The sequence below is a fragment of the Haliotis rufescens genome, unplaced genomic scaffold, assembly GCF_023055435.1.
Source record: "Haliotis rufescens isolate VD_foot unplaced genomic scaffold, xgHalRufe1.0.p SCAF_4, whole genome shotgun sequence".
NCBI classification, from domain to species: Eukaryota; Metazoa; Mollusca; class Gastropoda; order Lepetellida; family Haliotidae; genus Haliotis; species Haliotis rufescens.
The window spans coordinates 24,096,491-24,338,419 of record NW_025964112.1 but is presented as its reverse complement, the minus strand read 5'-3'; the positions used below and the strand labels follow the sequence as shown (position 1 = coordinate 24,338,419).

The 241,929-nt window shown below is 41.1% G+C and overlaps 5 protein-coding genes across 6 annotated transcripts in view; 3 read left to right on the top strand and 2 right to left on the bottom strand.

The window, feature by feature from the left end:
• The window catches only part of LOC124123560 (zinc metalloproteinase nas-13-like), a 29,196-nt gene extending 1,407 nt beyond the window's left edge, over positions 1-27,789 (top strand). Inside the window, exons 3-12 of the mRNA XM_046486752.2 lie at positions 4,769-4,868; positions 5,551-5,669; positions 9,503-9,623; positions 10,123-10,189; positions 18,911-19,114; positions 22,707-22,833; positions 23,011-23,280; positions 24,343-24,468; positions 24,638-24,769; positions 27,555-27,789. Coding sequence (XP_046342708.2) covers positions 4,769-4,868; positions 5,551-5,669; positions 9,503-9,623; positions 10,123-10,189; positions 18,911-19,114; positions 22,707-22,833; positions 23,011-23,280; positions 24,343-24,468; positions 24,638-24,769; positions 27,555-27,736 — 1,448 coding nt within the window. The 3' untranslated portion in view covers positions 27,737-27,789. The remainder of the gene's footprint in view (positions 1-4,768; positions 4,869-5,550; positions 5,670-9,502; positions 9,624-10,122; positions 10,190-18,910; positions 19,115-22,706; positions 22,834-23,010; positions 23,281-24,342; positions 24,469-24,637; positions 24,770-27,554) is intronic.
• A 4,053-nt stretch (positions 27,790-31,842) lies between these two features.
• LOC124123564 (fatty acid desaturase 2-like) lies at positions 31,843-66,520 on the top strand. 2 transcript variants are annotated; one of them, XM_046486761.2, is made up of 10 exons: positions 31,843-32,185; positions 36,486-36,575; positions 38,892-39,089; positions 43,522-43,623; positions 45,308-45,494; positions 45,815-45,891; positions 47,604-47,701; positions 49,038-49,214; positions 57,763-57,888; positions 60,429-66,520. In XM_046486761.2, exons 1-10 carry the CDS (start codon positions 31,991-31,993, stop codon positions 60,475-60,477), a joined length of 1,299 nt encoding a protein of 432 aa, XP_046342717.1. In that variant the 5' UTR covers positions 31,843-31,990; the 3' UTR covers positions 60,478-66,520. The 2 variants fall into 2 exon arrangements, with proteins under 2 accessions (XP_046342717.1, XP_046342718.1); XM_046486762.2 differs by lacking the exon at positions 38,892-39,089.
• A 1,955-nt stretch (positions 66,521-68,475) lies between these two features.
• On the bottom strand, positions 68,476-70,963 carry LOC125372252. The gene is made up of 2 exons (XM_048381542.1): positions 70,926-70,963; positions 68,476-69,076 (listed from the first exon to the last, which is right to left on the bottom strand). The coding sequence occupies exons 1-2, from the start codon at positions 70,961-70,963 to the stop codon at positions 68,476-68,478; spliced, it is 639 nt and encodes a 212-aa protein (XP_048237499.1).
• A 7,158-nt stretch (positions 70,964-78,121) lies between these two features.
• On the bottom strand, positions 78,122-204,340 carry LOC124123557. Its single transcript, XM_048381967.1, has 28 exons — positions 204,204-204,340; positions 195,284-196,044; positions 191,789-191,842; positions 189,568-189,606; positions 188,194-188,310; positions 187,942-188,015; positions 181,267-181,356; positions 180,686-180,726; positions 179,440-179,547; positions 173,765-173,868; positions 164,702-164,812; positions 161,297-161,471; positions 160,949-161,007; positions 159,945-160,008; positions 154,579-154,676; positions 152,329-152,459; positions 148,939-149,128; positions 146,602-146,656; positions 141,171-141,292; positions 138,563-138,697; positions 107,414-107,496; positions 107,039-107,126; positions 106,799-106,912; positions 106,492-106,594; positions 101,231-101,405; positions 98,779-99,001; positions 85,455-85,543; positions 78,122-79,154 (listed from the first exon to the last, which is right to left on the bottom strand). Exons 1-28 carry the CDS (start codon positions 204,208-204,210, stop codon positions 79,043-79,045), a joined length of 3,522 nt encoding a protein of 1,173 aa, XP_048237924.1. The 5' UTR covers positions 204,211-204,340; the 3' UTR covers positions 78,122-79,042.
• Positions 204,341-204,800: 460 nt separating this feature from the next.
• Positions 204,801-231,416, top strand: LOC124126463 (cysteine/serine-rich nuclear protein 3-like). Its single transcript, XM_046489904.2, has 4 exons — positions 204,801-204,981; positions 221,730-221,929; positions 224,637-224,747; positions 224,959-231,416. The coding sequence occupies exons 2-4, from the start codon at positions 221,788-221,790 to the stop codon at positions 226,737-226,739; spliced, it is 2,034 nt and encodes a 677-aa protein (XP_046345860.1). The 5' UTR covers positions 204,801-204,981; positions 221,730-221,787; the 3' UTR covers positions 226,740-231,416.
• Positions 231,417-241,929: the final 10,513 nt, after the last annotated feature.

Sequence of the window (241,929 nt, the reverse complement as noted above, 5' to 3'; positions counted from 1 at the left end):
ACTGATCACATAATTTCTGATTACGGCCAAAGAAATGAGTCAAATTGATTCAAGTGATAGGATTATAGGATTAGATGAGTACTAATTATTTTATTAATTCTTCAACTGTAGGTGAACACATTTAATGTCAAAAGGTATAAAACAGAGTGAAGACTAATCTGTCACACGTACTTGAACATGTTAAATATACATGATATGTTCATGTTAATACAGTGCCTCGAGCCACAAATTTGGCATTGAGACACTAAAATCAAATTATGTAAAATAAAATAAAATGCAAACAATATATATAATATTTGGTTGCATGAAATAAAGATAACAGCATTTGCCTTCTTCTAAACATTTTAAAAAGTATTGAGGCTAAAAAGGCTTTGTATTTTACTTTCGTTCATTATATATACAGATTTATCTTCAGCATTAAAGTTTTAAAACCAAGGATTATTTTCAAATGTTGCATTAAACAGATTGAAACGCAAATCATCATAAAAAATACATTGAATCAAAAAACTAAATTCATTTTCAATCATATTAACATGTTCACCATTTGGTTAACTCCAATATTTACAAATTCTCTCTGAAGAAATCTTGGCATACTAGTATCTGCCGGTTTCAATATATAAAATACCACATCTAAATTTGGATAAAACGAGGGTGGTCTCTGTAGATTACATGTTTAACATAATGTTCAACAGTTTAAGTTGCTTTATAAGCTCAATATGTGGTAAGCTTAGTACTATTTAGTTTACCTGTATCATTCCATAACGAAATACGCCAATTTTCAATATCGCTGTTTATTAGAAATTGTATAACATGATTAACACTCCCAACCATTAACAATAAAAAGTTCACCAGTAAACTGGGAAGACATGCTTAAACCCCTACAGCCTAAAGATCCCCTTTTAAGTTCAGCCCTTTCATGAATTTGTATAGGAAAGCGAGTAGGTCGCATGAATGTTAGACGAAAGAGATATCTAAAACAATCTGTTTTCTGACTGACATTAAAAGAACGCCATCCATATCTCCCCTAATTGCAATAACTGGCGCATTCTTTCTTACTCCAAGAAACATCCCCCAGGCCTAATTCTGCACTATTTCTACTTCTCGGTACTTATATATCCCCCAAATACTGGCACCATACAGTAATACAGACACAACAAGAGACCTATACAGTTTGGTAAAAAACATCATATGACATTCTCCCTGCATACATAAACTTTGTGTACAAAGCAGACACGGCTCTACTTGCTGATTGACATAGTTCCTTACCTGTTGCATCATATCCATGTGTTCATCTAAACACAGGCCCAAGTAACGGTAAATACTGTTGTAAGCAATTGGGACATCCCACAACTGAAAACTACAGCAGGATCTTAAAACAGATTTCTTCCTAAAACGGACAGCTTTGGTTTTGTCATAATTAACATTTGGACGCCATTTGTACACCAATTGCTTAAAACATTTATTATACCTTAGAGGGACATTTCATCGAGGGCTAAATATGTAGAAGGTGACCTCTTAAGCACTTAAAGCAACAACAATAGCATGGAGTAATACAATGGCTGGTTTAAGGAAGGTGGAGTTTGTCATGTCACAGAAGGGGAGCTCTCAAGTGCTACTTGGGGGTTACCTGTATAACAAGAATATTGCTAGACAGACAGACCTGCATTCACTTGAAGTTCGTCAGGTCTACATGTAAATGAAGAGGTACCACTGCAGGCGATTCCCACCCTCCAGACGATAGCAACAAACTCCGTTTTATCAGCACCATCAGAAAGAGAGCCCACGATGAAACCACTCAGATGCATGCTCTGTAGAACGATGAAGGAACTAGACAGGACTCCGACCTGTTCCATTCCTACCATCTTTGTGTAGCGCTGTGTACAAACACAGAAGGAAGACCATACCCGTTCTGCCACAGACGCGAGCCGCAGTTCAGATGGAAGGAGGGTGGACACAGACATCAGATGGCCAGCCCTTTGCCCTGTCCTGTGGGACCAAGTCTATATCATACATGCTAGGACTGGATCCGTGTCATACCCACTCCTCTGTGCTATTTTGCCAGGTCGCCAGAAAGAAACGTACAGCAGACCTATCAGCCTCATCAAGACAGAAGTGCAGCAGACTCAGTCTGTCAGTTGCGCCGGATTTGGAACTTGCTACAATCCGTGCAAGTGAAGATGACTTCCCAGATGCCGAAACGAAGGGCTGCTTCTTCCACTTTAGACATGCGCTTTGGAGGAAAACCCAAGATCTAGGCCTTGCTTTCCAGTATAAAGAAGATCCAGCTGCACGACAGTGGATACAACAATCTGGTGGACATGGACTCAACGCCAGAAGTTCAGAGAGCCATTGAATTCAACGACTACATGGTTATGAACTGGCTGGATGACGATGTACGCTTCCCCGTGTCGCTGTGGAGCCACCACCTGACTGATTGACCTCGTACAAACAATCACTTCTAGTATTTCTTGTTGGACTGCTTCATTCCACTAATATGCAGTATTAATACGTGGTAATAGGGAGTATTAATATGTAGTAATAGGCAGTATTAATATGTAGTAATAGGCAGTATTAATATATAGTAATAGGCAGTATTAATATGAAATAATAGGCAGTCAGCACTGCGTGCACTGGGCCGTAATAATTGTTGTTTTAGTCTGTAGAAGGGTACCCATTCAGAAGGTATTTACCTGTAGTGCAGGTAATATATTTATACATACATACATAATTAAATTTTCGTTGTGTTCATTGTAATTCCTGCATTTTGATTAGCTGAATTGGTCACGTGTTATTGCATTGATTTCCCAATAAATGTAAAACATTAAGCCACGCCCACCGAAGCGGACTACTTTTATTTCAACGGAATGTGGGGGAATCCCAAAATTACAGTCGAGGTTATTCCCTTTCTGCTCATGTGTATAGTCATGCGCAGGACATTAAGCTTATTCATGCATATTCATTGTCCAATCTACCCTTTCGGACCGAAGGCTGAGAAGGAATGAAACAGCAAACGTGCACGCTCGATCGGTTTTTCGATTCATACCTCAATGAACAGAAAAAATCCACAGTCAATCCTTAAAACAAATTAATCCTCTACCGTTTGCAATGTGTCATATGGCACAGATCCGAAATCACATTCATTATCATGACAAATGCATATCTTTAAATATCGTTTTAAATGGTTATTTTTAATACAAAAACACACTAATTTAAAACGAATCAATTCAAACTTTCGATACGTAACTCACTACATGTACTTCTCAACAAGTGGTTTGGGGCGTGCATGGGAGTTCGGCGTCCTGTGCCCACTGTCTGTGTAAGGGCTATAATTTAAATTACGACATTTTAACGTAACAGTCTCCCTCATAACAACCAACAGGTATGCAGTAAGTGTAAATGTATTAAAAGAAATGTATGTGCACCAAAACAAATCACATTAACATATTAACAACGCGTGTCGGTCTGACGTTGATTAATGAACGATTTGCACACTCGTATATGCAAGGGGCCGACGTATGGTTCTCAGTAGGAAGTGACAACTTGGAGACGATGGCTTGCGGTATATACAGTTTTACTTTATACATGTAGATATATACATACAGAAGACACTGTGCCAGGTCAGCACATGGTGGTAGTGGTTGGTGTCTAGGTGCCCCGGAGCACCCAGCCTAACCCTAGCTAGGCTAAGGGTAAGACCTTTCTTTTTCCCCCTCTCTATCTCTCTGGACCAAGGCTTATATAGCCAAGGTCACCTGACATTTAGTAAGTAATAAATATAAATGTAAACAGTAAATCATCAGTGACATACTTGCACATCCTGTTCAGGATGGCAGACGGTAGATGTACACAAAAATGGGGATTAACAAATAGGATTAGCATCTAATAAATAACAGCAATTAAATGTTTCAAGGCATATAGATGTCATGGCTCCAGGGTAATGAGCCTTTGCAATTAAATGTTCTTTAGACAATGGGTATCGTAAATCAGTCACCATGACAACATAATAAATTTATTGTTATTTTTTCAGAACCATGCATGGTAATGACATGTACACACTTTGTTATGATTACCCATGATGAACCTGACTGTACCTGGTCTCAGAGAAAATCGTTGAAGTGTTATAACTGTGAAAAGCAACTTTGTTGACGGCCAAACCTCGTGAACGTTATGCCTCGCCTGTCTGATAATGCTTGAATCCGGAATTTCACAAAACGTTGTCGTTCGGAGTTTTGGTGTTCATCGTAACGCCATCCAGTCACTCTGGGGTCGGTACCAGACTGGCAACACCACGGACTGACCACGTTCTGGACGTCCACGGGTAACGTCACGTCGGTAAGATGATGATGTTCGTCTGGTTCACACCCGTGAAATCGGTTTCAGACAGCAACTTTGACAGCCCGCGGTATCCCTGGCTTACGTGTGATTAGTCTAAGGACTGCGAGGTTTAGATTAGACACCTCCCCCATTCCTTTGGTCTGCTATTTCGACAGATCTGTCGCCCATCGAACATGGTTAACGCTGCACTCAGCAATAGTCCAGTTATATGACGGCGGTACAGACGAGACAATCCAGTGATTGATATAATGTGCATCGATCTACTCAATTGGGATACGACTTCGTGGATACTTCCGCTCTCCGGGCAGACGCACTATCAACTAGACCATGCAGGCGGTCCAGTTGTCAGTGTTTGGTGCAAAAATAAACATTTGAATTTTGAAATTAACACATTATATATATATATATATATATATATCGTCTCTGTCACCAGGTCACCAGTTTGACTTTATGTTCGACGAGCACAGTTTAACTGTCACCATGGAGCTTGACATGGTGTTTCCCATGGAGCAGTGGGCGGAGATAGTGCAGCTGTGAGTATAGATAAATCATTGGTCGTAAGTACCGACAGTGTCCTGTTGATAAGGATAATGCAACTGTGAGAATAGATAAATCATCCTGTTGATAAGGATAGTGCAGCTGTGAGAATAGATAAATAATCCTGTTGATATGGATAGTGCAGCTGTGAGTATAGATAAACCATCTTGTTGATAAGGAAAGTGCAACTGTGAGTATAGATAAATAATCCTGTGGGTACGGATAGAGCAGCTGTGAGTATAGATAAACCATCCTGTTGATACGGACAGTGCAGCTGTGAGTATAGATAAATCATTATGTTGATACGGATAGTGCAGCTGTGAGTATAGATATATAATCCCTTTGATAAGAATAGTGCAGCTGTGAGTATAGATAAATAATCCTGTTGGTACGGATAGAGCAGCTGTGAGTATAGATAAATCATCCCGTTGATAAAGCTAGTGCAGCTGTGAGTATAGATAAATAATCCTGTTGATATGGATAGTGCAGCTGTGAGTATAGATAAACCACCCTGTTGATAAGGATAGTGCAGCTGTGAGTATATGTAAATCATTGGTCGTAAGTAGTGACAGTGTCCTGATGATGCGGATAGTGCAGCTGTGTGTATAGGCCGTAGGTACTATCGGTGCAAAGGACATACTCATTATGAACTCTGAGGTCTCTCTCTTCCTGCCCCAGGAACTCCTCCTCGTCAGGGCTAGGCACCAGGCACAAGAGGAAGGGAATCCGGTTTGGCCGAGGCGGGAACAAGTGGTCAAGTAACACAATCCCATATGAAATAGCGTCAGGCACATTCAGTGAGTACTCGGGATGCCGCCCCAAGTGTCTTTCTGGTGTATGAGACAACCCACGTGTGTGTCTGGTGGTGTATGAGACAACCCACGTGTTTCTGGTGGTGTATGTGACAACCCACGTGTCTGTCTGGTGGTGTATGTGACAACCAACGTGTGTCTGGTGGTGTATGTTACAACCCACGTGCCTGGTGGTGTATGAGACAACCCGTGTGTCTTTGGTGGTGTATGTGACAGCCCACGTGTCGGTCTGGTGGTGTATGAGACAACCCACGTGTTTGTCTGATAGTGTATGAGGCAACCCACGTGTCTGATGGTGTATGAGACAACCCGTCTGTCTTTGGTGGTGTATGTGGCAACCCACGTGTCATTCTGGTGGTGTATGAGACAACCCACGTGTCTGATGGTGTATGAGACAACCCGTCTGTCTTTGGTGGTGTATGTGGCAACCCACGTGTCATTCTGGTGGTGTATGAGACAACCCACGTGTGTCTGGTGGTGTATGTGGCAACCCACGTGTCTGTCTGGTGGTGTATGAGACAACCCACGTGTGTCTGGTGGTGTATGTGACAACCCACGTGTTTCTGGTGGTGTATGAGACAACCCACGTGTTTCTGGTGGTGTATGGGACAACCCACGTGTTTCTGGTGGTGTATGGGACAACCCACGTGTTTCTGGTGGTGTATGGGACAACCCACGTGTTTGTCTGGTGGTGTGTGAGACAACCCACGTGTTTGGTGGTGTATGAGGCAACCCACGTGTCTGTCTGGTTGTGTATGAGACAACCCACGTGTGTCTGGTGGTGTATGAGGCAACCCACGTGTCTGTCTGATAGTGTATGAGACAACCCACGTGTGTCTGGTGGTGTATGAGGCAACCCACGTGTCTGTCTGGTTGTGTATGAGACAACCCACGTGTGTCTGGTGGTGTATGAGACAACCCACGTGTCTGTCTGGTGGTGTATGAGACAACCCACGTGTGTCTGGTGGTGTATGAGACAACCCACGTGTCTGATGGTGTATGAGACAACCCGTCTGTCTTTGGTGGTGTATGTGGCAACCCACGTGTCATTCTGGTGGTGTATGAGACAACCCACGTGTTTCTGGTGGTGTATGGGACAACCCACGTGTCTGTCTGATAGTGTATGAGACAACCCACGTGTGTCTGGTGGTGTATGAGACAACCCACGTGTTTGTCTGGTTGTGTGTGAGACAAGCCACGTGTGTCTGGTGGTGTATGTGGCAACCCACGTGTCTGTCTGGTGGTGTATGAGACAACCCACGTGTGTCTGGTGGTGTATGTGACAACCCACGTGTTTCTGGTGGTGTATGGGACAACCCACGTGTCTGTCTGGTGGTGTATGAGACAACCCACGTGTTTGTCTGGTGGTGTGTGAGACAACCCACGTGTCTGTCTAAAAGTGTATGAGACAATCCGCGTGTTTGTCTGATAGTGTATGAGACAACCCACATGTTTGTCTGATAGTGTATGAGACAATCCGCGTGTTTGTCTGGTGGTGTATGAGACAACCCGCGTGTTTGTCTGATAGTGTATGAGACAACCCAAGCGTTTGTCTGGTAGTGTATGAGAAAACCCACGTGTTTGTCTGGTGGTGTATGAGACAACCCACGTGTCTTTCTAAAAGTGTATGAGACAATCCGCGTGTTTGTCTGATAGTGTATGAGACAACCCACATGTTTGTCTGATAGTGTATGAGACAATCCGCGTGTTTGTCTGGTGGTGTATGAGACAACCCGCGTGTTTGTCTGATAGTGTATGAGACAATCCGCGTGTTTGTCTGATAGTGTATGAGACAACCCACGTGTTTGTCTAGTGGTGTATGAGACAACATACGTGTTTGTCTGATAGTGTATGAGACAACCCAAGCGTTTGTCTGATAGTGTATGAGACAACCCACGTGTTTGTCTGATAGTGTATGAGACATCCCACATGTTTGTCTGATAGTGTATGAGACAACCCGCGTGTTTGTCTGATAGTGTATGAGACAATCCGCGTGATTGTCTGATAGTGTATGAGACAACCCACGTGTTTGTCTAGTGGTGTTTGAGGCAACCCACGTGTTTGTCTGATAGTGTATGAGACAACCCAAGCGTTTGTCTGATAGTGTATGAGACAACCCACGTGTTTGTCTAGAGGTGTATGAGGCAACCCGCGTGTTTGTCTGATAGTGTATGAGACAACCCACATGTTTGTCTGATAGTGTATAAGACAACCCACGTGTTTGTCTAGTGGTGTATGAGACAACCCACGTGTTTGTCTGATAGTGTATGAGACAACCCACGTGTCTGTCTGATAGTGTATGAGACAACCCGCGTGTTTGTCTGATAGTGTATGAGACAATCCGCGTGTTTGTCTGATAGTGTATGAGACAACCCACGTGTTTGTCTGATAGTGTATGAGACAACCCACGTGTTTGTCTGATATTGTATGTGACAACCCGCGTGTTTGTCTGATAGTGTATGAGACAACCCACGTGTTTGTCTAGTGGTGTATGAGGCAACCAACGTGTTTGTCTGATAGTGTATGAGACAACCCACGTGTTTGTCTAGTGGTGTATGAGGCAACCAACGTGTTTGTCTGATAGTGTATGAGACAACCCACGCGTTTGTCTGATAGTGTATGAGACAACCCGCGTGTTTGTCTAGAGGTGTATGAGACAACACTCGTGTCTGTCTGGTTGTGTATGAGAATCTCACATGTTTGTCCGGTGGTGTATGAGAGAACCCACGTGTCTGTCTAATGGTGTATAAGACAAGCCATGCATCTGTCTGATGGTGTATGAGACGGGCCACGTGTCTGGTGGTGTATGAAACAACACACGTTTTCGTCTGGCGGTGTATGAGACAACCCACGTGTTTGTCTAGAGGTGTATGAGACAACCCACGTGTTTGTCTAGAGATGTATGAGACAACACACGTGTTTGGTGGTGTATGAGACAACCCACGTGTTTGTCTAGAGATGTATGAGACAACACACGTGTTTGGTGGTGTATGAGATAACCCACGTGTCTTTCTGGTGGTGTATGAGACAACCCGTGTATCTTGTGGTGTATGAGACAACCCGTGTATCTTGTGGTGTATGAGACAACCCGTGTATCTTGTGGTGTATGAGACAACCCACGTGTCTGTCTGGAGGTGTATGAGACAACACGTGTCTATGTTGTGTATGAGACAACCCACATGTCTGTCTGGAGGTGTATGAGACAACCCACGTGTTTGGTGGTGTATGGGATAACCCACATGTCTGTCTGGAGGTGTATGCGACAACCCACGTGTTTGGTGGTGTATGGGATAACCCACATGTCTGTCTGGAGGTGTATGCGACAACCCACGTGTTTGGTGGTGTATGGGATAACCCACGTGTCTGTCTGGAGGTGTATGCGACAACCCACGTGTTTGGTGGTGTATGGGATAACCCACGTGTCTGTCTGGAGGTGTATGCGACAACCCACGTGTTTGGTGGTGTATGGGATAACCCACGTGTCTGTCTGGAGGTGTATGCGACAACCCACGTGTTTGGTGGTGTATGGGATAACCCACGTGTCTGTCTGGAGGTGTATGAGACAACCCACGTGTTTGGTGGTGTATGGGATAACCCACATGTCTGTCTGAAGGTGGATGCGACAACCCACGTGTTTGGTGGTGTATGGGATAACCCACGTGTCTGTCTGGAGGTGTATGAGACAACCAACGTGTTTGGTGGTGTATGGGATAACCCACGTGTCTGTCTGGAGGTGTATGAGACAACCAACGTGTTTGGTGGTGTATGAGACAACCCACTGTTTGTCAGGTGACGTATGAGACTGTTCTCTCTTGCAGACAGCGGCCAGCGCGAGGAGATCCAGGCTGCAATCCAAGACTGGATGAGATACACCTGCCTCACCTTCCGACCGGCCACCACCAGGGACAGGAACAGGATCCGCTTCCAGAACGGCGGCGGGTAGATTGATTGTCAACATGATATGCTGAGAATATATCGCAATGTATAAGTGATCAAGTACAAATGTGAAAGTGTCTTCTGTCTGCTGTTTCTTTTATCATGAAAGAAACCGTTAGATCATAGCGATATCACTAAACACAAACAACCATGCCTGTCACTACTCGAAATTTAAATATTTGTCTTGGAATTCATTCACCTACCGAAGGAGTGAGTTGGGTTTAACGCCGTTTTTAACAGTATTCCAGTTCTGACAAACCTAGAAACATAATCGCGGCGAACCGGGATTCGAATCCACAATCAGAGGCAAATGCTATTTTAATTCACCACAGTTTCCTGTATTCTTAACTTGGGGAACACTTTTTGTGATATATTTATAAACGACTGCTATCTGTTCATAAAAAATGAAAATGTGTTCAAAGTATGTTAAATGATTTCAGTTGTCAGTTGTTCTTCCTCGCTTGTAAGCAACATAAAGGCACATCCATAATTTTGGTTGCAGTTGTTTTTCCAATGTCGGCATGATCGGCGGCACCCAGACAGTAGGACTCGCCTGGAACTGTAGAGTGGTAAGTTGGTGTGTTCGATCAGACAATGCAGCTGTCTTCACTTCTGGCACAAGTGACCTCCCTTCATTCTTAATTCAGTCGGACCGCCTCCGTGGTCTAGAGCGTCCGCCCGGAGAGCGGAAGGTCCGGGGTTCGATCCCCGGCCGCGTCATAAAAGACGTTAAAAGATGGTACTTGTTGTTACCCTGTAAAACACCGGCTAAAACAAGGACTGGTCGGCTCGGAGTCAGTATACTGTGTCATGGTATCTCAGTGGGCTAGCACTATAAATCGGCATCAGTCCGGACTAGTACAAGCAGCCACACACACATACACGTGCATGCACGTTGCTATGTAAGTGCAATAATCTTGGACGCGACGTTAAACCCCATTTCACTTCACTTAATTCAATCGGGAAGGACTTGTCATGTGCACGGATACGGCTGTATACCCCCGCTGTCCTACTCTCACTATATACCCCCAAAGTTCTACACTCACTGTATACCCCCGATGTCTTACACTCACTGTATATCCCCGATGTCCTACACTCACTGTATACCCCCGATGTCTTACACTCACTGTATACCCCCGATGTCCTACACTCACTGTATATCCCCGATGTCCTACACTCACTGTATATCCCCGATGTCCTACACTCACTGTATATCCCCAATGTCTTACACTCACTGTATATCCCCGATGTCCTACACTCACTGTATATCCCCAATGTCTTACACTCACTGTATATCCCCGATGTCTTACACTCACTGTATATCCCCGATGTCCTACACTCACTGTATACCCCCGCTGTCTTACACTTACTATATATCCCTGATGTCTTTCACACACTATATATCCCCGATGTCCTACACTCACTGTATATCCCCGCTGTCTTACACTCACTGTATATCCCTGATGTCCTACACTCACTATATATCCCCGATGTCTTTCACACACTATATGTCCCTGATGTCTTACACTCACTGTATATCCCCCGCTGTCTTACACTCACTGTATATCCCTGATGTCCTACACTCACTATATATCCCCGATGTCTTTCACACACTATATGTCCCTGATGTCTTACACTCACTGTATATCCCCGCTGTCTTACACTCACTGTATATCCCTGATGTCTTACACTCACTGTATACCCCAGCTGTCCTACACTCACTGTATATCCCTGATGTCCTACACTCACTGTATATCCCCGCTGTCTTACACTCACTGTATATCCCCGCTGTCTTACACTCACTGTATATCCCCGCTGTCTTACACTCACTGTATATCCCCGATGTCTTACACTCACTGTATATCCCCGCTGTCTTACACTCACTGTATATCTCGATGTCCTACACTCACTGTATATCTCGATGTCCTACACTCACTGTATATCCCCGATGTCTTACACTCACTGTATATCCCTGATGTCTTACACTCACTGTATATCCCCGCTGTCCTACACTCACTGTATATCCCTGATGTCTTACACTTACTGTATATCTCGATGTCCTACACTCACTGTATATCTCGATGTCCTACACTCACTGTATATCCCTGATGTCTTACACTCACTGTATATCTCGATGTCCTACACTCACTGTATATCCCCGATGTCTTACACTCACTGTATATCCCTGATGTCTTACACTCACTGTATATCCCCGCTGTCCTACACTCACTGTATATCCCTGATGTCTTACACTCACTGTATATCTCGATGTCTTACACTCACTGTATATCCCCGCTGTCTTACACTCACTGTATATCCCTGATGTCTTACACTCACTGTATATCCCCGCTGTCCTACACTCACTGTATACCCCCGCTGTCCTACACTCACTGTATATCCCTGATGTCTTACACTCACTGTATATCCCCGCTGTCCTACACTCACTGTATATCCCTGATGTCTTACACTCACTGTATATCTCGATGTCTTACACTCACTGTATATCCCCGCTGTCTTACACTCACTGTATATCCCTGATGTCTTACACTCACTGTATATCCCCGCTGTCTTACACTCACTGTATATCTCGATGTCCTACACTCACTGTATATCCCTGATGTCTTACACTCACTGTATATCTCGATGTCTTACACTCACTGTATATCCCTGATGTCTTACACTCACTGTATATCTCGATGTCCTACACTCACTGTATATCCCTGATGTCTTACACTCACTGTATATCTCGATGTCTTACACTCACTGTATATCCCCGCTGTCTTACACTCACTGTATATCCCCGCTGTCTTACACTCACTGTATATCCCTGATGTCTTACACTCACTGTATATCTCGATGTCTTACACTCACTGTATATCCCCGCTGTCCTACACTCACTGTATACCCCCGCTGTCCTACACTCACTGTATATCCCTGATGTCTTACACTCACTGTATATCCCCGCTGTCCTACACTCACTGTATATCCCTGATGTCTTACACTCACTGTATATCCCCGCTGTCCTACACTCACTGTATACCCCCGCTGTCCTACACTCACTGTATACCCCCGCTGTCTTACACTCACTGTATATCCCTGATGCCTTACACTCACTGTATATCCCCGCTGTCCTACACTCACTGTATATCCCCGATGTCTTACACTCACTGTATATCCCCGCTGTCTTACACTCACTGTATATCCCTGATGTCTTACACTCACTGTATATCCCTGATGCCTTACACTCACTGTATATCCCCGATGTCTTACACTCACTGTATATCCCCGCTGTCCTACACTCACTGTATACCCCCGAAGTCTTACACTCACTGTATATCCCTGATGCCTTACACTCACTGTATATCTCGATGTCTTACACTCACTGTATATCCCCGCTGTCCTACACTCACTGTATATCCCCGCTGTCCTACACTCACTGTATATCCCCGATGTCTTACACTCACTGTATACCCCCGGTGTCTTACACACACTATATATCCCCGATGTCTTACACTCACTGTATATCCCCGATGTCTTACACTCACTGTATATCCCCGATGTCTTACACTCACTGTATATCCCCGATGTCCTACACTCACTGTATATCCCTGATGTCTTACACTCACTGTATATCCCCGATGTCCTACACTCACTGTATATCCCCGATGTCCTACACTCACTGTATATCCCCGATGTCTTACACTCACTGTATATCTCGATGTCTTACACTCACTGTATATCCCCGCTGTCCTACACTCACTGTATATCCCCGATGTCTTACACTCACTGTATATCCCCGATGTCTTACACTCACTGTATATCCCCGCTGCCTTACACTCACTGTATATCCCCGATGTCTTACACTCACTGTATATCCCCGATGTCTTACACTCACTGTATATCCCCGCTGTCCTACACTCACTGTATATCCCCGATGTCTTACACACACTATATATCCCTGATGCCTTACACTCACTGTATATCCCCGATGTCTTACACTCACTGTATACCCCCGATGTCTTACACACACTATATATCCCCGATGTCTTACACTCACTGTATATCCCCGCTGTCTTACACTCACTATATATCCCCGCTGTCTTACACACACTCTATATCCCCGCTGTCTTACACTCACTGTATATCCCCGATGTCTTACACTCACTGTATATCCCCGCTGTCCTACACTCACTGTATATCCCCGATGTCTTACACTCACTGTATATCCCCGATGTCTTACACTCACTGTATATCCCCGCTGTCTTACACTCACTGTATATCCCCGCTGCCTTACACTCACTGTATATCCCCGATGTCTTACACTCACTGTATATCCCCGATGTCTTACACTCACTGTATATCCCCGCTGTCCTACACTCACTGTATATCCCCGATGTCTTACACACACTATATATCCCTGATGCCTTACACTCACTGTATATCCCCGATGTCTTACACTCACTGTATATCCCCGCTGTCCTACACTCACTGTATATCCCCGCTGCCTTACACTCACTGTATATCCCCGCTGTCTTACACTCACTGTATATCCCTGATGTCTTACACTCACTGTATATCCCTGATGCCTTACACTCACTGTATATCCCCGCTGTCTTACACTCACTGTATATCCCCGATGTCTTACACTCACTGTATACCCCCGCTGTCTTAGACTCACTGTATATCCCCGATGTCTTACACTCACTGTATACCCCCGATGTCTTACACTCACTGTATATCCCCGCTGTCCTACACTCACTGTATATCCCCGCTGCCTTACACTCACTGTATATCCCCGCTGTCTTACACTCACTGTATATCCCTGATGTCTTACACTCACTGTATATCCCCGCTGTCTTACACTCACTGTATATCCCCGATGTCTTACACTCACTATATATCCCCAATGTCTTACACTCACTGTATATCCCCAATGTCTTACACTCACTGTATATCCCCGATGTCTTACACTCACTGTATACCCCCGATGTCTTACACTCACTATATATCCCCAATGTCTTACACTCACTGTATACCCCCGCTGTCCTACACTCACTGTATACCCCCGATGTCTTACACTCACTGTATACCCCCGATGTCTTACACTCACTGTATATCCCCGATGTCTTACACTCACTGTATATCCCTGATGTCTTACACTCACTATATACCCCGATGTCTTACACTCACTGTATATCCCTGATGTCCTACACTCACTATTTATCCCCGATGTCTTTCACACACTATATATCCCTGATGCCTTACACTCACTATATATCCCTGATGTCTTACACACACTATATATCCCTGATGTCTTACACTCACTATATATCCCCGATGTCTTACACTCACTGTATACCCCTGATGTCTTACACTCACTATATATCCCCGATGTCTTACACTCACTGTATACCCCTGATGTCTTACACACACTATATATCCCTGATGTCTTACACTCACTATATATCCCCGATGTCTTACACTCACTGTATATCCCTGATGTCTTACACTCACTATATACCCCGATGTCTTACACTCACTGTATACCCCGATGTCTTACACTCACTGTATATCCCTGATGCCTTACACTCACTGTATATCCCCGATGTCTTACACTCACTGTATATCCCTGATGTCCTACACTCACTATTTATCCCCGATGTCTTTCACACACTATATATCCCCGATGTCTTACACTCACTGTATATCCCCGATGTCTTACACTCACTGTATACCCCTGATGTCTTACACTCACTGTATACCCCTGATGTCTTACACTCACTATATATCCCCAATGTCTTACACTCACTGTATATCCCCGCTGTCTTACACTCACTGTATATCCCTGATGTCTTACACTCACTGTATATCCCTGATGTCTTACACTCACTGTATATCCCTGATGTCTTACACTCACTGTATATCCCCGATGTCTTACACTCACTGTATACCCCTGATGTCTTACACTCACTGTATACCCCGATGTCTTACACTCACTGTATATCCCTGATGTCTTACACTCACTGTATATCCCCGATGTCTTACACTCACTGTATATCCCTGATGTCCTACACTCACTATATATCCCCGATGTCTTTCACACACTATATACCCCCGATGTCTTACACTCACTGTATATCCCCGATGTCCTACACTTACTATATACCCCGATGTTCTACACTCACTATATACCCCAATGTCCTACACTTACTATATACCCCAATGTTCTACACTCACTATATACCCCCGCTGTCCTACACTCACTATATACCCCCGATGTCCTCCACTGACTATGTACCGCCGATGTCCTACACTCACTATATACCCCAATGTCCTCCACTGACTATGTACCGCCGATGTCCTACACTCACTATATACCCCCGATGTCCTACACTCACTATATATCCCTGATGTCCTACACTCACTATATACCCCCGATGTCCTACACTCACTATATACCCCCGATGTCCTACACTCACTATGTATCCCTGATGTCCTACACTCACTATGTACCGCCGATGTCCTACACACACTATATACCCCCAATGTCCTACACTCACTATATACCCCCAATGTCCTAACTCACTATATACCCCCAATGTCCTACACTCACTATATACCCGCGATGTCCAACACTTACTATATACCCTGATGTCCTAACTCACTATTTAGCCCCGATGTCCTAACTCACTATATAGCCCCGATGTCTAGACTAACATTTAGTCTGTGAAATGAACATATCGTACATAAAAAAACAGTTGTTCAGTTATCTTAATAAAAATATAATAAAAAGGAGCCCAGTGACTCTCTTCAGATACTGCAGTCATCTAGACTTGCCAAACATTATAGACTTGCATGGGCTATTTTTGATATATATTTGTATCAGGGTCTGTAAGACAGACTACCCCGATGTCCTACACTAACTATATACCCCCGATGTCCTACACTAACTGTATACCCCGATGTCTTACACTCACTGTATACCCCTGATGTCTTTCACACACTATATACCCCCGCTGTCTTACACTCACTGTATACCCCCGATGTCTTACACTCACTGTATATCCCCGATGTCCTACACTCACTGTATATCCCCGCTGTCTTACACTCACTGTATATCCCTGATGCCTTACACTCACTGTATACCCCTGATGTCTTACACTCACTGTATATCCCTGATGCCTTACACTCACTGTATATCCCCGCTGTCCTACACTCACTGTATATCCCCGATGTCTTACACTCACTGTATATCCCTGATGCCTTACACTCACTGTATATCCCCGCTGTCCTACACTCACTGTATATCCCCGCTGTCTTACACTCACTATATACCCCCGATGTCTTACACTCACTGTATATCCCCGATGTCCTACACTCACTGTATATCCCCGCTGTCTTACACTCACTGTATATCCCTGTTGTCCTACACTCACTGTATATCCCTGTTGTCCTACACTCACTGTATATCCCCGCTGTCTTACACTCACTGTATATCCCCGATGTCTTACACTCACTGTATATCCCCGATGTCTTACACTCACTGTATATCCCCGATGTCTTACACTCACTGTATATCCCCGATGTCTTACACTCACTGTATATCCCTGATGTCTTACACTCACTGTATATCCCTGATGTCTTACACTCACTGTATATCCCTGATGTCTTACACTCACTGTATATCCCTGATGTCTTACACTCACTATATACCCCCGATGTCTTACACTCACTGTATATCCCCGATGTCTTACACTCACTGTATATCCCCGATGTCTCACACTCACTGTATATCCCCGATGTCTTACACTCACTGTATATCCCTGATGTCTTACACTCACTGTATATCCCTGATGTCTTACACTCACTGTATATCCCTGATGTCTTACACTCACTGTATATCCCTGATGTCTTACACTCACTGTATATCCCTGATGTCTTACACTCACTGTATATCCCCGATGTCTTACACTCACTGTATATCCCTGATGTCTTACACTCACTGTATATCCCTGATGGCTTACACTCACTGTATATCCCCGCTGTCTTACACTCACTGTATATCCCCGCTGTCTTACACTCACTGTATACCCCCGATGTCCTACACTCACTGTATATCCCCGATGTCCTACACTCACTGTATATCCCCGATGTCCTACACTTACTATATACCCCGATGTTCTACACTCACTATATACCCCAATGTCCTACACTTACTATATACCCCGATGTCCTACACTCACTATATACCCCCGATGTCCTCCACTGACTATGTACCGCCGATGTCCTACACTCACTATATACCCCCGATGTCCTACACTCACTATATATCCCTGATGTCCTACACTCACTATGTACCGCCGATGTCCTACACACACTATATACCCTCAATGTCCTACACTCACTATATACCCCCAATGTCCTAACTCACTATATACCCCCAATGTCCTACACTCACTATATACCCGCGATGTCCAACACTTACTATATACCCCGATGTCATAACTCACTATTTAGCCCCGATGTCCTAACTCACTATATAGCCCCGATGTCCTACACTCACTATATATCCCCGATGTCCTACACTAATTGTATACCCCCGATGTCCTACATTCTCTGTATACCCCCGCTGTCCTAACTCACTATATACCCCCAATGTCCTACACTCACTATATACCCGCGATGTCCAACACTTACTATATACCCCGATGTCATAACTCACTATTTAGCCCCGATGTCCTAACTCACTATATAGCCCCGATGTCCTACACTCACTATATATCCCCGATGTCCTACACTAATTGTATACCCCCGATGTCCTACATTCTCTTTATACCCCCGCTGTCCTAACTCACTATATACCCCCAATGTCCTACACTCACTATATACCCACGATGTCCAACACTGACTATATACCCCGATGTCCTACACTGACTATATACCCCCTCACCATATACCCCCGATGTCCTACCTGACTATATATCCCCGATGTCCTACACTTACTATATACCCCCGATGTCCTACACTCACTGTATACCCCCGATGTCCAACACTCACTATATACCCCCGATGTCCTACCTGACTATATACCCCCGATGTCCAACATTCACTATATACCCCCGATGTCCTACCTGACTATATATCCCCGATGTCCACCTGACTATATATCCCCGATGTCCTACACTTACTATATACCCCCAAATACCAACACATCCCTCAAGTTTGTTTGACACTGTCTTTTGTACTGCATGTTAAAGAGCTTTCACCATGTCAAAATGTCTTGATTCCAGAAAAGCATTATCACCCATGAAGTGGGTCACGCGGTGGGTTTCCACCACGAGCAAACCCGCCCTGACCGTGACCAGTACGTGACTATCAACTACGCCAACATCCCGACCGGAGTCAAATACAATTTCCAGCGTTACACAACCAACGTCATCGACGACCGTGGTGTGCCGTATGACTACTACAGCATCATGCACTACGGTGGCAAGGTACGTCAAGACTCACCTGGATTAGACCATGCACATTGTCTTGCCCAACAGAAAGCCGTTACATTATCTTTTATCATATCTCCAGATCCAATATGTATCCAGCAGTTGAGGGAAATAAATTTCTATGCGAGAAAATAAATCCCTATTACGCCACGAAGAAGACTTCACGCCCTTTTCGAGTCAATGAAAGTCACTCGACATAGCCCACATTAACCTCAGCTCAATCAAACAGCTGTTTCTATCAATTTTGAATTTGTTCTAATTCTTTAACAATGGCAGATTATAACTTGTCGGTAGCGGCATTGTCTGGTACTGCAGAAACTACTTGCACTATCTTGTACCGTGGGAACGTGCGACATTGTGTTGTACCGTGGGAACGTGCGACATTGTCTTGTACCGTGGGAACGTGCGACATTGTGTTGCACCGTGGGAACGTGCGACATTGTCTTGTACCATGGGGACGTGCGACATTGTGTTGTACCATGGGGACGTGCGACATTGTGTTGTACCGACGGAACGTGCGACATTGTGTTGTACCGTGGGAACGTGCGACATTGTGTTGTACCGTGGGAACGTGCGACATTGTCTTGTACCGTGGGAACGTGCGACATTGTGTTGTACCGTGGGAACGTGCGACATTGTCTTGTACCGTGGGAACGTGCGACATTGTGCTGTGCCGTAGAAACTAGTGAAATTGTATTTTCCCAAGACAGTAGTTACTTTGGGCGTAACGCAAGTTTTGGCCTGGTCTATGTTTCATGTGGTTATGAATCCATGTCGTCATTGTGTACCTATGATACCATGCTCCATTTTGTATTTACATAACCTAGTTAACTCTTTCAAGAAAGTATTTGGGAAATCATTACTTTTCAGTATGTTTAAAATTGAATATTGACTAAGGAGAAAATACATTTTCTGTACGTAAATATCTTAGTCCTACTGTCAGTATTTACAACTGGGGGGGGGGAGGTCCGGACTTATGCCTGGCCATTGCATTATTGTGATGTTTTGCTGCTGGAGGTAGACAGTTACGATACGTTCTCTGTGCGCACGAGCGTTATCGTCTTGGAAGACAACTACGTGGACCAGCATGGCACGCAAACACTACAGTTAAGACGCTAGTTTAGCTGCGTGCAGGCGATTTCTAAACATTGTTAAGTAACTTGATGTTTGTCCTAAATGTGAGTGAGTGAGTGAGTGAGTATTGTTTTACGCCGCTTTTAGCAATATTCCAGCAATATCACGTACCAGAAATGGGCTTCTCACAATGTATCCATGTCGGGAATCGAACCCGGGTCTTCGGCGTGACGAGCGAACGCTTTAACCACTAGGCTACCCGACCGCCCCTCCTAAATGTGACTGTGCTTGTCGTCGGAGGCGACTAACTGGATCGGGTGATGCATGTCATCATATCCCAATTGCGTGGATCGATGCTGGAATATCTTGCTGAGTGCGGCGTTAAACAAGAAACAACAAAAAGTAACGTGACTCCGGTGGCATGGCCCAAGTGAACAGCTGTTGTGGATCGATTTCTTAAAGCCTGGTTTCCGATTAATTCTATTCTGTGTTGTTGAAACTTGTTCCAAAGTCTGGCAATCACCATCTTCCCGAGGCAAGTGAGTTAACTGACTAAAAAAAGTCCAGTTTCCACCCTTGCCGAACTAGGCTTGTATTATGGAGGGCTAACGAGTCTATGCATAGTCTATGCATAGTCAAATCAAAATCGCGCACCGAAATCGAAATCCGATTTGTAAAATGTCGTGCAGATTTCGGTCGATTGCAGGATTTGCAAAGCATGTGCACCGCCAACTCGTTGTCAACAGATATTTTCCAAGTCTTTTCATGTTTTTAATCAAGGTGCTCACGTGATTTGATGCACTTCGCTATGTAAGACCCGTTTTATCACAATATAGATCTTGATTATCAATCAGATCGTTTTGACTCGGCGCCACCATTTTGTTTGAAACAAATGCAAGTGATACGAGAGGTGAAATCTGATTGGTCCATAGGAGAGGCTTAGAAGGAACATAACTCGTAATAACCACTGGTGGCGCTACGGTCGAGCCCAGGAATTCCAGCCTAGTTCGGCAAGGGTGGAAACTGGACTTTTATAGTCAGTTAACTCCCTTGCCTCGGGAAGATGGGCAATCACAGAGACAGATACATTGGACATATTGGCCACCGCTGAGTTCTACCAGCGTGAAGTAAACCAATAGCCCTTGGGCGTCCAGGACAGTTTGGCCACCACTGAGTTCTACAAGCGTGAAGAAGCAAACCAATAGCCCTTGGGCTTCCAGGACAGTTTGGCCACCGCTGAGTTCTACAAGCGTGAAGCAAACCAATTGGCTTCCAGGACAGTTTGGCCACCGCTGAATTCTACCAGCGTGAAGAAGCAAACCAGTAGCCCTTGGGCTTCCAGGACAGTTTGGCCACCGCTGAGTTCTACAAGCGTTAAGCAAACCAATAGCCCTTGGGCGTCCAGGACAGTTTGGCCACCACTGAGTTCTACAAGCGTTAAGCAAACCAATAGCCCTTGGGCTTCCAGGACAGTTTGGCCACCGCTGAGTTCTACAAGCGTGAAGCAAACCAATAGCCCTTGGGCTTCCAGGACAGTTTGGCCACCGCTGAGTTCTACCAGCGTTAAGCAAACCAATAGCCCTTAGGCGTCCAGGACAGTTTGGCCACCGCTGAGTTCTACAAGTGTGACGCAAACCAATAGCTCTTGGGCGTCCAGGACATTTTGGACGACGCATTCCAAATCTTATCACAAAGCCTGCATTAAAACAAAAGTAAGGAGCTTACGTGCCACAGTGGAAAATACCGTCGGGTGTGTTGTGGCGTTGGCTTTGGTTGCAACAGCTCTCTATCTCTGGTAGCCATTTCCAAAACTGACTTTTCTCCTGACGACCGATCATAACCTTTAAAGTTCATGATCCCCCTACTTTGCTCGGACAGTATATAAGTCCTTGTGTCATGTACTTTGTTTGTGTCAGCTGTGTCTTTGTGAACAGGCGGTCTGTAAATAATAAGTTTGGACCAGGGTATTTAATAAGATAGTACCCCAGCAACACGTCGCTTGTAGTGCTGAAGTTGATGTAGCTGTGGGAAATAATGTCCACACCTTTGTTGATATTGTGGACAACCACAGCCGCGATGTGCATTGTATCATAGCGTATTCGTGTTGTGGTTTTTATTGTATTATTTGATCATTTTTTAATACTTGTTTTTGTTTCTTTTATTTGTTGCCAGGCGGTGTCAGTTTCAGAACGTGATATTTGCACATTGCGTGCTAATCGATATTTAAGAAATAGAAGCTCTTGGTTCACTTTTCACAGTCACTGTAACGTTTTTATAATGTGTAAGTAACTTCTTGGTCCTGCGGAATCCTTATTGACAAGTTGATTGACTTATGATCTGATACCGGCACTTGTCACTGCGGAGCATTGCGGAGCTGGGATTTTGAATGGAGACGTCCATATATTTTTTTTACAATGAACCTAAATATTTTTTTAAAACAGCGCCACCTTACAAGCTATTAATTTAACTATAATGTTGACTTAGCTCTTGGGATACAGCATCCGGTTTTTTGCAGGCTTTTTCTCAGAATGGCGGCTACACTATCATCACGAAGCAGAGCAAGTACCAGAACGTCATCGGCAGACAACAAGGCCTAAGCTTCAATGACATCAAGCTGGCCAATAAGATGTACAACTGTGGAGGTGAGACCCTCTCGCCAGAGATACTTCACAGAGAAACATCACACCTGTAGCTGCAGACCACATTTGATCTGTATCCTCTCCAGGCTTAATTCAAAAGAAACCATTGTTCTGTACCCTTTGTCTGTAGTACCCATGTGTGCATTGTCAGTGTCTGTAGTTGTGTTGGGATGTTGACAGGACACTGTAACAAGCAAGACAGCGAGTGTCCGGGAAGTGGATTTGTGGGTAAAGATTGTAAGTGCTGGTGTCCCGGATCTCCCTACAGTATATGCAGTGGTGAAAGTACTGGAACCGGAACCGGCACTGGCACAGGGACTGGAACCGGAACCGGAACCGGAACTGGCACAGGGACTGGAACCGGAACTGGAACTGGAACCGGAACTGGAACAGGGACTGGAACCGGAACTGGAACTGGAACTGGAACTGGCACAGGGACTGGAACCAGAGGTACATATCACTTCTTGGTTATGCTGTCGAGTCATAGTGTGATATTAACGAAACACTATTTTATGATATGGTAGTAATGATATTCTTACTGACCCACCATTTATATTATCGGAGAGGTGTTGGGTTGATCTTATTACCGTAACATTAACTCGGATATACTGACATTATCGTGACATTAACTCGGGTATACCGACGTTATCGTGACATTAACTCGGGTATACTGACGTTACCGTGACATTAACTCGGGTACACTCACAGTATCGAGACATTAACTCGGGTATACTGACGTAACCGTGACATTAACTCGGGTACACTCACAGTACCGTGACATTAACTCGGGTATACTGACGTTACCGTGACATTAACTCGGGTACACTCACAGTACCGTGACATTAACTCGGGTATACTGACGTTACCGTGACATTAACTCGGGTATACTGACGTTACCGTGACATTAACTCGGGTATACTGACGTTACCGTGACATTAACTCGGGTACACTCACAGTACCGTGACATTAACTCGGGTATACTGACGTTACCGTGACATTAACTCGGGTACACTCATAGTATCGTGACATTAACTCGGGTATACTGACGTTACCGTGACATTAACTCGGGTATACTGAGGTTATCGCGACATTGACTCGGGTGCACGGACGTTATCATGACATTGAAACGGTATATTGACGTTATCGTGATATTGACACAGGTGTGCGGACGTTATCATGACATTGAAACGGGTCTAGTGACGTTATCGTGACACTGACGGTTGACGGACGTTATCGTGACATTGAAACGGGTCTACTGACCTTTTCATGACATTGACTCCGATGTACGTACATGTTTGGTGTGGTGCTTCAAGTACTGTGCCAGTACGAGGTGATATATTGACATGGCAGTCACGAAGAATTAGGTCCGTAGGAGGGCAACCAGGTGGCTTGCATTGTCTCAGAGATTCGGGGAACAATCAGTGATTATTTTACGTTTGCATTAAAAGTGTTGAACATCCCCACAAGTAGAATATTTGCGGACTCACTGAGATGGATTCTGTTTTGCTTCAGGATCGTGTCGAGACAGAAACAATCAGTGTGCGGCGTGGGCCCTGCGCGGGGAGTGCCGCAACAACCCCGCCTATATGCTGGTGTACTGCAAGCGATCCTGCAACCGGTGTGGCCGGGGAGGCGGAGGTGGGGGCGACGTTAAATATAAAGCACATAATGAAAACACATAATGTTTATCTCCTTAAATGAATAGCCAGAAATCTGTCAGGCATTTATAACTGAGCTTGGTATCAGAAGTAGGTATATCCAAAATGACAACAAATAGGTGCTGACAAGTGTCACATTGACTGTTCAGGATCATCGTTATGTCGTGACCTGAATCGTTCATGCAACTACTGGTGGAGGAGCGGCTACTGCAACAACTACACCTACCGCACGTACATGGCCACTAACTGCCGGGCGTCTTGCAACCATTGCTCATCTAGAAGTAGGTATCATATACTCGAGCATGCACATAGACTACAGACTGTACCAATGAACATCAGGGATATAGAATAGGTCTTCACCAACCCATGCTTGCCGCAAGAGGCAACTATGCTTGTCATAAGAGGCGACTAATGGGAGCGGGTGGTCAGGCTCGCTGACTTGACTTGTTGATGCATGACATCTTGTCCCATTTGCGTGGATCGATGCTTATAATGTCAATCACTGATCCAGACTCATTAATTACACACCGTCGTCATATAGCTACATGGAATATTGCTGAGTGCGGTGTTAAACAAGAAAACAAACAAAACGACTACAGATTGTGCATGAGACTGTTCACAAAGACCCAGCTGCATGCTTGTCATCATGTCAGGTTATGGTTCCCCTGCAATATGGTCAACTGGTGTTGTGTCAAGGCACAGAAGGAGGGCATATTTGTATTACGCGTTTTTGCGATGCGTGATCTGTAAATTACTTAACTGGTCCAACTTATATTTCTCAATATATACACATGCACAAAAATTAAGCGCCACCAAATTCAAAGTCTCTTGATTTCACGTGTGGGAATCAGAAATACGAAATATGATGATATATGACTAAATTAGGCTTCCATAGTTTCATGAACCCAAATTTGTTCAGATACCACAAGGAAAGCGTGCTTTACGTGTTGCTGCAGTCCCCCTACCCTATAAATAGTGAAATTCAAGTTCCAGTCCCGTGGTTGCATTTTGCTCCTGTGTGAGATTCCCCTTCCAATAGAGGTTGAAAATCAGCCATGGTGAGGAGAAAGTTAACGAACGATGAAAGATGGCAAGTGATAGGCATGAAAAAGCTGGCACAAAAGGGTCATCATCACAGTGTCAAACCAATGATGTCAATGACAGGCATAGGTCTGGTAGGCCAAGAAAGACCTTTAACAGAGAGGATAGACGTCTTTTCAGGATAGTTAGACGAAATCCATTTGCCACTTCAACAGATTTAAGACTGCGTCGCCTCAGAGCGGCTGGTTATAACGCCAGAAGACCAGTAAAACGTCCTCAACTGACTGAGAGGCACATGCGGAATCGTCTGATATGGTGCCGTGCCCGTAGTCGATGGAACTTGGCTAACTGGAGAAGGATCCATTGGTCTGACGAGTGTCGAATGCTGCTACAAACGGTTGGGGCTGTCATGATATTGGGTTGTGTTTCCTTCGGCTGCAAACTTCCGCTGGTGACAATTCGTGGAAACCTGAATAGCCAACAATACCAAGATGCCGTTCTTCGTCCAGTGGTCGTCCCTCATTTTGACAACCATCCTCTTCAGACAAGACCTGTATACATGGACGACAATGCTAGACCACACAGATCTCGAGCATTTTTGGCTTATTTGCGTCAAGAAGCTATTGCCACTCTTCCTTGGCCGGCCTGTAGTCCTGATCTTAATCCGATTGAGCATCTCTGGGACATTCTTGGCCGGAAAATAAGACATCGTGATCCCCCAGTTCAAAATCTCGCTGGACTTGAAGCCGCACTTCATGAAGAATGGATCCGTTTGCCTCAGAGAAGCATTCAACGAGTTGTAATGAGTATGAGGCGTAGGGTTGAAGCTGTGGTCAATGTCCGTGGATCATACGCACGTTACTGACGTTTCTGTCTGGCAATAGACTCCCTAGGGTGTCTATGTGACACCTAATATGATCTACTGATATCATGACAGTTACATGACAAAAAAAGTTTTTCAATGTTTTCTAATCCTTCAATTTCTGGTCTTCGGTAAAATTCCTTTCTGCTCATATTCTTTTGGAACACAAGAGTTGGGACAACTTTTGCATCACATGAGGTTTACATATACGGCTTATAACAATCGTACATCTCGTTATAACAGTCATCATTAAGTGCCAAAAGTAACAGCTCACAAATATGGTGGGTGGCGCTTAACTTTTGTGCATGTGTATAGAAATGTAATGCTCTTAGAAAGAACATGAAAATATCTCATTTTTTTAATGTATGCATTGAGACCAATTTGCAGATTTGTTTTTAGACCACTAAAGCTTACAGCATACACTGCCCGCCGTCTGTCTGTTCAAAGACCCTTATTTGACATCTGTAGGATATATATATATGCTATGTACTATCTATAGCTAGATTCTTAACTACCAGGGGCTCATTTATTTGGGCGCTCAATTGTCAAACTTTACGCGCGACTTTTTTCAAGTCTGCAATGTCCATGGTGTTTAATCAAATCCAGTATTGACCTTGACCAAGAAGTGAGGGTGACCTGAACGTCACACGCAGGGGAAAGATGGTGGAGGCGCGCAGCCTCTTGGGCGGGCGGTCTGCGCGGGTAGAGTGCAGGTCAACATGTATGGTTACGTTATATGATAGGAACTGTATGTATATTGTAACCTCAAACTGTTCTCTAACTTACTTTTGTGGAAAGACAAGAGCCTGCAGTTTCATCGTGGGTGTAAGGAAATGTAATGTGGCATAAACCAGGGTTAAATTCAAACAGAGATTCATGTGGGGCCAACTCATCGCCAGCGTCGTCTCACTTTGAGGCGTCAGTTTTACTGTTTCTAGAATGACCAGTTGTTTAGAACAGATAAAGCTATCATGTCGTTACCATTAACTGAAAAAAACAAAACAATTTAGAAACCATTGATCGCCTCTAAGGTTTGTATATTTATACTGACATAAATGTGATTTACAAGGCGCATGCAGATACTAGTCCATGATCAGAGAAAAGATGATTATCTTTGTCTGCCTTTCATATGAAAAGCAATTAAACCATTGTGAACGTTTCAGCCAACACGTCATCAGGGTCAAGGACCTCCAGCAGCGTGACGTGCAGGGACGAAAACTACCAGTGCGCAGCCTGGGCCAGGACAGGCGAGTGTAGACGCAACCCCGTCTACATGTACCTGTCCTGCAGGGCTTCGTGCGGGCGGTGCACGGTCCACTCGTACTACTCCTACTATGGGCGATAAATGTATCCGTGCCGGCTACCTCTTGAACAATACAATAAACATAAACCCTCATATGTTTTTGTGGGGTTTTTTAACATCCACATAAGAATGCGACATACGGAGCAATTGCTATCAGACAATTAAGAACTGACTTCCACTTTGTATGAGTTCACTGGAGTATGAACCTTCGTACATGATAGCGTGAGGGCCAAACTGCATGAATGTCGGAGTTTGCGTCTGTCATGTAAACCGTCTAAATCCACGGAATACCAGAAAAAAAGAAAGCGTCGGGGTACCTTATCGTGTAACTGTATAGTATAGCTGTATAAAACGAATTCGGCGACAGCGTGCGTGAGAAGGACCACGTGCAGCACGAAGACAACTGACCACCTATCATCGCCCACCCCGAGTGTTACATTTTTAACGAAATCCGATAAACCGGTGGCGTAACTACAACGTAGCACAAAAATGAAGTGCTTATACGGTTTTGAATTGCATTTATGGAATCTCACGATGCCCAATTGCTCTGGTTTCATTTTGGATTTTATTTTATGTATTTAGCACGGGTTCTTGGTGCGGTGAGCATTTTCCTTATTTCAATACTCTGTGCACAAGTCATATGTGTTAAGTGGATAAGCGTTTTAACATTAATCCAGATGCCTGACTCTGAGGACGTCTGTACTGTTACACTACAAGTTTGCAATTTGTCAATGTGGCATCAATATTGGAGGCATAATTACTGGAACTAGATGTTAACTGCTAGGGTTTGATCTGTTATTTGCATAAAGAAATCATTACAATGGTCTAAGCAAGTACATGTACTAACGTTTTTTTCCTAGGCAACACATTAAAGATCGGGTAATCCTATGTCAAACTATGCAGCATTCACATGCTTGCAATTTAAATATCCCTAGATCCGGCTGTGAACTATATCAGTGATTAACTTCATTGGCTAGTTCCGGTTGTGGCCTGTATCAATGATTCACTTCAGTGACTAGTTCCGGTTGTGGCCTACATCAGTGATTTACTTCATTGACTAGTTCCGGTTGTGGCCTGTATCAATGATTTACTTCATTGACTAGTTCCGGTTGTGGCGTGTATCAATGATTTACTTCAGTGACTAGTTCCGGTTGTGGCGTGTATCAATGATTTACTTCATTGACTAGTTCCGGTTGTGGCGTGTATCAATGATTTACTTCATTGACTAGTTCCGGTTGTGGCCTACATCAGTGATTTACTTCATTGACTAGTTCCGGTTGTGGCCTGTATCAATGATTTACTTCATTGACTAGTTCCGGTTGTGGCCTGTATCAATGATTTACTTCATTGACTAGTCCAGGTGTGGACGGTATCAATGATTTACTCCATTGACTAGTTCCGGTTGTGGCCTGTATCAATGATTTACTTCATTGACTAGTCCAGGTGTGGACGGTATCAATGATTTACTTCATTGACTAGTCCAGGTGTGGACGGTATCAATGATTTACTTCATTGACTAGTCCAGGTGTGGACTGTATCTCCCATCAGGACGATGCCCAGGAATACTGCTGACACGACCTTGATAAGCTGTAAACCCAACTGGACTCCAGTTTCCCCTAAGCGTTGCAAACATTAATCAACAAGTGGCATCTGAAATACAATGTAATCAAGGGTGTTTTCTTTATCACAAATCAGTGTCGCTTTGCTTTTGCAAAAGCAGTTTATATATGATGGAGTGTACATCAGTATTATTAAATCTTCTGAAGAAAGAGCGAAGATACGAGTAGTACGTGAAAATCTGTTCTTAAAGGAACATGATATGCCAGAAGCCACTCAAAGGTATTTCTGTCCATTGTTTTAATAAGCGTACACACCTAATGAAATAGTGAGTGATACAACTGACATAATATCCGAACAATGCTACATTGATCAACAAATTCGTTTGCTCCCAGGGTAAACTATATCATGCAAATTCAATGGTACGGTATTTTTTCAATCAAATGTTTGACTTGGTCTGACATGGAAAGTTTAGATACAAAGCAACACGAGTTGTTAAGAACAAGTGGGACGTAAAATCTCCTATTGTAGGAAGTTATATGTCTTGTCCCCAAATAGGATTTGATTTGTCTGTCGAAGGTATAATGATTGCATAATGTATTCAAGCTTCATTAAGAAACGATTGTAGTCATAGCAGGAGAAAGACAAAATCTAGTAATTAAACAATGCGCTTCTGAGCAGAATATCTCTAGGAATCTAACAATAAAATAATCTGGACCATGACCCACTTCCACAAAGCGAATTTATCGCTTAGACGATCATAACTCCCATACTTTAAGATCACTCTGTAGAATGGGGAGACTTGCGACAGATGGACCAGAAACTACTAGCGAGACCTGTTCGTCTTGGTGTAATGCCAGTACATAGAATCAAAAGAATGTATTTGTGGAACAGTTGCGAATAATAACCTTTTCATATAAAATTTACCATATTTGATAGAATAAACAACATAATTTTGATTGTGACATGTGTCAATCGCAGTGTATTTCCTATGTATCCCAAATCAAAATATAGTTGCGGTTATCTTAGTGATGTTTTATTTTGGAATATTGTTTAGCTTAGAAAATCAATGTAGAGGTTTTTAAATCCATGAGACAATTTTTTTTTTTATCTCAGGAATGAATAATGCTGAAAATACCCCAGCTGACGTCGGTTACATGCTTCGGTAGAACACGAGATAAAAACCGCTTTACCACAGGGCCACACCCCACTACACCCCACTACACCCCAACAACCACCGGTACACACAGGTGACGTACGCCGGGCGCTGACTGTGCCCGGCTAGTCACACTCCCGTCTGTGTTTATCATGGTTATATATTGACCCGCCCAGTGCAGCCCAACGCTGAACCTTATACATTATGATGACAAACGGGCGCAACTTGACAATAAGGTTGTTCTGTTGCACCAATACTGTCACATAGATTTTTAATCAATGTACCAATCAATACTATTTAATACCAAGGCATACATGTATATTTGTTTAGTTGATAACGTACGTGACTTGCAGCACGTGCACAATGTATAATACACAGTTGACATTAATTGTTTGCTGGCATTACTTAGAAGTTGACGGATGACAAAGTAGATAATTTATTGATAAAAAACTTCTTTATTTTACTGTCAAGGGCGACGTTTCGGTATAGATCCTTATACCTTGCTTGACAGCGGTAAAAGGATCGACCTGTACCGAAACGTCGCCCGTGACAGTAAAATAAAGAAGTTGTTATCCATACGTTGTTTCTGCTTTGTACATTTGACATGGTTGTTACAACATAGGCCACTTTTATCAGTAGTACAACCACGGAACAGATATAAGTGTCTTATTTGTGTTCATTGATATAATTAGATGCGTGCTAGTGTGAATCAGTGATAATGTGGCTAGGAATATATTCAAGGATGCAAACTGGGTGACAGATAGATCTATGTATAGCTCCTCAGCATGACTCGTCTCTTGATCTACATATGATCATATAGATCTAGGTCTTTCATACGCCCAACAACAAATGTAACAAGACATTTTTTTGCTTTGCAACACGTTAATATGTATCGAACAATACATGAATGTTTGAAATGAACAATGTTTGTTTTTCGTTGACTTCTTAGTACTAGATCTGTCTGTTTTAATACACATGGCTAAACAAAAAATAGATTTGATTCACTGATTGCATTGTTTTTATTCTGATATAATTTAGATTTCTCAAGGCTTATAATGCAGACTCAACTGACAAAACTACAGCCATTTATTTGTTGAAAACAACGTTTACATAAGGCCTGCGGGTTGTGAATGCAAACATTCAATGGTTCGTTTCCAACAGGTATCTGTCACTATGGACACCCATAAACAGCCGGTGCGCGGGAATACTACTGACAAGCATACGTATTTTGGTTAAATTACGTAACTTTGAAATAATAGTTTGCAATATTCATATAGACGATTGACATAACTAAATGCTATATCACAGGCTAGTGCTTTCAACTTTCAATATCCATTCTATCAAATTACCCGTTACTAATTGCAAGTAAAATCAGTTTGAAGGACGATCAGTTATATAGATTGAACTAGTTGGAGGAACACACTGTCATCGGCCTTCACCTTGTAATAGGAAGCGGCAGGGGAGCAGCTACGAGCTTATGTGTATCGTGCATGTGTTTTACTTGTCTACTGTTTGTAGAGCAATGATGAGACATTTGTGAACAATACTTGAGAACAGAAGACAGGACGGATTATTGTGACAAGATGGGAAGAGGTGGGAAGGCAGAAAACGGTACCAGGAAACTTGGTGTTTTCAGTGTCGAGGAAGTAACGAGCCACAACAAGGCGGATGACAAATGGTTGATTATTAACGGAAATATTTACGACATAACAACATGGGCCAAGAAACACCCTGGCGGTGCCAAAGTTATCAGCCATTACGCCGGTGAAGATGCGACGGTGAGTTTTGTAATGCATGAACCCTTCCGGTGTCTCACTTTCATTAACACCTTATGCAATATGGATCGGGACATATTTCCGTAGTTGTGCTTCAGTTATACAAATTACATTTTTAGTATCTCCGGTATTACAATCAATTTTTTCATTCATCAAAATGTACAAGAAATGCTATTATCTGTAGTCTGCAAACTGACAAAAACCAAAATTCCCAAAATTCAATCTACACATGTTTATCCTTAAAGGGGCACTGATCTAACGGACTGGTTGTTGCCTTTGTTATTGTTTTTCCCCCGTGAGTACCCGGATGATACGCAACGCAACTGAGCGTGACCAGAGACTGGGGTACCATCTGCAAGGACAGCTAAATAAACTTGGAGGCTGGAGGCAATATTTGTTTTACGCATTTTTGAACACTGATTGGTTAACTGTGATCTATAAAGATTTCGACAAAGGGCGCATGTTAATTCATTTCTTCAGCCTAAACAAACAGACAAAAAGAACAAGGGAGCTCATCGGATTTCGTCATTTGGAAATACCCCAGATGGTTATAGTTTAATACTAAAAACAGTATCCATGCAGTGAAAGCATTTTCGGATTTCGGCTTGCGTCGATAATACGATTACTACTCCCTTGTTGTCATCCACGTTTTCTGGTATAACCCTACACTTGTGTATTTGTCGTCATTCACTTGATGCTCAGTTAATGAATTTATTACAGGTACAATTAGTGGTAGCACCACTTATATTACCTGACAAAGGTTCCCATTTGGCATTTATTGTGTCTGGGGTAATTATTCAATCTAAATCCAGGTTTGAAGTGAGGTGAAATGTGTGTTATGTAATATGCACGTGGCAGCCCAGCAAGAGATGAATGATCAGTTGATTTACTTTTTTTGTAAATCAACGGATCGTTCCTAGTCATCAAAGGATTAACAGAAAATACGTTGATTGATTAATCACTGTTATCTTGCACAGTGGATATGTCAAGAGTGAGTGTTTACATGTCTAGGTTTACTAAAACAAAGGGAATACACTCATATCATGGCGCGAAGTGCCGATGTAAAAACAACATACTTTGTTCAAAGGGTTAACTGATAATACGTTGATTGATTGATCATTGTTATCTATCACTCAATGGAATTTTTAGGAACCGTGGACGCTATGAAAATAGTTGTCACGTGAGCTTTCTCAGCCGACCATTGAGACTTGACACCTATGTAAAACACCTGAAACAATCCAAGCGATCAGTTGAGAAACGAACACGGGTTATAATATCCCGAAACGATATATATCTTTTAAAATATTTGATTGTTACTGAGACACGTGACATCGAATAAGTTTCTTGGTACAGCTGCAGATGAGTGGGATATTGTTCCTTTGTGTGGATATTCACGGATACATTCCTCGAACAAGGAAGCTGCCTAAAACTTATACACATAAATTTGGTAGGTTGTAATTATGATATCTGCATTTTGTTTTCCTTCATTTGAACCGATTCGTTCTTGTTTCTCTACGTCTTGGTTGGGAAATTCTTCAATGCGCGATAGACGTTGTTGTCACAGGTCTTTTCCTTTGTAAGCGTGTATATATTACCGTCAATTTGTAAAATGTGATTCTCTCAGGCAATTTATAAAATGTGTAAATATTTCAGTCATTTTGACTAAAAAATCTGTCCAGATTGATCAAGACGATCAAAAGGGCCTACAAACATCACAACAGATTATTATGTAGGATTAAAAGCCAAACAACTTAGAAATGTACTTTTCAACGTTACATTTTCAGTCTCTTGGTGATGACATTAAACAAAAATGTTTGGAATTCGTTGTCATAATAATACAGATGGAAATGTTTTTCAGTCACTTTGTAAAATAACTGAATATTTAGACGTTTAATAAATTTGTTACACATTTGACAGTAAAAAAATATACACACTATAAAAAAAGCATATGCTCAGGTGAAATATATACTTGGTGTTGCAAGTCAAAATAGTGTAAACGAAAATCGCAAAATTACCAAGCAAGTGACTTATCAAAACTTCGTCACCATTACCGATGCTACTCACAAAGATACCTACATTTCCTTATTATCTCGAAAACTGTATTTCATTTTGTTGATCAATGTGACCATACGCCCTTATTACTACCCATAAAAGTGACTAATGCGCTTACGAATAGCGCAGCAGAGGTCGCGAACTAGTCTAGATTTCTGCAATACATCCGGGTATTCCCTGGGAAAAAACAATAACAAAGGCAACAACCAGTCCCGGGGAATTGCGTTAGATCAGTGCCCCTTTAACACTATGATATGCTATGGATTTCGCAATATATACAGGTTATGCATTTTGGGAAATATAGCTCAAATAGATTTCAGAATTGTATTTTGGGCTAGAAATGACAGAACTGAAAGTGCATCATCGGGTTGTTTGATTTAGTCACAAGACACCGTCCATGTGTCTTTTCTAAACTTGTATTTAAGCAAGGTGATTTTTGGTGTTTTTTTAAAAATATTTCCGCACAAGAGTCTGTCTTGTTCATTTTCGGATAAATATTTCTCGCTTCTAATGAAAACGAGGAAAAGTAAAATGAGATGAGATCACGTGTGTGATCGCTTTTCACTAAAGATCAATATAATTTGTCTTGTTGATTTATCCTTGTGTAATATGGATTTGGTCACATAAGAAACATACATTGCCACATCCTGAGAATAAAAAAACAGAGAATATCTCATCCCCCTCCCGTCACGAGATAAGAGAAATATGATATTTCACATGACACATGAAATATCCTATTTATTATATATTTTGTGTGTACTTGTCGACCAGAAATTAAATTATTTCATTACAAATGTAAAACATAAATTCTCCCTTCCTAACACACAGGGACAGTTCACCACCCCCTGTATATGCAACTTTAAAAGTATTTTTGTCTTTGCAAAATCGTAAAAAATATATACAGAAGTATAAAAAAATATTTAGGGTCATGAAAATTCTTTGTCATACATTTAGATATGATTATATACCAAATGAACTTTAAAAATTCTTGAAAACTGTTGAAAACGAAAGAATACATGCTGGTCAAGTAACAGACATGTGCTTTGCGAAACAAATGGTTTCGGTTAAAGACTTAAATGAGAAATTTACAGTTTATGACGAAACATTTTCAAGAGATTAACAAACGTCAAGAAATGATATTAACTTCACAAATGACCATCTGTCGTAAAAAGGATGTTGACAGTTTGTGTACAGGCTAGACACTTACGATAAAAGCAGACAATTTGAAGGGAGTTACTCTTGCATGACAATTTTTCCTTCAAAGTGTTATGTTCACTGCAGTGAAATATCTGGTGTTATATTCATTGCACAGAAAATATCACTTTTCTCAACTTCAGAAAACTAAGTCTTTTACACTGACGTATATAATAAATATTGAAGTTAAGTGTTATCTTTCTATTTACTTGACTTTTATTGATATTTTGAACTAATCGTGATCATTCTTTCCTTATAATAATGAAGTGATGGGCCAATTGCTTCCGCGTCCAAACAAACTGAGTGATGTCATCAGGTTTCAGTCAGACGATTGGCTGACCAACATTGATCTCCCTTGAGCAAATATGGAGTGCTTGGAGGGCTACAAATTTTGACATCACAAGTGATCAATAAAATTAGTAATTTTACAATAATATGTACAAGTTGCGTAATTATCGTTCGGGTGAACAAAAAAAGGCTCCCATTCTCAACGCTTTCAAATATCATGCACATGTGTACATGTCTCGGGGGTCCACATTTCTCCAAAAACTGATGAGCTGCTGTCAGATCTGTTGTTACAGATACTGACTGGTGTTGGAATGATAGAGATGGAGTGACTGAAACATCTGTGATGATATCCGAGTTATAATCAAATCTACCCAATTGTTAAAAAAACACAGATCTAGATGTGGTGTGGCATCATCATGGAGTTGATGACATGCAGACCATCTTGCAAACATCATATCTTGTGATTGACCCTCCTTCCAAACTCACTGAGGTATCTGTGACATAATAATTATCAAATGCTTCTTGAATGGCAGATCTGGCATGTACTCTACTCTAATTTTCTAGGATTCTGTACCGGAACCTCAAGCCCACTTGACAGTTAATGACAGAATGCTTGATGTTCATGTGGTTTGGCCCTGACTCTATGACGGTTCATTCTCCAATGAGCTCACAAGTAATTGTGAATCTTTGTTTCTTGATACTCAAAATGTATAGGTTTCTATTTGCATTGACTTCATCATGAGTGTACAGTGACTGATTTGTCTTGTAGGATGCGTGGGTGGCGTTTCACAAAGACAGGGAGTTTGTACAGAAGTACATGAAGGCATTGCAGATTGGAGTCGTCAAGGAATACAAACCCGTGAGTTCAATATGTCCGTATTCAGTCAGTCTCTAGCTGCAGGCTCATCTCAGAAGTACACCTGTAGTACTCCAGGGTACAATACTTGAGGAAATCAAAGGTAGGAATGATTCCAGGGTACAACAGGTCGTTCATGAATGTAGGAATGATTCCAGGGTACAACAGGTCGTTCATGAATGTAGGAATGATTCCAGGGTGCAACAGGTCGTTCATGAATGTAGGAATGAATCCAGGGTACACCAGGTCGTTCATGAATGTAGGAATTAATTCAGGGTAGGTTTTAATGTAATATATGGTTGATTGTGTATCATCATAACCCAGCAATATGCATTGCTGCACATGCAGTCAGCCGATTGTTCGTGGCATTAAACAACATTCACTGTGTCTCTGTATCCTGCAGCCCACCAGCTGGAAGCTGTCTGCAGCCAACTGATTCAGGTCATCAGAGGAAGGTGGCCTGTATTGGGGGAGAGGGTATGGCACGCCAGGATGATGATCAGAGATAGAGTAGTGCCCTGATTTACAGTTACACTGGCTAACAGATTAATCATTGATTTTGAGCACTGTTCATGCATCAAGTGACTTAAGATTAAGCAATGATTGCAATGCTTGTTGCATCCAAAGGAACTTTGATAATAAAGTTAATGAGGTGAACGTTTCAATTATTTCTAAAAATACATTTTGCTATAAATGTTATCAATTGATTTAAAAAAATTGATTTGTTGTACGAAGGGTGTTCATTAAAGATTTCCCCTAAACCACTTAGGGTTATCATATTTGGTTGAAATTTCACATGTGTAATGATACATGTATCTATGGGTTATGTCTGAATTTGCAGCACCGAACTATTAATCTTACCACTTTTACAGGTGTTATGATCGAGTAGGGTGTGACAATGGAGCCAGTAGAATACCGAGCAGTGATTAGGTTTTTATATTTGAAAGGTCGCACACCAAAAGAAACTTTCGATGAAATGAAAGCAACTTATGGGGAAGATGCCCCATCATATGATGTTGTTAAACACTGGCATCGCCAGTTCGAGTGTGGTCGGACATCTGTGGAAACAGCTGCCATTCCTGGTCGCCCCCATTCAGCCATTGATGAAGACACTATCCATCAAGTGGAGACCGCCATTTTGGCAGACCGACGTATAACTGTTCGCCAGTTAGCACAAGATGTCAAGATCATTGTAGGGTCTGTGGAAAAAATCATCCATGACAATTTGAACATGCATAAGGTGTCTGCACGATGGATTCCCAGGTTGCTCACACCTTTCCAAAAGCAGGAACGAGTCAATTGCTAAAAGGATCTTTTGGACATGTGCCAAAAAAACCAGGCAAACTTTTTTGACTGACATATCACACAGGATGAAACATGGGTCCATCACTATGATCCTGAGACTAAAGTTCAGTCGATGCAATGGAAGCATGTGGAGTCACCCCCCCACCCCCACCCCCACCCCACCCCCCACCCCCACCCCACCCCACCACCCCAAAGAAGGCACGTGTCCAACCCTCTGCAGGTAAGGTCATGCTCAAGGTGTTTTGGGACCAGCACGGAGTAGTGATGATGGATTTCTTGGCAAAGGGTACCACAATTACAGGAGCTTATTATGCTTCACTGCTGCGGAAATTGCGGGACGCTATCAAGCCTCAGAGACATGGCATGCTGACCAAGGGTGTCCGTCTCCTGCAAGACAATGCACCAGTACACAACTCTCATGTTGCCTAGACAGAAGCGCGGTCCTGTGGCTATGAAATCCTTCCACATCCTCCTTACTCCTGACCTTGCACCATCTGACTTCCACCTCTTTCCAACCATGAAGTCACTTTTGAAGGGAAAACGTTTCACAGATGATGAAACACTGATTTCTGAAGTCAAGTCCTGGTTTGAGACGCAAAATGAGGGCTTTAACAAGCGAGGTCTCCATAGTTGCATAAAACGATGGGAGAAGTGTGTAACTCTTGGTGGTTCCTATGTGGAGAAAGACTAATACCTATGCCAAGTTTCATTCCACTAGGTCCATCGGAAGTGGGTCAGGGGAAATCTTTAATGAACACCCCTCATACAAGTTGTTTGCACACTGATTTATGACATATTTCAAATTATCGATGTGTGGCATATTTACTGTCGCATATGATTATTGTGATGGGTATTATATGATGACTTTCTCTTAAGTACTAACATACAACCTGACTATATCATTTTTGTGTTCACAAGTGTCATTAATCAGTGTGAATAGCACTATTACTCATTTACTTACTATACACAGGAGTTTTAATATTATTGCAGTCATTTTCTATTCTGCCATGTTAGAGTCCTGTGATACAAGATTTCCGAGAACTACGCGAGACAGTGGAGAAGTCTGGATGGATGAAGATAAACCCAGTGTTTTTCTTGTGCCAGTTTCTCAGCCTGGTGGCAATGGAGGTATCAGCAGCAGCAACGATGTACTACTATGGCACAGACTGGCTGCCGTACATGGTTGCTGTGCTGCTATATTCCACATGTCAGGTAAACACACAAGCACTATATGAAAAGAAGCAATTCCTGTTTGTTAGGAGCAGAATGTATTGTGAAGAGGATGTGATTTGTGTCTGTACGCTGTGCTTATTTATCACTCTTCTGTCCCAGATGAATTCTGCTGTAAAATAAGCAACAGTCTGCGGTAGATTCTGAGGGTAAAAAGAACTATTTCCCCCTCAAAAGAATTATACAAACTAATTTTTCGAACACACGAATCCAAATCTGAGACAAAATAATTCCCCAAGCTGTCATTATATACCTGTGACAGAACATACAATTGATGTAACAAATGTCCATAGTGTAGTTGATATGTAGTTTTGGTTACATGTAAATTTGGTTTATGAAGTCATAATACCACAAGAACGTTTAAAAGTGAGAATTATGTATTTCAAAGTTTGCTCTATTGTAGGATTCATATTTTGTATGTTTGATCACATGTTAAACTGTTTGGGCGTCACTTATGCAAAATTCATCAGAAAAGCTTGAATATCATTGTAAAGATTGATAAAAAAAGGGCAAATTCTGCTATTTTAATACTGCAGTGAGTTCCATTTTCTGTTTGTGGAATCACAGAATTTGTCTGTGACTGCCTCTGGCACACATTCACCAGTGCCCCACAGGGTCTTGTACTGTCATCTGTCTGTGGCACACATTCACCAGTGCCCCACAGGGTCTTGTACTGTCATCTGTCTGTGGCACACATTCACCAGTGCCCCACAGGGTCTTGTACTGTCCTCTGTCTGTGGCACACATTCACCAGTGCCCCACAGGGTCTTGTACTGTCATCTGTCTGTGGCACACATTCACCAGTGCCCCACAGGGTCTTGTACTGTCCTCTGTCTGTGGCACACATTCACCAGTGCCCCACAGGGTCTTGTACTGTCATCTGTCTGTGGCACACATTCACCAGTGCCCCACAGGGTCTTGTACTGTCATCTGTCTGTGGCACACATTCACCAGTGCCCCACAGGGTCTTGTACTGTCATCTGTCTGTGGCACACATTCACCAGTGCCCCACAGGGTCTTGTACTGTCCTCTGTCTGTGGCACACATTCACCAGTGCCCCACAGGGTCTTGTACTGTCCTCTGTCTGTGGCACACATTCACCAGTGCCCCACAGGGTCTTGTACTGTCATCTGTCTCTGGCACACATTCACCAGTGCCCCACAGGGTCTTGTACTGTCATCTGTCTGTGGCACACATTCACCAGTGCCCCACAGGGTCTTGTACTGTCATCTGTCTGTGGCACACATTCACCAGTGCCCCACAGGGTCTTGTACTGTCCTCTGTCTGTGGCACACATTCACCAGTGCCCCACAGGGTCTTGTACTGTCCTGTGTCTCTGGCACACATTCACCAGTGCCCCACAGGGTCTTGTACTGTCATCTGTCTGTGGCACACATTCACCAGTGCCCCACAGGGTCTTGTACTGTCATCTGTCTGTGGCACACATTCACCAGTGCCCCACAGGGTCTTGTACTGTCCTCTGTCTGTGGCACACATTCACCAGTGCCCCACAGGGTCTTGTACTGTCCTCTGTCTGTGGCACACATTCACCAGTGCCCCACAGGGTCTTGTACTGTCCTCTGTCTGTGGCACACATTCACCAGTGCCCCACAGGGTCTTGTACTGTCCTCTGTCTGTGGCACACATTCACCAGTGCCCCACAGGGTCTTGTACTGTCATCTGTCTGTGGCACACATTCACCAGTGCCCCACAGGGTCTTGTACTGTCCTCTGTCTGTGGCACACATTCACCAGTGCCCCACAGGGTCTTGTACTGTCCTCTGTCTGTGGCACACATTCACCAGTGCCCCACAGGGTCTTGTACTGTCATCTGTCTCTGGCACACATTCACCAGTGCCCCACAGGGTCTTGTACTGTCATCTGTCTGTGGCACACATTCACCAGTGCCCCACAGGGTCTTGTACTGTCCTCTGTCTGTGGCACACATTCACCAGTGCCCCACAGGGTCTTGTACTGTCATCTGTCTGTGGCACACATTCACCAGTGCCCCACAGGGTCTTGTACTGTCCTCTGTCTGTGGCACACATTCACCAGTGCCCCACAGGGTCTTGTACTGTCATCTGTCTGTGGCACACATTCACCAGTGCCCCACAGGGTCTTGTACTGTCCTCTGTCTGTGGCACACATTCACCAGTGCCCCACAGGGTCTTGTACTGTCATCTGTCTGTGGCACACATTCACCAGTGCCCCACAGGGTCTTGTACTGTCATCTGTCTGTGGCACACATTCACCAGTGCCCCACAGGGTCTTGTACTGTCATCTGTCTGTGGCACACATTCACCAGTGCCCCACAGGGTCTTGTACTGTCATCTGTCTGTGGCACACATTCACCAGTGCCCCACAGGGTCTTGTACTGTCATCTGTCTGTGGCACACATTCACCAGTGCCCCACAGGGTCTTGTACTGTCCTGTCTGTGGCACACATTCACCAGTGCCCCACAGGGTCTTGTACTGTCATCTGTCTGTGGCACACATTCACCAGTGCCCCACAGGGTCTTGTACTGTCCTCTGTCTGTGGCACACATTCACCAGTGCCCCACAGGGTCTTGTACTGTCCTCTGTCTTATGCCTCCTGTGTACTAAAAGGTGTGGTAATTTCACAGTCAAGTTTGCAGATGACACACTGCTTAAGGGTTTGATAAAGGAGATTAGAGAATTTATGGGTTGTTTTTGAACGACACCTTTTTTCAAACAGCCATATTGATAGTGAGAAAACCTAAAATTTTATGGATCATAACTTTTCATTTATTGCATTTAGCGACGTTTAGAAGTTGATCTAGCTAGAGTGACTACAACCAAGTGATGAGAGGTTTATGTGCAACATATGTTGTGGCAAACTGCAGATTAACATTAACAATAACAGGTATTAGATAACAAGTAGCACACAGATTATTGGATGAAGCCAGATGTACAGTAAGAGTAACAAGTAGCACAAGGGTAATTAAGCCAGATGTACAGTAAGAGTGACAAGTAGCACATAGGTAATTAAGCCAGATGTACAGTAAGAGTAACAAGTAGCACAAAGGTAATTAAGCCAGATGTACAGTAAGAGTGACAAGTAGCACAAAGGTAATTAAGCCAGATGTACAGTAAGAGTGACACGTAGCACATAGGTAATTAAGCCAGATGTACAGTAAGAGTAACAAGTAGCACAAAGGTAATTAAGCCAGATGTACAGTAAGAGTGACAAGTAGCACAAAGGTAATTAAGCGAGATGTACAGTAAGAGTGACACGTAGCACAAAGGTAATTAAGCCAGATGTACAGTAAGAGTGACAAGTAGCACAAAGGTAATTAAGCCAGATGTACAGTAAGAGTGACAAGTAGCACAAGGGTAATTAAGCCAGATGTACAGTAAGAGTAACAAGTAGCACAAAGGTAATTAAGCCAGATGTACAGTAAGAGTGACAAGTAGCACAAAGGTAATTAAGCGAGATGTACAGTAAGAGTGATAAGTAGCACAAAGGTAATTAAGCCAGATGTACAGTAAGAGTAACAAGTAGCACAAAGGTAGTTAAGCCTGATGTACAGTAAGAGTGACAAGTAGCACAAAGGTAATTAAGCCAGATGTACAGTAAGAGTGACAAGTAGCACAAAGGTAATTAAGCCAGATGTACAGTAAGCGTGACAAGTAGCACAAAGGTAATTAAGCCAGATGTACAGTAAGAGTGACACGTAGCACAAAGGTAATTAAGCCAGATGTACAGTAAGAGTGACAAGTAGCACAAAGGTAATTAAGCCAGATGTACAGTAAGAGTGACAAGTAGCACAAAGGTAATTAAGCCAGATGTACAGTAAGAGTGACAAGTAGCACAAAGGTAATTAAGCCAGATGTACAGTAAGAGTGACAAGTAGCACAAGGGTAATTAAGCCAGATGTACAGTAAGAGTGACAAGTAGCACAAGGGTAATTAAGCCAGATGTACAGTAAGAGTAACAAGTAGCACAAAGGTAATTAAGCCAGATGTACAGTAAGAGTGACAAGTAGCACAAAGGTAATTAAGCCAGATGTACAGTAAGAGTGACAAGTAGCACAAAGGTAATTAAGCCAGATGTACAGTAAGAGTGACACGTAGCACAAAGGTAATTAAGCCAGATGTACAGTAAGAGTGACAAGTAGCACAAAGGTAATTAAGCCAGATGTACAGTAAAGGTAACAAGTAGCACAAAGGTAATTGAGCCAGATGTACAGTAAAGGTAACAAGTAGCACAAAGGTAATTAAGCCAGATGTACAGTAAAGGTAACAAGTAGCACAAAGGTAATTAAGCCAGATGTACAGTAAAGGTAACAAGTAGCACAAAGTAATTAAGCCAGATGTACAGTAAAGGTAAACAGACATTATAACATAGACATTATTCTGCCTATCTGTCAGGTTATATGTTTGTCTCCTTTCAGGCCCAAGCAGGCTGGACGCAACATGACTATGGCCATCTGTCTGTCTTCAAAAGTAACAAACTCAACCACTGGGCTCATAATTTCGTTATAGGATTTATTAAGGTGAGACACATGTCTACAGACTCGTCAGTTTGTCACAGGATTTCTAAATTTGAGACTCATTATAAAAACATACAAATTTATGGATGACAACTTCTGGCTTATTGCGCGTAGTGATGTTTCGATGTAGATTCTTACACTGTTATCAATCTGGAGTTGAAACGCTGCTACATGCTATGAACCAGAAGTTGTTATTCATAAAGTTGTGCATTTTTATTATTCACTCACCACCAACTTCTTGAATGCCAATCAAACAAGGTGAGACTCATGTCCAGTGACTCATCATTTGTGATAGGATTTATTTGTGTTTGAGATGTGCCTCTGTTCACCCAGCAGTGAATGGGTACACAGTACTTCTTCTTTGGAACTAAGAGATAGATATCAACCATATTTGGTTGGAAGCATTCTCCGGTTATGAGAATTCAAAATTGTACAAATGGAGGGGCTGACCCCCCAAGGGGCTGAGAGGCGGAGCCAAATAGGGGTAATTTGGCGTTATTGCTTTAAAAGACTTCTTCTGTGGAACTAAGAGATAGATATCAACCATATTTGGTTGGAAGCATTCTCCGGTTATGAGAATTCAAAATTGTACAAATGGAGGGGCTTACCCCCCAAGGGGCTGAGAGGCGGAGCCAAATAGGGGTAATTTGGCGTTATTGCTTTAAAAGACTTCTTCTGTGGAACTAAGAGATAGGTATCAATCATATTTGGTTGAAGCATTGTCTGGTTATGAGAATTCAAAATTGTACAAATGGAGGGGCTGACCCCCCAGGGGGCTGAGGGGCGGGGCCAAATAGGGGTAATTTGGCGTTATTGCTTTAAAAGACTTCTTCTTTGGAACTAAGAGATAGGTATCAATCATATTTGGTTGGAAGCATTGTCTGGTTATGAGAATTCAAAATTGTACAAATGGAGGGGCTGACCCCACAGGGGGCTGAGGGGCGGGGCCAAATAGGGGTAATTTGGCGTTATTGCTTTAAAAGACTTCTTCTGTGGAACTAAGAGATAGGTATCAATCATATTTGGTTGGAAGCATTGTCCGGTTAGGAGAATTCAAAATTGTACAAATGGAGGGGCTGACCCCCCAAGGGGCTGAGGGGCGGGGCCAAATAGGGGTAATTTGGCTATATTGCTTTAAACAACTTCTTCTTTGGAACTAAGAGATAGATATCAACCATATTTGGTTGGAAGCATTCTTCGGTGGTGAGGATTCCAGACTGTACAAATGGAGGGGCTAACCCCCCAAGGGGCTGAGGGGCAGGACCAAATAGGGGTAATTTGGCTATATTGCTTTAAACGACTTCTTCTCTGGAACTAAGAAATACATATAAACCATATTTGGTTGGAAGTACTCTCAGGTGATGGGAATGCACAATTATATAAATGGAGGGGCTGACCCCCCTTGCTCTCTGGAAACTTAGATCCTGGATCATATCATGGAAATGGTTCAGATCTTTATGCTACATTTGTATCTAGAGAAATAAACATTCATTGTGTCAGATTTGCCATCCACCCATTTTAAATGCTGACAGAGTCAAAATTATGAAATATTTGCAGTATTATGTACATGTACAATGCAAATGTATATTTTGTCATGATTGTGTAAATATTCAGGTGAGCGATACAGGCCCTATGGGCCTCTTGTTGTTGTTGTTGTCATTATTATTTCTATCAATCAATGTTACAGGGTGCCTCATCACATTGGTGGAATTTCCGCCACAACCAACACCACTGCAAGCCTAACATCCTGAAGAAGGACCCTGACATTGAGATCAACTACCTGTTCCTCTTGGGGGACTATCTCCCTGTGTCGTGGGGGAGGAAGAAGAAGGGGGTCATGCCCTACAACTTCCAGCATAACTACTTCTTTCTGCGTGAGTTGCCCAGACAAACTGGCAATCTATCTTTCATGGCTTTGTCAGTGATGAGAGGGTGTTGATAACTACTATTTACTGTTGTAAATGGGATTTTACCTGTGAACTCATTTTTTCTGAATAGTTGCAGGGTATTCTCAGTAAGCTATGCTTGTTGTAAGATGCAACTAACGGTTTAGGTGTTCAGGCTAAGTGACTTGGTTGAATTGGATTGTCTTGTCCAGATTAGATTACTTACAGGCAGTTGTAGCAGGAATAGTGCTGACTGCACCAACAAAACATACAAGTACTTGCTTAAAGGGTTTTTGTTTTTGTTTCAGTGGGACCCCCTCTTCTATTACCAATTTATTTTCACCTGGAAAACTTTTATTTTGTCTTTAAAAGAAAAGATTGGTGGGTAAGTTGGCATATAGTATAACTTACTAAATGAAGTGTAAAGCAAGGTGCTCTTGACATCACCGTGTTTTGCAGGGACTGAGGAAAAAAACAGCTTTTGTACATGATGAACTTGATGGTTATGATTAGAATTGGATACAACTTGACATTGTCTGTATGGCAGGGTCTTGTTTGGGGGAAAACTCTGGGAAATGTCGGATACATTCATGAAAAATCAAACCAGTTTCCAGTCACATGTCCCATCACTAACTGGAAATGTGATGATTGTGTTCACTGAGGAGATGTGGTGATTGTGTTCACTAACTGGAAATGTGATGATTGTGTTCACTGAGTGGGGATGTGGTAATTGTGTTCACTGAGTGGGGGTGTGATGATTGTGTTCACTGAGTGGGGATGTGGTGATTGTGTTCACTGAGTGGTTATGTGATGATTGTGTTCACTGAGTGGGTATATGATGATTGTGTTCACTGAGTGTGGATGTGGCGATTGTGTTCACTGACTGGGATTGTTGCAGTTCTGTTCAATGACTGGGATTATGGCAATTGTGTTCAATGACTGGGATTATCATATGGTGATTGTGTTCACTGAGTGTGGATCTGGTGATTTTGTTCACAGAGTGGGGATGTGGTGATTGTGTTCACTGAGTGGGGATGTGATGATTGTGTTCACTGACTGGAAATGTGATAATTGTGTTCACCGAGTGGAATTTTGGTGATAGTGTTCACTGAGTGTGGATCTGGTGATTGTGTTCACAGAGTGGGGATGTGGTGATTGTGTTCACTGAATGGGGATGTGGTGATTGTGTTCACAGAGAGTGGATCTGGTGATTGTGTTCACAGAGTGGGGATGTGGTGATTGTGTTCACAGAGTGGGTATATGGTGATTGTGTTCACTGAGTGGGGATGTGGTGATTGTGTTCACAGAGTGGGGATATGGTGATTGTGTTCACTGACTGGGGATGTGGTGATTGTGTTCACTGACTGGGTATATGGTGATTGTGTTCACTGAGTGGGGATGTGGTGATTGTGCTCACTGACTGGAAATGTGATAATTGTGTTCACTGAGTGGGTATGTGGTGATTGTGTTCACTGACTGGGGATGTGGTGATTGTGCTCACTGACTTGAAATGTGATAATTGTGTTCACTAACTGGGTATGTGGTGATTGTGCTCACTGACTGGGGATGTGGTGATAGTGTTCACTGACAAGGTATATGGTGATTGTGTTCACTGAATGGGGATGTGGTGATTGTGCTCACTGACTGGAAATGTGATAATTGTGTTCACTAACTGGGTATGTGGTGATTGTGTTCACTGACTTGGTATGTGGTGATTGTGTTCACTGAGTGGGTATATGGTGATTGTGTTCACTGAATGGGGATGTGGTGATTGTGTTCACTGACTGGGGATGTGGTGATTGTGTTCACTAACTGGGTATGTGGTGATTGTGCTCACTGACTGGGGATGTGGTGATTGTGCTCACTGACTGGAAATGTGATAATTGTGTTCACTAACTGGGTATGTGGTGATTGTGTTCACTGAATGGGGTTATGGTGAGTGTTCACTGACAGGGGATGTAGTGATTGTGTTCAGCGAGTGGAATTGTGGTGAGTATGTTCACTGAATGGGATTGTGGTGATTGTGTTCACTGAGAGGGATGTGGTGAGCATGTTCACTAACTAGGGTGATCACTAAGTGGAAATGTTGTTGTGCAGGACTTGATGTGGACCACATTGTTCTTCATGAAGCTGTCGTGGGTGTACTCACCCTTGCTGGGACACTGGGGGACCTTCTGGTTCTACATGCTCGTCAGGTATGTTCTGCAATGTTCACAATGTCTGCAGTGAATGTTATCTGTTCTAGTTCACAATGTTCACAATATCTGCAGTGAATGTTATCTGTTCTAGTTCACAATGTTCACAATGTCTGCAGTGAATGTTATCTGTTCTAGTTCACAATGTTCACAATATCTGCAGTGAATGTTATCTGTTCTAGTTCACAATGTTCACAATGTCTGCAGTGAATGTTATCTGTTCTAGTTCACAATGTTCACAATATCTGCAGTGAATGTTATCTGTTCTAGTTCACAATATCTGCAGTGAATGTAAGCTGTTCTTGTTCACAATGTCTGCAGTGAAAGTTATTTGTTCCAGTTCACAATGTCTGCAGTGAAAGTTATCTGTTCTAGTTCACAATATCTGCAGTGAATGTTAGCTGTTCTAGTTCACAATGTTCACAATGCCTGCAGTGAATGTTATCTGTTCTTGTTCACAATGTTCAAAATGTCTGCAGTGAATGTTATTTGTTCTAGTTCACAATATCTGCAGTGAATGTTATCTGTTCTAGTTCACAATGTCTGCAGTGAATGTTAGCTGTTCTAGTTCACAATGTTACCAATGTCTGCAGTGAATGGGTATACAGGACCGTTGGTAACCGTTGGTTGATTTAGTTGAAATTATTTGGCTCTAAAGGTGGACAGCCACGTAACTCTTTCAAACTCACATCAATGAGATGATTTGTTTTGAATGTTTAGACACAGCTGGACATTTTGTTTATTATTTGCAGTTGACTTGATGAAAACTTTTATGTCAAATTTCACTTGTGTCTACAACATCCAGAGGAAGTTTTGATTAGTTCCAATGACTAATGGTGAGAGCAGATAACTCTGCTTCATCGAGACCTGTGACAGGGATCACGTGATCCTCACTTTAGTCTTGTGAAAGCATGGGGAACTGAGCACTTCCCACACCTCCCATCATGGATCAGGCTAGCTGCTGTCTTACATTTAGGGAATAGTCTACCAACTATGAGAAGAGAACATGATCTCAAGTCACTGCATCTTTAAATCCCAGTGATGGATTTATTTCATTAGGGGCAGATAATAGATGAATAGGTGATTCTATATTTCTAACTATCAGACAATTGTTGAAACGTCTCATAAAAGCTTTTGTCATAAACAATAGATGACTTACTTCATCTTTGATTATTTACCACTGCAATGATGACTGCTTTGCTATGAACCATTATGCTAATAATCAAATCAGTGGAACATGCCTGTAAGTAGGAAGTAAAACTCCTGGTTGTTGACAATTCCTGTGGCTACTAATTTGCCCTAGACCTGTGTCATGTACTGTTGCCTGTGTTGGCAGGATGGTGGAGAGCCACTGGTTTGTGTGGGTCACACAGATGAGTCATCTACCCAACGAGGTGGAGCACGACAAGAAGCTGGACTGGGTGCACCTGCAGCTGGCCACCACAAGCAACGCAGAGCCCAGCACCTTCAACGACTGGTTCACTGGCCATCTCAACTACCAGATAGAGCACCAGTGAGTAGCTTGTCCCATCACAACCATTACGACAGTCTTCTATATTCATCCTGTCAGGCCTTGTGTTAAGTGTCCCATCACAACCATTACAACAGTCTTCTATATTCATCAAGTCAGGCCTTGTCTTAAGTGTCCCATCACAACCATTAAAACAGTCTTCTATATTCATCATGTCAGGCCTTGTCTTAAGTGTCCCATCACAACCATTACAACAGTCTTCTATATTCATCAAGTCAGGCCTTGTGTTAAGTGTCCCATCACAACCATTAAAACAGTCTTCTATATTCATCATGTCAGGCCTTGTCTTAAGTGTCCCATCACAACCATTACAACAGTCTTCTATATTCATCCTGTCAGGCCTTGTGTTAAGTGTCCCATCACAACCATTAAAACAGTCTTCTATATTCATCATGTCAGGCCTTGTCTTAAGTGTCCCATTACAACCATTACAACAGTCTTCTATATTCACCATGTCAGGCCTTGTCTTAAGTGTCCCATCACAACCATTAAAACAGTCTTCTATATTCATCAAGTCAGGCCTTGTGTTAAGTGTCCCATCACAACCATTACAACAGTCTTCTATATTCATCCTGTCAGGCCTTGTGTTAAGTGTCCCATCACAACCATTACAACAGTCTTCTATATTCATCATGTTAGGCCTTGTGTTAAGTGTCCCATCACAACCATCACAACAGTCTTCTATATTCATCATGTCAGGCCTTGTGTTAAGTGTCCCATCACAACCATGACAACAGTCTTCTATATTCATCATGTCAGGCCTTGTGTTAAGTGTCCCATCACAACCATTACAACAGTCTTCTATATTCATCATGTCAGGCCTTGTGTTAACTGTCCTATCACAACCGTAACAACAGTCTTCTATATTCATCATGTTAGGGCTTGTGTTAAGTGTCCCATCACAACCATGACAACAGTCTTCTATATTCATCATGTCAGGCCTTGTGTTAACTGTCCTATCACAACTGTAACAACAGTCTTCTATATTCATCATGTTAGGGCTTGTGTTAAGTGTCCCATCACAACCATGACAACAGTCTTCAATATTCATCATGTTAGGCCTTGTGTTAAGTGTCCCATCACAACCATGACAACAGTCTTCTATATTCATCATGTTAGGCCTTGTGTTAAGTCATCACAACCATTACAACAGTCTTCTATATTCATCATGTTAGGCCTTGTGTTAACTGTCCCATCACAACCATTACAACAGTCTTCTATATTCATCATGTTAGGCCTTGTGTTAAGTGTCCCATCACAACCATTACAACAGTCTTCTATATTCATCATGTCAGGCCTTGTGTTAATTGTCCCATCACAACCATTACAACAGTCTTCTAGAATCATTGTGTTAGTCCTTGTGTTAATTGTCCTATCACAACCATGACAACAGTCTTCTATATTCATCATGTCAGGCCTTGTGTTAAGTGTCCCATCACAACCATGACAACAGTCTTCTATAAACATCATGTCAGGCCTTGTGTTAATTGTCCCATCACAACCATTACAACAGTCTTCTAGATTCATTGTGTTAGGCCTTGTGTTAATTGTCCTATCACAACCATGACAACAGTCTTCTATATTCATCATGTTAGGCCTTGTGTTAATTGTCCCATCACAACCATGACAACAGTCTTCTATATTCATCATGTCAGGCCTTGTGTTAAGTGTCCCATCACAACCATGACAACAGTCTTCTATATTCATCATTTCAGGCCTTGTGTTAATTGTCCCATCACAACCATTACCACAGTCTTCTAGATTCATTGTGTTAGGCCTTGTGTTAATTGTCCTATCACAACCATGACAACAGTCTTCTATATTCATCATGTTAGGCCTTGTGTTAATTGTCCCATCACAGCCATTACATCAGTCTTCTAGATTCATCATGTTAGGCCTTGTGTTAAGTGTCCCATCACAACCATGACAACAGTCTTCTATATTCATCATGTCAGGCCTTGTGTTAAGTGTCCCATCACAACCATGACAACAGTCTTCAATATTCATCATGTCAGGCCTTGTGTTAAGTGTTCCATCACAACCATGACAACAGTCTTCTATAAACATCATGTCAGGCCTTGTGTTAATTGTCCCATCACAGCCATTACATCAGTCTTCTAGATTCATCATGTTAGGCCTTGTGTTAAGTGTCCCATCACAACCATGACAACAGTCTTCAATATTCATCATGTCAGGCCTTGTGTTAAGTGTTCCATCACAACCATGACAACAGTCTTCTATAAACATCATGTCAGGCCTTGTGTTAATTGTCCCATCACAGCCATTACATCAGTCTTCTAGATTCATCATGTTAGGCCTTGTGTTAAGTGTCCCATCACAACCATGACAACAGTCTTCTATATTCATCATGTCAGGCCTTGTGTTAAGTGTCCCATCACAACCATGACAACAGTCTTCTATATTCATCATGTCAGGCCTTGTGTTAAGTGTCCCATCACAACCATGACAACAGTCTTCTATAAACATCATGTCAGGCCTTGTGTTAATTGTCCCATCACAACCATTACAACAGTCTTCTAGATTCATTGTGTTAGGCCTTGTGTTAATTGTCCTATCACAACCATGACAACAGTCTTCTATATTCATCATGTTAGGCCTTGTGTTAATTGTCCCATCACAACCATGACAACAGTCTTCTCTATTCATCATGTTAGGCCTTGTGTTAATTGTCCTATCACAACCATTACAACAGTCTTCTATATTCATCATGTCAGGCCTTGTGTAAAGTGTCCCATCACAACCATGACAACAGTCTTCTATATTCATCATGTCAGGCCTTGTGTTAAGTGTCCCATCACAACCATGACAACAGTCTTCAATATTCATCATGTCAGGCCTTGTGTTAAGTGTTCCATCACAACCATGACAACAGTCTTCTATAAACATCATGTCAGGCCTTGTGTTAATTGTCCCATCACAACCATTACAACAGTCTTCTAGATTCATTGTGTTAGGCCTTGTGTTAATTGTCCTATCACAACCATGACAACAGTCTTCTATATTCATCATGTCAGGCCTTGTGTTAAGTGTCCCATCACAACCATGACAACAGTCTTCTATATTCATCATGTCAGGCCTTGTGTTTAGTGTCCCATCACAACCATTACAACAGTCTTCTATATTCATCATGTTAGGGCTTGTGTTAAGTGTCCCATCACAACCATGACAACAGTCTTCTATATTCATCATTTCAGGCCTTGTGTTAATTGTCCCATCACAACCATTATCACAGTCTTCTAGATTCATTGTGTTAGGCCTTGTGTTAATTGTCCTATCACAACCATGACAACAGTCTTCTATATTCATCATGTTAGGCCTTGTGTTAATTGTCCCATCACAGCCATTACAACAGTTTTCTAGATTCATCATGTTAGGCCTTGTGTTACGTGTCCCATCACAACCATGACAACAGTCTTCTATATTCATCATGTCAGGCCTTGTGTTAAGTGTCCCATCACAACCATGACAACAGTCTTCTATATTCATTGTGTCAGGCCTTGTGTTAATTGTCCCATCACAACCATGACAACAGTCTTCTATAAACATCATGTCAGGCCTTGTGTTAATTGCCCCATCACAACCATTACAACAGTCTTCTAGATTCATTGTGTTAGGCCTTGTGTTAATTGTCCTATCACAACCATGACAACAGTCTTCTATATTCATCATGTTAGGCCTTGTGTTAATTGTCCCATCACAACCATTACAACAGTCTTCTAGATTCATCATGTTAGGCCTTGTGTTAATTGTCCCATCACAACCATGACAACAGTCTTCTATATTCATCATGTCAGGCCTTGTGTTAAGTGTCCCATCACAACCATGACAAGAGTCTTCTATATTCATCATGTCAGGCCTTGTGTTAAGTGTCCCATCACAACCATGACAACAGTCTTCTATAAACATCATGTCAGGCCTTGTGTTAATTGTCCCATCACAACCATTACCACAGTCTTCTAGATTCATTGTGTTAGGCCTTGTGTTAATTGTCCCATCACAACCATGACAACAGTCTTCTATATTCATCATGTTAGGCCTTGTGTTAATTGTCCCATCACAACCATTACAACAGTCTTCTAGATTCATTGTGTTAGGCCTTGTGTTAATTGTCCTATCACAACCGTAACAACAGTCTTCTATATTCATCCTGTCAGGCCTTGCATTATTTTTGCTGGGTTTATGGACAAGCCGACTTTGAAAATAAAAAATTCTGAAAAAATATATATCAGAATGACAAGGTATTTTTTATACCGCCGTTTGTAAAGTTTGTGTAAATTTAAAAAAACAAAACAAGGGATTTTTATATGACTAAAACAGAATTATTTCCAATGATAAATTGTCATTACCAGTCAGATGTTAGATTCATTATATTTACATGGACTCAACTAATTTTATCACCTACCAATCCAAATAAAACTTTAAAAAATCCTCTACAGTGCATTTTGACTTAAGTGTTTTGCCTGCATATGGACCAAAGTTTTCCCTGTAACACTCCCCCCAAAAGGCTGGCGTTAGATCCCTCCTACATGATGTTGTAGTGCAGGGAGGAATATCATGTGTCTACAGGGAGGAATATCATGTGTCTACAGGGAGGAATATCATGTGTCAACAGGGAGGAATATCATGTGTCTACAGGGAGGAATATCATGTGTCTACATGGAGGAATATCATGTGTCTACAGGGAGGAATATCATGTGTCTACAGGGAGGAATATCATGTGTCAACAGGGAGGAATATCATGTGTCTACAGGGAGGAATATCATGTGTCTACAGGGTGGAATATCATGTGTCAACAGGGAGGAATATCATGTGTCTACAGGGAGGAATATCATGTGTCAACAGGGAGGAATATCATGTGTCTACATGGAGGAATATCATGTGTCTACAGGGAGGATTATCATGTGTCAACAGGGAGGAATATCATGTGTCAACAGGGAGGAATATCATGTGTCTACAGGGAGGAATATCATGTGTCAACAGGGAGGAATATCATGTGTCAACAGGGAGGAATATCATGTGTCTACAGGGAGGAATATCATGTGTCAACAGGGAGGAATATCATGTATCTACATGGACAAAGATGACTTCAGGATGACTATTATTAAATAAGAAATAGTTTGCGTTATGTCTGAAAGGAATTCTATACAATTTTATGAAAAGAATCATACATATTTGTGAAGTTTATGAAAATACCACCTCTCAGAGTACAAGCAAGAATAAATCGGTACAGACTGCACACTTAATATTTTCATGCACATACAGCATGTGCAGCTGTTTTGTTACACTATCATATTATTATTGTTGTTGTTGTTGTTGTTGTTGTTGTTGTTGTTGTTGTTGTTGTTGTTGTGTGTGTGTGTGGGGGGGGATGTTGTGGAGGAGGTGATTTTAAGTACATAGTGTTTATTCCAAATATAGGATATTTACCATCTCAAAACACACACGTGTGATTACCTCTTTATCATATTTCATTGAAAAAAGTATTTCCATCTCTCACAAACAGTATCTAAACATTGCAAGTTTTCCAGTATAATTTATGTGTTACATGACAAGGTCAGTGATTAGCCAGTCAGAGGGGACAATGGTCAATATGGTTCCACCTGAAACCTTTTAGTTCTTACGAAACTTCTACCTCTATTACATCTCTGCCATAAATCCTGTATTTTGGCTTCAGTCACACTAACTAAAACTTTCAGATTTTGAACCGACGTCCTCTTCACTGCTAATTTCACACACAACTAGTCTCGTAACTACCCAAGCCTTGACGTCATAATGGTGACAAACTCAATTTTTTCCCACATCTGAGTGAGTGAGTGAGTGAGTGAGTGAGTGAGTTGGGTTTAATGCCACTTAACAGTATTTTTTGCTTTGTCAGTCAACACAGACAGACGTGTTTTGAGATTAAAGCCTCTGCAGTTTTCCAGCATCCGTTGCTCTTATTAATTCACCGTTTTCTCTTGCTATTGTTTATGGTTTGCGCCTCTTTGGTCTTATCCCTATATAATTTGTACTATATTTTCTCTAGTTTGTGGCTCTCAGTCACGGTAAATACGGCATATTGTTGTTCCATTCCCCTATTTTAAATTCACAGCTTTCGTGTTTTGTGATGAAAATTCTTTTGTGATGTATTGGAAATTCAGTAACTTTTATTTCCTATCTATATCTATTTTATTTCCTATCTGTGTGATTTTAAGTGTTTACACTTATTTTCTCTCCCATAAACCAATGAGTTTTTGAGTTGTAAATTACCTTGCATTTCCTGTTGTGTATTTACACGTTTGTAAATAGGACTTATACCTCATACAGATTTATGCCTCGTATTGTTTGTCATGGAAGCAAGTCTGGCTGGGTTCCTCACCCTCTGTGTCCTGATTGCATGGAGCCCTGTTCGACCTCATTGCAGTGTTGCTTCTGCAGCCCCCTGTCTGAGGAGGACTTCTCTCTCTTCTTGAGAGCTGCAAGGAAGCGACGAAACTCAGCGCGCCCACAGACACCTTATGATGTCAAACATCACGGCTCTCACATCTACCTCGGCAGTTGATGATAACCTGTTCTACCTCTGAGTCGCAGTTTACCACCCCCTCATCTTCGACCTCTGTTTCTACTACGACACCGCAGATGATGTCACCTCAACTGCTGGTCACGTCATCCACGACTGCGGCGCCATCTGGCTATTGACCCTTCCCTGGACTACCCGGCATTAGATGCCTCATCAACCAGCGCCACAGCATGTTCTGCCAGCCTCCTTTGTGGATCCTAACTGGTTTAGACAGTCCATGGTACCTGGGGCACCTCCTGCTTAACTGACACTTTCTGCCACTGCCACAGTCCCGGCTCCTCTCAGCTCTCTGGCTCAAGTTACAGTTCCTGCTGCTTTGCCGATTTTTCCTGTCATGAACTTGTCAGCAGCACTGCCGGCACCTTCTCCAACTGCGCCCTTGGCACCTCTTGTTGATGGAGATCCTACCCTTCTACTCATACTAGATTGTGATGTGGTTCAGCCTCTCCTGGCTCCTCCCAGCGCAGCTCTACGTCATCCCTGACACGTTGCTGTTTGCGCAGCCGTTCTACCATCCATAGGAAGGAGCGTGATTACCACTCGGACTCCTCTGATGGAGCTTTCGTTCCTGACGGTGATCCTCCCTTGCCGGACTTGGACACATATCTCGGGATAAATCAAGTTGCAGATTGGATTGCAGATAGATTGGCTTCTGTAGCACCGTCTATGGGACCAGACATGGACAATCTGGTTGGATTGACATCCATCCCTCCAGATGCACTGCTAACAGTTCTCACCTTGCACTCAATGAGGACTTCGTGAAGCTCTCACTCACTCCATCCTTTAAGGCACCTCGTTATCGGCGGACATTACCACCAACTGATGCCTTGGATATCCATTGCGTTGAAGAAACTCCAACCCTGGTCTAGTTCATCCTTGTTTAATAGGCAATCATTGATAATCATTCTTGAGTATACATTTAGCGAGAGACAAAACACCTCTGAAAGCCCTGGAACATGTCACTCAACATACATCTGCCAAGATTGTTCTTTTGGCCCTGTCTACGGCAGCAAACTACACACCTTAGACGTTTCCTGCGTCCGTTTTGAACATGGAGCTCATGGGGGCTGTTTATCTGGACTTGGTTACTTTGGCCTCAACAAGGAATAATTTTGGACCACATCTGAAGGCATGCCCACTGCTGTACTGTCTGATAAAGATGCATGAAGGAGTAATGCAGGACAAATTTAAAAAATTAGTAAAACCTAAATATATTTACATTTGTATACCTGTCCTGCATTACTTTGTCTCAGTGCCCTACTGTTGCAGTGCGTCCTCCCCATGAAGTCTTCAGATGTTACGTTATAAAGCAGTAATGTGCTCTCATACCCACTTCCGTGTCACGTGGCAGCTCTGTGAGGGCACTGGTTGGAACAACTTTTTCTGCAGCTAGACCTCTCCCAGCTTCGTCTTTCTTTTAAAAAACAGCAGTAAATGCATAAAAGAGTAATGCAGGATAAGTATACAAATGTATGAAATATTTAAATTTTACTAAGTTGCTCTACATATCATTGGTCTGCCCACTAGAGTCATTGCCCTTTGCGAAAGGGAAGCGACTTTAGAGTCTGCCAGGCATGTCATGATGTTACAAATGCAGTCATAGGTCCCACACAGTAAAAAGATAATAGCTAAAATATCTCGTCTAAATCCAACTGTTTTAAATTCTATAAGACCCTGATCAAGCACAGACATAGAAACTGGGAACGGATCCCGCTAGCGTCTTGCCAACATTGCTTTGCCAAGCTTGTTTGTAAACACTGAAAGCTGTACCTATCTGACTTTTTTATTTGCATATTTATCCGTAAATGACTCCCAAAGGATACAGTCATTATTCCATGGCTTTATTGTGCCAAGAAACCTACCAATTAAATTTATTTTGATATCATATATGTATTTGTGACGGGATGTTTAGACTGTCCTGAATCTGTAGCTGCGTTGCGTATGTTTCAGCCTATTTCCCACGATGCCTCGCCACAACTACGCCAAGGTGATGCCCCTCGTCAAGTCACTATGCAAGAAACATGGTGTCACATACAGATGCAAAACACTATACAGATCGTTTGCAGACATATACTGGTGAGTTTCTTCTGTCTGCTACTCACAAGTACAAGAACCTCTTGATTTGTGTCTCCAGTGTTACAGTGCTTGTCATGTCCCATACAGTTTGGACAGTGTCAGGCTTTCACTGGGACAACTTTGCCAGGGAGTTAAATGTTGATCTCCTCCCAGTCTGTACTTGATGACAGGAGAGTGTTGATCTGCTCCCTGTCTGTAGTTGATGACAGGAGAGTGTTGATCTGCTCCCTGTCTGTAGTTGATGACAGGAGAGTGTTGATCTGCTCACTGTCTGTAGTTGATGACAGGAGAGTGTTGATCTGCTCCCTGTCTGTAGTTGATGACAGGAGAGTGTTGATCTGCTCCCTGTCTGTAGTTGATGACAGGAGAGTGTTGATCTCCTCACTGTCTGTAGTTGATGACAGGAGAGTGTTGATCTGCTCCCAGTCTGTAGTTGATGACAGGAGAGTGTTAATCTGCTCCCTGTCTGTAGTTGATGACAGGAGAGTGTTAATCTGCTCCCTGTCTGTAGTTGATGACAGGAGAGTGTTGATCTGCTCCCTGTCTGTAGTTGATGACAGGAGAGTGTTGATCTGCTCCCTGTCTGTAGTTGATGACAGGACAGTGTTAATCTGCTCCCTGTCTGTAGTTGATGACAGGAGAGTGTTGATCTGCTCCCTGTCTGTAGTTGATGACAGGAGAGTGTTGATCTCCTCACTGTCTGTAGTTGATGACAGGAGAGTGTTCATCTGCTCCCAGTCTGTAGTTGATGACAGGAGAGTGTTAATCTGCTCCCTGTCTGTAGTTGATGACAGGAGAGTGTTGATCTGCTCCCTGTCTGTAGTTGATGACAGGAGAGTGTTGATCTGCTCCCTGTCTGTAGTTGATGACAGGAGAGTGTTAATCTCCTCCCAGTCTGTAGTTGATGACAGGAGAGTGTTTATCTCCTCACTGTCTGTAGTTGATGACAGGAGAGTGTTGATCTGCTCCCAGTCTGTAGTTGATGACAGGAGAGTGTTCATCTGCTCCCAGTCTGTAGTTGATGACAGGAGAGTGTTGATCTGCTCCCAGTCTGTAGTTGATGACAGGAGAGTGTTGATCTGCTCCCTGTCTGTAGTTGATGACAGGAGAGTGTTGATCTGCTCCCAGTCTGTAGTTGATGACAGGACAGTGTTGATCTGCTCCCAGTCTGTAGTTGATGACAGGAGAGTGTTGATCTGCTCCCAGTCTGTAGTTGATGACAGGAGAGTGTTGATCTCCTCACTGTCTGTAGTTGATGACAGGAGAGTGTTGATCTGCCCCCAGTCTGTACTTGATGACAGGAGAGTGTTGATCTGCTCCCTGTCTGTAGTTGATGACAGGAGAGTGTTGATCTGCTCCCTGTCTGTAGTTGATGACAGGAGAGTGTTGATCTGCTCACTGTCTGTAGTTGATGACAGGAGAGTGTTGATCTGCTCCCTGTCTGTAGTTGATGACAGGAGAGTGTTGATCTGCTCCCTGTCTGTAGTTGATGACAGGACAGTGTTAATCTGCTCCCTGTCTGTAGTTGATGACAGGAGAGTGTTGATCTGCTCACTGTCTGTAGTTGATGACAGGAGAGTGTTGATCTCCTCACTGTCTGTAGTTGATGACAGGAGAGTGTTGATCTGCTCCCAGTCTGTAGTTGATGACAGGAGAGTGTTTATCTTCTCACTGTCTGTAGTTGATGACAGGAGAGTGTTGATCTGCTCCCTGTCTGTAGTTGATGACAGGAGAGTGTTGATCTGCTCCCAGTCTGTAGTTGATGACAGGAGAGTGTTAATCTCCTCCCAGTCTGTAGTTGATGACAGGAGAGTGTTTATCTCCTCACTGTCTGTAGTTGATGACAGGAGAGTGTTGATCTGCTCCCAGTCTGTAGTTGATGACAGGAGAGTGTTGATCTGCTCCCAGTCTGTAGTTGAAGACAGGAGAGTGTTGATCTGCTCCCAGTCTGTAGTTGATGACAGGAGAGTGTTGATCTGCTCCCTGTCTGTAGTTGATGACAGGAGAGTGTTGATCTGCTCCCAGTCTGTAGTTGATGACAGGACAGTGTTGATCTGCTCCCAGTCTGTAGTTGATGACAGGAGAGTGTTAATCTGCTCCATGTCTGTAGTTGATGACAGGAGAGCGTTAATCTGCTCCCTGTCTGTAGTTGATGACAGGAGAGTGTTAATCTGCTCCCAGTCTGTAGTTGATGAAAGGAGAGTGTTAATCTCCTCCCAGTCTGTAGCTGATGACAGGAGAGTGTTTATCTCCTCACTGTCTGTAGTTGATGACAAGAGAGTGTTGATCTGCTCCCTGTCTGTAGTTGATGACAGGAGAGTGTTGATCTGCTCCCTGTCTGTAGTTGATGACAGGAGAGTGTTGATCTGCTCCCTGTCTGTAGTTGATGACAGGAGAGTGTTGATCTCCTCACTGTCTGTAGTTGATGACAGGAGAGTGTTGATCCGCTCCCTGTCTGTTTTTGCTGATGGAAGTGTTGATCTGATGCCCGTTTGTAGTTGATGATTTGAGAGTGTTGATCTTCATCCCATCTGTTCCAGGTCCCTGAAGAAATCGGGGCAACTGTGGTATGATGCATATCATGAATGAAGGCCAACATAATGTGCCATATCATGCACCAGGCCTCCATGGACTGCCGGATTGTCACCTGCCAGCTCTGAGGTGCAGGGTGGAGCCACATGTCAGAGGACAAGAGGATCCTTGTATTTGGAGTGGATCCATAACATATTCTCTTCTGTGTGCATTGTTACCATGGTCCTGCCATAAAGTACTCAATGATAGGAAAACTTGTTTCTGTTAAAGGCCTCTTATTCAAATTTCACTATAATTTATCAGTATTTTATTTCTAATCCTTCCAATCTAGACATGTCATGTTTTGGTGATCAGGGGAGGGGTCAGTAACTGTTAGCGATATGTGGTATTGATTTCGTAACACTGGTTTCCTATGTCCCTTCTAAGTTTGTCCTGGGTGTGTAGACAGAGTTGGTGTTGTTAAGGAGGGTTTGAGTGTCAAATTCTACAATTCAGTAATCCAAACAAAGCTGCTAATGATTGTCTGGCAGAAACACTGATGGTGCTGTAACAGTTCTGTGAAGGAATAGGGTGCAAATTGAGGAACAGGGTTTAGCACCTCATCCAGCAAAGTGATCTTAGCTGTACCACTGTAGTAAGTTTAAGTTGACTTTTTCTCTCCAAAAAATAAAATGTGAATTCTTTTTACATGTAAATGATATTTCAGTCGAGTTTTTATTCCATGAACCAGAAATAAGTAATATGTTAAAAAAATGCTCCTTTAATGAATGTTTGCTGTCTGTATACATTAATTAATGAAATACTATTTTTAAAGCTTGTTGAAATTTATATTACAATATTTAAATCACAACAAACTAAGACAAGTCCCTATGCCCCCTCCCCTCTTAATAAGCCCCTTAGAGAAAATAAACTAAGTGTTTGAAATTGTAATGTAAAAACAAAACAATGTGGACCTATCTGACCTGCAATTTTGGGCCAAAACAATGAAAACCAAAAAGACAAAGTCTGGCCTAGCCATGATATCATAAGAATGGTGTATAATCTCTGGTCCGTGATGCTATTTACACCAAGACAGTTTGGTAGTGTATATATAATTGTGGGCATTACTGTGTGATCAGGATTGATGAATGTGCCAAGCCCTAGCAACATTGACTGGTGTCCACATTTTGAATACAGTTTTGAAATATTCTCTGTATATTTCTATTCATTTGTAATATACAAAAACATGAATTTATAGAATTGATTCCTTAACTATAGCCTGACAAATAATTTGTCATTCTAAGACAAGTGGAAGTGAATAAATATTATTTTCGCTGATTATTACCAACACTTCCTGCAAGGAAGCCCCTTTTAAAAACACTGGTTGATAGTCCTGAGCAATGGTCAATGTCCCACAGAGCCGCGTAATATCTACATGTCTGTAGTGTCCATGGTCATTCAAAGGGGAGATTTCCAAAATTGAATCTTGTGTGTATTTTAATGTGATTAAATCTCACTGAATTTAAAAAAATAATTTGGGTATCAGGGTAGAGAGGAGAGCTCGAGGATCGTTGGCCTGGGTGAGTTGTCTACCTTAGGGAGCTAGGTTCATCTGCCTTCTGTTCATTTCATGGGATCTTATTTGATTCCTGTCTGGCAGTCAATAACAAGTCTGTTGTTTCCAATCTGTCACCGTGTCAGTAATTGTCAGTATATTTTGTTTAGAAAAATGACTGTTATCCACAATAGACTACCTCAAACCTTCGATTACGCTCATTCATTATAATGTATACCTCTGTTGACAGCATTGTCAGAAACAGGCAGTTGACATCATGGACGTGTGTCAGGAAGTGTACTGGTAGAATTTTCCATTTGTAACATACAAGTTAAACACTCATTCAACAGCTGCTAGACTTGGCCTGGTAGAAGACACACTAGCTACATCCTCACTACACCTTCTGGTTTGAACTCCTAAGCCCAGATTATGAATCAGAATTACCTCCTCCTTCAGTGCACAGACAAGCCCTGATTTCCGTTTATGTAGTTGTAGGATACTGGTGCTCAATGCTACATGGCCCATGAGCCCACGAGGGGAGTGTACATGTGGGCTAGGTGTTACTCAGTACTGAAATTACATATGTATTTGTTACCAGGTCTGTGTTAATGTAATGCACTCAGCTCAATCTAGATTTACTATCTTGTTTTGTTATGTTTGACAATTTGCTGTTGACCTTGATAGACTTTTGTGTGTGCATCAGCATTATCATGTACGTTCTCCTGTCTCTACGTGACATTATTTATGTTTTGTTGCAACTAGTTGTGTTGAACCAGGCATGTGGAAGTGGAGGGTGTTACAAGTCGTACTGCTCTTACTCCCATACGGCTGATTGTGCAGTCAGTTAAAATCATGGTCAGTTATCAAATAATGTAGTTAAACCTTGTAAAGGCCATAACTTGATTGAGCAGTGATGATGGCCAATTCCTTGTAGCTCATGTGTCATGTTTTATTCCCACAACATTTTCTTTATGATGATGTGAGTTTTTATGTGTGCTCCTGTTAGTGTGTCCTTTGCACATAGCCCCCGTCTTAGGACAACTAAAGCCATGTGTCCAGCCACATATACACTCAGTCATATAAACCCACCCATCTCAGTGCCCTGTGGACATGGTGGAGGAGTACAAGAATGTGCATTCCATCAAGTAAATTCTGTATTGTTTATGGCCATATTTTTAAGTGTTCCATCTTGGTCTTACGTTTATCACTATCAGATTTCTGACAAATATGTGGTTCATTTCTGCATTTTATAATGCTTTTTGAAATGACTACTATGTCCCTGATGCAACTCTATATAGTCCTTAAGTTGACCCATTTCAGATGGAGTGATGCAGTTTGTAATTCAACTAGCAATTTGTATTTTTATCATTTCATGTTATGTGAGAAAACCTCATATCGGTACTGCTCTGCATGCTGGGACTACGAGCTGTTGTCTCTGTTACTGCTCTGCATGCTGGGACTACGCACTGCTGTGTCTGGTACTGCTCTGCATGCTGGGACTACGAGCTGCCGTGCGGTGTCTGGTACTGCTCTGCATGCTGGGACTATGAGCTGCTGTGTCTGTTACTGCTCTGCATGCTGGAACTACGAGCTGTTGTCTCTTTTACTGCTCTGCATGCTGGGACTACGCACTGCTGTGTCTGGTACTGCTCTGCATGCTGAGACTATGAGCTGCTGTGTCTGGTACTGCTCTGCATGCTGGAACTACGAGCTGCTGTGTCTGGTACTGCTCTGCATGCTGGAACTACGAGCTGCTGTGTGGTGTCTGGTAGTGCTCTGCATGCTGAGACTATGAGCTGCTGTGTCTGGTACTGCTCTGCATGCTGGAATTACGAGCTGCTGTGTCTGGTACTGCTCTGCATGCTGGAACTACGAGCTGCTGTGTGGTGTCTGGTACTGCTCTGCATGCTGAGACTGAGCTGCGGTCTCTGGTACTGCTCTGCATGCTGAGACTACGAGCTGCTGTGTCTGTTACTGCTCTGCATGCTGGAACTATGAGCTGCTGTGTGGTGTCTGGTAGTGCTCTGCATGCTGAGACTGAGCTGCGGTCTCTGGTACTGCTCTGCATGCTGAGACTACGAGCTGCTGTGTCTGTTACTGCTCTGCATGCTGGAACTATGAGCTGCTGTGTGGTGTCTGGTAGTGCTCTGCATGCTGAGACTATGACCTGCTGTCTCTGTTACCGCCCTGCATGCTGGGACAAGAGCTGCCGTGCGGTGTCTGGTACTGCTCTGCATGCTGGGACTACGAGCTGCTGTGTCTGGTACTGCTGTGCATGCTAGGACTATGAGCTGCTGTGTGGTGTCTGGTACTGCTCTGCATGCTGGGACTACAAACTGCAGTCTCTGTTACTGCTCTGCATGCTGAGACTATGAGCTGCTGTCTCTGTTTCTGCCCTGCATGCTGAGACTACAAACTGCTGTGTGGTGTCTGGTACTGCTCTGCATGCTGAGACTATGAGCTGCTGTCTCTGTTACTGCTCTGCATGCTGGGACTATGAGCTGCTGTCTCTGTTACTGCTCTGCATGCTGGGACTACGAGCTGCTGTCTCTGTTACTGCTCTGCATGCTGGGACTATGAGCTGCTGTGTGGTGTCTGGTTCTGCTCTGCATGCTGGGACTACGAGCTGCTGTCTCTGTTACTGCTCTGCATGCTGGGACTACGAGCTGCTGTCTCTGTTACTGCTCTGCATGCTGGGACTACGAGCTGCTGTCTCTGTTACTGCTCTGCATGCTGGGACTACAAACTGCTGTGTGGTGTCTGGTAGTGTTCTGCATGCTGAGACTATGAGCTGCTGTCTCTGTTACTGCTCTGCATGCTAGGACTATGAGCTGCTGTGTCTGGTACTGCTCTGCATGCTAGGACTATGAGCTTCCGTGCGGTGTCTGGTACTGCTCTGCATGCTGAGACTATGAGCTGCTGTGTCTGGTACTGCTCTGCATGCTAGGACTATGAGCTGCTGTGTGGTGTCTGGTACTGCTCTGCATGCTGAGACTATGAGCTGCTGTCTCTGTTACTGCTCTGCATGCTGGGACTACGAGCTGCTGTGTCTGGTACTGCTCTGCATGCTGGGACTACAAACTGCTGTCTCTGTTACTGCTCTGCATGCTGGGACTACAAACTGCTGTGTGGTGTCTGGTACTGCTCTGCATGCTGAGACTATGAGCTGCTGTCTCTGTTACTGCTCTGCATGCTGGGACTACGAGCTGCTGTCTCTGTTACTGCTCTGCATGCTGGGACTACAAACTGCTGTGTGGTGTCTGGTAGTGCTCTGCATGCTGAGACTATGAGCTGCTGTCTCTGTTACTGCTCTGCATGCTGGGACTACGAGCTGCTGTGTCTGGTACTGCTCTGCATGCTGGGACTACGAGCTGAGGTCTTTGGTACTGCTCTGCATGCTGGGACTATGAGCTGCTGTGTCTGGTTCTGCACTCCATACTTGGGCTACGAGCTGCTGTGTCTATTACTGCTCTGCATACTTGGGCTACGAGCTGCTGTGTCTATTACTGCTCTGCATGCTGGAACTATGAGCTGCTGTGTCTATTACTGCTCTGCATGCTGGAACTATGAGCTGCTGTGTCTATTACTGCTCTGCATGCTGGAACTATGAGCTGCTGTGTATATTACTGCTCTGCATGCTGGGACTACGAGCTGCTGTGTCTGGTACTGCTCTGCATGCTGGGACTACGAGCTGCTGTGTCTATTACTGCTCTGCATGCTGGAACTATGAGCTGCTGTGTCTGGTACTGCTCTGCATGCTGGGACTACGAGCTGCTGTGTCTATTACTGCTCTGCATGCTGGGACTACGAGCTGCTGTGTCTATTACTGCTCTGCATGCTGGGACTATGAGCTGCTGTGTCTGGTACTGCTCTGCATGCTGGGACTACGAGCTGCTGTGTCTATTACTGCTCTGCATGCTGGGACTATGAGCTGCTGTGTCTATTACTGCTCTGCATGCTGGGACTATGAGCTGCTGTGTCTATTACTGCTCTGCATGCTGGGACTACGAGCTGCTGTGTCTATTACTGCTCTGCATGCTGGGACTATGAGCTGCTGTGTCTATTACTGCTCTGCATGCTGGGACTACGAGCTGCTGTGTGGTGGCCAGACACATGATATGTTGAGATGTCATTATGGCAAGTTCCCGGAACGGGTGAAATGGGTCACAGTGAGTGCTGTTGTGAGCTGCAGGGAAACATCCTATTCCCCTTACCCTAGGAATGAATTTTGACATCATGTTTTTGTATGCTTGATTCCTATGTTCCTTGTTATATAGATAATGTGGCTGTCACAGTGAGCCTGAAGAAGGTGAATGGTCAGTATATGTCACATGCTTCTGGAACTGGAGACAGTGTCTTGTTTCCATGATTGAAACCATATTTGTATACTTCTATTTCCTCCAAATGTTAATGAAACAACCCATGTTGTACGTGTCATCTGAATCCTGGCTGTGTGTAGTTGTGGCTCGGTGGCACAGAAGATGCTTCGCTTTTTGACAGCTGTACGTTATATATGTTCTGCCTCAGTTGGCATGTATAATGTTTCAAATAAATTTATACACTAGATCCTTTATTCCCTTGTCTTACTGCGAGAATGTGTGTTGTTGTATTGTGCCTCTTAGATCTCCATCAGTTACTGTGGACCTATTCAAACCTGGATTCCACACATACATACACAGATTAAACTTGGTACTTGGAATAATCAATTATGATGATGTTTTGATTCTGTGGAGTGACAGTGCTGTAACTTAACCTTTCACCAGTTAACATCTTGTTTCCAGGTAGGGATAGTGCTCACTGTTGTTCCTAGGTAGGATGGTTCTAGCTGATGTTCCTGGGTAGGGATGTTCTCACTGCTGGTAGGATGGTTCTCACTGTTGTTCCTGGGTAGGGATGTTCTTTGTTGTTCCTGGGTAGGATGGTTCTAGCTGTTGTTTCTGGGTAGGATGGTTCTCACTGTTGTTTCTGGGTAGGGATGTTCTCACTGTTGTTTCTGGGTAGGGATATTCTCACTGTTGTTTCTGGATAGGGATGTTCTTGGTTGTTTCTGGATAGGGATGGTTCTCACTGTTGTTTCTGGGTAGGATGGTTCTAGCTGATGTTCCTGGGTAGGATGGTTCTAGCTGTTGTTTCTGGTTAGGATGGTTCTCACTGTTGTTCCTGGGTAGGGATGGTGCTCACTGTTGTTCCTAGGTAGGGTGGTTCTCACAGTTGTTTCTGGGTAGGATGTTCTCACTGTTGTTTCTTGGTAGGATGGTTCTCACTGTTGTTTCTGGGTAGGGATGTTCTCACTGTTGTTTCTGGGTACGGATGTCCTCACTGCTGTTTCTGGGTAGGATGGTTCTCACTGTTGTTTCTGGGTTGGATGGTTCTCACTGCTGTTTCTGGGTAGGATGGTTCTCACTGCTGTTTCTGGGTAGGGATGTTTTCACTGCTGTTTTGGGGTTGGATGGTTCTCACTATTGTTTCATGGTAGGAAGGTTCTCACTGTTGTTTCTGGGTTGGATGGTTCTCACTGCTGTTTCTGGGTAGGATGGTTCTCACTGCTGTTTCTGGGTAGGGATGTTCCAGCTGTTGTTTCTGGGTAGGATGGTTCTCACTATTGTTTCCTGGGTAGGATGGTTCTCACTGTTGTTTCTGGGTTGGATGGTTCTCACTGTTGTTTCTCGGTACAATGGTTCTCACTGCTGTTTCTGGGTAGGATGGTTCTCACTGTTGTTTCTGGGTAGGGATGTTCTCACTGCTGTTTCTGATGTGGATGGTTCTCACTGCTGTTTCTGGGTTGGATTGTTCTCACTGCTGTTTCTTGGTAGGATGGTTCACACTATTGTTTCTGGGTAGGATGGTTCTCACTGTTGTTTCTGGGTAGGGATGTTCCAGCTGTTGTTTCTGGGTAGGGATGTTCTCACTGCTGTTTCTGGGTTGGATGGTTCTCACTGCTGTTTCTGGGTAGGATGGTTCTCACTGTTGTTTCTGGGTAGGGATGTTCCAGCTGTTGTTTCTGGGTAGGGATGTTCTCACTGCTGTTTCTGGGTAGGATGGTTCTCACTGTTGTTTCTGGGTTGGATGGTTCTCACTGTTGTTTCTGGGTTGGATGGTTCTCACTGCTGTTTCTGGGTAGGGATGTTCCAGCTGTTGTTTCTGGGTAGGGATGTTCTCACTGCTGTTTCTGGGTAGGATGGTTCTCACTGTTGTTTCTGGGTTGGATGGTTCTCACTGCTGTTTCTGGGTAGGATGGTTCTCACTGTTGTTTCTGGGTAGGATGGTTCTCACTGCTGTTTCTGGGTAGGGATGTTCCAGCTGTTGTTTCTGGGTAGGGATGTTCTCACTGCTGTTTCTGGGTAGGATGGTTCTCACTGTTGTTTCCTGGGTAGGACAGTTCTCACTGTTGTTTCTGGGTAGGGATTTTCTTGCTGTTCTTTCTGGGTAGGGATGTTCCAGCTGTTGTTTCTGGGTAGGGATGTTCTAGCTGTTGTTCCTGGATAGGGATGTTCCAGCTGTTGTTTCTGGGTAGGGATGTTCTAGCTGTTGTTCCTGGGTAGGGATGTTCCAGCTGTTGTTTCTGGGTAGGGATGTTCTAGCTGTTGTTCCTCGGTAGGGATGTTCCAGCTGTTGTTCCTGGGTAGGGATGTTCCAGCTGTTGTTTCTGGGTAGGGATGTTCTAGCTGTTGTTCCTGGGTAGGGATGTTCTGGCTGTTGTTCCTGGGTAGGGATGTTCCAGCTGTTGTTTCTGGGTAGGGATGTTCTAGCTGTTGTTCCTGGGTAGGGATGTTCTGGCTGTTGTTTCTAGGTAGGGATGTTCTAGCTGTTGTTCCTGGGTAGGGATGTTCTCGCTGTTGTTCCTGGATAGGGATGTTCCAGCTGTTGTTTCTAGGTAGGGATATTCCAGCTGTTGTTTCTGGGTAGGGATGTTCTAGCTGTTGTTCCTGGGTAGGGATGTTCTTGCTGTTGTTCCTGGATAGGGATGTTCCAGCTGTTGTTTCTGGGTAGGGATGTTCTAGCTGTTGTTCCTGGGTACGGATGTTCTCGCTGGTGTTTCTGGGTAGGGATGTTCTAGCTGTTGTTTCTAGGTAGGGATGTTCCAGCTGTTGTTTCTGGGTAGGGATGTTCTCACGGCTGTTTCTGGGTAGGATGGTTCTCACTGTTGTTTCTGGGTTGGATGGTTCTCACTGCTGTTTCTGGGTAGGGATGTTCCAGCTGTTGTTTCTGGGTAGGGATGTTCTCACTGCTGTTTCTGGGTAGGATGGTTCTCACTGTTGTTTCTGGGTTGGATGGTTCTCACTGCTGTTTCTGGGTAGGATGGTTCTCACTGTTGTTTCTGGGTTGGATGGTTCTCACTGCTGTTTCTGGGTAGGATGGTTCTCACTGTTGTTTCTGGGTTGGATGGCTCTCACTGCTGTTTCTGGGTAGGGATGTTCCAGCTGTTGTTTCTGGGTAGGGATGTTCTCACTGCTGTTTCTGGGTAGGATGGTTCTCACTGTTGTTTCCTGGGTAGGACAGTTCTCACTGTTGTTTCTGGGTAGGGATTTTCTTGCTGTTGTTTCTGGGTAGGGATGTTCTAGCTGTTGTTCCTGGGTAGGGATGTTCCAGCTGTTGTTTCTGGGTAGGGATGTTCTAGCTGTTGTTCCTGGGTAGGGATGTTCTCGCTGTTGTTTCTAGGTAAGGATGTTGTAGCTGTTGTTCCTGGGTAGGGATGTTCTCGCTGTTGTTCCTGGGTAGGGATGTTCCAGCTGTTGTTTCTGGGTAGGGATGTTCTAGCTGTTGTTCCTGGGTAGGGATGTTCTCGCTGTTGTTTCTAGGTAGGGATGTTCTAGCTGTTGTTCCTGGGTAGGGATGTTCTCGCTGTTGTTCCTGGATAGGGATGTTCCAGCTGTTGTTTCTAGGTAGGGATATTCCAGCTGTTGTTTCTGGGTAGGGATGTTCTAGCTGTTGTTCCTGGGTAGGGATGTTCTCGCTGTTGTTCCTGGATAGGGATGTTCCAGCTGTTGTTTCTGGGTAGGGATGTTCTCACTGCTGTTTCTGGGTAGGATGGTTCTCACTGTTGTTTCCTGGGTAGGACAGTTCTCACTGTTGTTTCTGGGTAGGGATTTTCTTGCTGTTCTTTCTGGGTAGGGATGTTCCAGCTGTTGTTTCTGGGTAGGGATGTTCTAGCTGTTGTTCCTGGATAGGGATGTTCCAGCTGTTGTTTCTGGGTAGGGATGTTCTAGCTGTTGTTCCTGGGTAGGGATGTTCCAGCTGTTGTTTCTGGGTAGGGATGTTCTAGCTGTTGTTCCTGGGTAGGGATGTTCCAGCTGTTGTTTCTGGGTAGGGATGTTCTAGCTGTTGTTCCTGGGTAGGGATGTTCTCGCTGTTGTTTCTAGGTAGGGATGTTCTAGCTGTTGTTCCTGGGTAGGGATGTTCTCGCTGTTGTTCCTGGGTAGGGATGTTCCAGCTGTTTCTGGGTAGGGATGTTCTAGCTGTTGTTCCTGGGTAGGGATGTTCTCGCTGTTGTTTCTAGGTAGGGATGTTCTAGCTGTTGTTCCTGGGTAGGGATGTTCTCGTTGTTGTTCCTGGATAGGGATGTTCCAGCTGTTGTTTCTGGGTAGGGATGTTCTAGCTGTTGTTCCTGGGTAGGGATGTTCTCGCTGGTGTTTCTGGGTAGGGATGTTCTAGCTGTTGTTTCTAGGTAGGGATGTTCCAGCTGTTGTTCCTGGGTAGGGATGTTCCAGCTGTTGTTCCTGGGTAGGGATGTTCCAGCTGTTGTTTCTGGGTAGGGATGTTCTAGCTGTTGTTCCTGGGTAGGGATGTTCCAGCTGTTGTTTCTGGGTAGGGATGTTCCAGCTGTTGTTTCTGGGTAGGGATGTTCCAGCTGTTGTTTCTGGGTAGGGATGTTCTAGCTGTTGTTCCTGGGTAGGGATGTTCTCGCTGTTGTTCCTGGGTAGGGATGTTCTCGCTGTTGTTCCTGGATAGGGGTGGATGTAGCTGTTTTTACCCTCTAAAGGCTTTGTTCCACAGGGGTTTTGCAATCATTTATCCAGGGATGAAAATTGTCTGTGGATATTGTTATGTCAAGGGTAATTATTGTGATACCTGCCATTACAACATAACACGTCCCATTTTAATTCTGGAAACCCAAAAGTCCAGAACGAATCGGTCTTTGCCGACTCTCGGTCAAAGGTATTTACAAAATTGAACATGCTGTTTTCATGGGAACATACCAAGGAAGAAAAAATGAAAAAAAATTGTTAAAAAACTCAATATTTACACTATCTCGCCCATGGGCCTGCCCATGGGCGAAGACTGGCCCATGGGCGAGAATATGTTCCTTTACTCAAAACTCATGTTTTTGTTTCACAAATACATTAAATGTAGTCATTCAAGTATCATGACACAAAATTTAACTCATTTTAACTTAATTCAACTATTTTATAGCGATATTGAAATATTTTGCCTATGGGGGAGAAAAAGGTTTGGCCCATGGGCGAGAATATGTTCCTTTACTTAAAACTCATGTTTTTGTTTCGCAAATACATTAAATGTATTTATTCAAGTATCATGACACAAAATTAATTCAACTATTTTATAGCGATATTGAAATATTTGGCCCATGGGGGAGAAAAAGGTTTGGCCCATGGGCAGGCCCATGGGCGAGAATATGTTCCTTTACTTAAAACTCATGTTTTTGTTTCGCAAATACATTAAATGTAGTCATTCAAGTATCATGACACAAAATTTAACTCATTTTAACTTAATTCAACTATTTTATAGCGATATTGAAATATTTGGCCCATGGGGGAGAAAAAGGTTTGGCCCATGGGCGAGAATATTTTCCTTTGCTCAACAGTTTTAGTTTCGCAAATACATAAAGGTTTTATAAGCATGACACATGATTCAACTCATTTTACCTTAATTCAACTATTAAAATATTTCGCCCATGTTTTCGTCAGTCCCTTTAAATAATTAACTAATTGTGTGCAGAGTATATTGTATCATGTGAAATATATTTTATATTATATCATTACATTACTATTTAAAAAGGGCATTTGGTTGGATGTTTCCTTTACAGAAGTTTTACAAATTTCACCTTTTTTACATATTGAAACGATACGCCAATTCATTGGCGACATTTTCCAACACATTAAAGTTTAGTTAGTTTCTTTTTCATTTCCCATTTTATGTCTCGTTGAAACATCACACTGGGAAAGTAAGTGACACTAAGTATGCAATATACAGGTACACGTGCGCGTATTTTAATGGCAACAAAAAACGATTCGTCTTTCATTGCATAACGTCTGGCTGAATCTCTCACATTCTAACGAAATCTCGAAATAATTATTTAATTATATGCGGTGTCGAACTGACCAATGGGAATTGTGTTTACAGGCGATTGAGGAAAACTTGAGTGAATATTATAACACTAAAGCAACTTTTAAATGCATTGTCACTTTTGGTATGAAAATGGTAACAGTTCAGAAAAAACAACAGCCTTCTTATGATAATTCTCATATTCTCATTAGGACGTTGTATCTAATTATAGTGTCGGCCTTATTTACAGGTGATTCTACAATACCTGCTCTCGGTCAATTACGATCTACCACACCACGCGTGAATAAACAGTTATGCAGGTGTTGCTGTGGGCAAATACCTAGCCTGAAAATGTATATTTATTTTGTGAATACATGTTTTACAAATTTTCGTTGATATGTGGATATATTAAGCACAAAGACAAAAAAATGTTTATGAAAGATGAATTAGTGCCTTGAAATATTCATCGAGATGTGTATCATCGTTTAATGGGGTCATTCAATAAAAGTATGTTTGGAGGAGATATCAAAGGAGCCGGCCAATATACACAGTGTCGTCCAGTGAACTACCATCCCAACCTGTCAAAAATAGTTATGTAATCGGTACACAAATATATTTGATGCGATGTCAGTGTGGAAGGAGTTTGAATTACGTCTCAGGTTATTATTGTTTGGAGTTCACATTTTTGGGCATTTCAGATACTAATTGAACAGAGTTCACCTCCACATGTCCACTTTAGTGAGACAGACTGTAACCAAAAATGCAATGAGCCGTAGCTCCTAATCCCTTATAACAACGGTAACAACAACCAGGGTGAGGACACAGTAAGGTTAAACCGTGTCCAACAGACAATGTCAGGTGGCTAACGCCATATCTCCAATCAAGTCAGCTGTTTTTAAGCGCATAATTATGTTTTTACATATTGAAATAAAAGGAATTAAAAAAATCATATTTAACAAACCTACACATTACCAAATACAAAACCTTATAACCCTTTCTAGACTTCGTTCCAATTAACCTGGATCATTCAACTCGCTCGCGAAGGTCGTATAGGACTTTTAAGTGAATACATCTACAGTGTATTATATATACTCATGATGAGCAATTATTTTCGTTCCTAATTCGAATGAGCACATTCTGAGGCTAAATCTGCAAAAGGACAGACAAAATATTTCTTTGTACAATGCAAACGATACAAGCGTAGCGGCTGATAATAGAGACAATGATTTAATAATCTGCAATATATCATTTGTACTCGTTCAATTTATTGTAGATATTGAAGTGATTGTAAAGTTTCAAGGAGTACTAAAATGTTGTGGTATTATGATGTATTTAGAATATGAATAGCGAAAAACAGTCACCAGTATCGGATGTACATGTATAACTTGTCTTGCATCACCACGCTTGTGTCGAGGCCCATGGTCATAAAACTAATCGGTCCCATAAAAGGAGCAAATAGTTTCGCAGATAGTACTTGCCATGGTTCACTCCCAATTGACAGACGACCTAATCATCAGACAGACCAGTCAAGTGTGACCAGTGTACCTGCCTGATTTTACCTCCTAATTACTGAGCTGCCCAATACTGTCATACTGTGGGCAGAATAAGCGGCGCCAACTTGTTGAGTGATACAGATTAACCAGATTATGATTGTGTTTGTAAGTTTCGTTTAATCTGTGTCGGGTTGCAGTTGTTTTATTAGGCAAGACCAGGGGGTAGTTTTTTCAATGAAACCTTTTAGCCGTTGAGTTTGTTTTGTATTCATTTGATTAAATACATTGTTAGGTAGAATAATAACACGTTATATGGATTAAACATCTCCCTAACCTGAGTATAATCTCATATGTACTCTAAGTACGGTACTATATTACTTTGCGGAGACATTGAGTATAATTTTTGAGTTGGCATTGTATGCTGTCTGAATGACTTTATACAAATCCCTGCCTCAATGGACCCGTGAAGATCTTCAACAACCCATTCTTGGCGTAAAAGGGCGACAGCGCTTGTCGTAAGAGGCGACTACCGGGTTCGGGTGGTCAGACTCGCTGACTTGGTTTGATGCATGTCATCGTATCCCAATTGCGTGGATCGATGCACATGATTTCAATCACTGGATTGTCTGGTCTAGACTCGATTATTTACAGAAAGCCGTCATACAGCTGAAATATTGCTAAGTGCGGCGTTATACAACTAACAAACAAACAGAATTTTGAGGAATTCACAACAATCTCTATGACGAGGTATGCATATCTTGCAATCAACCTGAATCCAGTTACTGGAATGTCAAACCTGCTTGGTTAAAACAAGAATTGCAGTTAGATCCGCTATATACTGTAGATCTCCTGTAGTCAAGAGATGCAATAGCGAGGCAGAACTATGTCAATTTATGAGGGACAGACAGCTACTCGAACATATAAAAACATAGCAGCCAAAGATAAAAAATGAAATCATATCATGTACAAAAATAGAAATCATATCAACACAAAAAGAGAAAGTGTATGAGTACTAAAACTTGCAATAGATATGTGTACCCTACGACAGTCTACAACACACTGACATCGCATCAAATATATTTGTGTACCGATTACATAACTCTTACTGACAGGGTGGGGTGGTAGTTCACGCGAAACGGATGACACTGTGAAATAGAGTGGCTCCTTTGATATTGCCTCACACCATACTTTTAATGAATGACCCATTAAACGATGATGCGGCGTTATACAACTAACAAACAAACAAAATTTTGAGGAATTCACAACAATCTCTATGACAAGGTATGCATATCTTGCAATCAACCTGAATCCAGTTACTGGAATGTCAAACCCGCTTGGTTAAAACAAGAATTGCAGTTAGATCCGCTATATGCTGTAGATCTCCTGTAGTCAAGAGATGCAATAGCGAGGCAGAACTATGTCAATTTATGAGGGACAGACAGCTACTCGAACATATAAAAACATAGCACCCTAAGATAAAAATGAAATCATATCATGAACGAAAATAGAAATTATATCAACACAAAAAGAGAAAGTATATGAGTACTAAAACTTGCAATAGATATGTGTACCCTACGACAGTCTACAACACACTGACATCGCATCAAATATATTTGTGTACCGATTACATAACTCTTACTGACATGGTGGGGTGGTAGTTCACGCGAAACGGACGACACTGTGAAATAGAGCGGCTCCTTTGATATCGCCTCACAACATACTTTTAATGAATGACCCATTAAACGATGATGCGGCGTTATACAACTAACAAACAAACAAAATTTTGAGGAATTCACAACAATCTCTATGACGAGGTATGCATATCTTGCAATCAACCTGAATCCAGTTACTGGAATGTCAAACCCGCTTGGTTAAAACAAGAATTGCAGTTAGATCCGCTATATGCTGTAGATCTCCTGTAGTCAAGAGATGCAATAGCGAGGCAGAACTATGTCAATTTATGAGGGACAGACAGCTACTCGAACATATAAAAACATAGCACCCTAAGATAAAAATAAAATCATATCATGAACGAAAATAGAAATTATATCAACACAAAAAGAGAAAGTATATGAGTACTAAAACTTGCAATAGATATGTGTAAACCTACGACAGTCTACAACACACTGACATCGCATCAAATATATTTGTGTACCGATTACATAACTCTTACTGACAGGGTGGGGTGGTAGTTCACGCGAAACGGACGACACTGTGAAATAAAGCGGCTCCTTTGATATCGCCTCACAACATACTTTTAATGAATGACCCATTAAACGATGATACACATCAGGATCGCGGAGAAAATACAAGAATCGTTCTCGTTGAATACATATATCAAGGCACCGATTCATCTTTCATAAACTTTTTGTGTCTTTGTGCTTAATATATCCACATATCAACGAAAATATGTAATACATGTATCCACAAAAAATATACATGTACAGGCTAGATATTTGCCCACAGCAACACCTGCATCACTGTTTATTCACGTGTGGTGTGGCAGATTGTAATTGACTGAGAGCAAGTATTGTAGAATCACCTGTAAATAAGTCCGACACTATAATTAGACACAACGTACTAATGAGAATATGAGAATTATCATAAGAAGGCTGTTGCGTTTTTCTTAACTATTACCATTTTCATACCAAAAGTGACAATGCAGTTAAAAGTTGCTTTAGTGTCACAATATTCACTCACGTTTTCCTCAATGGCATTGAAACATAATTCCCACTGGTCAGTTCGACACCGCATGTAATTAAATAATTATTTCGAGATTTCGTTAGAATGTAAGATATTCAGCCAAACGTTATGCAATAAAAGACGAATAGTTTTTTCCAATAAAATATGCGCACTCGTAACTGTATATTGCATACCTAGTGCCACGTAATTGCCCAGTGTGATGTATCAACGGGACATGAAATGGGAAATGAAATAGAAACTAACTAAACTTTAATGGGTTGTGGAAAATAACTCCAATGAATTGGAGTACACGCACATGAATTCGTATGATAAACTGTCAAAACATTTTGAGAGGTAAGGCCGGATTCATTAAAGATCGCTACAATATGTAAAACAGGTGAAATTTGTAGAACTTCTATAAAGAAAACATCCAACCAAATGCCCTTTTTAAATAGTAATGTAATGATATAACATAAAGTATATTTCACATGATACAGTATACTTTGCACACAGTTAGTTGATGCTTTAAAGGGACTGACGAAAACATGGGAGAAATATTTTAATAACGCTGTAAAATAGTTGAATTAAGTTAAAATTTGTTAAATTATGTGACATGAAACTTCTAAGAACTATATATATGCGACACTAAAACACAAGTTTTGAGCAAAGGGAAATATTCTCGCCCATGCGCCTGCCCATGGGCCAAACCTTTCCTCACCCATGGGTGAAATATTTCAATAACGCTATAACATAGTTGAATTAAGTAAAATTGAGTAACATTATGTGCCATGAAAATGGTAAGAACACCTCGAGTATTTGCGAAACAAAAACATAAGTTTTGAGAAAAGGAAAATATTCTCGCCCATGGGCCAAACCTTTTTCTCGCCCATGGGCGAAATATTTCAATATCGCTATAAAATAGTTGAATTAGGTTAAAATGAGTTACATTTTGTGTCACGATACTTGAATGAATACATTTAATGTATTTGCGAAACAAAAACATGAGTTTTAAGTAAAGGAACATATTCTCGCCCATGGGCCAAATCTTTTTCTTGCCCATGGGCGAAATATTTCAATATTGCTATAAAATAGTTGAATTAAGTTAAAATAAGTTAAATTTTGTGTCTTGATACTTGAATGAATACATTTAATGTATTTGCGAAACAAAAACATGAGTTTTAAGTAAAGGAACATATTTTCGCCCATGGGCCTGCCCATCGGCAAAACCTTTTTCTCATCCATGGGCAAAATATTTCAATATCGCTATAAAATAGTTGAATTAAGTTAAAATGAGTTAAATTTTGTTTGATGATACTTGAATGACTACATTTAATGTATTTGCGAAACAAAAACATTAGTTTTGAGTAAAGGAACATATTCTCGCCCATGGGCCTGCCCATGGGCCTACCCATGGGCCAGTCTTCGCCCATGGGCCACATGGGCGATATAGTATAAATATTGAGTTTTTTAACAATTTTCTTTTCATTTTTTCTTCCTTGGTATGTTCCCATGAAAACAGCATGTTAATTTTGTAAATACCTTTGACCGAGAGTCAGCCACGACCGTAGAGTTTCTGGACTTTTGGGTTTCCAGAATTAAAATGGGACGTGTTACATACAAATCCCCGGACACCTGACTATCAGTGTATTCTTAAAAAAACATTCTCATCCTTGTGAATAGTTGAACTTAATAACAGAAACACACCTGATAAAAAAACCCTACTTTTTATTAGATGTAACAAATAGAAACAATATATTAACATACTAAGAATTAAGTATTTTAACTGTGTTAACATTGTCAAAATAGTCACATCCTTAAGACTAGCAACATGCTTACAACCTTACAACCAAGTTGGTAATACTGAAAATATCACTCACCAGATTAAATACTACCCTGATACAAATACAGGTAGAAAAACTGAGGCTGAGGCCCAAAGAAAGTGAAGAGCGCGAATGTCTCCTAGATAGATGGTGGATGACACAGCAGTTATTGACATTGACTTATCTATAAGTTCATGTTCAGTTGTCGGATCCCATGTTCCCTAACACATGTCAGCACACTATCTCCACACAGGATTAGAAACTACCTGCTCCCTTCATGTGGGATGATGAGGTCCAATCAAACAAACCCTGTCTTACATGTTGATTGTCTGATGTAAACCAGTTTATGCATATTTAGTGAACTCGATCATTCAATAGAAGCAGCTGGATCTAGAAAGTGTATTTCACCACCCACCAGTGATATTTGATCAACACTGTTTACAATTAGCATAATCTGCATAATATCTAAAGTCCAAAATACATTAATGCAAATAACCTATGTCTCGATGTATGTTGCCTACTAAAACCACTGAACAGACAGTGCATGGTATTGCAATTTTACATGGTCTCAAAAATGAGAATAACAACTGTATAAATAAATATATCAAAGGTTTTAGTTTATAACCAAAACAAAAGTGTAACAATATATCACAAAGTCCTTTCCAAAATTCATACAAGAAATCCAGAAAAACATATCGTACAAACGTGCCTGTGTAAATCTAACAAAATACTATATAGATGTTTAGATGCATCAAGTTGGTCGGCTTGAACACAAGGACATCTGCTGCTGGTCCTGCACACTAGTTCTTCTAGGGGCATAGTAATGCCGTGGTGATGTAGTCCACCTTGATCTCGTTGGTGATGGTGAAGCTCCGACTCTGTGCGATGGGGTAGTGACGGCGCTCAGTACACTGGAGAGTTCTGCAACACATACAAGATTCAGCAGCTGCAAGTGCTTCTCTTGCCTTTCCTAGGTGGGTGGAAAGCAATATTTGTTCCTCACATGTACTCCAATGATACCCCTTGATAACAAACATTGCAGTGTTCAGATAGGAGCCTGGCTGACACTAAGATGTTTGTATTGACCAGTGACATTCACGTAGTATTAAATTCTATATACAAATACATTAATGCAAAGTCACATATTCTGTTTGAAAGTGAAGACAGTCCAGGTGATGCTGTATGAATGTGAAGACAGTCCAGTTAATTCTGTATGAATGTGTAGACAGTCCAGGTGATGGTGTATGAATGTGTAGACAGTCCAGGTGATGGTGTATGAATGTGTAGACAGTCCAGGTGATGCTGTATGAATGTGTAGACAGTCCAGGTGATTCTGTATGAATGTGTAGATAGTCCAGGTGATTCTATATGAATGTGTAGACAGTCGAGGTGATGCTGTATGAATGTGTAGACAGTCCAGGTGATTCTGTATGAATGTGTAGACAGTTCAGGTGATAGTGTATGAATGTGTAGTCAGTCGAGGTGATTCTGTATGAATGTGTAGGCAGTCCTGGTGATGGTGTATGAATGTGTAGACAGTTCAGGTGATGGTGTATGAATGTGTTGGCAGTCCAGGTAATTCTGTAGGAATGTGTAGACAGTCCAGGTGATTCTATATGAATGTGTAGACAGTCCATGTGATTCTGTATGAATGTGAAGACAATCCAGGTGATTCTGTATGAATGTGTAGACAGTCCAGGTGATTCTGTATGAATGTGTAGACAGTCCATGTGATTCTGTATGCATGTGTAGACAGTCCAGCTGATTTTGTATGGATGTGTAGACAGTCCAGGTGATTCTGTATGAATGTGAAGACAATCCTGGTGATTCTGTATGAATGTGTAGACAGTTCAGGTGATTCTGTATGAATGTGTAGACAGTTCAGGTGATAGTGTATGAATGTGTAGTCAGTCGAGGTGATTCTGTATGAATGTGTAGACAGTTCAGGTGATAGTGTATGAATGTGTAGACAGTCCAGGTGATTCTATATGAATGTGTAGGCAGTCCTGGTGATGGTGTATGAATGTGTAGACAGTTCAGGTGATGGTGTATGAATGTGTTGGCAGTCCAGGTAATTCTGTATGAATGAGTAGACAGTTCAGGTGATGGTGTATGAATGTGTAGACAGTCCAGGGGATTCTGTATGAATGTGTAGACAGTCCAGCTGATTTTGTATGGATGTGTAGACAGTCCAGGTGTTTCTGTAGGAATGTGTAGGCAGTTCAGGTGATGGTGTATGAATGAGTAGACAGTTCAGGTGATGGTGTATGAATGTGTAGACAGTCCAGGGGATTCTGTATGAATGTGTAGATAGTCCAGGTGATTCTGTATGAATGTGTAGACAGTCCTGGTGATGGTGTATGAATGTGTAGACAGTTCACGTGATGGTGTATGAATGTGTAGGCAGTCAAGGTAATTCCGTATGAATGTGTAGACAGTCCAGGTGATTGTTGTATGTATGTGTAGACAGTTCAGGTCATTCTGTATCCATGTATAGACAGTCCAGGTGATTCTGTAGGAATTTGGAGGCAGTTCAGGTGATGGTGTATGAATGTGTAGACAGTCTAGGTGCTTCTGTATGCATGTGTAGACAGTCCAGGTGCTTCTGTATACATGTGTAGACAGTCCAGGTAATTATGTATGAATGTGTAGACAGTCCAGGTGATTCTGTATGCATGTGTAGACAGTCCAGCTGATTTTGTATGGATGTGTAGACAGTCCAGGTGATTCTGTATGAATGTGAAGACAGTCCAGGTGATTCTGTATGAATGTGTAGACAGTTCAGGTGATAGTGTATGAATGTGTAGTCAGTCGAGGTGATTCTGTATGAATGTGTAGACAGTTCAGGTGATAGTGTATGAATGTGTAGACAGTCCAGGTGATGGTGTATGAATGTGTTGGCAGTCCAGGTAATTCTGTATGAATGTGTAGACAGTTCAGGTGATGGTGTATGAATGTGTAGACAGTCCAGGTGATTCTGTAGGAATGTGTAGACAGTCCAGGTGATTCTATATGAATGTGAAGACAGTCCAGGTGATTCTGTATGAATGTGAAGACAATCCAGGTGATTCTGTATGAATGTGTAGACAGTCCAGGTGATTCTGTATGAGTGTGTAGACAGTTCAGGTAATTCTGTATGAATGTGTAGACAGTTCAGGTGATAGTGTATGAATGTGTAGTCAGTCGAGGTGATTCTGTTTGAATGTGTAGACAGTTCAGGTGATAGTGTATGAATGTGTAGACAGTCGAGGTGATTCTGTATGAATGTGTAGATAGTCCAGGTGATTCTATATGAATGTGTAGGCAGTCCTGGTGATGGTGTATGAATGTGTAGACAGTTCAGGTGATGGTGTATGAATGTGTTGGCAGTCCATGTGATTCTGTATGAATGTGTAGACAGTTCAGGTGATGGTGTATGAATGTGTAGACAGTCCAGGGGATTCTGTATGAATGTGTAGACAGTCCAGGTGATTCTATATGAATGTGAAGACAGGCCAGGTTATTCTGTATGAATGTGTAGACAGTCCAGGTGATTCTATATAAATGTGTAGGCAGTCCTGGTGATGGTGTATGAATGTGTAGACAGTTCAGGTGATGGTGTATGAATGTGTTGGCAGTCCAGGTAATTCTGTATGAATGAGTAGACAGTTCAGGTGATGGTGTATGAATGTGTAGACAGTCCAGGGGATTCTGTATGAATGTGTAGACAGTCCAGCTGATTTTGTATGGATGTGTAGACAGTCCAGGTGTTTCTGTAGGAATGTGTAGGCAGTTCAGGTGATGGTGTATGAATGAGTAGACAGTTCAGGTGATGGTGTATGAATGTGTAGACAGTCCAGGGGATTCTGTATGAATGTGTAGATAGTCCAGGTGATTCTGTATGAATGTGTAGACAGTCCTGGTGATGGTGTATGAATGTGTAGACAGTTCACGTGATGGTGTATGAATGTGTAGGCAGTCAAGGTAATTCCGTATGAATGTGTAGACAGTCCAGGTGATTGTTGTATGTATGTGTAGACAGTTCAGGTCATTCTGTATCCATGTATAGACAGTCCAGGTGATTCTGTAGGAATTTGGAGGCAGTTCAGGTGATGGTGTATGAATGTGTAGACAGTCTAGGTGCTTCTGTATGCATGTGTAGACAGTCCAGGTGCTTCTGTATACATGTGTAGACAGTCCAGGTAATTATGTATGAATGTGTAGACAGTCCAGGTGATTCTGTATGCATGTGTAGACAGTCCAGCTGATTTTGTATGGATGTGTAGACAGTCCAGGTGATTCTGTATGAATGTGAAGACAGTCCAGGTGATTCTGTATGAATGTGTAGACAGTTCAGGTGATAGTGTATGAATGTGTAGTCAGTCGAGGTGATTCTGTATGAATGTGTAGACAGTTCAGGTGATAGTGTATGAATGTGTAGACAGTCCAGGTGATGGTGTATGAATGTGTTGGCAGTCCAGGTAATTCTGTATGAATGTGTAGACAGTTCAGGTGATGGTGTATGAATGTGTAGACAGTCCAGGTGATTCTGTAGGAATGTGTAGACAGTCCAGGTGATTCTATATGAATGTGAAGACAGTCCAGGTGATTCTGTATGAATGTGAAGACAATCCAGGTGATTCTGTATGAATGTGTAGACAGTCCAGGTGATTCTGTATGAATGTGTAGACAGTTCAGGTAATTCTGTATGAATGTGTAGACAGTTCAGGTGATGGTGTATGAATGTGTAGACAGTCCAGGGGATTCTGTATGAATGTGTAGACAGTCCAGGTGATTCTGTTTGAATGTGTAGACAGTTCAGGTGATAGTGTATGAATGTGTAGACAGTCGAGGTGATTCTGTATGAATGTGTAGATAGTCCAGGTGATTCTATATGAATGTGTAGGCAGTCCTGGTGATGGTGTATGAATGTGTAGACAGTTCAGGTGATGGTGTATGAATGTGTTGGCAGTCCATGTGATTCTGTATGAATGTGTAGACAGTTCAGGTGATGGTGTATGAATGTGTAGACAGTCCAGGGGATTCTGTATGAATGTGTAGACAGTCCAGGTGATTCTATATGAATGTGAAGACAGGCCAGGTTATTCTGTATGAATGTGTAGACAGTCCAGGTGATTCTGTATGAATGAGAAGAAAGTCCAGGAGATTCTGTATGAATGTGTAGCTAGTTCAGGTGATTCTGTATGAATGTGTAGACGGTCCAGGTGATTCTGTATGAATGTGAAGTAGTCGAGGTGATTCTGTATGAATGTGTAGACAGTTCAGGTGATAGTGTATGAATGTGTAGACAGTTCAGGTGATGGTATATGAATATGAAGACAGTCCAGGTGATTCTGTATGAATGTGTAGTCAGTTCACGTAATTCTGTATGAATGTGTAGACAGTCCAGGTGATTCTATATGAATGAGAGTGAGTGAGTGAGTGAGATAGGTTTAACGCCGCTTTTAACAGTATTCCAGTTATATCGCGGCGTTTCAGCTATATGTGGGAGGAAAGCCCGAAGTGATGCAGGTCTCAGACATTTACCACTTCGGTGAAACCCACGAGCACGGGTATGGTGCTGACAAACCTAGAAACATAATCAGGGCGAACCAGGATTCGAACCCACAATCATAGGTTTCTGGCGTGCCCAAGGGACGCAACTCTGCACAGCGAATCGCGGCGCCTTAGACGACTGGGCTACCCGTGCCCCCCTAAATGAATGAGAAGACAGTCCAGGTGATTCTGTATGATTGTGTAGACAGTTCAGGTGATAGTGTATGAATGTGTAGTCAGTCGAGGTGATTCTGTATGAATGTGTAGACAGTTCAGGTGATAGTGTATGAATGTGTAGGCAGTCCTGGTGATGGTGTATGAATGTGTAGACAATTCAGGTGATGGTGTATAAATGTGTTGGCAGTCCAGGTAATTCTGTATGAATGTGTAGACAGTCCAGGTGATTCTGTATGAATGTGTAGACAGTTCAGGTGATAGTGTATGAATGTGTAGTCAGTCGAGGTGATTCTGTATGAATGTGTAGACAGTTCAGGTGATAGTGTATGAATGTGTAGACAGTTCAGGTGATAGTGTATGAATGTGTAGTCAGTCGAGGTGATTCTGTATGAATGTGTAGACAGTTCAGGTGATAGTGTATGAATGTGTAGGCAGTCCTGGTGATTGTGTATGAATGTGTAGACAATTCAGGTGATGGTGTATGAATGTGTTGGCAGTCCAGGTAATTCTGTATGAATGTGTAGACAGTTCAGGTGATTCTGTATGAATGTGTAGACAGTTCAGGTGATAGTGTATGAATGTGTAGTCAGTCGAGGTGATTCTGTATGAATGTGTAGACAGTTCAGGTAATAGTGTATGAATGTGTAGTCAGTCGAGGTGATTCTATATGAATGTGTAGGCAGTCCTGGTGATGGTGTATTAATGTGTAGACAGTTCAGGTGATGGTGTATGAATGTGTTGGCAGTCCAGGTAATTCTGTATGAATGAGTAGACAGTCCAGGTCATTCTGTATGCATGTGTAGACAGTCCAGGTGATTATGTATGAATGTGTAGACAGTCCAGGGGATTCTGTATGCATGTGTAGACAGTCCAGCTGATTTTGTATGAATGTGTAGTCAGTCCAGGTGTTTCTGTAGGAATGTGTAGGCAGTTCAGGTAATGGTGGATGAATGTGTTGGTAGTCCAGGTCATTCTGTAGAAATGTGTAGAGTGTCAAGGTGTTTCTGTATGCATGTGTAGACAGTCCAGGTGCTTCTGTGCGAGTAGACAGTCCAGGTGATTCTGTATGTGTAGACAGTCCAGGTAATTCTGTATGTGTAGACAGTCCAGGTAATTCTGTATGTGTAGACAGTCCAGGTAATTCTGTATGTGTAGACAGTCCAGGTAATTCTGTATGTGTAGACAGTCCAGGTGAGGCTGTATGTGGAGACAGTCCAGGTGATGCTGTATGTGTAGACAGTCCAGGTGATGCTGTATGTGTAGACAGTTCAGGTGAGGCTGTATGTGTAGACAGTCCAGGTGAGGCTGTATGTGTAGACAGTCCAGGTGATGCTGTATGTGTAGACAGTCCAGGTGATGCTGTATGTGTAGACAGTCCAGGTGAGGCTGTATGTGTAGACAGTCCAGGTGAGGCTGTATGTGTAGACAGTCCAGGTGATGCTGTATGTGTAGACAGTCCAGGTGAGGCTGTATGTGTAGATATGCTGTCTGAAAGTGGAGAATGCTTACCTTTTGGCCAGTAGTCGATGTTGGTTGACTTCCAGATTGAGGAAATTGGGCGTGGTCACGACTGGCTGTTGAACTAGTTCTGAAGGTCCCTGCAAAAGATGTTAGTTTCAACTACGTATCCTGACACCTACTCAGGTTGACAAAAAGCATTTGAACAAACACTATGAAGCACATATCCATCCAGCACAACTCTGGACTGCTGCCTAGCCACTAACTTGTGTAATCCCTGCTGAGTATGTTCCAAGAATAATAACCTAGAAATACTCTAACAATTCCACCATGAAGTTCCTTGACCTGTGATTCCACCCGTTATCAGTGGTTCTGGTCACTAGTGCATATCTCCTACAAGCTGAGAATTGTCACACAGTGCAACTGTTACCTTCTGCTATGGTAGATAGATGTTAACAGCATCATGTTAACCAATCAAACCAATCAAAACAAATTACGGTGTATCCATGGCTTGTGTAGCAACTTCCTGAAAAGATGCTGTAACATTACTTCTGACTAAAGTAATTTACTTGATATTTAGTACATTCAGTTCAACCACAATCGTGCATGTGTTGTGAATTTCAGATTCAGTTGAAGAGTTAATACAGAATACATTCCTACGATTTAGGGCTGCAACGATACAGGAAGGTCACGATACAATACGCATCTCGATATTCTGGTCACGATACGATACGTATCTCGATACGCAATGATAAAAAAAAAAGACTTAAACTATGTCAAGATTGAACCATTCATGATTGTAGAACAGTCGAAATTATTTTTATAAAAACAAGACTACTGAAGTTGTTAAGCTTCAAAGTGGAACTTTCTCTAACTTTCCTTCAAAACAATTCAAAGTTCAAACACCAGAAGTAGTATAGGTAATACGGGTTCTGCCACAACCCCACTGGAGCCAGATTTATATACCTATACCACCACTACAGGGGGAATTTTTTATGCAAAAATGATGATGCGATTCAACGATCGTCATAAGTCGTATTAAAAGAAACATCAATATTAATTAATAATGGATAAAATTTACTATAGCCCACGAGGATATTGGAAAGGTATAGGAGCAATACAAAATTTAGCCACTGCGGCTAAGGTATCTAAAGATGTGGCCAAGGATTGGTTAAAGAAACGAGCGATGTGGCAAACATACTTACCGGCACCGCGTTATATACCGAGGAAGAAGTTTGATATTTTTACAACGAATGAAGTTCATCAGGCTGACCTCTTGTTTCTTCCCCATGATAAGGTAAGACGCAAAACGTATAAATATGCTTTAACCGTAGTGGATGTGGCTAGTCGCTACAAGGAGGCTGAACCATTAACCTCGAAAGATTCAACAGAAGTAGCTAATGCACTGAGTCGCATATATAAACAGGGACCACTAAAATGGCCCAAGTTATTTCAAGTAGATCCTGGTCGCGAGTTTATGGGATCAGTAACTAAACTGTTAACAGAACACGATGTCGAAATCAGGCGTGGTCAAAAAGAGGCCCACCGTAGTCAAGCTATCGTTAAAAGATTTAACTGGACATTAGCGGAACTTTTGTTTGGATATCAGTATGGGATCGAAATGAAATCGGATCGATTAAGATGAACCGAATGGGTGACATGGATATCAGCTGTTGTATCAGCGCTGAATAATGAAGTAACGAGATTAATCGGGAAGAAACCATCCGATGCCATTAAAATGAAATCTGTGACTTCCGAATCTTCAGCACCGAGGAGAGTCAAAGAACAAAAACTTCCGGATAGAGTAAGCGTAAGATATTTATACCAGCCCGATGAACTCAAAGGAGGCCTACGTCCTGCAACCGGTCCCGTAAGATATATAACATTAATCGATTGGTTATGAAAGAAGGAGAGCCTATTCTTTATTATTTTAAAGATGGACCGGGCAGGGCATTTGTACGAGAAGAGTTGCTCATAGTCCCCAACGATACAGTATTACCACCATAACCAAAGCATAGGTAATTACACCATCCTTATCAATCCATCTCTTTGTATCTAAAGGGATAATGATGTCTTGTTCATTCTTAATCCATATATCCTGTGATTGTAACTTCTTGAAGAGTTCATCTCGTGTTTGAATGTTCTACCGTTGAATAATGCTTCTTTATAATGTTCGTGTTTGATATGCTTTTTTACCACATACTTCTTAACACCCTTAGCTTTTCTTATCTCTCCATTATCAGACTTCTTTATAGAATACATCTTAGGTCTTAATCCGACATACTCCGCTATAGGAGTCCCAGCACATTCATCCTTCATCTTAATACCTTTTTATTTACTACGCTGTGCAGTGGATTATCTTTTGGGTAATCGCTCGTGTCGTACACATCTATTTTTTCTGCTATATCTTTATACACATCCTCGGTTTGTATTTCCATCAACAAAGAATCTGTGTCGGTATATAACGCCGTATTGCTTCTTAAGTTCGTTGTAATAAAAGTCATACATTAAGTGTTTTGACAAGTCAAGAATACTCATACCAACGTACACCGGTCTGTTGAATTTTATATTACTCTTCTGCATATGCAACGCGGCTAAGTCGTTATCAAATATCTTGCTTCTGTTAAAAGCCGGACTGGCTATAAGTTTCCTGAGTCTTTCTTCCTCATTAGATCTGACAAATTTAACATCAACATGCTTCCTTAGATTCTCCATAGTTTTACCAAATACCGAGTTATTCATGAGCTTATACAGATTCTTTTCGAAATCGCTGGTAGCTATCTTTCTTAAATCTGTGTTCAGCCTTATATAGGGCTCCATCCAAAGGCTTTGATCAAACTTTAGAACTCTGTGTATTTTCTTTAGTTTCATACCTAATGATAGATATAACTGGAGATTTCTGTAGTGAACTATATATTTTGTCTTATCCATCAAATTTGGTACAAGTTTTTCTACGTTAGCTAACCTTGTATTACCCATCAAGGAGTGTTGATATTCCGACATCCAATCTTTATTAACCATTAATCTTTCGGGAGCTAGCGGATAACTGTTATGGTCTTTATGTATCGAATTTGGATATTCCAAGTCAACTTCTAGTATGTACCCTTTATTCACATTGATATTATGGATATCATTCACTTCCATCCACTCAAAACCACCCTTGGGTAAAGGTTGACTCATAGCCCATCCGTACAAATTATTGGTGTCGAGATATAATATATGAGTGTCGGGTTTACTCAGATCATATCCTTCCACTAATTTATTATTAGCCTTAGAATACCTTTTCGCTACCATCGATATACCACCTCTTAATCCTTTCTCAATAAACAAGAGCATATCGTAATCGGTGAGTAGTTTTAGTTCTACACCGGTCTTCTTCAACAATGCATCCCACGATAGTCCGGGACTGGAATAGTACCATGCCGGGTCCAAGCCGTATTGTTTTAAACATGTCTTTCTAAATATCTCAAATATATCGGCGAGTAACAGTACATTGGCTTTTAAGTACAGATCGTGATAATCACCTAAATTCTTACAACCTAATTTATCCCACACCGTCAGAGCGTGTTCATAATCAGCATCTGTTATTTTAGTTTCTGTTAAGTTACTTTAGAATGATTCAAGGGGTGGTAATTTAGTTTCGTTGAATCTAGACCAATCATCCATATATTCGTAAGGATATACACCTTTTATCAGCAACAAATGACGAGTTAAACGATCGGTATATTGATTTGTTATTGCAAAGTCATCGGGATTGTTCACATTAGCTAAATTGTCCAGGGAAGATAACAGAAACTGTACGGAGTCTATGAATCTAAGCCCATTACTTTGCTTTATTCTAGCTTTCCCATCCTTGTCCGATAATGTATAGTTTTAGTCAACGAGAATGATATCTATTTTTTCCATATTATTAGGAATACACGTTAAACCGCCGTCGGTCTTTGAGATAGCTTGCATAATGAGATGAGAATCATAGGCTCTAAGGTTATGAAACACAACGGGGATGGGTATTGTTTGAGAATTCATTTTTAGTTTCAAGTTACACTCGTTATGCGCGGCTCCTCGATAATTACCCGTGACATGGCAATGATCTCTTACGGAATCCCCATTCAGGGGTTTATTACAAACATGACAACTCGTTGACTTCTTATAGGCCCTCCAATCATCCCTCGTCATACACATGGGTTTCTTACACGATAAATTTTCCCTGATTATTCTCTCTTCAGTTTGTAGATATTTTAGGAACTTTCCCGCTGCATCGGGACCTCTGTAAATCACGGGCGGGTTTGTTTTCCCATCATACCTTACAACTATATATCCAAACCCACAAGGAATATGTTCTTGAGTTTTCTACGTAAAACTATCTTGATTGCTGTGTTCAGTATTTTCTATAGGTTTGATAAGTGCTTCGAAGTCAGCGTAAATTACATACGGTACTGGCATTTGATTACAATGATGTTCAAATTTTAATATTTTTTTTCCCTCTTTAGGCATATCGATCCTGATAGCAGTCTGTCCAACGGCTCTGCAGTCTTCTTTATGCGCTTCTAACAGATCTTGTCTGCAGTACCCATGCAGGCATCTTTCGCAGAAATATTTCCTTTTCCTTATATTTTGTTTGATCGTATAATAGCCTGTTAAAACTCTTTATCCACGTATAATGATATTTTCCATCTTCTTTTTATCAGAAATGAATTGATTCTGGGAATATGTCCCGGAGCCGAGCTTATCCTGTATACAACAATTCCTTTAGAATGTCCGAAAACATTTATAGCTAAATTATTTTGCTTTTTCACCCTATCAATTTGTGATATTGGTGTAGGTTCGTCTATGCCATCAAAGTTGAGTCCGTCGTTTTGGGGATAGCTAGAAGGTCTATTTGCAATTTTAGAATCTACGGGGAACAATGCAGATCTTATCATCATTCTTAAACAGTCATCAGATTTATTTTTTACATTAATTATGGCTTTTTTCTTTTTATAATACGGGGGTAAATCTATATAAGATCCACCTTTGAAGGGCATATAATTTGCTATATCTAAATATAAACTATCGATTTTATCCACACCCCAACCCGAACCTCTATTAGTCCAGCGTTCTAAAGTTTCCTGTATCTGTTGAATTGATGTATCTAATGATGAGCTTATAGTATCGGATTCGGTTATAACTTCTTGATTGCTTCGGAAATATGGTTCAGTATATTCAGTGCTATGGTCTGTGCTACTCAATGACATTTTAATCGTCAGCTGGTATTTTATACTATGTAAATCATCTAATTCCTCGTTAGATATTTACCAACGCCGGCTGTGGGTACAAATTTTAACTCATTATTTTTTCAACATCATCGGATTTATTATTTTTATCATCGGGTTGATTATTATCTAGTAAAGCGATCAATTCAGCTTTTCTCATTCGAGAATAACCTCTCAGCCCACTGTCTTTTGCTTGAGCTTTGAGTTCTCTAACAGTCTGGGGTTTGTTGTATTCCAAACCGAGTAAATCAATCAATTCAGCTTTTCTCATTCGAGAATATCCATGTAGATCACTTGTTTTGCCAAGGCCTTCAACTCTCTGACAAAAACCATTGTGGTTTTAATGGTATATGCAAAATGAGTCAAATCTCTAAATGGTTGTTTTTCATATATCTAAATACAAATTCTCCCTAACCTATTCCTCTCATTGATGCAATCTCTCTTCCTAGCGTAAATAATCTGGTTCCTGACCCTATCAGCACTATGTTTCTTACATAAACAATAACGACCTTTGACCCCTATCCCACATACAGAACAAACGTAATTGATGTTTCCCTGTCTCATGTAATAGGAGTGGATACCACAGTAAACACCCACAGAACGTCGGTTACATTGAGTCGGCTTCCCCATGAGTGTAAATCTGCACAGATTCATGGTTATACATCTATCATATCATTTGTCTAAATGCAAATCACATCTCCACTGGTGAGTCATAGCTGTCATCACTATTTATAGATTAGTTGATACGTAATAGCTCATAGCTTATGTGTAGCTAAAAATAGACAACAGTCAGCGGTATTTATAGAGTAACAGTCAGGGTTATTTATAGATTAGCAGTCAGGGTTATTTATAGATTAGCAGTCAGGGTGACATAGTATGTTTACAGGTCATGGTTTATGCGTAGTTATTGTATAACTGAAAATTACAATGACTGTCAATCCCAAAGCTATTAATGCTATCTCTCTGTTTTTTTGTTCCTCTGATGGTGTATAAAACTGACTTATTGTTGGTTTCTGTATTGGGTCAAGTTTTTTTCCTTAAACGAGGAAGTATTCACGCATGGCAGATTCAACATCCTTAAACGTTTGAATTGAATGTCCTTGTTTACGCAGTTCTTCATTAATAAAATCTAATCTCTCCATTCTGCGCCTGGTTCATTGTGACTGGGCTGCTTCGAGTTGTTCTAATGCTTTATTATGTCGTTTACGCTCCTCTTCAACTTCTTTAGCGTTTGATTCCCTCAGAGTAGAAAATAAATAATTACTCCCCGAAAGAGCTAGAGCATTAACAATAGCCCCACCGACCATCATCGCAATTGTTGCCATATTCATATGAATATAAAATATTCAAATGTTTAATTACTTCATTATGTCTTCCGTGATAAGCCCTTGTTTGATGAGCATATCTTTTGTAGCCATAGCCAATCCAATATCAAGAATTACCATACCGATATCATAACCATTAAAATCTAGCTTGGGTGGTGTGGCTTTAGTAATCATTTTAGCTATACGGGCATAGAAATGGACAAGCCGCTGACCACCGCTGAATGATACGTTGCGTTTACCAAATTTTACCGTCTGTAACTGGAGTAGTGAAGCTTTTTATATCATTATATGGGGGCTAACCTCTAATTGAACTTCTTGTTGTGTAATCGGGGGTGATGTTTTCTCTTTTCCAGTCTTATAAAACAACCATACAGCCGCTATAGCAACAACACCTAGTGCCCAAGTTATAATCGGACGACTATGAATATTTGAATTATGTATTAGTTTTCTAGCCTTCCTCGCTAACGCACCCTTCCTACCAGCGGCGATTTTTCTGGGGTTCTTAGTAACAGTGGCTTGTGATTTCCCAATTGCTGGTATTTCCTCATTCACTTGTTGTAATTGTGCAATCGCTGGTATTTCCTCGTTCACTTGTTGCGTCTCCACAATCTGTTGTGGTGTCACTTGAGTCTCCATTATTATTAAGTGGGCACGTATGTTAAATGGACAATACCTAGCTGTTATTAAAGCTGTGGTGAGTGGAGCTAAGAACATTCCGTATCTATGATAAAACTCACAGCTTACTGCGCTTATAGCGTGTTAGATGAATGGGTCTTTCTCGAGAGATTCGCATAAAAACATGCGATGTTCTGCCGGGGTAGAACTTTTGGTATTTCTTTTAAATGCATCGGAGGGGTTTTCGAACAACATTAAAATACCCTTCAACGATCTCGTGGGGACGTTTATATTGATATTCCAAGTCATATCTTTTTTGCTCCTTATGTTCTTCGGTGTCGAAGCACGCAATCATACAAAATGGCTTAACTTCCTGTATGCTGGTTACGAATTTGTCTGGCTAATTCAGGATCTGTTATTATATCATACTCCAGTGAGATATTGTCAATGGAATAGCTTCAGCAGCTCTGATTACTCTACCATAGTCATTAAAAGTTAGTTCGTATTCTAACCTATCACCTAGGGATGCTTGATAAAAGGGCATGTGACTATCTAGTAATTCAAAGTTGAGCGGAATATAGAATCGGTTACCTAATGCGCCGGCAACAGCGAGATCTTTTACGATGGTATTATCACCATTATCAGAACCCACAAGCAGTCTCAATGTGTTCCGATTACAAATACCTTGGTACTGTAAGTTTTCCCTCTCTTTATCCGTTCTCCAGAGATCCATGTAACAATAGTATACATCGCTATCATCGATACTCAAAACCTCATTACCGCTAATTTTTATCGCGATTTTCTTAACGATAGCACGACCTATGTTCTGAACAGGCTCCCTGTTAACGTCGGCAGAAGTCAAACTAATCGTAAATGCTAGTTGGACAGTTCCCGAAATTTACACATCGTGTGCGCCGAGATTAGGAAAGCGAACCAGAAGCGTTTGATTCTGATCAATGGTACTAGGGTTATTAGTTATAGTTACAGACTGACGAATTGCTTTGACCCCTAATGGATCCCGTAGTCTACGTTGTGGGTTTAACTTGCGTCCGTATTGCGAAGACATTGTTATATTGAAATTATGTAACCTTATGTTTAATATAAAAATGGATGATATTAATCTAGATAACATAACTGATACTAGTACAATCGAAGAGGGTACTGATGAAACCAGCTTTACGAATCTTAACGATGAACTTTTGAAACCAGCCGTTAATGATTATTACGATGCCTTAAAAGAAAGTCCAATTGGTCGTGACTATTCAAAGTTTACGATAGATAGTAAAGGAATATTGCGACTGAGTGGCTCTCCGGATATTGATCTTATGAATTCTCGTACCTTAAGCCCCTAGCCTTGTCTACGATAGCCAGTAAACACGGCATCAACTTTGTTCGTAATGAATTAGGTTTTGTAGACTACTCACGAGAAAAACTTTCTGCGAATACTACTAAGGTTCTTCAGACTGTGCGTGCTGAACTCGGTACCATAGATAATTTGGAAGAAAGCTCGAAGCTGGTCTCGGACGGACTCGGAGAAATCTTGGATACCTACTACGATAATTCCACGTTACAGGTACCATCCTCGGAGTTCAGTATTAGGGAATTACGAGGTCTTGACAAGGCAATGCAAACAATGCGGGGATCATTCATCAATAATATAGCCAAGCTATCCGAACTCGACAAGCATATAGCTTATGAGAAAACAAAACTTGAACAGGCGGGTGATGAATTCAGTAGAAGCCGCATTGCTGAAAGATTGCGTAACTTAAAAGATGAAAGATCGGCCCGCCTCGAGGCTGCTTCCAGTAATAGAAAGGCACTTCGTTCACAAATCAGTCGAATTCGAGAAACTATCGATCAAGTCCTCAACGATGACACTACACTGCCCGATAAAATTAAAACATTGTTCAGAGAAGAGGGAATAACCATTGCCAGTATTTAAACTGCATTGGGATTTATTATATCGACTTTGACTCTCACGTTAACCAGTGGCAGCGGACCACCCACATCCCCTACTGATATAAAAATGGTGTAAAAGAGTGGATAAGAGAGCATTTAAAAGCATTAGGTTCAGCACTGGGAAAGCTCTCTGAGAAAGCCGCGTCTGCACTTCCCGGTATAATAGGGAGTATTGTTTCCTGGCTCTTGAATTTATTAGCTAAGACCACCACTTGGCTTAGTCAAAACTTGTGGGCACTGATCATAGCATTTGCAGGGCTGTTGTACGTATCCGCTAAAGACTATATATCCAAATCATGAGTAAACCAGCTGCGACTCCGCCTACTATAAGCGCTGTTTTTTCATCGATATGTTGTTGATTTTTAGCTGCAATATGTGGTGGCACTTGTGCGTCAGTAGATGGTTGTGAAACATGTGGTGTCTGTGGCTTGACTATTCCCGTTTCGCCTGTGTTTGTTTTCGTTATTAATTCGGTGTTAATATCTGAATTTATACCTGTTTTTTTGTTGATCAGTAGCAATAACAATTTTATTATTATAGCCTATCACTTGACCGATCTTAAGTTCCATATTACTCGGAGACATGTATAGTCCCGGTGCATAAACGAAGTCTTCTTTGGATTGAGCGTACTGTAATACATCTTGATAACGTTTTATAGAAGATGGTATGTCAACTGGTGAATTAATAGCATCCTCTACGTTTGCGATAAACTGTTTTTGCGCATCGAGTGCCGTCCCATAACCGATGATTCCCGTTCGTGTTTGCGATTGTGCACCAAGAATTGCCCATACATAAGTTCTTATTGATTCATTAACTCTTACAACACCTGGGTTAGTAAAATTATTTTCTGTTTTATCATATAGAAATTCATTCCAAGCATTTCCAGGTGGTTGCTCAACCTTTTGAACGGTGAAAGCAACACCACCCTTAAAGTTCATACGATGGTCTCTCCACTCGTTACTCGAGAGAGCAAAGCTCGGAAGAAGCCGACCTCTTTTCAGTAAATCATCGCTGACTTCTTTAACAGAGGAGTGTGCACCAGCGTACAGAATACCTAGACCATGGTTAACTCCACTCAGACGCCAATCTTTACTCGTAGAAACATTAAATTCCTGACAAATACATATTTAAGTTATGATATAGTATCTTTGTATATTTAATATGTATGTCACACTCCCGGGAATAACAAATGGTCAGTCTATTGAACTGCTTCATACTATCGATACCTCAGATGGACAACTTGAAGTCGCTCTCTGTGATGTAACATATTACCTGCGGTGGACCAATATAAGTGATGCGAGAGGTAATAAGATATTTATGGATATAGACGTGCACACTATACCTGATGGGTATTACAGCGTATGCTCACTCAATGATGAAATTTTTAAACCTTTGGGAGCTAGTCTCACACAAAATGAGTCGAATGGGATGCTGAGTTTAAGCATTGGAGAAAAGCAAGTAATTATTCATTGGAGCTTATCAGATACACTTGGATTTGTAATAGGAGTTGAATCAAAAGAAGTAGTAATACAACCCAATGAAACATGGTATGGAGTTAAATTACCCGATTTAGTTCCCTATAAAGAGTTGTGCATCCATCTTGATCAGATCAGTACAACGGTTAATATTCAACTTGAAAGTCCTTCAACTCTACTGAGAGCTATTCCAGTCAAAGATGAAAAATACAATAGCGGTAGAACTGAATCTTTCTCATCATTACAATATAAAAAATTAAAGCGTGGTATTATTTCAGACCTCAAAATTTCTGTATTAGATGTAAAACATCAACCTGTACATATAGGATACTTGAGTGTAACACTCCATATTATAAATAATGGTTGATTCATCAGGCCCTGGATCACTCAGACAATGTAATACAATGCTCTTTCCGATCTTAGAGACACAGAAGGATCCTGTAAACCCGGTACCGATGGTAAGTTATACGCTTTACACTTACAAGATAATGTATACAAGCGGAAAGAAGTTACATTCACAGGGATTCTAGGAGATTTAAGCGATGTCGACGTTAGTAGACTCAATAAAAACACTTTGTATAATCTTACTCTCAACGATGATAATAAATGGACTATGATCGAAGCAAAAATCAAGTGGCTACTGAATATTGTCATTACCCCACCATATGTGATGACGGGTAAGGCACATAATTTAACTAAGTAAATAAATAGTGGGGTCGTACTCGGGGCTTATATCCCATCAAAACGAAAAAGTGTGTTAGTCTCTCCCCTGCCAGAAAACCCAGGTCATATGTTATTTAGTCGTCCGGCATAAAAAAATGTTAGTTTAAATTTGGTTACTGAATTCAATGATATTAAAGATAACTTGAGTGCAATACCTGATCTTTCTACGCTTATTATTGAAGTCTTGTTTGGAGATGCACCGGTAGATGCCTTCGAAATATTACCAGGTCTATCAATTAAATGGCTAAAGAAACACCAACGTCAACGTTGCAGTATTATTTATATGGGAGTATCACCCGTTGCAACCCTTGAGGGGGTCCAAATTATTAAAAATGACAGCATTTCTCTTACTAAGATATTCATGCCGTATAATATACATTTAATAAGGTTGATGTATACTCTCAAAACAGTGAAGCAAGACCAATTAAAAACTATTATATGATATAATAATATACACTATGGGTTTATATCCAGCGCTCGATGAAAAGATGGATACTGTTGATGGATTTTGATTACATCAAATAAGCGACATAAAACATCGAATAGAGAAGGATAGGGAGTTGAGACTTGGATTGTATAAAAAGTATCGCAGAGCCGTGAATGCTCTCGACGGAGTTGACACCGAGCTAGTAACGGCTGGATTCGGTGTAGCCGGTGGTGGTTTATTATCAACTATAATCGCCGCACCTATCGTACTTGGCATGGAAATAGCCGCCGGAGTCTCGGGACTGGCAGGAATAGCAATAAAATTCATTTCTTGTAAGTTGCAAAAGAAAGCATTAAAACATGATAATATTCGTATACTCGCCGAAGCAAAGTTGAACAGCATTGAGGATCATATTTCAACAGCAATGGCTGATTGTAAGATATCCGAGGAGGAGTTTCGTTTAGTGATGTCAGAACTCACCAAATACAACGCAATGAAGCAGGAGATTTGATCAAATTCTCATAAAACCAGTGGTATTAGCAAGGACGAGAAAAAAAAGTTCATAGAACAGGGGAGACAACAATCGCGTCAATTATTCCGTGCCAAAACCAAATAACTCGTTGGAGATTAAAAATAGATTGCTTACTATCATTAGATCACACCGCATAAAATCATACATTTATTTAGAAGAATGCTTACATAAGTATATAATAATGGAGAATTACAAACCAACAAAGGAAGAACTCGAAAAAGCTATTGAAGCATTTATGGTCAGGGACAAAATTATCAAATGGAGAGAATTACCACAAGGTATATATTATATCAGTGATGTCAAACCAACCAAATACGGTCATCAATTGTTTCTTTCCAATTACCAAGAAGAGTATATAGTCTGGTCTCCTAGTAAAATGAACGAAGAACTTAGTAAAAATGTTGAGTATCACTTTGTTAAAAATAATGGTATACGTATGAATAAAAATAATAGAGAATATTTTCATTACAATTTAGTTTAATGTCAGGACGATCGTTAAATCGCATCAGCGTTTTGGCATAAAGAATTCCCCCTGTAGTGGTGGTATAGGTATATAAATCTGGCTCCAGTGTGGTTGCGGCAGAACCGCTATTACCTATACTACTCCAGAAAATAATTAATGTACTCCACCAGTGATACAACTTCAGAGAATTTTGATGCAATGGTCGAAGAAATCGTATCTGAAATCGGCCATGTCAATATCTACTTGTCATTATATCAATATTCAATACAGTTAGTAAACACAATTTGAAACCGAACTAAATTAAATTATTCTCATGAAACAAGTAGTGAGTGAGTGAGTATGGTTTTACGCCGCTTTTAGCAATATTCCAGCAATATCACGGCGGGGGATACCAGAAATGGGCTTCACACATTGTACCCATGTCGGGAATCGAACGCGTGACGAGTGAACGCTTTAACCACTAGGCTACCCGACCGCCCCCATGAAACAAGTACCGGTACATCATTTTAGACCAACATGTTTAATGTTTCATAATGCATTTGGTTCCCATCAGGCATATCTTTGCATCCAAGTGTTATAATCCCTGCTGCTGATGTATACTTACTGTCTGCCACATGGGCTGGTCATCCTTGAAGGTGAGGGGAATGGTGCTACCCACAATACCAGAAGAAAAATCCAACACTTGCATCCTGCGTGGTGCTGCTTTAATCGTCTTCATGCGTTTTCGTTTAGTTACTGAACGTAATCGTTTGGTGACTTCTTGCGAGTTGTCCTTGAAAATTGGTTGGATGAGAAGAACCCCCGTCTCTATCAGGACCTCGTTGAACCTACAATGAAGGCAGTGTGACAGGTGAACGGAAATACTGACAGTCAGACGTTTCTGCCTCTATACTAACAGTCAGATGTCTCTGGCTCTATACTGACAGTCAGATGTTTCTGCCTCTATACTGACAGTCAGATGTCCCTGGCTCTATACTGACAGTCAGATGTCTCTGGCTCTATACTGACAGTCAGACTTCCTTGACTCTAAACTAACAGTCAGATGTCTCTGGCTCTATACTGACAGTCAGATGTTCCTGGCTCTACACTGAAAGTCAGACTTCCTTGACTCTATACAGACAGTCAGATGTCCCTGGCTCTATACTGACAGTCAGATGTCTCTGGCTCTATACTGACAGTCAGATGTTCCTGGCTCTATACTGACAGTCAGACTTCCTTGACTCTAAACTAACAGTCAGATGTCCCTGGCTCTATACTGACAGTCAGATGTTCCTGGCTCTATACTGACAGTCAGATGTTCCTGGCTCTATACTGACAGTCAGATGTCTCTGGCTCTATACTGACAGTCAGATGTTCCTGGCTCTATACTGACAGTCAGATGTTCCTGGCTCTATACTGACAGTCAGACTTCCTTGACTCTAAACTAACAGTCAGATGTCCCTGGCTCTATACTGACAGTCAGATGTCCCTGGCTCTAAACTAACAGTCAGATGTCTCTGGCTCTATACTGACAGTCAGATGTTCCTGGCTCTACACTGAAAGTCAGACTTCCTTGACTCTATACAGACAGTCAGATGTCCCTGGCTCTATACTGACAGTCAGATGTCTCTGGCTCTATACTGACAGTCAGATGTTCCTGGCTCTATACTGACAGTCAGACTTCCTTGACTCTAAACTAACAGTCAGATGTCCCTGGCTCTATACTGACAGTCAGATGTTCCTGGCTCTATACTGACAGTCAGATGTTCCTGGCTCTATACTGACAGTCAGATGTCTCTGGCTCTATACTGACAGTCAGATGTTCCTGGCTCTATACTGACAGTCAGATGTTCCTGGCTCTATACTGACAGTCAGACTTCCTTGACTCTAAACTAACAGTCAGATGTCCCTGGCTCTATACTGACAGTCAGATGTCCCTGGCTCTAAACTAACAGTCAGATGTCTCTGGCTCTATACTGACAGTCAGATGTTCCTGGCTCTACACTGAAAGTCAGACTTCCTTGACTCTATACAGACAGTCAGATGTCCCTGGCTCTATACTGACAGTCAGATGTCTCTGGCTCTATACTGACAGTCAGACTTCCTTGACTCTAAACAGACAGTCAGATGTCCCTGGCTCTATACTGACAGTCAGATGTCTCTGGCTCTATACTGACAGTCAGACTTCCTTGACTCTAAACTAACAGTCAGATGTCTCTGGCTCTATATTGACAGTCAGATGTTCCTGGCTCTACACTGACAGTCAGATGTTCCTGGCTCTATACTGCCAGTCAGACGTTTCTGCCTCTATACTGCCAGTCAGATGTCTCTGGCTCTATACTGACAGTCAGATGTTCCTGGCTCTATACTGACAGTCAGATGTTCCTGGCTCTATACTGACAGTCAGATGTTCCTGGCTCTATACTGACAGTCAGACGTTTCTGCCTCTATACTAACAGTCAGATGTCTCTGGCTCTATACTGACAGTCAGATGTTCCTGGCTCTATACTGACAGTCAGATGTCCCTGGCTCTATACTGACAGTCAGATGTCTCTGGCTCTATACTAACAGTCAGATGTTCCTGGTTCTATACTGACAGTCAGATGTTCCTGGTTCTATACTGACAGTCAGATGTTCCTGGCTCTATGCTGACAGTCAGATGTTCCTGGCTCTATACTGACAGTCAGATGTCCCTGGCTCTATACCCACAGTCAGATGTTCCTGGCTCTATACTGAAAGTCAGACGTCTCTGGCTCTGTACTGACAGTCAAATGTTCCTGGCTCTATACAGACAGTCAGATGTCCCTGGCTCTATACTGACAGTCAGACGTCCCTGGCTCTATACTGACAGTCAGAGGTCCCTCGATCTATACCTACAGTCAGACGTCTGGCTCTGTACTGACAGTCAGACGTCTATGGCTCATACTGACAGTCAGACGTCCCTGGCTCTATACTGACAGTCAGATGTCTCTCACTCTATACTGACAGTCAGATGTCCCTGGCTCTATACTGACACAGCAGTAAGATGTCCCTGGCTCTATCATGACTCAGTCAGATGTCCCTGGCTCTATACTCACACTTGCAGAATCTGCTTGAAGATTAGCCTCCTCTCAGCCTCCAGTTTCTGCATCAGAGGATGGTGCAGGGACAGCCCAGTGTGCAGCCGATGTTGCATGTCCTCCATGTGTCCTTTGATCTCTAACCGTTGGTCATCACTAAGCTTCTCTTCCTCAAAAACTGTTGTCACGTTACCTACAACAGACTTGACTTCATTGAAAAGCAGATTGCTGCAACCTTACAAACCCTATATTACCCCACCTTACACGTACAACATTAACCCACCTTACACGTACAACATTAACCCACCTTACACATCCAACATTAACCCACCTTACACGAACAACATTAACCTACCTTACACGTACAACATATACCCCACCTTACACATCCAACATTAACCCACCTTACACGTACAACATTAACCCACCTTACACGTACAACATTAACCCACCTTACATGAACAACATTAACCCACCTTACACATCCAACATTAACCCACCTTACACGAACAACATTAACCCACCTTACACGTACAACATTAACCCACCTTACACGAACAACATTAACCCACCTTACACATCCAAAATTAACCCAGCTTACACGAACAACATAAACCCACCTTACATGTACAACATTAACCCACCTTACACGAACAACATTTACCCACCTTACACGAACAACATTAACCTACCTTACACGTACAACATTAACCCACCTTACACGTACAACATTAACCCACCTTACACGAACAACATTAACCCACCTTACACATCCAACATTAACCCACCTTACACGAACAACATTAACCCACCTTACACGTACAACATTAACCCACCTTACACGAACAACATTAACCCACCTTACACGAACAACATTAACCCACCTTACACATCCAACATTAACCCACCTTACACGAACAACATTAACCTACCTTACACAAACAACATATAGCCCACCTTACACCTACAACATTAACCGCGCCACCCTTACATTACCCCACCTTACACGTACAACATGAACCCACCTTACACCTACAACATTAACCGCGCCACCCTTACATTACCCCACCTTACACGTACAACATTAACCCACCTTACACGAATAACATCTACCCAACCTTACACGAACAACATATACACCACCTTACACTTACATTACCCCACCGTACACTTACATTACCCCACCTTACACCCACAACATTACCCACCGTACACCTACAACATTACCCCACCTTAAACCTACAATATTACCCCACCGTACACTTACATTACCCCACCTTACACCCACAACATTACCCCGCCTCAAATTGGATTGCCACTAATTAAGAATATAAACTTCGCTTGTGGTTCTCAATTATTGCATGCATGCGCTTCTAAGATCAAAGGATGTATAGTGTGAAAAGTTAACTAGTTGAACAATCGTATTTCCGGGACTTGCCGCGGATGTTTTCAAACAGATTATTAGAACTCCATTCAGCGATAAACGGTTGATTATGCAATGAGAAGCGTTATGTGCAAATGAACAACGAACAACAATACAATTATGTCTGTGTAAAACTCTCAGTAATAAAAGCGTACATAAATTTTGGGAGCCATGCGTTACCGCGCGTAGTAACCGAGGTAGCGCTTTATCGAAGAGCACAATAGCGAGGGATCACTGTACATCCAGTAAAGAGTTACCTTTATGAGGACAAGAAAATCTTTTATCAGATAGTTTCACAAGCAATAGTAAAATTGTTACATTTTTTTTCAATATATTAATCAAATATTCTTCATGTCCCTACAAAAACTGTTATTATTGCAACAGCCTATATTTTTTATGCTTACAGTCATAGGGAGGTAATTATTTGGCCAGGGTCACATGACTAAAATGTTGTGGAGGAGGGAATCATGACAGGCATGATGGAGACATTTGCCACCACACATGTAGGGTTATATCACAACAGTGATGTCATTACCACAACAGTGTTGACATTACCACAACCATGTTGTCATTACCACAACAATGTCATTACCACAACCATGTTGTCATTACCACAACAGTGTTGTCATTACCACAACAATGATGTCATTACCACAACAGTGATGTCATCACCACAACAGTGATGTCATTACAACAACAGTGATGTCATTACCACAACAGTGTTTACATTACCACAACCGTGTTATCATTACCACAACAATGTCCTTACCACAACCACGTTGTCATTACCCAAAACAGTGTTGTCATTACCACAACAATGTCCTTACCACAACCACGTTGACATTACCCAAAACAGTGTTATCATTACCACAACAATGTCCTTACCACAACCACGTTGTCATTACCCAAAACAGTGTTGTCATTACAACAACAATGATGGCATTACCACAACAGTGATGTCATTACCAAAAAAGTGATGGTATTATCACAACCACTTTGTCATTACCACAACCGTGTTGTCATTAACACAACAGTGATGTCATTACCACAAAAGTGTTGACATAACCACAACAGTGTTGTCATTACCACAACAGTGATGCCATTACCACTACAGTGTGGCCATTACTACAACAGTGTTGTCATTACCACAACCGAGTTGTCATTACCACAACACAGATAACATTACCAAAACAGTGATGACATTACCAAAACAGTGATCACATAACCACAACAGTGATGTCATTACCACAACAGTGATGTCATTACCAGAACAGTGTTGCCATTACCACAACAATGATGTCATTACCACAACAGTGATGACATTACCACAACCATGTTGTCAATACCACAACAATGTCATTACCACAACCACGTTGTCATTACCACAACAGATTTGTCATTACCACAACAATGATGTCATTACCAAAACAGGGTTGACATAACCACAACAGTGATGGCATTACCACAACAGTGATGTCATTACCACAACCAAGTTGTCATTCTCACAACACTGATGACATTACCAAAACAGTGATGACATTACCAAAACAGTGATGTCATTACCACAACAGTGTTGACATAACCACAACAGTGATGTCATTACCACTACAGTGTTGCCATAACCACAACAATGATGTCATTACCACAACCACGTTGTCATTACCACAACAGTGATGTCATTACCACTACAGTGTTGACATAACCACAACAGTGATGTCATTACCACAACAGTGTTGTCATTTCCAAAACAGTGTTGACATAACCACAACAGTGATATCATTACCACAACAGTGATGTCATTACCACTACAGTGTTGCCATTACCACAACAGTGATGCCATTACCACAACCATGTTGTCATTACCACAACCACGTTGTCATTGCCACAACAGTGTTGACATATACAAAACAGTGATGTCATTACCACAACCGTGTTGTCATTACCACAACAATGATGTCATCACCACAACCATGTTGTCATTAGCCACAACCACATTGTCATTACCACAACAGTGATGTCATTACCACAACAGTGATGTCATTACCACAACAGTGATGTCATTACCACAACAGTGATGACTTAACCAAAACAGTGGTGACATAACCACAACAGTGATGTCATTACCACAACTGTGTTGTCATTACCACAACAGTGATGTCATTACCACCACAGTGATGGCATTACCACAACAGTGATGGCATTACCAATACAGTGTTGAAATTACCACAACACTGATGACATTACCAAAACAGTGATGACATTACCAAAACAGTGATGTCATTACCACAAAAGTGTTGCCATAACAACAACAATGATGTCATTATCACAACCACTTTGTCATTACCACAACCATGTTGTCATTACCACAACAGTGATGTCATTACCACTACAGTGTTAACATAACCACAACAGTGATGTCATTAACACAACAGTGTTGTCATTACCAAAACAGTGTTGACATAACCACAACAGTGATATCATTACCACAACAGTGATGTCATTACCACTACAGTGTTGCCATTACCACAACAATGTCATTACCACAACCACGTTGTCATTACCACAACAGTGTTGACATAACCAAAACAGTGATGTCATTACCACAACCGTGTTGTCATAACCACAACAATGATGTCATCACCACAACCATGTTGTCATTAGCCACAACCACGTTGTCATTACCACAATCGTGATGTCATTACCATAACAGTGATGACTTAACCAAAAGAGTGGTGACATAACCACAACAGTGATGTCATTACCACAACAGTGATGTCATTACCACAACCGTGTTGTCATTACCACAACAGTGATGTCATTACCACAACAGTGATGGCATTACTACAACAGTGTTGACATTACCAATACAGTGTTGCAATTACTACAACAGTGTTGACATTACCAATACAGTGTTGTCATTACTACAACAGTGTTGACATTACCAATACAGTGTTGTCATTACTACAACAGTGTTGACATTACTACAACAGTGTTGACATTACCAATACAGTGTTGTCATTACTACAACAGTGTTGACATTACCAATAGCGTTGTCATTACTACAACAGTGTTGACATTACCTCTACAGTCTTGCCATTACTACAACAGTGTTGACATTACCAATACAGTGTTGTCATTACTACAACAGTGTTGACATTACAACATGTTTCTGCTTGCAGCCTCACTATTTTTCTGTACAAAAGAATGATAATGCAGCTATAGCTTCAAGTTCTTGTTTATTCTGCATCTCACTTTGGATGTTATTAGTGCAAAGAAAATGTTGCTTCAAACACATTTTTTAAATCTATTTTATATGAAAGAAACACTTTCGAAATTTGTACACCATATAATTAGTGATTTATTCACATCGTTGGGTCCTTTGATATAATCAAGCGCTGTATCAGTAAACTTTTGATAACCCGGCTGCAACTTACAGTAGAAATAATTCTGAGATTAATTCTAACAAATTTGGATTTATGGAATTAATGACATATGTTGTGGTAATAACATTTGATGTTGATTTCTTATGTTTTTCACATTTAGATTTAAATAAACATTAAGAAACATTGGTTTCAAAACAAATACAAAATATGTGTCAATATTGCCACATTTGGTTGAATCACCTAATTACAATATATAACCCATTCTTATACTTACAGCCCAAAACCTTTCAGTCTATCAGCCAGAATTTGGCTCTCAGCATCAAGTGTTAAGTGTCATATGAACTTTCATCAGTGGAGCTTACCGGACAAAACAGAATGTTACATACAAATGTGATCTACTGCAACACATAAAACTGCATCAAGGTATTCATACACTGAACCATCAGCACTCACTGACAGCGGCCTAGACTTACTCTCAGCCTCCTTCAGAGCACAGTGTGCAATGTATCGCTCAATGAGGTAACGGAACCGCTTCCGGGGAATTTCCAGTGCCTGGTGCAGCAAACTTGAAGCCATCTGCATTAAACAATATAATCAGCAACTGTCCTAGCATTTTAGCCACAGCTTTTACAACATCTCAGTGAATCTACTACCTTCTTCTCAGAATCCAAACAAAACAAACCTACACATAAATACAGAGGCATTGACTACTGCTAAAGTTATCAATTGTTGTTCTGTAATGTTCTTGTCTCACAAGCAGACAGTGAGATCTTATCTCACCGAATGTAGCTCATGTGAGATCCTGTTCTCCTCAAAGGCCGTGTGGAGGAGATTCAGGTTCCTCCTCTGGTCTGAGATGCTCATCTGGAGCTGCTGCTCTTGATCTGCTCGTCTCTGAAAGAAGGACAGTCACAGTCACAGTCACAGTCACACAAAGCTAGGTATGTGTCTAGGTTGCTTTTATCTATAAGCAGGCTCTAAAAGTTGAACTAAATATCAATATTTTAGTATTTAGTGCACCTCTTTGAATTCTGTTTTGATTGCTGTAACCACTGAGTTTTCCTTCTCCTTGACCTTCTTCTTGACAGTCTGGTCAAAGTCAGCTTGGCTGAAAACATGGCAGAGTTTGTTGATCAGATCAAGGTAGACTAGGTTTATCAAAACATTTTCTTCAAGAATGATAAAAAACCCTCTAATCCTCTCTCAAGCTCTACAAATGTGACTGGACCCACAGTAGACAAGGCTTATCATAGCTGCTCGTGTGACTTGGAGTGGTATGTAGGTAAACTGGGCTATAATTAATGAAGACACTTTGAAACAGAAAATTAAGTACCGCATATATATTGAAGTAATGCTTAAAGCACCAGCAAGCCAAGAATTCTAGGTGTGACTTACATATTATCCATGTCTCTCTGTTGTTTGTTGTACATATTCCACACTAGCTTGTAGCGATCCAGCAGGCACATGTACTTGTTCTCCTGTACAACACAACACACACATACTTGTTCACCTGTACAACACACATGTACTTGTACATTGGTACAACACACATGTACTTGTTCACCTGTACAACACACATGTACTTGTTCACCTGTACAACACACATGTACTTGTTCACCTGTACAACACACATGTACTTGTTCACCTGTACAACACACATGTACTTGTTCACTGGTACAACACACATGTACTTGTTCACCTGTGCAACACACATGTACTTGTTCACCTGTACAACACACATGTACTTGTTCACCTGTACAACACACATGTACTTGTTCACCTGTGCAACACACATGTACTTGTTCACCTGTACAACACACATGTACTTGTTCACCTGTACAACACACATGTACTTGTTCACCTGTACAACACACATGTACTTGTTCACCTGTACAACACACATGTACTTGTTCACTGGTGCAACACACACATACTTGTTCACCTGTACAACACACATGTACTTGTTCACCTGTACAACACACATGTACTTGTTCACCTGTACAACACACATGTACTTGTTCACTGGTGCAACACACATGTACTTGTTCACTGGTACAACACACATGTACTTGTTCACCTGTACAACACACATGTACTTGTTCACTGGTACAACACACATGTACTTGTTCACTGGTACAACACACATGTACTTGTTCACCTGTACAACACACATGTACTTGTTCACCTGTGCAACACACATGTACTTGTTCACCTGTACAACACACATGTACTTGTTCACCTGTACAACACACATGTACTTGTTCACCTGTACAACACACATGTACTTGTTCACCTGTACAACACACATGTACTTGTTCACCTGTACAACACACATGTACTTGTTCACTGGTACAACACACATGTACTTGTTCACCTGTGCAACACACATGTACTTGTTCACCTGTGCAACACACATGTACTTGTTCACTGGTACAACACACATGTACTTGTTCAATGGTACAACACACATGTACTTGTTCACCTGTACAACACACATGTACTTGTTCACTGGTACAACACACATGTACTTGTTCACTGGTGCAACACACATGTACTTGTTCACCTGTACAACACACATGTACTTGTTCACTGGTGCAACACACACATACTTGTTCACCTGTACAACACACATGTACTTGTTCACCTGTACAACACACATGTACTTGTTCACCTGTACAACACACATGTACTTGTTCACTGGTACAACACACATGTACTTGTTCACCTGTACAACACACATGTACTTGTTCACCTGTACAACACACATGTACTTGTTCACTGGTACAACACACATGTACTTGTTCACTGGTACAATACACATGTACTTGTTCACTGGTACAACACACATGATTGTACTTGTTCACCAGTACAACACACATGTACTTGTTCACCAGTACAACACACATGTACTTGTTCACTAGTACAACACACATGTACTTGTTCACCAGTACAACACACATATACCTGTTCACCAGTACAACACACATGTACTTGTTCACCAGTACAACACACATGTACTTGTTCACCAGTACAACACAGATGTACTTGTTCACTGGTGCAACACACATGTACTTGTTCACTGGTACAACACACATGTACTTGTTCACCTGTACAACACACATGTACTTGTTCACCTGTACAACACACATGTACTTGTTCACCTGTACAACACACATGTACTTGTTCACTGGTGCAACACACATGTACTTGTTCACCTGTACAACACACATGTACTTGTTCACCTGTACAACACACATGTACTTGTTCACTGGTACAACACACATGTACTTGTTCACTGGTGCAACACACATGTACTTGTTCACCTGTACAACACACAAGTACTTGTTCACTGGTGCAACACACACATACTTGTTCACCTGTACAACACACATGTACTTGTTCACCTGTACAACACACATGTACTTGTTCACTGGTGCAACACACATGTACTTGTTCACTGGTACAACACACATGTACTTGTTCACCTGTACAACACACATGTACTTGTTCACCTGTACAACACACATGTACTTGTTCACCTGTACAACACACATGTACTTGTTCACCTGTACAACACACATGTACTTGTTCACTGGTGCAACACACATGTGCTTGTTCACTGGTACAACACACATGTACTTGTTCATTGGTGCAACACACATGTACTTGTTCACCTGTACAACACACATGTACTTGTTCACCTGTACAACACACATGTACTTGTTCACTGGTACAACACACATGTACTTGTTCACTGGTGCAACACACATGTACTTGTTCACCTGTACAACACACATGTACTTGTTCACTGGTGCAACACACACATACTTGTTCACCTGTACAACACACATGTACTTGTTCACCTGTACAACACACATGTACTTGTTCACCTGTACAACACACATGTACTTGTTCACTGGTGCAACACACATGTACTTGTTCACTGGTACAACACACATGTACTTGTTCACCTGTACAACACACATGTACTTGTTCACCTGTACAACACACATGTACTTGTTCACCTGTACAACACACATGTACTTGTTCACCTGTACAACACACATGTACTTGTTCACTGGTGCAACACACATGTACTTGTTCACTGGTACAACACACATGTACTTGTTCACCTGTACAACACACATGTACTTGTTCACCTGTACAACACACATGTACTTGTTCACTGGTACAACACACATGTACTTGTTCACCTGTACAACACACATGTACTTGTTCACCTGTACAACACAGATGTACTTGTTCATCTGTACAACACACATGTACTTGTTCACCTGTACAACACACATGTACTTGTTCACCTGTACAACACACATGTACTTGTTCACCTGTACAACACACATGTACTTGTTCACCTGTACAACACACATGTACTTGTTCACCTGTACAACACACATGTACTTGTTCACCTGTACAACACACATGTACTTGTTCACTGGTGCAACACACATGTACTTGTTCACCTGTACAACACACATGTACTTGTTCACCTGTACAACACACATGTACTTGTTCACCTGTACAACACACATGTACTTGTTCACCTGTACAACACACATGTACTTGTTCACCTGTACAACACACATGTACTTGTTCACCTGTACAACACACATGTACTTGTTCACCTGTACAACACACATGTACTTGTTCACCTGTACAACACACATGTACTTGTTCACCTGTACAACACACATGTACTTGTTCACCTGTACAACACACATGTACTTGTTCACTGGTGCAACACACATGTACTTGTTCACCTGTACAACACACATGTACTTGTTCACCTGTACAACACACATGTACTTGTCCACTGGTGCAACACACATGTACTTGTTCACTGGTACAACACACATGTACTTGTTCACCTGTACAACACACATGTACTTGTTCACCTGTACAACACACATGTACTTGTTCACCTGTACAACACACATGTACTTGTTCACCTGTACAACACACATGTACTTGTTCACTGGTACAACACACATGTACTTGTTCACCTGTACAACACCCATGTACTTGTTCACCTGTACAACACACATGTACTTGTTCACCTGTACAACACACATGTACTTGTTCACTAGTACAACACACATGATTGTACTTGTTCACCAGTACAACACACATGTACTTGTTCACCTGTACAACACACATGTACTTGTTCACTGGTACAACACACATGTACTTGTTCACCTGTACAACACACATGTACTTGTTCACTGGTACAACACACATGTACTTGTTCACCTGTACAACACACATGTACTTGTTCACCAGTACAACACACATGTACTTGTTCACCTGTACAACACACATGTACTTGTTCACCTGTACAACACACATGTACTTGTTCACTGGTACAACACACATGTACTTGTTCACCTGTACAACACACATGTACTTGTTCACCTGTACAACACACATGTACTTGTTCACTGGTGCAACACACATGTACTTGTTCACTGGTACAACACACATGTACTTGTTCACCTGTACAACACACATGTACTTGTTCACTGGTACAACACACATGTACTTGTTCACCTGTACAACACACATGTACTTGTTCACCTGTACAACACACATGTACTTGTTCACCTGTACAACACACATGTACTTGTTCACTGGTACAACACACATGATTGTACTTGTTCACCAGTACAACACACATGTACTTGTTCACCTGTACAACACACATGTACTTGTTCACTGGTACAACACACATGTACTTGTTCACCTGTACAACACACATGTACTTGTTCACCTGTACAACACACATGTACTTGTTCACCTGTACAACACACATGTACTTGTTCACCTGTACAACACACATGTACTTGTTCACTGGTACAACACACATGATTGTACTTGTTCACCAGTACAACACACATGTACTTGTTCACCTGTACAACACACATGTACTTGTTCACCTGTACAACACACATGTACTTGTTCACCTGTACAACACACATGTACTTGTTCACCTGTACAACACACATGTACTTGTTCACTGGTACAACACACATGATTGTACTTGTTCACCAGTACAACACACATGTACTTGTTCACCAGTACAACACACATGTACTTGTTCACCTGTACAACACACATGTACTTGTTCACCTGTACAACACACATGTACTTGTTCTTTGTTACAACACACATGTACTTGTTCACCTGTACAACACACATGTACTTGTTCACCTGTACAACACACATGTACTTGTTCACCTGTACAACACACATGTACTTGTTCACCTGTACAACACACATGTACTTGTTCACTGGTACAACACACATGATTGTACTTGTTCACCAGTACAACACACATGTACTTGTTCACCTGTACAACACACATGTACTTGTTCACCTGTACAACACACATGTACTTGTTCACCTGTACAACACACATGTACTTGTTCACCTGTACAACACACATGTACTTGTTCACCTGTACAACACACATGTACTTGTTCACCTGTACAACACACATGTACTTGTTCACCTGTACAACACACATGTACTTGTTCACCTGTACAACACACATGTACTTGTTCACTGGTACAACACACATGTACTTGTTCACTGGTACAACACACATGTACTTGTTCACTGGTACAACACACATGTACTTGTTCACTGGTGCAACACACATGTACTTGTTCACTGGTACAACACACATGTACTTGTTCACTGGTACAACACACATGTACTTGTTCACTGGTGCAACACACATGTACTTGTTCACTAGTACAACACACATGTACTTGTTCACTGGTACAATACACATGTACTTGTTCACTGGTACAATACACATGTACTTGTTCACTGGTACAACACACATGTACTTGTTCACTGGTACAATACACATGTACTTGTTCACTGGTACAACACACATGTACTTGTTCACTGGTGCAACACACATGTACTTGTTCACTAGTACAACACACATGTACTTGTTCACTGGTACAATACACATGTACTTGTTCACTGGTACAACACACATGTACTTGTTCACCTGTACAACACACATGTACTTGTTCACTAGTACAACACAAATGATTGTACTTGTTCACCAGTACAACACACATGTACTTGTTCACCAGTACAACACACATGTACTTGTTCACTGGTACAATACACATGTACTTGTTCACCTGTACAACACACATGTACTTGTTCACCAGTACAACACACATGTACTTGTTCACTAGTACAACACACATGATTGTACTTGTTCACCAGTACAACATACATGTACTTTTTCACCAGTACAACACACATGTACTTGTTCACTGGTACAATACACATGTACTTGTTCACCTGTACAACACACATGTACTTGTTCACCTGTACAACACACATGTACTTGTTCACTAGTACAACACACATGTACTTGTTCACCAGTACAACACACATATACCTGTTCACCAGTACAACACACATGTACTTGTTCACCAGTACAACACAGATGTACTTGTTCACTGGTGCAACACACATGTTCTTGTTCACTGGTACAACACACATGTACTTGTTCACCAGTACAACACAGATGTACTTGTTCTCTGGTACAACACACATGTCCTTGTTCACCAGTACAACACAGATGTACTTGTTCTCTGGTACAACACACATGTACTTGTTCACTAGTAAAACACAGATTTACTTGTTCATTGGTACACCACACATGTACTTGTTCACTGGCACAACACACATGTACTTTTCACTGGTACAACACACATGTACTTGTTCACCTGTACAACACAGATGTACTTGTTCATTGGTACAACACACATGTACTTGTACACTGGTACAACACACATGTACTTGTTCACTGGTACAACACACATGTACTTGTTCACTGGTACAACACACATGTACTTGTTCACCTGTACAACACACATATACCTGTTCACCAGTACAACACACATGTACTTGTTCACCAGTACAACACAGATGTACTTGTTCACTGGTGCAACACACATGTTCTTGTTCACTGGTACAACACACATGTACTTGTTCACCAGTACAACACAGATGTACTTGTTCTCTGGTACAAACACATGTCCTTGTTCACCAGTACAACACACATGTACTTGTTCACCTGTACAACACACATGTACTTGTTCACCTGTACAACACAGATGTACTTGTTCATTGGTACAATACACATGTACTTGTTCACTGGCACAACACACATGTACTTGTACACTGGTACAACACACATGTACTTGTTCACCTGTACAACACACATGTACTTGTTCACCTGTACAACACACATGTACTTGTTCACCTGTACAACACACATGTACTTGTTCACCTGTACAACACACATGTACTTGTTCACCTGTACAACACACATGTACTTGTTCACCTGTACAACACAGATGTACTTGTTCACCTGTACAACACACATGTACTTGTTCACCTGTACAACACACATGTACTTGTTCACCTGTACAACACACATGTACTTGTTCACTGGTGCAACACACATGTACTTGTTCACCTGTACAACACACATGTACTTGTTCACTGGTGCAACACACATGTACTTGTTCACCTGTACAACACACATGTACTTGTTTACCTGTACAACACACATGTACTTGTTCACCTGTACAACACACATGTACTTGTTCATTGGCACAACACAGATGTACTTGTTCACTGGTACAACACACATGTACTTGTTCACCTGTACAACACACATGTACTTGTTCACTGGCACAACACACATGTACTTGTACACTGGTACAACACACATGTACTTGTTCACCTGTACAACACACATGTACTTGTACACTGGTACAAAACAACACACATGTACTTGTACACTGGTACAACACAGATGTACTTGTTCACCTGTACAACACACATTCACTTGTACACTGGTACAACACACATGTACTTGTTCACCTGTACAACACACATGTACTTGTTCACCTGTACAACACACATGTACTTGTTCACCTGTACAACACACATGTACTTGTTCACTGGTGCAACACACATGTACTTGTTCACCTGTACAACACACATGTACTTGTTCACTGGTGCAACACACATGTACTTGTTCACCTGTACAACACACATGTACTTGTTCACCTGTACAACACACATGTACTTGTTCACCAGTACAACACACATGTACTTGTTCACTGGCACAACACACATGTACTTGTTCACCTGTACAACACAGATGTACTTGTTCACTGGTGCAACACACATGTACTTGTTCACTGGTACAACACACATGTACTTGTTCACTGGTACAACACACATGTACTTGTTCACCTTTACAACACACATGTACTTGTTCACCTGTACAACACACATGTACTTGTTCACCTGTACAACACACATGTACTTGTTCACCTGTACAACACACATGTACTTGTTCACCTGTACAACACACGTGTACTTGTTCACCTGTACAACACACATGTACTTGTTCACCTGTACAACACACATGTACTTGTTCACCTGTACAACACACATGTACTTGTTCACCAGTACAACACACATGTACTTGTTCACTGGTGCAACACACATGTACTTGTTCACCAGTACAACACACATGTACTTGTTCACCTGTACAACACACATGTACTTGTTCACCTGTACAACACACATGTACTTGTTCACCTGTACAACACACATGTACTTGTTCACCTGTACAACACACATGTACTTGTTCACCTGTACAACACACATGTACTTGTTCACCTGTACAACACACATGTACTTGTTCACCAGTACAACACACATGTACTTGTTCACCTGTACAACACACATGTACTTGTTCACCTGTACAACACACATGTACTTGTTCACTGGTGCAGCACAGATGTACTTGTTCACCTGTACAACACACATGTACTTGTTCACCTGTACAACACAGATGTACTTGTTCACCTGTACAACACACATGTACTTGTTCACCTGTACAACACACATGTACTTGTTCACCTGTACAACACACATGTACTTGTTCACCTGTACAACACACATGTACTTGTTCACTGGTGCAACACACATGTACTTGTTCACCTGTACAACACACATGTACTTGTTCACTGGTACAACACACATGTACTTGTTCACTGGTACAACACACATGTACTTGTTCACCAGTAGAACACACATGTACTTGTTCACCAGTACAACACACATGTACTTGTTCACCTGTACAACACACATTTACTTGTTCACTGGTACAACACACATGTACTTGTTCACCTGTACAACACACATGTACTTGTTCACTGGTACAACACACATGTACTTGTTCACCTGTACAACACACATGTACTTGTTCACCTGTACAACACACATGTACTTGTTCACCAGTACAACACACATGTACTTGTTCACCTGTACAACACACATGTACTTGTTCACTGGTACAACACACATGTACTTGTTCACCTGTACAACACACATGTACTTGTTCACCTGTACAACACACATGTACTTGTTCACCTGTACAACACACATGTACTTGTTCACCTGTACAACACACATGTACTTGTTCACTGGTGGAACACACATGTACTTGTTCACCTGAACAAAACAACACACATGTACTTGTTCATTGGTACAACACACATGTACTTGTTCACCAGTAGAACACACATGTACTTGTTCACCTGTACAACACACATGTACTTGTTCACCTGTACAACACACATGTACTTGTTCACCTGTACAACACAGATGTACTTGTTCACCTGTACAACACACATGTACTTGTTCACCTGTACAACACACATGTACTTGTTCACCTGTACAACACACATGTACTTGTTCACTGGTGCAACACACATGTACTTGTTCACCTGTACAACACACATGTACTTGTTCACTGGTGCAACACACATGTACTTGTTCACCTGTACAACACACATGTACTTGTTTACCTGTACAACACACATGTACTTGTTCACCTGTACAACACACATGTACTTGTTCATTGGCACAACACAGATGTACTTGTTCACTGGTACAACACACATGTACTTGTTCACCTGTACAACACACATGTACTTGTTCACTGGCACAACACACATGTACTTGTACACTGGTACAACACACATGTACTTGTTCACCTGTACAACACACATGTACTTGTACACTGGTACAAAACAACACACATGTACTTGTACACTGGTACAACACAGATGTACTTGTTCACCTGTACAACACACATTCACTTGTACACTGGTACAACACACATGTACTTGTTCACCTGTACAACACACATGTACTTGTTCACCTGTACAACACACATGTACTTGTTCACCTGTACAACACACATGTACTTGTTCACTGGTGCAACACACATGTACTTGTTCACCTGTACAACACACATGTACTTGTTCACTGGTGCAACACACATGTACTTGTTCACCTGTACAACACACATGTACTTGTTCACCTGTACAACACACATGTACTTGTTCACCAGTACAACACACATGTACTTGTTCACTGGCACAACACACATGTACTTGTTCACCTGTACAACACAGATGTACTTGTTCACTGGTGCAACACACATGTACTTGTTCACTGGTACAACACACATGTACTTGTTCACTGGTACAACACACATGTACTTGTTCACCTGTACAACACACATGTACTTGTTCACCTGTACAACACACATGTACTTGTTCACCTGTACAACACACATGTACTTGTTCACCTGTACAACACACATGTACTTGTTCACCTGTACAACACACGTGTACTTGTTCACCTGTACAACACACATGTACTTGTTCACCTGTACAACACACATGTACTTGTTCACCTGTACAACACACATGTACTTGTTCACCAGTACAACACACATGTACTTGTTCACTGGTGCAACACACATGTACTTGTTCACCAGTACAACACACATGTACTTGTTCACCTGTACAACACACATGTACTTGTTCACCTGTACAACACACATGTACTTGTTCACCTGTACAACACACATGTACTTGTTCACCTGTACAACACACATGTACTTGTTCACCTGTACAACACACATGTACTTGTTCACCTGTACAACACACATGTACTTGTTCACCAGTACAACACACATGTACTTGTTCACCTGTACAACACACATGTACTTGTTCACCTGTACAACACACATGTACTTGTTCACTGGTGCAGCACAGATGTACTTGTTCACCTGTACAACACACATGTACTTGTTCACCTGTACAACACAGATGTACTTGTTCACCTGTACAACACACATGTACTTGTTCACCTGTACAACACACATGTACTTGTTCACCTGTACAACACACATGTACTTGTTCACCTGTACAACACACATGTACTTGTTCACTGGTGCAACACACATGTACTTGTTCACCTGTACAACACACATGTACTTGTTCACTGGTACAACACACATGTACTTGTTCACTGGTACAACACACATGTACTTGTTCACCAGTAGAACACACATGTACTTGTTCACCAGTACAACACACATGTACTTGTTCACCTGTACAACACACATGTACTTGTTCACTGGTACAACACACATGTACTTGTTCACCTGTACAACACACATGTACTTGTTCACTGGTACAACACACATGTACTTGTTCACCTGTACAACACACATGTACTTGTTCACCTGTACAACACACATGTACTTGTTCACCAGTACAACACACATGTACTTGTTCACCTGTACAACACACATGTACTTGTTCACTGGTACAACACACATGTACTTGTTCACCTGTACAACACACATGTACTTGTTCACCAGTAGAACACACATGTACTTGTTCACTGGTGGAACACACATGTACTTGTTCACCTGAACAAAACAACACACATGTACTTGTTCATTGGTACAACACACATGTACTTGTTCACCAGTAGAACACACATGTACTTGTTCACCTGTACACAGGGATGTGAGCAGGTTTTCCCGAAAAAAGAGGAAAAGTCTAGGGGGGTCAGGGGGCATGCCCCCCCCCCCCCCCCCCCCCCCGAAATCTTTTAAACATTTGATTGCATTTTAAGCAATTTTGTGCAGTTTGGACAACATTCACACCAAGAAATGTAATATGTCAGTAAGACAAATAAAGAAGATGGCAGATGCAATAAAATTTCGAAGTTAAATCTGTACTTTTAAAAAATCGGGCACAGCTTCCGCGCACCTGGCTACCCGCCAGGTCTGGGAGCAATACTGCCATAAACTTCAACCCCCATCCCCCAGACACAAGGACAACTGTCACAAGCGTGCAATGTCTGACCCTTTCCCCATGTTGAAGCATATTGAAAAAAAACTTACCTTGTACTTACTTACCTTTTGTTGAAAAAAACAAAACTCCATTGCAAACATAAGACATTAATACAACATATATCCCCATGTTATGGGTTTTTGGACGCTGAAGAAACATTCATAGTTTTCTCCCTAATCACATGAACAACTGTAAAACATCTCATTCACTTACAGGCTTAAAGACAACTTTATCTTAAAAAGTAGTATAGGTAATGGGGGTTCTGGCTCACTTCCACTGGAGCTGGATTTATATACCTATACTGCTACTACAGATGGAATTTTTTATGCCAAAATGATGATGCGATTCAATGATAGTCATGAGATTAAGTTAAATAGACTCCAGCTCACCACCACCTGGAGTCTATGATATAAATTTTTATAGGTAATGATGGTTCTGGCTCACTTCCACTGGAGCCGGATTTGTATTAAACGAAATATCAATATTAATTAATAATGGATAAAATTTACTATAGCCCACGAGGATATTGGAAAGGTGTAGGAGCAATAAAAAAATTAGCCACCGCGGCTAAGGTATCTAAAGATGTGGCCAAGGATTGGTTAAAGAAACAAGCGATGTGGCAGATATATTTACCGGCACCGCGTTATATACCGAGGAAGAAGTTTGATATTTTTACAACGAATGAAGTTCATCAGGCTGACCTCTTGTTTCTTTCCCACGATAAGGTAAAACGCAAAACGTATAAATACGCTTTAACCGTTGTGGATGTGGCTAGTCGATACAAAGAGGCTGAGCCATTAACATCGAAAGAATCAACAGAGGTAGCTAATGCACTGAGTCGTATATATAAACGCGGACCGCTAAAATGGCCTAAGCTATTTCAAGTAGATCCCGGTCGCGAGTTTATGGGATCGGTAACTAAACTGTTAACAAAGAACGATGTCGAAATCGTCCGTGGTGAAAGAGAGGCCCACCGCAGTCAAGCTATCGTCGAAAGATTTAACAGGACATTAGCGGAACGTTTGTTTGGCTATCAGTATGGGATCGAAATGAAATCCGAGCGATTGAGATCAACCGAATGGGTGACACGATTATCAGCTGTTGTATCAGCGCTGAATAATGAAGTAACGAGATTAATAGGGAAGAAACCATCCGATGCTATTAAAATGAAATCTGTGACTTCCGAATCTTCAGCACCGAGGAGAGGCAAAGAACGAAAACTTCCGGATAGAGTAAGGGTAAGATATTTATACCAGCCCGGTGAACTCGAAGGAGGCCTACGTCGCGCAACCAATCCCATATGGTCCCTTAAGACGTATAACATTAGTCGATTGGTTACGAAAGAAGGAGAGCCTATTCTTTATTATCTTCAAGATGGACTGGGTAGGGCATTTGTACGAGAAGAGTTGTTCATAGTTCCCGACGGTACGGTATTACCACCATAACCATAAGCATAGGTATTTACACCATCATTATCAATCCATCTCTTTGTATCTAAGGGGGATAATGATGTCTTGTTCATTCTTAATCCATATATCCTATGATTGTAACTTCTTAAAGAGTTCATCTCGTGTTTGAACGTTCTACCGTTAAATAATGATTCTTTATACTGTTCGTGTTTGATATGCTTTTTTACAACATACTTCTTAACGCCCTTAGCTTTTCTTATCTCTCCATTATCGGACTTCTTTATAGAATATATCTTAGGTCTTAATCCCACATACTCCGCTATAGGGGTCCCAGCACATTCATCCTTCATCTTACCTAATACCTTTTTATTTACTACGCTGTGCAGTGGATTATCTTTAGGATAATCGCTCGTGTCATACATGTCTATATTTTTTCTGCCATATCTTTATACACATCCTCGGTTTGTATTTCCATCAACAAAGAATCTGTGTCGGTATATAACACCTCACATCTATCGCCGTATTGCTTCTTAAGTTCGTTCTAATAAAAGTCATACATTAAATGTTTTGACAAGTCGAGAATACTCATACCGACGTACACCGGTCTGTTGAATTTTATATTACTCTTCTGCATATGCAACGCGGCTAAGTCGTTATCAAATATCTTGCTTCTGTTAAAAGCCGGACTGGCTATAAGTTTCCTGAGTCTTTCTTCCTCATTAGATCTGACTAATTTAACATCAACACGCTTCCTTAGATTCTCCATAGTTTTACCAAATACCGAGTTATTCATGAGCTTATATAGATTCTTTTCGAAATCGCTGGTAGCTATCTTTCTTAAATCTGTGTTCAACCTTATATAGGGCTCCATCCAAGGGCTTTGATCAAACTTTAGAACTCTGTGTATTTTCTTAAGTTTCATACCTAACGATAGATACAACTGGAGATTTCTGTAGTGAACTATATATTTTGTTTTATCCATCAAATTTGGTACGAGTTTTTCTACGTTAGCTAACCTACTATTACCCATCAAGGAGCGTTGATATTACGACATCCAATCTTTATTAACCATTAATCTTTCGGGAGCTAGCGGATAACTGTTATGGTCTTTATGTAACGAACTTGGATATTCCAAGTCAACTTCTAGTATGTACCCTTTATTCACTTCGATATCATTATTATGGATATTATGGATATTATTCACATTGATATCATTGACCCATTCAAAACCACCCGTGGGTAAAGGTTGACTCAAAGCCCATCCGTACAAATTGTTAGCGTCGAGATATAATATGTGCGTGTCGGGTTTACTGGGATCGTATCCTTCCACTAATTTATTATTAGCCTTAGAATACCTTTTAGCTGCCATCGATATACCACCTCTTAATCCTTTCTCAATAAACAAATGCATATCGTAATCTGTGAGTAGTTTTAGTTCTACGCCGGTCTTCTTCAACAATGCATCCCACGATAGTCCGGGACTGGAATAGTACCATGCCGGGTCCAAGCCATATTGTTTGAAACATGTCTTTCTAAATATCTCGAATATATCGGCGAGTAACAGTACATCGGTTTTTAAGTACAGATCGTGATAATCGCCTAAATTCTTACAACCTAATTTATCCCAGACCGTCAGAGCGTGTTCATAATCGGCATCTGTTATTCTAGATTCTGTTAAGTTACTATAGAATGATTCGAGGGGTGGTAATTCAGTTTCTTCGAATCTAGACCAATCATCCATATATTCGTAAGGATATACACCTTTTCTCAGCAACAAACGACGAGTTATCTTATCGGTATATTTATTTGTTATCGCGAAGTCATCGGGATTGTTCGCATTAGCTAAATTGTCCAGGGAAGATAACAGAAACTGTACGGAGTCTATGAATCTAAGCCCATTACTTTGCTTTGTTCTAGATTTCCCATCCTTGTCCCTATAATGTATAGGTTTAGTCAACGAGAACGATATGTATTTTTCCATATTATTAGGAATGCACGTTAAACCGCCGTCGGTCTTCGAGATAGCTTGCATAATGAGATGTGAATCGTATCCCCTAAGGTTATGAAACACAACGGGGATGGGTATTGTTTGAGAGTTCATTTTTAGTTTCAAGTTACACTCGTTATGAGCGGCTCCCCGATAATTACCCGTGACGTGACAATGATCTCTTACGGAATCCCCATCCAGGGGTTTATTACAAACGTGACAACTCGTTGACTTCTTATGGGCCCTCCAATCATCCCTCGTCATACGCATGGGTTTCTTACACGATAATTTTTCCCTGATTATTCTCTCTTCATTTTGTAGATATTCTAGGAACTTTCCCGCTGCATCGGGACCTCTGTAAATCACGGGCGGGTTTGTTTTCCCATCATACCTTACAACTATATATCCAAACCCACAAGGAATATGTTCTTGAGTTTTGTAGGTAAAACTACTATCAGTATTGCTATGGTTGGTATTTTCTATGGGTTTGATAAGCGCTTCGAAGTCGGCGTAAATTACGTACGGTACTGGCATTTGGTTACAATAATGTTCAAATTTTAATATATTTTTTCCCTCTTTAGGCATATTGATCCTGATAGCGGTCTGTCCAACACCTCTACAGTCTTCTTTATGCGCTTCTAATAGATCTTGTCTGCTGTACCCATGTAGGCATCTTTCACAGAAATATTTCTTTCCCTTATATTTAGTTTGATCGTATAATAGCTTGTTTAAACTCTTTATCCACGTATAATGATATTTACCATCTTTTTCGATGAGAAATGAATTGATTCTGGGGATATTTTCCGGAGCGGAGCTTATCCTGTGTACAACAATTCCTTTAGAATGTCCGAAAACATTTATAGCTAAATTATTTTGCTTTTCCACCTTATCAATTTGTGATATTGGTGTAGGTTCGTCTATACCATCGAAGTTGAGTCCATCGTTTTGGGGATAGCTAGAAGGTCTATCCGGATTTTTGTCTACGGGGAACAATGCAGATCTTATCATCATTCTTAAACAGTCATCGGATTTATTTTTTACGTTAATTATGGCTTTTTTCTTCTTATAATACGGAGGTAAATCTATATAAGATCCACCTTTGAAAGGCATATAATTTGCTATATCTAAATATAAACTATCGATTTTATCAACACCCCAACCCGAACCTCTATTAGTCCAGCGTTCTAAAGTTTCCTGTATCCTCTGAATTGATGTATCTAATGATGAGTTTATAGTATCGGATTCGGTTATAACTTCTTGATTGCTATGGAAATATGGTTCGGTATATTCGGTGCTTTCGTCTGTGTTACTTTTACTCAATGTCATTTTAATCGTCAGCTGGTATTTTATACTATGTAAATCATCTAATTCCTCGTTAAATTTACTCGATATGATGGGCTTAATATCGTTAACATCCATGTTGGAATTAATATCCATCTTCCAACCTCTTAGATATTTACCAACGCCGGCGGATGTGGGTACAAATATTAATTCTTGTTGTTGATTATCATCATCATTATCAACATTATCAATATCAACATTATCATTAGGTTGATTATTATCTAGTAAAGCGATCAATTCAGCTCTTCTCATTCGAGAATAACCTCTCAGCCCACTGTTTCTCGCTCGAACTTTGAGTTCTCTAACAGTCTGGGGTCTGTTGTATTCCAAACCGAGTAAATCCATCAATTCAGCTTTTCTCATACGAGAATATCCACGCAGTCCACTTTGCTTTGCCATAGCTTTTAATTCTCTGACAAAAACCATTGTGGTTGAATGGTATATGCAAAATGAGACAAATGTCTAATTGGTTGTTTTCATCCATGTTGGAATTAATATCCATCTTCCAACCTCTTAGATATTTACCAACGCCGGCGGATGTGGGTACAAATATTAATTCTTGTTGTTGATTATCATCATCATTATCAACATTATCAATATCAACATTATCATTAGGTTGATTATTATCTAGTAAAGCGATCAATTCAGCTCTTCTCATTCGAGAATAACCTCTCAGCCCACTGTTTCTCGCTCGAACTTTGAGTTCTCTAACAGTCTGGGGTCTGTTGTATTCCAAACCGAGTAAATCCATCAATTCAGCTTTTCTCATACGAGAATATCCACGCAGTCCACTTTGCTTTGCCATAGCTTTTAATTCTCTGACAAAAACCATTGTGGTTGAATGGTATATGCAAAATGAGACAAATGTCTAATTGGTTGTTTTCATATATCTAAATACATATTCTCCCCAACCTATTCCTCTCATTGATGTAATCTCTCTTCCTAGCATAAATAATCTGGTTCCTGACCCTATCAGCACCGTGTTCCTTACATAAACAATAACGACCTTTGACCCCTATCCCGCATACAGAACACGTATAGTTAATGTTTCCGCGCCTGATGTAATAATTGTGTATGCCGCAGTAAAAAAAATCAACACAGCGTCGGTTACAAAGGGTAGTCTTTCCCATGAGTGTAAACTTGCAGTTATTCATGGTATATACATCTATCATATCATTTGTCTAAATGCAAATCACAGCTACACTGTGAGATATTGATTATGCTATTTATAGATCGCTCTAAACTAGGTCACTCTGACTTATGCATGGTGTAGCTGAAAATCAATAGAGAAGTCAATCCAATAATAATAAATGTGACCTCTCGGTTCTTTTGTTCCTCTGACGGTGTATAAAACTGACTCATTGTTGGTCTTGGTATTGGGTCTAGTTTTTTCCCATAAACGAGGAAGTATTCGTGCATGGCAGATTCGACATCTTTAAACGTTTGAATTGAATGTCCTTCCTTAATCAGTTGTTCATGAATAAAGTCTAATCTCTTCATTCTCTGCTTTGTATATTGTAACTGGGCTGCTTGGTATTGTTCTAAAGCTTCGTTATGTCGTTTACGCTCCTCTTCAACTTCTTTAGCGTTTGATTCCCTCATACTGGAAAATAAATAATTACTCCCCGAAAAAGCTAGAGCATTAACAACAGCTCCACCGACCATCATCGCAATTGTTGCCATATTCAAATCTTTATATGAATATAAATATTCAAATGTTTAATTACTTCATTATGTCTTCCGGGATAAGTCCTTGTTTGATGAGCATATCCTTCGTTGCCATAGCTAATCCAATATCCAGAACCATCATTGGTATGTCATATCCATTAAAATCTAGCTTGGGAGGTGTGGCTTTAGTAATCATTTTAGCCATACGGGCATAGCCAATGGCCAAGCCGGTGACCACCGCTGAATGATACGTCGCGTTTACCAACATTTTACCGTCTGTAGCTGGAGTAATCATGCTTCTTATAGCATTATATGAGGACTAACCTCTAATTGAACTTGTTGTTGCGGCGGGGGTGACGTTTTCTCTTCTCCGGTCTTATAAAAGAACCATACAACCGCTATACCAGCAACTCCTACTAGTGCCCATGTTTTAATCGGATTAATATTTGAATTATTTATTAATTTCGCTTTTCGCGCCAGCCCTCCCTTTCTTCCTGCGGCTATTTTTAAAGGATTCTTTGTCACTCTGGGTTGTTTTTTTGTTTTCTCATTCACATGTGGTGCATTCACTGGTGGTGGTTCCTCATTCACTTGTTGTTCCGCAATCTGTTGTGTGTTCACAATCTGTGGTTCCTCGTTCACAATCTGTGGTGTCACCTGTTGTGATTGTGTCTCCATTTATATTATTAAGTGGGCACGTATGTTTAAATTGACAATACCTAGCCGTTATTAAAGCTGTGGTGAACGGAGCTAAGAACATTCCGTATCTATGATAAAACTCACAGCTCACTGCACTTATAGCGTGTTCGATGAATGGGTCTTTCTCTAGAGATTCGCATAAATACAGGTGATGTTCTGCTGGGATGGGGAGAAACGTACTAGCTACGATTGTGTATAGTTGTAACATAGCCGACCCTATCGTTTTAGTCATGGTAGCTCCCAGTCTAGACTCGTAACGCACGTACAGTTTTTTAATCTCTTCGTCGGTCATGTTATCAATTTTTTCGATGGTATAATTTTCTCCCAAATATTGGGAACATTTTCCACCGGCTACCAAAGCGGCAAGTCTTTCTCTATGTTTATCTAAAGATTTATCTAAAGATTTATCAACATCAGATTCTTTGAGCATTTGTTCGATGAGTTCGTCGCATTCCATAATGTAATACCTAAGGAGATATTTAAGTCTAACATAATATAATATGACATATCCAATACAACCCGTAATAATGAACTGTTGTGAAAGAATGAGGATTTCGAACCACATTTTATGTCATATTAACCGCTAATGTTCAATTTATCATATTTTTTGCTATTTTTGCTATATTTTTATATTTTAGCTATATTTTTGCTATTTTGGCGATAATTTTGCTATATATTGCTACATTTGCTATAATTTTGCTATAATTTTGCTACATTTTGCTAAGCAATTGCATAAGCAGCTGGTTGATCGGTTTTTAATACGAGTTTACAGTGCTTCGTTGCCGCTAACACTTTTCTGACTTTGTCTCGTTCGCCCTTGGTATAAATGACATCATTTTCGCGTAAACATTCCTCGAATGAATCTCGGTCTTTGCAATGAAACAGCGCTACCCATTTGGTCTGCTCTCTGAGATCTTTCAGGACAGAGTTGTATTTTTGTGTAAGTACCCAAACGCTATGCTGAGTATGCCGACCGGAGAATGCTAAATACGAAAGCATATCTTTCTTTTTTGTGAGTTCTTTACTCGCGCTGCAATCGTCTATTACGAAAAGGGTCGATTGTCCTTTGTATCTTTCGTGACATACTCGGAGGCAGTCTTGTAAACGATCGCCCGGATCGACTCTGTGTACCCCGTCGTCATTCATTACCCAATCTCTCGATAAGTAGGTTTTATTAACACTTATAGTCGGGCACAGAATAATGATATGATCGAAAACGTCCCGATAATGACTTTCTAAAATATCTAGAATAAAAGCTGTTTTTCCACAGCCCGTTTGCCCGCATATGATAGCGCAGTGCGGATCTTTAGGTAAAAGATTATCAATAGATTGCTTGCACGATTCGCCCATTCTGTATATTAAGTTGCGCATCCATAATCACGTACAAATATATGTTTAATTTACCAGCCGCTTCCTGAAGCTTCGTTATCTGTATGGTGGCACCCTCGCTAGCATTTTCTATTCTCCTCCCACTGCCGTGTAATTGGTCATCGTCCGTTGTTCGCATGTCGAGCCATAGCGCGTACTTCGTGGTGAGGTATTCACCCATCGATACACTCCCGAGAGACAAATCTTTCACGACCACGTTAACTTCCGGAGAACGTTTTATAGAAGGAAGTTTTTTAATCTCATCCCACTGGTGATACGCTAGCATTCCTTGGCTATATAGTTGATTAGGAACGCCCTCGATAGTCAATTCTACTTTTGTAATCTTGGGATTGTAAAACTTCTCGGTATTTCTTTTAAACGCATCGGAGGGGTCCTCGAACAACATTAAAATACCCTTCAGCGACCTCGTGGGCACGTTTAGATTGATATTCCACATCGTATCTTTTTTGTCCCTCGTGATCTTTCGGTGTCGCAGCACGCGATTGTACAAAATGGCTAAACTTCCCGTATACTGGTTACGAATTTGTCTGGCTAATTCAGGGTCCGTTATCATATCGTACTCCAGCGATATATTGTCAATGGAATAGCTAGCATCTTCATTAGCAGATCTGATTACTCTACCGTAGTCATTAAAAGTGAGTTCGTATTCTAACCTATCGCCTAGGGATGCTTGATAAAAGGGCATGTGGGAATCTAGTAATTCAAAGTCTAGGGGAACATAGAATCTGTTACCTAATGCGTCGGCAACGGCCTTATCTTTTTCGTTGGTATCAACACCATTTTCAGCACCCACGCGCAGTCTCAATGTGTTCTTATTACAAATACCTTGGTACTGTAAGTTTTCCCGCTCTTTATCCGTTCTCCAGAGATCCATGTAGCAATAGTATACATCGCTATCGTCGATACTCAAAACCTCATTACCGCTAATTTTAATGGTGCTTAATTTTAATGGTGCTTAACGATAGCACGACCTATGTTCTGAACGGGCTCCCTGTTAACGTCTGTAGAAGTCAAACTAATCGTAAATGCTAGTCGGACAGTTCCCGGAACTAACACATCGTGTGCGCCGAGATTAGGAAAGCGAACCAGAAGCGTTTGATTCTGATCTATGGTACTAGGGTTATTAGTTATAGTTACAGACTGACGAATTGCTTTGACCCCTAATGGATCTCGAAGTCTACGTTGTGGGTTTAACTTGCGTCCGTATTGTGAAGACATTGTTTATATTGAAATTATGTACCCTATGTTTAATATAAAAATGACTGATTTTGAACATAATGACTTTGATCTAAGTACCTTTGATGACTTTGATAATCCAATCGAAGAGGGTTTAGTAGTCTTAACGATGAACTTTTACAATCGTCCGTCAATGATTATTACGATGCATTAAAAGATGATAAAAATTATGTTATCCCAATAGGTCGTGACTATTCAAAGTTTATGCTAGATAGTAAAGGAATATTACGACTGCGTGACTCTCCGCATATTGATCTTATGCATTATAGTACTCGTAAGCCCCTAGCCTTGTCTACTATAGCTGGTAAACATAGCCGCGAGTTTGTTCGTGATAAATTAGGTTTTGTAGAATACGGACGACTTCCCGCGAAGACTACTAAGGTTCTTCAAACCGTGCGTACTGAACTTGTTAATACAGATAATTTGGAAGAAGCCTCTAACGTGGCCTCGAACGGACTCGGAGAAATCTTAGATACCTATTACGATAATTCCACGGTCAGTGTATCACCATATTCAGAGTTCAGTATTAGGGAATTACGAGGTCTTGACAAGGCAATGCGAACAATGCGGGGAGAACTCATCAATAATATAGCCAAGATATCCGAAATCGACAAGCATATAGCTAAAGAGAAAACAAAACTCGAACAGGCGGGCGATGAGTTCAGTAGACGCCGCGTAGCGGAAGTATTGCGTAACTTAGAAGACGAAAGATCAGCCCGCCTCGAAGCTGCTTCCAGTAATAGAAAGGCACTTCGTTCGCAAATCAGTCGTATTCGAGAAACTATCGATCAAGTCCTCAACGATGACACTACACTGGCCGATAAAATTAAAACATTGTTCAGAGAACAGGGAATAACCATTGCCAGTATTTTAACCGCGTTTGGATTTATTATATCGACTTTGACTCTCTCGTTAACAGGTGGTAGTACAGGTGGAGGCGGATCACCTCCTAGCGATAAAAATGGTATAAAAGAGTGGATAAAAAAGCATTTAAAAGCATTAGGTTCAGCACTGGGAAAGCTCGCTGAGAAAGCCGCGGACGCACTTCCCGGTATAATAGGGAGTGTTGTTTCCTGGCTATTGAATTTATTAGCTAAGACCACCACTTGGCTTAGTCAAAACTTGTGGGGGCTGATTGTAGCAATTGCAGGGCTGTTGTACGTATTCGCTAAGAACTATTTAACCACCAAATCAGTTCGCTAAGAACTATTTAACCACCAAATCATGAGTAAGCCAACCGAGACTCCACCCACTACAAGCGCTGTTTTTTCATCGATATGTTGTTGATTTTTAGCCTCAATATGTGGTGGTACTTGTGCGTTAGTAGATGGTTGTGCATTAGTAGAAGTTTTAGCGATAGTTGGTTTTTGCGGCTTGACTATTCCCTTTTCGCCCGTGATCGTTTGCATTATTAATTCAACGTTAATATCTGAATTTATACCTGGTTTTTGTTGATCGGTAGCAATAACAATTTTATTATTATAACCTATCACTTGACCGATCTTAAGTTCCATATTACTCGGAGACATGTATAGTCCCGGCGCATAAACGAAGTCCACTTTGGATTGAGCGTACTGTAATGCATCTTGAAAACGCTTTATAGACGATGGTATGTCAACTGGTGAATTAATGGCGTCCTCCACGTTTGAGACAAACTGTTTTTGCGCATCGAGCGCCGTCCCAGAACCGATAATGGATGTTCGTGTTTGCGATTGTGCTCCGAGAATTGCCCATACATAAGTTCTTATCGATTCATTAAATCTTACAAATCCTGGGTTAGTAAAATTATTTTCCGTTTTATCATTAAGAAATTCATTCCAAGCGTTTGCGGTATCGTTCATTTGTTTATTTTTGTAACAATATAAATTAAACCACTCTTAAAACTCATAATATCCCCTCTCCAATCGTTACTCGAAAGTTCCCAGTCTTTATACCAATGATGAGTTTTTAGAAAATAATCATACATTCTTATGTAAAGTTTGCTGGTATGCAACAACTTAAACGCATTAAATGGACCTTTGTTAACTTCTTTAAATAAATCATCGCTTTCTTCTTTGACGGTTATTTCCCCTGTGTAAGGAACACCTAGACCATGGTTTGCTCCTTTAATACGCCAATCTTTACTCGTAGAAATATTAAATTCCTGACAAATACGCTCATACGCGGACCTATTGTACGGATTATTTGTGGAATTCCACGCTCCATCCTGCGGTAATGGAGCACTAATTTCTTTAAGTATACGTCTAATCTGATAATACACGTGAAATAATAAAACAGACTTATTTAGCATAAATCCTGGGGCATTAACAGATACGCCACATCCCGTTGTGGCACACCATATGGCAAAGTTTAACTGATTCTGCCAAAATTGCATAGGATTGTGAAACCAATCGTGCACCATTTTATCGCTAGTTGCCGTGACCCTGTACTTTTCAAAGATATCGGGGAATTTAACGAAAAATTCAGCACCAGAGGCAGTTACTATAATCGATTGATTAGTAATGTATCTCGATTTCATATTTAAGTTATGATATAGTATCATTGTATATTTAATATGTATGTTACACTCCCGGGAATAACAAATGGTCAGTCTATTGAACTGCTTCATACTATCGATAACTCGGATGGACAACTCGAAGTAGCTCTATGCGATGTAACGTATTACCCACTGTGGACCAATATAAGTGCTGCGAAAGATAATAATAAGATACATATAATAGGTGAAAACAATGGTATTGACAGAACCATTACTACTATACCTGATGGGTATTACAGCGTATGCTCACTCAATGATGAAATTTTTAAGCCTAATGGAGCTAGTCTAACACAAAATGAGTCGAATGGGACAGTGAAAATCGACTCTGGAGAAAACACTGTAATTCTTATCCCATACTTAGAAGTTACACTTGGATTTCATCATAGAATAGGAATTATAAATTCTAACAAACCACGACAGGGAATTAAATTACCCGATTTAGTTCCCTATAAAGAGTTGTTCATCCATCTTGATCAAATCAGCACGACGGATAATATTCAACAAGAAAGTCCTTCAACTCTGCTCAGAAGTGTTCCAGTGAAAAATGAAAAATATAATAGCGGTAGAACGGAATCTTTCTCGTCACTACAATATAAAAAATTAAAGCGGGGAATTATTTCAGACCTCAAAATTTCTGTATTAGATGTAAAACACCAACCAGTACATATAGGATACTTAAGTGTAACACTCCATATTATATAATGGTTAATTCCATATTTAAGTTATGATATAGTATCATTGTATATTTGATATGTATGTTACACTCCTGGGAATAACAAATGGTCAGTCTATTCAACTGCTTCGTACTATCGATAACTCGGATGGACAACTCGAAGTCGCTCTATGCGATGTAACGTATTACCCACTGTGGACCAATATAAGTGCTGTGAGAGGTAATAATAAGATATGGATATTAGATGAACAAAATATTATTGAAAAATTCATTATTATACCTGATGGGTATTACAGCGTATGCTCACTCAATGATGAAATTTTTAAGTCTAATGGAATTAGTCTAACACAAAATGAGTCCATTGGAATGTTGAAATTCGACACTGGAGAAAAAGGTGTACGGATTGTAGGGAACTTATCAGCTACACTTGGATTTACACGCGGAATTTTATCAATATTCAAGGCAACATTTGATGGAATGACATTGTCCGATTTAGTTCCCTATAAAGAGTTGTGTATCCATCTTGATCAAATCAGTACGACAAATAATATTCAACTAGAAAGTCCTTCAACTTTGCTCAGATCTATTCCAGTGAAAAATGAAAAATATAATAGCGGTAGAACGGAATCTTTCTCGTCACTACAATATAAAAAATTAAAGCGGGGAATTATTTCAGACCTCAAAATTTCTGTATTAGATGTAAAACACCAACCAGTACATATAGGATACTTAAGTGTAACACTCCATATTAAAAATAATGGTTGATGCATCAGGCCCTGGAACAGTAAGACAATGTAATACAATTGCGCTTTCCGATCTCGGAGACACGGAAGGATTCGGTAAACCCGGCACCGATGGTAAGTTATACGCTTTACACTTACACGATAATGTATACAATCAGAAAGAAGTCACATTCACGGGTAATCTAGGAGATTTAAGCGATGTCGATGTTAGTAGACTCCTTAAAAACACTTCGTACAATATTACTCGCAACGACGATAATAAATGGACTATGGTTGAAGCAAACATCGAGTGGCTACTGAATATCGTCATTACCCCACCTTATGTGATGATGGGTAAGGGACATAATTTAATTAAGATAATAAATAGTGGCATCGTACTCGCGGCTTATATCCCATCAAAACGAAAAAGTGTGTTAGTTACCCCCCTGCCAGAAAACCCAGGTCATATGATATATAGTCGTCCGGCCTTAAAAAATGTTACTTTAAATTTGGTTACTGAATTCGAAGATATTAAAGATAACTTGAATGCAATACCTAATCTTTCTACGCTTATTATTGAATTCTTGTTCGGAGATGCACCGGAAGATGCCTTCGATATATTACCAGGTCTATCGATTAAATGGCAAAAGAAACACCAACGTCAACGTTGCAGTATTATTCATATCGGAGCATCGCCCGTTGCAACCCTCGAGGGGGTCCAAATTATTAAAAGTGACAGTATTTCTCTTTCTAAGATATTCTTGCCGTATAATATACATTTGATAAGATTGATGTATAGTCTCAAAACATTTAAGCAAGACCAATTAAAGACTATTATATGATCGTAATATACACTATGAGTTTATATCCGGCGCTCGGTGAAGCATTTGAAAAGATGGAAACGGTTGATGGATTTCGATTACATCAAATAAGCGACATAAAACATCGAATAGGGAAGGATAGGGAGTTGAGACTTGGATTGTATAAAAAGTATCGCAGAGCCGTGAATGCTCTGGACGGAGTTGACACCGTGCTTTTAGTATCTGGCATGGGACTCGGTGTAGCGGGTATCGGTTTACTATCAACTATAATCGCCGCGCCTATCGTGCTCGGCATGGAAATAACAGCTGGAGTCTCGGGACTGGCAGGAATAGCGATAAAATTCATTTCTCGTAGGTTACAAAAGAAAGCATTAAAACACGATAGTATTCGGATACTCGCCGAAGCAAAGTTGAACAGCATTGAGGATCATATTTCGACAGCAATGGCCGATTGTAAGATATCCGAAGATGAGTTTCGTTTAGTGCTGTCGGAACTCACCAAATACAATAAAATGAAGCAGGAGATTCGATCAAAATCTCGTAAGACCAGTGGTATTAGCGAAGACGAGAAAAAAAAGTTCATAGAACAGGGGAGGCAACAAGCGCGTCAACTATTCCGTGCCAAAACCAAAGAACTGGTTGGAGATTAAAAATAGATTGTTTACTATCGTGTGATTACATTTAGACAAATGCTAACATAAATATATAATAATGGAGAAAGCTATTCAATGGAAAGAATTACCACAAGGTTTTTATTATATCAGTGATGCCAAACCAACCAAATACGGTTATCAATTGTTTCTTATCAATTTACAAAAAGAGTGTAGTTATATAGTCTGGTCTCCTAGTAAAATGAACGAAGAACTTAATAAAAATGTTGAATATCGCTTTATCGATAAAAATAATAAAGAATATTTTTATTACCATTTAGACTCATCTAAAGCAATGATTGGCCCCAGGTATTGGTGAGCTAGGGTCAATTTAACTTAATCTCATGACTATCGTTGAATCGCATAATCATTTTGGCATAAAAAATTCCATCTGTGGTAGCAGTATAGGTATATAAATCCAGCTCCAGTGGAAGTGAGCCAGAACCCCCATTACCTATACTACTTAAAAACAAGCCATCATCTGACTCTGAGTATTTACAATTTCTGTTTGACGCCACACCCCACGTTATAGTGCAAGTATTCGTGATAGAAAACGTATGATGTCCGAAAACCTATGCTGCTGAAAGCTCTGATCGAAAACAGGACAATCCGCGACGATTGTCCGGTTTTCGATCATATTTTTCGGGGTGTTTTTTTAAAATCTTTGATTATATTTTTACGCGGAAGATGATTATTCTTGAGGACTACTGTTTTAAAAAAACGCGATTTTAAGCGTTTCCGCGGAGATTTCACATCCCTGTGTACAACACACATGTACTTGTTCACTGGTACAAAACACATGTACATGTTCACCTGTACAAAACATATGTACTTGTTCACTGGTATAAAACAACACACATGTACTTGTTCACTGGTACAACACACATGTACTTGTTCACTGGTACAAAACAACACACATGTACTTGTTCTTTGTTACAACACACATGTACTTGTTCACTGGTACAACACACATGTACTTGTTAACCTGTACAACACACATGTACTTGTTCACCTGTACAAAACAACACACATGTACTTGTTCTTTGTTACAACACACATTTTCTTGTTAACTGGTACAACACATATGTACTTCTTCACCTGTACAAAACAACACACGTGTACTTGTTCTTTGTTACAACACACATGTACTTGTTCACTGGTACAACACACATGTACTTGTTCACTGGTACAACACAACACACATGTACTTGTTCATTGGTACAAAACAACACACATGTACTTGTTCACCAGTACAACACACATGTACTTGTTCACCCGCACAACACAGATGTACTTGTTCATTGGCACAACACAGATGTACTTGTTCACTGGCACAACACAACACACATGTACTTGTTCATTGGTACAAAACAACACACATGTACTTGTTCACCTGTACAACACACATGTACTTGTTCACCTGTACAACACACATGTACTTGTTCACCTGTACAACACAGATGTACTTGTTCACTGGTGCAAAACAACACACATGTACTTGTTCACCTGTACAACACACATATACTTGTTCACCTGTACAACACACATGTACTTGTTCACCTGTACAACACACATGTACTTGTTCACTGGTACAACACACATGTACTTGTTCACCTGTACAACACACATGTACTTGTTCACCTGTACAACACACATGTACTTGTTCACCTGTACAACACACATGTACTTGTTCACTGGTACAACACACATGTACTTGTTCACCTGTACAACACACATGTACTTGTTCACTGGTGCAACACACATGTACTTGTTCACCTGTACAACACACATGTACTTGTTCACCAGTACAACACACATGTACTTGTTCACCTGTACAACACACATGTACTTGTTCACCTGTACAACACACATGTACTTGTTCACCTGTACAACACACATGTACTTGTTCACCTGTACAACACACATGTACTTGTTCACCTGTACAACACACATGTACTTGTTCACTGGTACAACACACATGTACTTGTTCACCTGTACAACACACATGTACTTGTTCACTGGTGCAACACACATGTACTTGTTCACCTGTACAACACACATGTACTTGTTCACCTGTACAACACACATGTACTTGTTCACCTGTACAACACACATGTACTTGTTCACTGGTGCAACACACATGTACTTGTTCACCTGTACAACACACATGTACTTGTTCACCTGTACAACACACATGTACTTGTTCACCTGTACAACACACATGTACTTGTTCACCTGTACAACACACATGTACTTGTTCACTGGTACAACACACATGTGCTTGTTCACCTGTACAACACACATGTACTTGTTCACTGGTGCAACACACATGTACTTGTTCACCTGTACAACACACATGTACTTGTTCACCAGTACAACACACATGTACTTGTTCACCTGTACAACACACATGTACTTGTTCACCTGTACAACACACATGTACTTGTTCACCTGTACAACACACATGTACTTGTTCACCTGTACAACACACATGTACTTGTTCACCAGTACAACACACATGTACTTGTTCACCAGTAGAACACACATGTACTTGTTCACCTGTACAACACACATGTACTTGTTCACCAGTACAACACACATGTACTTGTTCACCTGTACAACACACATGTACTTGTTCACCTGTACAACACACATGTACTTGTTCACCTGTACAACACACATGTACTTGTTCACCTGTACAACGCACATGTACTTGTTCACCTGTACAACACACATGTACTTGTTCACCAGTACAACACACATGTACTTGTTCACCAGTAGAACACACATGTACTTGTTCACTGGTGCAACACACATGTACTTGTTCACCAGTACAACACACATGAACTTGTACACTGGTACAACACACATGTACTTGTTCACCTGTACAACACACATGTACTTGTTCACCAGTACAACACACATGTACTTGTACACTGGTACAACACACATGTACTTGTTCACCTGTACAACACACATGTACTTGTTCACCAGTACAACACACATGTACTTGTTCACTGGTACAACACACATGTACTTGTTCACCAGTACAACACACATGTACTTGTTCACCTGTACAACACACATGTACTTGTTCACCTGTACAACACACATGTACTTGTTCACCAGTACAACACACATGTACTTGTTCACCTGTACAACACACATGTACTTGTTCACCTGTACAACACACATGTACTTGTTCACCTGTACAACACACATGTACTTGTTCACCTGTACAACACACATGTACTTGTTCACCTGTACAACACACATGTACTTGTTCACCTGTACAACACACATGTACTTGTTCACCTGTACAACACACATGTACTTGTTCACCTGTACAACACACATGTACTTGTTCACCTGTACAACACACATGTACTTGTTCACCTGTACAACACACATGTACTTGTTCACCTGTACAACACACATGTACTTGTTCACTGGTACAACACACATGTACTTGTTCACCTGTACAACACACATGTACTTGTTCACCTGTACAACACACATGTACTTGTTCACCTGTACAACACACATGTACTTGTTCACCTGTACAACACACATGTACTTGTTCACCTGTACAACACAGATGTACTTGTTCATTGGTACAACACACATGTACTTGTTCACCTGTACAACACACATGTACTTGTTCACCTGTACAACACACATGTACTTGTTCACCTGTACAACACACATGTACTTGTTCATTGGCACAACACAGATGTACTTGTTCACCCGCACGACACACATGTACTTGTTCACCAGTACAACACACATGTACTTGTTCATTGGCACAACACAGATGTACTTGTCTTGTACAACACATTAACAGAGATATCTGCTGTCCTTCCAGGGGAGGCTCAAGACACCAATGGTACATCACTATGACATTTAAATAATTATGGTTAAATGATTTGCTGGCTCTACCAACACATGGGTTTCTAATACAAGAGAGAGTCTGGCCAAGAGCTGGGTTAACAAGTACTGATTATTCTCTATACAACATACACTGAGAACATTTCCAATATCTTCACCATATTACAGTAACATTCAAAAAAGAAATTATCAATGAAAGTATCTCATGTAGTCTCTACTCAACTCACAAATTGAGAAACCCTCCCCTGCAGTCTCCTTATTTGCTGCCTGTCCTTCCTTCGACCTCGAGCATTTGCATGCTTCACTGGCGACTTCATCACATCACGGATCTTGGAGGTTTTACGGATTTCTTCCATACGCACCTGGTGTTAAAGGGGGACAACCATCAATTACTGTGTAAGCTGATACTGTGGAAAGCTTACAGATTTGCCCTGATATCATACTTTAAACCAGTGTTTGATGCAGGCACCTCTCTACCAGTTTTTGATATAGGTACCCACTTTACCAGCGTTTGATATAGGTCCCCACTTTACCAGTGTTTGATATAGGTACCACTTTACCAGTGTTTGATATAGGTACCCACTTTACCAGAGTTTGATATAGGTACCCAATTTACCAGTTTGAAATAGACACCTCTTTACCAGTGATGTAGGCATCCTTTTACCAGTGTTTGAAGTAGGTACCCACTTTACCAGTTTTTGGAGTAGGCACATCTTTACCAGTGTTTGAAATAGGCACTCCCTTGACCAGTGTTTGATGTAGGTACCCACTTTACCAGTGTTTGATGTAGGTACCCACTTTACCAGTGTTTGATGTAGGCATCCCTTTACCAGTGTTTGATGTAGGCACCTCTTTACCAGTGTTTGATGTAGGTACCCAATTTACCAGTGTTTGATATAGGAACCCTCTTTAACAGAGTTTGATGTAGGAACCCAATTGACCAGTGTTTGATATAGGTACCCACTTTACCAGTGTTTGATATAGGTACCACTTTACCCGTGTTTGATATAGGTACCACTTTACCGGTGTTTGATATATGTACCCACTTTACCGGTGTTTGATATAGGTACCCAATTTACCAGTGTTTGATATAGGTACCCGCTTTACCAGTGTTTGATATAGGTACCCACTTTACCAGAGATTGATGTAGGTACCCAATTTACCAGAGATTGATGTAGGTACCAAATTTACCAGTGTTTGATATAGGTACCCACTTTACCAGAGTTTGATATAGGTACCACTTTACCAGTGTTTGATATAGGTACCCACTTTACCAGAGTTTGATATAGGTACCACTTTACCAGTGTTTGATATAGGTACCAACTTTACCAGAGTTTGATATTGGTACCCACTTTACCAGTGTTTGAAGTAGGCACCTCTCTTCCAGTGTTTGATATAGGTACCCACTTTACCAGAGTTTGATATAGGTACCACTTTACCAGTGTTTGTTATAGGTACCACTTTACCAGTGTTTGATATAGGTACCACTTTACCAGAGTTTGATATAGGTACAACTTTACCAGAGTTTGATATAGGTACCACTTTACCAGTGTTTGATATAGGTACCCACTTTACCAGAGTTTGATATAGGTACCAACTTTACCAGAGTTTGATATAGGTACCACTTTACCAGTGTTTGATATTGGTACCCACTTTACCAGAGTTTGATATAGGTACCCACTTTACCAGTTTGAAATAGACACCTCTTTACCAGTGATGTAGGCATCCTTTTACCAGTGTTTGAAGTAGGTACCCACTTTACCAGTGTTTGATGTAGGCACCCACTTTACCCGTGTTTGATGTAGGTACCCACTTTACCAGTGTTTGATGTAGGCATCCCTTTACCAGTGTTTGATGTAGGCACCTCTTTACTAGTGTTTGATGTAGGCAGTGTTTGATGTAGGCATCCCTTTACCAGTGTTTGATGTAGGTACCCCCTTTACCAGTGTTTGATGTAGGTACCCCCTTTACCAGTGTTTGATGTAGGTACCCCCTTTACCAGTGTTTGATGTAGGTACCCACTTTACCAGTGTTTGATGTAGGTACCCCCTTTACCAGTGTTTGATGTAGGCACCCAATTTACCAGTGTTTGATATAGGTCCCCACTTTACCAGAGTTTGATATAGGTACCACTTTACCAGTGTTTGAAGTAGGCACCTCTCTACCAGTGTTTGATGTAGGCACCCAATTTACCAGTGTTTGATATAGGTCCCCACTTTACCAGAGTTTGATATAGGTACCACTTTAACAGTGTTTGAAGTAGGCACCTCTCTACCAGTGTTTGATGTAGGCATCCCTTTACAAGTGTTTGATGTAGGCACCTCTCAACGGGTTTTTTATGTAGGCACCTCTCTACCAGTGTTTAAAGAAGGCACCTCTCTACCAGTGTTTGTAGTAGGCACCTCTCTACCAGTGTTTGATGTAGGCACCTCTCTACCAGTGTTTGATGTAGGCACCTCTCTACCAGTGTTTGATGTAGGCACCTCTCTACCAGTGTTTGATGTAGGCACCTGTCTATCAGTGTTTGTACTAGGCACCTCTCTACCAGTGTTTGATGTAGGCACCTCTCTACCAGTGTTTGATGTAGGCATCCCTTTACAAGTGTTTGATGTAGGCACCTCTCAACGGGTTTTTTATGTAGGCACCTCTCTACCAGTGTTTGATGTAGGCACCTCTCTACCAGTGTTTGATGTAGGCACCTCTCTACCAGTGTTTGATGTAGGCACCTCTCTACCAGTGTTTTAAGTAGGCTTGCTCTTTACCAGTGTTTGAAGTAGGCTTGTTCTTTACCAGTGTTTGATACAATATATAGGTAGTATTCTAACTGGGACTCACCTCCATTTGCCTGAAGACTTGATTTTGGTCTATGGGTGGATGGCTACCAACAGTTCCTGCCTTCTGCTTCACCTTGATCGCCAACATGGTGTGGTTCAGCACAACCTCTATACTGTGCAGGTCTGTCACCACAATACATGTACAACAGTTAGCTCAAAAGCAAAACTACAGGAAATAATGCTCAGATAATTAGTAAATTAAAAGAGACTTACCTGTAAGTTGAAGTTTGATTGGAATTCTACCAGCCAGTCAGGAGTGATGAAGGGTAACATGAGATTGCAACTGTGCATGCATGGACCAGACTTTAAAGTGAAGTTTCGACAGATTGGCAATAGACATAAGGCCCAAGGGAGGGAACAATGGTTCAAACATCAACTTACAGGTAAGTCTTGTTTAATTAACTAATTCTACCATCCAGTCACGTGATTCTGGGGTCCCATGAGACTTCAAACCTGTCGGTCTGTTGAAACTTTAAACAACATGAATCTAACCCAATTAAGGGACAAACAACCAATAATTTGTAATTTTAAGAAATCCTGTTTCAATCTGCCCGATAACATGGATACCCACTCAATGGACTGGCACCCCATCCGAACCCCCAACCCCATCCCAACCAAGTTTACTCTGAACTCCATCGTGCCTTGGTGAGGACATCACAAACTGGAACGGGCAACTTGTACATAGCTGTGGTTGAGGCTGCTCTGGTACTGTGGGCAGTGTATTTAGTGACATCAATCCCTGCCAAGGTAAGTCCATACCTTATCCATCTACAGAGAGAGTCTTTTGAAATCGGCCGTACGGCATCACGTATGAAATGAACAACTTAGACTCATTACCCCAAACATGTTCAGTCCTCGCGATATATTTGTTCCCTGTCAGGGGGATATGCTTTGATTGTGATCCTTGAAAAGTCCTTTCCAGGTCTCGATTGTTTCACATGATCTCTGATTAAAAAAGTTACTCTTGCACAAGAATCAATAACTTCTAAGTCACCAATGTTGAGAAATGAAAGAGTCCCCTTGCGCTGTAACCAGTGACAAAAATAACTTCACCAAAGTTTCTTCAGTGTTAACAATCTGAGAGGTGATAGTTTCCTGAGAAAGTTAAAAACAAATCTGACATCCCAAATTTCTGAGTATCTGGGTGTAACAGGTCTGGATAAGAACACACCTTTCAGAAATCTAACAATCAGAGGGTGTTCACCAATACCTTTATTATCCACAACAATGCACTTGTAGCAGTATTCAGGGCACAATATCCTAGTCCTGAATATAACAAAAATAGAAAATCTAGAACTTCCCCTACAGTGGGTTGAATTTGAGTAGCCTGCCTCTGACTACAAAAGTTATACCATCTGTCCCAATATGATTTATATTGCTTTCTGGAATTAAGTTTCCATGATTCCATAGGACTTTGATAACTTCTGTTGAAAGGTCACTGTTCTTCCAGACACTCCTGACTCCATGAACGCTGCAACCCGCAGTTTCTTGGTCTGAGGGTGTGCTTTTCGGTCCCAAGGTAGAAATAGCTTGCTCCTCGCCAGAGTTATTTCCCCTGGCCTGTCAACATGAAGTGAAAGCAGATGAGTGAACCACAAGTCAGTAGGCCAGATCGGATCTACAATTATTCCTGTAGCTTTTTCATGCTTCATTTTTTGCACACATTTCCTCATTAAGCAATATGGAGGAAATGCATAAAAAAGTTCTGTGCCCCAATCTAGTGTAAAAGCATCAATCTGCCAGGCAGAAAGGTAACACTTCCAGCTACAATATTTTTCAATCTTCCGATTTAACTTGGAAGCAAACAGATCAATTGACAATTGAAGTGAAAATTGAATTTCAATTTTACGAGAAAAAAACATCTTCCAGAGTCCACTCAGTCCAGTCTGAAAATTTTCTAGACGCTTTATCTGCGCTGATGTTATCAACACCTGGTATGTGAGAGATGACAAGATCAGTTTGTTGTTCTATGGCCCAAGTCAAAATTTGTTTTGCTATCACATCACATTCTCGAGAATGCATACCAGCCATTTCTCTAATGTAGGACACCACAGTAGTGTTGTCTGATCATATGCTAACAAGCTTTCCTTTCAGTCTGTGATGAAATGATATTAGAGCCAAATCAATTGCTTTAAGTTCAAGGACATTGATGTGAAAACAAACTTCCGCTTCTGACCAACGTCCCTGGGCTCTCTCCCCCTGACATGAGCCCCCCCCCTCCCCCCAACCCTTCAGGCTAGAGTCAGTATCAATTTGTATATCGAGTCTTGGGTTCTAATCTCTCTTGTACTGTGGGGATATTGTCTAGCCACCACTGAAGCTCATGCTCTGCCTCTATTGATAATCTCCATGACCCAATAGTGTAGCTTGCCATACTTAACTGCTGGAAAACCAGAGACTACAGAACCAATGAACTGTGGTATTGATGATTGATCTTTACAGTCTTTTTTCTCAGAATCTCAGCACCTTACCTTGTGATGTATTCTGATTTTTCACTGTCCATTTCTACTGTCATTTCACATGAATTAAGCCAAAAATCCCAGAAATTCCATATTCTGTGTTGGTTGGAACTGTGACTTATCATCATGAATTGTTAAAAAACTAAGTCCGAGAAAAGTTTCACGCTCATTTGTGTTTGCTGTCTTAGTGTATCTTCCTCCTCATTTGTGATGAAACTGTCATCAATATATCCCAAGCAATCCACACCTAGGGATCTTAGTGAAGCAAAAACTGGCTTCATAAGTTTGGTAAAAATTCGGTAATTCGGACCATTTGGTAAGTAATTAAACTGAACCAGTGTATCAGGCCATCTTTATCATAAATTTTTTCTCTGTTCAGAACACACATTCTCTGAGTAGTATGCATCTTTTAAATCAATGCTTGTCATAAAGCAGTTTTGTGTCATAAGTGTGGCCGCTGATTCTAGCCTTTCCATTTTGAAATGTTTATACTCTACATCCAAGTTAAGCTTTTCTAAATTTAGAATCAACCTTTAAGTGCCACCCTTCTTTTCTCGAAGGAATATGTCAGATATTCATAAATTGATCTACACTTTCAGATGCTTTCTAAACTATTCCTCAGTGATTAAAATCTGTTAGAATTTGATCTATCGCAAATACTTCTGTGGAAGGAAATTCAATGGTGTTGGTTCTGCAACCTGAGATGGAGGCATTCCTCCTGTAAATTCTATATTTAATCCGGCAACATTTATCAAAATGTGTACATCCAAAGTGATCATTTTAAAATTATCAATGCACTGTTTCAAATTACCTGCTTGATGAAAAATATGATCATACTCACTGACCTTGTGGTCTGTCCTGCTGTCTATAGTACGGTCTGCCTCTCGCTTGGTGACTGTTCTCATAGTATGGGTGGTGTTTCGCACCATACGATAGTAGTAGCCTGTCGACACTCTCTGGCCGATTCTGGGGATAGTCCCAATATCACAAAGAATATCACATCTTCACGAAGCTTGAAATTCGTCTTTAATTTCACCTTGCAATGCATCTTTGCATCTGTGAACTAACTCACTGTTTGTCGTTCCCAGCAACCCAAGCGCATCGCCTAAGCACTTCCCGGATCTCAATAAAAGTTTGTTTATCCAGTTCGGACTTCTTCCGAAATAGGATGTCTAAGTACAGGAAATGGCTGTCACGCTTAACCACCCCAGTGGCAATTTTTTAAAGCACTTTGTCAGTATTCACTGCGTATCCCGAGATGTTATAACACAAAATCTTGTTTCCGGAACGTTAAGCACATCACAGTTCTGGGGCTTGTGGTATGATTTTATGCGCTCTTCATTGAGTTTGTCGCCATCGCGAGAACTTTTCACATCAAACAAAGTTTTGATAATGTCTGCCAACTTGGGGTCAATAGGCTTAGAGTATACCTCAGTAAGTCCGAGACTTTGTCTAAAGTAAGAGAATTCATCCTCCTCATGTGGAAAACTCGCATCCTGTGAGGTTGAGCACATTTTCTCAAATGGGTCAGTAATAATGTCCCCAGCGTTAGTAAACAATCCTTTGGAATCATGAGGCACCTGTGAGGATTCAATAAAATCGTCTCCACTCATAATCTGGAAGTAATCGTCCTCTCCATAGGGGTGAACTTGTTGACTGTTAAGTTTCTGTTCTACTGATTTGAACGATGTCCCCCCCAGTTGCGAAAGCTCCACCGACATTTTCTTTAGTTCGTCAAGCATTAGTGCCATTTCTGTTACTGAATGCGAAGTCCCTGCATTAGCTACACTGTCTTCCGAACTCGTAGAGGGTTTAGAGCTTGAATACCTTGTAGAATTGGACGTCTTTGCTTTAGATTTTCCATGGATATAGATTTGTCCTTCGCAGGGATCGTATTACGAACATCGTCCGCCATAATGGCTGCCGACACGGTCAACCACGAGGTAGGTCAATAGTCAAGTGGAAATTCTGCAACTCTGCAGGTTGTCAAACGGTAAAACTTCTATAAATGTGATCACCCTGGGATCGGCAAAAAACTGAGTAATTGGCAACCAATTATCTTCAGAAAATTTCAACTGGGAGAACGAAATGTATCCCGAGCAATATAATTTCAGCGTTGTCCCGTCTACGCCACGAAGTCGCACTGGTCTATGCATGCGCAGTTGCTATCTCATAAGACCCCTGAATCACGGGAATGGATGGTAGAATAAACATTTACATTTTAATCAATTTTGAAATCAACTATTAGGACTTATTTTATATTAGTGGCATCAGTACTGCTTACACATGCTTCATGAACATCTAGTGGCAGTAGCCTCTTTTTCATGGGGCCTCATTTTCATAGAATAAACTCTCAGCTGGGACTTTCAACAGAATAGCCCTCTGTCCCTGGGATATTCTGCAGAAAGTCCCATGGTTTTCCAGAGGGTAACACCTGTAAAGAGGGTTTGACATGTTTTGAATGTCCTAGTTAGAGATGGATTTAGCTATTGAACACACTCTACATCACACACATTACAATGCCAACTAAGGACATGTGCAGAATGATGTAACATCAAACAAGAAATGTTACTTATATTCCAGTGGGATCAACTTGCAACATTGGGAGTGCAGCCTAGTGAGTGAACGACGAGGCTAACAAGGTGCTGAGGTTTTAAGAGTATCATTTCCATGTACATGATGAACATCTACAGATGATATATTATGTCCGTTTTCCATGGTTCATAAAAGTGTTGGAAACATAAATAAATTTGTTGAAAAATGTTGTTTCAGATTTGTCATTTGGTTTACAAGTCAGACAAAAAACTCAACCTTGGGTTTGGTTGAGATTATGAAAACTCCTTCGGCCCAAGAATTTTTACCTCCCCATCATGTTTCCATTTTTAACCAAACGCTTGCAGTCATGATTTATCCTTAACATAAAGGTTAAGGTTCAAGAGATGTCAAAATTGTTAATATTGCCTTAAGACTTACAGTCAATAGTGTTGGCAGCCAAGTACAAGAGGACTTCCTTAGGGTCCTGATTCACCTTCAAAGACATAGACACAAAATAGAGAGGGGAAACACACATTTAGTCTGCAGACAGATGGAGACAAAGGGAAACACGTTTAGTCTGCAGGCAGATGGAGACAAAGGGAAACACACGTTTAGTCTGCAGACAGATGGAGACAAAGGGAAACACGTTTAGTCTGCAGGCAGATGGAGACAAAGGGAAACACACGTTTAGTCTGCAGGCAGATGGAGACAAAGGGAAACACGTTTAGTCTGCAGGCAGATGGAGACAAAGGGAAACACACGTTTAGTCTGCAGGCAGATGGAGACAAAGGGAAACACACGTTTAGTCTGCAGGCAGATGGAGACAAAGGGAAACACACGTTTAGTCTGCAGACAGATGGAGACAAAGGGAAACACGTTTAGTCTGCAGGCAGATGGAGACAAAGGGAAACACACGTTTAGTCTGCAGGCAGATGGAGACAAAGGGAAACACACGTTTAGTCTGCAGGCAGATGGAGACAAAGGGAAACACATGTTTAGTCTGCAGGCAGATGGAGACAAAGGGAAACACGTTTAGTCTGCAGGCAGATGGAGACAAAGGGAAACACACGTTTAGTCTGCAGGCAGATGGAGACAAAGGGAAACACACGTTTAGTCTGCAGGCAGATGGAGACAAAGGGAAACACACGTTTAGTCTGCAGGCAGATGGAGACAAAGGGAAACACATGTTTAGTCTGCAGGCAGATGGAGACAAAGGGAAACACACGTTTAGTCTGCAGGCAGATGGAGACAAAGGGAAACACACGTTTAGTCTGCAGGCAGATGGAGACAAAGGGAAACACACGTTTTGTCTGCAGGCAGATGGAGACAAAGGGAAACACGTTTAGTCTGCAGGCAGATGGAGACAAAGGGAAACACACGTTTAGTCTGCAGGCAGATGGAGACAAAGGGAAACACACGTTTAGTCTGCAGGCAGATGGAGACAAAGGGAAACACACGTTTAGTCTGCAGGCAGATGGAGACAAAGGGAAACACATGTTCAGGCCTCAAAGTTGCGACTAGTTTCTAGTTTTGTATTTTGCTACTAGTATTTTCATTTCAGTCGCCAACTGGCTCCTTGTCTTTAATTAAGTTTTGCGACTAAATATCTCTTGTCATAAGATATTAAAAATTTTAATTTAAGTGTGGTAACTTCAGTGAAAAAAAATCGATATCAGAACATAATAACATCGACTTGATCACTGCTAGGCCATCTGTACTGTTTTCGCTTTCAATATGAAGCTCCATACCTGGAATGAAGGAAGCGCTTTTCGTTATTAAGTAATGCACTATCGATGTTAAGAGTTTAGTACCCACGCATGCGCTGTACGACATCCGCCCAGGTGATGGCTATGGTGGTCGTTTCGCCGTTCAAAAACACGAAGTATTTTTCCATATTTGCGCAAGTCAAAACAACAACAAAATGTTGTCAATCGGCAAATGATGAAGACTGTGCTCCTCCAAAGCAGAATGCTTTGAATGGCGAAGCTGACACGGAAGTTTCGTCGTCTAGCAATTCGTGTGTAATGCGTCTGTCGCCTCGTTGGATAAACCAAAACCTGCCACTGGCACTGGTAAACGAACATTCAAACAGGACTGGCTGAAATATGGCAAGATGAGGGCACCATCTAAATTTTTTATTTTTTTTGAATTGACAGGAAGATAAATTAATAAATTTTAAATGCACTTTGTAATTAAGAATAAATAAATTTCATGAACACATGCATTAAAATCATTTGATAATCTGATGTAAATAAATTTGGGGAATGAAACATGATGTTATTGATTAGCTTTTTTTGAACATTAAAAAAATGCTGAATTTGTAAGATACACTACATCAGTTGAAATATAACATAATTATAAGTATTGTAACGTTCTAAAGCTTGTCTGATGATGTTACTGACACAATGTTCTAAAGCTTGTCTGTCTGAAAACTCAAAAGCTTCCAACAACAGTTGTTGTTCATGATATAAAACTGATTATTCAAACAAATGGATTTGTTTGTGTTTAGTTATGCAGAAGCTCAGTTAAATTACAAGTCATTACTTTTGGCTCCTTTCCATTTTGCCTTGGCTCCTTGAAATTCTATTTGGCTCTTTGAAAAAAAATTAGGAGCCAAGTTGCTCCTTTGAGGCCTGACGTTTAGTCTGCAGGCAGATAGAGACAATGGGAAATAGAACTGTTTAGTCTGCCAGGTAGGTAGAGACATGGGAGAAATAAACATGTTTAGTCTACCTGGTAGGAAGAGCCTGTTGTCATAATCATTAACATACTTACATTGTCATGAATCAGTTTGGGCAGCTGATGAAGTTGTTGTGCGGCGTCCCCAAATCCTTCCTTGTTCAGTGTATTGGCCACCTGGTCGCGGAAATGTATGATGCCACGCAGGACACGCATGCAGTCCTTCATAATGGTCTGTATCTGGTCCTTGTGGATCTGCTCCAAACGACGCACTGAGGCATGATTTCTAAACAAACCAGTAACACAAACATCAACATTTTGAATGCCTTAAATCTGCAGGCTATTTTTTGCAGTCTTACTATTACCCCAATTGTATATATCATTGCTCATGATGTCAATCACTGGATAGTCTGGTCTAGACTTGACTGTTTACAGACCACTGTCATATAGCTGGAATATTGCTGAGTGTGGTGTCAAAAAACAAACAACAAAACACTGATTGTTCCTACTTCAAATCCAATGGGATGGGACATGTCTACCTGATGTACAGAACCCTACTATTGCTGAATACTAATCTGGGAAAATACCCATCTAATGGACTGCTGAATACACAACTGTTGGCCATCTGTCTACCTGATGGACAGGTCCCTATTACTGCTGAATACACAACTGTTGGCCATTTGTCTACCAAATGGACAGATCCCTATTACTGCTGAATACACAACTGTTGCCAATCTGTCTACCTGATGGACAGATCCCTATTACTGCTGAATACACAACTGCTGGCCATCTGTCTACCTGATGGACTGATCCTTTTTACTGCTGAATACACAACTGTTGGCCATCTGTCTACCTGATGGACAGATCCCTATAACTGCTGAATACACAACTGTTGTTCATCTGTCTACCTGATGGACAGATTCCTATTACTGCTAAATACACAACTGTTGGCCATCTGTCTACCTGATGGACAGATCCCTATTATTGCTGAATACACAACTGTTGGCCATCTATCTACCTGATGATAGATCCTTTTTACTGCTGAATACACAACTGTTGGCCATCTATCTCCCTGATGGACAGATTCCTATTACTGCTGAATACACAACTGTTCCCTATCTGTCTACCTGATGGACAGATCCCTATTACTGCTGAATACACAACAGTTGGCCATCCGTCTACCTGATGGACAGATCCCTATTAATGCTGAATACACAACTGTTGGCCATCTGTCTACCTGATGGACAGATTCCTATTACTGCTGAATACACAACTGTTCCCTATCTGTCTACCTGATGGACAGATTCCTATTACTGCTGAATACACAACTGTTGGCCATCTGTCTACCTGATGGACAGATCCCTATTACTGCTGAATACACAACTGTTCCCTATCTGTCTACCTGATGGACAGATACCTATTACTGCTGAATACACAACTGTTGGCCATCTGTCTACCTGATGGACAGATCCCTATTACTGCTGAATACACAACTATTGGCCATCTGTCTACCTGATTGACAAATCCCTATTACTGCTGAATACACAACTGTTGGCCATTTGTCTACCTGATGGACAGATTCCTATTACTGCTGAATACACAACTGTTGGCCATCTGTCTACCTGATGGACAGGTCCCTATTACTGCTGAATACACAACTGTTGGCCATCTGTCTACCTGATGGACAGATCCCTATTACTGCTGAATACACAACTGTTGGCCATTTGTCTACCTGATGGACAGATTCCTGTTACTGCTGAATACACAACTGTTGGCCATCTGTCTACCTGATGGACAGGTCCCTATTACTGCTGAATACACAACTGTTGGCCATCTGTCTGCCTGATGGACAGATCCCTATTACTGCTGAATACACAACTGTTGGCCATCTCTCTACCTGATGGACAGATTCCTATTACTGCTGAATACACAACTGTTGGCCATCTATCTACCTGATGGACTGATCCTTTTTACTGCTGAATACACAACGGTTGGCCATCTCTCTACCTGATGGACAGATTCCTATTACTACTGAATACACAACTGTTGGCCATCTGTCTACCTGATGGACAGATCCCTATTACTGCTGAATACACAACTGTTGGGCATCTGTCTCCCTGGTAGACTGATCCCTATGAATAACCAACTGTTTGGCATTTGTCTCCCTGATGGACTGATCCCTATGAATAACCAACTGTTGGGCAGCTGTCTACCTGATGGACAGATCCTTATGAATACACAATTGTTGGGCATTTGTCTCCCTGATGGACAGATCGCTATTAATACGCAACTGTTGGGCATTTGTCTCCCTGATGGACTGATCCCTATAAATACCCAACTGTTGGGCATCTGTCTACCTGATGGACTGATCCCTATGAATAACCAACTGTTGGGCATTTGTCTCCCTGGATGGACAGATCCCTATGAATACCCAACTGTTGGGCACCTGTCTACCTGATGGACTGATCCCTATGAATACCCAACTTTAAGGCATCTGTCTACCTGATGGACTGATCCCTATGAATACCCAACTTTAAGGCATCTGTCTACCTGATGGACAGATCCCTATGAATACCCAACTGTTGGGCACCTGTCTACCTGATGGACTGATCCCTATGAATACCCAACTTTAAGGCATCTGTCTACCTGATGGACTGATCCCTATGAATACCCAACTTTAAGGCATCTGTCTACCTGATGGACAGATCCCTATGAATACCCAACTGTTGGGCACCGGTCTACCTGATGGACTGATCCCTATGAATATCCAACTGTTGGGCATCTGTCTGCCTGATGGACTGATCCCTATGAATACCCAACTGTTGGGCACCTGTCTACCTGATGGACTGATCCCTATGAATATCCAACTGTTGGGCATTTGTCTCCCTGATGGACTGATCCCTTTGAATACCCAATCTCATTAAAATCAGATCTTAGTTCTCGCTACCGCTAAACAAAGATCTGAGGACATCCCTTTACGGGTCACGTCAGAACGACCTTTCGCGAATTTTGACCGACCAATGAAATGACTGACAAGAAATCGACATTAGCCAATCAGAAGGCAGCTTTCTCGAGCTTTACAACACTAGTTACAAACTGGCGACCACACTCCGAAACATATTTTGACGTATTCTCGATTAAAAAAATTATAGATGGACTAGATTGTATGGATATAATCATAAAACCCGTAACTGTCGTTCGGAATACCCTGTGTTAAATTTTTCATCGTTGCATGATCAGAAAACACATTCCGACTGTCACTTTCATGATCTGGTAAGCGACGCTCTGATTGGTTGGATGAAAGGTCGTTCTGACGTGACCCTTAATGGGATGTCTTCAGATCTTTGTTTAGCATAGCGAGAACTAAGATCTGATTTTAATGAGATTGTTGAATACCCAACTGTTGTCCATCTGTCTACCTGATGGACTGACCAATAGACGGGTCCCTGCAAGAGCTGACAGAAGGTCACAGATACTGTAGCTTACCTGCTCTGCTCCTTCTTCAGATGCTCCTTGAGTTTGTCCACCTCCAACGTAAAGTCTCTCTTCATCCCTAACATCAGTGTCTTGTAGTAGTTGGAGGAGGGGTCTCCAGTAATGTCTTGAGGTGGGGCTCGCTACAACCACATAAGTTAAGGACATCATTGTCATGCAACACTCAGCAGTGGGACAATCCATAATGTGAGACTGAACAATGTGTGGCATGTGGCCATCAGACAAATTTTGCTCCTTCGTCCATGTATATCTCTTCCTGAGGGGGCAGCAATATGTTTGCCGACTAGTGTAGGGACAGTTGAGTGAATGCCGTAAGTTTCATGTGAGGAGTTACCTCCCCTATAAATACAAAACCGCTGTTACGTAGTATGACAGTCTGAAAGAAGCTTGTCCGGGGTAACTATGGTGTCAGTCTCATGGTAGTCATTTTCAAATAATTTTTTAATTTGAAGTTTACACGATATAAGGCTTTTCCATTGGACGAGAGGTCGGTCACATGACCGCGAAATTGACGTTCATAAGTGCATAAATGACATAATTTGACGTTCATAGTTTTTCATGAGACTGTGTTCTTGAAATGACATAAACACTGACGGACTACTTCCACATTCTTGGGGAAACCCCTGGGAATTCCCTAGCACGAAAACATACATAAGCGTTCTTTCTGATCTTTTAGAACCTTTAATCTTGGTCTCAGCGTTTCAGTATGCATTGAGATAAGTCAGTGAGCTTGACTGCATATTGTTCACGAATATCCTCGCTACGGCCCATCCTAATGAGCAAACGAAGAAATGCACATCCAAACTATCGTAGTATCGACTCGATCAGTGTCTAGGCTGACAGTGACCGTCTCCAGCAATCTATGAATTTACCTTAGTGTCTGTTTGACGCATCTTTAATAACCTTTCAATGATCGGCCAGTTGATCAATGATGACTAACACATGTAACCGCCACAGGTTCATTAACAACTTCGGAAATCTCTCCCTTCACATTTATCATGTCGGCCATTTTGACATCTTGTACTTGATGTAAATGTATTACGACGCGCTGTCATTGTGACTGACTTACTGAGGCAGTTCTTTACAGACCTTTCCCATCTAATGGTAATATTATTTGAACACATGTGTTGTGTAAGATGATTCGGTAGAGCAAGTTATGCATCCATACGCTCATTTCAACTCTCTGAAGGTTCATACTCCAATGAACTCACACAAAGTGAAGGTCAATTCTTAATTACTCATAGAGAAAATGTAGAGGATTTATTGTTGTATGACTGTGGCCGTGTAATATCTCCGAGCCCATGTGGTTTGCATCCAGGTGCTCAGTGCTCATGCTCTGTGGAATGAGTGAAATGGCAAGAACAAGTTAGAGTTCATGTCACCAGTAAGTGACATTACCTGCCTTTTTGTATTTATTAATCTGAATACCTTGTTCCAGTTGGTGTCGCATGTAAGGTGTGTATTGTGTAAATGGTCCGGTTGTGCTCTCCGTGGTCGGTGTGAATTGCAGATTGTATGTGTGTGGCATTTTATGTTAATAAACTCATGTGTGCATAGGTTTTTCTTTACTATTTTATTTCTTGATTGGTTCCAATAAATATGAGTTTGAAATAAAGCCACTGCCTCGCACATGTCTGGTCACAAACATGCGACTGTAATCTCTGGTTATCCAGTGAAAGTAGAAGGCTTATAAGACTCTTCAATTCACTCTGAAGTCATTTAAATAAGATTTTCATTTTATGTATACCAACTTAAGATAAATGAAATAATCACTATTCCAGCATCACCTACATAATTTTTAGATCATTTTGTGACATTGTGTCACATGAGCAAAACCAACTATACTTTGTATTTATGCCTGAAATCAGTCATGTCACAACACTAATTTGTCTCAAATATGAGAAGAATAAAACTCTTTCTAATTGGCTTGTAAACAGCACTGAATTTCCTAGGTGTTTCACAATACAGAATCTTGTATTTACTTGTCATGACATATGCAGGGCATCACCTTTGAGTGGGAGTAAAGCTGTACATACCAAAGATCGGAGATGTTTAACACTTGTGAAACTAATGAACACAGGTATGGTGCTGACAGACACCAATCATTATCGTGACAAATGCAGGATTCGTACTTACAATTAGCAAGTCTTGGTACTGCTAAGAAACATAAGTGCACAGCAAATTGTGTCCTATAAAACCACTGCCCCAAACACACGTTAGTTCCTACTACTGCTGACGTACCTCTGGGGGCATCTCCACCCCTGGCTCCGGGCCTCTTGGTGCTAAGGCAGCAGGCTGAGTGTGGATTTCCATGCTCTCTTTCAGGAACTTGACAAATTCTGTTCAAACCAACATGAGCATTGGTAGATGAAAATTTGAACTAATAATTCATGTCAGCTTACACTAAACATTCTAAGCTTTGAAAGAAACATTTTGCACTTCCTTTATGTATACAAATATCCAATATAGTCTTATCTGTCAAAATAACCACATCAACATGTTACCACACATTAGATAGGGTAAGGAATGTCATGTTACATATGTTGTTTGTTTGTTTGGTTGTTGTTTAACATTGCACTCAGCAATATTTCAGCTGTATGATGACGGCCTGTAAATAATCAAGTCTGGATTGAATATTCCTGTGACCAGATATTGTGAGCAATAATCTACACTGTTTGGGTACAAAAAAAAGCTATTGACAAAGTCCCTGGGCCTGTCGACCCAGTCGATTTGGTTACCCCTTACATTCAGTGTACGTTGCTTGGGACCAATTCTATGAGCCATGAGCAGACAGTGGGACAATGAGACATGAAGCAGGCAATGAGACATAGAGCAGACAGTGGGACAATGAGACAAGAAGCAAACAGTGGGACAATGAGACATGGAGCAAACAATGAGACATAAAGCAAACAGTAGGACAATGAGACATGGAACAGACAGTGGGACAATGAGACATGAAGCAAACAGTGGGACAATGAGACATGGAGCAAACAATGAGACATAAAGCAAACAGTAGGACAATGAGACATGGAACAGACAGTGGGACAATGAGACATGAAGCTGACAGTGGGACAATGAGACATGAAGCAGGCAGTGGGACAATGAGACATGGAACAGACAGTGGGACAATGAGACATGAAGCTGACAGTGGGACAATGAGACATGAAGCAGGCAGTGGGACAATGAGACATGAAACAGACAGTTGGACAATGAGACATGAAACAGACAGTGGGACAATGAGACATGAAACAGACAGTTGGAAAATGAGACATGAAGCTGACAGTGGGACAATGAGACATGAAACAGACAATGGGACAATGAGACATGAAACAGACAGTTGGACAATGAGACATGTAGCACACAGTGGGACAATGAGACATGAAGCACACAGTGGGACAATGAGACATGAAGCACACATTAGGACAATGAAACATGAAGCAGACAGTGGGACAATGAGATATGTAGCACACAGTGATACAATGAGACATGAAGCACACATTGGGACAATGAGACATGAAACAGACAGTTGGACAATGAGACATGAAGCAGACAGTGGGACAATGAGATATGTAGCACACAGTGATACAATGAGACATGAAGCACACATTGGGACAATGAGACATGAAACAGACAGTTGGACAATGAGACATGAAACAGACAGTGGGACTTGGAGACATGAAACAGACAGTTGGACAATGAGACATGAAGCTGACAGTTGGACAATGAGACATGAAACAGACAGTGGGACAATGAGACATGAAACAGACAGTTGGACAATGAGACATGTAGCACACAGTGGGACAATGAGACATGAAGCACACAGTGGGACAATGAGACATGAAGCACACAGTAGGACAATGAAACATGAAGCAAACAGTGGGACAATGAGACATGAAACAGACAGTGGGACAATGAGACATGAAGCACACATTAGGACAATGAAACATGAAGCAGACAGTGGGACAATGAGACATGAAACAGACAGTGCGACAATGAGACATGAAGCAGACAGTGGGACAATGAGACATGTAGCACACAGTGTGAAACAATGAGACATGAAGCACACATTGGGACAATTAGACATGAAACGCACGGTGGGACAATGAGACATTGGGCACACATTGGGACAATGAGACATGAAGCAGACAGTGGGGCAATGAGACATGTAGCACACAGTGATACAATGAGACATGAGTGAGTGAGTATGGTTTTACGCCGCTTTTAGCAATATTCCAGCAATATCACGGCGGGGGACACCAGAAATGGGCTTCACACATTGCAATGAGACATGCAGCACACATTGGGACAATGAGACATGGAGCATACAGTTGGACAATGAGACATTGGGCACACATTGGGACAATGAGACATGGAGCAGACAGTTGGACAATGAGACAAGAAGCAGACAATGGGACAATGAGACATGGAGCAGACAATGAGACATGGAGCAGACAATGAGACATGAAGCAGACAGTGGAGGAATGAGACATGAAACAGACAATGAGACATGGAGCAGACAATGAGACATGAAGCAGACAGTGGAGGAATGAGACATGGAACAGACAATGAGATATGGAGCAGACAATGAGATATGGAGCAGACAATGAGATATGGAGCAGACAATGAGACATGGAGCAGATAGTGGAGCAATGAGGAGACAGTGGAGCAATGAGACATGGAGCAGACAGTGGGACATGAGGAGACAGTGAAGCAATGAGACATGGAGCAGAAAGTGGGACATGAGGAGACAGTGAAGCAATGAGACATGGAGCAGACAGTGGGACATGAGGAGACAGTGAAGCAATGAGACATGGAGCAGACAGTGGGACATGAGGAGACAGTGAAGCAATGAGACATGGAGCAGAAAGTGGGACATGGAGCAAAAAATGAGATATGGAGCAGACAATGAGACATGGAGCAGACAATGAGACATGAAGCAGACAATGAGATATGGAGCAGACAATGAGATATGGAGCAGACAATGAGATATGGAGCAGACAATGAGATATGGAGCAGATAGTGGAGCAATGAGGAGACAGTGGAGCAATGAGACATGGAGCAGACAGTGGGACATGAGACGAAGCAATGAGACATGGAGCAGACAGTGGGACATGAGGAGACAGTGAAGCAATGAGACATGGAGCAGACAGTGGGACATGAGGAGACAGTGAAGCAATGAGACATGGAGCAGAAAGTGGGACATGGAGCAAAAAATGAGATATGGAGCAGACAATGAGACATGGAGCAGACAATGAGACATGAAGCAGACAGTGGAGGAATGAGACATGGAGCAAAAAATGAGATATGGAGCAGACAATGAGACATGGAGCAGACAGTTGGACAATGAGACAAGAAGCAGACAATGGGACAAGAAATGAGACAAAAAATGAGATATGGAGCAGACAATGAGATATGGAGCAGACAATGAGACATGGAGCAGACAGTTGGACAATGAGACAAGAAGCAGACAATGGGACAATGAGGCATGGAGCAGACAACGAAACATGAAGCAGACAGTGGAGGAATGAGACATGGAACAGACAATGAGACATGGAGCAGACAATGAGACATGGAGCAGACAGTGGAGCAATGAGACATGGAGCAGACAATGAGATATGGAGCAGACAATGAAACATGGAGCAGACAGTGGGACATGGAGCAAAAAATGTTATATGGAGCAGACAATGAGACATGGAGCAGACAATGAGACATGAAGCAGGCAGTGGAGGAATGAGACATGGAGCAAAAAATGAGATATGGAGCAGACAATGAGACATGGAGCAGACAATGAGACATGGAGCAGACAATGAGACATGGAGCAGACAGTTGAGGGATGAGACATGGAGCAGATAGTGGGACATGAGGAGACAGTGGAGCATGGAACAGACAGTGGAACATGGAGCAGACAGTGGGACATGCAGCAGACAATGGGACATGGAGCAGACAATGAGACATGGAGCAGACAGTGGGACATGCAGCAGACAATGGGACATGGAGCAGACAACGGGACATGGAGCGGGCAGTGGGACATGGAGCAGACAGTGGGACATGCAGCAGACAATGGGACATGGAGCAGACAACGGGACATGGAGCAGACTGTGGGGCAATGGGACATGGAGCAGACAGTGGGACATGGAGCAGACAATGGGACATGGAGCAGACAACGGGACATGGAGCAGACAGTGGGACATGCAGCAGACAATGGGACATGGAGCAGACAACGGGACATGGAGCGGGCAGTGGGACATGGAGCAGACAGTGGGACATTGAGCAGACAATAGGACATGGAGCAGACAGTGGGACATGGAGCAGACTGTGGGGCAATGGGACATGGAGCAGACAGTGGGACATGGAGCATACAATTGGACATGGAGCGGACAGTGGGACATGGAGCAGACAATAGGACATGGAGCAGACAGTTGGACATGGAGCAGACAATGGGACATGGAGCAGACAACGGGACATGGAGCGGGCAGTGGGACATGGAGCAGACAGTGGGACATGCAGCAGACAATGGGACATGGAGCAGACAACGGGACATGGAGCGGGCAGTGGGACATGGAGCAGACAGTGGGACATTGAGCAGACAATAGGACATGGAGCAGACAGTGGGACATGGAGCAGACTGTGGGGCAATGGGACATGGAGCAGACAGTGGGACATGGAGCAGACAATTGGACATGGAGCGGACAGTGGGACATGGAGCAGACAATAGGACATGGAGCAGACAGTTGGACATGGAGCAGACAATGGGACATGGAGCAGACAATGGGACATGGAGCAGACAGTGGGACATGGAGCAGACAGTGGGGCAATGGGACATGGAGCAGACAGTGGGACATGGAGCAGACAATGAAACATGGAGCAGACAGTGGGACATGGAGCAGACAGTAGGACATGGAGCAGACAATGAAACATGGAGCAGACAATAGGACATGGAGCAGACAGTGGGACATGGAGCAGACAATGGGACATGAAGCAGACAGTGGGACATGGAGCAGACAGTGGGACATGGAGCAGACAGTAGGACATGGAGCAGACAATGGGACATGGAGCAGACAGTGGGACATGGAGCAGACAGTGGGACATGGAGCAGACAGTAGGACATGAAGCAGACAGTAGGACATGGAGCAGACAATGGGACATGGAGCAGACAGTGGGACATGGAGCAGACAGTGGGACATGGAGCAGATAGTAGGACATGGAGCAGACAGTAGGACATGGAGCAGACAATGGGACATGGAGCAGACAGTGGGACATGGAGCAGACAGTGGGACATGGAGCAGACAATGGGACAATGAGACATGGAGCAGACAGTGGGACATGGAGCAGACAGTGGGTAAGAGACATGAAGAAGAAAGTTGGACAATGAGATATGAAGTGAGGGAAAATGAACATGGATATCCCACTCAGACATAGTGTACTGATTCTGGGCCTGTCCAGTCCTTGTTTTAGCCCCTTAATGCCGAGCACCAAGTTGTATCACAACAAGTACCATCTTTTAAAGAGATCGAACCCATGAGTTTCCACTCTCCGGGCAGACACTCTATCCAAGAGACCATGGAGCTAGTCTAATAAGACATGGAGCATACAGTTGGACAACTCACCCTGTTCCTTAGACAGCTGCTGTTCCAGTTCATCAATGCGACTGCTCAGGTTGTTGACCAGCATCTGGCAATCACACAATGGAGTATCATGCTTTTATCCACCAGGCACTGACACGTAGTTGTGTCTTTCTGAACATTTAACATTTCAATGCCATAAATTTTCTTTATATTGTACTGAGTGTACCCTGTACACCTACTGACCGTGTACCCTGTGTACACCTACTGACCCTGTGTACTGACCCTGTACCCTGTGTACTGACCCTATACCCTATGTACTGACCCTGTACCCTGTGTACTGACCCTGTATTCCTATACTGACCCTGTACCCTGTGTACTGACCCTGTACCCTATGTACTGACCCTATATTCCTGTACTGACCCTGTACCCTGTGTACTGACCCTGTATTCCTGTACCATGACCCTATATTCCTTTACTGACCCTGTACCCTATGTACTGACCCTATATTCCTGTACTGACCCTGTACCCTGTGTACTGACCCTGTATTCCTGTACCATGACCCTATATTCCTGTACTGACCATGTACCCTATGTACTGACCCTATATTCCTGTACTGACCCTGTACCCTGTGTACTGACCCTGTATTCCTGTACTGACCATGTACCCTTTGTACTGACCCTATATTCCTGTACTGACCCTGTACCCTGTGTACTGACCCTATATTCCTGTACTGACCCTGTACCCTGTGTACTGACCCTATACCCTATGTACTGACCCTGTACCCTGTGTACTGACCCTGTATTCCTATACTGACCCTGTACCCTGTGTACTGACCCTGTACCCTGTGTACTGACCCTGTATTCCTGTACTGACCCTGTACCCTATGTACTGACCCTGTATTCCTGTACTGACCCTGTACCCTATGTACCGACCCTATATTCCTGTACTGACCCTGTATTCCTGTACTGACCCTGTACCCTGTGTACTGACCCTGTATTCCTGTACTGACCCTGTATTCCTGTACTGACCCTGTACCCTGTACTGACCCTGTACTCCTGTAACTCCTGCTCCAACCTCTGCAGCTGTTTTCTCGTCTTCTCTCTCACTGAAAATAAGACTTAAGATGATAAACTTTCTTTCAGTTGAATCCCCCATAAAATCATTACAGCTACATTTGCATGTTTCAGGTTCCATTAGTATTTCATTAATAGAAGAATTTGAAGAAATGAAGACAGTATGCATTTATCCTAATACAGATACACATGTTCATTATTCAAGACCATGCCTACAATAGCTTGATTACCTGTCTGGGTTTCAAATTAAAACCTTAACCCTCATTTGCTCACTACATGGATTCCCCTCATACTGTGCATGTTCTGGACTGTGATACTTACGCTCGATGGAGCCATCTGAAGGCTGTGGTGGTTGTGGGGGTGATGGTAGAGGGGGTGTTGGTATGCCAGGCGGCAGAGGCGTGGGCTTGGCCAGCTCCTCCTTCATCTCCTTCACTTGACCCTCCAACACGGACAGCTGACTGGTCAGGTTCTTGTTTGCCTCCAGTGAGCTTGTCTAGACAGACACAACACTTGTTACACTTCAAACATGCAAATTGAACTTTGTTTGAACAAGAGGACAAAGTCATTGATATCCCCTGCAATGGTAAATATTTATCACAATAAATATATGAAACTTGAGCCATGGAAACTTAAAAAGATTTTTTTCAAAAATCCCAAACTATCAAAAGTTAACACTTCACCACTTGACCTATCTATGTGCCAAATTTGTTGATAAAATATAGTGCAGTTTTGAAGATCTGCTCTTGAAACAAGCACTACCTAAGGGAAAGTTAAAGTTAATGCTTTGAAAACTTTTATAATAAAAAAATATTATAATAATAAAACTTTTCAAAAATCACAAACTATCAAGAGGCACCAGTTTACAATTAGACCTATCGATGTGCCAAGTTTAGTAGAGAAAAATAGAACAGTGTCCAACATCTGAGTCCATTTTAATATCCACTCCTGGTCTGTCAGACCACACACACTTAAATCCTTGTCAGTCAGTCTACCCACCCTAACTCCTGGTCAGTCTCCCATCAGTCTGCTGTCAGTCTCCTGGTCTGTCAGTAATCGGTTTGTCAGTTTCATGTCTGTAAATGTCCTGGTCCGTCATCAGTCCATCAGTCTCCTGGTCCATCAATCTCCTGGTCCATCAATCTCCTGGTCTGCCAGTCTCCCGTCTGTCAACTGGTTTGTCAGTCTCCTGGTCCATCAGTCTCCTAGTCTGCCAGTCTCCTGGTCTGCCAGTCATCGGTCCATCAGTCTCCTGGTCTATCAGTCATCAGTCCATCAGTCTCCTGGTTAGTCAGTCTCCTGGTCTGTCAATGTCCTGGTCTGTCAATGTCCTGGTCCCTCAGTCTCCTAGTCCGTCAGTCATCGGTCCGTCAGTCTCCTGGTCTGTCAGTCAACTGTCTGTCAGTCTCCTGGTCCGTCAGTCTCCTGGTCTGTCAGTTATTAGTCCGTTAGTCTCCTGGTCTGTCAGTCATCAGTCCATCAGTCTCCTGGTCTGTCAGTCTCCTAATTTATCAGTCATCAGTCCATCAGTCTCCTGGTCCGTCAGTCTCTTGGTCTGTCAGTCTCCTGGGCTGTCAGTCTCCTTGTCCGCCAGTCATCAGTCCGTCTGTCTACTGGTTTGTCAGTCTCCTGGTCTGTCAGTTATTAGTCGGTTAGTCTCCTGATCTGTCAGTTATCAGTCCGTCAGTCTCCTGGTCTATCAGTCATCAGTCCATCAGTCTCCTGGTCAGTCAGTCTCATGGTCAGTCAGTCTCTTGGTCTGTCAGTCTCCTTGTTCGTCAGTTTCCTGGTCCGTCAGTTTCCAGGTCCATCAGTCTCCTTGTCCGCCAGTCTCCTGGGCTGTCAGTCATTAGTCCGTCAGTCTTCTGGTCTGCCAGTCTCCTAGTCCATCAGTCTCTTGGTCTGCCAGTCTCCTTGTCCGCCAGTCTCCTGGGCTGTCAGTCATCAGTCTGTCAGTCTCCTGGTCTGTCAGTCTCCTTGTTCGTCAGTCTCCTGGTCTGACAGTCTCCTGGTCGGCCAGTCTCCTGGGCTGTCAGTCATTAGTCCGTCAGTCTTCTGGTCTGCCAGTCTCCTAGTCCATCAGTCTCTTGGTCTGCCAGTCTCCTTGTCCGCCAGTCTCCTGGGCTGTCAGTCATCAGTCTGTCAGTCTCCTGGTCTGTCAGTCTCCTTGTTCGTCAGTCTCCTGGTCTGACAGTCTCCTGGTCGGCCAGTCTCCTGGTCCGACAGTCTCCTGGTCTGCCAGTTATCAGTTCGTCAGTCTACTGGTTTGTCAGTCTCCTGGTCCCTCAGTCTCCTAGTCCGACAGTCTCCTAGTCCGACAGTCATCAGTCCGTCAGTCTCCTGGTCTGCCAGTCTCCTGGTCCGACAGTCATCAATCCGTCAGTCTCCTGGTCCGACAGTCTCCTGGTCCGCCAGTCTCCTGGTCCGACAGTCTCCTGGTCTGCCAGTTATCAGTTCGTCAGTCTACTGGTTTTTCAGTCTCCTGGTCCCTCAGTCTCCTAGTCCGACAGTCTCCTGGTCTGTCAGTTATTAGTCCGTTAGTCTCCTGGTCTGTCAGTCATCAGTCCATCAGTCTCCTGGTCTGTCAGTCTCCTTATCTATCAGTCATCAGTCCATCAGTCTCCTGGTCCGTCAGTCTCTTGGTCTGTCAGTCTCCTTGTCCGCCAGTCTCCTGGTCTGTCAGTCATCGGTCCGTCTGTGTACTGGTTTGTCGATCTCCTGGTCTGTCAGTTATTAGTCCGTTAGTCTCCTGATCTGTCAGTCATCAGTCCGTCAGTCTCCTGGTCTATCAGTCATCAGTCCATCAGTCTCCTGGTCCGTCAGTCTCTTGGTCTGTCAGTCTCCTGGTCTGTCAGTCATCGGTCCGTCTGTGTACTGGTTTGTCAATCTCCTGGTCTGTCAGTTATTAGTCCGTTAGTCTCCTGATCTGTCAGTCATCAGTCCATCAGTCTCCTGGTCAGTCACTCTCATGGTCCGTCAGTCTCTTGGTCTGTCAGTATCCTTGTTCGACAGTTTCCTGGTCCGTCAGTTTCCAGGTCCCTCAGTCTCCTGGTCCATCAGTCTACTTGTCCGCCAGTCTCCTGGGCTGTCAGTCATTAGTCCGTCAGTCTTCTGGTCTGCCAGTCTCCTAGTCCATCAGTCTCTTGGTCTGCCAGTCTCCTTGTCCGCCAGTCTCCTTGGCTGTCAGTCATCAGTCCGTCAGTCTCCTGGTCTGTCAGTCTCCTGGTCTGTCAGTCTCCTTGTTTGTCAGTCTCCTGGTCCGCCAGTCTCCTGGTCTGTCAGTCTCCTGGTCCGACAGTCTCCTGGTCTGCCAGTTATCAGTTCGTCAGTCTACTGGTTTGTCAGTCTCCTGGTCCCTCAGTCTCCTAGTCTGTCAGTCTCCTGGTCTGTCAGTCTCCTTGTTCGTCAGTCTCCTGGTCTGACAGTCTCCTAGTCTGCCAGTCTCCTGGTCCGACAGTCTCCTGGTCTGCCAGTTATCAGTTCGTCAGTCTACTGGTTTGTCAGTCTCCTGGTCCCTCAGTCTCCTAGTCCGACAGTCTCCTGGTCTGTCAGTCATCAGTCAATCAGTCTCCTGGTCTGTCAGTCTCCTAGTCCGTCAGTCTCCTGGTCTGTCACTCTTCCGTCAGTCTCCTGGTTTGTCAGTCTCCCATCAGTTTCCTTGTCCATGAGTCTCCTGGCCTGTCAGTCTCCTGGTCTGCGTAGAGTTGGCGCTACTTCCTGACTCACCAACTGTGCCTTGACCTCCTGCAGCTCACTGGATAGTCTGTCCACCATGCGCCTGTAGTCATCTGAATCCTTTGAGTACTTAGCAATCATTTCCTTTGACATCAGAAGTTCCTAAACAAACATGAATTTGACTAGATAAAACTTACTCATTATACACTTCAATTATTCTTTTACTTATGAAATGCCCCAGTCACATGACTTATTTCCTTGATTGCCACACCTACAAGAGATTGGCAAGAGATTGTAAAAATTAATATTTTGAAAACTATTGCCATGCCTCTCCTCTGTGTTGCCGGGCCATGAGATAGCTAACAGGTATTGAGCTGTATAAGAGTTGACAGCTTGTAGGATACCAATCCCATGTGAAGCCTATCATGTATGGTTGTGCTTGGATTGATTACCGACATGGTAAATCCTGTAAACAAACAAAATATAAAAAGGTTCCTATTTTGAAGGTGAAACTGAATGCATGCGCCACTGCACACATGAGAATAACATTCAAACGTGTAGTTTTTTTAGTGTTCTAAATATCTGGCATCTCAAAACCTCTCCAATACCTTGCGGGAGTTATCTAGAGCTCAGTTATTAGCTGGCAAACTGAGAGAAAAAACTCCTTTTGTTCAATTTTTTCATTTCTTAAATTAAGAAATCTATGCATTAAAGCCTCATGGATCCTCTATAATGGCCCTTTAACAGTGAAATACCGGCAACCTGGATCCTGGCTTGACAGGACATATGACACAGCTTGATACGCAACATCGTTACTAATTCCAAGAAAACTACCTCTATTACATCATTGCCAAATTCTTGTATTTGGGCTAAATATCACACTTCATTAAACTTTCAACACCAGTCCTCCTCACTGTCAACTAAACAACAATCAGTTGTTCCCACATTATCACTCAATCAGCCCAAGGTGCTCTCACTCCTTTCCAAACATTAATCAAGTACAGACAGATGATTGGGGAGGTGGGAGGGAGTACTTCTGATGAAATAGAGGTAGTATTCTAAGAATTATTAACAATGATAATTATTGTTTGATAATTCTTACGAATTCTGGAATAATCAGCCCTGTAGTCTCGTGGATATCATTATGTTTAATTTTACGTCAGTTCCGGTCTTTACTACCGGTTCGGACGTCACTTACAGTCTAAATAACAGACTGTCCAGAGGAAGTTCAATTTCCCTAGAACAAATCTCCCTTCCATCCAGCAATGGTAAACATTCCTAGAATTGCGCCCCCTTGCCCACTTGGCGGTGCAGCAGTAGTTACGGTCCATCATGCCTCATTGTATCCGCAGGAATATATAAACTTCAGTCAACATTAAACCCACATGAACGCTGCAATTTGTAAAACATTCCGAGTTTAATCGGCTTGTTCCGCCATGTATATGATAACTGCATGCCGAGGTTCACAATGTATTACGTCATTCCTCGTGAACTCAGTGTCTGACGTCACACATATATGTATAATATATAATGTACACATTGTGTATATAAATGTTGCGTTTAAGCATCATCACCGGGCAAAGGCCTTTTCATAAATACAGTATACTATGTTATCAGACATATGCCTAATCAGTACAGGTAACCTAGCTCTACATTGAAACATACACAGTATGTTTATCTCCCAAATGAAATTTGATTGCAGTGCTTTGCAGACCATTGCGGCGTCATCAGTTACCATGAAATCACAATGAATTAACGTCACTAATCTCTAAGCTGGTTGGCCGTACCTATTTACACTCAAGACAAAAGTTATTACTAGTGGTAATCCAGGACAAGTTGAACGAACTCACAAAACGTGTTTGAGTCAAGTAGACAGTTCACAGAATTTGGACAAACATATTTGGTTTATTACAGGTAGAGAGGGTGTACGTATGTTGTGCACGTGTTGATGAAATTGACTATGCTCCCAATTAAGACGTCAGAGTGACAAGTCGATACCAGAATTCTCTAAAAGTCGTTCGATAGAAGTTAATTACAAACAAATAAACCGGTAAACATGTCAAAGCTAGGTAAGCATTGCAAAATCATACAAATTCCATAGGCTTGATAAATGGCCTATAATCTAATAAACTACATGGAGAAATAATGTACAAATGAAGTGAGGAGGAAGTCAGGTATGGAAGGAAGCTACCTGTAGAGGACCAGGCTGGCCAATTAGAAGACAGACTGCATTAAGCATAAAAGGAAGTGCTTAATGCAAGATATAAATAGACTGAGGGAAACCCTACAGGTGTGAAATAATGTCTAAAGATAGACAGAAGGTTGAAGGGGAAGATCTGGTGAGAGATTCCCAGAGACTGAAAATAAGGGTGTTGAGTAGTTTAAAGAGTCATTTACTGACATTAAACTGTAGACAAGACAAACAATGAACATATAGATGATTATGATGATGATGATGTATGAATAATGATGTTAATAGCAATAGTACCCTGCTACATTAAGAAAGTCGTCAACCAAAACTGTGGACTCTGGAACGTAAATGATGTGTCCAGTATAGCTATCTCTTCAAACTTGGGAGCGGAAGTCTATTATCATGCCGTAGTTTTTGTACATTGTCTGAGGCTTGATCAACAATTCCTATTATGTAGCTCAGCTAGGGAAAATATCATAGGCAGTTTGGCAGGGTATAGGTTTTAACAGGGAGGCTATATATTTTAACAGGGACTGTATGTTTTATATATTCCCTCAGTTAAGTAAGTTAAATTTATCTATCTAAATATTTGCAGTGCTCAAATACAAATTATAACAGCAGCTGGACTATCATTACCAATCATTACCATGGCCAGCAGCACAGGCATGTGCAGGGCAGTGGCTTGTAAATAACGGTAGAGAGCGGCCGGTTGGCCACTGAAGCTTAACTTTGTGGATGAGGTGTGGGATACTGCAGGCTCACCATATATGTAACATAACATGAAACAAGGCAGTCTGACAGTGATTCACCTGAAGGATAGTAGTACACTTTCTGTTTGTCAAGTCTTGACCCTTGGACAGCGACTAGGGAGGTTAGCTCTCATATGCCTCCAAGATGAAAACTGCATAATATATAGAATAAATGTTGTTGTCCCACAAATGGTCTTCTGTTGTCAAATGCAGAAGTATCCAGTAGAGTCACGTAGTCCCCATGCTGGTCATCATCCAAAAGTGTCCAAGGTTCCGGTAAGATCTGTGAATGGGTAAACTGTTGTGTAACCAAAGTTCCCTTACGGAAGTATGTCCCATGTGGTGGCTTATCTGCTGGTTTAGCCGGATGGTTGGGGAGAACATGCAGATGGACGAGCGTGCTTAAGGGTTAGGGTGGATGGCTGGTTGGGTTCTAAAACCCTGTCCAGAGGCCATCTGGCTGTAGCGCTGGTAAAGGTAGATGAACATGGCTTTGTTAAGTCTCTTCCCTCATGCGGCCTCCAGCGATAGAGCTGAAAGACGAGATTCAAATATTGAGGCCATCTCGGCATTCTGTTGAGCAAATAATTGCTGGTGTCTCTGCTATAGCTACAGGGATGTCAGAAGAAGGAGCTGAAGGTACATTCGTCCGAGGAGTGGTCAGTTGATTAGGTGGTGGTGTAGATGACATGTCAGGTTGAGACATTATGTCATCAACTTTCTTCTTGGCCGCATCTTTCCTCTTGGCTTTGGTGAGAGATTCTTTAAGCTTATTAATGGGCGACCATTCAGTCAAAAAATATAAAGTTAAAAAAAAGGACAAAAGTACGCAATAAAGGTCAAATATTACGAATAAAGAACTAAATGTTACTAATAAAGGTCAAAATACAAAACAAACAGAAGCCAGTTAAATAAATACAAAGTTGAAATAAAGGTCAAAAGTACACAATATTAATAGTCAAATGTTACACAAAAAGACGTCATAAGAAAAGAAAGAACAATGTGTACGAAAGAACGTCAGTGAGCACGAAAGGACGTTTACGATAAAGAACGTCAGTGAGCACGAAAGGACGTTGACAATAAAGAATGCCAGCTGGCTCTGCAATTTGTAAAACATTCCGAGTATCGGCTTGTTCCGCTGTGTATATGATAACTGAATGCATGCCCATGTGCACAATGTATTACGTCACTCCTCGTGCACTCACCGTCAGCCTATTCTTCTGTGCGATTGACTTCTCAGCATTTCCAGCAGGCTAAGTGAGGGTCACCCAAGATCATAAATCAGCCACACTTATGACAAGCTGAATTATGAGATGACGTCATCTTGAAGATTCGCAAGAACCACCTATACTTACTTAATACTCACGTAATATAAACAGACGATAAGACTACTATTTATGAATAAAAAGTAATTGGCTTGTTTACTGAAACGGATTAGAATAGTTGTGACTACAACAAAGTGCTGGAGGAGAGCAGTATGTAGGACGTGTTGACTCTAGCACACACAGGAAGAAAGTGAGTTTTTTCCCGCCTTTATGCAAAAGAGCGCCTTGGGCTGATTGAGTGCTATTGCAGGAACAATAGATTGTTACATAGTTGACACTGAAAAGGACTTGTGTTGGAAATCTGAAAGTTTAGTTTAGTGTGATACAGGAATTTGCCAATGATGTAATAGAGGTAGAGGATTCGTAAGAATTATAAGGCATTTAATGGTATAGACAGCAGTTTGGAGAAGACAGAAATCAAATTCTAACAAGTATTTGTCACAGAGTGACGAAATATCCCCCGCCTGTACACCATAGTACCAAATATGAAGACAATCCAGCGATTAGTTCTTGAGATATTGTGGCAACACCGTTTTCCAACTCCAAAAACAGATTTGCCTGCTGTGACCTTGAAAATGGGGTCAAGGTCACCAAATCTGACAGGTGTATGCGGTGTCTGTATATACACTATAGTTCCAAATATGAAGACAATCCAGTGTTTAGTTCTTGAGATATCGCGGCAACACCGTTTTCTAACTCCAAAAGCAGATTTGCCTGCTGTGACCTTGAAAATGGGATCAAGGTCACCAAAACCGACTGGTGTCTGCGGAGTCTGTATATACACCATAGTTCCAAATATGAAGACAATCCAGTGTTTAGTTCTTGAGATATCGCGGCAACACCGTTTTCCAACTCTAAAAGCAGATTTGTCTGCTGTGACCTTGGAAATGGGATCAAGGTCACCAAAACCGACTGGTGTCTGCGGAGTCTGTATATACACGATAGTTCCAAATATGAAGACAATCCAGTGTTTAGTTCTTGAGATATCGCGGCAACACCGTTTTCCAACTCTAGAAGCAGATTTGTCTGCTGTGACCTTGAAAATGGGATCAAGGTCACCAAAACCGACTGGTGTCTGCGGAGTCTGTATATACACCATAGTTCCAAATATGAAGACAATCCAGTGTTTAGTTCTTGAGATATCGCGGCAACACCGTTTTCCAACTCCAAAAGCAGATATGCCTGCTGTGACCTTGAAAATGGGATCAAGGTCACCAAAACCGACTGGTGTCTGCGGAGTCTGTATATACACCATAGTTCCAAATATGAAGACAATCCAGTGTTTAGTTCTTGAGATATCGCGGCAACAAACAGGTGGGACGTACGGACGTACGTACGGACGGTCGTGAATACTATATCCCCCGCTTCGCGCTTTCGCGCGGCGGGGGATAACAAAGAGTTATGTCCACTGGTATCTCCCGAGGAATGAACAGTTAAGATTGAAGATGTGTTTACCCATTCAGTAATACCTATATAATATGCCTTGGAGGAAGGCTAACTCCTCAATAAAAACAATATGCAGGTACAAATCACAGATGACATGTCTACATTGTACATGAAGGCGATCCTTGGAATCCAAGATACATTTACTGGTACATCCAGTTGTCTCATCTTCTCATCTGAAGACAGTAAACTGCTAATCCAGTTACACTGACATTGCCTAGTACAATGACAACACACATGGCTATGCTCAAATAGCACATAACATTTCCATATTTAAACTTGACAGTTGTATTAACTATCAATCCTTATCAATTGTACCTGTTTAATAAATTTAAACTCTTTAGAATCAAGTCTTGGCCCATACAAATCTATGAAATCAGCTTGGTTGTAGCCCGTAACATTGAACCACTGAGCCAAAGCCATTCTCAGCATCCATCTTTGTTATAATGATATTGCATGTAGATGACAACAGCCTATCGGACAAGTTCATCTGGATCAAAGAGAGTCACTTACATAACATTGTCCTTTGCCCCATAATTTCAGTCCAGAATCAGGAGTGAAAGGTTTAGACTTCAGTTGATGATAAATGAACATAGTAAATTTGGTACCATACAGTTGGTGTGGCATTGGTTGGTTGGTTGGTTTGTTGTTTTACGCCGCACTCAGCAATATTCCAGCTTTATGACGGCGGTCTGTAAATAATCGAGTCTGGACCAGACAATCCAGTGATTAATATCATGAGCATTGATCCACGCAATTGGGATCGATGACATGCATCAACCAAGTCAGCGAGCCTGACCACCCGATCCTGTTAGTCACCTTTTACGACAAGCATAGTCCCCTTATACGGCAAACAGTCACTTCTTACGACAAGATTAGGCGCCTATAAAGGCAAGCATGGGGTGCTGAAGACCTATTCTCATCCGGATCTTCACAGGTGAAATTCCCTTATAGAATATTTGACCTTAGACTGAAAGGGATTCTCTGTAAGAAACCGAGCAACAAATTAGCTAGGAATCATTGTAATGGTTCCTAGTGATGGACAACTGAACCTAACCTGTATTTCAATACACATGTTTAATGGTGGTTTTCAGTCACTGTACAGTGTTCCCTGGTCAAGTTGCATACAAGAAGCTCTCGTAAAATTTATATGACAGATCAATATGCAATAAACTCTACACATCACATGTTTTCTCGGTCATGCAGATCAGTGGTCAACAGCATGAGCCATCGGCACTATGCCACACAATCAGTCATATCCCCCGCATCGTAAAACAACCCCATCCTAGTTGGTTTTTACGACAACAATAGGATACTTGGTGGGTGAGGTGACATGCATGCATGGGTGAGGGTAAAAAGTAATGCATTACAAATTAAACAAAGTGTTCATTACATGTAAACAAAATCTCTTTCCTACTGTACTTCTTATCTGTATTTATAACAATATGAATCAACATGTTCAAGAATGTTCAAATGATCCTTGGGACCAACAATAGAGTTTAAAAATATACCTACTAGGGCTGGGATGGGTAACTCAGGTACCCGGGTCTGGTGGGTACTGAGTAGGACCCGAGTACCCACAGGACTACCCAGACCCGTGGTTAGTCACATGATATATTGTTTAATGACAAAGATTATCTAGAACTCTATGGTTACACTACAAGTCACTAATGTTCGCATTTTTTTCTGACTGTTCACCCATTCCTTCTGATTTTTCATATGGTTTAATAAAGAAATAACTTAATTCATCTTTAGAGTATGAATGACCAGATTGTTTAATACGTGTATCTAAATACGTTTTGCCTGGGCTATGCTAAAAATATTCCCAATCGGACATTTTGAGACGTCTCCTGAGACCTACAGTGGGTACCCGGGTAGGGTCAGGTAATAGCGGGGTGGGTACCCAGGTAGTAAATTTGGACTTGTCCCAGCCCTAATACCTTCATCATCTGCAAATAACAAGTCTCACACAGTCACAGTAAATTCTGAATCTGGTATCTGTGATAACACTATAGAGTTGTCCATGGTTGTTTGCAAGGCCTTACAACTTCTTTAGTTTTCACACAATTTTTACATTTCTTCCGTTTCTTATTCTGTACGTATTTATTCCAAAAAATAACTACTATTTTATTTAGGTAGGAATTCTTGGGAAAATTCGCAAAAATGTCTGAACTTCACTCTCTGGTATCTTGAATCTTGGTAGTTGGTTAAATGTGTGACTTGATCTATTCTGCCCCGGCAGACCCACAGGGGTACTGGAGACCTATTCTGCCCTGGCAGACCCACAGGGGTACTGTGGATCTATTCTGCCCTGGCAGACCCACAGGGGTACTGGGGACCTATTCTGCCCCAGCAGACCCACAGGGGAACTGGGGACCTATTCTGCCCCAGCAGACCTACAGGGGTACTGGGGATCTATTCTGCCCCAGCAGACCCACAGGGGTACTGGGGATCTATTCTGCCCCGGCAGACCTACAGGGGTACTGGGGATCTATTCTGCCCCGGCAGCATCACATGGGGACAGTCAAGGGGTACTTGGGATCCATTCTTCCCCGGCAGACCCACAGGGGAACTGGGGACCTATTCTGCCCCAGCAGCATCACAGGGGGACAGTCAAGGGGTACTGGGGACCTATTCTGCCCTGGCAGCATCACAGGCGGACAGTCAAGGGGTACTGGGGATCCATTCTGCCCCAGCAGACCCACAGGGGTACTGTGGATCTATTCTGCCCTGGCAGCATCACAGGGGGACAGTCAAGGGGTACTGGGGATCTATTCTGCCCCGGCAGCATCACAGGGGGACAGTCAAGGGGTACTGGGGATCCATTCTTCCCCGGCAGACCCACAGGGGTACTGTGGATCTATTCTGCCCTGGCAGCATCACAGGGGGACAGTCAAGGGGTACTGGGGATCTATTCTGCCCCGGCAGCATCACAGGGGGACAGTCAAGGGGTACTGTGGATCCATTCTGCCCCGGCAGACCCACAGGGGTACTGTGGATCCATTCTGCCCCGGCAGACCCACAGGGGTAGTGGGGATCCATTCTGCCTTGGCAGACCCACAGGGGTAGTGGGGATCCATTCTGCCCCGGCAGCCCCACAGGGAGACTGTCAAGGGGAACTGGGTACCTATTCTGCCTCGGCAGACCCACAGGGGTACTGTGGATCCATTCTGCCTTGGCAGACCCACAGGGGTAGTGGGGATCCATTCTGCCCCGGCAGACCCACAGGAGGACAGTCAAGGGGTACTGGGGACCCATTCTGCCCCGGCAGACCCACAGGGGTACTGTGGATCGCTTCTGCCCCGGCAGCCCCAAAGGGAAACAATCAAGTGGTACTGGGGATCTATTCTTCCCCAAGGAGTACATATCGTGCCCTGGAATCTCCACGGGGAGAAGATGTGCTTACATTCTGTAGGTCCTCCGTGAGTCGTGACATCTGGTTGAGCTCAGCCAGACGCTTGTCAACAGCAGAGATGAGGACTTGGTACTGCTTCTTTCCATTACGAAGAGCTGAAATGACAACACAAAATACACAGTGTGCAGCTTGCTGACAAAGATGACCTTTCACTGTGAATGCATATCATGTCAATTTGACTTTACATTGGCAACATTACAGTCAACTTCAAATAGCACATTCAGACCTTTTCGACTCCAGTGAATATAATGCCAGTTGTATTTTCCTGTTTCTGTTCCGAGCAAAATGAATTTGTATTCAAGAATTTCATACAACACATACACATATAAGAAGCACCTGTTGAAAATAGTACTCTCATTGTTTGCTTACTTACTTACTTACTTCTGTACTGCGTTATTGCTGCATCACAGGTCTTCCATTTTTATAATGGAATAAGGCTCCTTCCTGTATGTTCCTTTATGTATCATGACTATCAACACACATGGTATGATAACCTGTAGCAGCCCTAATGAATACAGGTTTAGACTTCATTTGTTTGTTTGTTTGTTGTTTAACACAGCACTTAGCAATATCCCAGCTTTATGACGGCAGCCTGTAAATAATCAAATCTATACCAGACAATCAAGTGATTGACATCACAAGCATCGATCCAAGGGATACAATGACATGTATCAACTAAGTCAGTGAGCCTGACCACCTGATCTCATTAGTTGCCTCTTACGGCCAAGCATGGGTTGCTGAAGACCTATTCTAACCCAGATTTACACAGGTCAACTCAGACTTCAACATACATGTAGCAGCCCTAGTGAATACAGACTTACGACTTCAACACACACTGTAAGACAAACTGTAGCAGCCCTAGTGAATACAGACTTAGACTTCAACATACATGGTAAGACAAACTGCAGCAGCCCTAGTGAATACAGACTCAGACTTCAAGACACACTGTAAGTCAAACTGTAGCAGCCCTAGTGAATACAGACTTACGACTTCAACACACACTGTAAGACAAACTGTAGCAGCCCTAGTGAATACAGACTTATGACTTCAAGACACACTGTAAGTCAAACTGTAGCAGCCCTAGTGAATACAGACTTACAACTTCAACACACACTGTAAGACAAACTGTAGCAGCCCTAGTGAATACAGACTCAGACTTCAACATACATGGTAAGACAAACTGCAGCAGCCCTAGTGAATATAGACTCAGACTTCAAGACACACTGTAAGTCAAACTGTAGCAGCCCTAGTGAATACAGACTTACGACTTCAACACACACTGTAAGACAAACTGTAGCAGCCCTAGTGAATACAGACTTACGACTTCAAGACACACTGTAAGTCAAACTGTAGCAGCCCTAGTGAATACAGACTTACGACTTCAACACACACTGTAAGACAAACTGTAGCAGCCCTAGTGAATACAGACTCAGACTTCAACATACAAGGTAAGACAAACTGTAGCAGCCCTAGTAAATACAGACTCAGACTTCAACATACATGGTAAGACAAACTGTAGCAGCCCTAGTGAATACAGACTTACGACTTCAACACACACTGTAAGACAAACTGTAGCAGCCCTAGTGAATATAGACTCAGACTTCAAGACACTGTAAGACAAACTGTAGCAGCCCTAGTGAATACAGACTCAGACTTCAACACACTGTAAGACAAACTGTAGCAGCCCTAGTGAATACAGACTCAGACTTCAACATACATGGTAAGACAAACTGCAGCAGCCGTAGTGAATATAGACTCAGACTTCAAGACACACTGTAAGTCAAACTGTAGCAGCCCTAGTGAATACAGACTTATGACTTCAACACACACTGTAAGACAAACTGTAGCAGCCCTAGTGAATATAGACTCAGACTTCAAGACACACTGTAAGTCAAACTGTAGCAGCCCTAGTGAATACAGACTCAGACTTAAAAAACACACTGTAAGTCAAACTGTAGCAGCCCTAGTGAATACAGACTCAGACTTCAACATACATGGTAAGACAAACTGTAGCAGCCCTAGTGAATACAGACTCAGACTTCAAGACACACTGTAAGTCAAACTGTAGCAGCCCTAGTGAATACAGACTTACGACTTCAACACACACTGTAAGACAAACTGTAGCAGCCCTAGTGAATATAGACTCAGACTTCAAGACACACTGTAAGTCAAACTGTAGCAGCCCTAGTAAATACAGACTTACGACTTCAACACACACTGTAAGACAAACTGTAGCAGCCCTAGTGAATATAGACTCAGACTTCAACACACACTGTAAGTCAAACTGTAGCAGCCCTAGTGAATACAGACTCAGACTTCAACATACATGGTAAGACAAACTGTAGCTGCCCTAGTGAATATAGACTCAGACTTCAAGACACACTGTAAGTCAAACTGTAGCAGCCCTGGTGAATACAGACTTACGACTTCAACATACATGGAAAGACAAACTGTAGCAGCCCTAGTGAATATAGACTCAGACTTCAAGAAACACTGTAAGTCAAACTGTAGCAGCCCTGGTGAATACAGACTTACGACTTCAACACACACTGTAAGACAAACTGTAGCAGCCCTAGTGAATACAGACTCAGACTTCAACATACACTGTTAGGCAAACTGTAGCAGCCCTAGTAAATACAGACTCAGACTTCAACATACATGGTAAGACAAACTGTAGCAGCCCTAGTGAATACAGACTCAGACTTCAACATACATGGTAAGACAAACTGTAGCAGCCCTAGTCAATACAGAATCAGACTTCAACATACATGGTAATGCAAACTGTAGCAGCCCTAGTCAATACAGAATCAGACTTCAACATACATGGTAAGACAAATTGTAGCAGCCCTAGTAAATACAGACCAAGACTTCAACATATATGGTAAGACAAATTGTAGCAGCCCTAGTCAATACAGAATCAGACTTCAACATACATGGTAAGACAAATTGTAGCAGCCCGAGTGAATACAGAATCAGACTTCAACACACACTGTAAGTCAAACTGTAGCAGCACTAGTGAATACAGACCCAGACTTCAACACACTGTAAGACAAACTGTAGCAGCCCTAGTGAATACAGACTCAGACTTCAACATACATGGTAAGACAAACTGTAGCAGCCCTAGTGAATATAGACTCAGACTTCAAGACATACTGTAAGTCAAACTGTAGCAGCCCTAGTGAATACAGACTCAGACTTCAACATACATGGTAAGACAAACTGTAGCAGCCCTAGTAAATACAGACTCAAAATTCAACACACATGGTAAGACAAACTGTAGCAGCCCTAGTAAATACAGACTCAGACTTCAACATACATGGTAAGACAAACTGTAGCAGCCCTAGTAAATACAGACTCAGACTTCAACATACATGGTAAGACAAACTGTAGCAGCCCTAGTGAATTCAGAATCTGACTTCAACATACATGGTAAGGCAAACTGTAGCAGCCCTAGTGAATATAGACTCAGACTTCAAGAAACACTGTAAGACAAACTGTAGCAGCCCTAGTGAATACAGACTCAGACTTCAACATACACTGTTAGGCAAACTGTAGCAGCCCTAGTAAATACAGACTCAGACTTCAACATACATGGTAAGACAAACTGTAGCAGCCCTAGTGAATACAGACTCAGACTTCAACATACATGGTAAGACAAACTGTAGCAGCCCTAGTCAATACAGAATCAGACTTCAACATACATGGTAATGCAAACTGTAGCAGCCCTAGTCAATACAGAATCAGACTTCAACATACATGGTAAGACAAACTGTAGCAGCCCTAGTAAATACAGACCAAGACTTCAACATACATGGTAAAACAAACTGTAGCAGCCCTAGTCAATACAGAATCAGACTTCAACATACATGGTAAGGCAAACTGTAGCAGCCCAAGTGAATACAGACTCAGACTTCAACACACATGGTAAGACAAACTGCAGCAGCCCTAGTAAATACAGACCCAGTCTTCAACACACATGGTAAGACAAACTGTAGCAGCCCTAGTAAATACAGACTCAGACTTCAACATACATGGTAAGACAAACTGTAGCAGCCCTAGTCAATACAGACGCAGACTTCAACATACATGGTAAGACAAACTGTAGCAGCCCTAGTAAATACAGACCCAGACTTCAACATACATGGTAAGACAAACTGTAGCAGCCCTAGTAAATACAGACTCAGACTTCAACACACATGGTAAGACAAACTGTAGCAGCCCTAGTAAATACAGACTCAGACTTCAACATACATGGTAAGACAAACTGTAGCAGCCCTAGTGAATTCAGAATCTGACTTCAACATACATGGTAAGGCAAACTGTAGCAGCCCTAGTGAATACAGACTCAAACTTTAACATACATGTTAAGACAAACTGTAGCAGCCCTAGTGAATACAGACTCAGACTTTAACATTCATGGTAATGCAAACTGTAGCAGCCCTAGTAAATACAGACTCAGACTTCAACATACATGGTAAGACAAACTGTAGCAGCCCTAGTAAATACAGACTCAGACTTCAACATACATGGTAAGACAAACTGTAGCAGCCCTAGTAAATACAGACCCAGACTTCAACACACATGGTAAGACAAACTGTAGCAGCCCTAGTAAATACAGACCCAGACTTCAACACACATGGTAAGACAAACTGTAGCAGCCCTAGTAAATACAGACTCAGACTTCAACATACATGGTAAGACAAACTGTAGCAGCCCTAGTGAATTCAGAATCTGACTTCAACATACATGGTAAGGCAAACTGTAGCAGCCCTAGTGAATACAGACTCAAACTTTAACATACATGTTAAGACAAACTGTAGCAGCCCTAGTGAATACAGACTCAGACTTTAACATTCATGGTAATGCAAACTGTAGCAGCCCTAGTAAATACAGACTCAGACTTCAACATACATGGTAAGACAAACTGTAGCAGCCCTAGTAAATACAGACTCAGACTTCAACATACATGGTAAGACAAACTGTAGCAGCCCTAGTAAATACAGACCCAGACTTCAACACACATGGTAAGACAAACTGTAGCAGCCCTAGTAAATACAGACCCAGACTTCAACACACATGGTAAGACAAACTGTAGCAGCCCTAGTAAATACAGACTCAGACTTCAACATACATGGTAAGACAAACTGTAGCAGCCCTAATGATCACAGGACATGTTTGTGAAAACAAATAATTGTTTTATTCACTCAAAGGAATATTGTTTCATAATCTTAAACAACAATGCTAAGATCCTAAGCATATATACCATGTTCACATTACTAAGTACGCTGGGCATTCATAAACTTAAAAGAGGGGGTGATTGTAAATTTGATGTCAGAGATGGAGTTGGAGAGAACAAACATAGTTTAAATGCTGACATAACAAAAAAGTTTGCAATAAAGGTGACTAGACAAGGACATTTACAAACTATAATTGTGTTTCCCATTACAATAATTGTTGTTCCTTGAACAAGACAATCCAGTGATGGATATTGTGAGCAACAATCCACATCAATGACATGCCATCATCCAAGTCACTGAGTTTGACCACACGAGCCACTTGGTCGCCTCTAATGACCAACACTGGTTGCTGGGGACAACCTCTAACCCGGAGTCCCCACGAGATGCATTTACCTAGGACAGCAGGAGGGTTGTTCCAGTGTAACTCACCAGCTTTGAATGGGACGCCCTTTACCCAGCGTGCAGCATCATCAAAGAGGGCCATGATGCTGGCCACGGCCTGGTCCCACTTCACCTTGTTGGACAGCATAGTCTTCTCTGTAAGAACACACCACAGCCGGGATCATACTCTGCCACTCACAACAGCCAACCATCATACTGTATAACATTTGTTACATCTGAGGTTGTAATTTCTTACCAAGGTACACATTCTAGTACTTTTTTGGGTTGAGTCCCATCTCGAACCCACACATCTCAGAATAAGGCACCTAATCGCCAGCACACAAAGTCAGCGACCTTACCCCCTCAGCCACCGAGGTTTCCACAAAATGGAAGTCTGATAACTGGTTCCGGTAGTCTAGCTCATATACTTTGTGTACCCCTCTGATACATGTAAATTGGCACTGCTCCCATGGCCGAAAGTATACACTTGCCTGCATCAGTCTGATGAACTAATTACTCACACTTGGAAACAGAGAATCTTACCTGAGTGTCTTTTTATATGAAATACATCAACACTTGTTGATCCATAATCAACAGGTGTTGATATATTTGATATGGAAAGACACAAGGCTGATATTCTATTTATCATCCCGCATCATTGTTCCAACATTTTCTGCTTATGAATCCCTTTATAAAATTGCTGATATGAAAGGATGTTAGGTCTTTGGAACTGCTGAAAGAACCCTCTGCAGAGGTTCAGCAGGATGGGAAAAGAAGAAGACTGAAAATCTACATAATTATTGAAATTCCATCAGTTAATGAGATATTGACATTTGTCAAGCAAACACTTCTAAACCTCCCTCTTAGTACTGAAATAATACTTTGTTGCCCATAATAAATGTTCTTGAAAAAAAATATCCTTCGCATTACAATATTGAGAAAAACAAATTGAAGAGAAGGAAAAAGAACTGTTGTCACCCTACTGTTAACAGAGAACATCATTTGTCAATGTTTTGTTTTTTGTTTTACATCACATCCAGCATTATTCCAGCTATATGACACCATCTGAAAATAATCATTCTTGGATCGGAGCATCCAGTGATTGACATCCTAAGCACTGATCTATGATGCAATTGGGATACAATGACATGCATCAACCAAGAAAGCGAGCCTGGCAACTCAATCTTACAGGGAGCATGGGTTGATGAAGGCCAGTTGTTAGACCTTCACAGAGGACTTGTTGATGACATGAGCTAGACAGACCCAGCAACCAGAGAGTGAGGGAAACACTCACCATCAATCACATGGATCTTCTCCACTTTCCCTTTAGATGGTCTACAAACAAAGGACAGTAAGCATATAGATAAGTTGTAGCAAATATTAGTAAATTAACCACGTTTAATGTGGATTTCAATATGGGTTTTCTAATTTTGCAAAGCTGACTTATATGTGTCTCTGATAAGAGGGTCAATTAAAATGCTTTACAAATTAGCCCTACATTATTGTATTGAATGAAATACTAAGATATCTGTGGATTTAAGAAAATAACAACTAATTTACATACTTTGTTGAATCCATACATAACAGGTAATCCTTTTGTGTAACTTGTTGCTCAATGTTAGGTCTGCCAACACCATATGAGTGCTCATTTCACACAAGTGGTAAATGTTGAGGCTTCTCACACAACTACTTGACCCGCCATGATATTAATGACAAACTGTGATCTTAAACCGACTTATACTGCAAAATCTCAAAGAGAGTTTAATGTGACATATCATACACATTTTAAAAAGTGAAAAAAAGTATTTAGAATACATCTCAAAGCTTTTATAACCAAGAGAAAGCTTTTCAGAATATAATCTTAAAGATACATACACATGGAGGACCTTTCTTACAATGTCGATAAGTTTCTGTCCAATGGAGATGATCCTGTTGGTGCAGTTGGTGAAAGACTCCAGGGAATATCTACAACACAAACACCACTGTACATGGACTCACATCTACAACACAAGCACCTGTGTACATGGACTCACATCCACAACACAAGCACCTGTGTACATGGACTCACATCTACAACACAAGCACCTGTGTACATGGACTCACATCTACAACACAAACACCACTGTACATGGACTCACATCTACAGCACAAGAACCACTGTACATGGACTCACATCTACAACACAAGCACCTGTGTACATGGACTCACATCTACAGCACAAACACCACTGTAAATGGACTCACATCTACAACACAAGCACCTGTGTACATGGACTCACATCTACAGCACAAACACCACTGTACATGGACTCACATCTACAACACACGTACCACTGTACATGGACTCACATCTACAACACAAGCACCACTGTACATGGACTCACATCTACAACACAAATACCACTGTACATGGACTCACATCTACAACACAAACACCTGTGTACATGGACTCACATCTACAACACACGTACCACTGTACATGGACTCACATCTACAACACAAACACCACTGTACATGGACTCACATCTACAACACACGTACCACTGTACATGGATTCACGTCTACAACACAAACACCACTGTACATGGACTCACATCTACAACACACGTACCACTGTACATGGACTCACATCTACAACACAAGCACCACTGTACATGGACTCACATCTACAACCAACGTACCACTGTACATGGACTCACATCTACAACACAAGCACCACTGTACATGGACTCACATCTACAACACAAACACCACTGTACATGGACTCACATCTACAACACAAGCACCACTGTACATGGACTCACATCTACAACACAAACACCACTGTAAATGGACTCACATCTACAACACAAGCACCTGTGTACATGGACTCACATCTACAGCACAAACACCACTGTACATGGACTCACATCTACAACACAAACACCTGTGTACATGGACTCACATCTACAACACAAACACCACTGTACATGGACTCACATCTACAGCACAAGAACCACTGTACATGGACTCACATCTACAACACAAGCACCTGTGTACATGGACTCACATCTACAGCACAAACACCACTGTAAATGGACTCACATCTACAACACAAGCACCTGTGTACATGGACTCACATCTACAGCACAAACACCACTGTACATGGACTCACATCTACAACACACGTACCACTGTACATGGACTCACATCTACAACACAAGCACCACTGTACATGGACTCACATCTACAACACAAATACCACTGTACATGGACTCACATCTACAACACAAACACCTGTGTACATGGACTCACATCTACAACACACGTACCACTGTACATGGACTCACATCTACAACACAAGCACCACTGTACATGGACTCACATCTACAACACACGTACCACTGTACATGGATTCACGTCTACAACACAAACACCACTGTACATGGACTCACATCTACAACACACGTACCACTGTACATGGACTCACATCTACAACACAAGCACCACTGTACATGGACTCACATCTACAACCAACGTACCACTGTACATGGACTCACATCTACAACACAAGCACCACTGTACATGGACTCACATCTACAACACAAACACCACTGTACATGGACTCACATCTACAACACAAGCACCACTGTACATGGACTCACATCTACAACACAAACACCACTGTAAATGGACTCACATCTACAACACAAGCACCTGTGTACATGGACTCACATCTACAGCACAAACACCACTGTACATGGACTCACATCTACAACACAAACACAACTGTAAATGGACTCACATCTACAACACAAATACCACTGTACATGGACTCACATCTACAACACAAGCACCACTGTACATGGACTCACATCTACAACACAAACACCACTGTACATGGACTCACATCTACAACACAAACACCTGTGTACATGGACTCACATCTACAACACAAGCACCTGTGTACATGGACTCACATCTACAACACAAGCACCTGTGTACATGGACTCACATCTACAACACAAACACCACTGTAAATGGACTCACATCTACAACACAAACACCTGTGTACATGGACTCACATCTACAACACAAACACCACCGTACATGGACTCACATCTACAACACAAACACCTGTGTACATGGACTCACATCTACAACACACGTACCACTGTACATGGACTCACATCTACAACACACGTACCACTGTACATGGACTCACATCTACAGCACAAACACCACTGTACATGGACTCACATCTACAACACAAACACCACTGTACATAGACTCACATCTACAGCACAAACACCACTGTAAATGGACTCACATCTACAACACAAGCACCACTGTACATGGACTCACATCTACAACACAAACACCACTGTACATGGACTCACATCTACAGCACAAACACCACTGTAAATGGACTCACATCTATAACACAAGCACCTGTGTACATGGACTCACATCTACAGCACAAACACCACTGTACATGGACTCACATCTACAACACACGTACCACTGTACATGGACTCACATCTACAACACACGTACCACTGTACATGGACTCACATCTACAGCGCAAACACCACTGTAAATGGACTCACATCTACAACACAAGCACCACTGTACATGGACTCACATCTACAGCACACACACCACTGAACATGGACTCACATCTACAACACAAGCACCTGTGTACATGGACTCACATCTACAACACAAGCACCTGTGTACATGGACTCACATCTACAACACAAGCACCTGTGTACATGGACTTACATCTACAACACAAACACCACTGTACATGGACTCACATCTACAACACAAGCACCACTGTACATGGACTTACATCTACAACACAAACACCACTGTACATGGACTCACATCTACAGCACAAACACCACTGTACATGGACTCACATCTACAACACAAACACCACTGTACATGGACTTACATCTACAACACAAGCACCACTGTACATGGACTCACATCTACAGCACACACACCACTGAACATGGACTCACATCTACAACACAAGCACCTGTGTACATGGACTCACATCTACAACACAAGCACCTGTGTACATGGACTCACATCTACAACACAAGCACCTGTGTACATGGACTTACATCTACAACACAAACACCACTGTACATGGACTCACATCTACAACACAAGCACCACTGTACATGGACTTACATCTACAACACAAACACCACTGTACATGGACTCACATCTACAGCACAAACACCACTGTACATGGACTCACATCTACAACACAAACACCACTGTACATGGACTTACATCTACAACACAAACACCACTGTACATGGACTCACATCTACAACACAAGCACCACTGTACATGGACTTACATCTACAACACAAACACCACTGTACATGGACTTACATCTACAACACAAACACCACTGTACATGGACTTACATCTACAACACAAACACCACTGTACATTGACTCACATCTACAACACAAGCACCACTGTACATGGACTTACATCTACAACACAAACACCACTGTACATGGACTCACATCTACAACACGTACCACTGTATGGGTGGCCATTCGGTAAAAAAATACATAGTTGAAAAAAAGGACAAAAGTATGCAATAAAGGTCAAATATTACGAATAAAGAACTAAATGTCACTAATAAAGGTCAAAATACAAAACAAACAGACACCGGTTAAACAAATACAAAGTTGAAATAAGGGTAAAAAGTACACAATATTAATAGTCAAATGTTTAAAAAATGTGTACAATGTGTAAGAAAGAATGTTAGTGAGCACAAAAGGACATTTACAATAAAGAACATCAGTGAGCACATAAAGAAGTAGACAATAAAGAACACCAGATGGCGCTGCAATTTGTAAAACATTCCGAGTTTAATCGGCTTGTTCCGCTGTGTATATGATAACTGCATGCTCAGGTGCACAATGTATTACGTCATTCCTCGTGCACTCACTGTCTGACGTCATACATGCGTCCAGATATTCGTGCTTGTCAAAACTCCTTTATCCACACAAGATCTTTCACCGTTCAACGGCTCTTCAGGTGTAATGAAAACTTTAACTTACATTGTATCGTTCGGAATACCCTGTGTTAAAGTCTTCAAGGTTGCATGATTATAAATCACATTCCGACTGTCACTTTCATGATCTGGTAAGCGACTCTCTGATTGGTCGGATGAAAGGTCGTTCTGACGTGACCCCTAATGGAATGGCCTCAGATCTTTGTTCAGCGGTAGCGAGAACTAAGATCTGATTTTAATGAGATTGGCGATAACTGGTCTTCTGCGATAACAGCATGGTCACTAGCCAGTCGATACCAGGGTTAGATCCTAACCGACAAGTGAATGAGATCATTTATCACGTGACTAACACTGTTAGAATATTTGGCGCAGTTTTCTAATTTGGGTATGTTGATATAATATGTGCTTTTAACATCTGTTTAAAGGCTTGATATTCCAAGAAAATCATGCGCATATAGTTGAGTAAAACATTGAATGTTTTACAGTGAGAAAGCTGTCAAAATGAATGTAGTCATATCTCCTCGGTGATATCACTTGATATCAACCAAGCGATATTCCCTTTTTTATGATAAATTCTCTTTCTACATTTCTATCGTGTTTTCTGCATAAAATCTTTTGACACACATGCTTTTGATATTGTAGTAACGGCAACCTATAATTGTACATTTAAATTATTAAGAAATGCTTACCCACAAAGACTGATAAAGAAGAACTATATTATATATATTCAGTCGCATTCACATTGTATATAAATTTGTACGTAGGAAATACAGTTGCACTTCAAGTAAGAATTATCATATCCAAATAAGTGTGCCGCAGTCCATGCCAAATACTTTGACTTCTAAGCCTGAACGTGTCACATGACATCATTTCCAGAATAATTTTAGTTTTAATATATGGAGTATAATTTGCTAGGCTAACTAGACTGAACGAAATTTTACTAGACATATTGCTGGAATATTGCTGAGTGCAGTGTTAAACAACAAACAAAGAAACAACTTATTGTAAATGTCCTTTCGTGTTCACTGACGTTCTTTATTGTAAACATCCTTTCGTGCTGACGTGCTTTCGTACACATTGTTCTTTCCTTTCTTATGAGGTCTTTTCATAACATTTGACTATCAATACTGCATACTTTTAGCCTTTATTTCAACGGCATCTGCTTGTTTTGTATTTTGACCTTCATTAGTAACATTTAGTTCTTTATTCGTAATATTTGACCTTTATTGCATACTTTTGCCCTTTTTTTCAAGTTTGTATTTTTTGACAGAATGGCTGCCCATAACCATGTCCACCTCAACTACTCTGCAATGTCGCAATCCTTCAGATGTCACACTTATACTATTACAACCTCAATCTTAATACATTGAAAAGCAAGTGTAATATCCTACAATGAACATTGAACTGCTCCCTAAAGCAGAGTGCACTATAAGTCATGAGAAATGATTAAACTACTTGAGGTAATTTCATTAATTTCATTTACAACAAACTTTCTCTGGGAGATGGGGGCCATGGAGATGTTCTCTGGGAGATGGGGGCCATGGAGATGTTCTCTGGGAGATGGGGGCCATGGAGATGTTCTCTGGGAGATGGGGGCCATGGAGATGTTGTCTGGGAGATGGGGCCATGGAGATGTTCTCTGGGAGATGGGGGCCATGGAGATGTTCTCTGGGAGATGGGGGCCATGGAGATGTTGTCTGGGAGATGGTGGCCATGGAGATGTTCTCTGGGAGATGGGGGCCATGGAGATGTTGTCTGGGAGATGGGGGCCACGGAGATGTTCTCTGGGAGATGGGGCCATGGAGATGTTGTCTGGGAGATGGGGGCCATGGAGATGTTCTCTGGGAGATGGGGGCCATGGAGATGTTGTCTGGGAGATGGGGGCCATGGAGATGTTGTCTGGGAGATAGGGCCATGGAGATGTTCTCTGGGAGATGGGGGCCATGGAGATGTTCTCTGGGAGATGGGGGCCATGGAGATGTTCTCTGGGAGATGGGGGCCATGGAGATGTTCTCTCGGAGATAGGGCTATGGAGATGTTCTCTTGGAGATGGGGGCCATGGAGATGTTCTCTGGGAGATGGGGGCCATGGAGATGTTCTCTGGGAGATAGGGCTATGGAGATGTTCTCTTGGAGATGGGGGCCATGGAGATGTTCTCTGGGAGATAGGGCCATGGAGATGTTCTCTGGGAGATGGGGGCCATGGAGATGTTCTCTGGGAAATGGGGGCCATGGAGATGTTCTCTGGGAGATGGGGGCCATGGAGATGTTCTCTGGGAGATGGGGGCCATGGAGATGTTGTCTGGGAGATGGGGGCCATGGAGATGATCTCTGGGAGATGGGGGCCATGGAGATGTTCTCTGGGAGATGGGGGCCATGGAGATGTTCTCTGGGAGATGGGGGCCATGGAGATGTTCTCTGGGAAATGGGGGCCATGGAGATGTTCTCTGGGAGATGGGGGCCATGGAGATGTTCTCTGGGAGATGGGGGCCACGGGGATGTTCTCTGGGAGACAACCTACATAATCTTCTTGTGCATGGTGTTCAACTCCACTGAGGTCTCATCCATCTCCTCCTCACTGATCAGCTCACTGTCCTGGACACACACACAAACACATGAACACTTGCTGTACATTATTTAAGTAATTGTACAGTTTATATAATCTCAAATATGCAAGAAATTTCTATTAAGAACAGTTACATTGTTTATGGGTTGCAATGTTAGAAGTGTAGAATGCTTGTGTTTTGCTGTGTGTTGTGTGTGGCAGTCTCACCAGTTCCTTCTGTTGTATCTGGATCCAGTTGTTGACATCAGAGATAAGCACCATGCGCTGGTGACACTCCTCAATATGTTCTCGCAGCTTGTAGATCAACTCACTGCGATGTTTCATCTGAACACATCAACAATATGTATTTCTCATTAAGTTGACTAAAAATCTGCATGTGAAATTTCAGCCTCATCAGTCAAGCAGCATTTGATTCAAGCTCAGCAGTATCAGAGAAGTGATTTCAAGAATAGTTAGAGTGCAAAAGTATTTCCACTGCAAAGGTGTCAGGGTTTCTTGGTTTTACAGGGTTATGTATCCATAAAACTTGGCGTGGACTATCCGACGTCTTATATTACTCGAACATCTTGAGTTTCCATGGCAACCAAAGGAGAAACCAAATATTTGGCATTGCTCCCCAATGTACTGAGATAATGACACATGGTGGTAGGCTAGTGTTTGGTGGGTTTTCCAATATCTTTCATATGAGAGCATTATTATTATTATGCCTGAAAGATGCAATCATGGACTCATGGTCAAAATGCATGTCACAAAATATGGAACATACATATGTTATGCCCCACATCTAACTACACCTTTCATAATGATACATATAGAATTGGCGGAGTAATGCAAAATGCCCTTTTAAATATGGCTGCCATGGTGAATTAGCTAGGAACTATGTGACCTCTTCTTAGAGACACCATAGCTGGGATGATTCATGCAAGTTTCAGGTCTATAGCCCTTGAAATTTGTCAAAAATGACAAAGTTAAGAACTGGACGGATAGACAAAGGACTCTTGGATAGACCAAAAGTAAAATGACACCTCATCACTTGTAGAAACAACAAGGGAAATGAATGTGAGTCAGCATTATTCCAGCAACATAATCCACAATTCAGGCAAGCCATGGACTGATGGACTGACAGAAGATCAACACTGTACACTGACACCCAATCAGCCTGGCCACAGGGAAGAAGCCATCTTCCTGAGGCAAGAGAGTTAACTGACTATAAAAGTCCAATATCCACGGGTGGCCCAGTCGTCTAAGGCGCAGCGATTCGCTGTGCAGAGTTGCGTCCCTTGGGCACGCCAGAAACCTATGATTGTGGGTTCGAATCCCGATTCGCCCAGATTATGTTTCTAGGTTTGTCGGCACCATACCCGTGCTCTTGGGTTTCACCGAAGTGGTAAACGTCTGAGACCTGCATCACCTCGGGCTTTCCTCCCACATTAAGCTGACACGCCATGATATAACTGGAATACTGTTAAAAGCGGCGTTAAACCCAACTCACTCACTCTTGCCTCGGGAAGATGGGAAGAAACAAGCTGACACAAGGCTACGTAGGAGGAAGGAAGACGGTACATCAACCAACAGACTCACAGTTTCCCTCTTGGTGCGTGTGTTGAACATGCCCTCCGGCTGCAAGCGAACAGAGAAATACATCAACAAGATTCACTAGATTGATTAAAGTATTGCTGACCTCTTTGATATATAACTTTCAACATATACAGAATCTATTAGATTGAAAGACAGCCAATCAGGGCACAGGTGAATAGTGTCCATTATTAGATTGCTTCATGGCATCCATAGAATTCATTGGAACTTGAATGTTGAAATTTGGTGCAATTTCACTAGAAATATTACTGAATATTCCACCACGAATTTGGAGAATGAATTTTTCCGGATAAAACTATCATTTATATTTATCCTGACTCATACTAATTGCTTATCTCTTCTAATTCTCTAAAGATAGTGGAAACTTCCTGTGCTGTGTTCCCAGAGAACAGAAAACATCTCACCTAAATTCACCTTTCTCACACGCAGGAGCACTGGAACCATCTTGCTACTAATTGCTTATCTCTTCTTAATCCTGAAAGGTATGGGAACTTACTGTGCTGTGTTCCCGGGGAACAGAAAACATCTCACCTAAATACACCAGTCTCACACGCAGGTGCACCAGAACCAATTGACCAACCTGTCTAACTCATCAGTCTTTATTTTCTCCTAGTCTTCTTGAGCCAAAATCACATCAGGGAGATCTGGGACAGCTGGGTGGGTGGGTGCTTCAGGGTATGAGTCAGGATAAGTAGAAATGACATTTTTATCATATTTTACCTTATCCTGACTCTTAAGTATTGCTTGAATCTCACAGTTATCTGTGGGTTTCGCCTAGATGTGTGACTCTGACACTGTCCGTTCTGTAGAAACTCAATGGAAACGTGGTCAGACATCTTCTAGGTTCAGTTGTTGTTCTTCAATGTCTGTCGTGGGGTACAACCTCTTGTTTGGGGACAAAGGAGCAAATCATAAGATTTTGTGGATTTGATAAAGCATGAATCAATCAAGCATGCTTTATAATCAACTTTAGTGTTGAGAAAAGGTTGTTATCTCAGCACTGTCTTCATCACGAAAAATAGACAGAATTTCAAGAGCCACAAAGATAATATTTTCATTCAAATCAAAGTAATAATCAATGAATATGATGAATGAATGATTGATAAAGGTAATCTGCACCAAATGTTTTAATAGGTAGGGATAATTTTCATAGGATGGTTCCGACTGGATAGGATGGTTGGATTAAAAGCACATTAAAATAATCCAGACAAGCTAAAAAATAAGAGAGTGATGAGTCAGACGGGTTAGTTCCGGTGAACCTGCGTATGAGACGGGTGCATTTGGGTGAGCAGTTTTGGGTTCTCTGGGAACACAGCACAGGAAGTTATCACTATCTTTCAAGAATAAGAAGAGATAAGCATACAGTATGAATCAGGATAAGGTAAAATTACTTATTTCTGATTGGTCAATCAGAGGTTTCAAATCAAAATAACCACCTCTGATTGAAACGGCTGCATTACCATGGAAGCCAGTATTTAAAGAAAAGTATCCTGTATAATTATTGCCAGTATAAAACTTTGAATGTACATTTATAAGTTACAAAATGAAGAGTTGCAGTTACCATAGGACTCAAAAGTATGTGTGACAAAACAATTTGGGCAGAAAACCCGAAAGAAATCAACCAAGAGAGAATATTTTAAGTTAGGTCAAAATTTGGTGCATTGCTATATCCAACTGTGTATCTGTTTGCAATGTGACATCATAGTTGTGACATGTGATGTAGATCTAAATGTTGCAATGCTTGATTAATTTTATTTCATAGTGACCTCTTCAACTTGTTTTGTGAAGTAGCTGTGATTCACCCTTTCAGAGCCTTCCATATACTTGCATGTCAAGAATAATGATGCAAAGAAAACAGCCCAATGTTCAAGCAAATACAGCACCATTTCTTGTTTAAGTCCATGACAGGGTTTCCTTGGTTAAGACCAACAACAAACTGAAAACACTGAACCTATGCTGTGGCACTCAATATCTTTGCTAACCCCACAGACTTTGCCTTTAGTTTTGTCCTGGTAGAATGGAGATAAACATATTGTGTTTTTAATCTAGAGAAACATTGCCTGATCTATTTCAAATATAATTGTGCTTAAATCTACGGGTAATTTTAACCAAGCTCTACATTGAAAACACAGAAGTGATAGTACGTTCATATCTAAAACCTCCTGTATTTGGAATGAAACCCTTCCTACATCCTTTGTGCATCTACCTCTTGGTCCTTGGTGTCTGTGTCCTCCTCATAGATGTCAGCGTATTCCAGGGCCTGGTAAACAAAACAAAAACACATCAGCAGTATCTGATGATTACATTAATCATTAGTGATACTGTCTACCTGTCTACCTCTTCATGTTCTGTCAACCTCCACATGTTCTGTCTACCTCTACATGTTCTGTCTAACTCTACATGTTCTGTCTACCTCTACATGTTCTGTCTACCTCTACATGTTCTGTCTACCTGTCTACCTCTTCATGTTCTGTCAACCTCCACATGTTCTGTCTAACTCTACGTGTTCTGTCTACCTCCACATGTTCTGTCTAACTCTACATGTTCTGTCTACCTCTACATGTTCTGTCTACCTCTACATGTTCTGTCTACCTGTCTACCTCTTCATGTTCTGTCAACCTCCACATGTTCTGTCTAACTCTACATGTTCTGTCTACCTCTACATGTTCTGTCTACCTCTACATGTTCTGTCTACCTGTCTACCTCTTCATGTTCTGTCTACCTGTCTACCTCTTCATGTTCTGTCAACCTCCACATGTTCTGTCTACCTCTACATGTTCTGTCTACCTGTCTACCTCCACATGTTCTGTCTACCTGTCTACCTCTTCATGTTCTGTCTACCTCCACATGTTCTGTCTACCTGTCTACCTCCACATATTCTGTCTACCTGTCTACCTCCACATGTTCTGTCTACCTCTACATGTTCTGTCTACCTCCACATGTTCTGTCTACCTCCACATGTTCTGTCTAACTCTACATGTTCTGTCTACCTCTACATGTTCTGTCTACCTGCACATGTTCTGTCTACCTCCACATGTTCTGTCTACCTGTCTACCTCTTCATGTTCTGTCTACCTCCACATGTTCTGTCTAACTCTACATGTTCTGTCTACCTCTACATGTTCTGTCTACCTCTACATGTTCTGTCTACCTCTACATGTTCTGTCTACCTGTCTACCTCTTCATGTTGTCAACCTCCACATGTTCTGTCTACCTCTACATGTTCTGTCTACCTGTCTACCTCTTCATGTTCTGTCTACCTCTACATGTTCTGTCTACCTGTCTACCTCTTCATGTTCTGTCTACCTCTACATGTTCTGTCTACCTGTCTACCTCTACATGTTCTGTCTACCTCTACATGTTCTGTCTACCTCCACATGTTCTGTCTACCTCTTCATGTTCTGTCTACCTCCACATGTTCTGTCAACCTCCACATGTTCTGTCTACCTCCACATGTTCTGTCTACCTCCACATGTTCTGTCTACCTCTACATGTTCTGTCTACCTCTACATGTTCTGTCTACCTCCACATGTTCTGTCTACCTCTACATGTTCTGTCTACCTCCACATGTTCTGTCTACCTGTCTACCTCTTCATGTTCTGTCAACCTGTCTACCTCTACATGTTCTGTCTACCTGTCTACCTCTACATGTTCTGTCTACCTCTTCATGTTCTGTCTACCTCTACATGTTCTGTCAACCTCCACATGTTCTGTCTACCTCCACATGTTCTGTCTACCTCCACATGTTCTGTCTACCTCTACATGTTCTGTCTACCTCTACATGTTCTGTCTACCTCCACATGTTCTGTCTACCTCTACATGTTCTGTCTACCTCCACATGTTCTGTCTACCTGTCTACCTCTTCATGTTCTGTCAACCTGTCTACCTCTACATGTTCTGTCTACCTGTCTACCTCTACATGTTCTGTCTACCTCTACATGTTCTGTCTACCTCCACATGTTCTGTCTACCTCCACATGTTCTGTCTACCTCCACATGTTCTGTCTACCTGTCTACCTCCACATGTTATGTCTACCTGTCTACCTCCACATGTTCTGTCTACCTCCACATGTTCTGTCTACCTCCACATGTTCTGTCTACCTGTCTACCTCTACATGTTCTGTCTACCTGACTACCTCCACATCATCTGTCTACCTGTCTACCTCCACATCATCTGTCTACCTGTCTACCTCCACATCATCTGTCTACCTGTCTACCTCCACATGTTCTATCTACCTGACTACCTCCACATGTTCTGTCTACCTCCACATGTTCTGTCTACCTCTTCATGTTCTGTCTGTCTACCTCTACATGTTCTGTCTACCTGTCTACCTCTACATTTTCTGTCTACCTGTCTACCTCTACATGTTCTGTCTACCCGTCTACCTCCACACATTCTGTCTAACTCTACATGTTCTGTCTACCTGTCTACCTCTTCATGTTCTGTCTACCTCTTCATGTTCTGTCTACCTCTACATGTTCTGTCTACCTCTACATGTTCTGTCTACCTCTACATGGTCTGTCTACCTGTCTACCTCTTCATGTTCTGTCTACCTCTACATGTTCTGTCTACCTCTACATGTTCTGTCTACCTCTACATGGTCTGTCTACCTCCACATGTTCTGTCTACCTGTCTACCTCTTCATGTTCTGTCAACCTGTCTACCTCTACATGTTCTGTCTACCTGTCTACCTCTACATGTTCTGTCTACCTCTACATGTTCTGTCTACCTCTACATGTTCTGTCTACCTGTCTACCTCCACATGTTCTGTCTACCTCTTCATGTTCTGTCTACCTCTAAATGTGCTGTCTACCTCCACATGGTCTGTCTACCTGTCTACCTCCACATGGTCTGTCTACCTGTCTACCTCTACATGTTCTGTCTACCTGTCTACCTCTTCATGTACTGTCTACCTGTCTACCTCTTCATGTTCTGTCTACCTGTCTACCTCTTCATGTTCTGTCTACCTCTACATGTTCTGTCTACCTCCACACGTTCTCTCAACCTCTACATGGTCTCTCTACCTGTCTACCTCTACATGTTCTGTCTACCTATCTACTTCTCCATGTTCTGTCTACCTGACTACCTCTACATGTTCTGTCTACCTATCTACCTCTACATGTTCTGTCTACCTCTACATGTTCTGTCTACCTCTTCATGTTTCTCTCAACCTCTACATGGTCTGTCTACCTCCACATGTTCCCTCAACCTCTACATGGTCTGTCTACCTGTCTACCTCTACATGTTCTGTCTACCTGACTACCTCCACATGTTCTGTCTACCTGTCTACCTCTTCATGTTCTGTCTACCTCTACATGCTCTGTCTACCTGTCTACCTCCACATGTTCTGTCTACCTGTCTACCTCTACATGTTCTGTCTACCTGACTACCTCTACACGCTCTGTCTACCTGTCTACCTCTACATGTTCTGTCTACCTGTCTACCTCTTCATGTTCTGTCTACCTCTACATGTTCTGTCTACCTCCACATGTTCTCTCAACCTCTACATGGTCTCTCTACCTGTCTACCTCTACATGTTCTGTCTACCTATCTACTTCTCCATGTTCTGTCTACCTGACTACCTCTACATGCTCTGTCTACCTCCACATGTTCTGACTACCTCTACATGCTCTGTCTACCTCCACATGTTCTGTCTACCTGTCTACCTCCACATGTTCTGTCTACCTGTCATGTCCACCTACCCGTCTGACTCTATCATGGACAGCAGCTATCTGTGCATTGATGGACTCCTTTAGGCGCTTCTTTCTTGCCTGATTAATTGTGTAGATGACATTGGTAGCTTTGTTAACAGTTAACAAACTACTGTCTGAAATCTTCAAGGCTCCTCCAAATGGCAGCGCCAGCACATCTTCTTCTGGACTAGGAGGGCGCATATCCCCAAGTGATCTCCTTTTCTGAAAAGGGGAAATCTCTGGCAGTTTGCTTATGTCCTTCCATTTTGTCAACCCAGCAGTCTTCCCATCCTTATCAAGCAACTTGTTTTGTGACACAGAGGTCCTCTTGAAAACACTATTACTAGTAGGACTAAAGCTGTCTTCCTTTACCTCCTTCTGTACTGGTGACTGACTGGTCATCTTCTGGTCCTGTGACTTCATCTCTGCAACATTCCTTTTGGCTTCGGTGTTACTTGTTCCTTCCTTCTGAACTGTGTTTCTTGGAGGTTTAGTGCTGTGGACGTTTTTGTATTCTTTTTGTACTTTGAATTTCTTTTTGGCATTCTCGCTAGTAGACTTCTTAGAAGCCGAGAGTTGTTTTCCCTTACTAAGAGTACCCCCTTGTGAAGGTGGCCTTCGTTTGTCTAGGAAGATACCAGGTGCCCGTTTCCGTTTCTCTGCACCTCTATTCCCTACCTGAGGCGCCCATCTAATAGATTTCTTACTGGCTTCATTCTCAACAGGGTCCTCAGCAATTTTAGTCAGGGTTGATGCCTTCATCACCTTCTCTGCAACATCAACATACAGGGAGTAGATAACAGGTGAATCTCTGTCAGCTGACGCCAACATTGTCACAGGGTTATGGAAGCCCTGCTCATAGCAACAATTGCAACAATACTACTCTGAGGAACAGCAACAACTATGACAATGGTTGATGACAAAGGGGTGTCTCATTATTATGCACTTTCAAATTTATAACTGCTCAAATGCACTTAGGCCATAACAGATCTTATTATTACGCCAGTGAGTGAGTGAGTGAGTGAGTGAGTGAGTGAGTGAGTGAGTGAGTGAGTGAGTGAGTGAGTGAGTGAGTGAGTGAGTGAGTGAGTGAGTGAGCAGCGGGCTTGGTGCAGCTTGATCAGTATTAAAAGTTATATCACAGCTTGTCAGTTTAATGCAGGTGTCTGATGTTAACCACTTTTGTGAAACCCACAAGTATGGCTGACAAAAATAATAATTATGGAAAATGTGGGAAAGGATTTGACCATATGATTCTGGAAGGCCCGCCTTACAAGAGTGGATCCAACAGTTTTAAAAGGGAGGGTCCAAAATATAAAAATCTTCTCTCAGATAATTTTACTGCTTACAAAATACTACATTTGGTTTTCAAAATGGGTTGGTCCGTACCCCCTGAACCCCCCTCTGGATCCACCTATGCCTTAGACCACAAGGCCACCAGCAGCCCCATTAATAAATTACACACAACGTGGTCATACCTTTGGAGTATATTCATAGAACCTAATCACCCCAAATGTTGAAACAGGGCCACCGACTGGACAGACCCATGCAAGATTACCAATCACCACCACATTTCTTCCTAAACTCATTTGGCTTAGTCAAGATTCTAAATATGTCAAATCTTCTTGATGACAATACTTGTTTCAAACATCGACCCACATTCACAAACGTTGGTCTACAAAGCTGGCTTACTTTGCCAAAGGGGCACTAGGTACATGTGTTACTTTGGTTGTGGCTTCAAAGTCTAAATCCTTTTATTTCAGAATGGTTTATTGTTCAATTGTTGAGATCTAGCAGGCCCATTACAAAAAAAGACAAACGTTGAGGGCTGGCCTATTCTTCATTTTGCCATTTGTTCATTTACTTATCCAAGACACACACACAGTAACCACCTGATCCTCACTAGTCGGCTTCTACGGCAAGCTTGTGGTATTTCAGCGATTTTTTCAGTCATTTTAAATAGCAATTTTTATCATGTGTTTAAAGTTATACACTTGCTAAATGTCTTCGAAATGTTTCTCTAATTCCAAAATGCAATTTCGCGAAGAGAGAGATTGATTCTCAGTTACCTTGTGCATTCGTACATTTTTGGGGTCTCAAGATGGGAACGCTGTCAGTTGTTTCAAATGCGAAAGGAAAAGCTGAAGTGTGGGAGCACTTCGTTCTAAAACAAACGGATGACAAAATTCATGAAGCAAATATTGCAGTCTTGTTGCGTGTGTGCTTCTGAATTCAAAATTTAGAATTATACAATATATCATGATACACATAACACTACGGCCTTGTGCATCTCAAAATATTGTGATACACTTTAAACCTGCAATACCCATCCCTACCAACCTGTGTCCAAAACTACTACTGGACTGAAGCTTTCTTTCTGAGACTTGTTTAGTATAATATGGACTACTATTAGATGAGCTGAGGAGACCAGGATAAATTTGACTAAACTCTGGCTTTGGATTAGTTGCAGTCTGCAGTAATTCATGTAAAACAATTACTGATGATTTAATGCCTGTAAGTACTGATATATTTTGTGTTTCTAGTGATGCAATGGATAAGTGCAATTCTGACAGAAATCTGAAAAGAAAAGAAGGTCACTAAACAGATTTCATCAAATAAATGAATAACCAAATCCTTCTTGAGGACATCCATAAATCTAATGTCCCCTTTCTTTGCAGAACAGGGGATCCATAGCACCTTAAACATGGAACCTCGAAGCAAGTCTGCAGCATAAACATATTCTAAATCATCGACATTGTACTAACTCAGTCCTTGTCTAAAATGACCCTTCAGGTAATGTTGCTTTAAAAGTGAATCATGTTTAATCTCGCCTCGCGTTAGCATCAACTGATGTGAGATATGAATACCCCAGCCCGGTAATCAATACTCACACGAGATGTGCAAGTTGCCGCAAACAGATCAATACCACAAAGATGGTCTTGACAGTCAGACGACTGGCCAAAAAAAACCCATTGATTATTTAACTTCAGCCAGGACACCAAGATGCTCTTGTATAATAAAGAGATGCAAGCCATTTGCAATGGTATGTTAATCAATTCATGGTAATCAAAATGTACATCTGTAATTCTGGCAAAGTATCAGGCAAATGCTACCCGCAATTAGAGATCTGTTGTCAGTCACCTGTCAATCACACACTGTCAGGGATGTCCATTATATGAATGAAAACATGTCAAGAAAATGGCCAGTCACTCCCATGACAATATCGTTTTCCAGACTAAACAGTATAGGTGGATATACCGCATGGGCTTACTGACAAGTTGTCTTGGTAAAGTTTAATACCTTGTCTAAATTATACATCCTAAAAGTATCTAGTTGATAATATTGTTGTGTATTCTTCCATTTATCATGAAGAAAACAAGATTTATACAAATCAGTGTTTATTCTTGATTTATTATTGCTTTATACTTTGGAATATATTGCTTAGTTAAAGGAGTTTTACATTATATACATGAAGTATAATACATAACATATACATAATATATAATGACCATCAATCGTTATGAATATAGTAATATTTACTTCCACATCAATGTCAATGTACTGTCAGTCATTCAACTTAACAAATAATGGAATTCATCACCTATGTCAGATAGTTTACAAAGTGGACATGGTTACAAGTTCTAAAGACTACGGTAAGTAAGACTTGCCAAACGTTTTCCTGTAGTATGTTTAAATAATATTCAAAATTTAGGCGATCATTTTTTATGATACTAAACAATGTGCATCTTGAAGACTTATCTCTTGCACTTGTCCAACACTGTAGGTTTATGTCATTTAATTTTTCATGGACTCAATGTTTTAGATAAGAAGGATTTTGAAACTTTGTGAAAATCAGATGTACCGGTAGCTAAGTCCAAGTTCATTAAAAGCTTGTTTGATGAATGTAATCCATTTATGTTTACATTTTCCAAATTGGTCGTCATCAAATAACAACTTGTACACAAGAAAGGATAATTTAGATGATTTCCCAGGGACTAATTTTGCCCCAAAACTGATTATTCTCATTTAAGCGATGTTTGATAGATGGAGCCTTCATAGTTCCCTGTATACCATGAAATCTGGAGTACATTTTCTCAATGATAAAAGATATGTTAAAAAATGCAAATGGACATCTTCCAGAGTTGAGATGTTTTCAAATCCCCATATATGTACTTTGCATCTGTAGAGAAGAACTGTTATTACCATACTGTCAAAAAGCTGCACTTTACATTTAAGTGATACAGAGCTCCAGATAACTTTTTGGGCAATTGAGTTTTTACTCCAGGGTTTCTATTCTAATTGGGTTATTACATTTTTCAATGGGTAACCAATATTTTTTCACTCATCTATTCATCACTCTATTTAAAAAAAATGAAATAATGTTTTAGATGTATATAACCATGATAACTGTTCTAAATATATAGGCTTGACTCGAAAGTAAATTTGCTCGTATTTGTGTTTCAGAAATTAGCTCATTTGTACGCATGCTGAAAAATCTTCATTAGGTATTTATGCGTGCTGTTTTTATACATTTGAGTTTTTCATTTAATGCACGCATTTCGGTTTGCAAGTTATGGAAAGTAATTGGGTTTTTTAGTATATATACGCTACTTATCTATAGCTCTGGTGATAAATTTAACATTGACAACTCGGGTTGTATTCTAATCACCTTATCACAAACTTCAGTGAATACAACATAATTTTAGTTTAACTAAGCCGTTTAAAACTTCGAAGAGACTGCAAGTGTCTGGGTCATATCATTTTAAGGTGTGTGTTGCAGTTAAAAAATATTCCACTGTCTGACAAATGGGACAACCCCAACCAAACTAAGTGCCCATGGCAGGCAATTTGAGACAGATGTGCTATGTTGCTCAGATTGGTCAGTGAAATACAAGTCACTTAGAAATATGAAGCAATAACATTAGTTATTATGATATAACATGAATTGAAATCCAGGTTACCATTTTAAAAAATAACAATATGAAAATGACAATATTGATAACAATGTTTAACAAATGCTGATCATAACTGGAAATACTATTAACATTAGGTTGTCAATCAGCTTCTCTAGTATTTGTTTGTTTGTTGTTTAATGCAACAGTCTGCACTATTTCAGCTATATGATGGCAGTCTGTTAATAATCGAGTCTGGACTAGACAATCCAGTGATTTACATCATGAGCATAGATCAAAACATCTGTATACTTTTCGATAAAATGTTACTAGAGTATTACCTGTAAAGCATTTTGTGGAAAATTGCTCAAAAGTAAAAGGCGGATCAGTAAATTAAGTAATTAAATTGGACTGGCATTACTATCAGCATCAATACAAGCTGATTCAAAGTTTAGAACTTTACAGGTATGGGTTCAAGCCACAGATATGTGTATTACACATCCACAAATATAACTGCATGCCAGCCTTTCATTTCCTTGAAGTTTGAAAGCAGTTTAGAATCATTCCTTCAGAAAACAATGACCTGCATAGCTTGACTACAGATGGTGGGGTGATACCGAGCCTAAACCAATGTTTAATGGAGCCTGTTTCTATTTCAAACTTTTAAAGTTAAAGTTTATTCTTAAATTAGGAGGGAATTTAACGGTACAATCAGTGCAATAAGGTAAAAGTGAGCATAAAAACCTCAATTGTCCTTTTAATTGGCCTTGTAAATACAACTCACCTTTACATCTCTACAACAAGTCCAAATACAGAACAGTTTTTCTTTTCTTTCTTTTTTTCTCTCTCTCACAAAAAAAAGGCCAACAACCTATAATATATGCGTATAGATTGCACACATAAATTACTTTCTAACTGACATGGCATGATAAATATACATTAATAAGTCATGAACAATACTTGTATGGACTGATTTCATAAAAGAAACAATTTTATCTACATTGGGATGAAAAAATTAATACATTTACGCATACATTTAGCACAGTTAAAACATGCAAACTTTTTTTTTTTATTCAATTCAGTATAATCTTGACGTTCCCACCATTTCACTTAGTCAAAGGAACCATGACAAATTACACATCAAAAAGGGGTTATTGACTTATTATGGAAAATAAGCTTAGAGGTATGGAATGTGTTTAAAGAATCGATGCTGTATGGACGTGTAGGGGTTAGACTCAAATTCGAATGTTTTTTACATGCACTTGGTACATGTAGACATAAATACTACGTTGTATTTTTCAATAATAGGTTGCACTGGTGCATGTTTTATATAGCTAAATTGAGAACTGAAAAGTGATATTCATCCTCCACTGAATTTGAATTACATCGCGTACACAATATGTTGTTTCTGATTATAGCATTGTGCCTCCCTAGATCAATCATTGATCTATGTGAACTACATCCAAATTGTGATAGTGATGTTCTAAACCATATTTCCTTTTCTGCAAGTTTATTACCTCAACTGAACACAATAAACTTAGTCTTATCTACATTAACCTTGACCTTCCAAATGCTACAATATACTTCTTATTGATATATTAACCTTTGTAGGTCTTTTACAGTATGTGAGAACATAACAATATCATCAGCAAAGAGTAACGTAACATAAATATCTTCAAAGTCTCTGGGAGTATTTGAATACCCAACATCATTGTTACATTTTATATGTTCGGCAAGTTAATTCATAAAGAATGAGAAGAGAATAGATCTTAACACACAGCCTTGTCGCACACCAGACTCACAAGTACAATTCTCTAAATATACACCAATATTTCCAACACAGGATTTTACCTCTTGATAGATATTACATAGTAAATTTGATATAAAAACCCTAATGTACTTCTACATACTGAACCACATGAAACGGAGAAGTCCACCACATTGCAGACAAGTGTCCCTGATTGTACAGATCTGTCTATAATAGCCTGTACAATAAATGGGTTACCTGTAGTTGAGTACCCACGTCTAAATCCTGCTTGTTCTTCACCAATCTTATCAAGGGCTTCAGATAAAAACATAATTCTTTTATTTATGATTGAAATAATTTTTTGGGCTATTATGCAAGAGAGTGTTATGCCTCCAAATTTATGCACATCATTTGTTGGTCCTTTTTTGTGTACATGTAGGAATAATTACACCAGGTTTTGGGAAATGTGATGTTTCGAGAATTGAATTGAATAAAATCTCCTAATAAGGAAGTAATATGTCAAAAGAAGATTTAAAGAATTATGGTATCAATTCAACATTTGCCGAACTTTTTTTTATTTTTTCAAATCGTGAATAGCAGATGATATTTCTTCTCTTGATAATGGTAATCCAGTATATCTGTGGCACATCTTCTATATGATTCCACTGAAAATCATCCGTTGATATTTAAACCATTTATTTTCATTCATGTTTTCTAAATATTCAGGTACATGTATTCGAAGTTAATGACTTTCAGCAATTCTATTTTCTTGCATTCATGGCCTGTGTCATGACTGTAATATGAAAGAAAACACTATCTCCTGGGTGCAATCCAAAAAAGGTCAGTAAGAAGAACTGAGGTCCTCACAAGGCCACTGACTGACGACCCCAGCGGCAATAGAGATGTAAATGACATAACCAAAATCTCCTTAAAGCAATCTGATCATTTGTCTGCGGGATTGTGTGAGGTTATATTGAGGACTTTTTTAATTATCTATATTTCAAATTTGAAAAAAAAACCTATGTTTTCAAACAACTCTGACTGTGATTATCTCTTTCAGTGACACTTCACATGCATTACTAGGATCATTATCATAAATTTCCTGATATTTTTAATTTATCTTCCTGTATCACACTGTGGCCATCAGCAAAATAATGACTCCAGCAATGATACTTACCTGTTTACTCCAAACATATCTGGTCAAACAGAAATTACTGGAGCTGCAAGCTGTTTGGGTTCAAATTTATTACACAGGTCCTCTGGGTTCCAGTTTTGTTTTGTCTGTAATGGGGTCCATACCACTACTGTAGCTGTGACATGGTCAACTTTGACTATCCAACATCCACTGGTGGTATCGCACAGTAAAAGCAAACAGTACATAGCTCCATTTTCACTGCTAGGTTACACTGTACTTCCTTTTCAACCTCCCATTCTCAGTGCAATACTCCAGCTGGTACAACATTATATGCACACACACAGTAATATCCTTCATAATACTGTATACTAATAATTTTTCAAGGCCAAAGATAGTACGGCCAGGGACATTAAACAAAATTCAAACTATTATATTTTATGTTCTTATTGTGGCCTTCATTTCTGTTTTGTTGTATACGTAAACCAATTAAAGATAATAAAGATTCGAAGTTTAACTCTATACAGCATAATATTTGATTTATTTATATAGAAAGCGGACACAATTGGAAAAACCTATCAACTGCATCACATTGAACCAAAAATCTGACTGTCTGCTAAAGCTCAACAATGAGTAAATGTTACCTCACACTAAACATATAGCTTTGTTATTCATTATTAAATGAGATTATCTAAGTACTTCAGAATCATATATTCCTAGTCACATCAGAGTGAGTGAGTTTGATTTTACGCCGCTTTTAGCATTATTCCAGCAATATCACGGCGGGGGACACCAGAAATGGGCTTCACACATAGTCACATCAGAGACAATATATTAAGTATATCTATGTCTTTTCTGGTCACATTTAATAGCTTCATTATTTCCACGCAACACAAGTAAACTTAAAAAATTATAAGTGTTTCTTTGGAATTATTTATGAGAAAGGACTGTAAGAAAACATTAAAAAAATAAGACCGTGATAAGAAAATACCACGTGACCTTACCTTATGCTCACGGCGTTCATAGTTACTGTATGTACGCGTCGGTGTCAATACTTCTGACAGTATGTAAACAAATATTTTGGCGCGAATTGACCATTACGGCAGTGACAACAACGCAAGAATAGCTAATCACCATACACCCAATATAGTACAATACCTTTCATTTTAGTGATCCAGGCAATTAAAACATGGCATGGTTACTTTAGCTGTGCAAGTTTTCACGCTGTCAAAACGTAAACGAAACCACGTGGTGGAACAAACAAAACAAGACTTAACCTTTCACCCCCGACTTCACTCTTTCTGTTGGGTAACCTCTCAAAATATGTGCGCGAGGAGTTTGTATGTTCTGGTTTCTCTTATAAGCATTACATCAGTTATGATATTGTAAGGTAATACAATGTATATTGTAGATGAAGGAATGTGTTTTGGTTGGAAAGCGGATAGGTTATGATGGTATTTTACATGGTGCACCCCCACAAGAAAAAATGAACTCGGCCTCCCTAAAAGGCATGGAGAAAGCGGACATGACTTAGTCTATGACGTCAACATTTTTAGGATGGTAGAGACAATGTCCCGCGGAATAATCCCAATGTAAATTGTTTTGACAATAAATAACTATCCATACAGATCAATCTGATGAAAACAATGTAATTTATCCATGACTGTTCCCTTTTCCTTGATTTCAGCAACATATTAAAGTAAACAGCAACCACATAGACGGAACTATTTTCTTGTCGGGGATGAATACGCATGGGCGAGGAAGCCAGATGCATATTGAGTTGTGGAAGGTCACGTAGATTTATCAAGAGTTAGGCTATTAATTCATCCGTATTAAACTGGCCCGGCTCATGAATGGTAAGGGGGACAATTAAAGACGCTTACTGTCGGCTGCTGTCATCAACAACACGTGTTATATCTCACTGAAAGCGCCTAATGTAAGTATGAATCGGGATTTGATGATCTCGCATTTTCCCATGCATAAACTTTTTCACAGTCAAATCTATGATGGAATTTTCCCTTATTTTAACGAAATTCAGTCTATCAATTGTCTCGGGAACATTGCATGTTTAGGATGTTTTGGTTAGTGCATTTGTGACTTAGTGAAATGGTCGTTGGTAGTGCTCGTATCCTTCGGTAAACAAGTGACGTTTTGTCGATCCTTTGTTAACATAGCAGGATAGTATGGTCAGGAAGAGATTCATAACTTTGTAATGTTGACATTTACAAGGTGTTGTCTTTCGGTCTTAGTTTTCATGTTTTTGCAAGACTGTCCATTCATAGTCACCATAGAGTTCCTGGCAAAATTTATGATACGTATCACAATCATTGGAACAATGTCTGTCTAGTGCACAAGAAATGAAACATGTTGAGATATCTGACAGCAGCTTGAGTTTCGTGTCAAACTCTTCAGTGTTAGGCCAAGTTGATTATTGTTATCAATAAGCAAAGTCAAACGAAACCAAGGTTTCAGTGCATTAACATGATTAGTTGTTTAATATTGAAACATTAATATATAAGGGAAAACATTTTCCTCATTCTTCACTTTGACAATAAAGATCTAATCACCTATAGACTCAATCCTTCATAAGGTTTTCATGGCTTCTATTCAGTAGGCAATCATTTGAAACGATAAAAGCGATGGTTGGAACATCATTTCTGTGCTGGTCAGCATTAGAAATTGGCACTAGTCCTGTAGTCCTTGCCAAACTGCCCAATAGTTAAGGTATCATAAGGCAGCGGTAGAAACTAACACTTTTAGGCCACTAGTCCTAATAATGATAACATATAGCAAAACCCTTAAAAATGACAAAAATTCTGCTAGTCTTTATGATACCTTAACTATTGGGCAGTTTAGCAAGGACTACAGGACTTAGTCCCAATTTCAACGCTGTAAAGACAAGTAGACATTTGCCATTTTTAAGGGTTTTTCTATGTGTCACTCTTGTAAGGACTAGTCAGCCAAAAATGTTAGTTTCTACTAGGTGTGACTATTGAGGCATTTTTGACTATTGCGATAGTGGCCCTACTATTGCGATAGTTTTCACTTGCAATTATAGCAGGCTTTAGCAGCATATATTTCAGCATTTTGACTGACACCATCAAAATAATTATAACTTTCTGATACTATTTGTAAAGAAAACAAGAAATGAAAAGAAAACACGTTCAAATTGACCTCTCAAAAACATTTTAATACAAAATTTCACTTCATCTAACTGGTAAAGTCTTGGGTTACTGCAGTGTTTTAGCACCAATGTGAATGAATGTGATTGAATGACTAGTATTTGATCCCCTTTTTTCACGTGGATGAATATCTTGTCAAGTGGTCAGTCAGATTAGTAGTATTTCCTGAATACTTTAGAATTATCCGACAGATTCTACAAATTACTTTTTGCTTGTCTGTCTCGTTTTGCGTTTTGACAAAGCCAAAATGGTCCCATACCCACGATTTGCCTGCCTTATTGGCGACAATTTCAAACTGACATGTGGCGTCCGCGTCACCATTTTCATGGCAAAATGGCTGAAGTATATATGATCTACAGATATGATTCCTTTTAGTTTTACTGTAATCCATTAGTCTTTTTAAATGTAATTGTTCAGCATCTGACTCATTGTAGAACCTGTGCATCATGTTGCAAGTCTCCAACATTCATAGTTGTTTCTAATGATAATAAGGGTGTAAGTATCTACCTCAAAACATTGCTATATGCAATGAACCAGAAGTTGTTATCCATAAGGTTGTATGTTTTCTTACTCACCTAATTCTAGAATGCCTATCAAGCAGGTAATACAAGTCACATAAATTGTTGAGCAATTTCCTTGTAATGAATCCATTATAACATTTCAATTATGTTTAACTACAGACTAGTACACTGATGTGCATGGCTGTGGTTGTTGTGAATGGTCATCAGCAGTGTCACCTGTGTGGGCAGCATCTTGTTGGGAGACATTTCCTGTTGTCAGGAGTACATTACCTGACCATGTTGAGAAAGGATGATCACTCTCTGAAATAATCACCTCATTAATATAATCAGACTAACCAATCAAAAGTTTGTTGACTTTGCAGATACCGCTAACAAAGATGTAAAAAACACATAATTCCTTCATTTGTTTCAGCAAAACCAGTGTAGAATTTTGCACATTAAATCATCATGTCAAATTGTGTTAATAGTTGACATTGAAAATATTTTTCTGAAGGTTTCTCAGTCATGACATTATTTTAGTTCTAACTTTATTCTCACCAACTTTCACTGGCTCCATGTAAAAATGTCTGGATAACAGGGATTTATTTTTAGTCCTGCTCAGAGGTTGATGTTTGGCCCAAAGTCTGCAGCAAACGTCAGTGAAAATTCCCAAATTGGATTTAATATTTTCCTAACTCGTGTTCATACAATTAAACTAGTTTTGTTATGGCTTTGTAGGGGTAAATTGTATATCACTGATAACATGACCACTGCAGAGGAAGATACTTAAAATACCTCAGAAAATGAGAACCTTAAAGAAATCCCAATTTTGAACATTATTTTTTTTTTCTTCCAAAATTGCCTGCAAATAGCACTTAGTTTAGAATCTTGTATAAATCCTTGTAACATTAACATGGGCATGTCCAGGGCAAACAAGTCACAAGAACCATTTTACATTTTACATAATGCTGTGTTAAAGTAAATCATTACTACGAGAATATTTATGTAGTTTTTTAAGTAAACTGTTGCTCAGTCCTAAATATGGAATAATAAAAAAAATTCAGTACTGACAACATAATCATAAAAAAGTATGAATGCACTTTATCATATCCTTGAGTATCCAGTGACTAGTGGATTAGCATTTTAGTATGTATCCATTGAGTTACAATAAACCCCATTTCCTCTATTAGACACCTGGGCATCTATTAATTTGGTGCAAGGCGTTCAACCGCTGTCTATTAGGGACTGGCATGTATTGGAGGCCAGGTGTCTATTCTTCTGAATGCTGGCACAGTGGCAACTCGGTACCTTTCCGAATCCCAAATCCTACAGTCATGCAAAAGGTGAATTTGCTGGAAACAGTCATAAGTAATCACCGGTATGTCAAAGTATTGGAGACCCAGCATTAAGTAAAGGCTAGCTTCTGTTTTGGGGACAGCAGTGTGTAGTGGAGGTCTGGCATCTAATGGGGGAAATACGGTACCAGGGTTTTACCTTGACTTACAAAAGGGGGGACCCTAATAATAATTTGTAAGGGTTCCCACAGACAATGAATATGAGGGTCCTGTAAAGTACTGAATTGGTGTAGTGTACTGTACGTTTTGATGGTTACTTAAGAGCCTGGAATGGATCACTGATCATGTGGACAGTTGTCATGACTGATGGATGGAATGACACACCCGTAACTGCTCTTGATGCACTGTAGGTTCAATGAATATTATTGTGCATCCCTTCCCTGTGCATATTCTTTTTCTGCATCCTATTTCAACATTTGTGCGTACTGTACACACATTTGGGCATCGCATGAAACGTTGGGTACCCTGGTCCCATTCATTGTCATCCTACAAAATTTCTCTGTTTGCAAATTAGTGAAATTTGAAAAGATGGGTTTTTGTAGCATCATGTGATCTCATTAAGGTCGGATCTTTTTCTCCGATCTGATACCGCTCTGTGTTATGATCTGGGCACACCTCCATTGGGGAAAATCATACTCCAAAGAAAGCTGTGTATACTATTGGTAACAAATAAGTCCAGGATGTGTATGATAACAGAATGAAGCTTTAAAACACTGGATCATTGCAGATGACTCGAAATGCTAGATTTGTTCATAGATGTTAAGAGAAAACATTTCATATTAACGACATTATTTTAGTTTTTATCTGATTGGATGCCTGAGGTATTTAATGCAAACTTGAATAATGCTTATATTATTCCTGTTCTACTGGCTAGCAGTCCTCAATGTTCTAGCAGTCCTGTTTAGGAGCCATTTCTGCTACTTAAGGAGACAAATTTAATACGTGTTGAACCAGGTTCACCTGACATGAGAAATAGTCACTTCTTGACGAGGTAGATCATTAAGTGATTGTCACACATTCTGGAGCAGAGTCACTCCAGTATATATTGCAATGTTGGGTCAGCAATTATCACATTACTACCCTTGCAATTATTTTCTTATTCGGTTACAAGAAAAAATAATTGTTTCTTTATGAAGTCTTTGTCCAGTACCTGATGTTGCAAGTTAGGGGTTCCCTAAATATTACAGTCTCAGATTAGTTCAGTATTTAAACACTGCATGATTTTTAATTTGTAACCCAACATTTACAGTATTCTGAAAACAATTTACGGTAAATGCTGTTTGTGAAAACACATCTTTTAAGGTCCCAGTTATACAACTTGCTTTCCTGTTACTAGTATTTACTTTCAGAAACCCACTAGTATTTACAAAAGCACATGAAATGTTTCATGGGTGTGCCTTCAAGATGACAAGATGACAAGAAGTAGAGAAATTGTTGTGAACAATTAAAGGGAGATAACTTTGACATTCATAGCCTAGGAGTATGGTGACAATTTACTTGTGTATATTAAGGAAATCTTATAGTAATGGCCATGATGGCTAGAGATGTGGTGTAGAATCAGACTTTAAGGTGAGTTTAACAGGTTTGTTTAGAGTTGACATCACTAAGTGCTGAGCCAAGTTAATTGTTATGCCAACAATGGTATGTCAAGGAGAGAAACGAAGGAATAATAAATTGCTAGTCCATATACTAGTGAAAGTCTGAGAAGACTACTTGAACTCCAAACACTCCAAAACACCTAGTTTCCACCAGTCCAAATAACCTGACTATGTTCATGATGTTTAGCATGAAGACAAAGTTTATATCAGATTCAGGTTTCCCCCAGGCATTCAATTTGTGGAGTCATCATGTTCTTTTTAAGAGTCAAAATATATATTGGAGAGTCATAATATTTATTGAAGTTAACAACTTACGTAACATTATTAGAATGACCGTTGCTTACTCTTAAAAATGTGTTTCATGTTTTTTTGTTTCAATGATTTGTATCACTAAATGTGTGTGTGTGGATGATGTTATATTGGTGTGTTGTAAGTGTACTAATGAGAGTAATTGGACATGATTGTAAACTGACAGGATACAGTGCCACACTTTCCCCCTCAAAAATACAACTGTATTCCCCTCCAAGGTGGGTAACACAGTATTTTATGAAGATCACGTGGACCAATCAGCTCTCATAATTCTGACATGGAGGTATGATAAATATAATTAATATCATTAATGTCATACACTTAAATGTTATACTTGACTCGTAAAATGTTGCTTTTGTTGTTTGACTATATATAAACATGTTTTTGAGATGAAATAGCAAGACCACAGGAATCCTTCATGTTGCAGTCGCTGCTTGCTTGATCTCAAACTGTGACGCATCAAACTGTTACATACATAAACTGGTATAATACCAAAGGGCTACCCTTATGATCACTTTTAAAGTTTAAGTATATTGAAATTGTAGTAAACGCAGCTACTAAAATAACAAAATACATATTATTCGTGGTACAATGATAGTTTCAAATATATCATTCCGTCATTGTCTTCAAATTCTTAATCTTAATTATTATATTGGGTGTGTTTTAATCTGAATCACAATAGATTATTGTCATAAGAGTCAACTAATGGGATCGGGTGGTGGGGCTCGCTGATTTGGTTGATGCATGTCATCACATCCCAACTGCGTGGATAGATGCTGATGATGTCTATCACTGGATTGTCTGGTCCAGACTCAATTATTTACAGACCACCGTCACATAGCTTGAATATTGCAGAGTGTGGCGTTTAACAACAAACAAACAAACATGGTAGATGACTCAAGAAAATGTGTGTAGGCCTGCAGCTGATTTTACAAGACTATTACACACAATACTCTTAATCTGTGCATGGAAAACAAATACCGAGCACAACAGGAAATACAACTGAAATTGTGAGTCATAATGTCTTGTAATGTTTCATCACAAATTTCACTTAACATTGGTTCCAGGGATTTATCTGGGCCTGCTCACAGGCTGATATTCAGCCCCAGGTCTGCAACAAATGTCAGTAAAAATTCATAAATTTGAATTTCAAATTCCCTGTTCTTGATATATGATAATAGCTAATGTTACCGATATGACTTTGTTGAGGTGACTTCACTGACCAATTTCAGCAAAATATTAACGGTTTTCTCCGAAATTAGCTGCTAAGGGCATTTCATTTGGAATCCTGTATAGATTCATTTGTTCGTTCACCTGCAGAGATGTGATATAGGTTTTTAGAACACATGTATATATATATGAAATATCTTTTCTTTTTAACTGAAAGTTTGATAGTACTAACTTTACACAAACAGGTTGTGTTAACACTGATGCATATATTTTTACATGTGCTTACACTGCATCAAATACACAGGCATTTTGCATCGGGGATCCCTGCATATTCAAACTCTTTGAGAGAAAGATGAGAAAGCATCATATTTTGAAAGCATTGTACGAGTCGAATTTTTGATTATTTTTAGAAATTAAAGTAATGAAGGAAAGGGTTTTATAATATTATCAGCTGATTATGACTGGATCAGCTTTGTCATCTGTTTAGGATTGCTTGAATTAAGAAGAACATCCAAATTCATGTAATATTATTTCAGATCCGAATATTGTTTAGTTGTATAATTTCTAAAGCTTTTTTTGGCACTGGTGTTACAATGTATTTAAAAAAACATACTTTCCAGCAGGGATATCATTTACTTTCCCTTTAGCTACTGAACACTGTACAACATAACATGCTGCTTTGGCTGTTTCACATTTTCAGTTACTGCTCCTTTGAAAACTTAATGTCCTTATGTAGTCCAGGCAAAATAAGGTTTCCCTTGGAACAAATTGCAACAGAATTTATTTTACCACAATGCATTTCTACGAGGTCCCGAAAACAACATACTAAAAGTCCCAAGCAATCCCAGTTTGGGAAATATGTCCAATTTGCATAATCCAATATGGCCACCAATTATCAATATATCTTCCATATGTCAGATGAGGGTCAATGCTTTGATGAAAAAAAACGTGTTGTGTTGCGAAATAACCATATTATGTTTCTTAAAGGATATTCAACTGAACGTTTTCGATTATTGACAAATCTGCAAAAATTCAAGATGGACGCCAATTTCAAGATGGACGCCAAGTTTCCTAAATGTGTGTTTACACTGTTGAATCGTTTATCTCTAAAACAGTGTGCTAGGACTTACATGCATATAACCTGGCACACTAAATCACTGAAGTATAGTTAACACTTTTAGATAAGAAATTCCGTCACCAGAGCCACCTGGTGGCCCATCATTCCAAAATGGCCGCCAAGAGTTTGACGGCTAGACATAGAATATCAAGACACTGATGGTCATCTGATGACATATTTGAGTGATTTGAACTTCTACATTGGGGTAAACAGACCCAAGGATGTATGTAGAATACTCAATCATTTGAATAAATTTACCCCAAACCAGTTGTTTCACTAGAATCGATGAGTTATCTCCCTTGTAGTTCATTTGTGGAAATCCAGTGCAGCCACCAAATACCAATATTTGTATAAATCTGAAAACGTTTGATCCACTGCTATTTCCGTCATGATTGTGTGATTCATGAACATCATCAGCTTGTACAATGGCATTCCCCGCACACAACACTTAAATGAGACCATATTTCTGGTAAGTGCTTGTTCTTGTTTTACAGGGGGGCACGGGTGGCACGGGTGGCACGGGTGGCCCAGTCGTCTGAGGCCCCGCGATTCGCTGTGCAGAGTTGCGTCCTTTGGGCGTGCCAGAAACCTATGATTGTGGGTTCGAATCCCGGTTCGCCCAGATTATGTTTCTAGGTTTGTCAGCACCATACCCGTGCTCGTGGGTTTCACCAAAGTGGTAAACGTCTAAGACCTGCATCACTTTGGGCTTTCCTCCCACATTAAGCTGACTCGGCGCGATATAACTGGAATAGTGTTAAAAGCGGCGTTAAACCCAACTCACTCACTCACTCTTGTTTTACAGTCCCATTTGCAATTACAGCAGATGATGTCCAGGACTGCTGAAAGTGTTGCAGGCTGATCTGTCTGTATTAGTAAGCAAAGTCCATCTATCCTGTGTCATTCCCACCCTGATGGATTCATATTGAATCCTTTCCACTCCATTATTATACCCCCGTTTACGAAGTAAATCGGGGGTATATAGCATTCCGTTCGTCCGTCCTTCTGTCCGTCCTTTCATCCGTCCGTCCTTCCATCCGTCCTGTCTTTCCTTTCGTCCGTCTTTCCGCCTGAGCTTTTATACGGCCGATAACTGTTTAACCATGCACCATAGCTTCACCAAACTTGCTACACACATTTACCACAATGAGTACTTGTGCCTTTTGCTAGTTTGAAGATTCTGAACTTTTTAATTTTTGCCGTTTCCATGGAAACATTAAGAAACTTAAACTTTTAGGGTGGGTGTTTTGTACGGCCTATATCTTTTTAACTATACACCCTAGCTTCACCAAACTTTCTACACACATTAACCACAAAGAGTACTTGTGCCTTTTGCTAGTTTGAAGAATCTGAATTTTTGAATTTTTGCCGTTTCCATGGAAACATAGGAACTTTAACTTTTAGGGGGAGTTTTTGTATGATCCATGTTTACAATATTATGTATTCTAGCTTCAGCAAACTTGCTACATTAACCACTTTGAATTTATGAATTCTTTACCATATCTGTTAAGGCTAGATGGAAATTATTAATTTATTGATTTTCTTATGATATTGTTCCATTTTTTATGTGTTTTTATATCCACAATTTTTGGTCCTTTTGATAATTCTTCTTATAACTCCTCAATCAAATTTTTATTCAAAGGTGTTCATGGTGATCTACTTCCTTGTAGTTAGGGAACACTGGTAACATGGGAGATTGGGGGGGGGGGCAATTGTCACTGGAACTCGTCTTAGTTTTTTAAACATTGAAGTAAAAATTAGTTAGAAATATGTAATATTTCATTAATTAACAAACTATTTACTATTTGTTGTTGACCAGCGGGGATAACGGGGGTATGTGAGCTTTGCTCACTTCTTTCTTGTTATAACTCTTGTATGGCCAATGGCTTCATGGTTTTCAACGAAAGATGCCACACACATGAGAAGAACAGGGGCCTGTTCTGGTAAGACAGATTATTTAACGGGGGAAATGGTCATTCGATCATAGAAGGAGGAATTCTTGAACAAAGCAAAATCAAACAGCGTTTTATTGCCTATCTGGGTGACAAACTGGAGAAGCTGGCAAAACAAGATGCTGTCACATCTGCAAGAAAAACAGACACTGTCCTGGTGGGAGATGACACAGATTTGCTTATCCTCCTTCCTCATCATGTTGAAAAGGAAGCACATAACGTTTCTTGCACCAGAACCCAAGCAAGCTTCAAGAAGGAACAGGATTTGGTGCATGATCAATCAAAGCGGCTGCTGGGCAGTGATGTATGTGAGCATGTGCTCTTTTTACATGCAATTCTTGGCACCACTTCTCGACTATGTGGCTTGGGAAAGGGTCTAGCAGTGAAGAAAATCATGAATGATGCCTTGTTCTGCCATCAGGCTAAACATTTCAGCCAAACAAGGAAACTGGGGATGAAAAAGTCATCACCGAAGCAGGTGAACATATGTCTTTATATGGTGGATATAGGGTGGAAGGACTGCATGGCTTATGATACAAGCGATTTTTGGGAGAAGGTGGCGAATAATTGATCACATGCAGAGCCATAAACTCTGCAAGCAACCTCTGCAGTCGCAAGATACCACAGCCCCCATGTCAACTACCTGATAAAGGAGTGGAAAGGGTCCAATGTGAATCCATTTGAGCGGGGATGGCACAGGACAGATAGACGTTGCTTATCAACACTGTCAGAACAGACTGCAGCACCTTCAGCGCTCCTTGATGTTATCTGCCGTCATTTTAAAGAAAGACTGTAACACGAGAAGATGCACTTGTCTGAAATATGGTCTCACTTGCAATGTGGATATGAAGTTTCAGATTTATATTCAAATATTGGTATTTGGTGGTTATATTGAATTTCCACAAATGAACTACAAGGGAGATAACTCATCGACTTCTTGTGAAACAACTGGTTTGGGTTAATTCAGAGATGACCTCATATAGGTCATACTTGTTTCCAACAAGTATTTACAGGAATGAAAACGAAACTTGTTATAGCCTTTATTGTCATGTTAATAAGTAGATTCAGACAATAACAATCAACATTGATATCTAAAGTCGCCAAAGCATTTCATTTAAGAGATAAATATTGATATTTGGTGGTCATATTGGACTTATTCAAATGATTGAGTATTCTACATACATCCTTGGGTCTGTTTACCCCGATGTAGAAGTTCAAATCACTCAAATATGTCATCAGACCAACAGTGTCTTGACATTCTATGTCTAGCCATCAAACTCTTGGCGGCCATCTTGGAATGTTGGGCCACCAGGGGGCTCTGGTGACGGAATTTCTTATCTAAAAGTGTTAACTATACTTCAGTGAGTTAGTGTGCCAAGTTATATGCATATAAGTCCTAGCACACTGTTTTAGAGATAAACGATTCAACAGTGTAAACACACATTTAGGAAACTTGGTGGCCATCTTGAAATTGGCGTCCATCTTGAATTTTTGCAGATTTGTCAATAATCGAAAACATTCAGGAGTTGTGAATATCCTTTAAGAAACATAACATGGATATTTCGCAAGACAACACATGCTTTTTTCATCAAAACATTGACCCTCATCTGACATATGGAAGATATATTGATAATTGGTGGCCATATTGGATTATGCAAATTGGACATATTTCCCAAACTGGGATTGCTTGGGACTTTTAGTATGTTGTTTTGGGGACCTTGTATAAATGCATTATGGTAAAATAAATTCTGTTGCAATTTGTTCCAAGTTTAGTGAAAACATGGCCTAGATTGCCTGGACTAATGGGGATTCCCGGGTTAGTACAAGTTGCCAGCAACCCCAGATGACAAAATGGATCAGGTGGTCAGGATTGGTGACTTGACTGGTTATGTGTCACCATAATCCGATGGCGTTGATTGTTGCTCATGATCATTAGATTATTTTGCTTGCCGCTATTATATAGCCAGAATATTCTGTGTTGAACACCAAAGAGTCAAAACCACAATGCAACAATATTGTGTTTTGTACAAGCTGTCATTAATTATTTTTAATGTTGTGATTAATGGTATGCTGGAGTGATGATACCTTCTAACAATATGGTCATTTTATGACTTGTGTCTGATACCTGTCATCACATGTCCAAGATTCAGAGAGAGGAATGTTCAGGGATTTACCTAGACCTGCTAAGAGGCCGCTTTTCAGCCCCAAGTTGGCAGCAAATGCCATTAAAAATTCCCAAGTTGGATTTGTATATTATCTCCTTATATTATCTAAGAACTAATTTTTGGACATTGAACATGTTGTAGAGAGGTATTAAACCTGTATTTCACTGTTAAAATGTTGCATTGAATGCAATCTCATGGTACAATGTTTAAAAAACCTCTGAATTTAAGAAATCCAATTTTGAAAGAAATAATGATCTCTCTTTTTCTCCTTTTAACACACACACACACACACACACCCACCCCCCCACCCCCACCCCCCCCCCCCCCCCCACCCCCCCGTGCGAAGAATTTTATTGAATGTTCATCTTGTTTGTCTTCTTGTCAGAAGTTCAAGGATAGACACCATGTCACAAAATCATGCACTCTCCTACCCGGAGTTCCATGCGACCAGCATAGTACCTCTGCCACAGGCCAGCACCATGTGACGATTCATCACATCTTAAACAGTCCATTCAAGATATTGCATATGTTTTTCATCTGTTTCATTTTTGACAAGTCTACACATCTAAATAAATATGTCATGGAATGGTTAACTTTCATTGAGCAAATATCCTAAATCGTGAAAAACTATTTCTGTTTGCGTAGTTATCCTATGTTTACATTGGTTGTACAGCTCCACGTGCTGTCATAGAAATAATACTTGCATTAGTCCGTTCTATTTTGATTTCTGAAAAAGCGTGTTTATTAACAAACAAGAGAAAAGTCAGGTCACGTGATATGCAAATTAGCCTGTGGCAATGGTGTGATGCGAAGTTACCACTGCGTTGTAGTGAGAAGATCATGTTAACCACTGGCCCAAGTACTTGGCTGGCTACATCATGCTAGATAAGCGCAAAGACAATTCTTAGAAAACAGTAAGAACGTGGCCAACTTCAGTGAGATAGTAACATCAGGGATGTATTTAAGATTCAAAACTAAGTGGCCCTTGAATTTGTGATAACAGGACCCTTAATTGTTCATTGTAGAAAAATTACATTTTCAAATATAAAATCTTGCATGAAGATATAGTGGTTGTGTTTTGAAACAAATATATGTATTAAAATATTTAGTGTTTTATAGTCATCTTATCAGAAGCCACAGAAAAGAAGCTACTTGCCAACTCCCAGTTATACTTATAGCACATACATGATCACATCTCGTTTTTCTTTTGCTCGTTTTCATTAAAAGAGAGAAATATTTATTCAAAAATGATGAACAAAACTGACTCTTGTGGGGAAATATTTCAAAACACCATATAATCACCTTGCTCAAATAAAACTTTAGAAAAGACAAGCAGGTGGTGCAACATGAATAGTTCACGCGTAAACTAAAATCGAACAACACTATAAAAATTCAGTTTTGTCATTGCTTACTATCTGTTTATCGTTTCTTCCCAAAAATGCAATTCTGAAGTTTAATTGAGCTCTTTTTCAGAAAACGCATAGCCTGTATATATCGTGAAATCCATAGAACATAGTGTTAAGGATAAGCATGTGTAAATGGAATTTGGGGAATATTGGTTCACATCAGTATGCAGACGACAAATGGATAAAGAAACTTCTGATTAGTTTTAATTAATATGAAAACTGAGCGTGGTACCAAGAGTAATTTGTATAACTGAAGCAGTGCGAGTGATCAAGTTGCATGTGTTGTTTAGACCATGGCAATAACTGGTACAGTTGTTTGACGGGAAACTTCTATTTTTCACCGTTTTGATTCCGTATTGTCATATTAACATAGAAATCTACTGAAATTGTTTCCATGGACAGAAATATGCACATTTGCTCATAGTTTCACAAAAAATCAAAGTTATTGGCACAGTCAGTTTTGTATATGGAATATTTAAAACATTGTGTTAACTGGTCGGTGACGTGTATATGTCAATAACAATGCTCAGAAGTAGTTCCTATTGTCTGTGACATGTTGAGGCACTGTCAATGATTTTTATAACTGTACATGTTGCTCCAATAACCTCCCGTCCATCTTCTAGATCGGTTATCTCCCAAAACCCCTACATCCCATTTCCCCTACAACCCAGTTCCCCTACAATTAGTTAAAACAACACGCGACATTTACCTGTCTGGCATTATGAACTCACCTAAAGGAGAGATTAAGGTCTGGAGTAGAGGTAGTAGAAATGAAAGGGGTTGAGCTTTAGGGGATTAGGGGACTTAAAGGAAAGTTTTAAAAAAAAAAGAATTAATGTAAGTGTGATGAAAGATGCCTGTATGATGAGAAGACAATTTTTAGAAATTACAAAAATAACAATAGGAAGACACAATTATTACACTGAGAAACTGAGATGAGACGATTTACAGTTGAGATGAAAAATGAACATTTTGTTGTAATGTATTATGAATTTTGAAAAATGAACATTTTATTATAATGTATTATGAATTTTGAAAAATGAACATTTTATTATAATGTATTATGAATTTTGAATAATATCGTAATCGTAATTAAATATTTATCTCAATCTATTCGAGTTTCTTGGGTTGTTCCATTGTATGAAATAGGTAACAGACTAGGGATTAGCAGTGCCATGGACCGTGAACTTTGTTGTCTTAAGCTGTAGGGGAAATGGGATGTAGGGGTTTTGGGAGGCTACCTCTAGATCAATCTGAAAGTAAACTTTATAAGTACCCCTCTAAGACTTTAAATGTACACGACAGTCGGTATTTTCATGTGCATACATGTATTACAGATTTTGTACAGAAAACAGCAGTGTAAAAGGGCTTTTTGATTGCCCTGGAACTCTTATTATATTAACAAAAACAATTGTTTCATCACTATTTGAACAAAGTTTGTTCACCAGTGTTTGATCACTGAAACAAAGTTTAAGTTTTGTATGGTTTTAGTAAGCGCCCCCCTTTGTCAATTTTCTAAGCCGCCAGGGTGATTATTATGACCATTATGGTACTGAGCCCATAAGGAAATTAAATAATTAGATGGTAGCATGATTAAGTCTTAAAGGTATTCCTGGTATATTTTATTTTGGCAATATCAAATGACATGACTACTTTCAAACCATTAGATGGTCAAAATTAAAAATGTCATTGCTAAACATGCTAAAAGGTACTGTTAGTAGTGTGTTACTGCTTAATTTTTAAAATGTTAACTCTAAACCAGTCATCTCTTGTTGCCCTGTCCATTGTATTGGCAGTTAAGACTTAATCGCTCTGTGTGTTGATTGTGATGAATGTGTGATTAAACTATGGCTTGGTTGACGCTGCCAGGCTTAAAATGAAGTTGAGAAAACCCCCATCAGATGTCCCAGTGAATATTGTGTTGGTATGACAATGGGTTGAGTGCGAGGTTTGGTCAGGGCAGACCTGGTTGGTGTAATTGGATTGGGAAGTGCTGCCCACTGTTCTGGATGACACGATTTATGCTCCTACTGATAGAAACAGACTTTATCCTTCTGATTACCCAGCCAACAACTACATGCCTGCAGTGATGTCTACCCTCTAAATGGATTTTTGTAATTATTCTAAGCTGTCAGAATACATTAAAATGCAATTTATGAAATCAAGTATGAAAGGATGTTACTTATGTCAAGCTTTTCAAAAGTTCCTTGAACTTAATCAGATTTCCCTAAGGAGAAAGTGGGATCTTAAAATATTTATTTCAAATTCATGATGGTCGTACTTTCAAATCAGTACTCGGTTGCTGAAACAGGGAGCCAACATATTTCTGCTATCAAAGTCATTATATTAATTTTTGTCCATTGTGAAAATTGGTGGTCCCCAGTTAATTGAAGAAGTAGAAACAGGCTATAAATATTGATCATTCCTCCCTACAAAGTCCCTGACAGGGAGCCAGTATTGATTTTCTGACTCTGCTGAATGAGGCTAGCTAGTCGAGTCTGTCAAATTATAGTGGAATGGGATGCGTTGCCATGGAAACCAGCAAGACTGCCTGTAAATACTGGAGTTTAAGACTACGGGCAGATGGACTTGCTCTGTAGAAAGCCGCTAGGAAAAAAGACAGCAGTGTGATTAAGAGACTTGTGTAGTAAGCTGCGATTTCAGGCACTTCGGTGTTGATTTTGTTTAATACAAGAATCCCGACGTGGGTAAGTTCATTGCCGCTGCTGTGTTTTGCCGTTAATTAATTCTCATTGGTTTAAATATTACAAGCAGGTTGTAGGTTGATCTAATCTCCGCTTCTTGGCAGAGTCAATTAGCATGATCAGCCGACAAAGCTTTTGTCACGTTAGGGGCTTGCAAAACAGCTGAAGGGTGCTGAAACACTTATCAATATTTGTCGTAATTTAATCGACTTATGAAGAAGCTGGGGACTGAGTCTGTGATTGCATGTTACGTGCTATTTCTCCAGGCGGGAGAGGCAGGCTTTTTCTGGTCTGCTAAGTGGGTAATTGCTTTCCCTAATTTTGAATGATTGCTTGAGGTGAACTTGAGACAAGTTAAATGATCTTCTTGACACGCTGAGAATAGGGATTGGAAAGTGATCAAGTAAAAGTGTTCATTACACATGACACCTGCTTAACTTTACACACAGATGTGTCTATTTATCACATACTAATACTGCATAATGTTTATTATTTGTTCTCTTTTTCTGTGAATTCGTTACATTTTGTTTGAATCATGTGTCAAATGTTGGAACTGCTGTTGATGAATATGTATTTTCCTGTTTGGACATTCTTTTGTACTGAACTTGAAAAATATGAAAAGTGTTTCCAAACAATGTTTCTATATTTTGGTTGTCATTATATGGGATATTTGTTCGCGAGAAATGTTTCAGAAAGAATTGCTCACAAACCTATGTGACATGATGATAAAATACATCAGGGGGCCAATGACAATATTTTGTTGAAGTTTCTCTGAAGATGCATTTGTGAACTAATGCATAATTATTTGATTGTTGATAACAAATTGTTCAAAATCAGACCAGTGGTTATTTTGTGCAACGAATTTGTGTACTAATAATTTAGATAATAGTGCTGCAATAGAATCTTCTGTCTGCCTAACACTGAACAGGGGCAGTGGGGTAGCCTTGTGGTTAAAGCATTCGCTTGTCATGGCGAAGACCCGGGTTCGATTCCCCACATGGTTACAATGTGTGAAGCCCATTTCTGGTGTCCCCGGCCATGTTGTTGCTGGAATATTGCTAAAAGCGGCGTAGAACCATACTCTCTCAGAATTGTTTTTATGTTAGAGTTAACCAATAACTATTGATACACATTTGTTCTAGTGGTCAGAAGTTTACTAAGTTGACACTGTGATGTCAATACCAGCCATGAGTATTTTGTCTCTGACAGTAGCTTGTTTCTTCAGACCATGCCCCAGAGAGACTCAAACAGCCAGCACCATCAGGGCTAAGACCTGTTCCACCATGCCCAAGAGGAAGCTAGAGGAACTGGAGACGTCGGCAGTGGGGTGCACGTCGTCCTCGCCTCGTACACCCGAGTCAGATGACAGCAACAGTAGCTGCAGCGTGGGCACTGACGGCAGCACAGATGTCACCACCAAGAAAGGTACATCCAATTATGTGGGGAGAACTTAATGCTGCCAGTCTTCTAATGTCATTACAACTTATTTAATTCTTTTCTCTGTTGTATCATGGGTATGTTTTATTTGAAAGCTTATCAATAGCAGATTTGCCAGTATTTATTGTTTTAAAAATCAAACCATGCTGATCATTTTAATTTCAAATTATTTTATTTATTCTTTTGTTTTCTAAAAAAACTTCATGTAACTTTCAGTTGAGATAGATCTTATGCATATTTTCAAAACATTTTAAATTATGCAGTTATATATCTTTGAGCCACTCAAGTTTATCTTCTAATTTATGAACCCTTGATGAAGAAAATAAACTGTTTACTGGGTCAGCATACACTCATGGCATCCACAACAATAATATCTATTGAAAACAATGTTTCAATTAAGAGCAGTATTTGATACATTAACACTAACTTGAAAAACTGATAATGGCTAGTTTACCTTATAGGTCATGTCAGGACTTCTGTCTACTACTTTTTGTTTAGCAACAACAAATTTTTCATGATGTACATGATATATACATGCAGTGATCAGGTGAATTTCAGAATAGATCTCTCATTCTAAGAGCAGCATAACTTGTAGTTATTTGGCGTCATAAGATGTCCTATCACCATAAAAATCAACTTTTTGAAAATAACATGAAATCTTTACTCTTAATTTTTGATGTCTTGAAATGGACTGCTAAAAATATTATATGGTTTTGTTGGAATATGACTGGCACCAGTGATTTCTCAAAGGCCTACAACACAATGATTTATTGGCCTTTGATATTCTCCTTCCATGGAATCCTTCCAAATGTCCCTAGGGCATTCTCTTGACACATCATGTCAAACTCAGCAGTTTGTGGTTACTGTTTTACTAAAGGAATTAATGCATTTGTCATAAGGATTGGTATATGTACCTACTCTAGGATATGGTCATTCAGATTAACTATACAGGCCAACTCCAGAATTGCAGATGGTGCAATGAATGTGAAAACCCTGGAATTCAAACTAAATTAATCGCACTTGGTTTGCTTATCGTGATTTGCAAAAGATCCCAGATTGTTTCCATAATAAGCAGCTTCATTCCTTCAGTTATCAGGTCAATACACTCCGGACGAAAGAAAAAATATAGCATGCAGAATGCTTCACTAGTGTATAGATACGGGAAAAGTTTGAACTTTTGTAGTCTGAATGATGCCTTCGACTGATTTCCAAACTGGCAACTGTAAAAATGTATGGTTGACTTGTTATCCCCCGCCCAACAAATTTGGCCGGGGATATAGAAACGGGCTCTGTCCGTCACGTTTCATTTCCGTAGCATAACTCATACACCGTTCAATATGTTTTCATCAAACTTTGCAGGTCTGTCAGGTACATGCTGAACTGGTGCCTTTTGCTATTTAGAAATTTAAGTAATTTTTATTTCTACGTTTCCATGGCAACAAGATGGACTTAGGTTCTGTGAGGGTAGGGTTCGTTTCCAAAGCATAACTTATAAACCGTTCAATATTTTTTCATCAAACCTTGCAGGTCTGTCAGGTACATGCTGAACTGGTGCCTTTTGCTATTTAGAAATTTTTATTATTTTTATTTTTTACGTTTTCATGGCAACAAGAAGGACTTAGGTTCTGCGAGGGTAGGGTTCGTTTCTGGAGCATAACTCATAAACCGTTCAATATGTTTTCATCAAACTTTACAGGTCTGTCAGGTACATGCTGAACTGGTGCCTTTTGCTATTTAGAAATTCTAGAAATTTTTATTTTTTACGTTTCCATGGCAACAAGATGGACTTAGGTTCCAAACTCTATTTTTTTTATACAATTTCCATGACAAGTTCGAACTCGGTTAAAAAAGGTTAGGGTTTGTTTAGATTATATATATAGCCACGATAGTGGCAAACTCTTGTTGACATTATTTTATGGTTTTGCATGTTATTTGATTAAAACTATGTTGGTAGGTGTTGTCATGACTGTATATCCTTGTAATTCCATGAGTTAAATCGTTAAACTTTGCAGAAAACATGCACAGATGTTTACAACTTTGCTTGTTCGCGCATGTTCAATAAACCTCAATGCAAAACATGCGGTCGTAGTGTCACAGGGTTATCAATGAGGTTATCAAACATGGATTAAAGTTTATTTTGTGATATATTTCTAGTTTCCGGTAAACTATGAAGTCACTTTGTGTGTGATACTGACGGCCTACTTCTGCTTCCCATTGCACCTCATATATGAAGGCTTTTGCCATGTTTACGTATTTGCAGCTTGTTTTTTCAAAGGACTAAATAATAATATACATATCTTTTGATAACTTGGTGGTAGTGCTATACATGTGAAAAAGCAAGGTTGTCTTCATACTTCTAAACTTAGATTTCATTGTGAATTTGCACTCGGAAGGTTGAAAATATTTACTTGCGTGTGACTATGGCTGATGAAAACAATCTATGACAACACAGCTTTGTTATTTTAGATACTCTATATCATGAAAAGATTACTCAATGGTTTCAAAGTGTTTCAACAATTTTTATGACATAATTCCAAAGGCAGTCGATTACTGTGCTGACTGGTTGACTGCCTGATGTGGCAGTGGATTCAAAGCAGGATGAAATAAAAGCATTATTGTCAATACTAGCTGCAATTTAACCAATGTTTTATGTGATTTATTGTGCTTGTTCTTTCAAATGTATAAATTTGTTTAGAATCCACGAAGCGGGCGAAGAAGGCGGTGGCCTTCCAAGGGGTGACAGTGTTCTACTTCCCCAGAATGCAAGGTTTCACATGTGTTCCCAGTGAAGGGGGATCTACTTTAGGTGAGTGAGCAGTACTGTTATCATTTAGGAGCTTGTGTTAAAATACTCTAGTTTTGACTGTTTAGTGACACTTTGATACAAAACATTCTTTGTAGAATTTGAAAGTAACCCATCTTGTTAGCTCTTATTGAGGTCTGCCAGACATAAAGTCATGTATTGCCATTTGGTATGAAATATAATCATATTTAGACAAAGATTTTTTTGTTGTCAGGCATGGCCAACAAACACAATTTTGTTGAGAAGTTCAGCTTGAGAGATTATGCCAAAGAACAAAAGCGAATCCATCGGGTGATTATTGCGGAACAGCGGCGCCAGGGAAAGTTGTTTCCTAGCCCGCTGTTGAGTACAGTTATGTTGGAAGAGGGTGAAGTGTCATCAGGTAGTGAATCAGACAGTGAGTTCGATGACTACTATTTTCTGCAGCCTGTGCCCATTCGACAGCGAAGGAATATGCTTCGCACATCAGGGGTGAAAAAGATTGAAAATCTGGAGAAGGATGAGTGTCGGGAGATCCGAGTATCAAGGGAAGTTTGTGGATGTGATTGTAAAGTGTTCTGCGATCCTGAGAAATGTGCTTGTAGTCTGGCTGGGATTCAGTGCCAGGTTGATAGGTTGTCCTTTCCATGTGGATGCAGCAAAGATGGCTGTGGGAACATCGCAGGGAGAATTGAATTTAATCCAATCCGTGTAAGAACTCACTTCATCCACACACTCATGCGTCTGGAGTTGGAAAAAAAGGAATGTGAATCTAGTGTTAAAGCTCACTGCTCTCGAGATGGGTCAAATAGTATGAATGGAATGTCATCGTCTAATGATAGTATTGACTGGACTCAGTTCAACAGCAACGAGAAAGGCAGTTGTCGGGACTGCCAGAATAGTGAGATGTGTAATGCTATGATGCAAGAGGTAAGGTATGCTCAGCAGAGGTCACTCCTGCCACAGCAGACATTTACTTCCTCCAATCATGTTCAACAGCCGCAGCCACAGCAACACACAGAAACCAATGGGAGTCCACTGCCTCGTGTTATGTTGTTCAATGACAGTGATGAAGAAGTATATCATGCAGAAAACACAACAAACTTCTTTCACTTTAGTAAGCAAGAAGAGAGCTATTCTGAGGCCAGTGAGTGCTCCAGTGACAATTCTGTTGAGGGAACAGATTATCCAAAGTCGTATCAAAACCTCACTGCCATTGGCACAGTGGATGAAGAAACCAATCAGGAATTCTGCTCAGTGTCAAAAGCAAGGACGTTTGTTCCCAAAAATCAAACCCAGGAGAAATACATGGATCTGAACAATTCCTCAAACCACATGTACAAGCTGCAGCCAATATCCGGTATGTTGAATCCCCTCAATGCTTCTTCAACCCCCAACTTAGAAACCAAAGGTAATTGGCATAGACAGCCTCAAAACCATAGTGACACTGCTGAAAAACGTCTAGACTCTGTGCCACCAATATCTAAAGAAGTAGATGTGTCCACATACGCAACCATGACAACCACTACCAGAGACCAGTTGGCACAAAAATGCCCCCTGATCTCGTCACACATGGCTCGGCATGATGCAGGGTATGTAAGCAATGTCACTACTGCCAGTCGAGCAGCAGCCCATATCTATACTGACTTCGGTTTGGATTCAGACAGTTCTCAGTCTGCAGTCCTTGGCCAGTCGCCTAACCTCTCAGAACCATCATACCCAGATTTTGTTGATCAACGATCAACCCTGGACTCAAATCTTGCATATGACAGTGCTCTTGGTTCCTCCTCTGGGGATGACAATTCTTCTGTAGGGTCAGGTCCTGACATCTGTATGGCAGGCAGTGGAAGCAACACATCTTTGTCCTTATCTGCAGAGAAAGTCAGCAGCACACCAGCAGCAAGTGAGAAAGATATCCAAGAAAACCACACTTTGTCTCAGAACCATGACAAAAAGGGCAGCGACAACTTTGGTGAAATCATCAAGGAATCCATTGTGGAAACTGTTTCTGCCTAAGTGGTTGTCCAAGGCACTCATGACTTTATCATTAGTAGATATATACAGGGTATTCTCCAGTGTTGTATGTTTGTTCTCTGTTCATTGCCACTGTCATGTTTTTCATCAAATCCTCCACTGATACGTGATCATGTTATTGGCAGCAGACCATGGAAAAAGAATTATTTTGATAATGGAATTGATAGGTATTGATTTGTTTCTGATGAAAGTAGGAGGACAATATCTGATTTAGTGTTTGATCATTTAAATTATTTGTATTATGTTGAGTCTTTCATAAAACCTTCTGAGAAGGCTTTTTGGAACAGGTGTAGGTTTGCCATTGTGCTGGACCAATAGTAGCTCCCAACATACTGAATAGTGAGGTAGCAGTGTTCGCAATCAGGAGGCTACACTTGGCTTTAATTGTACCATTGTACAGTTTCACAAAACAATTTAATGAAGAAGTCATTGTTGAGGCAGCAGTGTTCCTAATGAACATACATTTTTGTAACTTCATTCATGCTTCTTCTAAAGTCATGAGTGTCATAATCTGATGACTTTAGGGCAATTCCGTTGTGATAGTTGCTATTTGCTGTACTCACTGAGGGATTTTTTTACTAATATATATATGCACACGCACGCGCGCACACGCGCACGCACACACACACACACACACACACACACACACACACACTCACACTCACACTCACACACACACACCTGTATATCCAGATACAAATTGGATTAGCTCCCATTTGCATTTGCAATAATTCTTGTTGCCATTTCCAATGAACTATACTACCAATATTGCTGTGGTGACTACCAGTGTCTTGTGTTGTCCGTGTTCTAGTCTTGCCCTATAGACAGGCTGAATCTCAATATTTATGAAAGAAAATTATTATTTTTGTCAATGTTTTTCCCCTGTTGTATTGCCAGTCCATTGAGTCCTGAGTAAAACATGCCCTTTGTCAATTGTCGGAATAATGCTAACTGTTAGTAACTATTCTCCCATGAAACTTAACAAGTTGATGTCTGTGAAATGGAATTACTGGTATGTGCAATAATGCTTACAATCCCACCTTGAAATCTATTGTTAATACATTTCTATTTGCCTGTACATGTACCACTGAAGGCCCACATGATCAAGTTAATGTCTTCCTTTATCAGGTTCTAGTTCCGCAGTGTCAGTGTACAGATGTTGTATGTATTGTGGAAGTATGTCACCATAACAAGGAGCCTCTTAGGCATGTATTTTTTGTCCAGTTCAGCCTTCCGTTGACAAAGGGTGTGTTTCTGTATTTCTGTTAAACTGACAGAATGTTATTTTTCAATTGTTATAGTGTGAAACTGTTTATTTGGTTGTTTCATTGTGTACATATTCATTGTTGTCAAGTGAACATTTAAAAGCATTTAGAGAGATGGACCAAATACAACATGTTGTACTTAAGCCTTTTCTGGGCACTCAGTGATTCCACACTCTACAACATGTACTATATCATCCTCTTTTTATGTTGACATAGTCAATAATTTATGCAGTTCAAATATTGTGACTATAAATGGCAATACTTAGTCTTCATAAGAGTACAAAATAGCCAAAACTGGTACTTTTAATGTGGTGGCTGGTATGTGGTCAAAGGGAGGTAACTCCAGTCATGCGATGATAAGGCACATAACAATGACAGGATTTGTTTTCGCATATATCCCGATGACATGATCAATTCCTGTATCTGTTATGGTAGTGTGTGGAATCCTTGACCCCTTGAACAATTTCTGTAACATTTCAGAGAAACTGTAATGTACATCAGTAAATGTTTATTTTTCAAAGTCAAATACTTACAAACATAGCAATTTATTGTTTAATGGACGTTGCATTTATTGAGCCCCAAAATAATGTGATGTAGTTTATTTTTGTAGTGTCAATGTTTTTAAGGCAAATTGCATTTTATGACAAGAACACTCCTACCCCAGATGGCATGTTGCAGCATTTGACTTCTGGTAAATTCATCTGCTTGCCAAAACAGAACACTAGTCACAGGTTATTAAGATGTGCCGTTCTAATCAAATTGTCAATAAATTGTTTGTGATAGGATGGTTTTGATCTATATGAATAGTTTTATTTTAATCAAATGTTTTGATGTTGCAAAATATTTTATGAAAATGATCCATTGGTATGAGGTCTTTAGGCAATAGAAAATATACACGTACTTGTTCTGTATTTGTGTAAAGAAATGCTAATCAAAGGCATATGTCTTGATCATGTTGATCACTTGATGTATATTTTATGTAAAATGCTAACAGGCTACAGCTGCAGAAATGAAAAGAAACAGTTCTCAGGAAATTACTTTTGAAATTTTGATGTCTCTTGTTGATATCCGACTGTCACTATTGTATTTTCTTTTGTTTAAAAGCAGAACTAACATATGTTTTCAATCGGGTGTTTGCCTGAGAACCGCAACTGTTATTTCTTAGCCTATGGAATAAGCTTATGGTTGTTTAACGAAAGATTGAAGACTACAAGGTGTGTTATCTCAGTATTGTTGCAGAGTTGTCATCTGTTCACAATAGTATAGAGGCTGTCTGATCTGTTCCTGTTGTCTTAATGGAATTGTCTTATTGTTGTTTTCTCATCAAGGTCGATGGAACATTGGACTTGAATGTTTGAGCCATATGATGGGAAACATTCATCCCTCTCCAGAAACATGACAAATGTGACTTCAGTAGTAAGGAGAATCATTTTATTTTAAGAGACAAGGAACTGTTCTGAGATAATCTGCTTTGATAGTCAACAATGATCAAAGTAGGATATATTTAGTACGAGGCAATTCATTGAAGAGCTGATAATGTCTTTCATCAGTCCAAATGAAAATTTGCTTCTTTTTAAAAAAAAGTTTTCATAGCACTGGATCAAATATCATTATACATCTATTTATATTGTTTATAAACGACTCCTGTATACATATATACTAGCTTTGTTTAGATGCAATCTTTGTAATATTGTTGTGATTATTTTATTGTTGCCATTAGATACAAAGGCCGTTTGCAGCATGTTTCCATGCGTGCTGACTAGGTTGTACAATAATGCTGCTAAGTGTAATTTGTGAACAGCAAAGGCTAGCTTGTTTTGGTGCTCCTATGTTTTCATGTCATTTTGCCATGGTATACAATGCTTTGTCTACGCAGAAATGATAAACTGACAAAATATTTGTCTCTGCTTTATTGTCAAGTTTCTGAAGTAAAGAAAATATTTTTGCGTCTGTATCGCATATATTCCTTTACTTAAACAGAATCCCAAGTATTTTGTCTGATATGACCAGAAGATGAAAAATCAAGCATCCCTTTGATAAAAATGAATGTCCATTGTAACAGTGATAGGAAATCCGGTCTTGTGTTCAGTATTGTGCTCCAGATGTTCATATTCAGATCTTCACACATGATCATGCAACTCTCAGAACCACCTGTCCTTATCTGTACACCATAGTTTTGCAGTTGTGTCCATGACAAATTTTGTGTTCTTTCAGTTATCATTAGTTTTATGACATTGGGGTTACAAGGAGTATTCTCATCTCAATAACCAAAGAGTTGCTTTGGAAACAACTGAGCTTTATACCATTTGTAACCCTTTGAACTGGGCGTTTAGTGCTCTTTACAACTTCCCAAGTTACGGAACACTTAGTTGACATCAGACTTGTACCTTTAGCTGTAATTTTGTTCTACCAGTACTTTATTTTATCATGTTAATTTCTAAGAAATTAGTCCAGGGAAATTGCCATTATCTGACTAACTGCTGATTAGGGTTATTGAGAACACAAATATGTTTCAGTATGGGGATTGTCTGTTCTCAGTGATCCAACTTGTCCTGCACCTCTCTAAGATCTGACATGTGGATAGGCTGGTATGGGGAATCAGGGCCTGTCAATGTTTCTGGCTTGCATGTTAGTGCTTGGTGACTTCAATGGTTGGTAGGTGAGAACTGCTACTTTAAGTTTACACCATTGCTTATGTAAACATCATTAAGTCACTTCTAAGATGAATATCTTGTGCTTGCACAATGGCCTTTTCAGAATATTTTGGAAAAGGTCTGCTTAGGTGTAGAGTAGGATTATGTGTATTTAATCAAAATGATATTGAGGTGAGGGATACAAGCTGAGGTGGGAAGGGTTGGGTGTGACCTGTCTTTGGGTTACTGCAGCAGGGTGAGTTACAATCGAAGGAATATGTGGAGGCAAGGCATTCTTTTTCCAATGGCCAGTTATTTGTAAGCATTATTGAGCAAGAGCATGTTTCTTGTTAACTTGGCGCTTGACTTGATGTTAAAAATTTGATTGTATGAAATCCTACAGGCAATATCATCTCCCTCCTTTAAGTTATGAAACTGTTGAGGCATGTAATTATGCTGCATGGAATACAAACATTTTTTGTCTAACAGGAGGATGATTGTTTCCAGTTATGTCAGGCAAGCATGAAGGAAGTTGAATGCAAGGTATCGATGGTGATTGCAAAAGCATCCTTTTGTACTACTGCTGCTTAAGTAGTGTCACTAACGTTCTAGGTTGTGGTTATCAGTACATGCTAGTCCACGTACATGCGTACGACTGTCCACTACTAGGAGAGATCTGCCTGCCAACTTCCACCTCTCTAGATCTGTCTGTTATATACTGTGTACATGTCGTTGTGCAATAAAGGCATGTAAAACATTCAGTGTGGCTTTTGGAATCTTGTATACAATTTCAGCTGAGGACGGGAGAGGGGGGCATGGGTGGCCCAGTTGTCTCAGGCGTCACAATTTGCAGTGCAGAGTTACGTCCCTCGGGCACACCAGAAACCTATGATTGTGGGTTCGAATCCCGGTTTGCCCCGATTATGTTTCTCGATTTGTCAGCATCATACTCATGCTCGTGGATTTCACCAAGTGGTAACTTCTGAGACCTGCATCACTTCGGGCTTTCCTCCCACAATAAGTTGAAACTCTGTGATATAACTGGAATGCTGTTCAAAGTGACGTTAAACCCAACTCACTCAGCTGATGACTTTGTCGACAAAGTAAACAATTTGTCCAAGGATGACTGTTGACTACTCTACACAATGCACAGGCATCATTAATACCTGCAAATCTAACAACATTCATTCAACACATTTTCTGTAGGTCAACCAGCAATATCTTTGAAAAATGTTCTCATCAAAACGATAGATATGATCAGATTACTTAATGCCATTATTGCTACCTTACAAAATAATTTTTGCATCATAAATTTTAGGATGTGGTGAAAGTGAATTGATGTTGGACATTAGAGGTAACAGGCATGAAGTTGGTTGTGATGAGAATCACGCCATGTATAAATGGAAGCAGACCCTTAGTTTCCATTGCCTGATGAACACCCAACAATTTTGACGTACAATAATCACTTGCACACATTTAGTCCTACATAGGTGTAACAGACATTTTTATCCATGCCAACATTTTTTCCTAAAAATAAGTGCATAATTTTTATTGATATACGCATAGAAAAAACATTAGCACACATTTGGTGGCGGATTAAAATGTCATTGTTGGAATCATCAAAACGCAGCAGCAACCCAAACGTGACAATACAAAATAGGAACCACACGAGAACAACATGTTTGATGCACATGCAACACACATCATGAATAGGACTATGAAAGTAGACTGTTTTTACTGGGGTTGTCAGGTTTGAACAATCTTGTTTTAGACCAATTTCTTGACAAATCGTTTCGCATCCATTAGACCATTTCAAGATATCAAAACGGCTACATTAATAAGGTATAATGACTGTCCAAACAGAAAAGTTCCCAACTGACATGTATTGCTTTATAGTCTCTGCACCACATCTTCCCGAGCCAAGTGTCACCTAACCGATATCAAAGCTTAGTTTTCAACCTTGCCTTACCCTGTCTAGCGCTCGGCATTAAGGGGCTAAATGAAGGACTGGTCGGCTCGGAGTCAGTATACTGTGTCTGAGTGGGGTATTCATGTTAAACTGCGGCATTGTATCTCAGTGTGCTAGCACTATAAATCGGAATCAGTCCGGACTAGTACAAACAGCCACACACACACACATAAACGTGCATGCGCGTCGCTATATAAGTGCAATAATCTTGGACGCGACGTTAAACCCCATTTCACCTCACCTCACCTCACCTCAACCTTGCCCTTTTAGGAGAGCTTAGGAAAGGTCTATTGCATATATCGATAGTCCAATCAGAATGTTTTACAAAATCAATATCTAGGTTGCGGAAACGTGGTAGCTGTCGAATTTGCGCTGAATTGTTCCCAAAATTTAAGCATGGACAAATATTTTCGAGGTTGTTCAAAGTTTTCAATCTACTCGCCAAAGTACTGTTATATACACCCGTGAAGATCCGGGTTAGAATAGGTCTTCAGCAACCTATGATTGCCGTAAAAGGCGACTAACGGGATCGTGTGGTCACGTGATTGATGTACGTCGTATCCCAATTGCGTAGATCGATGCTCATAGTGTCAATCACTGGATTGTCTCGTCCAGACTCAATTATTTACAGACCGTTCCAATATTGCTGAGTGCGGCGTTAAACAACAACATTTATATACAAATTGGAAATTAACCAAGTACCGCCCAAATTGTAACAATGAATGAGTCAATTTACGTGCAGCATCTTGCAAAATGCGTTCGAAATAACGGTATCGAATGACGTCTACTGCGTTCCAGAGTCAATCATGAAGAAAACAAGGGTTTGAATTGAATTGAAACAATGACATTTACTCTGAGTTGTTGGCCATTTGAAGCCGCGCGAAGATGGATCCTGACAGTCTGGTCCGATATCCTCCTCAAACCGTAGCTGTGGCATTGCGATGACGGAGGTGGAACAGTCGAATCTAGCGATCCTGTGCAGAGGTGGTAACTCTTGGTCGGCCGTTTCTCGGACGATCTGCAGTGGAACTGAACTGTGTGTATCGGTCACAAAGGCGGAAAATGGTGCTGTGGTTGACGTTGAAGTGGCGTGCAACAGAAGAATGCGATTCGCCTCTTTGGATACGTCCTATGGCGATGTTCCGATCGGCATTTTCGAACTTGAAAAATGTTGACAATTGAATGACACATTATTGGCTTATGCTTGCCTTTTTATAGCCACTACCACGAGTTACGAATACCATAACTTGCACGTGCATATTCTTTACTGTTTTCTTCCATGACATTTTATAACAAGTGTGACACACCGTTTGTCGAATATCTGGCCACCAACATTTTCCAATAGCATATATCCAATGTATATACCGGATTTTTGTGTATTCAGGTTCAATGAACTACATACTACTTGTGCGTTTTGTTTTTTTGAAGAGTGTAGCTGGAATATTACTGAGTGCGGCGTTAAACAACAAACAAATAATATACATGATACTATACATGATTAATATACATAAATACTCCCGACGGTGACAGGGAAGTCACAGTCCAGACAACCCCACACTGAAATTCCATACCCAAGGAATATTATAAGTTGTAGCAGGATCGCGAGGGGTACACGGTGTTTTATGTAACCTTCGTGATCCTGCTACAACGCATTTATCTTATCTACATGTTTTAATATGACATTATAAAATAATAAATTCAAATAAATTATAAATTGATAGAAAACAGCTGCTCGATTGAGCCGAGGTTAGCTTGTCACGTGACATTCATTGGCTCGGACAAATCGTGCGGCTTTTTGCTTTGAAGCGGGGATTCATTCTGTCTCTCAGAAATGCTCGTGGCGGGGTATGAGAAATTTGATCCACCAACTGAGCAATTTATTCCCCTCCAAGGCGGGTTACACAGTATTTTATCAAGACGTCATCTCATCATTCTGACATGGAGGTATGATAAAGTCGTGTATCTGCACTGACTATCCCATTTGTCAGTCTTTTATATGTGACAATGAACCTCCACAAGCTGCTACAGCTTGCTTTCTAATGCCAACCTCTACAATGACTTCACCATACCCTCTTACATCTTCCCGAGGCAAGAGCGTTAACTGACTTTAAAAGACCCGTTTCCGCCCTTGCTAGGCTAGAACTAGGCTTGAATTCCTGCGCTCGATCGTAGCACCACCAGTGGCTATTACGAGTTATGTCTCTTCTGTGCCTCTCCTATGGACCAATCAGATTTCACCTCTCGTATCACATGCATTTGCTTCAAACAAACTGGCGGCGCCGAGTCAAGACGATCTGATTGAGTAGCAAGATCTATATTGTGATAAAACGGATCTTACATCGCGAAGTGTATCAAATCACGTGAGCACCTTGATTAAAAACATGAAAAGATTTGGAATATATATGTTTACACCGAGTCAGCGGTGCACATGCTTTGCAAATCTTGCAATCGACCGAAATCTGCATGACAGTTTACGAACCGGATTTCGATTTCGGTGCGCGATTTTGATTGGACTATGCATAGACCCGTTAGTCCAGCCAAAATCTAACTCCATAATACCTGCATAATTCGGCAAGGGTGGAACCTGGACTTTTAAAGTCAGTTAACTCTCTTGCCTCAGGAAGATGTCAGCTTACCACGTAACCTAACACGTAACACCCAGCTCATCTCACACTAAAACTAGTGACTTTAACTTATATAAATAACCTTGTGATCTTGACAGCCTACTACGGTGGTTATCTTTGCGAAGCTATTCGAGATATGAACAGCGATCTGAATGGATAATGGATTTTCTGCTCAAGGGAGACAAGTCGTGCTCTACAAGGGGTGTTGCCACGGCTGCACCAAGCTTAGTAGGCTTGAAATGGCAAGGATGAAAACAAGACTTTGAAAAAGGCTGGTGGACACTCTTGCCCTGAGAAGATAATCCACATGGACTCACTGTCTCTAGTTGAAAACGTTAATAACAATGACAGTTTCATGTGGGCAATGGCAACTGATTAATAAGAATATTCAACAAGGATAATGAATACAGGTGTACACATTTTTGTAATCAGTTCGGAATGCTAATGAAACCGTCCCCAGTTATCCAAGTTATGACGGGCCTAGTTCTTGGTTCGCAATTGTTCAACTGTGAAGTCAACTAAGGCACAATGGAACAATCTTGTTGGACAACTGGAAGCCGGATAATCACAGTAAGCTGTAGCTAGGGTTTTCAATGTGTCCCAGAGCACCCTCGCTGGACTCGTCGGTCTGCCAAAATGGCAGTCTCCACTTGATGGATAGTGTCCTCATCAATGGCTGAATTGGGGCGACCAGGAATGGCAGCTGTTTCCACAGATGTCCGACATCACTTGAACTGGCGATGCCAGTATTTAACAACGTCATATGATGGGGCATCTTCCCCATAAGTTGCTTTCATTTCATCGAAAGTTTCTTTTCAAATATAAAAACCTAATCACTGCTCGGTATTCTACTGGCTCACACCCTACTCGATCATAACACCTGTAAAAGTGTTAAGATAGTTCGGTGCTGCAAATTCAGACATAACCCATAGATACATGTATAAATGACACGTGTGAAATTTCAACCAAATACGGTAACCCTAAGTGGTTTAGGGGAAATCTTTAATGAACACCCCTCGTATGCCCTCAACTGCAACGACAGGAGGTCGACAAATTTATGATCCTGAACCACAGATACAACTGCTACAACACTGTTGTCCTTTTGTCAATATGCCATCACTCATCAAGTGTTCAGGTGTCTCCACTGTTGTCCTTTTGTCAATATGCCATCACTTATCAAGTGTCCAGGTGTCTCCACTGTTGTCCTGTTGTCACTTACTAATCACTTATCAAGTGTTCAGGTGTCTCCACTGTTGTCCTGTTGTCACTTACTAATCACTTATCAAGTGTTCAGGTGTCTCCACTGTTGTCCTGTTGTCACTTACTAATCACTTATCAAGTGTTCAGGTGTCTCCACTGTTGTCCTGTTGTCACTTACTAATCACTTATCAAGTGTTCAGGTGTCTCCACTGTTGTCCTGTTGTCACTTACTAATCACTTATCAAGTGTCCAGGTGTCTCCACTGTTGTCCTGTTGTCACTTACTAATCACTTATCAAGTGTTCAGGCGTGTCCACTGTTGTCACTTACTAATCACTTATCAAGTGTTCAGGTGTCTCCACTGTTGTCCTGTTGTCACTTACTAATCACTTATCAAGTGTTCAGGTGTCTCCACTGTTGTCCTGTTGTCACTTACTAATCACTTATCAAGTGTTCAGGTGTCTCCACTGTTGTCTTGTTGTCACTTACTAATCACTTATCAAGTGTTCAGGTGTCTCCACTGTTGTCCTTTTGTCAATATGCCATCACTTATCAAGTGTTCAGGTGTCTCCACTGTTGTCCTTTTGTCAATATGCCATCACTTATCAAGTGTCCAGGTGTCTCCACTGTTGTCCTGTTGTCACTTACTAATCACTTATCAAGTGTTCAGGTGTCTCCACTGTTGTCCTGTTGTCACTTACTAATCACTTATCAAGTTTTCAGGTGTCTCCACTGTTGTCCTGTTGTCACTTACTAATCACTTATCAAGTGTTCAGGTGTGTCCACTGTTGTCCTGTTGTCAATATGTCATCACTTATCAAGTGTTCAGGTGTCTCCACTGTTGTCCTTTTGTCAATATGCCATCACTTATCAAGTGTTCAGGTGTCTCCACTGTTGTCCTGTTGTCACTTACTAATCACTTATCAAGTGTTCAGGTGTGTCCACTGTTGTCCTGTTGTCAATATGTCATCACTCATCAAGTGTTCAGGTGTGTCCACTGTTGTCCTGTTGTCAAATACTCATCACTTATCAAGTGTTCAGGTGTGTCCACTGTTGTCCTGTTGTCAAATACTCATCACTAATCAAGTGTTCAGGTGTGTCCACTGTTGTCCTGTTGTCAATTACTCATCACTTATCAAGTGTCCAGGTGTGTCCACTGTTGTCCTGTTGTCAATATGTCATCACTCATCAAGTGTTCAGGTGTGTCCACTGTTGTCCTGTTGTCAATATGTCATCACTTATCAAGTGTTCAGGTGTGTCCACTGTTGTCCTGTTGTCAAATACTCATCACTCATCAAGTGTTCAGGTGTCTCCACTGTTGTCCTGTTGTCAAATACTCATCACTTATTAAGTGTTCAGATGTTCAGTAAATGTGGTTTACTTCTTGCACCCAAAATAGTAAAGCTACTACAAACATGATCCAGGTTAAAGTCAAGGGGATTTGAAGATAATCCAAGAGTTGTTGACATGCAACTTGTTGAGGAAGCCGAGACAAGGACATACCAAACGCTCCATTTAGTTTTAACCCAAAAGTAAAACGATCAAGGCAAATGTTTTACATGGCACATCGTCTGTTGTCCCATAGGTAATTATTGTGTTTCTAGATATTGGGAATTTTAGGTCATAATGGACATGATAAGCAAAAAATATACACTGGAATGGGTAAAAAATATCAATTTCAACTTATTGGATGGCAGCTTGGTAAGGAATCAATATACACCAACACATAAATTATTGTGTTATTCCACGTCATAGCAGTACCAAAAGCTTACTAAATGTCAAAATGTCAATGGGCAACAATAACATTTCCAATAATAAGCCATTGTGATGACGACATGCTATTGTTCTTGTTGATTGTGAGCCAGGAATTCACTGACAATTCTGAACATGCATTTTAAACAAGTAAACTGACGCAAATATAGGTTATTATGCAAAATTATGAAAAGAGAAATTATGTTTCAACTATAACGTCGTTTAAGTCAGAGACATTCCTCGAATCCAACTCCCGGATTCTCATGATTCTCATGATTCCTCCTTTACTGTCTTTATCTCCTTCATAGCCCAGTTGTGTTACACATTGATCACCCTTGTTGAGGTCATTTTATTTTCGTTATAGCAACCCTGGATGTGCTGCTGTTGACTGCTTCACTGAGGACTGAATAAGTATAAGGAGCTGGATTGTGCCTCCTACCTGTATGATTCCCCAAACTATCAAGCATCTGGCACAATGTGGTGCTATGGAAACACTTGGTCTGGGCATTTATTAAGTTCAAAGTCAATCTTTATCCCACAAGTTAAAAGTTAAGACTTTAAAAGGCATTTAGAAGTGATACACATAAGGAAGAGAATTTATGGATGTCAACTTTTTGTTATGAGGGACACAACGTTTCGGAGAATATGCTAACTCCTTCATCTGGCGGATGAACACAACTAAGTTGACATCCATCAATTTTCTTCCTTAAGTTATAAGTTGTATATATCTGCCTACTTCCAGAAAGTCCCTTGTAGCCAGAAGGATCCCAGGAGGGATGTTTGTTAAAAAAATTGTTTGCAATTTAACAAACATGCTCTTCTTGTCGATTATCTCTGAAGTTTTCAATGTAAGAGATGTGTTTCAGCTTGGTAAAGATGGGTAAAAGTGAATAGTATGTCCGATATAGTACCAACTTCGTTCCTGCATTGCACTATTTATTTTGTATCAGTACAGAGGGATACAGTTTCACCTGTCATTACAGCCTTCTATAGCTTTAGACATGCACTATATCCTACCGGAAATAGTCTTGTAAAAATGGTTTGGAAGCAGCTAAATGCAAATTAGCTTAAGAAGGGGCTACTTACTGTTGATATTCTTGAGTCGTTGTACCATTCAAGAATTGTAAACGCATCTTTGTCTGATTTGAGAATACTTACCATGTTCTTGAAGGCATATGCTGGAAAAGTCTAAATCTGATGTATACCATCTGTGTGTAAAGTGGCTGTGCTTCATATAATGTGGTGTAAACGCTACGTTATTGCAAATAACAACACGTCATTCGTCTGATCAAAATGTTATGTAACAAATTCATTGACAAAACCCATACCTGGTAAAAGTAGACACGTCGTAAAAGCGGGGTAGTGGTATAACTCAATTAATAATGTCAATATCGGGGTGACCACCATTTGCCTTGATACAGGTGAGGCAGCGGCGGCGCATTGAAGACAACAGATGATTGAACATAGCCAGGGGGATGTTGTTCCAAATGTCAACCAATGATTGGCCCAACTGAGCCAGCGTTACCGACTGGTTTTGGTCCTGTCGTAGGCGTCGAAACATCTCATCCCAGACAGAGGTCTGGAGACACAGACGGCCATGGCAGTACAGCAATGTAAACACGTATGGGCGGGCACTATCCTGCGACGTGATGTTACGTCCCTGCATTTGCACAAGGGAAGAACATGATCTCGAACAATGTCGTCCCGGTAGCACACGTCATTCAAACTGCCTCTTTCACTGATGAGTGGTGTTCTCCCATGAGCCGTGATGCCGCCCCATATCATTACACTTTCACCCCCAAAAACTGACGACGTTGAGTAAAGCACGCGTCGTTAAACCGTTCTCCTGGACGCCTATAGACCCTTGCACAACCATCCGAGCTGTCCAGATAAAACCTGGACTCATCTGTGAACAGTATACTGTCCCATTCGTGTCTTCTGAACCTCAGATGCTGTGTACACCGAGCAAGGCGTGCCTGGCGGTGGCGTGGAAGCATCGTCCTATTGATGGACATCGGAGCCGGTGTTTGTGCACCCTCAATCGGTTTCGTACGGTTCTGCCACTAAATGGTCTAATTCTCCGATTTGCTAATGTGACAGTTTGGTATTGATTCCGTAGATGAACCAACCGAATATGGTTGCATTGTTGACGTGAAGTCACACGTGGACGATCCGCTCGTGGCAAGTCATGAGTGTTGCCCTGATATGTATACATTACCTCTCCAAAGAGATGATATTGTGTTTCAATAGACATAAATTGTCTAGCAACTTCTCTTTGCGCCCATCCTGTTGCAGCATACCCACGGCCGCAGACGTTAATTTTCAGCAAGCTGTGGCATTGCGTAAGCGTTATTTACGTTTGAACAAACGTGCTTTTTCAGCACCTGATACCTAAACAACCAGTTTGCTGTTTTCCATTAAAAAATATGTATATGACCATCACTTGGAAGAACATGCACGTCCCAGTTGTAAATCATGGTGTGGAGATGTCTTCATGAATATGTATTGAAAGATGCATTATTTGATTTCAGAATAAACGTTTGTTTTTTAACTTTACATGAAGCACAGTACCATTTGTTTTGCTTTAGTCCTCGTCACTTAAAATAGAATACGAAATATCGCGATGATTAATTAATGAAGATAGGTGCATGTGTACTAATACTTATAAAGTGAAAACACGCCATTCCGACATAAGGAAATATTACTTACAGTACTGACAAAAATTGCACACTGCTCCTTTTACGAAATATCTATTTTGCTAGTGATAAACATTATCACTGAGTTTTGACCATGCAGATAACAGAAGTCAGATGGAAGTGTGACTGTGTCTATAGAAATATAGTAGTATTCTTGTGGGTATGCTGTTCAGATGCATTCAGATCCTTTAGCATCTTCAATACTCCTGTTGTACTAAGGAATAAGCTGGGTATAGTGCCCTTGACTTGCTTAGCCACCCTTGGGAAACTGGTGCACTTAACCCCAGAAAACACAGAACTGAACATCAACGGTTCTGCACCAATATTATCTTGCTTCTTGGACTTTACATATTTTCATAATGGCTTACTGTTGTTTTCCTTGAGGCAATGTACGATTGTTTCTTTGATATGACCACCCCGCTCTTCTTAGTGAGTGAGTGAGTTGGGTTTAACGCCGCTTTTAACAGTATTCCAATTATATCGCGGTGTGTCAGCTTAATGTGGGATGAAAGCCTGAAGTGATGCAGGTCTCAGACGTTTACCACTTCGGTGAAACCCACGGGCACGGGTATGGTGCTGACAAACCTAGAAACATGATCGGGGCGAACCGCTCTTCGTATGCGGCGCTTACATTCGTTCTGGGTGAATCTATAAGTTGACCAGGTATTAGTTTTATTTGCTTGTATACATTGTCTTTTGATGGAACTGTTGAACCGTGTGCGAGTTCTTATGTCTCAGCATCCTCGACTGAATATGTTTGTCTATTGGTGTCATAAGTCTTGTTTTAAATTGGGTCCATACAATCTCAGTGCTTGTGAATTAATCATGCATAATAATATCATTAGAAAGTCATATCATATCTTCCTTAATGCTGGTCCAGTCCACCTTTGAGAAATTTATAACACTTCTTTGAAGCCTGTTGCGATCTCTGGGGAGATGTGAGATCTGTCACCACTAGGTCATGGTCTGATGTGTTTCATGTTGACTTCATTAGTGATGGTTTGTCATGAGGACAAGATCGAAAAGATTCCCTT

What these genes read in the sequence shown, in the direction of transcription:
- LOC124123564 (XM_046486761.2), top strand. Translation starts at nt 31,991, where the DNA reads ATGGGAAGAGGTGGGAAGGCAGAAAACGGTACCAGGAAACTTGGTGTT. An exon ending in GCATAACTACTTCTTTCTGC is followed by an intron (nt 45,495 to 45,814) that starts GTGAGTTGCCCA and finishes TTTTTGTTTCAG; the next exon opens with TGGGACCCCCTCTTCTATTA. An exon ending in TCGTTTGCAGACATATACTG is followed by an intron (nt 57,889 to 60,428) that starts GTGAGTTTCTTC and finishes CATCTGTTCCAG; the next exon opens with GTCCCTGAAGAAATCGGGGC.
- LOC125372252 (XM_048381542.1), bottom strand. Translation starts at nt 70,963, where the DNA reads ATGATTGCAAAACCCCTGTGGAACAAAGCCTTTAGAGG. An exon ending in TGGAACAAAGCCTTTAGAGG is followed by an intron (nt 69,077 to 70,925) that starts GTAAAAACAGCT and finishes CATCCTACCCAG; the next exon opens with AAACAGCCGTGAGAACATCC.
- LOC124123557 (XM_048381967.1), bottom strand. An exon ending in AGGAGGTCAAGGCACAGTTG is followed by an intron (nt 161,472 to 164,701) that starts GTGAGTCAGGAA and finishes GTGTCTGTCTAG; the next exon opens with ACAAGCTCACTGGAGGCAAA. An exon ending in CCAAACTGATTCATGACAAT is followed by an intron (nt 146,657 to 148,938) that starts GTAAGTATGTTA and finishes ATGTCTTTGAAG; the next exon opens with GTGAATCAGGACCCTAAGGA.
- LOC124126463 (XM_046489904.2), top strand. Translation starts at nt 221,788, where the DNA reads ATGCCCAAGAGGAAGCTAGAGGAACTGGAGACGTCGGCAGTGGGGTGC. An exon ending in AGATGTCACCACCAAGAAAG is followed by an intron (nt 221,930 to 224,636) that starts GTACATCCAATT and finishes AAATTTGTTTAG; the next exon opens with AATCCACGAAGCGGGCGAAG. An exon ending in TGAAGGGGGATCTACTTTAG is followed by an intron (nt 224,748 to 224,958) that starts GTGAGTGAGCAG and finishes TTTTGTTGTCAG; the next exon opens with GCATGGCCAACAAACACAAT.